This window comes from Chrysoperla carnea, chromosome 4 (assembly GCF_905475395.1).
Source record: "Chrysoperla carnea chromosome 4, inChrCarn1.1, whole genome shotgun sequence".
Classification (NCBI taxonomy): Eukaryota; Metazoa; Arthropoda; class Insecta; order Neuroptera; family Chrysopidae; genus Chrysoperla; species Chrysoperla carnea.
The window spans coordinates 26731864-27020221 of record NC_058340.1 but is presented as its reverse complement, the minus strand read 5'-3'; the positions used below and the strand labels follow the sequence as shown (position 1 = coordinate 27020221).

Below are 288358 nucleotides of genomic sequence, written 5' to 3'. Positions count from 1 at the left end.
TCCCTTTTGTATTACAGCCTTCTGATTGACATATATATATATATATATATATATATATATATATATATATATATATATATATATATATATATATATATATATATATATATATATATATATATATATTTTTAATTATATTGACTAATTCCTTATTAATTTTATCATTTTCAGTATGGCAAATATCATATCATGATTCAAACTATGAAAGGCTTTTTAGTACTTTATAAAGCAGGCCCACACATCGTGATTATTCTCCAAGTACCTTTCAACAATTGTTCCTAGAGTGAAAACAGCTTCTCTAGTACCGATTTCCTTTCTTAAAGCCCATTTGTAGTTCACTTATGCTATTCAAAGTTTCTCTTTCTATTCTGGTTTGTAAAATTTTTAATAATATTTTAGCAGTATGGCCGAGTATGTTGATTGTTCGATTATCTTCACATTCTCTGGCATTGATCTTTTTGATAACTAATAGTATAACACGAACAAAATGACAGATCAATTTGTAGATGATGGCAAAACATTCTGAAAAGTTACCAAATGTTTACCAGAGAAAATGTAAATATTCGAAAAAAATGTTTTTTTTATTTTAAATTTGTGGAACAACTTTACTTTGACTTAATCTGAATGTTACATAGAACAACGTGATGAGATTGTTGACACATTTCCATGTCAAATTCGTTTTCTTGTAATATATGATTTCTTGTATGACATTATCAAAGTGTATGTACATTTACTTTGATTATAGAATGTGTAGAAAATGTTCTAGATATTCGGCCATCAAGTTATTTTACTTGTGATATAAATGCTGATCCAGATAACAGCTACATATTTTAAAATGGATTAAAAACAAAACGGAGTAAGATATTATTATGATTTTCAGTTTTTTAAGACATTGGATCATAGCATAGTTATTTAATAATGATTTCAATAAAATAACTGCCTCTCAGAGATACAACAAGGCTATTTTCATTTTTAAACATACGATCAATTTAATTAAAAAAAAATCTATTAAGCTCATTTTTGTTTAGGAGATATGCAAGGATTGAATAATACTAGGGATTTCAATAAAACTTTGTAAACACATGTTTTGATTAACAAAGTTTCCAAAAATCACAAAAAAAACCTAGGTCACCGAGCTTTTTATTATTATTTTATCTTTCAAAGTTGGCTGAAAAAATTATAAATCAAAAAATCTAGAGAGTGTGATAAAAAACTATCTAAAATATTTAGACAATTTTGTAGTTTATAATAATACCACAAAAATATAAGTTTGTCGATGATATAAAAAATATATTTTAATTTAATTATGAGTTCATCGAAGATCCATCATTTGATGAACAGAGACGGCTATAGTTATTATTGATGATTGAAGAGAGATATCTATATTATGAAATTTATAAGCATCACTAATATATAATATATATATATGCACATACTATATTATATATTTTTGTTGTTGCGTGGTATTGTAAAGCCAAAAGCAAGACATAATAAAATAGAATAGCCTTAGGAGTTAAGAATACTGTTATATCCACAAAAATAATTAACAATTTGGTGAAGCTTATGGTATGCAAGTGTGAACGGTTTTTTTTTTCAGAGGAAAACTTGTTATTACTTTGAAGAGGCTTTAATTAACATGCAATAATTTTTAAATAATGTCTAAAATAAATAAATAATTACATTAATATGTCAAATCGTTTTGCTTTTATTTCAAATTAAAAATGTATAACACGAATATGATCATCCTACGTATATAAAAATGTAAACAAACTTTGGTTATATTCTTACATATTTCACAATGTCTCCAGCGTATAGATTTACAATAAAGTTTGTAAATTTGTATTCTTAAAATTTGTGTTAAGTATACATTATACAAATATAGGGTGAAAAATAGTTAAGCCAAAAAAGAAATATATATTCATCAACGCCATATCTTTTATGGTTTCTTTGGTTCTAAAATGAAATTGATGGATTTAACCTTCTTTAAAAATAAATAATACAGTTTTTGATGAAAACCAGCCCTTCCAGGTTAAAATCGGCAAAAACATAAATAAGGTACAAATATTCGAAGGTTTTCTTATTTTTCTGTATGATCTGGTCGTACGAACGGTATGAAATTGAATTTCGCATTGGCTTAATATTGCAAACAACAAATCAAAAAAACAAAAATAAACCTTTCAGAACCTTATATTTGTTTCGTTTCATTTAAGATCCTGCTTATTATTTTGTTTAAAATATTTGAAATGACACAACCTGTACAAATACTTTTTAAATCGAAGAAAAAAAGCTCTTGAGACTGTTTTTAAAAATATATCTCTGTGGCAGTGGTGTATACAGAAGACGACATCATTTATTATTTAAATTCACAAATAAGTATATTATTATTGAAACTGTCATATTATTAACATCAAAAAACCAAAAACTGTGACGGTGACTCTCGGTTGTGCATAGTTTAGTGTTGGACTAAAATTAATTTTTATTTTGGAATTGATTCAATTGTTTCACTTACTCAATCAAGAAAAAATTTTCACGAAGAATTGGAATCGAAAATGTTCCCGAACACACAAGTGCGTACACACAGACTTTCATTATTTTTCAAGTAGTGTCAATACATAGTCCTGACCATAAAACGTATTTTCAGACCTATTACAAGAACTTCCCTATACTAGGAGGTGAATAAACACAATTTCATTTTACCTATAGTAAAATAAATGGTGGAAACGCAGATAAAATACACAACATATTCAGTCTTGCTATGTTTAGTACTTTTATTTGCACTTCCGCCATATTTGTACTAAATAGTTTGTTTTTAATCCCCAAATAAAAAGAGGGGTATTATAACTTTAACGTGTCTGTGTATATGTGGTTCTGCGTGTCTGCCTGTGGCATCGTAGCTCCTAAAGGAATGAACTGAACGAATGGATCGGACTTGATTTTATGATTTTATTTAATCATTATGCATCAAATGTTGTAGTAATTGAATTTAAATGACGAAAGAATCAAATCACCTCTTTATTAATCAACTTAAAAAGTTTCAGTGTTCGCTTACTATTCATGATAATATTAGTGATTAAACCAATTATTGTATCAAAATTCGATATTCCACCACTAAAGTAGTACTGTTCATTCATTTATCAAAAAAGAAATCAATAACAGACAACCGCACACATGAACATAATCAGTCAACTTTTCATAATAATAATAATACTCAACATATTTATTTTATATACACAGTGAAAAACTAAATAAACAATAAAACTTTATTTTGAAAATATATATCTTTGTACAACGACAACTAACTGTTTGAAAAGAATATTATTTCAGTTCTAAAGTGTACTGTTAGGCGAAGAGAGGCAAGAAATGAAGCAGGATGAACGAGTAAGGATGGTGGTCTATATTAAAACTTTTCAACATTTTATTTAGTAGAATAAACTTCAATAAACGAAAATCTATATAACACAAAATATTTTTGAACTGAAGAAGAAATTATTTGGATTTAAACAACATCAACATCACACAGAAAAAGTTAAACGATAATATATTGACTTTTGAAACTGTTGTATATTTCGATATGCTTATAATGATAAACACAAGACTTTACTTGTGTCTGGTTTATGTTTTCTATAAACATTCGTTTGAAATGACTAAAGGACTCGGCACTTATTTAAGAAGAGGATCTTGGCAAAAGTTGCTCACATGGCGCGATGTTGTAGATCTTGGCATCTTGATCCAAAGTCTCAATAGTTACAATATTCCAAATACAAACATTTCGGATTTATGGGCGTCCAAGTGTCAAAAATCAATGTAAAAATTTAAATACATTTTTGAAACAAGATTTGTTTGTTTTGGAGCTTTGGTGTGGAGTTTTTTTGCATGTATGTTTTTAAGTATGAAAAATGCAAACTTAGACTCTGGTACCCAAAATAATTTTTGTCTAAATATTTTTGAAAAACTCTTGTACCTTTGCACATTAATTTTGACATTCCAACCACATCTCAGAAATGTATGTATTTGGATCGTCGTGTCCATTGGATAGATATATATATATATATTTATATATATATATATATATTTCAGCAATTATCAGCAATCTTGGAAACGGCTGCAACGATTTTCATGAAAATTAATATGCAAGAGTTTTTTGAAGTGAAAAATCGCTACTATTTTTTTTTAATTTGGAACAATTAATCGCTTTACCGACACTGTAATATTAACGATAGGTTTCAGTAGATGGCGTTGGTACACGATTAGTATGCACGGATTTTTTGGGACGCTAGGTTTCATTTTAAAAAAACGTTAGTTTCTCTCGGAAACTTTAATATCGGAAACGACTCCAACGATTTTCATTACATTTAGCATGTTGGGGATTTCGGGAGCGAAAACTCAATGTAGCTGGGTTTTATTTAAAATAAATAACGAACCAAGCTCGGTCATCCTGGTACTTTAACTTAAATATCAATATATTTCCAAAAACAGAACCATAAAAACGATATTTCCTACAAGAAGCAAACCACTAGATATTAATTCTATTAGCTAAAACTAACATACAATTATTTAAGACAATACATTGTCTTTGTCATATATTAAGTATGTGTAAAATAATACAAGTAATGTATATTATTAGATTTGTGTAAAACACTTAGTTTCAAAACCGCATGTGACATTAAAACTACTTTACAAAGTTAAGTTACTATTACATTTCATCATCATGTTGTTATGTATACCTCTAGCTAGCTAGAGAGCTCTACCCCCAAAGTAAAGTGTTCAAAACCTTAGATAGACAGACGAACGAATAGAGAATGAATGAATATATTAATACAATTTATCTAAATTAACTTATTGTCACAATAACTTTATCAGCTCGTTTATTTTAAATGTAAGTCAGTGGTTGTTCTATATAATATAGGTCAAGAGCCAAGCGAAGTATTTGACTGTCATTTGAAAATGATTGATTTGAGACATTGCTACAAAGTTTATGCCTAACAATGTTTTTATCTACGAAAATTTTAATAACCGAGCTCTCTTGGGCTCTTGGTATAAAACTTGTTTATAATTACTAGGAGCATGTTTATAATCATGTAGAAAGCATTTTAAATTCATAAAAATGTTCATTGTATAAAATATTAAAATAAGAAGAAAAATATAAATTCAAAATTATTTGTCTGACACTCGAAAGAATGAGAATATATATATTTCGATATATGAAAATCAGGCTCTCAAAATTATCGCAAATTTTAATTGTATGTCAAATTCTGTGCCTGATCCTAGATTAAATATGTAAAGTATAACATAGTAAGTAAATGTAAGTGCCTTAGTTTAAGTACATTAATTTTATAGAATTTCAATTAATTATAATTAATAGTAGGGGAATGTGTAGTACCTAAAACTAAAATTTACATTTATATAGTTTTTAGGCTCGTACATGCAAGTGGCACAATGGAAACTGTCTCTGTTTATAGCAATACAATATTCGTCAACACTATGCATTTTTTAGAGAACTATTAACTATTAATTATATAAGTGGAGCAATTGTATATTCTGAAAAAACATTTTAGGAACAATTTTTTTATATTATTTTTTTTAAAAATAGTAACGTATTCAAATATGTAAGAGTCACATTGAAATATATAGGAATTAAATATTTTAAATTATTGATACCTAATTAACTATTAATGGTTTTAGTGGGGCAATTGAATATTCTTAAGGAACAATTTTCAAGAGCAATTTTTTCATAAATAATATTAAAAATTAATACTTGGCGCTAACTAAGTCACCGTTTGGGCTTACAGATGCTCTCTTCCACATGAAATCGTTACAGTCACTCTAGAGAACACCAAACACGAAATACGTTTCTCTACTCCTCAAGTCAATAGCTTCAATTTGTATAATCAAGGTTCAAGTGCGTCCAGCATTAGGTTGGGGTTGAATAATACTTCTTTTTCCATTTATGTATTCGCTTACTTATACTTGGAAAGCCATAAGTCACAAGACAACAGTTTTTATATTTAGCATATATATATTAAAATGTGTCCATGGTACATTATGTTGTTAGATTCAAGATACATGTCTTCGCGTATTTGAAACTTTGACTCCTTTAAATTTACTTTTCATGGTAAACGTTAATTTAATAAGCAGTGGTACGGATAATGTAATAAGCAGTTGTCATATTATTAATAGACCAAGAAAAGTCGAAAAATTTAATTTTTTCCGAAGAAATTTTTATTATGCTTTGTTCATTTAAAAAAAGACACATTGATAATCAATGTGCATCCTATCTTTATTCTGATGAAATATCCTGATTTCAATACAAGCGTTGTCCAGCAAATATCAATGTCGATTGAGAAACAAGGTACGTAAGACTCTAGGTACTTAATACATCTTACTATAACGTTGTCTTAATGTTTGAATTAATTTAAATGTAACAGAATAGTTACATTTAATTATATTTGTTATCAAAAGATTTGATGTCATTATAACTAAATATATTTTGCAATCGAAAGGCGTTATGTTCATTAAAATTTCTCAGTTGCGAAAGCATTTTTATTTCATCTATAAAACTCACTCTCTGATCTCGCAAAATGAGGTGAAAGGCTGGAAATTTGAATGACAGTTTTCCTTCAATATTCACTAAACTGACCCGATTTTAATAAATCATACAAAAAAAAAAACAGGTTTAGATTCATATGCTTTGTAGCTACGATGCTGCAGACCAGTACATGGACAAACAGACTGACAAATGTTTCCACCTTACAAAAGCTCCTTTTTCGATTTTTTAATGAAAATATAATCTTTGTTTTCCTGGTACATATTGTATGTCTATAAAAACCTACGAATACATAATTCTCTCCCCATAATATCTTTTTTTCCTCTTTACACTTTTTACATGATGATGTAGTTATTTAACATTAAGATTCACGTAGCAACATTTTAAACTCATTAAATATTAATTTCAATAACAATGATGGTAAAAATGGTAAAAACATTTTTTATGTTGAGCGTACAAGATAAATTCATTCATAAAGCTAACGGCAATTAATTCATTTTTATTCATTTTTATGTTTTAAAATGTATGATTACAAATTAATGTCAAATGCCTAAAATTATAATGCTTAGTATAGGATATGTATGCACACTTGCACAGGAAAAAGGTTAGGGATTAATTCCTGCTATTTTCATAAAAACAATAAACATAAATGTGCTACTCAATACACCGGATTTTTACTATACTTCTTTTTAATAGTTATTTGAAGTATTTTATATTTCTTTTGAAGATGCTACTATCAAATCTAAGTTTTTTCCGTCCAAACTTTTAATATATTTAATACTGTTGTTTTTCTTTTCGTATTGAATTTACAAAGTTAATATCCAAAATCCAGCAGTCTTTTAATCGATTATTTCGTGACATTACCAGCACAGCCTAGAACTGATAAGAATAAATTTCTTCTTTCTTTAAGTTACGGGGTACGAAGTCTTGTAGGTCAATATACGATAAATTATCAACGAGTTCTAGTATGCGTTTCCGCTTACTTTGATTTTCATACAGAGAGAGCCAGAAACAATTAGTCCAGAAAATTTCCAAATATTTACATCCATACTGCCCTATTCTACACATACTAATGTTTAATTAAAATTGTTTAATAATTTTTATTTACCATAAAATAGCTTTCAGGTTCTCAAACCGCCTATTTAAATAACTTCCAAATTTATATGTGGGAACTCAATTTGTGTCGATTGAATATGTCATTATAAATTAACTTCTGAGATTATAGGTTATTAGCTGTCCTTTTACTTATGGTAAAACATCTCCCTTCTCCCCCAAATGTACCTTTCAAAAGGTATACAAGATGAGAACAAAAACTTTGTCTCTTTCATATGGTGACTCAAATCGATTTTTAAGTAGAAGTTTAAAAAAGTGGAAAGCAAGATGATAATCTGCTTAATTTAAAAACTAGATATTTTGTTTCAGACTTAAATTTCATTTAATTTTTCATATAAACAAAGGGAATTGATTTTTGTGAAAAGCCTCTTGTGTATACCATCATTCTATAAATTTTTCTTCAAATACATCTGAATGTTTGCAAGAAATCTGACGTACCATAAAGCATTACTCAGGGGTGGAGTTAACCTTACCACGGACCCTGGAACCGTAATTTTAAATAAAATGAATAAAGTTTCAATAAAAATTTTTAAATAAATAATACGACGGAATTTTTTTTGGATTGACTGATGATGGTTCTCAAAAATTGCAACATAATGTTCATATTTTTAGAGAAAAACGCGTATAACTATTTGAGTTATACATCTGATTCGATGTATTCAAAGCTATTTAGTCTTTCTCACTGATTCTACGCTACAGTTTCTTACAGCTAATGTGATAAATATTCGATATGCTTTTTCCACGCTCACAAACTCAATGTATAAAGCTTCGGAAAGCTTCTCAATGTATTAAAGGTCGGAAGGTTTATTTCTTTCTATCATTTTTCAGTGCAATACGTGTGAAAGTGTACAAATTTGAAGACATTTCCTACACGATTACACATTTCAAAGCGTTTTCGATATAAATTTTTTCTCATCCCCGGAATTTTGCTTGTTTCTGAAAATTGCCACCCTGGGTGCTAGCACTGACAGTTTATGATAATTAGTTTTTGCTAATTACTGTAACTTTCTGTTTAATTTGTGATCCGAAATTGTCTCCAATGATTTAAATGGTATCAACAAAAACTAAAGTTTTTAAAGAAAATTTTATATTTGTTTTAGTTGACTTTTTTATGTTTTTATTGTATTGCTTATCTATTTTTATTGCAATAGCTGCTGAGTATGCAATATAAAGTTGCAATCTTACAAATACTGTACACCAATTTATTTTATATACTTACCTATACATACATATACTATGTTGTAAAAGTAAAAATTTTATGAAAAATACAGGATGATTTTGAAATGTAAATAAGTGTTTACTTTTATTTTTATAACCCGAAATAAAAACGAGGGTGTTATAAGTTTGACCGCTATGTGTGAGTGTCTGTCTGTGTCATCGTAGCGCTTAAACGGGTGAACCGATTTTCATTTTTTTTTTTTTTTGGTTTCTTTTAAAAGCTAATTAAACGGAGAGTGTTCTTCGCTATGTTTCAAGTGCGAGCTAAGGGTAACATAATCAATTCAGTTTGGAAAAGGCATAACATATAATTTTAACATATAAATAATTACTATGAAAATGAATGGTCAAATAAACCTGGCTAAATTCATTTCAAAAAGTGAAATGGTAAAATAATTAGGTAATTCAAATCACTAATTCAAAAGAACAAAGTCAACTAAAATATTTCAATTTTAAATAAAATTTTCCAAAAATTGGTCCCAAAAAATGATATCTCTCTAAGTATCTTTTTCATCTCACCTGATGTCCTTGACCATCATTTTGATATTCATCTAAGAAGGAGTGTTATAAGTTTAAAGTAATTATCTGTGCGTCTGTGTGTTTTTCAGTGAAATCGCAGCCCCTAAACGGTCGAACTGACTAAATTGAGAACATTTTATAGCTAAGTTTCCAAAAATCGGCTTACAAGAATTAAGGCGTATTTGTGGGGGGTTTTGGAATTTTGTAAATTTCATTTGTTACCTAAAGTATGAATACATTTTTCAATCAAATATTGGGTGAAGTTTAATACCACGATACTTTATTAAGCCTAACAGCTTTTGTTTGAACAATCGTGTCGGTAAAGTGAGTTATTTAACCGTATATACAAGGAAATTAAGAGCTTTATAAATCGAAAAACAATGCTTATCTCGCCTGATCTATCTTCCAGTCAACACAAAATCGTGCCAATTTTACTTGAGGTCACTCACATTTTGTAGTCACCAATATCTGTGTAATATTATGTAGTACTTTCATAAAACAACAGAACATAAATAAAAGCATGTTTTGTGTTGTTTAAAAGTGATAAAGATAAAATGAAAGTTGTAACGAATGCACAGACTAACAACAACAACAAAAACACAAATATGAGTAAAACTATGCTGCGAATCCCATGGGAATATCACATCCAACATATATACTACATACATACCTACGTAGGGGAAGATTGTCAAGGTCGGGTATACTTTTAACTTTAGTCCAAAATTTCCGTTGCAAAATAGTCAAATTGTAATACAACCAGCAATCTTCTCAACCAGTACAAGCTCAAGTCTTATTAAATTTCATTAAATTGTGGGAGGGCATATAAATAATATATTTCATTATTATTACAACGTATTATGTAATATGTATTTTAATAGTATTGACGTATTATTTAATACTAGCTGTTACCCGCCCGCTTTGCGTGGCGTAAAATATACCCGCTTTGCTGGGCAACATCCCCACTTGCACCCCTCCCTCCACATTTCCTTGCGTTGGATAACAGTTTTGTAATGTACACGTCATGCTCTTTTATTTGATACCCCACTTAGGTATATTTGTAAATATTCGATATTTCCTTCCCACTTTCTCGCTACACCTTTCTACCCTCCGAAGGTTAAAAAAATTTCTAAATGTAATTTAAAACATTCTGACCAAGTTTTGAACTATTAAAAGCAATAATTGAAAAATATGAATTTTTTATTCATGAACACCCCCGCAACCCCCCTTGTGGGTGGAATTTCGTAAAATCCGTTCTTAGCTGACCTCTACTTGGCAAAAGGAATATTCCTGCCAAATTTCAAGTCTCTAGGTCTTATAGTTCCAGAGATATCGTGATGAGTGGCTATCTATCTATCTATCTATATCTATAGAAAGTCTCCTATATATTTATAGATAATTCAGGTATTGTGAATAGATATTTATTAGAGCTATATACGAGTGCAGCGAGCTTCATTGCCTAAAGCTTCGGACAGTCACTGCCTTTAGTGGGATGGGATAGGTCTAGCGGGTGGGCTTAGCGGGCAGGCTAAGAATACTATAGGTATTAATTTCCACAGGACAACGTATGTCGAGTCCGTTCGTTAGCTAGAAGTATATTTCTACATAAATTTTAATTTTTATCAATTTTCACAAATTATTTTTCACTACTGAAAGAACTCTATTGAAACTTTTTATTTAAATTTGTTTGCCACTGCAAAACTCATGAAGAAATTATTAAAAACTTTCCAAATTTATTTTCACGAAAGGGGGTACACCAGAAAAAATAAGTAAACTGCCTAGTAAGATAATAGAAAAACTACATCAAGTCTACGTAGGCACCTTCCCTCTGTATATATACCAAATACAGAAAATATTATCTTGTTTTACAACGTTTGATGGAGGCCAACGAAGCACTTCCACCTTTATATTATTATACGTATAGTTAACTCGAATGTAGGTACTATACACATATCTTCTCATTCGACAAATGCTAAAACTACATACATACACTAGGTATTAGTTTTTGTGAATTATTCTCCGTAAAACAACAACAATAATGTTTAATGCTGCTTGCTTGTTTTTGCATATGTTAAATTCTATCGTACGTTATGCCACCATAGGTAAATGTTTCTATATGTTTGTATTTTGGTGTTATTATATCGAACAGTGGTTGTGATGAAAAACCTTGGAATACTATGTGAATTCAAGGTAAATATTTTTTGATGCAAAAATAGATTTTATCATGCTTGGGATGAGAAGATTTTCATTGAAGTTATTGGTGACATTAATTGTATAGAAACACCTGCTACAGCAATATGATTTCTTTTTAATTTTAAACATTTGATCATGGTATTTTTACTTAAGTTGATAGTAAGCCTATAGTATTGTAAAAAAGTTTTAATTTAGTGCACGGTACATTCATATAAACTAAATACATGCTTTATAGTCAAATAATGTGCTATTTTTAGCTTTACAATACCACGCAACTACAAAAATATATAATATATTGTGTGCAAGTGTTGCTCATAAATTTTATAACATAGATAATCTCTCTTTAATCATCATAATCTAACTGTAGTCGTCTCTCTTAAGCAAATGATGGATCGTCGATGCCTAAATTAAAATTTTGTTTTTTATCATCGACAAACTTATATTTTTATGGTATTATTATAAACTGCATGATTGTCTAAATATGTTAGATAGTTTTTATCACATTCTCTAAATTTTTTGCCTGATAACCTAGGCATTTTTTATCATACAGAGTAACTAGAATTACGGATATCTTCTTCCAAATTCATAAAAGCAATAAAAAATAAGTACTGTGAGGTTTTAAACTTATATTATATATTTTAATGTTGCCAACTTCAAAGATTTTCAACTTAATTTTTTGCATCAAAAGTAGGAAATAAAACGAAATACAAAAAAAAAGCAAAAACAAAAAAGACAAAAAAATAAAGAAAGAAACATAATTACACCATTAAATGTAGTACGATGAAGCAATTACACGATTGTATAAAACTATATACGCATCATACATATTACAGATTGTAAAAACAATCTACTTTAACATATATGAAAAGGTTTCAAATACGGAAATATTTCAGGAAATAAGGTTCTGTCTTTTAACTGGGTGATGTTAGAATATGTCTTCAATCGTAAACAGGATGTTACATCACCGGTCTCATTTCTATATATACATACTCTTGGTGAGTCATATGCTATCAAAAAATGTTTCGACTTGACTTGTTTCTTGTCAGTCGCGCAGGCTAGACTGCTGTTTAACTAGAGTTTACTAATGTAAGGACATGAACAATATTGGATAATCGTAAAATATAAAATTGCTATTAGGTGGTTTCGCCAACTGTTACGCAATTGCAGTGTTTGTCGATTCCATTTTGAGAAAGGTTAGTCAAAAGCACCGCAGTTTAAAATTCTGAACAAATATTTTTGAGATTTTTTTATCTGGAAAAATTTTATTTTGACTCTTCCAATTCAAAAGTCATTGCGCATTTCTGTAATAATGGTTAAAATCGATTTACGGAAAAACTTCCGCGCAAGGATCATACGTTTTAATGAGAAGTTTTGTACGCCTCCGTCTCTTGCCTCATTTCATCTGTTGGTAGAATTAAATCAAGTTAGTACATTTTCTATAGGCATGGAACGCACTATCTATATGAACTTACTATGTTTTTCTAGAGAAAAATAAACCATTTAATTAACTCAAATCAAAATTTATTTTTAACTTTATTGCAGTAGGTAGTTCATTTAATACTATCATTATTTTTCTTTTTCTTTTGAAAAATCTTAAAAATGAAATTCATAATGTTTGTTGTTTTTTCACAAAAAAAAAATATTGTGAAGTTACACATCTATGTGCAATATAAAAAAAATCTTAAATCGAATAATGTCACTTGCTGAAGTTTTTTCCACCAGAAACGAAAATATATTTTGACAAATGATAAAAAATTTACCTGTTAATTCATGGTATTTTTAAGATCCTCACTACTATGTTGGTGGTACTGAAAAATGGAAATTGGCTCTTAAATTTCAGATATTTGGGCAGAAATATATTTTTTGATAAGATAAACAAGTTTTTTGCGCAGATTTTACCAAGTTTTGTAATATTGTAAATGAAAAAATTCAAATCATAGTCTCGAGATTGATGATCTCAAATAATTTTTTTTCAATTTTTGAGATTTTAAAAAGTATAGATGTTTTAATTTACACATAGAGGTAAAGGACAGTCAAATGTTAATAACCAGAAATTTTGTTTTGTTTAAGATCCGTCTTATATACTTAAAACTCTCATTATCATTAAAACTTTAATGTTTTCATTTCAAACCAAAAACCAAATAAATTATATGCTTTTTATAATGAAAAACTCGTTTATACTTCCGTTTTTTTCTTCTCTTTTAACTTTTTTGCATCAATGTCGAATTAGTTTCACAAGAATCATTTTGTAAAAACATAAAATTATAGTAAGTAGAGTCGTAACGGCACTAAATTTTTACTGCTGATAGAAATGAATTAATTCTTGTTTAGTTAGAAAGCCAAAACACACCTGGGTTATTGGTCTAATATTTTGAAAGGACTATTTCCTTTATAAAAGGCTAACTAGTTTTAAATAAAGAAAAAGGAAATTTTAAAACACACTTTATCTTTCTAAGGAAATAGTAATTTTAATTGCACTGTAAAATTTAAAGCGAGAGATGCTCTCTACCTTCATTCTTTAAATAAGCTGATTAGACAGATATACAGTACCCCATGATCCAAGATTACGATTTGATGTACCCTAATAATTATTTAATTTTTTTTCAAATTTTGAGAGGTCTCAAATTTGTGGTTCTGTCGACGGTAGCTGCCAATATATATTCTCTAATGTGAAGAAAAGTGGAATATATATTTTTTAATGTTAAAATATGGAAAAGCAAAGAAGACTAAAAGATGAGATTCTTTAATGATATTTTTCAATATTTTGTACATGGCTTAACAAATTTTTTTAATACCACTTGTTGCTATATAAAAATCGAAAAATTTAAAAAAAATACAAATGGAGCGCAATCATTTTTGTTGAAATAAATTTGTAAATAACAAATTATACCGCCCAAGTTTTTATTTTATTTATTTCAGTTTTAATAAAAACCAATGAGTTTACAAGTACAAAATGGTTATTGGTATACTTTTATCAAACTTTCGTAATTCTTGATGCAATAAAACTGACACAAGAAACATTCATATATTGGTTTTAATGGTAAGCTATAAGTATTACCAATACAATATTATACATACGTATAGGCCTAGGGCCAGGAAAAGTATATGATAGTTCTTTCAAAACGACTGAAAATTTGAGAAGCTCTTGCAGTTTTTCGCCACGAAAAATTTCCTAAGCAAACCTAGCGACACTTCATTAAGAGAAACTAGAAATTTTTGACCAAGCACTAAGCTTAAATTTCATTAATTTTTTTGAGTCAAAAATGCTCGTCGCTCGACTCAATGTCAATAATTATTAATTTTTTTCAAGTAGGAATCTTCATATTTGAATATGGCTCTCCATGAATATTCATCAAATTTCTACTTGCCGCACAATTTAAAATTTCCAGTCCTCTTGAAAGAGGAGTCCTCGGGCATGAAAATTTCTTCAAATGAAGAAATTGTTATAATGTACCTTGGTAACAGCTTTGTAAACTAGCCGTTCTGAAATACCACGTCCGATTCTAGACTTGAAACTTGTTTGGTAAAGTTTTAAACAAGTTTAGAATATAAAATTATTTGAAAATATAAAAAATGCAGTCGACTGTTTACTAAAACGTTGTTGAATTTATGAAATCTTCAAGATTATCACAAAACTGTGGTATAGGAAATATTTTTTTAAGATATTGCCAAGCAGGTATTAGTGGCTGTGTATTTACGTTAAATTTGATAAGAATTGTGTACCTTATCACTAGTTCTGTTGATAGGAGCTAAAGAAAAAGTCCGACCGACTAATTGAAATGTTAAAAGCATCCTCGACGAAGATATACTTTTGTGTATAAGGTGCCCGATTATCGTACGGAAGGACGTCAGGTTGAAACTCATTCACGTCAATAAATAATTTTAAAAATAATTCTACATATTTATTCTTAAGTAACTTCTGATTACTGTTCATAAACGGTTTTTGACATTAAATTTGAAAAACATTCGTAACGTTTTAGTTTATTATTTGTTTATATTTTTATAATAATAATTAATAATAAAATGTCAATTTTCATAACTTGTTAAGCGAAAAGTGCTATGATTTAGTATACTATACCGTTACAGAGCAGGAAAAAATCAACATACAAAGACTTGCATTTTACACTTTCTGATCAGCTTTTAATCAAAAAATAATCTATAAATCGATTTAATTAAATCACGAGTGCATTTATCCTATCTTCCCTATATTTGCTTTTTGGAATTTGAGAATATAATGGCGAATATAACCTTTTTTTTTTATCAAACTCTTGAAACGTAGGGCTTCTATAAAATGAACTCATCAAAATAAATATTGTAAACTGACATTTTCTGGGAACGAAATCCTACAAACGAAATGAATACACTGACTTGCACATACTTGCATTCTCACATATACATATAACTCTAGTGCATTACTATAAACGAAGATGAACACAACAGAAAAAAGTGAAGAAAACCCAAAGCTGATTCAATTTTCAATTTGACAGCGTAATACAATAACATCATGAACAGAAATCTAGTAGTAGTTTCATATACGTATGTGTATTCCTCGAACATTGAGACGAAGAATGGAACGGAGTAGAAAATATATAAATAAAATGAAATATATTACAAAAAATTGAATTTGAGTTTATTATAATATTCTTTTTTTTTGCAAGAAAATTGAACAAATAAACTATTGTTCAAGAATATGGAAAGACAATTTATCTCCATCCCGCAAAACTTGATGGTTTATGCTTGTTAAGCGGTGGACACGGATCGAAAACTGTAAGCGCTATTGAGGTGGAAATGGAAACATTTTTTACATTTATTTATCTGATCTATAATTTTCGTTTGATTAATGTTATGGTAAATAATATATGACTAGTTTGTTGAAAATTGCGAAAAACCCCTTTCTATGACCACTGATCTCGATAAAAAAATTTTCAGGTACCGGAACGACGAGGACTATTGAGTTTTGAGATTTCGTTTGTGATGGTATTTTGAATAATCCTTCCAACTTTTAACTGGGTGCGAATTTTTGTACCTTTAGATGTTTAATTTAACCGGATAATATTAGTTTAATAGATGATTGTCGATGATCATAATTTCATGACGGCTATGATCCAACAACAATAGCAATGTAGGAGAGGGTCAAAACTCAAATCATTATTATTGTTTTTCACCAGAATTTCAAAAAATCGACAATTCGGGTCTCTTGTTCGAAAGACTGTATATTTTTATATCTATTTCGCGAAACTCTTGCTTTGGAAAAACGTAGTTTTAAAGGTTAAAGGTTTTTTTTTTTTAAATAGTATAAATCATAGTATTTAAGTTCAATAGTAAAGTAAACCTTTGTGAAATTACATTTGCAGCGTTTTTATACACACTTTCATAAAACTTTATTATGTAATCAGGCAATTTTAAAATTTATTTTTTTACATCACATTTTATTTCATAATTTACATTTTAATAGCAATCAACAACAGCAAAATAACAAAGTTTTTTTTTTATTAAAAATTCTTTATTCCAACAAATCGATAAGTTTTGACAGACAATTTAAAACATTTATATATTGTTAAAAAAAAAGTTTTAACTTATTTCGGAAGTTCCTTTTTGTATGAAGATTATCTTTTACTAACATTTTTATATTTAATATATTACTTTCAATTAATTTCTTTCAAATTTGTGAAACGTGTATTTTAAACATAAAAAATTGTTTAGGATAATTTTTCATTATTTATTGCCTATTTTCCTAGTGATTGAGAAAAGTATATGGCTATAAAAAGTAAGTAGGAAAGACTGATTTGGAAATGTCTACTTTTACAAAATAATTTGAATTAAATCCCACTTTCTATAAGCCATTGAATTTTTTAATTTATCATGGGTTTTTAAATATCCTAAAATTTGAAGAAGCACCTTTTGCCTGCTCATCTTAAGCATTGCAAAGTTTGAAATAGGATACAACTGTTTTTTTCTTTTATTTAAAACGAAGTTTCAGTATGCTAATTTACATTACAGCAATTATTTTTACACTAAAAATAAAAATTAATTATCCAGTTAATTATGGAGTTCTTTTGTATGAAAATAAAACCATTATACTTTCATAAAGTTATCAGAAATTGTTTTAGGTGATATTTTTTACATGCTAAAATATATATAAATTTCATTTCTCATCTTATTACACAGTCAGTGGATAAATAAAGTTTTGTAAAACATGCATACCGACAGCATTCATTACAATGAATTTGAATTATTTCTTGTGAAATGTATAACTATGTAATTATAGTCCAAGCTCCCGAAGCAGTATCAAATACGTCATAAGTAGATAATATATTTTAAAGGAATCTTCCGTATCATTTATCAAAATTGAAATAACTACCTAATAACTGACTAGTAATTTAGACTGGTCATCGCATTTTTATTTAATAGTTTTTATATATTGAAATTTCCGCGGTAACGCAAAATATTTAAAATAACTTAACAAGGCCATGATATGTCTGATTCTATATTCATGCTGCAAGGAGGTACTAGTGAAATCTTTCCATTAGCATTACAAAAAAATATTAGTTTATGATAAACATTATTATTTTATGATCCACAATTTGCTCTGAATCAGTCACAAATAACTCTATGCATGTTATTACAGCAGGAGCAGACAGAGCTTCGTTTCAAACGAAATTAATTTTCCAAACACATTGTGTAACGTTCACATAACTAATAACACAACATTTGTAAGTAAGTACACAAAAAATTTTAATTTTGTTTTACATATTTTAATCATTTTTAAAAATGTACTATTACAATACGTAAAAAAAAGTTTTTCTTAAATGATGTTTTTTGTTAATTTCAGATTCATGTTTTTTTATTTTTATTTTTTTATTTTAGAAGGATGAAAGTTTTCATAAATTTTATTCAATAAGTGGATTTTTCTCTTTGCTATCTTATTGTTATCATTGACAAGTCGGCCGAAGCCGACTTTTCGTTCCCTTTGTTACTGCTGCAGAATCTTTTACTGCATGTTTATATGCATGTGATCGTATAAACTAAAGGTATGTAAAACAAACTTAAGTACACAATAATATCATAATGAATTCTTGAAACATCAAATGCAACAATGAGTATAACAATATAAGTATATTGCACTGTTGTACGTTCTAGATATACCATATATAAGGTGTCTTAATTTATGTGATACAAAGTGTACTTATTGAAGAATATACGAAGAACACTATAAAGATACTTTAGATAAAAACTAGGATGTATAAAAATTGTAAACTAATTTAACTTTCTTAAACTAAACTTTCGTTCGATTGCAAATTTTGTATTGTTTCTAAATTCTGTTTTGCAGCCTTAGGAGAACTCTGCCGATAGAAAATTTGGTGATCAATGCTGATTTGGAAGTACGGAAACAGGGATACATAAAAGGAATTAATATCATACAGATTTTTTTTATGTTTAAAACAATATTTTACGAAAATGCTCAATAATTACAAAAATACTGAAGAATAAAGTTTCTCATTTGGTAATTCACTAGTTTTCTAGTAACTCATTTAACGATTTAAGGATCATTTTTCTGTAAAATATTTCACGTCAACCAGCATTCTTAATGGTATCTATCTTTATTCACACTGTATAATATTATCTCGTTTGTACTATAATAGTACTTCTATTCACATAACATACAAAATGTATAATATAATGACTGTCTAGGTAGATGGTACGTTTGACAACTGGTAATACACCAATGATATACATTATTTTTTATATTCGTATTATTCCAAAACTGTCTTTATATAATATAGACCAAGAAATTAAGCGCTCCATGAAACACTGCATCACTCTTAATTCGAATCGCTATCCCTTGACTCTATGCTCTAGGTTTATAAAAAATTGTAATAGATGGCTCAATATTACTCCAGAAAATAATTTTATATCAAATCGAAGACAAAATTTTTATCCCGATTTCTTGTAATATTTTTAAGGGAAATCCCTTAAAAATAAACTCCTTTGGAAAATCGAGAAAATAAAAAATTTCCTTTCACAATTTGATGAAACTGGGTGTAGGCTTATTGAACCCATATAGTTCGATAAATGAACCCAAAAAACGGGAATATTTATAGGTTCTGTTTATATCTTGAATCGTCAAATGGGGTGGATTTTATATTTGTCGAATCTTTATTATCCTTAACAATTCAACAAAACGAAAATCTTGATTTTACGACTAAACGACAAGCTTTTTAAGTCGCAAAAATTTCTTCGAGAAATCACCCCTCGTGTATTATTATAGCCAATATCTCAAAAAAACTTGTTCCATCGTCAAATAAACCCGAGTTTGGTATTTTTTGGAAAATTATATTTTCAATTTGCTGACAAAAAAATCTTTCAGTTTCTTCACCCATGTTTTTAAAGGATATAGGTCTTTGGAAAAATCAAGAAAATCTCAAAAATAATTTTTTTGGTAAATTCGATGAATGTTGGTGTGCGTGATAATTTTGAACCAAAAAATAAAAAAATCGGGCTAATTTGTGGGGTTAATGATTTTGGAAGTTGTATTTAAGATACCGCGTGAAAACTTACACGAAAAGCTTTTATTCCGAAGTGATTCTGAAGATTATTTTGAAAAATATTTTTCTAGTTTTCGACATACCAAAATTACTCGAGTTTTTGTTTTTGATTAAAATTACTCGGCGTACATATATCCCTTTTGCAAATTTTAAAAATCTTTTTGTTTTGGAATTTGGGTAAACCTCGTGTTTAGGGCAATTGTGTCCCCAAAAACATACAAATTGAGTTCATTTAACGATTAAATGAGGAATTCATGAAATGGAAAATCCTGAATGAATAGCTTTCTTTTCGAAGCGACTTTAGATGTACCACGACTAATCGTCAAATGAGCTAAATTTTACGATTTTTTTACCACTTTTCTCCTAGCAGAATAAGACAGCGATGTTCCAAATATAAAATCTCCACAACATTTACAATTATATAACACAAGCACCATATAGTACACATATAAAAAGCTTTTATATAAAGTGCATACAGCTGTTCTACTCACATCATTTTCAATGAATAAGATGAAGCAAAAGAAGTAAAGAAGAAATAAAAAATCTTGTAAAAGTGTGTATGTATGTACATCAGATGATATCACCAAGTCTTTATAGTCTTAAAATCATTTCTTGATACAGTATCATAATATTTTGTTGGTGGTGTGTACAACTTGAGTGTATAGTTTATATTGGCTATATTAGATAAATAATCAACTGTAAAATTATATACAAAAGAAAATTGTTGTTGGCTCGATAAAGTTATATCATTCATATAAAGAAAATTTTACATCAATTGTATAAGTAACTTGTAAGAAAATATAAAATATAATGTTAAATAGATCTTGTGGAAAATTATATTATAATCTTAATATTAGCTTTCTCTGTGAACATATTACTTGTGGCATCAAATACAATGACGTACAGAAATATTGAATAAATGTGGTAGAAGTACTAAGTGGAATAAAAATTAACTATTTTATTGAAAAATATTATTTGGAGAAAATCTCTACTTCCGCACGAACGTACTTTCGAACGTATTTAAACAAACATAAAAATAATTTTACTCCTCTTTTTACTACTAAAATAAAGTAGTTTTTTGAAAAAATATTTCCACTTTTAAAGAATTATACACTAATTAAATTATACTTTTAACTAAGACGGTTTAACGAAAACATGCTTTAATATTTTTCTATTTTGCTTTATTTTTTTCAATAAATCTGCTCTCAAGTCATTCTATTTCAAATGTACACTTGTCAATTCCAATGATTTATTAATTGTTTTCATAGATAAACAAGGTGTCTTTTTTAAGTTGATTAGTAGATAAGTTGACACACTGTTTGGCTAGAAAGGAATATTAAATTATATCAAAACTGGAAGAGATTATCTTGGGTTTTTCCATGACACGGTGTTAAAATGAAGTTGACAGGAGTAGTATTCTTTGAAACTCTTTGAGAGTTGAATAATTATGAAGTTTTAAAATATATAAGCAGATTTTATGTAAGTGGTTAGTTTTATTTAATAGTATATTTTATTAAAGCATAAGGATAGTCAAATTGAAAAGAATCGGAATTTGGCAAGGTAAGTCATATCTCTTTACTTGATAAAATATGCGAAAAAGCAAGGCGAGCGACAAGAGAACGTATGTAACCTTAACTCTGTGCGAGTGACAAAACTGTATGAAAACTCAACATTTGCTGTTGATTATCTGCTGAAAAAAATGAGATATCATGCAAGAGATATCACAATAAATAATTTATTTAGTGAATGATTAATTTCAAATGTTTTCCCCCACAAGTCTTTCATTAAAAATTCTTTGAATACCTAACTATTAAGCATAATTAATAATTCTATTTTAATTGAAAGTTTTACTTAATGACTCAATACAAAAACCACAATATATGATTATAATATTTAAATTTATCATCTTTGATAAACAAGCAAGATTTGAAAGCTGTAATATGATGGAAAAAATTGGTAGTTTTTGAATCCAAGTAAATAGATGTATGCATATTAATGAACATTTGTATGAAAATATCAAAATATAGCATGAAAAAAAAAATCTTGTAAAAAAATTGCAGACGAAACAAATTTATCCAACACTTATCTAAACACGTTATAACACAAACTATGCTGGTGTGGCTTAAGACAATAGCAATATACAAGAGGTTGTTGTTACTAGTGATGGAACGAGTCTCTAACATTCGTGAAAGCGAATACGAATGTCAACTTTCAAAGGAAGTGCTCGCAAATTGTTCTTCATTGAGGAAAAAAGTCCGTCGCATAAGTATATTAATTATTTTGTTTTTTGAATTTGTGATTTTGTTAATGTTTCAATAAGACTATCAGGAACAAAGAGAAATAACATAGGTCAAGACTGTAACATAATAATTTTTTTATCCAAATTTTAGTAAACAAAAAATATAAATCTTATTATTATTATTTATTTTTGTCAAAAGCATTCGCATTGTTTTTTGCGAATGCGAATAGAAATGCGAATATTCGTCACATCACTAGTTGGTACATATAATGTGGGATAGAACTGAACTAACAAAACAAACAAAAACTATTACACAGACGACGGTTTGCAACAATTTCTAACCTTCAGTAGACTGGAAAATTGTTTGTTATTGTTTTGAAAACTTTAAGTCTTCAAATGTAAATAAATATAATCATTTCGTAAAACTTGTACAAACTAAGGAAAACAAGCGCTTTAAGTGGCAAAGATTTGAAATAAGGGCCCAAAGTTGTGCCAATACAAGTTTACTTTATATTTTTAACAATTTGCTTATGTGAATGTTTTATTGCTTGTGAATAACAAAATTAGATTTAGAGTCTGAAACATGCATAATGAAGTTTTCTATACGTAATCTAAACAGTTCAATGACAAACCTCGAAGCAGAATCGAGAAAATGAGATCAAAGGTATGAAAAACTGCCTCTATCTAAAAACTTGTATTTCTTTGTATAGGAGCAAAAGTATTGCTAAATAGGTTAAATTTGTAGTACTCGTTATCGACGTCGTTCCCAAAGATAAGATGTCCATTTAATATTTATTGAATATATTTTCTAAAGAGTGCTTAGAAATGTTTCCGGTGAATTTTCTTATAACAAAATGTAAACAATACCCGATGAGGGCTATGTCCTTACTCTGGAAAATAACTGAATTGAAGGAAACGCATTTCTCGATTGTTAATGTTATATAAGGTAAATATTTCTTAAATCAATGATCGCAATACTTAAATGAAGAAAATAAGTATTTGTTTCCATAAAACTTTTCCTGAACCATGTAAATATTTACTTGCTACCATATTAAGTACAGAACATATTCTCTTCTAAACAGTACTTATTTTGTACTGTATAGTCATGACTTGGCGACAGGCTAGCCACAAAGTAAAATTTAAAAGGTTACTTTCCAACACGGTAGAAACTTCCAAAAACTATAGAAAAATCAGTAGTCAAATGGTGTTTCGTCTCTTGGTAATACACAAAAAACACTACATGTAATTTCTAGTGTGTTTGTTGTTTCTACCTATATATTTTTATGAGAATTTCACTACAACTATTATTGTAGTATAAATATAATTTTCGTCGAGATAGGGAAAAACGAGGTATATTTTCCGGCCAACGTCATCTTACATACATAACATACATAAGTTGACTAACCCTCTTTTACAAGAGCATATAACAACATATATTCGCCTACACTTACACACTCACCAACACCCTCAATTTTATCACGTTTATTCATGTCCGTATCCTCACTATATTATTTGGGTACTTAATTGAGAGACGACTGACAAATAATGTTTACACACACCCTTAATACAAAAGGTTGGAATTCAGTTTCTCTTTGCCTGCTTAAGTTTGGATATAAATTTAGTTTTCCTTTAAGTGAATTTTTTCTTTAACGAAAATCAGCTATTGTTTTTGTGGCCAAGATAGAATTTCATAAATAAATGATATGCATGTCGACATCTAGTAGATATTAACATTTACAATAGTAATAAATTTCGATTTTTTTTCCCAATTTCCTACATTAATTTTTTTGTATTAAATAAATCCGTATTTCGACTGCCAAGTAGTCATCATTTTTTTTAACTCGATATTTGTCTGTACATCTTTGCATCATTTGTATCATAATAATAAAAATGTGAATTATAATCCACAGAATTCGAAGGTAAATAAACAAACAGTATGCAAGAGTTTAGTAAACAAAACATAAATAATAAAGTAAGTATACTTTTGTTCAGTATCAATTTCAACTTTTTTAATTTTAATAATAAGCAAACTAGAAAAAAATTCGATTGATTGACTTTCTTTTAATGTTCTGAACTAAAAAAAAAAATTGAATTTTAGTTTTACAAGTTAAACAAATAAAGTAAACAAAATAAAACAAATAAAAGATACCTCTAAGCTTGGTCAGTTATCTTGTGCACTTTACTAAAGATTTTCTAACCGCACACTAGTTTGATGTTAATTATTTTTAAGATAGAATTGGATTCACTACTCACTTAGTTTTCGCAAGTCTTGCGTGGCGTATTTTTCTTCCTTTATTACTTTATGTTTAAACATGCAAAGAAGTGCTAGACATACATTTTTTAACTTATAAATGATTGAATTATTTATTTTTATTTGTTTTACGACCCTTATTCGTACAAATTATATCCTGTTGGTTGGTGTATGAGTTTTGTAGAATAATGTGTGAATAATTTTCACCGTAATTGAGATAAAAATCATAGTTTATACCTGAATGTGTAATGAGCATTAAAAAATTGTAAGGATTCACAGAGATAGGGAAGTATAAACGACAAGTCGTATGGTGTCAGCAACTTTGAATATTTAAGGGTACTAGGTAGGACGTGCATTTCTTGGATAATGTGGAACATTACGACGTGGAAGTTTATGAAATTCCAAATTTAATGGGAAAAACGTCCGAAACACAAATATAATTTACAAATTGAAGAAAATGCAACTGGCAGTAATGTTTTGTTAACATTAAATATAAAGAAAATTCGAGCTGTTTTAACCCGTAAGCAAACACGCAAATATTATCTGATGTATTTTACTAGGTAGCAAAATGAGATTGAGATTAAACTAAAATTAAATTTATTTTAAAAATCGAATGAATGGTGACGGTTTTGATCCATACTATCTAAAGAACCTCTTTTCGTAAGCAAATGATCTCATTATTTCCTCCCAAAAAGTATATAATATTAAAATTCGTACATGATACACATAGAACTTCAGTTAATGATCACGTAAAAAATAATAAAAATAAATAAACAAAAGAAACTGAGTACAGGATGTAAGAGAAATAATTACCGAGAGTACACTCAAAATCTTTTTTAAATGTAATTGTAGAATTCTTCAAACAAAAATTAACCTTTTTAAAAAACCAAGTTTGTGGATTAAAATAGGGACGTAAATACGATATACAAAGAACTTCTCGATAAAGACCGTCGAAGAATACAACGGTCTTAAATCAAATATACTCTTCGCCGCATTTTTAAGAGTTCAAAAGTCCTTGAAATATCATAATTTTACAATTTATACTTTTTCAAAATTAAGTTAAATCAAATACAATTTATACATGTTGTACTATCTTGCAAAATTGAAACAAACCTTCTTGACGAAATTCTATTCTATGGCGGATTTCGAGACAGAATATAAACATTTATTCGAAGCTCGAACATTTTTAAACACTATGTAGATGTTATATAGAGGCCGGAAACGAGATTTGTTTAAAAATTGCTTTGTGTTACTTAAGCTTTCAAACAAACTACAGTAAACTTTTCATAATAAAGAAAAAATTTTTTTACACAAATGTGAATGCGGAACAAAATAAAATAAAAATAATATCACACCTTTCTGCATTATTCTCGCCAAAGTTTTTTTTTTGACGACAAAAGTTTAAAAAAATATACATTCAAGAACATAAATGCCTTTTAATGCCATCCTGTGTAATAATTGAAGTTGTGTATGAAAATATAATTATAAGTGTAGCGCTCGCTTTACTTTTAGATTTACTTTGCAAGTTTGAATGATTGTTTTCGTAAGATCATTTTATGCAGAAGACAAAACTATCAAAATTTTTAAATATTTTAGTTTCCTAGGTAACTTATATTTTTAATTTCCTAGGTAGTCTATATTTTAGTTTCCCAGGTAATCTACAGGCTAGATTTTGGGGTTGTTTTTATTTGTTGCACTTTTTTTGGTTTTTATCTTCCAACCAGCAACAATGATAACGTGCGATTAGAAACATAGTTATAATGAAGAAATTTAGAAATTATTAGCATAGCATCAAAACAAAATCCTTTAACAAAAATTAAGTTATTTGGTCAATGATTTTCCTACTAATTTATACGTCATATCATACGTAGAAATTCAAAACCATTTCAAATTAATTTCATAAACTTTTTTTTTTTTGTGCAAATTTTTTTTTAGTTTACAAATTCATGTGCATGCTTATTGAGTTGTTAAAATTTAATTGCCACGTTACAACAACTATTAAATCATTAATTTTTTAAATTCATGTATAAAAAATTCTAATTAAAAGACTGGAATATTTATGTTTTTATAGTATATGCAAATAATAATAATTAAGCAAATATATGAACGTTATGTTTTTAGCATATTATTTATTTATTTTTATAATAATTTTCAAATTGACATAAAAAGTGGAAGTGCTCAAATATAACATTTCATAAATTTGTTGGAATTATTCATGTTGCTGAAAAACATCAAAACCTGTAATTTTGCCACTTGAGGTATTGAAAAATGGAGTATCAGTCGCTACTCTTGCAAATTTGCGGCTATATTTTAATGTATTTTCACTGACTCATTTAAGAGCGTGCAAAAACGTCGAAATGCTCGATACTCTAAAAAGTCGATTTCCATTGTATCAACACATTGATCACTATCTTTGAAAATCCACAGGTGAACTAGAAAATCCACAGGTCAGTTTTTGAAATAAATATTACATTGGATTATAATTACCTCAACGCAGGAAAGGTAAGCCATTCCACAAGAGCTACTACACATTAGTATTATTTATACAAGGGAGTTATTTAGACAACTAAATTTTAATAATAATTTTGTTGAAAGTAAATTTAATATCGAAATGAGAAAATTGCACATTCAATTAGGATCACAATTGAGCGAGAAAATAAGACAATTTTATCTCGAATAATAATGAATATACCAATTCCATCCCATGCGTAGATTTCGCTAATCACGTTTACTCTCAACAGTTATCCGTGCACCTGTTTGTGTTAATAAAACAATATAAGTAATGGTCGTTGTTACAATCTGGAACAATAAATATTTATTTTTAGGTTGTGTTAATACCAACTTTAAACCAATAAAAGTTTCTTCCTTACAGTTTGAATTAATCTTCTATTGTAAATTAAATAAATGCGCTCGCAAATAATAGAGTTGAAACAATGTTCCAGCTCTAAAGATAATTTTTTTACCTAAAATATGTTTTGGAATATTAAATGAAGTGTAAAATAAAAAATTTGAAATAATAATGCTCAAAAAAAGATCGAACACCGGGTAAAATAATTTTGAATTGCAGTAAAAAAAACGAGACTATTATTCTTTTTAAAAAAAAATCTTTGAAGTGACAACATTACGCATGAGTAGGCACCACAACCATAAGACCACATTGAGACATAAACTACTCATCGCGAGGTAAGGAACACAGTTCAAAAGTAGCGCAATAGCCCACTTTAGTGGCTACACCCGTTTATAATGACGGTTGCAAAAGGTTGTAAGAAATATATATACAATATTTCTTCATACTTAAATGGTCGATTGCTATCCTTTTTGCTACCAATATTGACTATAAATAGGTTTAGGGCGACTAAGATCTAATTTTTATATATTGATAACTTACAACATCAAATATTCCATTAAATTGTCCAACGATGCTCCATCTTGATGTATAAATTAAAAATTTCCATTCTTCGGCCTAAAAACATCATAATTTAAAAAAAAATTCTCTATAATATATTATAAACGATCTTGCGGTCAATAAAAATGCAACACTTTATATAAATCAGTCATATTTGGTGGCACTTAGCATATTAAAAAATGTGTATTTTTAAATTATCAAATATATCTGACGTATAAGATAGTGTTGTATTTTTATTGACCACAAGATACATACTTCGAACGCCATTGTTTCATATCCATACACATAGCAAACAATAATTGAAAGATTTACAAAAACTGTATATAAATATCGAAATAATACGTTTAAATTTTTTGGCTGACCAATATAGATGAAATAGATAAATCCATAAGAAAAAAATATAAATGCTATATTACTGGTAATACATGTAATTGTATTCAAAAAATTTATTAATCCAAAACTTTTCGCTATACTTTTATAAAGAAAACATAATTTTTTGTAGATTTTTCCGTAGTTATCCAAGGTTTTCCGTAAATTTGGATTATTATTTGTATATTTGTAATTTATATATGATGTATTTTTCAACGTTTTTATGTCAAATAGTTCTTCAAATCTAAAAAACAAAAAAAAATGGAAACTAGAATAATTTTAACAATTTTATTTTATTATATGTTGATGTATGTGTATGAGTATGTGAAATTTCTGTAAGCTCACGAAAGTTCTTAAAAAGATTTTCGGGTTTCTCACCCGGCACCAGTCTCTTAACTAGACGCTCAAAATCACCCACATATATTCCTTTTGGGAAAACAAAAATGTACAGCACTACTTTGTGGTCAAGATATACTATGCAAGTATGTAGCTTTCCTCAATTCTTCCATTTTATTTTCACCACAAAAAATTTGCATCACCCACGAACAAATACCTCTACACGGATAGAAATGCATGGCGTTAACTACAACGCTAGTATGGTATAGCGACAGATACTATAGTATCTATGTAAGTATAAGCATTATTACAGTATTAAAAAGAGCTATCCACCAGAAGTATTGTGATATCGCCAACCAGTGTGGGCGTGGGGGCAATTATTGCATTCATAACTATTGCTAATGTTACTATTTACCGCTTTAAGACTATTGTGCATTAAAACCGTGAGTATACTGAAAAAAAAATGAAGCTGTTTCAACTTCGCCGCAAGAGCAAATATGGCGAATGGAGCAATGAATGTGATACATCTACCGTATAGGGTTGGAGTTCGTTTATTTCGAACACTGTGTAAATTGGAAACAACAATCTGCATGAAGTTGACACAACCGCACATTGGCTAGACATGACAGGTATGTACTCGTAGAAACCAAATCCTATATTTAAAGCAAACGTATGAATTGATATTTTAAATTCAATCTCATTCTATTGTAAACCAAAATTAAGCTGTACTGATTACAATCATCAGGGAATTGTTTGAAAGTATTTTTACTTTATTTCAATATGAAACGGCCAACTTCGGGATGAGGTTATCATTATTTTAATTTTTTTTCTTTTGAGTAATAGTTATGGAAAAAAAGTATGCACGTACAAAAACTTTACTTTTTTGACACACACTATTTTTTGAAACTTACAATTCCTGGTCGAATCGAAATTCCTCTTCTACGATCGTTAAACTCAGAACATACTTTAAATATAAATTTAACACTTTAAATCTTACACGTAACATACACATGTAACATACATATAAGATTGCAATACTTTGTCGACAAAAAATAATATACATTAAAAAAATTTCTGGTAAACTAAAATCTCGAATATTTGACCATTTTATATACATATATAATAGAATATGATTTAATAATTGTATGAAATGTATAAAATAATAAAATTGTAAATCACCATATATTTTATTATAATTAATATAAATATGAAAATCTTTTTCAATTAGTTTATCCACTTCATTTAAATCAATTAAAAATAATTGTATTGTATTTTTATAGAAATAAATTAAAAATATAATTAAACAAACAGTTAATGAACTACTAATTGTTGTGTATAAATGTGCATAAAATGGTAATATCAATGGTAATCCCAAATATTTGGATATATGTTTTTTTAGTATGGAAAATATTATTGTTAGTAATAATAAAACTCGTATTAATGTGTAAATTAATTGATAAGATTTTCGTGTTGAATTTAACCAAAATATTGTTATTAATGTAATATCAGTTAATACATGTATCGGTGATAAAATTTTCCATTTTTTTCCGATTTCCATTGTTTAGAAATAATTTCGAACTATTGAAGAAGTGTTTTTCATATAAAAAGATAGACTAGAGTTGACAATGATTATGCAATTGGTTTGATTAATTTTGTAAATTATATGTTATTGAAGTAATTTATAATAATCAATTTCGTATTAACTTGTAATGTGGGTAATGCATTATTGTAACTTAATATAATTGTATACAACTATACATGAGTTATTTTACCGAGACACTTTTTGAACTTAATAGTGTGTTTTCGAGCCTAATATTGTACAATTTAATTGATTCGAATTTACATTTTTGCTAAATATACCTAAGTTATTATAAATCTGAATTAAAATATCGAACCACTTGAAATAAACTCTGTGCTTTAAAAACGTACTTTATTATTCTAAATGTAGGTCTGGGTAAAATAACTCAAGTATAGACCCAAATATTCAAGTGTGAATAAAACTAAGCTAAGGTGATTCGTTACTGCTTCATTAATTTTGGTATTTTTTTTCTCGTTTAAGGATGTTCGAGCGCCTGGGCTATTTAGGATAAAATGCTTGATTTTGTTTATATAAGGTTGGACTAAGTCTAAATCCATTCTGAAAATTTTAGGGGCGGTTGTCGATTATTTAAATAAATAAATTTTATTTAAATGTAAATTTTATTTAAATATTTTTTTCTATCTATAACGGTTTACTTGATGGGTCCTACGGACCCAATACCCAATTGACCTATGTTGCTCATTTACGAACTCGACACCACTTCTTACGTCCTGAGCACGATATAAAATTTCAGCTTGATATCTCTTTTCGATTTTGAGTTATCGTGCTGACAGACAGACAGACAGACAACCGTTAATGGACTAATTAGGTGATTTTATGGCGACCTATATCAAAATTTTGTTCATAGCATCAATATTTTTAAGAGCTACAAACTTGGGACTAAACTTAATATACCTTGCATATTACATACATGCATGGTATAAACATATTTGACCCCCATAACCATAATATACGCAAATACATAATAAAATTATAAAAATGGATTGACATATATTGAATTTTCAATACGTGAATGCTGTTACGAATATGTAAATGAGAATATTACATTAATTTTTTAAGTAAAAAAAATGTACATACATAACTACATACAAACACACAGTTGTTAAAATTGTAATAACTTTACTGACATTTCTGCCTCAACAGTCAAAGTAATGGAAAAAGTTTTGATTGCATCGTAGTTATTACTACATCAGTTTATGTACGTTACATAGCTCGTAGTGAAAGCTATGTTTTTAGTCATTAAAATATCTTTGTGAGTCGGTGTAAGAGTCTATGTGTTATTACAAATGTATTTCTTTCTCTCTGTGCATTAAGGAAAAATGGATTCAGTTATTAGCAATAAAGCCTACGTTCAATTTAAGTTAATCAACGCAAGTTCAACGTTGATGGAACTGCTCTTTCTTACTTCTTAAACCGACAAATTTCTTGCCACATCAAGTTAAGATTTAGAGAGCGTTCAATTATTACGTAACGTTTTTTGGCAATTTTTTTGCCCCATCGTAACTCATTGTAACAATTTGGGGCTGACCCCCCCTGCCCATAACTTGTTACATAACATTATTAACTTGTTTAATGTAAAAAAATAAAAATTTTATATATACTTTCGATACAGAAGAGTTTTTTTTTTTATTATTATAAATATTAAGATACAGAACAACAAAAATAAATATTTAAATAATTTACGTAAAAAAACATCAATAAACTATATTCTCATTATGAGCCAACATCTTCCGAACATGACCGGTGCCAGTTACTTTTGTATTAATTAATATAAATTTTAGTTTTATCGAAAAAAATAAATAAATAAATACAAACCGAAAATTACTTAATAAGAAATAATTAGTTATAAGGTTATGTTACTATATATTTTGGGCCCTTCTCAGTAAACATAACACAGAGTAACGTTTGATTCAAACCAACCCCCCGGGTTAATATGTTACGTAATACTTGAGCGTTCCCTTAATGAATTTCGGTTATTTTCTTATTCTTATAAGATGGTAATTTATTTTCTGGTACTGTAGACTATTATCCAACGCTGAGAAATCGACATACTTTCAGTTCGAAATTTGAAACTTGGAAAGTTTCTGACTACAAGCACACTGGTTTATTGAATGTAAGATCAAAGTCCACAGTGTTGGTTATTATTATTTTCTTGTCAGTAAAATATAACAAGAAAATATTCATTAATTTTAAGCTGGGCAGCTGAAAATTTATGGGACCTAGAACTTAAAAAGAGATTGTTGAATATCTAAGGAATACATTTTTTTATTTATTGCAAAAAAAAATCACGCTTGCTTTATACCTATTATAAGATAACGCAAAGACGACGTACATTATAACCGATTTTTTTCTTTCCAATTTTATTGAGAGGTAATTATTTTAATAAAGATTTTTTTTTTGAAATTTTTGTTAACTCACTTAAAATGGAAAAGTTTTGTCGGAAGTTTGTAAAGATTTGATTTAAAAAAATCGGTTTGTCGATTAAATTGTGTGAGGTATTATGTTGATTTGTATTAAGGTTGAGTAAAACAATATGAAACATTATTTTATTTAAAGAAAATGTAATAAAGACAGAATGAAAGTGAAATTTATAAAATTTAACAAACCCCTGACAAATTTTTCGGGAACGGAACCCTAACCTGGCATTTGAAACATATCTTAGAACACTCTCCATTAAATTACCTTTCAAACAAAACCACAAAAAATTAAAATCGGTTCATCCGTTTAGACGCTACGATGCTACAGACAGACTGACACACACATAGCGGTCAAATTTGTCCCCTGTTTTATAGTTCGGGGGTTAAAAGCAGGAAATTTTTAGGTGAAATGAAAGATAACCGAATACACTTTATTTTAATATGATAATGGTTGGCGCATCTGTTTTTAGTCGAGTAACTTCTGAGTGACTTGGTCAACAAAAATGCCAAAGACCAAGGCAGATATAAGCCCAAAATCCTACTGAAAACCTCCTTGATCTAACCCTCGACCTTGCTTTAGAGAGTGGAAATACTGGGAATAAGGACTGTAGATACCATATAGGGAATGTAGACATCTCCGATGCCGAAGACTCAAATCATATCGTAAAAATGTTGTGGAGTAAATCTTTTGTTTCACAAAGTTGCTTAGCGAAACAAACGGACAACAGTTAATAAAATACCATACATTAATTTGCCTAAGTTAATGTACATAAAATTGCACCCACTTTTGCTATGAATGTCAAAAATTTTTATTTGTCACCCATTATAAACTTCGTATTTTGTTCAGTGTTGTTTATCTAACGTTTTTATACCATGTATATATGATATATACATTGTGTATTAAGTTTAGTCCCAAGTTTGTAATGCTTAAAAATAATGATGCTACGAAAAAAAATTTGGTATAGGTGTTCATAGAATCATCTAATTATATTTCAAGTTTCGTTCTCGAGATCACTATGTGTAGTACTGCCCTTGTACGCTTATTCAATACCACATAGTTCAACTGTAAATTAAAATTAATTTAGTAGCTATGGCGACGTGCTTATTTATTCTTCATTCAGTTGCTTTAGTTTAGGTAGAAGAGGGGCTCGCTCGATCTTACAATTAGTCCATTTTCGGTTGTCCGTCCGCCCGTCCGTCTGTCAACACGATAACTCATAAACGAAAAAAAATATCAAGCTGAAAATTTTTACAGCGCACTCGTGACGTAAAAAGTGAGGTGGAGTTCGTAAATAAGCAACATTGTCAATTGAGTCTTGGGTCCGTAAGACCCATCTTGTAAACCGTTAGAGATAGAACAAAAATTTAAATGTAAAAAATGTTCCTTATAAAAAAATAAACAAGTTTTGTTTGAAACATTTTTTTGTTTCATCACTCACGAGGGCACAGTTATGTATGTGTGACATGTATAGGTACATGTGTAATGTGCTAGAGAAATCAACACTGTCTATACATGGGATTTCAATAACTAACTTAGTCAATTGTTTGTTTTCACTTGTTTTTATTATAACATTTTTTTTATTTATTTATACTGCACGTTGTAAACATTTTTCGGTGGATTGAGTAAAGAAGGATAACTACATTTTTTTATAAAAATATATTTTTATATAATTTAAATTCATGTAAAGAATTTTAAACATTATGCTTATAATGCTATTATTTTTATACATAAAAAAAATGTATATATATATTTTTGAGTAATGTGTCAAATTCAAATTTGGATACAAGCTATAAAGAATGTTGAATAACTTTATTATGCATTGTGCATTGATAAGTTATTTCATCATTATATAGTCGACATTATTTTGGGTGCAAGATTTACCTCAAAATAAGTTCAAAAACTAAAGCCTCGATGCTGTTACAAAAGCGAGCTCTTAAAAGTATGAATACAAGAAAATATTTTTATCTGAAATTTTTATGATAAGTAAACTTGTAATAATTTTGAGTAAGGGGTCATTCATTAATTACGTAAGCAATTTGGAGGGTGGGGAGTGGTTTAAAAGTCTATCCATGTGTTTATGTCGGGTGAAGGGATAAGAGATACATAATTTATTATGTCACTTATTTTTTCCCTCCTTGCAAGTATTTCGTAATTTCAGTTATAAGATTTTTTGGTGTAATACAAAAAAAAAAAAAAAAAAAACGTATTAAAATTCTAACTACTAAATTATTCTTGATATTAGCCACTGAATCGTTGATCCTTCTTTTTCAGTTTCTTAAACATTCTTAAATCTATTTTATATTTCAATACACGTTTTACTGATATTCATATACACACTCTGAACACAGCAAAGCTCCATGTAGGTACCAAGAAAGTATGGAACCGTTAAGTGTGGAGCTAACCAACATCAACAAAAGCTAACACACATTTACTATCACAACAATAAATATCTGACAATCCATGGATATGACTTTTAATCGTCATATCAATTGATTTCTGATTTCACTTTTAACCCCCGAACTAAAACAAAGGTGTGGCATTGTAACTCCTAAGCGGATGAACAAATTTTAATATTTTTGGTTTCGTTTGAAAGGTAAATTCATAAACAGTGTTCTTAGCTATGTTTCAAGTGCAAGTTTGGGGATCCGTACCAAAAAAATAAAAAATTGGCGACGATCTTCAAAATGCTTAAAGGCAAAAGATAATTTAATGGAAAGTGTTCCTATGTATGTTTCAATGCGAGTTTAAGGTTCTGTACCCGACAAATTTTCCAGGGTGTTTTTTCATTTTACTTGCTACAAATAACATTCCCATTTCACATGATACCAACTAGAACAAAACTTATACGTATGAAGATGGCGTTTAGATAAGTTGATTTTATGATTAATTTCAGAAAATATCATTCCTACAACAATAAATTTTAATAAATATTTTCATCTTTTATCAAAATCTATCCATTTTTTTCAAGTACTGACCGTACCCAGTGTTTCTTAACTTCAGTGATCGGTCGTGATTCGGTGTTTTCAATGTGGTATGCATATCGCTTCCACGGTGACCAAAATCTTTGTAATCTTAACCATGGTGACCACTTAACTCTAATTTTTACCCCCTACTAAAAAAACTATTATAGTAAAATCGCTTAACACGGCTAAATAAATTTTCACTGCAAAAACAATATTTGTGCCTCACGCATATTTTTAAAATGATTATTTTATAGAACCGTAAACTCCTTTTAATTAAGTAAAAATAATACAAGAGTTTTTCCTCGAGATTTTTATTTTCAGGGAGAGGAAGTAAAATTTTGATATTTAAAAGTTAGCAAGAAAATGCCATCATTTTTCTTATTGTTATTTTCACTTTGTACAGTAAAACGAATGATGCGGGCTCTCTATAAGCTTTACTTTAACAGTTTATTATGGGTATTTTATCGATGACATATATTGAAGGGTTATAAAAAGAGTTGATCTTAGTCAAAGAGATAAATAAAGGATTTTCTTACAAGTACAGAGTATATTATTTATCTTGAATTCAAATCTTTAAAATGTCTTTGTCATTAGTATTAATCATTTCTAACTTTCCCAATAACTATTGTCACGATTGACGAACGACTTTGATTTAGTGCTACCATATTAAACAGGGTATTCTAGAAGTAAGGGACACCCTTATTGCATCAAGTAGAAAATAAAGTTCAAAGACGGAAATTCCTCTTCCATTGTTTGTACAATGCAAGTGCGCAACTGTGTAGGAAGGGGCGGACATAAGTGCATTGGATCAAAAAATTGAAGAGGACTTCTTAGAATGTTATTTTCTACCAATGCATTTGGCGAGATAAACAGAAAATTTGGAGAGCTTAAATATTTTGATGAAATGATGCCAAGCAGTTTTGATCATTATTTCAGATACAAATATGAAGATTTTTACTTACTTTGTATGCATTATAACTTAAAAAATTATCTGTCTTACGTTTTTAACTCTCATGACAAAGCAGTAAAGAATGAAAGTTTGGAAGTACAAGCTTGCGAACGAAAAGTTAAATATTTTTCAAAACTTTCGAAACAACCAATGTTTATCATTAAACTAATGTTGTCTAATTAACTTTATTGTCTTTTTAAAAATATACACTAAAAAAAATTAATGAAAACAGCGCCATAAACAATGAAAATGCGTGTCCAATAAATAGAGCCTTTTTATTTTATGTGTATATTAACCCAAAAAGATAATGAAATTAGTTTAATTCAATCAAACTGTTATAGTAGATGTGGAATGTCTTCCACACAAAAAGAATAATATTACTTAATGAGAATTCTTTTTTGTCTATGTGATACACACATTTGTTTTTTCTGTTAATTACGTTAAAACTATAATAAAAGGCATCGAACAGCTACTAGAGCAAATTCTTAACATGTGTGACAAAAGAATTTTTTTGTGTATGTCATATACTAAATTAATGACAGGTCATTTTGAAATTCGTTTGAAATAGCATTCATTGATTGTAAGAAAAAGAATTTTTATGTATGGTCATTGTTTCTAGAGATGATTATCTTTTTAATGTACAGCTTCATTCTATTAAATTGTATTTCCTTATAAACATAGAAAACCTTTAGACTTCGTGATATTTTAAAATTTCATATAATTTTCGATTTGCAGCTCGACAATACAAATTTGCTTTGCGTCCTTCAAAAGATTTAGACATGAAATGAAATGTTGTAGTTCCATATTTATGTCTAGATGTGTTATCAATCATTATTTTTAGAAAAAATTATATAAATAATAAATAATAAAAAACAACAGTATTTTTTATTTACTACATGTATATACACAATCGATATATATGCAGATACAGCGGCACCATCTGTGAGCTACATCTAATATATATATATATAATTGGCTACATTTAATATTAATTTTAATTGAGTGGCCATCTGTAGATTCTTTCAAGTATTAAAAAACTGCATAATGAAAAATATAAAAAACGTGATGACAAAACATAAACAATTAATTTTTCCAGTTCTACAGTAGAATAACTTAAAAATTTAAGTGATATTAATACAAGTAATGAAAAAATTTTTAATTATAGTTATTATAATTTTAAAGTTATTTATTAATTAATTGTAATTTTAGCAATAAAATGCCACGACGTCGTACGTTGACGGGTCGTAAAGAGCGTGATCGTAATCGATCATTAATTTGTGATCATCGGAAACGACGAAAACAAGTTCAAGAAGAATCATACCTTTATCAAGATGATATTAATTTTAAAATGTATGCAGAACATTTTGAGATTGCTCAAAAGAATTTGAATTTCGAAGTATGTAATGTATGTCATCGTCGTTGGTTTGATTTACAAATTAATAAAGATGGGTTTTGTTGCATTTGTCATAAATTTAAAATAAAAAATGAATTGAATATTTTAACAGCGGATAATAACATGGATCCTGATTTACAACCTGATGTTTTAAAGAAATTAACGTTTGTTGAGGAACAAATAAATTAAAAATATTTGTCAATAATTGAAGTATAATTTTATTTAAGACATATCTATTTTATATGATACCATTCGCGAGCCATTACAAAGTTATACTTTTAGCTAGTTTTATGTAATCGATTGAAAAATATGTGTATTGCTAAAACTTTTCATAGAACTGTGCAAGAACGTATCAGAACTTCCAACTCACGAAATAAATAGCCATAAAAAGTATTGCTGACCTCGACAACCTTCCTTTATGTATTTAAAAAATGAATAATAATAATCATATTTTCATAAATTCGTTAAATCAAACTGAAATAATAAATTGTAAAGTTTAATAATAAGATATGATATATTAATATGTTTTCAGTATAATTTATGAAATAATAATAATAAAAGTCTATAATTTGTGTAATCAATTTATGGAAAAAAAAGTCATAAAAACAATTTATGTTTATATTTTGAACATTAAGTCATTAACGGAAAAAATTACAACACATTAAAAACAAATTTTTTGTCTGAGACATCAAAAATTGTTGTATTATTGCGGCATCGCAAAAATAATTTAATTGTGAAGTAGGTATTGATATATAAAATAATGTATTTTTTCTTTCCACCGCTTCCATAATTCTTTCGTTCATCGAGCCCCTAATTTTTTCATCAGACATTTATCAAAAGTGTTTTAAATAAACTTATAAACAGTGATTTTTGTACATTGTTTTTTTTTGAAAATTATTTTATCTACAAAAAAATTAATGTCTGTTTTAATTATAACAATAGGTAGTAGGTGTTTGACTTCATTTTTAAATTATTATATATAACAAATACATTAGAGCATTAATACATGTGACCCAGATTGTTAAAACATAATTTTTAAAAGCTTTATTTAAGCCTCTTTTATACTTGTTTATTTTCAAAAATAATGCTTGTTAAATTTATAGGTAGGTAAAAATAGGAAAATAGGAAATTCTTTCTATTTTTTCAACCATAATATGATTAATCGGGTACATTTGTTGTATTTAATTTAAAAACAAGTAAAAACAAACAATTGACTAAGTTAATTGTTGAAATACCATGTATAGACAGTGTTGATGACACTTTCACATTACACAAACATGCATGTCACACATACATAACTGATATTCCCATATAATACATACTATACGGGTAAACAGTGTTGTTTACCAAAAAATGTTTCAAACAAAATATGTTTATTTTTTAGAAAGAATCTTTTTTACATTTAAACTTTTGTACTATCTCTTAAAGGTTTACAGAATAGGTTCTACGAACCCAAGACCCAATTGACCTATGATGCTTATTTACGAACTTGACTTCACTATTTACGCCCTGATATAAAAAGCATGCTATACAAATTTCAGCTTGATATATATATATATATATATATATATATATATATATTTTTTTTTTTCGTTTATTTAGAAATATTGAATAACTGACATGTTTTTTCGTTCATTTAGACTTCAAACCTGCAAACTATTACTGGCACTAAAGGTAAAAAATAAAAAAAAAACTACGTTTCAAAAAACCTACTTCAAAAACTAAATAAAGATTTAATTTAATACACCTCTTATATCTTATCCTTATATACGTAGTTTAATTATTCCACGCTTATTAAAATTCGATTATTTACGGCACCACCGTATATCTCGCAATAAAGATAGGTTATTTTTGTTTTAATGTTGTTGGAATATTTCAAGTCTTTTTTTAGTTTTATTTTAGTTTATACATAAAATATTTTATTGAATTATTTTTTAAAAAACTTTTCTCTCAAAATTATTTACATTCGTTAATAATTTTTGGAATAAAATAAAGTTCCAAATAATTGTGTAAACCACAAACTTAAAACAATAAAATGGATATTTTCAGTTTCAACATTTGTGTGAAAAGGTTATAAACAATCGTATGCAAATAAATAAATGTAAAGACGAATGAATTTTATTGAAAGATTTGATACCGAAAATTCTATATAATTGTGGTTAGCCACATTAAAACTGTTTGGCCCGCACATATAATAATGTTTAAATGTTTTAAAATTGAATAATAACTTTACAACAGCCTTAATGAACTTTTTATGTATATTATATATAAGTTTTCTTTTTCGTACAAAATACAAACAACCACATATTTCACACAGATTTCCGTTCCTTAAAAGCTTATCAACATTTAATAAACAATTCAGTGAAAGTACTTTATAATATCTGTGTACTATTACGGCCATAATGAATACTTTCACCAGTTGGAAAGCAGTATGTATGAATTTTTATTTCTTGCGTGCAGAGCCGTTTTTAGCGCCACTCAAGGAAAACAAAAATTAATAATATAATGAGATGCTGGAGTTTTAAAAATTTCTGCTAGCGAAGATAAATTTCATTCTGCATGCCACGAATATACCTTTCTTTATAATTATCATATATAAAATGTTAATTTATTTTCGTTTTTAGAACCGAAAAAAATTTAAACTTTTTTTATGTTTTAAATAATTATTTACATTAAAATTTTTTCTTTCTTCAAAAATAAAAAATTCTTTTATGAAAGTTATATAAAAAAACTTATGCGATGTAGCTTTTATTAGGGTAATTTCGAGAAAATATTTCGGTCAAGCAGAGCAATTCTAATTTTATTTACAAATAATTAGAATAAAAGTAAATGATTATTATAATATAACATTCCCTTTTGTGAGTTTCTGTTTGTCGTAGATAATTGATGGTTTTCATTTAACTATAAATATTAAAAAAAAAAAAAATACAGAAATGTTATTCATATGTGTAATCACACATTCGTACATGTGTACCACGTGATTCACGGTCAAGAGCATTTTAACCATCGAGACAAAAGTTTTGTCTGTTTCTGCCCCCGGCTGAAGTTTATATGAGTTTCACATGTCTCGGGCTAACCTTTAAGCTGTTCCATTGTACATAAAAAACTTGTCAGACTATTTTAACAAATATGTTATCGTTAAAATCGTGTTGACAGTCTTAGGGATATAAGATACTTGACGTTAAAAAAGTATCAATATGGTGGCCAGTATCAAAGTTTCCTAGAGATTAAAATTTTTCTTGGCCCATTCTTATGTGATGCATACCAAGAAAACCTTTTTAACGGAAAATCCAAAAAAATATATTTATTCGTCGGCATTTCCAAGAATCTATATCTGTCAATTTGTATTTTTTGTCAAAATTTCGTTTTATCATTTAAAAAAATTAAGTTGTGAAAGTTTTCAGAAGTTAGAGCTTACAGAGATAATTAAAGTAAGTACAATGGAATTTATTTATTATGTAATAATAAATATCCTGATCAAAACAAACGCAATTTCGCACATATTGGGTTGATTACTAATTCAAAAGTATATATATTTTTTAATATAATACTAGAATTATTTCATACAGTAAAAACTAAAAGTAACTCTAAAATTGATTTCTATAAAGATAATCAAACAAGTATTCGATTTAAATTAATACCTTAATTTTCAGAAAAATATCTCGTAAATAAAAAAAGTAAGCACTACATTTATAACGTAAGAAGGAATATAGTTCCTACCGGGTGTCCACGACCCCTCTTGTTTGTTTTTAAAATAATGATGTTGAAGTTCAAAGATAGATTCTTTTTACTCGTTTCGTATATTCTTATTATCCTATATTAGACATGTAAGTAAGTCTTACATACTTAAAATATCTTTTATCTTATATTTTTCAATAAAAACACATTCATTGTTATTCAATTCATTTAATTTTGATTATCGTGTTCTATTATTTGTATTTAGTCTTATATAACAAGGTTTGTGAAACACATTGTACGTATATTTGCAAATAAATTTCTATATTCGAGTGAGTTTACAATTCTCCCTCGTTGCTTTTGTATATGAAATTTCTACTGAATTTATAATAATGAAATGAATTTAATTAAATACCACAAAACGAACATTTACTACATAATAATAGCACTGTTGTATTTTATGTGTGTACTACTAATTGTACAATCCAATTAAAAAAATTATTATCAAACCTAAAAAAAAAGCTTTATAATCAAATTAAATCTTTTGATATAGGCAAATATATTTTTGTTTGTATTTTACGTGCAAGCTAAACTTTGGTGAAATAGGTTTTCGCATCAAGATCGTCTACAATTTAGCGAATATACCTACCTTAAAAACGTTTTGCAGGCATCTCAAATTATTTTTATCAAATTATTAAAATATACCTTGCTTCGCGAATCATCAAGTTTTGAAATTTTTTCACTTACGCTTTATAAGTATTGTTTTTTCATACTATCATCGGTTTGACAAGTAGCTAGTTGCTCATTTAACTGGAAATAATTTATTTGTGTTACTCAAATTACTATTTGAGAGTGAGAATTAAACTTTGCAACCTAAAATGGTAGTGAAGTAATTGTTATGCCCACTAATGCATTAAAAACATTCACTTTGAAAATGCTTCTATCATCGTTCTTGTATGCAATTATAAATTGTTCTTAACACACTTTTGAATTGCTTATAAGAGCAACAAGTACTTTTGAATTGCTTATAAGAGCAACAACAAAAATTTTTGTTTTAAAATGTTTTTTTTAAAAATGGACAATCATGTTCGATTTGTTACTGTAAAAGTAAATTTAACCAGTATTTTAGCCTCTGTTTGTAGAATTATCGACATTCAGTTGATCAATTGATCAATTTATTTGAATGAGTCAGTATGACGACGTGTCTCCATACACATGTTGACAGTCAAAAAGTCATTTGAAATGTGATGTTATCAATGATGGTATGTTTTAAGTCGTATTTACATAGGATTGGCATCTATCTTTCAAAAAAATGTCTACAAAAAAAGTCAGTCCTTTGTCAATTATTTACTCATTTAATTATGCATATTTACAACATATTTTTATACAGGAATGTCGCACACCCAAATTAATTAATTTATGTAAAATGTATTTAATTTTATGAAATTAATTTATAAAATACAATATCTTCTTTGATAATCTTGATAATAATGAATACTGACGAACTTAAATGTTGGTAATTTTGTTAAACTACCTTCTTTTCACATTTACGCGCATTACACATTATAATCAAAACTGAGTTTTATCGACATCGGAAACAAAAATTTTTTCACTATTTTTTTGGATTTTTTCTAAGGGATACCTCTTTAGAAAATTGCAATATATCGAAAAATTTGTTTGCCTTCGATATAGACAAAATTCATTATATAATATAATTAGGACCTAAAAAATCCAAAAATCGGGTTTATTTAATGATTGGATACGTGGCTTTTGAAATATAATCCAAAATAGGACACGAAGAGCGATTTTCTCAGAAACTATACATTCATTTGGTACACAAGCCCGATTTTTGTATTTTTGGTTCAAAATTATCTTATATACAGAGTTTTGTCGAAATCGGAAACACAAATTTTTTCCCGATTTTTTGTAAGGCGTACGCCTTAAGAAAATTGCAAAAAATTCAAGACCCAGTTGACCTATATTGCTCATTTACGTTGCTCAATTGACCTCACTTTTTATTTTCTGAGCACGCTATGATTTCAGCTTTCTATCTTTTTTCGTTTTTGAGTTATCGTGTTGACAGACAGACGGAAATGGTGCAAATTTTATAGTATGTATAAATATGGAAATATCAGTATATTTGTGTGTGGCTATTTAAAAGTGGATATCTTTTTTTATTTACGTAACATCAAAAAGCAAACAATTGCGTCATCAACACTGTCTATATATGGTATTTCAACAATTAACTCAGTCAATTGTTTGTTGTCACTTGTTTTTACTGTTCTTTTATATTCTGCTTTGGCTGTAAAACCTTTTTTTTTGAATAACAGTTAAGTCTTAAGTTAAATGGCACAACCCATATAATGCAGTTTTTTTGCATTATCCATCTATATTTTCGTATAAATGCTACACTTCATAAGTATATTCGTAGCTTTCACGGCAGGTGTTTTAGAATCATATTAAAAGCATCGATAAATTATAGATAATAATATATATCATATGATGAAAATGACTGATATCTACATAAAAATAACAACTTCATTTCAGTTATCCTTGTCTGCTTTTAAATTATCATACGATCAATATCAGATGTATTTTAATCTACAAAATGTACCACATATGTAGGAAAAATATTAGCTTATTAAATTAATTTTCAATGAAAAAGTTTGCCTTTCAAAACTTGTAGAATGTAATATATTCATAAATATGATTTCAAAAACAAATTTCCATAATAGAGTTAATTAAAAAGTCATAAATTATTATTTATACAAAGACAACTGTATCCACAAGTTCTAGTGAATCGAAATTCACAATATCGATTCTGAATATTTTTAAAGCTTTGTGATTTCTTATGCACAAACAAATTCGATAAGTATTTTTTATACTTCAAGACATGATCATTTATATGTCTAATCCAACTGCAAGGCGGAAAAGTCGATTACAATGAGAGAATGCGTTAAAGAAACAATGACGGAATATAAATTATTCAAGAAAGGTAAAAAACTACAAATTCTGTCCCAAATCGTACTCCCGAAGTTTTGCTATCCGAGTCAATGGTTTAACTGGATATAGACTTCATCAAAACGACTACATAAAGTTCTATCACGAAAGAAAAGACTCCAATAGTTTTTGGCCAACTTTTGTAGCGAGCTTCGAAAAAGACCTCTTAAAAAAATTACATCCATCTTCCTCCCTATTTTCAAGCCTTTCCGTTGATTCCAAAAAGTCGCATATAAACTTGCGCATTTGAAGAAGAACATCAATGTGTAAGAGCATCTCAAAATGACAAATTTAAGTTTAATTTAAGTTCAAATAAGCTTTAAATAAATGTAAAATGTAATAAAGTGTGATTATCTTTTCCAATCCATACATGACGAACCTATTTAGTTTTGTAATCACGAAAATTATGACCGCATTTTAGAAAAGGATGTTTCATTAATTCAATCTTAGATTATCAGCATATAAGTAATCAAAAGGCTATAAATTATATATATACCTCGTCTAAATTAATTTTTGTAAGTTCATTTTTTCCATTATAATTTTTAATAAAGCAGCAGCTATAATATTGCAGCCATAAATTTACCATAAAAAGTCTTGCTTGATATTATAAACCTGTGTAATATATGAAGCCAATAGGTACAATTACAATTGTAGACAAAAATTATATTTATTTTCATCAAAATTTGCATAGCTTTTGTAGAGTTTGCTCCTAACATCAGAAAATGATGAAATCTAAAATAAGAAATAAAACCAAAGGACCATGTTTGAGAATTTATTCCGCAATTATGTGGAGTATAAAAAACAAGCATTGTTTAGGTAATATTTGTCTACAAAACAAAGTCTCATCTTTTGAACGTACATACATTCGATAGAAACGCAATTTCAATGTCGTTCCATTTTCTTATTGTGAGCCCATTATCGTGTCGCAGCGCTAACCACGTCGTGTAGTAATCTCATTACGATTAAGAGAACTGTAATACGCTTAATTGTAAATGTAACCGAATAATTTTTGTTTATTTAATCATTTGCGAAAATTAATACATAAAAAAGGATGATATGATCTTTGAGAAATACTGTTTTTCGAAAATGGCTTGAAAAAGCCTGTTACAAGCTCTATGAGCATCTATTACTTCCAGTAATTTTGTAATTTGGCCTAATGCGGCGTCGTCTTAGGTACTACAAACAAAGGAGTTTAACAGTATCTGAATTTTTAAAATCAAATTAATTTGTCTTAAAATTATTTTATTTTATTTTTTTGATTTGTTTGATTTAAAACTGCAATAACTTTTGTCTGCGATAGTACCATAGTCTATGTCGGTAATGGTAAGTACAATCAATAAATAATATATGTATGAACTCTGTGTATGAATATACGTATTTTATAATTTCCATAAAACTATCATTAAAATACACCCTTTTATGGTATACATTGCCCATCTGTTATGTATACTTACAAATTGTGTATTTTAAATTTTACCTTATTAACAAACGATAAATCACCAGTAATTGTAATAGAACGATCAAATGCCAAGATGACAAATGCAAAATTTGAAAATAAACACGCTTTATTGCACCTAAAAGTGGATAATTCTTCTAATAGTAGAGTTAAATTCAAAGCGTGGGGTAAGTCTTCCACATCCATTCTTTAAATTGGTTGATTTGACAGATATCGACCTCCCATGTTTTGAGTTTTACATAACAATTGATTTATATTTGAGTCTCGCTACCTAAAAAGTTGTGTCATTTTTGAGTAAGGAAGTAGAATCTAAAAAAATTAATTGTCGCGAATGAGTTTCGATTTCACAAATTTCCTTATTAGAAGCGGGTATCATAAACCGTACACCATCAGACCGTTGTATGGTAAATTTGTCAAGATACCGATTATATTATTAAAGTAAAGATAATATTATTTATCCTGATGATCCTGGTCAAGATAACATAAAATTATTAACTTATCGTATTGTCATCGAATTTTCATATGTGTGTTAAAGTTAATCGAATAATTAGAAGTAGATAAAATTCAGATAAAAAATTTCTTAACAGAACAAAAGTAAAACAATAAAATTTTGACGCAAGTGTTACATGTCTTAATAAATTTAAATACTTTAAATGTCCCAGTGCAGACACAAGGGATTTTCCTCATGGAACGGAAAACAACAAACCTATTTTGTTTAACCAAACCTATTTAAATTTACGAAAATTGTAGCCTAGGCAATCCCAAAAACGAGCATTCAAACTTATCAAACTTCCCTCTTTAAGTATATGTAACATGCATCTTCAAATAATCTGGGCATATTTTATTGGGCATGTATATACATTCTAGCTAGATTTGGTCTATGAATGTAGTTTCAAAGGCCACATTTACATTTTCAGACCACGTTAAGTTTATGAAAGTTATTCTTTAAATCAAATGCCTACAAACAACTGCAATTCTATATCTTTTTTATGAAAACATAATACTTTTTGTACTGCAATAATACTTTTTGTATATGGAAAGATTTGAAATACACATTTTATACTCTACTCCTTTTCTGACTTTCTTTTCCTGTATTATATTAACATGTATTCTTGCTGAAATCTACATTTTTTTAAATTTATAACTTTGAAATGCAATTAAAATTAATTTATTTTTCAAGACGCCATTTATATTATCACTAAGCTTTTCTACAATATTTGCTGCACACTTTATTTTTTTTTTGTTCACGCAAATTGCTTTGAATATAGCAAAATTTGTCGGATATCCAGGACAATGGAATAGATCTGTGAGTAGCAGAGATTCATCAGATTCATCACTATTGTCATAAGTTCACTTCATTAGATGCTTCTTATTCTTAGATGTTTGTATTTACAAAAAGGTTGGGAAGGGGCCGGAAAGTCGCCGAAAGATACTTCCTGAACATTTACTCAATTTTTAGAAATTTTTAAAACTTCTTTAGTCAATTTGGAGAGGTTTTGGGGCTGAGAAAATTGTTGTGCAAAATTGATTCACAAAAAGCAGCCGCTGAAAGTGCCCAAAACAGCGGGTCCTTTTTGTTAAAATGAGCTAAAGCTCGGTATGTATAGTTGTATATTAGGAAAATCAAGAAAATTAAAGCGAGGAAAATATGAAACCGATTTATAGGATACCCGATTTTCACCGCTGACTTTTGATACAATGCGTCAGTCAATATTTGCCGTAAAAACATTACTAAAAAGGTGTCGGTATTTTATATAACTATCAGCCGTCAAAAATGTGATTACGGTAAAATATCTGTATTAATTTTTGTAGTTTTCAAGGGTCCATATAGTTAAATGGCACATGGGGACCAAATTCCATTCATTTTGTGCAAAAGTAAGTAATGGCAGTTTTTCGTTGTACACAACTAAACAAAATGATACATCGCTAGTATGAATTTTAATGTATTTGTAACATAATAAGGACCTTATTTTGTTGCCAAGTGCTAATTATTAATGATATGGCCGAATATCTTACGACGGCCATGAGCTTTAGATCTACTTTTGTAGAGTGTTATCAAAAGGTAAACTAATATTAGTAAAACTATTTTTCTAATAAATTACTATCTTACGGTTTATGAGTAAGTTTCGCAATAGATGAACGTAATTTGTGCCTGAAGAGATATTTTCGTAATAAATATATCACTTTACCCTTCCAGTAACAGTATCAAAAGTAAATAAAAATAGTAACACTATTAACATCACTCTGCCCAAAAACGATACTAAATGACAGTCTATAAATTAAACATTGTCATCACACAACGTTTCACATAAAATACTATCTAAGTACATATCTAAAAGTTTCATCCAAAAAATGAATAACAATATTTCTTTAAAAAATGAGTTTCATTTTGTTCAGAATTTATGTGGGGAAGTGACCTTTAAATGGTTGTTATTATGTTTTTCGATATCGTAAACATACACAGTAACCAGTACCTAGTATTTGTTGTTCGTACGTAACATACAAATTGCTGCTATAAATATATAAATAAAATCCACAAATAGTCTTTGTATACCAAATGGTTGGTTGCATAGCTACAATATACGAAGTGTTTGAGAAGGAGTGTTACAAACCACTAAGCATCGACCCGAAGCTTGTGAAGTTGGAGGTGCAAAATAATCGTAATATTATTTGACCGTAAGATCAGAGCATCTCAGATCGTCATTTTATCGCCTGTGTCTTGAAGATGGAAGAAAGTGACGGGAAATTTTCAAGTGAATTGTATGAAAGTGCTTTCCATTTTCAAAACAGATCAGATTTTATCTCCCCTGCCATGTTTACTTTCTAAAACTAAACTAATAATAAAAGCATGATTCAGGAAGAAAACATGGAAATTTTCTGCGTTTTATAACTTTCTGTTAATTGAAAGTTTGAAAACAGATATTGTGAAGCATACAAAAATAACAACAAAATGTCAACGGGCCAAGTATTATAAAACGAAATTTAATCTACGCCGTTCATTCGCAAGTTGTCTTTTACGTTAGTATGGAAATTTCATTGAGACCTCATATCATTCTTTCTAAATCACTCAGTACCTTTGTGGCTGTTGCATTGTGTTTTCGAATGTATAGATACAACAAGAAAATGGGAAATTTATAAACATTGGATAGGTAAAAATGGTGAAACCACAATTTTTATAGTTTAAATGTATACGTAAATTCAAATAATCGGAACCAATATTTGAATAGTGTTAAATATATAAGACTTTCACACGATAATGACTCATTTAATATCTTTGCAACTGGAGAATACATGGTGATCTTTAAGCGGTTGTTCATAAGTTTGAGTATTGTAATTATGAAGGTAATCAATAACAGAGAAACGAAAAGAAATAAAAACAAACGATTCGCAATAACACTCCATCTTTTTTCAAGGTCGTTGTAAAAATCTTTCATGAATATTTTAAAAGCTACAGCTACAAACGAAGTTTCAGGCGTAAATATTCAAGGCGCCAGAATTTTTAATAAAGTTCACTTCAGTCACTTCAGAAATTTCCTCGGACCGTATATACATTTATTGTTGTATTATATAATTGTTAATATATAGCGGTACTATAAACTCAAATACTTACAAAGTCGAAAGATAGGCGAAATAATTCATAATTTTGCCATGAAGAAAGACTGTGATCTCGAAACAACTGTCACAAATAAATAATTTTTATGAAAAATTCAAAAAATTTTCATTTCTAGAAATCTTTCGTTTCGTATCGACACAATCCATACAAAATCAAATGTTTACGATTGAAATGATTTCTAAATTCTTGTCAATCAGGTTTTGACGATTTTTGGATTCATTTTGTCTACAACTTTAAATATTATGTAGATAACAGTGATATATTTTATTCAACAATAGCCTCACTTTTCTGGAACTCGTCTGTACATGAATTTCGTCATAGATCCATGAATAAGAAAAAAAAATGCATTACTTACGACATATATAAAATTCAAAGATGCTTTATTCCCCTTTTTATGGTGTATAGGGGTAGTAGAACGGTCATCTATTGTGTGCTTCTTACAAGATAAAACTAAGAATTATGATGACAGGAATATATAAAACCATACACCATACTGCGTATGAAAACTACGAGAGCGGAATCCAAAAATTCAACTAACCAAAATCAGTTATTGAAAATATTTTCACAAAAATATTTCTTTATTTTTTACCTGTTAAGGAAAATAAATGGTAAATATCGTTTGTATGTCTATAATTGATAACAGACAAAAAATTAGGCAGTTTGCACCCAATTTTTTTTACTTTACAATAACATGCCACCAAATTATTAGCCACAAATGAAAATATCATAAAATGACCTAAATAAATTTCAATCAATCAAACTCTTATGATTCTGAAAGTTCAATTATGACGTACGTTGGAGTTGAAACAAATTAAAACTTTATTTTTAATAATTCAAATAAAAATATTTCTTGAAGATTCATTTTTTGATGGACCACTTTCTACAAAAATTTGGAATCTGTTGAAATAATAATTGAATTAATTGATTTGTTGTTTAGATACTAATGTTGTTTAATATTATTAGGAAAGTTTAAACGAAACTCTGTTTTTTTTCAGCATTTAAAATTGAACTTACCTTACGAAGGTGGGAAATATATTTTTCAGGCTAGAAACGTATTAAAACGTAAAGTTGGTATATTTTATGTTGGACTTTACCAACAAAGAGAAAAAAATAATAATACATATATACAGATGTAATATTATTTATTCTCTTTGTTTGTAAGGTCTAACAAAAAAAAAAACCAGCTCTAAATAGTTTGAACAATATACATATACTTTATACATAGAAGTAAAACTGTACATTGTAAGCTGTGTATATTTTGATAAGTTTCTTCAAATCAAAGAAAGATACACCCTAAGGAAATCTTTTACATATACGAAATTATAATTTTTGTGTTCTGAATCCTCTTTTGCTGAGTATAGAAAAAAAAAACTATCTGAGTTTGCATCTTTTAAGTGGAATATCAAATTATCTTCCAATAAAATTCATTCATTTCCATTATCAAATTTAGTATACATTCGTTGGTTCTTATTAAATATTTAAACTTTGTATCCATTGATTCTTTTTTTGCAATTTAGTATTTTTTAATACATATTTATGATTTCGAAAAATATACAAATTTATATCTTAAATAATTAGTTCTAGTTTGGATTCTTAACTCCTTTCTAACTTGTGCTAACAATTTAATTGTAACTACTATCAATTTAATAAAATCTTAGCAATCTTTAACCTACTCTTTATTGCCAGAATAACTGGAAAATTAACCTTTAATCCTGTCCAGGATCACCAGGATCAATAATATTATTTAGCTTACTCTAATATTATACCAGATAGTGTAATTTCTATTACACCCGCTCCGCATGTAGAAAGTCATCATGTCAGAATATTGTTAAATATTTATATATTACCGAAATTAGATTTAAAATTGTTGGATAAAAATTATTTTTCTGTGTGTAAACTTTTATTGAGCTTATTATTAATTCAGACCTATTTCTCATTCGAAGACATTTATATTTATTATATATATTTAAAAAATGTTATTTTATACCCGTGTTACAAAATTTTTTGACAAATTTTCGAAATAATATACCCGAATAAATTATAAAGGTGTCTGCATGTTTGCTTCATGGAATTCTTTGACAAATAATAATGTTATACTAGTATCTGGTAAGATATTGGATATGTTAAAAATAAGACCCCATTTTATACCCTTTTCATCAGCATGTCCGAAACCACACATTAAATCAATGCTAGGATAAATGTTACTTTTCTAGATATTTTAAAATGTATTATCTATATATTTAAATTATTTCGTATAGGAAGGATATCCTACGAATTGTTGTAAAATAATACGAAACAAATCAATATTTAATACCTTCGAAGTAGTTATGATTTGAAAACTTGTAAATATAGTTTCTCCTTATATTAAATTTTAATACAAAATGCTTTTTAGATGGGTTATTAATTTATTTTGATCTTTAATTTGGTTTTTGGTGAGTAAACTAGGCATATTACGAATCGAACCATGTAGTTCAAAAATCAAATGTTTTTCCACTTTTGTAGGCTTGAATGAGTTTAAAACTGCTCACGGATTTTCATTTTTTGAAAAATATGAATTCACTATTTGAGTACCTACATTAAATGCGTAATCCTGGAAGGTGCCCAATAAATTTTTGGTAAATTTATATTTTTATCAAGATTCATATACGTGAAAGAAAGAATCATTTCTTGACTTTTTTACAAATTTATCGGTCAATTTCAGCTTTATTTGTTCTTCAACGCTGGATAATGGTAAAGCAATGTAGAATGGTCTTCTCTGCCACGATACAACTATCACCGCCTGTGATTTTTAAAGTTCTCTATGACTGTGTGGTCTCCTGTTAGCTCTGATGATAATGTTCCATAAATCTATCCTGGATTTAGCCTACAGGGTAGTATTATCTCCAACAATCAAAAGACACCATGTTTGAGAGGTGTGGCAATATCCTCAATTCTGGCAAGCAATTCTGTGTTTCATCGCTGCTTTGTCAGTGCACCTTCCTTCCCCAAGTACCTTGTAGACTATGACGTTCCCAGTGGGTTTATTACTTTCGATCGAAAATCAAAGAAACGGACATGCATACTGGTAGACAGACGATTCAAAATACACTAACTTTTTATCAGGACAGAGGTTAAAAAAGCCACACTGTATATAAATGGCTATAACACCGAGTTGACACGAAGTCAAGCGATTTTTTCATTATTTAAACCACCACACTCAACTGAAACCTTGTTGTGTTGTACTGTTATAGTAAACTATAAAATATAAACCCACTGTTGTAACAAACATTGGTTCTTGTACAAACCACTAAACAACAAAATGAAATACGTTTACATTGTGTTTGTTGTATGTGTAATTCGAAATACGCGAACTTTGTTGTATATTGCATTTTTTTACTCACAAAGTAAGTATCATTCTGAATGGCTGAGACGAAAGCATCTCAGGGAATCATTTTGCAAATCCCCCCTCCCTAATTTTCGCGATAACGTCGTTTCAGATTATTTGAACTTGGCACAAATACTAAGACTAAATTCACAGCGAATTATAATTCTCGATAGGTCAGGTCATCATCAGGGTTTAAATTCGAAACAAATGATCCTTGTATTGACAAGGATCATTTGTTGTTGATTGATCAACAAATGACAATCCTTATATTTTGTAATATTCGAAAATATGTTTAAAGTGGCATCACGTCGGAAGTATTCGATAGAAAACTTTTACCCTAAATTTCAGTCTAATTTAGTTCTGGCAAAACGTTACCATCAGCAAAAATCTATTCCATAACATGGTTCTCGAAACATCAGCTATAATAATGTCTTAAATACAACGATAGGGCATCCTTAAAATCCATTCTGAATTAAGAATTCGAGCTATAATATTAGGAAGGCTTGCGAAAACACAATGAAGAGACATTAGAGAAAAATAACATTTCTTATCTCGAAATCGTACTATCTACTGGTTTTATACAGCTTAACGAAGCTGATGAAGAAGTTTCGAGATCTACTCAATGTGGATAAATCATTAAGGTTATGATAGAATTCGTGAATTACGAATATCATATTCATGAAATCGAGTATTAGATGAACCTCACCTACACAACTACGTAGTAAATGAAAAACCCTACAGATTTCCTCCTCACTTGATAAAATACTTGTATTTTATTTCATTAAAACGCAAATCTATTTTGTAAAGGCCATCAGCAATAATGTGATACTAGTCATCCATCGAACAGTTGTCCTATATAGTATGTCCATGTTCTCAAATTAATTTATAATATACAAAAAAAGAAGAGTTTTCTTTCAAACACGTTATTTGTTCAATTGTTATTGTCAAATGCGGATGCTTTTTAAGTAATTAAAAAGTAATATTGACTCGAAGTTCAGTCGAAGAACAGAATGATTAATTTACTTTGATAAATGGTATTATAAAACGAAGAATTTCTAAACAATTATGTACATTTAGTTAAAAGAAAACAAGGCACAATATTTAAAATGAAGTTCATTTTACCATGTTCCCGGCTAGAAATTTTGCCAAACTACACATTGAGGTCCAATTAGTTATTGATAGCGCATGCAATTGCTGAGAAATCTCAATTAAATCTTGGATAGGAATCTGTCGGGAATACCCAATGTAAAAATAAATAACTCGACGTTCTAGGCTTAACTAGTTGGGATATGAAGATATAAAAGGCTCGATACAATGATTGTCAAATTTGTACCCGAATGGGAACCTGTTGGGAATACCTATTGTGGCCTATTGTAGCTAACAATTTCTCATTTTCTACCCCTTTTTTCCACTTATAATGTTTTTTTGCAATTTTGAATTTTTTTTAGTGGGCTTACTAATTAATTATAGTTATAAGGATTTGTTTTTAAAATTTCACTTGCAATATTTCCTGTCTACAAAAAAACGCCAAAACGTCATCCTCGAATAGAAGTAATTATTAATTTTCCATTATTTTATACGATGATGTTTATAACTGATTCATTCATTGCTTTTTACGAATACATTTTTTGCCAACTTTGTAGTGAGATTAACATTGAGTAGAGGTATTTCAACTTTGACTAGGTTAAGGTGAGTAAATATTGAAATAGTTTTAAGGTTTTAGCTATTTCCCAACATTCATTGTGGTTAGTTAGTGCATACTTAAACATTATATTCTCACATAATCATAAGCTTTGTTAATCTATCCGATATCCATTCTCTTTAAGCCGAAATAATAGACCAGTCGTCAAAAATTTGAAATGTTGAAATGTTGTGCTCAAAAGTGCTCATTTTTGTCAGATTTATAGATAAAGGGAAAACTTTTCATAGGAGTACGCCTGTTTGAAATCAACGTAAATCTAAAAAAAATTGATTAAACCAAATGGTTTTCGTAAAAAAAAAAAAAACAACTTAAAATCAAGCCGTGAACATCTTTTTCTGCGTCTCTACGAAAAAAAAATCAAATTTTGGGCGAATCCACATTTCCTGCCTATTTTTGGGGTTTTTGGTTTTGGTTATTTTACTAAAAATTATTAAGAAAAATTTTCATGTAATTTTACAATTGAAACAGGTTTTTTTAAACCATAACACATCGTCAACACATCGATTTTAGCAACGCCACCAGACAGATAAAATAACATGCAGAATGATAAATGGTTTGTTTCTAAACTTGCTTTCAATATATTATAACGTAATTTTCCATAGAAACAAGATGAAAAATGTGAATTTACCGTGATTCCGATTGACTCACTTCCTCGACCGCTGTCAATAAGTCACTACCGTTTTTTTTATATAAAAGGTTTTTCACTTACCTGTATGTTTATTACTGGCTGTTCGAATTACTTTCGAGTAACAACTATCTGTGTTATTTAGAGTTCCAACTACAAATAGATTTTATGCGACTAGCCTAGATAAGTTCATTGTTTTAACATACATAAATACCAAAGTAAGTATAAAGTAAATCATGACTGCATAATACAGAAACTATAGATGAGTGCATATTGCATAAATAAACAAATGACGTTTGTGTCGTTCAACGTTGTTTGTTGAAACATATCTAATAAACTTTACAACAACAACAACAACAACAATCGTTCAGTCTCAACAAAATCTCAAACTCATTAATGTATTAAATAGTTATCAGTGCTATTAGGTATAATTTTAAGTGCAGTTACACGCTTTTCTCAGCGGCTTTGTTCGTCTCACGTGAAAAGTTACTTCAAATAATTTCACGCAATTAATTATATTTTAAGAAAATGATTGTGAGTTAAGGTGGTAGATAGTTATTGAACAAAAGCTTGGTGTATGAAGAGTTTGAAGCTAAAAATAGTAAAACAAAAAACAAAAAATTCTGCGACCAGTGAAAGCTTTGTAATCATTTGTACTTGTTATCAACGAAGCTCTGAGTTATTATATTATGGAAACTAGAGAAAAACTCTATGTTAACAAAAAAAATCCGTAGCGCAGGGGCTGCGTTAGCTAAGCGATTCAAATACCAAAACCCTTCTTGATATCAAATTTTAGTCACTTTAAAATAAAATTGGTTACTTGCTTACTTCACTCCTATAATTTCTACGATTATGTTACAAATTTCGTCAAAACTCCCGTTTGAGCTACGTCTTCCTCTCCTCTCTCCATGATTCAATTTATTATAAATTGGGTACAAAACTTTAAAGAAAATTGTTTCTATTCGAATATAGGAAATAATCAATTAAAGAAATAATTTTAGCTAGGCTCAGGCAGTGATTTACTAAAAGTACATTTAGTCATTTTCGATTGCAGTCTTAAGTGTATGAAGATCGCTTCATTCGATAGATTTTGGCTATGCGTGATGGAAATGTCTGATGAGAATATAACCTCTATCCTGTTTCAATATTTTATGCAGATAGAGTTGTGATCACGCTAACGTAAGACGTGCGCGCCTACCAGTATTATAAGGATCCAACAATTTAGAATTTAGTTGTAGTAAATAGTCCAATGAATTTCCATTGAGTTTGTTCGTGTGACGAACATATTTTGGATTTAATAGTTTATGAAGTTAGTATCCCACAAAACTTTTAGTCCTATATTATCTGTATATGTGAGGTAATAACATTTATATTTTATACAAATAATTTGTGTACTTTAGAAACTATTATATTTTATGAATAAGATTCGGAAATACAATGATATAAACTATTCTATAATATCTTGCAATTTTGAAAGATTTTTAAACAATGAATGTTTTATTTAGAGCCGTAGCGAGGGTACATGTCGCCGGTGGCAAGTATTTATGTGACACCTTATATATATCGGGATCGGCTCTAACAATTTTGATGAAGACTCATATACTGATAGCATTCAACATAAGAGTAAAGGTAAAACGGGGGGAGAGTTGCAATAATCGTCAAAAAAATCGAATTTTTTTAACTTTATGACGTCATCAGAATTCAAAAAATTTAATTTTGCTCTATCACATCGAAATTTTATCCAATTTTGATAAACCAAGTATGTAATCCTACTAAATTTGGATCATACTTTTCAAATTTGTGATAAAAATTAACCTAGCTTTAATAGGTTTCAAGAGTGGATTCTTTTTTTTATCTCATTATAGTTCATAAGATCTAAGCATGTCCCCTACAAGAACAGAAACGGCAACCTTTGCCTTTTATGAACTGTGCAAATAAAATTATTCAATAAGATCATTATAAAAATAAATACAAAATGAAGCTAGCATAATTTGATCTGATTTATTATAAAAACGAATTCAAGTTTAAATGGCTGTAGCTAAAAGAGTATCAGGCGTATCTCTTTTATTGTACGTCGTTAGTGATGAAAATACACATTCTTTCGAGGGTTATAAATAAAATCATTATAAATGTATAACAATTAATTTTCCACTCCTTTTGGCTGTAAATACTAAAAAAAAAAATACACAGTCACGTTTATACGTATCTACGTCATAAGTACAATAAATTTTATGTATCACAGTATTATTATAGTAATTTCTATGCAGTAAGAACTTTAATTGTCGTTATAAGAGAAAAATTTCTCTTTGGAAAGACTTGGTAATTTTATGTATCAAAAATTCAGTATAAATATGGTGGGGAGCGCAAATAAATGAATATATTTTCAGATATGGAAATCGTTATTCATGAAAATCCTGATCAGGATAATCCAATAAACTTATTTAATTATTGAATTGGCATCGATCCTTGATAAGTATGCCAAATTTCGAGTTAATCCGACGTTTTGAAGGGGGTCAAAGTCATGTTCAAAGTTTCCGTTACATACTAACATACGTATGAAGCTGATAAAAGCGTGTTTAAAAACTTTCATAGAGGACTCTAGGAAAAGCACATTTTCCGCTACAATAATAGCTTGATTTTTGACGCATTAAATTTTTTCACCAATTTCAAGTTTTTAAATATTTTGTAGGTATTTCAAAAACATAAATTGTTGAGTTATCACATCTGCATTATGCCATCAATGGGCATTTTTCTGATATGATCGATCAGTATTTTTATTAGTTCAAACAGATGGCTGACTGATCTTCCTGAATGGATCTATAGTTTATCGTTAATTTTGGGGGAAGAGTTGTTAGACACTTTGATACAAAATGTGTTGTATAGTTTCTCCTTGTTCAACATATCCAAGAATCATGTGTAAACATGAAAAAAAAAGAGAGAAAGAGTGAATTTGCAATTAATAAAGTTGTCCAAGTGAAATTTACAAAATTTAAAAAAACCTCGACAAATACTATTTATTTCTTGTAAACCGATCTTGGAAACTTTACTATATAATGTTCTCAATCGAGTCGGTTTGACCGTTTAGGGGCTACGGTGCCACTGAGAAACACAGACGTACAGATAAACACTTATAACACTCCTTTTTAAATCATTATGAAAGTGATGGTCAAGGACATCAGATGAGATGAAAAGGATACTTAGAGAACAATCACTTTTTTACTTGAAATTGAAATATTTGAATTGACTTAGTTCTTTTGAATTATTGTTTTAAATTACCTAATTATTTTACCATTTCAGTTTTCGAAATGAATTGAACCAGGTTTATTTGACCATTCATTTCCATAGCAATTATTTATATATTCAAATTATATGCCATGCCTTTTCCAAAGTGAATTGATTTTGAAGATCATCGCCAATTTTTTAGTTTTTTCGGGAATGTAACCCTAAGCACGCACTTGAAACATAGTACACTCTCCGTTAAATTACCTTTCAAATGAAACCAAAAAAACCTTAAATCGGTTCATCCGTTTAGCCACTACGATGCCACAGACAGACAAACACACAGACACACACATAGCGGTAAAACTTATAACACCCCTTTTTTAGTTCGGGGGTTTAAAAACCTGGGAAGATTCTTCACCATATAAATTTGTATCGTATTATCTATACTTGTATATCTAAAATGAGTAAATGGAATGGTCTAATAATATTATTCTCCGATTATACATTTTTCTACAAGTAGCCATCCATTTCCTTCAATAAAACTAACACAATATTAATATGCTTTATGTAGGTATTATTTCGTTGAATATTTATATTTATCAAAGCTAAAAGCATTTTCGCATTTGTATTTATTAAATTTCTGCACAGGTGTACTGAAAAAAAGGATAATATTTACCAATTATTTTATAATACTACTAAATTGATATTACGATTTGAAAATGACAAATTCTTTTAAAGGAATAATGATATTAATTTATCAACTTAAAAAGTATGTAAGAAAAATGATGAAGAATTCGGAAAACTGTTAAAAATATTTTATTTCCACAAAAATGATCTCTTGTGTTGGTTGATCTCATTTTTACCCAACGAAAAAACAAAACGGAAGTGGTACTCAAGTCAACGAGTTTTTTTGTTTTGATGTCCACGCATAACTTCATAGAGAGTAGTTCGATTTTAATTATTCTTTTTTTGCTCCCTTATTAATTTGAAAAAAAATCCTACGGGTTAGAAAATATGGGTGATTTATTTTTTACTCACAGATTTTAATGCTTAGTTGCGTATAACAAAAACTCGCTAAAAAGTATAAAATATATTTTTTTGCTTCGGTTCTATTTTTTGCAAAAAATTTGTTGCTATTCTCTCAAGTTCAACTTCCTTGTATTAATAACTAACTAACCCCTTAAAGTAAAAAGGGAGATATGCATCTTTCTTTGGCGTCGTAACTTCCATTTAGATATATGTCTGATTTTACCGTGATATTTTTTGAAGGTTTTTCTAAAAACACAGCATAAAGGAATTAGCATACAAAATACTGGCCAATTAGAAAGGCATCTATTGAATTTATGGGAATTTATAAACATTTTATTAATAAGATGCAAAGTTGAACATAATAAACACGACAACTTATTAGCATTTTTTTTTATGTTAATATTTAATTCAAAGTGATAATCAAGGTTTTGATTCTTTGTAAACGATAAAATAAATAAATAAATATTATTGATATTCGACAATAATTTATAAAAAATTAAGTGTTTTATTGTGTATATTTTTTGTAGGTAATCTTTCCAGTCAGTTAAAAAGAGATAAAACACATAATCGAATCAAACAATACTTTTAATTAGGATTCTTTTTTCTCTATTTTGTTTGATCGTTAAGTAGGTATCTATAGAGTGTGCCATGAACTACGCAAATTGTCATTGAATCCAAAACATGGATTCTGCACAGACTATTAAAAGAAATTTTAAAACTGATAATATTTTCAAATAAAAGTAATGTTCATATCGATTCGCTATATAGAAGTAATAATGGATTACTACGATTCATCTATTATATTGGCAATACACTAGTTACTATTAAATTATTTACAAAATACAACAATACGATACCACAACAATTGCTAATCAGTAATGGTGGTAAAGATAAATACTCTAATCCATTTGGATATCAAACAGATTTTATTGTTAAAACTTTAATTTACAATAATTCGTGTTTAATACTCAAAGAACTTAATTTAGTTTAAATCACTGATCTGTATAAATGGATTGCTGACATTGAACTCCACCATTTTCGGCAAAAAAAGGTTCAACATGAGTATAACATTTTATAGCTTTTCGATTAGAATTTGAAATCAGAAATTTATCAAAATTTTATTTGGTGAGTCCTTTTTATGGTAATCATTGTTCATGACTGTCTGTTCATAACTTGTCCATGACAGCTATTCATAACTTGTTCTTGACGGGAAGTTGATAATGTCAAAATAAATGAATTACCCCCTATTATTGAGTAAATGGCCTCTATTGGAAATACTTGGTTAAATATCTGATACATCCTGGACATTATACCTGATGCATTTGTAAAAAAGCAGCATTGTTCTAGCTGAGTTTAATTAAGACTCCATCCTAGTTTCTGACGAATTGATGAAACTAGTGGTGCAAAATGAAATTCGTTTTCGTATAAAAATCTTCTTTGATGGTGTTAACATCTAACCCGACAATATAATCTAGACAATTCTAAAAGGAAATAAACAATATCGTTTTATATTACATAAACAAAGATAGAAAACATATACAAGTAAAATATGTGCAATAGAACATACGTGACAGTTCTAGAATTTGCTAGACTGTACGGTAAAAATTGATTGTAACTATACAAACAGAGCACAGTATGCGATACCGTCAGAATATAATATAAACTATTCAAGTTAACTACAGAACCAGCCAAGTTTAATCATCTATCAGTATAAAAGACAGCACAAAAGTACTGTTCGTATTAGTCACCCTTTAATTAATTAAAAATACTCCATGTTATAGTATGCGCGGACATTATAAGATTTAAGTTATCTTCTTATACAGAAAACAATTAAAAGATTATTAAAAAGTTAAACTATTTGTGCTTAGACGAAGTATTCTCAAGAATACTTAACTGAAAATATTAGTCTTGACAATATAAATTTAATCTTCCATCAGAAATATTACTAAAACTTTGAATAAAGCTCAAAATATCTCTTTCATATTTCCAATGTTATGTGCATTTAAATTTTGTATCCATGTAACATATATCTATGTATTATTGTTAACTTTTGTTAACTTATTTATATATGTTACGTATTTTAAACTGTTTTTAGGGAGCCATCTAATATTATTTTACATCGAATGAAATTATTGATGTTTTTCATACGCATGCGTATTATATATAATTGTTATTACGGCTACCATTTTATAACAACTGTCAGTATTTCACCGGTTGTTAACGAAGCGTGGCTGTTGTTAACATTACAACACTAAAAACAATACACAAACAGTTCCCCAAAACATTACACAACAGTCAATGTGTGTATATGTGTTTGAATAATAACAATTATTCTGGTGTGTATTTACGACACCAAAAATAAAACGTGATAATGTCATATATTTCGTTTTTCACATAAGTAAACATAAAATTATATCTATTAATAATTTAGTGAAAAAAAATTTACTATTTAATAAAAAAAAAAAAAACTGGGTGGAAAAATTGTTTTTTCCACGTTTAAAAACATTTGTATTTATTCATGTGAATATTTTAGTGACTGTGTTTATTTACAAAAAATTTTCGAGTACATAATTTTGTTATAGATTCAAATTGTTAGTTTTTTGGATAAATTTGTGTGCGAATTGTGTAAGTTTTATATTTACTTAAAATTTTTGAATTTATTTTTTAGTAAATTTTTTGTATTTTTTTGCTTTATATTTATATATATTTTTTTTAATAAAGTAATTTTTTTTAATTTTGTTGTTGTTTTATTTTATTTGGTTAAATTTGTATATTTGTAGTCTTCTTGTGTATTTGATTACGTAACCATAGACGCTAAAATCAGTAGTAATAATTTGTAATTTGTTATATCTGTTTTGTACATATTCTTAGGTTAAGTTCAAAAATACTCCAGTCAAAATAAACCACGTAGGTACTCTTTAAAACATACCTGTAATTGGATATTTGATGTATTCAGTTAACTGATGATCGGTAAATAATCAGAATATATATTTTGATTCTTGATAAACGATTTTCTGAAAACTTAATATTTTATTCAAAATTTCTACAAAAAATTTGGAAAACTCATCTGAATCAAGAGACTTTGCCATGTAATCCCATCTAAGCAACTAGATTCATGTACTTATTTCGAAATTATTTTGGAAATACCAATTTATCTTTGTGCTCCTCGTAAAGTAGAAATTGCTAAAAGCTAGTTTGGAGCTTGCTTTTGCAAACTAAGAAAATAACCCAAGCAAGCAAAATTTTCAAACGATGTCCAAAATCACTTTTTTTGCTTTCGATAATCGCATATAGCCAAGAATAACGGTAGTAGTATCGATAGCCAAGTGTTTTGAGACCTATTTAACCTACCAATAAAACCGAAATTGCAAGCCGTTCTTTTGAAAATATGTAATGATATTAAATTTGGTCGGTTATATAATATGCTAGTATTATTATGAGCTGTGAGTATATAAACGTAACCAATAAGTTCCAATCAGTAATTAAAACTAAACTCACAATGCCATAAGGAGACATCACAAAAAATAATAATATACTTAAATCCGTGAAGTATTATTTTAGCCATTTCCAGTTGAGTCTGCTATCAAAGACATATTTACATGTAGGGATACTTTAGTGTAATAAGCTTTTAAAGTAATCGATTTTATCCAACACCTGTTTTAAATTACACAACACAAAAAGTCTGGAAAATATTAGCCAATTTTTTTTGTATACTGATGAGACATGATCGGAAAACATATTTGTAAAAAAAAAAATTGATTGATATTCCGTCAAGATATTATATATTTCTTGGAATAATATATTTCAAAACAAATATATATATATATATATATATATATATATATATAGATGAATATCAACCCTATTACGTTCTTTTTTTCTTTATATGTATAAAAAATAATATAATATAATAATTTAATATTTTTCAACCCCTATAAACCAATGTGGTTTATATATTATACGAATACAAATATTGTATTATGCAAATAGTTAGTAGCGTATAGAGGGTTTTCCATTAAAAGTGTACAAACTTTATGTCTATATCTTTAAATGATTCTTTTTATTTGAAATATTTCTTTCCAGTCCATGTTATAATGTCATACTATTAAAATAGAAACCGTAGCTTCGCTGAGCAGCACGTAGTGATGAGCAAGGTCCAGATTGTATTTGACATTGGTCTTGAAAGCCTTGATTGGTCTTGCATGTATGTAATAGCAAGATCGAAGTACAATACCAAGAGAAAAATCAAAGTAGAAATCTAAGTGTATGAGAATAAGATAGTCAAATATTGTTTTGATCTTTGGGTACAAATTTGGTAGTAATGCGATGTAATTAATATTAGGATGATCATCATGCTATACTACATTACAAAGCTGAACAATAATATATAAATTATTGAACATTCTTATCAAACTGAGTGTTCAGTTTGAACTGCTCACCGTGTACAACATGATTATTATTGCCTCTTATAAAATCTCGATACATTTTACGAGAGAATACGGAAACAATGCCATCGATGATATCAAATCCGCTCCATGTGGGCGATTTGCCGAAGAAGTTGAGACATCAATCACACTTTCAAAAAATCAAAAGACATCACATATTTAACGTATATAATTAAACTTGAAAAGTTGGAAAAAGTTAATGGAAAACCTCTTTCATACAAACACATATAAGCCGCCATTACTCTACAGAATAGAAAGTAGGTACGATTCAATATTATGATTCATCATTATCAGTTGAAATGCAGTGGTATTTTACAAAGTGTCCCAAATTATTATTTCTCTTAATGTTTAGTTCAATTTAAAAAATGGAAGAGGAACTATTACTGCTCTTTAACGTTCTTACTATCACATGAAGTATTTTTAAAATGCTCATCTCGCTATTTGGTAAAAATATTATGGAAACAGAGCACGCCATTAAAAAGAGCTTTTTAAAGGTCTTGGGTATAAATCTAAACATAAGTTTTACGCTTTTGACAGTTGCTTGTTCAACAAATATGTTCTTTAACAAATAAGCGTTTTTTAATTAAGTTGCTCTTGTATAAGCTCACCGTGAATGTGGTGTCTGGTCAATCTAAGTTTACTTTATCTAATCTGAAAAAATTTAGAAACATAATATACATATTTTTACATTTATGTTAGACTCTTGGTATATTCCTTAAAAATATTCAAAAACCTAAAAAATCAGCCATTGATGGTGAATAAATGATTTGACGGATAAACTACTGGATGAATATAGTTCTTCCCGAAGTTTTTTTTCGCACAGAGACAACTTTTAGTACAAACTTAAGTGGTATGCTTTGGAAAGAGGCAGCCATTACAGGTATTATTGAAGTTGGGGAAAAATTATTTCTCAACTATTTCAAGGTGATATTTCTTGAAAACAAATTCTCATTAGTCGTTACGTGAAATTCTGTTTTTATATTCATACCCCGTTAAAATTTTTCAAACAAACTTTTCACAAGAAATTAAAAAATAAGAAATTTATATACAATTCCCCATTTTGATGTATTAAACTAAAGAAAGTTAAAACAGCGACAGAGATGATTGATCTAAAATACTTGGTTTATGGGTCAGAGCATCGTACAATGACTTTAAAACATAAATAGATGCTAGTTGTGTAATATTGTGCTATTTAAAATCTTAGTCGAGCTAAGCTACAAACTATGTATAATCTGATTGTGCTAGAGACTTGTTTGGTGACATGGTAATTGATAATTCATCACCTATGTATAGTTCTCGTTTGATGTCAATATTTGATGGAGAGGTTAAATTTTGATCTCGATTGTTAAAATAACTATATAGAACATGTTTAATGATAGAAATTTTGATCGAATGCTTTTATTAAGTGAACAGAAGGTAGTCGTCGTTTTGTCTTTATATATCACATCGGTAGTAAAAATTATTTATAAAGCCTTAGTATGACTAAAAATTGTTTTCAAATATAGAAAAAATTTTAATATCCCGCAGTATCAGTTGCGGATTTTTTCTTACATAATATTAGTTTAGTTTAGAAAAAAATATTTAGTGTAAATATAGTGCTTTTAATTATTCTATACCTAAAATTTTTAGAAATATAACAGATTTTATTTAATGTGTTATATCGATACCTTCTTATTTTCGAATAATGTTGGATTCTTAGGAAGTTTTTGCTCTATTCTTCTTGAAAGAAGTACCTTTTTAATATGATTTTATTATTTAATATATTCATACCTCATAAATTGTGTTAACTCACTCATATATCGAAAAATGTTAGTGATCATTTGCTTTAATTTAGTTCAATTGTGTCGTACCCTGAGAAATTTATCACCGAAACAAGAAATGGCAAATGTATGTATTTCAGATTCTGCAAGTATAATTAATTTGCAAATACTTATGAAAATCATGATATAAAGTGTTCTTCCTTCTTTAAGTTTTCTGTGAGCCTACAATGTGATAACGCCTACTTAAGTATTATAGAATTATTTCAATGTTGTCTTGTATGATGGCTATTATAAATTATTAACCAAAAAAGCTTTACAATTTTACGAAGCAGAAAATTACATCCTGATATGGTAACGCCATGGAATGAAATAGTTATACCATCCTCCTCTTGATTGTTAATCGAAAACGATTCGTAACACTATGTATATGTACATCGTATACCGTTATTTCAAAAGTGTTTTAACATGTGTGAATTGGAATATAGAACTGAAGTCTATGTACGCCGAGCGTACAAAAAACATTGAAGGAAAGAATACTTCTTTTTACTTAATGTCGTAAGTCTTTTACTCGTGTATGGATATAGTAAAATAGCTATTCATATTTAGCCGTTTGTCATATAGTTTTGTAAATTGATTTAAGAATTTCTATAGCTTTGTAAATTGATTTAAGAATTGCTTGTGTGTTTTAAAGGTACAAAAATCGTGGATAATATTATTAAGTTTTGGATTTTAAATACCATACAGAAGAATCGTTAATATGTTTTACTAGAAAAACCTTCTTGATTTGGACTTTGACGCAGTTAAATAACTTCGACAAAACTATATGTTTTTTCATTAAATAATAATTAGGGCTATCATTTTATAAATTCAATATGTCTAAACGAGGCAATTCTGGGAAATACGGTACTACAAGTATATTAAATCCGAAGTTAAGGTTATTTTTCGAATATTTCTTAAATGTTGCTCCGCTTAACACCAGAAAATGCTAGTCAAAGCAAGAATAAGCTTAAATCTATTGAAAATTTGAGTAATTCCAGCTTCAATACTCGTCGAAATCCTTTTATTACTAGTTTATTCTGACAAGCATAATAAGATGACTGGATGAACAGATATGTAGTATGGCTCTACCATTTCGATGTGATATAAATATGGTTATATTCTCGAATAGAGAAGTATATTATTATGTATTCAGAATACATATAGACTCGTCAGTCCTTCTTCACACATATAACATATATAACATAGTATTATATGGGGCTCTCTCTACATGATTTCAATTTAAATTCTAATGTATAAAATAATAAAGTTCACCAGTAGAAAATTAATTAATTTTTTTTTATCTCTATGTTGTTTTCTTTCTGGTCATTTATTTTGTAATTAACTTAAAAATATTTTCCTATTTAGAAAAAGTGACATTTTTGACGGGTTTTAAAAAAATTATATTCTTCGGGAGAAATTGAGCACAAACTATGTTTAGATAATCTTAGAAATTTTTTAATTCTATTTTACACAAATTATCTAATAAATAACTAAATCAATACTTAAATTTTATTTTTATGAAGTAGTCTTACTAGCTTGTATCATAAATAATTTCAAATTTCAAACACAAATTTCAAACCAAAATTTCAAATTTATGGGCAAGCAGTATTTCTTATCTCCCTTACCTGGGGTTTAGTTTTATTCGAATAAATATAAGAAAAACTCTTTAATAATCAAAATATAAAAGAATGCCATAGTATTGTTTGGGTACCTTTATACTTAATGTTTTAGTGTAAATCATTTTCGCGATAACTCCTTCGTCAACTTACTGGGCTAACGAGTCAAGCAGCGCTTCCTTCCGGCTTGGATTTCAAACTGTAAATCAGAGTGAGGATTGAAGTTCATTCAGTTCATTTTTCATATTATTTTCATTTTATTGCAAATCATTCAGTGGTGTTCCAAACTGAGCAGTATGGGCTGATCTTGACAGCATTTTATATTTTTAAATGGTTTTAATGTTTTGTTTATGCACCATCAATAGGAAAGAAGTGAATCTTTTATACGATATACTTGTATTGGATAATTTCTCTTAAAAAATGGAATAGTGGCCCACCTTAACCATATTCCCATATAATAATAATAATTCGATTCTAAACAAATTATCTTTCAAATTGTAAAAATATTTCGCTCGATGAATACAAACACTACACTACATTTCATTGACCTCAATATAACTTCAAAAAAAAAAAAAAACCAAAACATTTAAATTTTTATGAACTACCATAACATTCTTTTATAACCTACTAAAACCATTTTCACCAAATAAACGGTAGAATTAAGGCATAAATGATTTTTCGTTTTTCATTATTATATTATATATATACATATATGAAGGAAAAAAATCACCCAGGAACTGCATACACTAAGCGACTTATAAAGAATGATTAAAGATATACAGATATTCCAAAAATTAATAATATATAACTACTAACTTTAAAAATTCATTATGAAGAGTCTTCACACATTAACAATCTGCTTTTTAAATTTAATTAGATAAACCATTTTATACAGACAATGTTAGCCCTTGTTTGTATCCTGTTCGAAATATGAGAGTGTTAACATTAAAAAATATCCTGTATTATATACTCTACAACTAAAGAATACCTTACGTAATTTAAATTGTTTCCAGCCTTTATTAAACCCCTTTGTATACATTCTGATTTTGTCTGTTAAGGAATATGTTACCCTTTCTCATATGAAAAGTATTGGTCAAACACATATGGCGATATATAACTTTCTACGCTGGTTAATTTCGATTCCAAATATTTCATCATTCATTCAATGTAAAATAGCTGATATTCCTTGAAGAGGAAGTCGCTAAAATAAAAAAACAATTTTGACACTTTTATATAAATAAAAGTATAAAATTTTATTTTTCAATCTAAATATAATGAAAAGAATTACATAAACGTCAAAACATTTTTTAACTAATTGTTTATTTTTCACAGATCATTTATTTAAATGACAAAAATATATATAATTTATTTTAAAATAATTATTTGTATATCAAAATAAAAATATAATACAAAAAATATATTAAAAATAACAAAGGTTTATAGATTAAAATCTAATGTGTTAGATATCCTTTATATTTATTTTTATTTTTCTAAATTAAAGGAAATATAAAAAGGAGATTGAGTGCGAAATACTTACTTTTTTCGAAAGACACTCCTTGATGTTTCATAGTCTAATTACTAGTTTGATTGAAACTGTTATTGCAACAGACGTTAACACATAGTAACGAAAAATATCTTTTAAAATTCATGTCGATACAGAAAAAAGTAAACATTTTAATGTAAACTAGAGAGATAAAATTTTGAATTATTTCTAAATAAAAAATATTTTGGTTTTCAGCAAAAAAGTACTCTTGTGGTTTTTTCTCTAAACGCTTTCTTTTCGAAATAAACATTTAAAAAAAATTAAAAATGCAATTTTCGATTTTAAGAAAAATGTTTCAGTCTCTGAGGATATTCGCTTAGCCAACGCAGCTCCTGTGCTACGAATTTTTTTTTTAGTTTTAGTTATTAACAAAAATTTTTTTGTGATTTTGTGAGTATTTACGCTAAAAAATTGTCCGAAGTACCAAAGTTTATCGATTCCTGTGTCCAGCCTGGAGACCTTTTTACAGTGTAATTTATAGTCTGGATATCAATATACGTTTTATAAATGCAAAGCAAATATCACTAGATATGTGTAGACACAACATTTATAGATATAAGTTTAAGTAATATAAATGTTTAGGGTAGCAATATAGGCGTCATATGGTTATTCCTTTTACACGCATCAGTGTAATTTGTATTGCATTTGATACCACCTGGTATTTGGTACCGTAACATGATATGATAAGTAAGCAAATATAGATTATACTTTTATAATATCAGGGTTGCATAAAAATATTTTTCTCTTATTTATATCATACAAGCCGTTATTCGTCTGCTTCTCTAGACAATTCGACCATTATGAACAAATATCACAACATAATATTCTCCGTTGGTATCTTGATCCCCAGGGGGAACAAGATACCAACATACAAATCGAGATTAGATCGAAAACCCATTCAGTGTATAAGATAACATACAAATATCTTATACACTGAATGGGTTTTCGACCTAATCTCGATATGCAGAACAGAGTTCACTTTCGAGAACTCAATCGATATGTAGATCGGACTCAAAAAGGCTGAGGCTAACATCTCTACAGGGAGTTAAAGTTATTTTCTCTTTGATATATATTTGCTCTACACTTTTGTTAATAATAATAATATTAGCTAAATGATTTTACATTCCATATTTCAAGTATTGTTGATCTTTTATCAACTTTGATGGACTAAAATTTTTATTTTAATTTACTAAAGCTTTCTGCTAAAAATTATTTTCTTATCCTCGCTTCTTTCAAATTTTTGAGAGGGACAAAAAAACCTAGATTCGTAAATTTTGATGGAAGTATAATTCAGTTTTATGAATAGACATATATCGAAAAAACTAATCTTAAAAATAGTACTAAAAAAATAATGAATGACATGGGGAGAGTAAAATATAAGTTATTTATTTAAAATTTCACGGAACATAAAAAGAAAGGTGACATTTAAAGAAACGACTATTGCAAATAGCTTCAGCAAGTGTATTTATCATTCATTTACTTAAACATTTATACTTTGCATACACTTAAAAGATTGTACACTCGTGCTTAAAAAAATGGAACATATTATGAAAAAGCTTATAATGCTTGTAAATTGGTTGAATGACAGCGGAGCTGAACGTGGTAGACATAAAACGACACTACCGGCATCGACCGATTGACACATTTTAATGAGGCGTAGTCTTGTAGCTAAGGCCGGCCTCGGTGCTCATGCTCACTATAACAAGCCAACCCTAGGATAAGTTTCTGCATATCTTACACTTTGTAAAAGTTTTTCAAGAAAGTTTTGACACCAAATTGAAGGTCCTTGGCTTTTGTTTTCTTTTTCTATTCAAATCATTGTCCATGAACAAAAAATTAAACTTCTATGATTTTGTTCATGGTCAAATTTTCTTTGAACTAGGTGTGTACATAGCACATTAAGATAATAATTCTAAGAAGTGGTGTGATAGACATAGCTGCAAATCATCTACATATACATACATATTATATACATAATAATAACTTATTAACTATAAGTTGGTTTATGAGCCAAGTAGATGTGATAAAACTAAGTAATTTGCTTTTATTATACCCATCATATTTGGATAATATATGATTTTTATATCTAGACAAAAAAAAAAGCTCAAAGCTTTTTTTTTATGCATATTTTTGTAACATTTTTTTGATGGAATTTTAAATGAATGTTTATTATCGTATTAAAATAATTCTCTAATAAAGCCCTGTTTGTATATCTAATAAAATGGGTGGGAACACACATTTTTGAATATTTTTACAAAGTGTATGAGACAAAAAGAATATATCATCATAATACAACGTGACGCATTATGCATTATTTTGTAATGAAGACTTGGGACGTTTGCTGAAACTTTGTTGTTTTGATTTATGTGGGCATGATCATACTTATTATCGATTGTATACTTATGAAATCAAGACACCCCAAAACAAGGAGCTGGACGGTTACATTTTGAATACGTATTTTTCGAATTTATTATTTCGACCAAAACTTGGCCTACGAGCTGATTTAAACCACATCTGAGTGTTTTAATTATAGATTCGCAATAAAAAGTAAAATTTAATTATTTTCCATTTCCATAATGATTTATTATCATGAATAATACCTCCAAATTGCTTCAGGAAAAAATAATTTAAATTAGCAGCGCTCTTCTTAGAATATCTTGAGTTATTAAAATTTGCCCTTGGATCTAAATCACAAAGACTTTAAGCAAAAAAACTTAACGATTGACTTCTAAAGATGACATGCTTTCTACAAATTTTCTTCTATGATGATTAATTAATTAAGTAACATACTCTCAATTAGATAGAACAAAAACAAGAACAAAATATTGTTATGCTTTTTCTGTTATTTTAAAACAAACCTACATTTTTCCAAAGGTCTGCTTTTTCGTATTCCTAGAATTAATATTTAATTCAATATAAAAATTACACACTTTTTTTATAATTAAATTACTTTTAAGAGAAAAAGGCATGTAAAATTTGTGTATGCATGTAATTATCCTGAAAATATTTTACCATCTCATGTTACCTATTAAAATATGAGAATGTTAAATTAATTATGAATTCATAGCTATTATTTATTTAACGCAGAAAAAGAGTTCCCTAAATTATTCACTTTTCTCAGTTTTCATTTTATGATTTTTGACGTCATACGCTAATTATGACTCGTTAATACGAGATCATGTTTCAATGAAGGTAATAAATATCATTAATGGAATACTAAAAATACTTTAAGTGGTAAATTTTATTATTTACTACTCGAAACTAGTTTTAATTTGAGTAAAATTTTAAATATAGGCCATAGTCAGGTTACATTAAAAAAATTAATGTAAAGTAAAAAAAAAAATGTTTTGTTTTCCATTACAGGAATTTTTTTCGGTCTATTTTTTCTTAATCCGTATATGTAGCACATAGTTAAAAAGAGTAATTAAGTAATTTTTAAAATTGTTGGACAAAAACTTTTACTTATTTCCTGAAACTTTTGAGCTCAATTATTCTTTTATAAAAAGTTGAGAGAAAAACATTTAATAAGTTATACGTACTAACATTCTTTGTATAATTTGAAATTGTTTTTTACCTTCTTTTGTGAATAAAATTTTACCTTTATTAGAAAACACCTTTTGATAATAGTTGTACATGAAAAGCTTCTCTGTTCGTGGTAGAACGTAGATAGTAGAGAACTATTTTATATTTCTACGATAAAAACTACACTTTGACTATACCAACTGTAGTGTAGTAGGGATACACATTAGAGATATGTGAAGGAAAACTACATTCCATGCATACCTAATGAAGTTGTGCCATATCTAAAGCTGTTTATCTAATGTTAAAAAATAAGTAAAAAATATACCATTTAAAAAATAGATTTGGCACATTTTATTGATAATACATTTGTATAATTTTTTTTATACTGAATGTAACCGGATAAAAAAAAGTATCATCAGTCAACTCAAAAATTTTGCTAATTAAATAAGTAAACATTTTTGAATCAGATTAGTAAAATTACCCAAGCGTAGGAAAATAATATACAATTTGAAAAAAAATCAAGAGGTGTCGTGGGACACTCAGTAAGAACTATAGTCCTTTTGTACCTTTGTTCGTTGTAAAAGTAGCGCTTTGTTTTTTTATTTTTGAAAATTTAAGGTATTCATTTTATAAGTTAAATACTTGTTTGATACCTTAAAGAATTTAATTTTATGCATACTTTTAGATTTTACTGAATGAATAACTGTAGTATTATTTTAAAAAAGGCCTGCTTTTGATTTATTAGTCAACCCAATGGGTGAGTACATTATGTTTGGTTTGATCAGGATATTTATTATGACATAATAAAAAAATTGCATTGTACTTTAAATTATCTCTGTTTTCTTTAACTTCTGATAACTTTTACAACTCAATTTTTTAAATGATAAAACGATTTTTGCATTTTCTCGAAATTCATGGTTACTTAAATTGATTGAAAAAGTTTTAGTTTCCTAGGTAACCTAGATGTCGGTCTTTTGTGTCTATTGCAGCTATTTGGTTTTATCTCTCAACCAACAAACAAATATCGTGCGATAAGGAACATTTACTAACGGAGAAATGCGAATTTTGCTTTCTACTTAGCGCTTTTCCATTATCATTAGATGATAATGACACAACTAGCAAAACAGTTGAGAATCGACAAATGGCCTTGAAAAGAATGTCTCTTAGGCAAATGACCTTGAAAAGAATGTCTCTTGAGTCATTTGCCGTTGAGGTAAACTACTGTAAAAGGTAATATCACCTGTTTATAATAATCGAACTTGGAATATTTTGCTTAAATTTCATTTATTGAAATTTTTGAAACACGAAACAGTTTTTATGCTAGAAAATCGATTTTAATGATACCTTTTTTGAAATCTGCTCGGAACAATAAAATATTGAAAAGAAAAATGTAAATATAAAATTTAAAAAACTAAAAGATTTAGACATTTTCGAATATTTCAAAAATGTTCGTTGCAAAAATGAAAACCGTCCCTTCTATTACGCCCTGTGGATTTAAATTCAAATCGAGAACAAGGTGTAAGGTATTTATTCGAATATTTCATCAATCACAAACACGTTTATACTTATAGGAGAAACAGTTTACTTTCTAAAATCGATCAGTGTCAACTTTCTTGCTAATAAATATATAAACCTTAAAACGGTTCATGTATATTTAATAAACTTTAAGATCTATATTTATATAGATATGTGTTTACATATAAACACATTTCACTTCTTCAACAATTTCCTTTGCATATTCATTCATTGGGGTATTTATCTGAATTGAAATTGCTTACTTAACATTAATAATAGAAAATACTTTCTTCAAATATGGAAGAGTGTAGTACCATAGAATTGACATTTGTGCAAATTATCTATACAAAGTATAAAAGAAAGTAACTTTGTGTGTTATCTATTAATTCCGTTGTCTAAGCTACACAACGGAGTATGAAACGGTTTTCACTATCATGTACATAATTATTAGCTATTCGTCGCTTTTCAATCTGAAAAATGGTAATATACAATAGACTACTGATTAAGACAGAATGTGATTTATGACACAAAACGCAACTTATAAATGAATGGAAATTTTTTTGAAAGACTGATATTTCTTTTTATACCATGTATATATGAAATATATTAAGATTAGTCCCAAGTTTGTAACGGTCAAAAATATTGATGCTATGAAAAAAATTTCCGTATAGATGTTCATAGAATCACCTGATTAGTCCAATTCCGGTTGCCTGTCTGCCTGTCCGTCTGTCATCACGATTACTCAAAAACGAAAAAAGATATCAATTTTGTCTTGTGTCCGTAGGACCCATCTTGTAAACCGTTAGAGATAGAACAAAAGTTTAAATTTAATAAATGTTCCTTATAAAAAATAAACAACTTCTGGTTGAAACATTTTTTCGTAAACATTACTGCTCACCTGTGAGAGCACCAATTATGCGCAAATTTTATAGTATGTATTAATATGGGATTATCAGTTATGTATGTGTGACATGTGTATAGGTATTTGTGTAATATGATAGAGTAGTCAACACTGTTTATACATGGTATTTCAACAATTAACCCAGTCAATTGTTTGTCTTCATTTGTTTGTTTTGAAAACAAAATGAATAATAATACTCTCAACAGGTTGCCTTCATTTAGTCTTCATATAACATCTCATTGTTAGCAATATGAGATAGTTAGCTGTATAGAAACATTGATTCGTGATATGCAAGGTGCTACACATTACCCAATGTATGTAAAAGAATTTCAAATTATAAATTTGTTTTCAAGTTTCATTTATTATTATAAAGTTGATAGATTTATTTTCGTATATATTATTATTCTTTGAAATGAGGTCATGAAAATAAATTTCAAACTATAAAGGAAATTTGCGTAGGAGGATATTGGAAAATGTAAATTTCGTATTTTTTAACAAAAACGTTTAAATAATTTTACTAGATTCCGGTAAAGTTTATTAAGTAACAAAGAAATATAAAGCTAAAGCTAGAAATATTTCCCGAAATGAAAAGGCTGTTTGGATTAATTTAAAAAATTAAAGAATAAAACCGATAGAAGTTGCTGGAGTGATTTTTTGAGGAGTAATATTTCCACGCAAGATAGCGTAAGAGAGCTCGTACGACTTGCACACATTTTTTTCAACTTGAGAATCTTTCTTTCTTTGTGTACGATTCTTAATCCATATTTACATAAATTTTGCGCACAAAATTCAATTATACTGAAATAACATTATTTCACATTTATTTGTCAGCGATATGTCTCTATAGGTGAGAAAATGAATGCCACACCCCTTGGGTGGTAATTAGCAACGTTATACAGATTTGTTGGTGAAGGGATACCAAGGGGTGTGATATTCATATTCACACCTGTACCGCACAAAAGTGCTTAAACTTACTTTTACAAATAGGAGCTTCTTTGTCCACATGATTCTTGGATGGGCATTTCACTCAAAAAATTTTATTTAATAATACACTACCAGCATTAGCTGGTAGTGTATTATTAAACGAGATAAATGCTACAGTTCAGTTTGAAAAATCGAGATAGGAGTATGCAATTTGGCAAATAGTACCATAAATAATAAACGAAAACAAGTATTGCTCGTAAAATATTCTCAGTTTATTAAATTGGAAAAATACATTTTATTGATGAATATATTTAATAATTTTGAATTTTCCTACAGAGTTAATTCTTTGTAATCTATTGAAACGAAGCCTTTTTTAAAACTTTTGTTGTAGGCATATAGTGAATAGATCCTATACGTGATATAATACTTGATAATACCATGATGCATGACGAATAACCAATTTTATCCAGGAACAGTTTTTGCATACATAAAATATTACATATTGTTAACCCTCTAAATACCTTACACTTCAAAATTGATATATTACGTTGATACTAATTAATTTGAATTATTGAAATTACAAATGAAAATACTAATCGTGTTTAAAATTGATTATAATTAATTCATTTCCGTAACGGTTTTATTAAAATAACGCAATTTTTTTCCGTTGCACGCAATAGTTCTTATCAGAACTGTATAAACAATTTGTATTTTTAAATGCATAAATGTTATGATTTTCTCGTTGAAACTTGTCGGTTGATAAAAACGATACATGGGCTTGTTTAATCTGGAAAATGCAAAGTTACATTATGAAAAATATCTGGTAATACAATGGTAAAAGTTCTTGCATTCGAAACACAATATTTTAAAGCGGCCTTGAATTTCCTTTCCTTAAATGTAATTTTTTGTAAATCTGAATAAATTCATTAAGAAATAAATGTAAAAGTTCTTCCGTCATTGCTTCTGATATTGGTAAAAGAAACACCACAACCAGAAAACATGATTTCGAAAATCGAATAGTATTTTCAAAAAGAGAATGCAAAGACAATTAATTCTGCATTACTTCCATATTCATTTACTTTACTCAATGGATGATAATCTCTAGCGGAATCGAGCTCCAAACTTGTGGGAGCTCCACTGAATGAACTATACACATCTGCACGAAAAAACATAATCAAATATACTGTCAGTCTTGCCTTTTATTAAAATGAAAAGCAGACTTTGAAACATAGATTATTTTTTCTATCATTAGCTAGCTGATAGTCCTTTGAATGGAAACCGTATTTTAAAATCTACAACCAGTACTTCAAACTGTGTTTTCAATAAAACTTGTTTTTAAGTCAAAAGTTTGTTTCATGTCAAAATTATTTTACCACATGTGCAAAAAATATAGGCTACAGCTTGTTGTATATATTTTCAGCACATAATTTGTCGAAGGTTTTTTTTAACACCGGAAATAAAAAAAAAGGGGGTGTTTTAAGTTTGACCGCTATGTGTGTATTTCTGTGTGTGTGTCTGTCTGCTTGTGACATCGTAGGATGAACCGATGGATGCACGGATGAACCGATTTTGAATTTTTTTGGTTTTGTTTGAAAGGCAATTTAATGGAGAGTTCTCTTAGCTATGCTTTCCAATGCGAGTTTAGAGTTCCGTAGCCGAAAAGTTGTCGAGGGTTTTTTAAATTTTGTAAATTTCAATGCGAGCGGTTCCTTTCATTTTCCTTTATTACAAGATTTCTTCAGCAGTTGTTGTTTTTGTTTGTAAGGTTTACTTTTCCTCAGTATTTTATGTTATCAAAGGGTTTAAAATATGTATTCCATTCACTTTATTGAATATAAATAGTCACTACTGTTTATCGATAATATGATTGGGTATTATTAGGACAATGACGATATGATGTTGATAATATTATCACATTGTATGAGTGAGTTTTTACAACAATAAAATAGTAGGTGTCCTCAAATCCTCCTTCCTATCTAACAAACAAAAAATATATAACATTATACCATATTGGTTTGTGTAGAGATGGTGTACGTAGGTGGTACCTAAGGTACTTACTAGTATTACCTATTGTGTTTATTTATAACAATACATGTAGTTACTCTGTCATGTATACTGGACTTGAATGTCCTAGGTGCCATATTATTTCGTATTATGTTCAAAATTAACATGAATCTGTTGTGAACGATACACAAACAGAACTAGGAGTCGTTCTGAATAATATTACACAGTTTACACTTAATGGCTATATGATTGATATCGTATTTGCCAGATTTCCATAAAAGTGTGAAAGTAGACTTCATTCCATAATAAAATTTGAAAATTCATTAAAAATCGAAGGAACTATAAACATTAAACACGTAACACCGTCATCTAGAGTAGAATTAATACAACAACAAATACTGGCCAGTGTTAATAAAGAACGAAGATTAAATACGGTGGGGAGAGCTGAATTTGTTGAAAGACAAAGCTTCCGTAAAGAGTTAAGGAAACTATTTAAAATTCAGTTTCAAAAATCATTAGCTTTTGCTAGAAGTTATTAAGGATAAGCAAAAAACAGAAATAGGTTTCAGATAAAAATTTCTGAGCTAAAATTAAAACATTTGCATAATCCATAACTTGATTTTGATCTTCAGCATCATCAAACATTAGTTCAAATCTGTAACTGATAACCTTAAATTCCTTAGTTATTACTTATAAAATAAAATGCAATGTTTTGATTGTATTCTTTGTACAAAGTATGAATGGATTCGGAACGAACCGAATTTTTTGCTTAAAACAGCTTTTGCTTAAAACATTTTTTTTTGTATCTAACTTCACCTACAAGATATTACTTAATGCTAACTTCTGGGGAGAGGTAGAATCTTCGTGCAAAAAAGTTTATTTTGCGTTGGATTTAAGAAAGGTTTGGTTGATTTTCAACAGGATTCCGTGTCTCGTATCGACTAAATATACGACAGACTGATAATATAATACAAAAATATAGGATATACAACAATCATATATTTCTCATGATATAACAACAACATTTTTATTATTGTAAAATCCGATTATAATTCATTATTACAGTTTTTCAATTGTTATAAATCTTTTATTTATTTGTTCGTATGATATTTGTAGCAGTTTTATTTTATTGGATGTATAAACACTTTATTAAACATTTGTTGTTGAATTATTTTTTATTTTATTGTATTTACTTTTATTAAAAATCAAAATAATTGATTTTTTAACTGATACAATGAGAGAGAAAATCGGAAATTTTTCAATTTGAACGCATCTACCTAAACATTTAAAAAAATAAATAAATAATAAAAAAAAAACTACCTATCTCAAAAAAACCAGGTTTTTATTATATTCAGACACTATTAGTGAAAAGAAAGGGGGTAAAAACTGGGTTTTACTATCGATTTAGTAAAATATACAATTTTTGTGAGTGCAGAAGTTTTTTGCGGAGCGAAACTATATGAGCTATTTTGAATGCAATTAAATAAATTTAACACACTATTTTTTAATGAAGGTAAATTATTTTGTGTGTTAATAATTCAAAAATTAATTAACACTTCATATATTCATATTAACACAAAATTTATATATTGGTTCCCATTAAAGGATATTATTAATAATCCTTTTTCATTCCATCTGGTATTTTCAACATTACATTATCCGATTACATAAATATTTTATATTGATTTAGACACTACATAGTATGTATGTGTTACCGTAATATTGTTTTCACCAGATTGTAAACTGAGTAGTAAAATTGGAAATTTGACTTCCAAAAACGGGTCAAACCTATGCTCTCAGACCAACTATACATAATGCTATGAGTTAATTTTCGTTAACAGTTTGGAGTTGGCGCTACTTTGAATACTTTTCTGTAACCAGTTTACAATCTGGGGGAAATTGAAATATTTCGTTGACATATGCACAAGATATATTATTAATACTTGCATTGGAAAAAGCTTGAAATGTATTCAAGGTGATTCACAAATAATGGGTCCAATGGCAATTAAAACCAGTTGATCCTCACAAGCTGTATCTTCCAACGATACTCTCTCCAATACGGTACTGTACATCCATCTTACCAACAATTTACAACATCGTATTTCGATGATATTATTTAAAAAAGATCCGAATCTCTTTATCTAGAATCGGATCTTTTCTTTTAGAATCTCATTTGATGTTTGAAATAACAAAAGAATCGAGGTATTATTCGAGTCAATATTCGACAATTCATTCGTGCTATATCAGCCCTCAGCCAAAACTCTGGCAAGGCTAATTGAACAAGCTTTGATTTGACAAGCGATGCTCAAGCCTTGCCCAAGGTGGTCAGATCGTAGTCTCCGATCTAATTTTATAACATATCGAGTCGTTTAGAGTCGGTCGAGTTTTTATTTATTTTTTATAACTATTTATTATGCATGAAAGTTATTCGTGTAGACTTCCTTAAAGTAGGGCAAAATAAATCTAATACTTAATAGTTCATCACTCTGTACTAAATTTTCATAAACATCGACTTAAAATGTTCGAAAACGGGCGACAACCCGAGAACCGTTGGAACCAATACCCGAGTATTTTACTCGTAACACATACCTATTACAAATTTAATTTTGTTAATGAACTGTTAAAAATTTGATGAAAACATTTTTTTAATTATCGCTCTTAAGTATAAAATTAAATGTGTTGGGGATTTATATTAATCAAAGTGATGAAAATGGCAGCTTAACTAGGATTTATTTTAAAGTGGAGAAATTTGTTTGCACGTATTTTTCATGTTACATAATCTAATTAACTACCATTCGCATACTCTAATAAAAACAATAAAGGCTAAGTTGCGAAACTTCACCAATTTTTTTAATAGCTTATTATCTGGAAATATGGACAGTGCTCTTAACAAGGCTGTGGTCTTATGCCTGCAGTGCTCGCTTCTCATGCGGAAGGTTATCACGTTGAAACCCACCCACTTTATCCACAATTTAGACGCTCGAATACAATTAATAAATTACCGGGTTCCTTACAAGAAGCACTAATTTCTTAATAGCACACTTTCTTAGTGCTGTCGAACTGACAATCTTTACCCTTATGAAAATTATTAATAGAAATTTATTGAAAATCAAACCTGACAAGTTCCTATATATACTCGATAAATAAAATATAAATTGATCTGAAACTGTTTATTTATTGCAATCAAATTTCAACCATCATGATTGGTTTTTTTTTTGTTGTTGCTGGTGAATGTTGATATTTTATGTCACAACAAATACAGGCATATATAAAAATTATGAAATCAATGATCAGCCAACCATAAAGATGATTTCATGTATGTACAGGTTGATTCAGAATTGCATTATTCATGTTCTACGTTCAAAGTGAAAATTTATTGGAACGTCATATTGTTCAAACTAAATTTTTTCTATGGTTAGAACTCTAGAAATAACATTCTACATTTCATTTAAAGTGATCTAGGGAATTGGCGAAAATACAGAGTGCTTTCTTAAGTTGACATATGCTCCAAACTTTATAAATTTAATCAAGAATTTTATCATGCTTCAAACCTAACATGTCAGTTTTAAGGGCACACATCTTATGCCGGCATCGAATTCGATCAATGTTTTCAGGTTCAATTAAAATCTCACTCAAATTGATAACTGACAACAATGAATAAATAGTTTACCTTTTCGTGCGTGTCTTCATTCAATTTGAACAAAAATGGTCTTTATGGAAAAACAAACCACTTTTATTTATTGATTGGATTTTTTTTTTTAAAAGTGCCAAGATTTTGTAGAAACAACTATACGGAATAACAATTTTGATATAAGAAAACCATTTTGGGAAAAATGTTTCTAATTTAAAGTGTTCATCTATCAATTACCAGGTGTGGGATAAAGTGAGCTTTTCATTGAACTTGAAAAGTCAAGTTGAATATCTGCGTAAGATATGCGGCTCTAGACTCATTGTTCAATATTTTTCGCATATTTATTTTTCAAGAAGCATTAAGATATGTTTCTAGTTTCAAGTATATGTCAACTTAAAAAAGCCACCCTATATAATATACTTATGTTTTGGCTACCAACGTTATGTGGAAGTACTTGAAAGGTCGATACATTATATATATATATATTATTTATTTGACATAAAAATTCAAACACATTAAACAGTAAATAGAGAAAAATGTATAAGGATAGAGCTTGCTTCAATCAAAATGTAAGACTTAAGACAATAATAATAATAATAATATTAAACATAACTATTTAACAATAATATTTAACATAATATTTATACATAACATATAAAAAAGGTAACACAGCCAATGTAATATGGAAATGAAACTACAGACAGCTTCATTTGGTATACGTCTGCCTTTTATCAAGCATCAAGTAAGGTATGCTACCATTGGCTTTATTTTCTCTTGCTCAGACACATTCAGGAAATCTAACGCAGTGTATATATAGTTCGAGCTTAATAGGACAAAAGTCGATATACTGACGAGAACCAGAAATAACAATGACGTCTTGCACGTCCATATTTACCGTTATATTTTAACAACCTTCTACCCGAAATATAATGAAATTATTTCAAGTCAGCTGTCAAATTAATTGTCATTGATTATCACAAACCAGCGAAAGTATTATAACTGTCGAAAATTACAAAAGGGTATTATCGTTAGTCAAAAATAAATCATGAAATTTGAAAAAAGTTAAGATTTATGTAAAAATATCCTTAAATATTCTGATTTCGAGTCATAAAAGCACATTTTTCTTTTAAAATATTAAAATTAAAAATCGTAATTTTTGAACTGTATATCACGTGACCTAAACCGCGGGTAAGCCCTGCTATGATGTCATAGCGGTATGAGTCATAGACCATCTATTAGTTCAGTGTAGACAGCTGGGTATAATGTATACATAGATAAGTATTTATATGTATTATAATTAGATGTCTATGAATATATCTGTCAAATTTATTTGTGATTTCGTATAGTGATACTCATATTACGTCATCAAATTCGATGCCCGCGTTTTTGAAAGTTTAAAAAAGGTTTAAATTTAATTTAAGTTTTTGGCAAGAAAGCGTGTGTATTTTTCCGAAACAAATTTTTTGTGGCTTTTTATTAGCAAAATCAACATTTTGAAGTACTTTTTCAAAAATAGTAGAATACCCTATTCAAGAATGATTTTCTCGAATCAGTCTGTATTTTTTCTATACATAGACAATGTATATTGTAATCTACACAAATCGAAATTAAATATGCAAATATTCTCGTTACATTGTAAAATATGTATTTTGATACGAAATGAACCACCTATTAGCGACAGTGTGACACTTTTGGTGGTTTTATTTAAATTTTAATGATATGTATATCTATCTATCTATCTACATTATATTCGATATATGTATGCATTTATAAAATATTTTACTATTTATAATTTAGTGTTGTCGAATTTCTAATTCGAGTAAAATTCCTCTATTAAATTTCAAATGGGATGGTTATTGTAGAAATTTAGATATATTTTACATTTGTACAATTCGATGTGGAATTAACTCAGTTTAAGTTAATCAACAAGGTTAATCAACCTTTATAATATGTTAGTACGTATTTCATTTTTAATAAGTTACGAGCAGATACCCGTCCGGTTTAATGGACAATTTCGCCTTTAAAAACAAAACTTATCAGGTCATAAGCCCTCACTTATCCTCCCTTTTGTTCACAATGTCATAGATTATAATGTTTTGTTTTTTGGTGGGGAACAAAGACTATAGGATAGACAAGAAGCAGAAGTATAATTATAAGTGACATCTGGAGTCTGAGGCGATCAACTATTAAGTTTGTAGGCCTTTGCGGGTATGACTATTAAGTTTAACTACTTTGCGGGGGTGACTATTAACTATTAAGTTTGAAAGCCTGACTCGGTAGAGGCGCTGAAACTCGTATACTACGATTTTACATTAGCTCATATGGGCTGCTTCTCCTCTACCCTATGCTCTTTGGTGGGGAACTTTTTTGAAAATGAAGTTTTGCACATGATACTCGCTGACATTGTAATTTTCTATAGGTACAATCAATTAAATTAACCTGATTTTTATACTTTTTGGATAAAATTACCCCATCCACCGAGTTTCATCAAATTCCAAAACAAAATTTTTTTTTGCTTTTTTCTCAATTTTTACAAGAGGTACCCCTTAAAAAATTACAAAAGATTGAAAAATTTTTTATATCCAATTTCGATAAAACTCAGTACATAAGGTAATTTTGACCCAAAAACAAACTCTCAGATATGACTTCTATCTGAAGATATGACTTCAGAAACTTCCATGGAGCATTTTATAAAGAGTCGAAACAAATAGTGATTCAGGTTTATAGGTTGATATACATTCCCTTTTAATTTTATCGTCACCCTCTCTTTAGGAAACAGTTTGTATCCAAGCAACTGTATCATTCATCAATTCAGCATTAAATAGAGAACTCCTAAATGTAAAAATCAAATAAAATTATTTTAAAGTTTTTGTACTACGGCTCCAACAAAATATGACATTTTATACATCATCCCATCAAAAATCACAACAATAAAAATTACCAATTAAAAAAAAATCTGTTAACTTTTATTAATGTCAAATAAAAAATTAAATCAATAGAGAGTAGTCGATAAAAGGGTGAAATAAAATATGGCTAATAAAACTTGCATGATATTTATATGAATAAATATATATTAAATATTATATTGAATAATTAATATCTATTGATGTAAAATGATAATAGTGAATCGTATGAACTAGCTCCATGTCATCCTATAATTTTGCTTGACAATTGTTCTAGGACCGTATTGAATATGACTCCAAACCACCAGACAAGGTGTAGGTGTAGGTTTGAGTTGGTGGCCTAAGATTATTTTTTGAAATAAAAAGATTATAGATTGTCCATACACCACATTGTCTATTTATTGATTATCTAGCTTGGTACCCGCCTGTCGGGTGTAAAAGTAAAAACTACGGCTTTATAGACTCTACCTTTTTCGATCTCACTTATCTCCCTTCCATAACCCTCGATGAGACTGTTAAACTTTAAAGAATACCCAAAAAAATTTTTAACTTCGACTATTGTAAAACTAACCATTTGATGAATCCTTTATTTTCTACAACTTCGTCCATTATAAATATTTCCATTTAAATCAACTTATCTAGAAATTTCATACAAGTAAAAGTTAATGATTACACCTTTCTATTCTGAATGGAATAGATCGGGATTTTAATATATACATTTTGGTTTATAAATGAAGCAAATCATTTATTTCGATTTTCGGAGATAAACAATAACTTTCATCAGGAAGTTAATAAATCCATTTATAATAAGTTTCACATATTGTATAAACATATTACAGAGTATGTATTCTATGTATAATAATGGATGAAGTGTAGTGTCCAGGCCATAATATATCTACTGTGCTAATAATCCCCTTGTGATAAACTAAACTAAATGAAATTAAATTACAATGTATGGAACTACGGAACTACGGAACTACTAACTAATCAAAAATTTGTTTTAATATGTTATACGTATTATTATGTATCATCTATGTTTGAAGCAAAATAATTCATAATACCATACTATATTATTATTTTGAAATATATGGAAATTATTCATAGGTTCAAATTGAATTCATATAATAAAGGTTTTCAAATATTCTATCATAGAGAATTCTTCATTCGATCCATAAAAAAATTTGTCTTGAAAAGCTAAAAATTTTTTTGATATTATTTCGAGGAGAATGTAGTTCAAGACAAAACATTAATCTAGTTTTTATTTTGAACCTTCTCTTCTATTCGTAATTTTTTGTACTATAAAAGTTATCAACCCGTTTTCTATTCATTGTACCTCAAGTATGCGATAAAATAAAACCAAAAAAAGAAAGACATACACCTTTAAAAAGTTACAATGCAGAGTTTCTGAGATATCGCAATGTTCGGTCCGATTTTAGTCCGTATCTCAAAAACTATCCGACCAGTCATCAAATTCACCCGATTTTTATACTTTTTGGGTCAAAATTACTTTATAATGAGTTTTATCGAAAATGAAAATTTCTCAATTTTTTCCAATTTTCTTACCCCTTTCAAAAAAATCGAGAAAAAATATTTTGTTTTGGAATTTGATGAAAGTCAGTGGAGGGGGTAATTTTGATCCAAAAAATATTAAAATCAGATTAATTTAATGATTGGATGCAGAGTTTCTGAGATGTCGCAACCGTATCTCAAAAATTAATATTCGAACCAAGCAAGACGGATGTTGCTACTTCAGGGTCTCTTTGGCAGATATTTAACCATCTGAGTAATCGAATTTCAAGATGAGGTATCCAAATTGTCTTTGTTAAAAGTATATAATACTGGTGATTAACGTAAATGACCATGGGGTATGAAATAATTGTACACATTTATCTAACTTCTTAAATCATTCTTATACATTATACAGTTCCTGATTGCATTTCTTTTATAAACGATTTAAGCAAAATTGCAAAATCATCTTATTTAATCGCACAAAAGAAAACATAAAAGTAAAACTAGTTCTTTCCATATATTATAAAACAATCTCAAAGTCAGCAATTATCTTTTATAATTAAATTAATCTATTAAATATGCTTCAACAAAATTTACATACTATATTAATTACATAAGAAAATAAATTACTCTTTATGAAAATTAGCTAAGAAAATATATACATTAAATAAGGTGTAGCTTGGCATAGTGTGCAACATGATGTTAATGTTATAAATGCAATTAAAATATTATATGCACTTAATATCATGTCTGTATCTTACATGAGCGAGATGCGCATGTTTTGTTATGCAAGGGAAAGTCGTCAAGAATGTCTAATTTGGCTCATTAAAGCGATTTCTGGAATGTGTTTTTCTGGTGGCAATGAAGCCTTCGTACTATAACAAGTGAAAATTTGTTGTAAGCTATTTACGTGTGTTGAAATTTGAGCTAAGTAACATAAAAATGAAAGACATTTTGAAGTAAAAACTTCTTTAGCGACGTTGGACACTTTTTGGTAGGAGAAAATGTTATGGATTCACGTTATCGACATGCTATGCGGGCGCCGACATTCTTATAGCAGTATATCTATAGCTATACTGCTGACGTATTGTGTAACATTAGTGCTGCGTATATAATAAGTACATTGAAATTTCATGTTTACATTGAAAAATGTAAATACCAATAGAAATATTGACTCGGAGTGTCAATAGATGTGAAAACCAGATTGATATTGATAATTTTAATTTAAATATTATGAAATTTCAAATTTTTATACTAAAAGTTCTAAGTTTTCACTTCTATCGGCAGTCCCTATGACTGCCAATTTTTTTTTTAAAAACAAGTTAGTATAATATATATAATCTCCAAGGTAGTATAGCAAACATATAATGCGATTTATATAATAATTCAATTTCGTGGTGCTGGAATGGGAAGAAGGTTGGGCCATTTGTATAGTTAAAGTCGGGCTACCTCTTTTTGAATATCATGAACGCAAAGTAAAACTGCGACTTTACAGCTATTTGTGAAGAAAGAAGCTTTTCAATGCTCTCGAGCTGTAAATGTGAATGATAGAATAGCTACCTTAGCAGAAATGTCCATGCCAATTTACCATTTCAATTTGCGGCATATAACAAAAGATCTTTTAAGTCAATTCGTCTCTTAACAAACTGCCTTCTTATTAAGCAAGATCTTTATCAATTTACGATCTTCTCTACCATTCCTTTATGAAAATAATACAAACACTCGGTGTTGGTTGTGTCTACATATGAAAAATGATGTAATAATTATTATATCATAACATGATATAAAATATATGCTGCTCTAATCAATGTTTCTTTTTCATTTAATTAAGAAACTTTTACCGTGAAATGAATAACGGATGTAAAATTTTCCGGTTGTAAAATGTAGTTTATTAATTTGCTTCTTTACATGCGTTACGAAAATATGTACTTTATTTTCCAATTTTCATAAAGAGGGCCTATAGTGTTTACAGTCATCTATTTTTGTCTATTGTTTACAGTCATCTATTTCGTGTATGATTCATTATATTAATTTGCCTTTATAAATCGGTCCAACCAACCTCTACCGTATATAGGAGAATCTGTCCACTAGTTACTTTATTTGGCATGATACTTACACAAAACGAAGATGTCAAATGTCTGATTATACATCTGGATAAACTTGGCGAAAACATTATATATGGGCTAAAAAAAAAAAATTAAATATTTAATACAAAAAAAATTTCTGGTTGCTAAATCGTAACTCTTAATTTTAGCTCGAAAACAAGCTATTAGTGGATACCGAATTTGTCGATATTCCTATTTTCTGATACCAGTTTTTTATTTTAGTGTTAAAAGAGAGTTATTGACAACGAACAAAAAAGTTTGCAAGAAGAAGCAATTAGAGTGCATTTATTAAAAGAAAGAATATTTCAATTTTTTCAATAGACGTCAACTTTTTGCTCGATTTTTTCCACCTATTGTCAACACAATCTTTTAATCACTATAGAGGCCACTAAACATGTTTAGTATCGAAGCATTTCTTGATGGAATTTCCCCTGTTTCTATAGCCAAAAGGTCATGAAAGAACTGAAAACCAAGCTACCCAAAAAGGACAGACAAGTTTGACATTGCTATAATATGTAAATAATTATGTCCATAGTATATTATACTTGTAAGCAAATTAATTATAGTAATTAATATTTATCGTTTGTGAAATTTGATCGCACAGACAAATATATTTGACTACCTACAAAATGTTTCAAAAGATTGTTTACAATTTCAGTGAGGCAGATAGTTTTTATCTACATTATTTTATTTCAGATGAATTATTCTTTCATGAATATATGAATTTGTGGTTAAAAAAAATTAATGCTATTTCCCTATTTTGTTCGTATCATCAATAATTTTAACCATTACAAATTTGGGACTAGAATTAGTATACCTTGATATATATTTCATTTAAACAGGGTTTAATAAATTAATATACATATTTATTATCTGTGAAATTGATGATTTGTACCAAAAGGGTCACATTCACATGAACAGCTTGTTTAATTTATATTTATTTTATATTTACGCAGTCTCATCCTGTATAACTTGTACATTCGATCTCATAATCATTCGATGTCGATATTGATAATAATAAATAAACAACAAATATTCAAATTGAAATATAATTTAATTAATTAAAATGATAATCAATATTATGTGTACGTCTAATATTCAAAAAGCTGGACATAATTTAATTGAAATTTGAATTTACTTTATGATATATCGATAGGCAGACTGTTACCATTAAAACAAGCCATTAATAAAGCTCTGTTACGCCAGTTAACAACGAAAATCGCATTTCAAAATGCACATATTGGGTACAATTAATGTGTTAACTAGGTATCAAATTCAGAAATTAGGTGCTTGGGTGCTCTGTAAGTTGCGTCGCTAGCATTATGTGATGCAAGAGCAACGCAATGAAAAGAATAATGAAATAATGAATGCTAAGAAAACACAGTAAGGTGCTTAATTAGTGCTAAACGGAGATTTCAAGATCGTGAAATTGCCCAGCTAATAAACAAACACCTCGAATTTCGCAATGCAATGGACTTTAAATTTAGGTCTCTCTAAAATTAGGACGCATGCTTAGTCATGTATAAACTAAGCGTGGTAATTAAGTGATAATTAGGTGCTTGCCAGAAATTAAGATGAAAACAATCATAAAGCGAAAAAAAATTGTTTAAATTACGAGTTGGTTGGGTTGAGTTTGTTCAGCAAACAAGATTTGGTTGGGTTTTGAAGTTTTTAGCCTTTGCATTCAAAAAAGGAACACTATTACATAAAATGCATTAAAATTAACTTGAACTTTTATATATAGCTTACGATAATATCTCCGAATTTTTAACGTAAGCATCGTTTCATTTACTCAAACAGACTAGACTCTATGCTCCCAACAAATACAAATGAAACTTTGTACGAACAACATACAATATCTATTCCTTTCGAAATAAATATATTTGTTTTCAATGTTTTTCAACTTATTTTAATTCTTTGTACATAGAAATTTATATACAGTAGCCAAAGTTAATGGCTTACCTTTGTGGTAACTGCTAGCAAATATATTAGAATATTTTAGAATATTTGTGACATACAAATACTTATTTATTACGTTAATTTGGGTATACTTTTCATATCAAATTTGATACCACTCACTAATAATTAATTAATAATATTGACTATATAACTTTGATAATTTAATATGTTTCTATAATATACTCTTTCGAACATGGGTAAAAAAAAAAGGATGGTATTTTTATAAATAATATTTTGCAAATCTAAGACGTAACAAAATTTTACTACCCTAAAAAAAATTAATTCTTATTTCTTCAAGTTCACACGTTCTCACCACTTTTTTCAAAATCAAACAAAATCCTTGGAATTTTCTTATCATCTGAAATTTTAACAATAAAACTTTTTTTTGACTTTGGGGATCCATTCTCATTGATAGATACGTTTTTGGCATCAGTTAGATAAAAATTTGTCTAGAATCTGTAACATAGGTACAAAAAGGAAATGGAATCCTGTTATGCCAATGTAATAATTATTCGAAATTGAAATTCAACTCATAAAACGTATCCTCTTGACTTGTTTAATTTTATACGAAGTTTTTTCTTTTATACAAAGAACTACTTCTAACTAACTATACAGACATTAATACTCCATACTAATTATTATTCACGAGAATATAATCAGACTTTCTTTATTAAATTTTATCTTATATGTTATGAGTAAGGTTTTTATGTTATATTGGATGTAATTTAACAGTGAAAAATTTACAAAATTGATCTTCATAAAATTTAACAAACTTTTAGAAAAGCTTTTTTTAAAAATCGACACAATAGTCTGAACAGTTCACAGTTTGGTGATCGGATTGGATTATTACCACATACCTGAAACTTCGTATTAACTACTTGATGACGATGTGAAAAACCTTTTTTGTCAAAAAAATTATCAAAACTGCCTTCTTTAAAAAAAAAGTTTATTTTTAATTTAAAACCCTTCCTTATCACGCCGAAACTTAATTTGTAGGGCAATCAACAACCTGCGGTTTTGGTTTGTAAAGTTTAAAATATGTGGTCATTATTCAAATATTGTAGATAACAAAAGTGTGGACCCGAGTCTAGTTAAAAAACAATAATTTATGGAATTTTCTTTGATATTCTTGCTGAATCTATTCAGCTTGCATTAAAATGTTAGTTTTTAAATTATTATTATTAAATGTTAAATTTTTCTTCTTTGTTACAAGAAACACCTTTTTATTGTTTTAAATTTTAAATATTCCATCAGCCTGACTTTTAAATGAATCTTAGTAAAAGCCCCATTCAAAATAACCGCAAACGACTCGTTAAAATTGAACAGCTTTTTTTGAAATTCTTTCCAGTAAAACTAGTTTTTCGAATTTATTCCTTTTGTAGAATAAAAAGTAACACTCTCTATATATATTTTGTGTACCCAGATACAATATTTAATTTTGTACCATCATTGCTTTAAAAGGTATTATACTTAAAACCAAAAACTAATGGCACCCACTCATTCATGTGAATTTTATTAAATGTGTAGGATTTATTTATTTATCTGTATAAAAACATACCACCACCATAAAATGTACCTAAAAACAAAGAGAGATGGTTTATAATAAACAATCTTTCTTTGGTCAAATGAAATATTTGATGTAAGAACATTTTATCCTTAAATATCTTTTTAATGAATATAGCAGATTTCTATTTATAAATATGAGTGTCTGAGTTTTAATCTTTCTATAATTAAGATTTTTTTTCGATAGTCGAACTTTCTATTCACCTGTCTGACTTGAAGCAGAATAAGATTATATTATGTTACAATTTTAATCCTCACTAAAACAATTGATTCTTTACCTAGAGCTATTAATCATTCAACTTAAAAAAAACAACTTATTTTCTGAATTTAAATGAGCATGAAGAACTGCTGAAGATATCGATATGTGATTTCTGTCCATTATATCCAATAACTCATTTCTCAATCTACTGCATGCTTAATATAATAAGGCTCATATAGCATATAAGTTTTTACAGGCTTTAGTTGTAGATATTAATCATGTTTCTTAAATCAAATGTCGGAAGAAGTTTATTCATTTGCAAGGTTTTCTTGGATAAAAATCAATTTCTTTGCTCTGAATTAAATAACCGAGTATAAAATTGGACGGAAATTTTAATATTTGTAAGATTAATCATATTATAATAATATATTGAGATCATATTGACGGCCAATCGATCTTATAATTGGTATTGGTTGGGACGGTCTTACATGCTAACTTAAATGTGGGTTCAGCTGCGGTCCTACGTTAGAGCGAGAGGAGTGGCTCTAGATCCCAGACAGTTTGAATGTAAAATAAAAAAATTAATTTAATTTAAATTAATAAATTTTTGATTCTTGAAATAGAAGTTAATTTATGAAAAAATTGGAAATTATAATTTAACATGAACTGAAAAATAATTTATGGTTTAAAAGCTTCGACCAAAAGGCGCTGTAACACTATATCGCTCTACCATGATTAAAACTAAAGCTATACGGCTAGGGCCGTCGCTGTGTGAGTAAAATATTTAAAGAGTAAAATATGATTTCGCATTGTTCGATAGTATCCGCAAAAAATCTCTCTATTTATAATTTTGTGCTTGTGGTCATCTGATCAACAAGAATTATCATAGCTCATACGTTTAGGAAATTTGTCCGAAATCCATTTACCATTAGGAATACACGGTTTTTACGATTTTTGTGTATTTTTTCATCTTTAATAACATTCATTAACGGCTCATTTTTATAACACGTCAGAAATTGGAAAGTTTTTTGAAAGTGCAGACTTGAACTTACGAAAGTGAACTAAAATAATCCTTCGGGGAGAATATATTTTCATCCACAAGTTCTACCTTAAGTAATATGGAATATATCTTCATGATTCAACTAGAAAAGGGCCGTATATAGGATACACAAATTTAGTATTCTGAAAATGGAGAAAAAATAATAAACGGTTAAATTGAAAGCAATGAAAAAACTTAAAAATACATATTTATATGAAACTTTAAATATGTTTTAATAGGACCTCTCTATTGGTTGATATTAATGTAGAAGATAGATAAACCTTGTATGATCGAATTTTAGATTGAATTGTTTCAAATACACATAGCTATACGTGTTGTTTGCATTAATAGATTCAAAATGAATGTGTGTACTTTCATTTTAACAATATCGCAATTGAAACAAAATCTAGTATCAAATGAAAATTGAGAGATGGAAACACTGGTATTATGAGTATTGAAGTAGCAATATCAAAATAAACACAATATGAATTGTATATTCAATATTTAGTATCCATTTCTGTATAAATCGAATGTGTTCATTTCATCATATTATAAACATTTTAAATATCCACCGTCCAGTAATTCAAAACCTCTTAGGTCATAGAAGATTGAATCATTTGTGCCAGTCATTCTTTAACAAGTTGTCCAATTTGAAGTCGGAAAACAATCTTGCCGTACTTAAACACCTGCAAGTGGTTCATGGAATATGGGCTGGAAACAAGCCAGCCATATTTATGGAGTATCACGACGGATCGGACGATTTAACTTTGTCTCAATCTATGGGAACCGCTAAAATGAATATCAACTGAATTCTGGAAATCCTCCTAAAAGGTCTGATATTTTATACTTGTATGGGATAATCATCAGGATTAACTTTTGATTACAGGATAACATTTTTGTTACAACACTGTCAATACTCTCTGAATGAGCTATCGGTAACTCTCCTGTTTTGAATGCGGTACAAAAGGGACATAAATGCATAGTACAAACACAAACCTTGTGGACACAAATATTACAAACAGTCAGAGAACTTTATAAGGATTTCAGTAAAAAATATTAAGAAAGGTCCGTAATGGCGTCAAAGACTTCCCACTGTTCCATAATAGGTGCAAGTGGTTCGAGCATTAAAAACTTCGTACAAGTCAGTTCTATTATCGGTAGATATCTTTATGATCGCAGTGTGCCTTATGCAGGTAACGACTTTAACACATTGTTTAAACAGGCTGTGTCATTTTAATCTATAATGGCTAATAGCTCCTTTTGTAGTTAATAGATCAAAAAATAATTTAAACAAAAGTGGATCTAGTTCTTCGAGTCTCTTTAATTGCCAATTTATATCCAAAACGGTCCGAGATAGAATAAAACTTGAAATTAAACAGTTGATCCTCATAAAATAACAGAATTTTTCATCTAAAGCATTTTCTCGAAAATCATCAGCTTTTGGAGGAAATTTTACTTAAAAATATGTCATTTAATCGAACGAAAACAAGCTAGATACGGAAAAGTGCTTTAGCCAAAAGTTGTCAAGGGCAATAGAGGACATTCGCCTGTGTCCAAGAGTTTGACCTTCAACTATAGATAAACTTTAAGCGTATTTTCTGTCGATTAAATGCAATAATGACATTTTTTTTAAATCGCTTTTCTTCGAAAGCTAACGTTTTTCGGAAAATGTTTTGAACAAAAATTGTTAATTTTTATGAGGATCAACTCCTTATTTAAAGTGTTTTTATCTTATCGCTTAGAATCTAAATTGGAAATTAAAGTAACCCGAAGAACTAGGCCCAATCTGATGTCAGAACATGATGTCCTGCATTATTAATGTTATCAAGTGGTCATAGTGTCCGACAAATTCCTTGCCGCGTTTTTACAGACCGATAGGTTAAATATGACATCGTCTCATTTGAGAGAGCAGCGCTTTCGAAAAAAGTTTGGTAGACTCGCCAAATGGAACCCACAAAATTTCAACTATGTTTTAACCATTTTATAAGGCTCCCTTTCTGGTCTACGGTCTAACAATGGGTTTCTTTAAACAAATATACATGTATATTTTTCAACTGATTTCATTTAGTTAAAATAATACCTCAATTATTGAATATGTGTGTATTATTATTTCAAAATATGCAAGAATTTATTTTGTTATTGTTACAAATAAATGGTGTGTATGTATGTGTTTACAATTAATTAATTTTACATATGTAATTGTAAAATATGATGAATAATATGTAATGAAAATGGTAATAGCATCTGCTTCAATCTATTGGAATATTATTTACGTACAATTATTATTAATACAAACATCTGTCATTACTAATTGAGTTTGAAACGCATGATTTTGCGTTTTATTTTTTATAACAGAATATAAAATAAGTAAAATTTTTTCATATTTTTGAATCAATTATTTCCCAATTTTGATTTTATTCGATGCCGTCACAGTTTGACATATCTTGAGTTATTATTGCTGGTAGCTGGAAAATGATAAATGGGAGTTTTGGAATTTTGGTATCTATGTTCCTTATTTCACGTTATGATTTGTTTACTGGATGGGAGATAATACCACAAAAAGTGTAACAGACCACAAAATCCGACATGAAGGTTACCAACGAAACCAAAACTTTTTTAATCGATTCAGCTTGCCGTGCATTTTTAAACAAAACAAAATAAACTTATAATTACCAGAAACTCAAAATATATCAAAAAAGAAAAAATAACCACAAAAAAACAATTAATAGAAAATAATTACACTAAAAATGCAAGGTAGTATACCACAAAACCAATATTTTAATTACTATTTGTTCGATAGGAACATAGTTCCTACTGGGTGCCCCACGACACCTCTCGTTCTTTTTTTCTCTGTTTAAATGACTTCTGGTTTTACTTATTTGATGACGAAAATGGCTAGTCTTTTATTTTTTATTCCCATTGTCATCTTCGGTGCTCTGACAAACCATGTGTTTAACATCATAACTCATCAAGTAATTCAAGCCTTCATATTTGCCTGAAGCAAGCACACTTTAGAGCTGTTTCTATCGGCAGTTATCGTGCTTAATTTATAAATACTGTAAAATTTTATACATTTCATTTATCGATATAATAGATATGTATTTTTATCAAAATAATTTATATTTACTTAATTTGATGATATTGTCGAGTCATGATAAATAATTTATCAAAATATATTTTCCTTTACATATAATAAAAAAAATACAAAATAGAATGATTATTACGTGTTTAGTTTGTACATTATATAAATAGGACTGAGGCCAGAGTATATTTTGACAACTTATTTTAGAAAAGACAGAAATTTAAGAGAAGGGTGAGATCTGGATGCCACTCATATTAGGTGCTGGAATCTTTAAAAAAAAGTTTTTTCCCTACGTCGAAAAGCCAGAGTATAAAAAAGAGTCCCAACCCACTTTTTGTGCCAGGGAAAATTTTCATAATGACTCTTTAGGTGCCACAGGAAATCTAAAGATATTTGAGTAAAAAATGCACATATTGTAGTTGAATATCTTTCCGAACTAATAAAAATTTGCTGAACTTCTTAAAAACATATGTTTCTAGCTCTAAAAATTTTATAACAAAGAGCTCTCCAATTTCTGCTCTTTCTAAAATGACCTATCAAAATGACTGACCCTAGACTTAATAACACAACATTTCTTTACAAATAATACAATCATAACAAAACGTAAACAATCAATCTGTTATTTCTTAAAAATTTTCTCCCTAAAATATAAATTTATTGAATTCACAGTGAATATTTGATATTAAATTAATTATTTTGTGCGAGTATTCTTGATAAATAAATGTAGTTGATTTATTATTTATTATAAAATGTTTTATAATAATGTTAAAATAAATTCGTTAATAATTAATCAATAAATATTAATAATAATTATTATTATTACTATTATTAATATTTGCTAATTTTTGATTTATTATTTATTAAATAACATTATAACATTATTTGTTTGTAAAATGAAATTAATGTTTTTTTTGATTAATAAAGCCTATAATGAAATAATATTTCCAATAATGTTTTACGGTTAATAAAGCCAATAATAGAGTAATATTTTGATGACCTGTGGCCCGAATATCAAATAAAATAAACAAAATAATGTAACATAGTTTTCAAATTTCGAAAGTTTAAAAAAAATGTGGTTTTTTAAAGTATTAAAAGTACTTCTAATTTCAAATAATTCCTCAGTAATAGTAATAGTTTCAAGTTGTCAAGGTTTAGTTGAACGTTTACACTAAAATCGTTTTAAAAAAAAAGTTATATCATGACAAATTATTCGTTTCATGCAAAAACCAATAAAAGTCGTTTTTAAAAGCAAATAAAAATAAAAATTTGTTGAGTTATATACCATTATGTTATAGACCTAGTTACATATAATTCATAAACAAATGCTTTTTGCTTTTGAAGACAACATGTAAATTAATTGTCGAAATTTTAAAAAATACCTCCTTACCCCTTTTTACCCGGCAATATTGAATTACCTGCTTAATTACCTGCCTGTACCCAAATTACCCGAAACACGTTTTTATCGTATTATATTGTCAAGGGCTATCGTCTAATTTATATAGCTGTCATTAAAAATTTCGTGCTTATTTCATCCAATAAATTTCATCCAATGAGTAATTACGTTTCAAAGTAGATAATTTAGTAAATTATATTTTGCTTTAATCAGATTAAGATTCTTAAAACTTTATGATTAAAAAAAAAAAACAAAAAAAAAAAAAAAAAATTAAATAGGTTAAAGGTGAAACGTTCTCATTTCAAATTTTCAAGAATGAAATCTATCTGATGTTATTCTCATTTTATGTTTATAAATATATGATGTGCCGTCCATATTTTTACTTTTTACTGTATATTTAATCTTTTTAGATAGTAAGCAATTCACTTTGGGAATATCCAAATACGAGCAAAATGTATTTATTTAATGATTATCAATTATTCAATGTAAGTATAAAAAGATAAATTTTATAACTATATTAAAAAGATATCATCCCTTTTAGAACGTAAGGATGTAAAATAAGTTAAAAGATATAAACTATTTCAGCGCAAAATTAAATCGGGGAAATAAAATTAAAGAAGGTAATTGAAATGTTCTTAAAAAAAACAGGGTGAAAAAAACTTGCGATATAATAGATAGCGGGCTTAAAATATAAATTTTTCCATTTGAAATCTAGGTACCATTTACAAAAATATGGCATATTATATAACTAGCTGTATGGATAATGTTCATACAACCGTTTTTGACGTTATTTTTATGGATATAATATATTATTTATTATCGTCAGAAACCAATTTTTAGATAAAACTTCAGTTTATGTCATAGATAGAAATGGTAATGTTTTTTTAATTTTAAAGCAATTGAATCTCGGATATTTCTTTTCTTATTGAACTAAACCCGTCAGCACTCGCGTCAGCTAATTTTTGAAAACTATATTTATATTCTGGGAAGTGATTTTCTGGAAAGTTTGAATTTCTCCAAGTATCAAAACATAGAAATTTTCATTAGAAGAAATATAATATTAAAATATTAAAATTCAAAATTAATATGAAATGATAAGTATACATACTTATGTTTCTGAGAAATAAAATTCTCTTAAAGCAAAATAAAAGTAGGTTATTAGTATTTTCTAGGAAACTTGTAGTATAATTAATAAAATCTAGAACTTGCGAAATAAATAAACATACAGAATTAGAATTTACTAAAAATACTCAATTAAAAACAAATGACAAATTTCCCATAGAATTTCACATTTCGATATAGGTAAATGTGGTTTTCATCTTCAAGTACTTATCTTACATATTCTATCTCGAAATACCACTTTGCTGGTGGATAATATAATTTTTTCTAGTAGACAACATCGTACACAACGAGACAACATATTACACACATAATACAGAATAGAGCAAAAATAAAAAAATAAAAAATACCTAACATGGTAGAAAATTATACTTGAAAACTCGTTCTGTTAAACTTTTGTGTGTACGTACATATGTTTTTCTACTGATTGTGAAACGGTGTGGCTGTGAATATGACAACTGCCGCAGAATATCACATGAGATTTTCATACTATATGTGCTTTCTGGTTATATGTAGAAATTTCTATATATAATTTGAGGTACGCAGGCAGAATAGTGTAGTACCAAGGATTAAAATTTGCATTATATAATATTAATTTTACAGCCTTTTTTTAAACTAGAACAATGGCAGTACACGGTAAGAAATGCATAGCGTTTACTACAATGCTGGTATGGCATAGAAACTGATACTACAGTATCTATAGTAGAGTCAGTAATATCACAATATGGAATAGGACTACCAACCAGAAGTATAGTGCGTATAGCCAACCAGTATTGGCCTGACGAATATGCTCTCAATGGCCAAATCAGTATGGCGTTCACACCAATAACGACATGGTGATGTGCTCAAAAAACTTCTAAGCATGTAGTCCCTCTTTGTGACACTTTAATTTTTGAGAATTTAAATGTTTAATAGCTTCCAATAAAAACTTATGATTCATTGTAAAAGGCTCTCTCTAATTCTAAATCGCTGCCTCGTGTTCCTTGGATTATTCTAAGCGAATATACCTGAAAAAATTATCTTCAATTTTTAATTCTTATTGTACACCCTTAAAATAAACGTAAAAGTTACGTGATTAAAACATTGAAAACCCTACAATGTTGGGTTCTAGACATCCACTCCGTTTGGATTCGATAACAGCTTCAACTCATGGACTCGGGGTATACAGATTCCTATTTTCTGTTGGTACTATGATAATCTATTCACTGATGCCCTTTACGTTGAAGACAAAAATTGCAAAATTTATTCCGTACTGATTAATATGTGCGGATTGTACAGTAAAACACGTTGTTCGATTCAAGCTACGATAGTTTGTAGCTGTTATCGCCTCACCGTTTTACATAATAATAAAAGCTAAATTTTGAAACCCTAAAAAACCCTTAAAGGTGATTTATAATTTATTTAATAACAAATGAACATTTATAATTACTTGCTTGTTCTCTTTTCTCATTTGGTTTTCCTCTTTTAAACAAACGTTAGAAATATATGTCGTGAGAAATCATGAGTGATTCAAGGTAAGTTTTACCCGTGGTTGGTACTACGCGTTACCCTGCACATGGTAGAATATGTATTTTTCTTCTATTTAATTTATTATTTACACATTCATGCAATTCTATGTACAGCAGAGTCAAGAAATATATACTAGAATATGTATATTTTGCATAACTATGAGAGTATTAAAAAATAACATTCTAGGGAGAAATCTAATAAAAGTATATCCGGCTATAGCTGAAAATTCTTGAAGAGCCAAGTAAAGAGGAGCTACTTTAATATGTTTAGGAAGTGATAAATTTTGTAATATTATTAGACATAGCTTGTAAATAAAAAAAAATTTTAATAAAAAATACTTTTCAAGGGACAAGCTTTTATTGTACTAAAAAGTAGAAAATAATTTTATCTATGAGTCACTCATACCCGACTATTTGTAAAAGCTTGAGGCGCTCAATTTAAAATATCAAAAATGAATCGGAACGCTTCACCTACTCCACATGCCCAATCATTTTTCGATTTATTCTTGAAATTCCCCCCCCCCTACTTTGAAATTTCAAATTGTACTTCCTACCTCGTGATTTCCTCCCTATGTCTTTTGAAAGGGCATGCAATTCTCACTTCAACCATCATAACAAAAACTGAAAATGATCGATTGGCTCTTAAGATAGATCACACAGAAGATGGAATTCATACCTTCCATCTTCTGTGTAGTTTATGTTAAGATATTCTTATATCTTTTTATCATGGTCGAAGAGAGATTTCTATTCCCTTTTAAACGAGGTATCACAAGGTACGGTGTGTGTTATCTTAGATAATAAACAGATCAAACTTCTTCTTTACTTAATCACGCAGATACCTTTTCGATGGCTAGCACATTCGCTCGAATATTTACACTGAAATTATCGAGAATAATCAAACGTGTGGACATTCTCGACTTGCAATCTGCCATACTCTCAGAAATAGCAAAAATTGTGGGAATAGCAAATAATATGTTTGAAAGTCAAGCGACTTAAGCTATACTTTACTCAATATAGAATCAGACTATACCTGTAAAATCATCGATATAGTTGGAATTCATTTTATATTTCCTTTTACAATATATTTCATTATGCTTTATTATTTCTTTAGATATTGTATCGATCCATATAGATACCTATATATTACGATACGAACTTCAATAGTTTCGCAAAATGGTATCATCGTATTTATTCAAATATACAGATACCGATACAATATCTATTTTAGTTTTTTAAATTGTGGATACATAAATGCATCTTTCTCGCTCTCTATAAAAATAATTTGGTTCGAATCTAATATCAAATAAAAATAAATTTCATATATTGTTGTATACAGAATATTCCAGAAAAACTATTCCTATATTTCTGAAATGTTACAGGTTCGCTTACGATTCTTATTCCCATTGCAGGTAAATTAATCTCACGGGCCTGAAAATCGAAATCGAAGTTTCAACATATCTTTACGTTCTATAGTAAGGGCAACATATTAATGTCACTTTTAGATTGCTGATTGTGTATATGCATTTATGTTTGTTTGTTCGTAGATTTGTTCAAGGCTTCTTTCGAAGGTAATAAACGTATTCAATTTGTGAATTCTGGGACTAACAGAAATATCAAGTAAAAATTGAAGCAGGGGAACGAGGTTCTAGAAGAATAAAACTTTTGAAATTTCTTTTGCAAGTACCACGTATTTATCATACTCATACGAACAGATAGTTAGTTAAAACTTGTTTTTCCTGATACTTCCCGAAACTACGGATTCTATTTATTTTTAATAAAAGGTTGCTCAAGGAGGCTCCAAATTTAAACATAGACAAAAATTCATGCGTTTGGTGCCTACATCTACCCAAAAATGAAGCTACATGAAAAAAATATTAATTATAAAGTTCTATTCTATCACTTCCATTATTAATTCTAAAAAGAGGTCAAAAAAGTCTGGGATACTCTGTATAACGTTCTGCATATATTGATTGCAAAATATATCGCAGCTATTTCTTCTGTTTCGATAAATTGATGAATTTTTAACAAAAAATAAATGACATGATGCACATATTGCAAACATATACCTACTTTCTCATTAATCGAGAATATGTATCATAGAAAATTGGGTTTTTTAGAAACTAATAATGTCACAGATGGTATATATTATAGTTTGTATTATTTATTGAAATATTTTGGAATAAATTTCCAACTATCAAAATTTTAAATCATATCTGGACTGTTAAATCCTGTATATATTTTTCAGTGAGTTTCACTTGGCTAAATATGTAGCACAAATCTCAACACGAGACTTAGTAGTTTTCTGCAATTGGTGCACCAATTTCAGTGTCAACCATGATCAAAGAAAATTCACTAAATACGCAGTGTGCGTAGAAATAATATTAGAAAAATAGCTTTAAAAACATATCATTAAATGTAAATTGTGTATATTGTGATTCTAGGTTTAACTCTCTCCCCTACAAACATTTCGAGTATTGTGTATCATGTACCTACTAACCCCATGAACTGTATAAATATGTTCATACTTGATAAATTTCATATTTCATTAGGAATGAACCGAAATGAATATTCATACCATCTACAGATGCCCTAAAAGGTTAAAGTAATAATATTGCTAATCGAATAAATATTGCGTTTTTATTCAGCTGGAAAATCTTCGAACCTTCATCACAAAACAAATAAATTATTGTGAATAAGGAATATTAATTATTAATTTTTCAAATATTTTACGTTTTCTTATTTAATATTCATTCGAATTTCTTTTTTCGATTGTTGAAAATATTAACAACAGGCCAAATTTTTTCTTGATCGAACAAAGCGTTGAAGTTTCTTGGATATTCAGACTTCAGAAAATCTTTTGGAAAACTTTTCGTAAATCAATAATACCTTGTATTTTTTTACTTATTCACCGATTGCAAAAAAGGAGAAGGTTCTCAATTCGACTATATTTTTTTATGTTTGTTACCTCAGAACTTTCGACTTGGTCAACCGATTTTGATAATTCTTTTTTTAATTGAGAGATGATGCTTTCCGTGTGGTCCTATTTCTGAAAATGGCATCCATGGAAAACCAGATAAGTTTAAAATTTGCTTTTGGTATGTGCGCGACAAATGATAGAATAACTCAATATCACGCCAACCGATTTCGATGATTCTTGTATTAGTGACAAATTAGTTAGTGTACTTCAGATTCACTAAAAATCATAACAACAAAAAACCAACTTCAAAAAAAAAAAAAACTATTCCAAAACAAATAAATAATCACTAAAAATGTAGTTACAATTATTGTTATTTTTGGAGTCGGTGTCAGCCAAGTCAATGTAGCAAACTGTTATATAACTACATTATATTATTGTTATTTCTTTCCTTTTTAGTGCATATTAATTTGTTTGGGAAGTCGGTTTTTTTTTTTGATAAAATCTTTCTTTAGCACTCATATTTTCGCCAATTGGTATGATGCTTGAATCTATTCCGGCATGTGGTGCTCGAAAAATGTCTAGAAATTTATGTTATTTTGGGATAGTTTTTTTTTAAATTTGTAACTGGTATAATAATGCTCTCTACTAAAGTGTATGACATAATTCTTGGTCGTTGACCCAATATTGCACACTATTCGAAGTTACTAAACCATATACAACGAATGTTTTTAAATATTCAGTTTCATATACACAATACTTAAATTATTTAACATTTCACGTATAACCTATTCTCAACAGTTACGTGTGCATATGAAAAGCGTAGAACACGCTTTTACAAGTATTACATAATAGCATGATAACTCATGGTTTTTTTTTATTGTATTATATAAAAATAAAAATAAAAAAATTATAAACTGCGAAAATTTTCTATGCACTGTGCATATACCTTTAAAATAATTTATATTTCAAGTAGATTTTTCTATTGTTTTTCTTAAACTAATATGAAAAAAAATGGTTGAATGAAATTTATATTCATTGCATTTACGAACTAAAAAATTTATTCAACCAGGAATATATAGGAATGCCGTCAAGATCGACCGGGCAGTTGACTATAACTGTAGGAAATAATCGATTAGAAAAATCTAAACACGTCGGTGTAAAAGTTTTTGAAAAATGTAGTCAAGAGAATTGGAAGAAAAAATGTAGTAAAGGTCACAACCCTAGAAAATGTTGATAAATACGCTTAAATGTATAAACATGAATTTAATAAGAAAAACAGACAGTTTTGTTTAAATTTTCTGCTTAAATGTTCAAGACTACCATATGACAATATTCGGAAGTAAAGTGCCCCAAATTTGCTATAATTTTAGCAATTCGATCATTTTTCCCGAAATATAAAATTATTAACGTATAAGTTATTTTTTTGCACCAATACTTAAGGACCAAAAAATTAAGGACTAAAGACTTAATGAGTACGAAAAGACGCCTTTCACATTTTTCAAACATAGACCTCAATAATATTTACGATACTTTATGACTACGCTTCTGTTTCATTAATGAATCTCAATTCAAGCCTTTTATATAATTTTGTAAAGAACGTGTTCAAAGTTTGTACTGGCACGAAAACTGTGTTCTTTACTTCCAAGAAAATAAAAATAATAAATATTTCACGAAAAATACAAAAGCTCAAAATTGTAACAAGAGACTTACCTGGACAACTTTCCCTTCTATAGAAGTGCGATAAAAATCTAAATGAAAATATTAATGAAAATAGTCTTCCGGTTACCTTAGGGTATAATACTGTTCATTTCAAATAAAACACGTGGTGGAGTATGAAACAAAACTAGTTTAAATATTTGTACTCAATACCAGTTCAATACAAAAAATAAGGATTACAAAAATCAACAACCTCTAGCAGCAATTATATCCACTTTTAAATTCGATACAGAAAAAATAATTGAAATTAAATATATTTTTTACTTTTAGGTTTAAGATCGATAGGCATTTAAAAAAATTTCAGTATCCATAACAACACATTAATAGTTATCGCAAAAATTTCTTTAAATTTTTATCAAACTATGAATAGTATTTTGTGAACCACGGAAAATTTGCGTGTAAACAAATTTAAAAAAAGATGTTATTTTCAGACTGTTCTATCATTTAAAAAGTCTGTTATTTATCCGTTCAACAATTGATTTTCTGATTTTTAGAAGAAGGTTAAAGCATTTAATATTTGCGAAACTTCGACAACTTTGTTGAATTCGGTTAGATGTGCATACATATACTATTAACGTTATGGTAGAATAATTAAGATTTACTTATTAATATTATTAGTTTCAAAGTTCATAGCTATCACGTCTGTTAGTAATAGTGGTTTCTAATTAAATTTGCAGCTAAGAAGCAGACATAGACTTTCCTATTCTTTGATTATGTTTATTGTTATTGGTATAACGAGTTGAAAGCACTATTCAATTATAATACAGCTTGATTTCATAAACTTGCTTCGTTGTTTGACAGTATTTTTTAAACCCCGAAATAATGGCGAGGATCTTCAAAATTGATACAGTTTAAAAAAGGCATGACGTGTAATTTTAACATATAAATAATTACTATGGAAATAAATGGTCAAATAAACCTGACTCAATTCATTTTTACTTTATTATATTATAAATATAATAAAGTATTGTGATCGAAAAAAAATTCGATATCGGGGTTTCAACGGAAATACACGATTTGAGGGTCCCTGATTCCAAAAAAGTGGTTTTTAAAAAATGTTGCGTTCGTAGGTATGTCGGTATGTCGGTATGTCTGTTACCAAGCAGGAGCCTTCAATTTTCAATAGATTTTTCTCAAACTCGGTACATAGGTTCAGTTTTGGTCATAATTCCAGACTATTTTTTTCATTTTTACCCTAGGCCTTTTTTTAAGAGTACTTCCCTTTAGACCAAAACAGGATTTTTGGGGTTTTCTCAAAAACGGCTCTAACGATTTACATTTAACTGGTTACAAGGCTAGACCTTAAGGTGTTCCTAGGAATGGTATAAGCCATATATCCGGGAAAACTCAAGAAGGCCCACATCCTTGAGAAAAACTTTTTTTTGGGGCTTCTCAAAAACGGTTCTAACGATTTCGATTAAACTGGGCACAAGGATAGACCTTAAGGTATTCCTAGGATTGGTATAACCCACATATCCGTGAAAATTCGAGAAGGTCCACACCCTAGGGAAAACATTTCAAACTACAGGAAAATAGGATTTTCTAGGGAGAGGCTGAAGGGACAGCAGTGAAACTTCGTATCAGGGTTTATATCAAGAAGGTCCTAGGTTTGATATAATCGCAAAAATCGCATGATAAATCGTATAATTATTCAAATTGTTCACATAATCAAATAAATCAAATAAAGAAATAAATAAAACTTTATTAAGCCAAATCAGGGAAGTTAAGAAACTAAAGCTTTTCCTTGTTTTTAAATAATTCTTACAATTAGCTGCTTTCAATCAAAATTTTACAAGAATAATATATCAATTGTATAATACAACAAAGTCTTGTCCGATGTTTCGGACCGTTTATTAAAAATTGAAATGGTAAAATAATTAGGTAATTCAAAACAATAATTCAATAGAACAAATTCAACTCAAGTATTTCAATTAAAATATTTCCAAAATTTTGTCCCAATGAATGATAGCTCTCTGAGTATCCTTTTCATCTCATCTGATGTCTGAAATCAATATCAAAGTAATGGCCAACTTTGATATTGATTTCAGAAGGAGTGTTATAAGTTTAAAGTGCTTATCTGTGCGTCTGTGTGTTTCTCATTGACGTCGTAGCCCCTAAACGGTTGAACCGACTTGATTGAGAACATTTTAAAGCTAAGTTTCCAAAAATCGATTTACCAGGAATTATGTAAATTTCACTTGTTTAATGAAAAGCACACTATGTAACAATACCTTCACGGAATGTAAAAATGCTATTCAGATACACATCAGTAAATACGTACTCAAGGGCCGCAGAAGTATTACATTTTCATACTATACAATATTTGCGGTTTTGCTAAGATAAGATTTAATCTTCTAACAATTTATTAAATTTAATTTATCCAGTAAATGCACATAAAACAATAGTAAAAGTGCGATTACGATTTAAATTAAATTAAAATAAAAACAGTGTATCCTAAAATGGTATTTATAGAAGTCGACCAAACAACATTCACAAATTTTGGCAACAAAATGTAACAATATTATTTTAACTTTGTTTACAAAATGTGTTGTTTGCTTTTTATTTCAAAATTACAAAGATAATTTTCTTAAATAGTTAATACAAATAAAAACAAAATTTGTTCTGAATGTAATTCTGGTTAATGTAGTTGAAATATAATGTTATGATTTAATTATACCGAAATTATGTAGAAATACATAAAACATATGGCCCGGGAGACAGACGAGGAAAATTAATATACCTTTCTAGTTGCCATTTTGCACCAATTTTTATCTATCTTGCTTCAATCCAGTGGAAACATACAAGGAAAAAAATTATTTCAAAGTGGAAATTAGGTCATTGACGTCTGTCATTGCTTCATGAGCAATATCGAAAAATACTTTTCGAAATTAAATAATGGGGATTCTATTTCACATGTTATTTGATTTACAAGATCGAGATTTGGTGCAAAAGGAGCTCATCTTGTAAGAATTTTTCCCGTATATTTCCCGGATCAATACTTACTCGAATAATACTATTCAAGTACTTAAATTTTCTAGTAAATAACTATTTTTCATTAATTTACATTATTTTATTTCAAAAACCCATATTTTAAGCTCATAAGTCTGCACTAAAAATGACAAAATTAATGTTTTGGTGTGCGATAAATTTAAATATATATTGAAATGAATATACTGAATTTTCTACTCCTGATGATTGTTCGAGAAATTAGTTAATTCAAGCCAATTGAATTTTTAACAAGTCTCCACCTATATTTTTATTACAAGACAAAAAATTATAAAAAAATTATGTAATTATCATGAAAGGATTTTTGTATTCATTTTCAAGAACAAACAACAACGCACCAGATCAAAAAAAGAGGATGTTTTAAAACAAATAATTTTCAAATCTGGCTAAAAACACAAACGCGTTTTTTCAACAGAAATTTATTTTAAATAATATAAAGTATGACTAGGGAAATTGAAAATTGGTAGATCAAAATTTTTATGCATAGCCTTATTACCTGTGTATTATTAACTGTAACATTCTGTAGTAAAAAAAGCTAATTTTTTCAAACATTTATGTACAATTTTATATCTACGTTATACAATTTATCACATAATAAATCATAATATTCAAATGTATAAACCGTATTAGTCTACAGTGTCTTCACTTCAAATGAAATTATAAAGGTATATTCCAAAAAAAAAAATATAGGAATCGATCTAAGTCAGAGAATTAACATCAAAAATCCAATCTTTGACTCATTGGTAAGTAATTAGTACTACTAGTGATCTTTTCTATTGTGCTTGCTGACTTGTAAAACTTTGTTTTCGACTTGTCTCGTGTCGTTTCTGAATCAAAACCTGACTTAAGTCTCATTATATTTATCGAAAATCAGAAATTTTACTAGCTGCTCCTGTCTTGTAGACTTATTCTCATATCGATTGACTTCTTTAGTCTCTCGAGGACTTTTCTATTGATAATATAGTAACATCTTTGAATACTGACAGCAAAATTAGAGTAATATTGAGATCTAATCGTTTTTGTTAATGACGGCAACGCAAAAAAGCGGTAAAAGTGATGTATCTACACCCGCCAATGTTCAATATCATTATCTCAAAGATTTTTGCCCATTCTACCTTTTCCTGTTTACTTCACTTGTTATTTCGTCCGATAGATTGTTATCTATATTGTTTTAAATTGTCAAAGATCTAGCTTCCTCATTTGTTGATTCAGATGGATATAACCGGTAATGACGGAAGTTATTACAATTACTTTTAAATGCAATCGAAATTGAAGCCACACTACCAACATTTTCAGTATTTTATAAACATATAAAAAAATAACATATAGCTGTAATAAATAATTTTATTTCATTAAAAATGTAATTTTATTCTAATTTAGTTGTCATATTATTGTAATTAACAACAATATATATTAATGCTTTGTATATGTGTAACATACATACATATAAATCATTCACATATTCACGCTAACCATAACGAAAAAACCTAACACAGGCACACATTTCCCAACCGTATAATTTTATATGCTAATTGGGTTTTGGTGGTAGTCCTGTATACATTTGTGTCATTATGTTGTAAAATTTTCAAGCATGTCCAATGTGATAATAACTGAAAAGATTGCAGGAACTACGTCGAAAAGGAATTTCAATTTAACTATGGGCTCAAGTAGTTCAAAAGTCTTCGTAAACAAGTTCTGGAAATTTATGTTGTTAAGACAAAGAAGATTGTGAGTTCACCAATGTTGTCTTGAAACGAGGTATCAAATAATATTAGATGGAAAATTCAAAGAAACCGCCGACACAAAATCCGGTCGGATTGTGGCATCGTAGATCCTAAACGAATTGGGAGAGGGTGTTCTCAGCTTTGCTTCAAATGCTAGTGTACGGTGAGGTGATTTTCTTCAAACGGCCAAACAAATTTTCTTGAAACACAGCTAAAAATACTCTCGATCAAGTTACCTCCCCAAATCGGCTCACAAATTTAGGACCAACGATTTCACAAACGAATTTACTGATTTTGTGGCATATTAGATCCTAAAAAGATAAAATTTTTGCTTTTGTTTTTTTTGTTTGAAAAGTAATTTGATTCAAAGTGTTGTTAGATATGTTTCACGAAAATTTTGCTCAGGCGTTCATCACCTCTCGATCAAATCACAATTCAAACAAACAAAAATAAAAATCGGGTCATCCGTTTAGGATCTACGATTCCACAGAGAGACACACTTATTTATGTTAAACTTATTACATCTTTCTTTTTGGCCTTCCCATCTTTAAAAAATCAAATTCATTTTAATTTCAATATTGATACTTACAAACTGACTGTGGCATTTCAAATTGGGTTATATAAATGCCGTTAGATAAAACGAAACTCCATGAAATAGGAAGCAGTTGTGGAACTAAGGTTTTTTTTCAACATGTTTCATGCTGTATATTTATATTCTGCTTTCATTCAAATTTTCATTGAAAATATTCTCTACATGTAGAGACAATAATAATATAACAAACATGCAACAAAATATATGGACAACGAACAAAAATTAATTTATTCCGCCGTGTAATTTTTTGTTTAAAAACAAAGCTTTTATTATATCTGAAACGTTTCAAAAAATAAAAACAACAATGCGATAAATCATTAGGAAAATAATGATGAATGTATTATTTTGTTTTGAAATTTGATTTACGTTTCGCGTAGTTAACCGACCGAAATTTTTTTAAATGATTTTCGCTGGTATGAAAACGCAATTTGAATCTCTATACTGTTGTGCTTTTTGGGTGAAATGATGTGTATTCGACTAAATAATTTAGGACCTATGAGTATTTGAAGATTTGGAAGGTTATTATTTTTGATACACAAATCTTATCCTGACGTCACTTGAAAGGAGCATTTATTTGTGAAAATGTGATTTTTCAATATTTTTGAGAATAATGCTTATAAAATAATGTGCTCAATTTGGCTCGTAGATTCAAAATCCAGAACTTGAGGGAAACTAAATGAATCTGTTCCTATAATGTGTCCCATTGCCATTTGTTTTTTACATAAATAGTAAAAAGTACATAAATTGATAATTTATTCTAAAAGCATCATCAGTCGTATCTAGTTCAAATACTCTGGATCAATTTTATACAATGATGTGATATGTAATTATGATTACAATATTGTAAATGTTATTACTAACTATTCAAATAAGACCACAATGTAAGTAAGGAGCAGTCGTGAAATATTGACCTTCAAAAATTTTCTTCATATTTTCTTAAAACAATGAGCAGTTCTAAATAGTTTCTTGACCAAATACAAACAAAAACTTCATGTATTGACATTCGACCAAGCTATAAAAAACCCTAAAAAAGTTTACAACAAAATTGAAAAAAGCGTGACAAATGAGATAGTTGCCTTGAGGATCTCTGAAGCGATTTTCTTGAAACATAGCTAAAAGCACTTTCCAATAAAATTTCTCTCTAACAAAATAATTTAAATTCGGCTAATCCGTTAAGGAGCTACGTTGCCACGGACACACATACCAGTCAAACTTATAAAAACCCTCTTTTTGATTCTGGGGATAAAAAACAGTATTTGGAGTAATGGTGGATGTGGTTAAGAAATATTTATGCCTCAATTTTTTTCACAAGGAAATTTTCATATTATTCAACCAGCAAAAAAAGGCTATTATTTTAAATTTTTACTATACTCATCATAGATGTCCATGAATTCGTAATGTCAGAAATTTTGACCGAATGTAATTTTCGAGGTCCTTTGCATTAATTTTTTTTCTATTTGTTCGTGGTTTATCTATTTTACTTTGTTTTTTTACATCATTTATAATCTTAGACATATTACAGAATCTCTGTACTATTTCACATCATTATTGTCACTTACATGCATAGAATGCCCGGCATGTTAAGTGTTCTAACGGACAAACAAAGTACCAACACTGACCATTAGAATAATAACAACTTACTTTTGTTAACTATGTAGCAGAATGCAGTAATAGCATATAGTACATGATAGTAGCTGCTAACATAAGGATTACCAGATCAATTGCTTCAAAAATGCACACTTTCAAAACATTAAATACGAAAAAAAAGGCAGACACCGTCCGAAATTTTTTCGATACTTCTCAGCTTCTCAATTGGAATATATTCAGATCGAAGTATTGAGATTTATCATTGTTGATTTAAAAAATTGAAAAAAAATTTTACTTTAAAATTACATAAAAGAGAAAATAACGCAAAACAAATTTTGGAATTTGATAAAACTCGGTGGGTGGGGTAATTTTGATCCAAAAAGTATAAAAACCAGGTAAATATAATGATTGTATACCGAGTTTCGGAGATATCGAAATATTTTGATCGATTTTAGTCCATATCTCAAAAACTACCCGACCAGTCATCAAATGCACCCGATTTTTATACTTTTTGGGTCAAAATTACCTTATATACTTAGTTTTATCGATATTGAAAATAAAAAAATTTTTTCGATTTTTTGTAATTTTTTTCAGGGGTACCCCTTTGGAAAAATCGAGAAAATCGACAAATAATTTTTGTTTTGGAATTTTATGAAAATCAGTAAATGGGGTAATTTTGATCCAAAAAGTATAAAAATCAGGTTAATTTAATGATTGGACCTGTAGAAAGTTACAATCTCAGCTAGTATCATGGGCAAAACTTCATTTTCAATAAAGTTAAAAAATTGAAATCCATAAAATTGTGAACAAAAGGGAGAATAAGTGAGGACTAACACGCGACAGTCTTTGTTTTTAAAGGAGAAATTGCTCAGCAAAGCGCTATGATCCGCTGATACCGCTTAAAAATTGATACAGTTATAAAGCTCAAACATTAGATCCGGCAATCCTAATTACTGTTCCTACAGTTTGTACTTTTAGTCGTGCTACTATTAAATGGTCAATTCAATTAATGGAGCTCATCTGCATATGAAAACAGTTTTAGATACAGCATATACACTCAAAGTTAAATGTAGATTAGTTAATTTAGGTGCTAATATGTGCATATTATCATCCCATTTTGATACTAGGAGTATCAAAAACTATACCATCGTCAGTAGGAATACAGGAGTAATATATGTACACAAAACATACGACAAACATGTTAGCATAATTATCACAGCCAATTAGATAACAATGTTCTAAATAATTTTTGTTAAATTGTAAAATATGTAAATTCTATAATTTTGTTGAATACTCCATGTTGTTTTATTCAATGATGTGTGGGAATAATCTCAAAAAGGTATACAAATTATTTATAAACAAATTTTACTATACTTTAATATAATATAACTATATTTTAATCAATCGAATTTCCTAAAAGTACTTAGGTACATCTTTTATAAATAATGTTGAAAAAAATTAATAGAAAAACTCTTTTAAATTAATTTAAAAAATGGCAATAAAAGATGAGCTAACATATACAAATTCAGAAATTTATTAAAACAAACACAACATTTAGGATAATCGAAAAGTAAGTCGAAAGTAAATTGTTCAAAACAAACATTCAACATTTTTAGCTCAATTTAAAGCTTAAAATGTTGAATGAAGCTTGTTTTAAAAAAAAAAAAATAGAACATTTAGGATAAGGTTACTCTTTATCCCATCCATCAATACATCAATTCAATTCCTATATATGGCGTTACTGCTATTTCTGCTTCTACTCAGGAAAATGAAAAAAAAAAAGATAAATTTGCTTTTGAGAGGAGTACGGATAATAAATTAATAAATTTACATTCTAACTAAGTACGGACTACCTTTTGAAATTAGTGAAACGATTGCTAAAATACCTAATGATGAAACATCACAATAAATCGGACATTTTAAAAAACACTTTTAACTTGGCTTGTATATGTTGAAACTAATCAGCAACAGTACAAAGGTATCTCAAACTTTTAGTACAATAAATTATATGGCATCCATCAAAATATGATCTGATCATATATCTATTAATAAAAAATGGAACTATTGTCATTAAAGGCTAAATGCAATCCATAAAATTTAGTTTCACATAATTATTTTGACAGATGGGATAGACAGTAAAAAGTTATAACTTTAACAACACTATTAATATTTAAACAAAAACTTTACTTAGGCTTGACTTACTCAGAAGTTCGTAGGAATTTAAACTATATATATGTAAGTTTTGTTGAAAATCGTTAAACCATAACAAATTAGAAAATTAGAAACACATGGTATATTATAATAAAAACACCTTTTGCAACCTTTAATATTTAGATTAAATTATAAACATAATAAACCAAAACTACTTACCTAAATATGCTTTTGAAGCCTTTATCGTTGTAGCTTTATGATATCTATATAAATACCTAACATACATATTAAAAGCCGTTTATTTTGAGATGTAGATATTTAATTTTATATAAATATAATCATAATTGTATATAATATTCATGTCTAACTTAAGTTTCTATATAATCAAATATTTTGTTGGTATTAAATGTGATTTTAACTGTTCATATACAGACTGTTTTGTTTGAATTGTGCAAACTTTCAGATGAACTCGTTTTGAGAAAAAGAATTAAGAAGTATAATATTTATTAATTTACGCTAGTTGCCTTTCATTTATTTACTGAAGAACTTGAACCGGACTCCCTTCTCTGTGACAAGAAGCAGGATTTGACCACATCTCGATATAGGGGTATATAATTAGTTTTACCTGCCTAAACGATAGATACTGGGAACATAATTCCATAAAATCGCCATCAAAACTGATGGTTTGTCAAACCTTAAGATATGTACGATATCTATACTCTGAGTGCTAACACTCCTGGAAAAGCGAAGATAAGTATGACTAGGAGGCTCTTCAATTCAACTTTGGGTTTTGGATTTTAAGCTCTATCTTTACACAACTGATAATTAAAAAGATCCACAAAAGATCTCAATAAGGAAAATAAACATGGCCTTGAGAAAAAAATATTGTGTGTTAATTTATTTAACCTCAATCGGCGAAGTTGTTAAGTCTTTATGATTGCATACTGTAATTGATCCAGCAATAAAAATTAAACACTACGTCAAACTATAAAAGAAAAAAATAAATCAACATTGGAATTTATAAATTTTTAGGAAAAGATTAATAATAAGCAAAAGTGATTATTTCCAAACAGCTGAGAAGATTTTTATCAAATATACCTATACTAAAAGCTTGATAAGCTGTGATGATATACCTGAGCAGCTGTTTGTACAAAATTAAAATTAATTTCACAACTCATCAGTTATCTTTATGAGCAGAGTTATGAATTGAACACAATAGTTTTTTTAAGACCCACTTTAAAAATTTTATTTGAAAAACACGATATAATAAAAAAATAAAAAATTATTCTTATTTGATACCACCTCTATACCACTTTTAAAACTCAATTTATCAATGTGGATATTACAAAGAATTATTTTTACTATATTGAGAAATAAAAAAGTGATTTCATGACTTTTCTTGCATATTTGATGCACTTGATCTTTATCTCAGATCTTATAAATAATGTCTACTTGGGAAATGTGATAAACTTTTAATGAAACACTCCTTATAATAATTAAGAATTACTTAATTTATTAAATATTTATCATATATTTGATATACGTAAACATGTAATTTTAGTTTTCAAGTTTAATTTATAACATTTTCGTAATAAATTAAATATGAATATAATCTTTTCTTAAGAAAATGTAGGAGGATATATTTAACTTTTATTTTATGATGCGGTTTTGAACAAAACACGGGTGATTTATATTTTAACCGACTTCAAACAAAAAAGGAGGAGGTTCTCAATTTGAATGTATTTTTTTTTTATGTTTGTTACGTCAGAACTTTCGACTGGGTGAATCGATTTTGATGATTATTTTTCTATTTGAAAGAAAGCTGGTGTTTCCCGTGTGGTCTAGTCTGACAATAGCATCCATGAGAAAACCGTATATTTCCAATTTCGATAAAACTAGGTATATAAGGTAACTTTGACCCAAAAAATCGGGGTAATGTATCGATTGGATGCATAGTTTCTGAGAAAATCACTCTTTGTGTCCAATTTTTGATGGTATCTCAAAAGCCACGTATCCAACCATCAAACAAACTTTATTTTTGGATTTTTTGGGTCAAAATTATGTTATATAGTGAATTTTCGAAGGCAAAAAAACTGTACAAATGGTTGAAATTTGCAAATTAATCTTTTTTTTTTCTCCATTATAGAAATGGAATTATTTATGTATATATGATATATTTGTAAAACATATATCATATATACATAAATAATTAAATGACTCAAATCGAGATTGCAACATAATATGATAATAGAACGTATCATTTACGTACTCTATAAATATATCACAGCTACTGATGCCGCGAAGCAAATAAAAAGGTAGCAGAATAAGTTAACGAGAGACAGGTCATCAATAAGAACCACGCATTTCATAAATAATTGAGAGACGATAAATATTCACGTGACAAACGATATACCTTTTAATAAAAAATCAAAAGTTTTTTTTTTGGAATGGTCTTTTTAAATGTATTTTTTACAATGTAGTTTTTCTTTCAATGTAGAAGCCAAGCAAAATAATACGATAGAAAATTCTTATAAGAAGACAATATAAGAGCTATTATCGTCATGCGGCAGTACTAATCTACATACTCTTACAGAGCTATGAATATTTCATATCTAATATAACACCTACCTAGTCTATACAAGGTGTTATCAGAAAACATCGTTCAAAATCTGGAGGTCATAGAGTATACTGAAACAAGCATTTTCTTACAAACGGTATCGAAATTCTTCCGAATTCGTCTGACTTAAGAAAAATTCATCAAACAAAAGTTGTTGGAATTTTTATGAGAAAAATTTTGCTAATTACAGTTTCCTTTGACCTTTATATATATCTCACAAACTGTTGAATATATAGTAAATCATTAAGTAGGAAAAATTTTCCTTATAAAAAAGCAATAAACTTATTTTCGAAACAATTTTTTCGAAAAAGAAATTGATCCGGTAAAAATTTGGCACGTTATTGGAAAGTTGCTAATGTCTGTAGCATCGAATATGACCGTTCCCGTACACATGTTTCTTATACCAAAATGTTTCTTTCCACGTACCTACCCTATCTTCCTCTAGATTAATGACCCTCTATTTTTAACCCTCGAACTAAAAAAAGGGTGTTATAAATTTTTAGATTTTGATTTTTGTGATTTTGTTTTAGAGGGAAATTTATCGAAGAGTGTTCTTAGCTTTGCTTCAAATGCGAAATAAGGGTTCCATATCCGAAAACTTGGCGATAATCTTCCACACAGGCCAGTTTGGAAAAGGTTTTGAAGAAAAAGGAAATTTAATGGATAGTGTTCTTAGATATGTTTGAAATGCAACTTTAGGGTTCCGTACCCGAAAAATTTGTCGCAGGTTTTTAAAATTTTGTATATTTCTTATGATACATTCTGTATAAATAAATATAGGTGTAATACCTTACTCATGATGTATGTACCCCTAAGGATTATTATGTCCTTGTAAAACATGGTTATGATGTAAACAATTATACATATATATATATATATAGGGTATGTTATGCTATGTAATCATAATGTGTGTCATTTTATATACACGAATGTGTGACATATATTACATAATATGTATGGCATATATTAAGTAAAATATGTATGACAATATCGATCAAATGTCATGTACGTTTGATGACAAACGGAATAAATAAATTTTTTTGAACGAAAGAACAAAAAAACAAATTTTTCATAAACGATTTTTATTTGTCATCATTCACTATGTTGGTTTTTACTATATCAAGAAATGTTTTGCAAATCGTTTGGCATGGAGACAAGCATAATTAATAATAATAACTACAAGTGAAATTTACAAAATTTAAAAAAAGCCCGACAAATAAGATTTATTCCTTGAAAATCGATTATTGGAAACTTAGCTATAAAATGTTCTCAGTCAAGTCGGTTTGACCGTTTAGGGACTTCGATGGCACTGAAAAACACACAGACGCACAGATAAACACTTTAAACTTATAAAAGTCCTTCTTAAATCAATATCAAAGTGATGGTCAAGGACATCATATGAGATAAAAAGCAAATTTAGAGAACTATCATTTTTTGGGACAAATTTTTGGAATATTTTAATTGAAATAGAACTATTTGAGTTGACTTTGTTCTTTTTAAATATTTTTTTTTAATTGAGCCCGGTTTATTTGACCATACATTTCCATAGTAATTATTTATATATTTAAATTGTCATGCCTTTCCAAACTAAATCGATTTTGAATATCATCGCCAATTTTTTTAATTTTTCTGGTACGGAAACATAAGCTCGCAATACATACATAGCTAAGAACACTTTCTGTTAAATTACCTTTCAAATGATTCCAAATTATAATTAATTAATTATAATCGGTTCATCCGTTCAGGCGCTGCGATGCCAGACACACACACATAGCAGTCAAACTTTATAACACCACTTTTTTTAGTTGGGGGGTTAAAATAAGAAGCATTGAGTTTGAAATGGTGTTACTAACAAAGCAACACAACTTTGGTTTTTGAAAAAAAATTAAAAATTATGTCTCATAAAGGTTTTCAGAAGTCCTCGAAGAGTCTTAAAAATGGTCAATTTTATCAATTTGAATAATATTTAGCTTTTAATCAATTTTGTCTCTCATTTTCTTTTTAATTCGGTATAAAACATATTTAAGGATTAATATATTTCACAATGATATAGACAACTGAAAATACCTAATTAAAAAATATAAAATAGTTACTTTTGAGTTTCGAATACATGACAAAACCTCATCTCAATCCCTTAGAACTATCAGATGCTGAGTAGCAGAACTTGTGAAATTGGACTAGGTAGGCTAATTTATGCATACGTTTAAAAATTTGTTTTATTAACCAACATTTCAAGCCGTTTCGAATTAAGTAACAATAAATTTAATAAAAATTACTTTATAATGTTATCTATATTAGGAACATTTCAAAGACAATATTGCAGCTACTTCCTTAAGTATTTTGATATCCTTGTAAATCAAGCAGTAAGGATATAAACTTGATCTTTCGTTATCTAATTAGAACATCTTGAATGTTTTCTATTTTAAAAGACATTTGTATATCGTTTAGAAACGTTTTCTTCACGTTTTATTTATTGCTGTCAAGATAATTTACAAAATGCTTATAATTATAATTTTCCCTTATAAGTTATATACAACTTACTTTTTTCCCTTGTCTCACGTGAAAATTATTTTTTAGAAAAAATGGCATCATTAAAAAAATAGAATTGAAAATCAAGGGCTATCTACAAATTCAATGATGGGCATGTATTAACATGTTTTTGAAATAAGACAAAAATCTTCCTGAAATGTATAAATACCCTTTAAAGAATCTGAACAGCACTTAAATAGTGTGCACATAGTCGTAAAGGACTGTTTTATATTTTGAAACCCTCCAATCTCAAATGCAGCTAGAAATCGGTAGCTTTTAAAGATCACCCAACGTTTATTATTCGTTGTGTGCGTAGTCATGGTAGGGATAATAAAATCGATGCCAGCGCTTTAAGTGAAAAATTTTGGAGATAAAGTGGGCTGTTATGACTAATTTGCAATTATTTACATGTTAATGATATAGAAACTGTCAAATTAAAATGATTGAAAAACACTAATTAATTAAACTTAATGCATTAAAAATTGTGAAAATAAGAAATCAAATTGTACAAATATTATTTTTCAAATGTTAATTATCGTAATTATTTATTTAAATTTGTGAAACAAGAATATTAAATTTTAAATGTAAGTTTTCAATGCAATCCACACAATTATATATGCATCCATTAATTCTATAATTAAAGTAGTGTATCGTTGTCATGGAAACGAAATTCACGCTCGGAGCGAATAACTTAAATTCATAATACATGATTTTTGAAGTAAAACTTTTTTGATACGCTTGACTTGGGGAGTAAACTGGAGAATGTATGATCAGAATATTACGAAAATGTGTGATCAAGTTTGTTACGAAAAGTGTCATCAAATTAAGAGAGATATATAAGTGAGAGAACAGAGAAAAAGATCAAGCTTGTTACGAAAAGTGCGATCAAGTTGAGAGGGAGATATAAATTAGTGAAGTTAGACAGAAATAATTACGTTTAAACAACATAACAACATCCATGTCATACTATAAGTATATAAAATATTAATCGTTAACACAGAGACCCAGTAGCTTTATGGTAGAATACCGGACTCCGACGCAGGAGTCCAACGTTCAAAACCAGCTCATATATATTAAAATTTTCTTCGGGTTTTATCACTCATTTATCTTATCAAAAGATCACAGTCAGTAACTTAGCAAGCCAGTCAGTTTTATTCATGCAACCACAGTCATAAACTTTCCCATTCTATTTCGTTGTGAAACTGCTGCTCCCCTGTAAAATCTAATAACCTCTCAGTCCTCCACAACCTAATTTTGTTTTACTTCATAATATATGAAAAATTATTTTAAACTGACAAATTTCCTCGTGCACGAGAATGTTGTACATGACATCTGAAAAATAACCATTTATGCTATCTTGTGACTTCTCCCAATGTTCTAATTATTATATTCATTAAAATTAACAATGTTTCATTGTAATTAAGAAAACAAAGTATGATCATACATACATGTAAATTTACACTGTTAAAATTATCTAATTTTACGATAAAGTATTGGATGCTCGGGTGAATTAACTAATATTTTGATAAAGTAAACTGAATTTTCAACCTTAAGCTGTTTCCTGAACTCATCCTAAAATGGTTGCTGATTTGTTCTGTGCTTTTGATTAACGATATACTAAGTACCTTTGTTTTTCTTTCTTGCTCTCATAGTAGTTATGTTTTGTAACCGTTTTATGACAACTGCCACTACTTGAGGTTTTTTTGATAGTACCAATTTTTTATGAAAGTGAAGAGGCCGTTCACTGTCAGAATTGTTTCGTGCACATGCTAAGTGATTTTACAGTGACTAGGGAAAGCAGTTGGTATCCCCAAATGATTGTTCTTTAGTTGAAAACGATCTGAAACATGTTTCCATGTGAAGCTTTTGCCTGATATTGGCATTAATTGTTCATTCAAGTGCGACTGAACTCGAGTACCATTCATTCTTTTATTTTAGTTTTGACTGCGTTTATATAATCTAAGAAATTGACTCTTCTGTTCATCGATTCCTGAGTGTCCGGACATCCAGCAATAAGACCTGTTATAGACTGCAAGCCTATACTAAAATTTGCCAAATGAAATTTTGGCATGGGCTTATAGTCTATTATATTTATCCAGATTTATAAGTAAGCCGATACACTCCAAAACAGTTTTTATATTGTTTTGTTCTTGTGCTTCCGCTTAAACTTTGTTTTTGTACATTTATTGATGACATACATTTCAGTTTGAAGTATATCTCTGAACCTACCAGGCTATTACTTTAGTAGGATCGTTTGCGATCAAATGTTGCTTTCAGGATTTTTAAGAGCCATCTAAAAATTCTTCTCTATTTTACCTGAAATTCTCAATAGTAGATTTTCTAATACTATTACTACAATTTTTCTGCATAATACCTAGCTTGTAAATTAACAATTTTTGGTTAACAGTGTACAATCTAACTAAAGTCATTTTATTGTTCTAGATTTGGTTTACGTGTGTGTATTTGTATATATCGCATCGTCTATGTTACTGAAATAGTTATTATTATAACAATAACAACATAACATAACAAACACAATGATACGCCCAAGAGCTACTGCTGCAGCTACTGTTGTTAATGTTACTGCTTATGATGGTGTTGATAATGATGATACTGTGATTACAAATACAATTACAACAATACCAACAACAATAACAAGAACAAGAACATTAACAAGAATATCAACAATAACAACAGCAACAACAAGAAAGTCATTTATTGCTAGACAAACAGCAATACCACACAGAATATCACGTATTTTTAATAGTAAAATGGTTATACTTTTAACTATTTGTATTGCATTAATTATTACTGCAGATGGTGCTCATTTAAAGGTAGGTTCACATTATGTTAATATAAATATGTATTTTAATTTAACCATTTATGTTTATTGTAAATTTTGTAAAAGTTTATGCGTAAATTTACTCTAAACGCAGCACGATCGTTTTGGTACTGCAATGCAACCACTAAATATGAAGTACACTCTATCCGTGACTATTCTAACAAATGCTCTAAAATTCAATAAGCCGTTAGATTTTTTTATCATGTGTAACTTTTAAATGCATGTAGTTTCTTAATATTCGCAGAACTTTTTGAAATGTTTTTTTCTCGCTCCCACAAATTTGTCAGTGATGATATTACACAATGGTTAGCTCAAATAAGAACAAAAGAAAATTTTCCCGAACGCAAACACATACATGCTTACAAGTAGACGTAAATCTAAAAGTGATATGAATACATTGTCCTGACCATGAAACGTAAATATATGCGGGAAATATTAGTTTGAATTTTCAAACCAATTACTAGAACTTATAATAAAAATCAGAATTCAGTTGCTCTTGCATACCTTGAAAGAAGTTAATGCAACTTTATTTTAAAATAGGTAACAAATAATTATATAAATTTTGAAATTTTATTAACATCAGATTAAAGTTTGAATCTCCCAGTGACAAAAAGAGAATGTTTACATTTCTTACAGTCATCTTTATGAATAATACATCATCTCTATGAATACTACATCTCTATGAATACTACATATCTTTGAATACTACATCTCTATAGAATCAAGAGTTAATACCACGTATGTTTATATTTCTTTTTCATAAAACAACCCATATAAGCAGTAATAGTTACGTTCAATTTTCACCTATGGCTCGCCACTTTATTCAATATTAAACCATTTTGTTTCAAATTATTATATTATTTCTATTCTAGTTCTTGAAATCCAGATGTGTTTCTCAAACAAAATAGTTTATAGTAAGTATATGGTGGAAGCGTAAATAAATTCACTATATCTATAAATATATAGGAGACTTTCTATAGATATAGATAGATAGATAGATAGTCACTCATCACGATATCTCTGGAACTATAAGACCTAGAGACTTGAAATTTGGGAGGAATATTCCTTTTGCCAAGTAGAGGTCAGCTAAGAACGGATTTTACGAAATTCCACCCACAAGGGAGGGTTGCGGGGGTGTTCATGAATAAAAAATTCATATTTTTCAATTATGGCTTTTAATAGTTCAAAACTTGGTTAGAATGTTTTAAATTACATTTAGAAATTTTTTTAACCTTCGGAGGGTAGAAAGGTGTAGCGAGAAAGTGGGAAGGAAATATCGAATATTTACAAATATACCTAAGTGGGGTATCAAATAAAATAGCATGACGTGTACATTACAAAAATGTTATCCAACGCAAGGAAATGTGGAGGGAGGGGTGCAAGTGGGGATGTTGCCCAGCAAAGCGGGCGGGTAACAGCTAGTGTGATATAAATTTATATACTCCTCAAATTATTTGCGTTTCCATCATTTATTAACCGAATTTACTAATTATTTTTATTTCATCGCTATGAAATCGGAAACTAACTCTGCAACAAAGGACCCTTCAGGGAAAGACTGCATAGGACCATCCATAAAAGAAAAACCGTTATTATTAACTAAATGCTCATGTAATATTTTGTAACAAAATATCTTAGGTAATGGAAAATTTGTCAATTCTATTTCCAATTTTAATATATCGTCATTAAACATAAAATAATGAAAATCATGCAACTCTGTATTAAAATAATTTGAATTAAAATGAAATTTTCCAAGCTGTGAATTGATTTTTAGTCATACAATCCCTGCAAAATTAAATCTAGAACTGTTAAAATACATATGAAAAACATTAAATACTGACTTACATGACGTCTATATTCAGTTTAAAAAATCATGTATCAATTGGAAAAGCAAGAACCTTGTCCTCATTAAAGAAAATTTTCCAAAGATTTGAGTTGCTTTGGTTTTTGTGTATTTTGACTCAATTTGAACCTAGATTTGATATAAAACTACAAACAATATCACTAACATTATAATAGGTAAGACTTTGTCCTATTTGGGTTTTCCCGTACTATCATTGATTAGTTTTCAAAATGATTCACCAGGGTAAAGTGTTTTTTAGACTTACGACAGATTGATTTATAAAATTTTAAAATAGCGTTATCAAAACTATTCATTCATCAGGAAGATGAATATTGTTTTATTGATAATTTAAGGTACCTCTTACAAGTTAAACTCAACTCTTTGTAAGACCACTCATTCTGTCATTACCACTACACTTTTTTCCAGCTTTATTCCGAACTACTTCAATGATTCAATCAACAAAGCTTTGTCTTGTTTTGATTTTAAACACTGAAACGTAAAACCTCTTAATTGAATAGTCGAACGAACACATTATATAGATGTTAAAAAATTACAAATCGAATTTTATATTTACACAGTGTCATAAATTTTCTATAGTGATAAACCATTCACAGCGTTCAAACGACAATAGAAAGATTTATTTTACAGCATTTAACAATAGTAAATTTTCAGGTTACTGTGCTACAAAACATTTATTCTGTTTGAATTATTACATACATACTACTACTAAATATACATTACGGAAAAAAAAAATAGAAGTAGTCCATTGTTGTATGAAAATTTTTTTCGAACCATTACGTAATAGATTGATGAAAAATTGCAAAAATTTAACCTAAAAACCTAGTTTTTCGTCTCTGGGGGTAATAAATTTATTTTGATTTTTGTTAACAGTTTAAATGAAATTTGAATTCGTTAATTAATCGCTATAAATTAATTAAACGTAAGAATTCAATTTTTTATGTTAAGTAACGTGTAAACATGCGATGCATTAATATTTGTATTTTTTGTGGAAGAGTATGCTTTTATGACAATTTTTATAAAAAGAAGATAAAATCTGAATAAAAGATATTAATATTTAACAAATCATACACAGGTGAAATTATTGCAGAAAATTGTTCACTTGCTTATCGGAAGTTTGGTTTCATAAAAACAAAAAAATCGATTCAATACATTTTCTGCATTTTGAAAATAAATGATTAAACGGAAACCCTCTGAATATCGTTTAGCAGATTTTGATATTTTTTATAAATAACAATCATTCAAAATAAATGAGTCTCCATACTGACAAGAATGTATATACAGGGTGCTACTAAATGGCCATTGGCATTCCTATCGAACTTTCTCAATTTGTGGACACTGTGTACATTCTATGCCAAAAGTGAATAGCTGAATATTAAAATTTTCGAAAGCAGAAAATTGTATAAAGAATAACTTTTTTTCGAAAACCTTATACAAAGTTTGCCATATGTAGCAAACTTTAGTAGACACCTTGTATATAGAGATTGTAAAAATGTTTTCAGTAAAAGTTGCTAATTTTTGTAAAGACTCCATTTTAGTCTGTGTTTTTATGATCTCTCAAATAATATAAGATACACTTTAAAGAAATGATGGACTTAGCATGAAAATGGATCAACGGCCATAAACGAAGAAATTAAGAGATTTCACAAACATACAAACCAAATTTTTTCTTCAATAACCAATTCACTTTAGCCATGTTAACGAAACAGTTAAGAAAAAAGCTTCTAGATATAAGAAGAATTATATTTTGTAAAGCTCAAATGAAAAACACTGAAGAATAAAATAACATATTTCTCTGCCTCTAAATAATAAACCCTTTCTTTGTTAAAGTAAAATATTGTTATTAATCTACGAAACTATAAATCACAAATTTTGTACCTAAATAAAACCCCAAACAAAATTTATTTAGAAACTAATAGACAACCTAAAACTACGTACGAAATATTTTATCATTTGATCCCGTATTTTAATTTAATTCATAAAATCAACAAAATTGTATTCAAAATAATTGTATTAGAAAATTGATAATATTTTGTAAAATTAAATTTATTCAAAATATACTTCTAACGCCTTTCATTTAACTCTCGTTTTTATAAGGTTCTCCATTTTTTGTTTATGTATCTGAGTTTTTCTTAAATCCTTAAATATTTTGTGCTGCAAAAAAGTAATTTACTAATATAAAAAATATATATTTAAAAAATTCAATTCATTCTTTCGTGGAACATTTTTTTTTTCTGTGATTTAGTTCAATAATTATTAAAAAATTTACAAATTTGAAATTATTATTTATTTATAAATAGCACAAAATAATTAGTTAAATTTCGAACGCTTGCATATGCGATATATAAATATAGTTTTTTAGTTTCTATCTAACTTTTAAATAAAAAAAAAATGTATGAGGATGATCTCAGAAAAATTTTGAACTCAGTGCATACACATATCTGAAGAACTTTTAAAAACAAAATAAAAACCAAAATTAAATGAATGGCTTTTCAATTAATATTCCATCGTTTAATCCATCTCCATCTGTTTAGAACCTGTTTAGATGGTTAAATGGTATTAAAATATATACAATTCTAATCGAATTTACCATTTGTTATAGGATAGGGATGATAAATGAACTTGTATATTACATTAATCAAATTGAAAATGGTAGAAAACGGGTGACAGAATAATAAATAACTAATAAAATGGACACTTGAAGTAAAACGATATGAATAATTCATAATTACTTATTCATCATTGTTTTTAACATTTTGTATAAATAAATAAGTGGTGTTTCGAGAATGTCTCTCTATCTTCTTTTTGGTATCAACTAGTGTCTAAGAAAATCGATTCAAATTATTAACCTTTATTTTCGATTCTATGGTTTCTTTCTTTTAACAGTAATTTATAAACGCCTTTTCATAAAATGAAAAGCCTTCAGTTTCCTTTTGAATTATTAAACGTTAAAAAATTTGTGTCCGAATGTGATGAAACTATACAGAGTAATTTTGAGCCAAAAAATATAAAAATCTGATTCATTTTACTATTAGTCGAGTAATTTCCATGGTATTCCATAAAATCTGCTATTAAACCTTAAATTTTTGACATAATTTTGATCAAATCGAATGTATCATATTTCTACTTATATACTTCTCAACAAAAAATGATTTTTGAGTGAAAATCAGGAATCGGTGTATATACATAAATACATAAACCAAATACATGCTTTGTAGTCAAGTATTGAGTTATTTTTAGCTTTACAATACCACTCTACAAAATCTACAAAAATATATAATTTATTGTGGCAAGTGCTGCTTATAAATTTGATAATATATTTATCGCCCTTCAATCATCAATTCTAACTATGGTCGTCTCAGCTCATCAAATGATGGATCTTCGATGAACTCATAATTAAATTAAAATTTTGTTTTTATACGCTCGACAATATTTTATTTTTATGGTATTATTGTAAACTACTAGATTGTCTAAATATTTTAGATAGTTTTTTGTCACACTCTCTAGATTTTTTGATATAGAAATATCCAATTGAAAAGGATAACCTATATGATTCATCATTTTTTCAGCCAACTTTAAACGATAAAATAATAATAAAAAGCCAGATGACCTAGGAATTTTTTGTGATTATTGGAAACTTTGTTTATCAAAAAATATATTCACAAAGTTTTATTGAAATCCCTAGTATTGGGATCTGTTACTGTACCTTTTCATGACCTACTTAAGTTTTACTGTACGTTCATAGATAATACAGTAACATGAATGTTAGTGGTAAAAAACATTATGCACAGTATATTTTAGTGAGTAGGTATATATTATAAAATGTTAACTGGTGTAATACGTTATGTTATGCTTCAATATGATAATAATTGTTCAGTACACAACACAACACAAAGTGAGTTTTATATTTTCTATGAGCTAGATGTGCTTGTGAATTGTAACTCACAACTCAACTGACTATAAAGCAGAAGCACCAACAAACTATTATGTATAAACAAACAAACAAACAAACATAATATGTTATAATGATAGAAAACTGTGAAATATTTCCTTTTCGTCAATGTCTACGTCCTAAATGAAAGAAGCTCTAATGATAATCTTGAAGAGAGTAAATCCTAATCCTAACTTATTTCATTCAAGCAAAACTAGCTGTGTCTATAAGTCTGTCTATTATATTTTCTCGCGTAAACCGCCGTCAATGGGCTTGTTGACTACATTTTTTTATAACTTCAAGTGAAGAATTCTCACTGCACGGGCAGAAAAATGAAGATGGTTTTTTAAAATTTATAGAAATACGCAAGAAATGAATGTTAAAAATATCCAATTAAACAAAGAGGAATATATAGGTTAGTGACACTAAATATACATATAAAATATATAAACAACTTTGTTTTGTTAAAAGGAGATGGGCAACAATCTTTGGATCCTTAAAACTTGCTTTTTTAATCAATTTTAATTTCACTTTCAAATTTTGTTATGCTATCAATTCTAGTTTTACATTTTTATGCCTTTATTAGGCTATCAGACAACCAACGTATTTTAATGAATTTGAAATCTTAAAGAATATCATAGGCTACTTTTGGTCAAGAAATTAAAACTTTCAGGTTGTGAAATAGGTGGCGGAAGTTTGTGTGAGGAGCCAGTCATTTCTCCAGTTAGGTTATTCACGGTATTATAGCTTATGTACATCAGAATAGGACATGTAGGCTAAAATTTTTAAAATACATACACCGCAACCGTCCGAAAAACACACCTAAAGCCATCATTTTCTTTTCATGCGAACTACTAAAGATTTTCAAAAACTAACTTCATTTTTCTGTCCATAAGTGATAATTCTCACACCCAAAATGATAAACAAATCATTTAGGCACCATCCCAATTAACCAGTTCAGCAATCAGTTTACGCTTCATATGCCCCACATGACAAACTCATTAAAGTTGATTCGGTTCAATAATTGATAGAACTATGATCCCATTAGGAACGTTCTTAATTATAATTGATAAAATTATGTATATCCATTAGAAAAACGTCATCCGTTTTCCAAGTTCTGTTAATTTTCTATTAGAAATGTTTAGACTTTTTGAATAACGCCTGATTCTGTATCGTAATGTTACTTATACCTATCTCTATACATACATAACACTGACTTTGTAACACATAGGAATATGTACCTGTGTCTGTATGAATATTGCCCATGTTTAAAACCAACCATATTTATTGTACAGAGAGATTGTAGGGTATTAATATTTGTTAGTTTATCTTCTTTGTAACATAATGCATACATCAGTGCACAATTATTAATATAAATAGAAAATTGTTTGGTATATAATACTTACTACTAGTGTGCTGGTAGTTTTATCTATTAACAAGTAGATATAACTTTTTCATTGGGTATAATAGTCAATGCGGGGGTGAAGTTATATTAGAGCTACATATTAAATGGTAAATTGTTTTACCTTAACAGTCATACTAAACACTAAGATGGCATAAACATAAATCACACTCTTAAAAATTAAAATGTTTGGATTGTATTAAACTTCGTGATTTCTCGATATTGACATTAAAATTCAAATAAATTTATAGTTATTCATTAATATAATAATTTTTATACCCTGAATATATTTAATACACATCAAGCTATCACTTATGTGCTTAATTCCGGGACCAGGACGACAAATTCTTGAAACCTATTAGAGCTAGGATAATTATGATCACAAATTTGAAAATCATGACCCAAATTTAGTAGAATCACATATTTGGTTTATCGAAATTGGGTAAAATTTGGATGTGATAGAGCAAAATTTTTTTTTTTTGGATTCTGATGACGTCATTGAGTTAAAAATTCGATGTTTTTGATAACACAGGCAAATTTGATCCGATCTAATTGAAATTTTTTTGAATCCCACTAACTTTGAGTCATTCTTTTCAGGTGCGATGCGAGTTTTTCGCTAGCTATCACTTATATGCTGAATTCCGGGACCAGGACTCCAAATTCTTGAAACCTATTAGAGCTAGGTTAATTTTGATCATAAATATGAAAAGTATGACCCAAATTTAGTAAAATTACATAGTTGGTTTATCAAAATTGGATTAAATTTGGACGTGATAGGGCAAAATTAAATTTTTTGGATTCTGATGACGTCATCAAGATAAAATTTGATTATTTTAATTATCATATTTCTTTAAGTAGTTTTTAACGATAGCTGTGCTTAAAATCTCGAAAAAAAAAACATAGTTCATAGAAATAACGGTTTTTAAATTTAAATGTTCACCTCAGGCACAACGCTCTATCATATCTAGGTATAAGCTTATTACACTAAAATAAAATCTGCATTGAAAATATTCAATATTACTATGTGGTTTATTTTTAAATTATTATGTCCGAATGAATAAGGACTTTGTACTCAAAGAAAAATACCTATTTTCCAACAAATACTAAGTACGTATATTCTGTAAAACTCTTCCTATATCAGTACAATTGTTGCTCTATCAAACATAAGCTTTCTTCAAAAACGTAATAAAGAATTGGTTATACGACTCGATTCAGTATCTACAACTAATATAACTTGTTCGAATTTTCTTTTTTAAGATTTTATATCGTTTTAAATGTGGGGGTAGGTTATGAAAAACACTATAGAGTGATTACAAACATTGCCTTTAAGAACATAGTGGTCTCCCAGTTTCACCGATCTGACTTTAAAGAAAGAACAAAATAAATTTTTATATTTTCTATGATTTAAGAAAGATCTATGGATAATACTATTACAATACTATTTTGGTACAATGGTTGACTTATAATTCTTATAATCGAAAATAGAGTTCAATCGATAAATAAGCAAAAAAAATTACATATAAAAACAAAATTGTTGCTACGTGCAAACATTTTTACCTACTATAAAATTATTGGTTTGAAAATAAACGTAACCATAAAAAATATAATATAAATGCGTAGGCTTTACATAATAATTTTATTTTATAAAATTAACGTTGGTAAAGAAGAAACCCTACCTCTTTCACAGAGCTTCTAACTTTTAATCTAGTGGTTTAGTTTTATTTATTAAAAAAAAAAAAAAGTTTTAAACTTTATATAGAAAACATTTATTTATACCTATATCAACATCAATTGATAATTTAAAAAAATAATAAACACAGTAAAAAACTTTGAACTTTTTCAATTTTATAGAAGCTTTTAAAAACATTTTTCTGTTTGCCACCTTTTTTTATTATATAATATTCAATTATGCACAATAAAAAATTCTGAAAATTTTATAAATAATGATATAAATATTCAATTTTTTCATTTCACTTTCGTACAACCATACATAATGTCTAGAAGTAAAAAAAATTTTTGAAACAGATTTTAAAAAGAACTAAATGAATTTAAAGACATATACTATGAGGCCAAATTTTTCTATTTTCCTCGTTTTCATTTTTATTTACATTTATTTATGAAAAATACAACATTTTTTCTTTGATTCACTTTCATTGCAACACTTTCATACAATTCCTTAGACATAATTAAAAATAATGAAAACTTTCTTGAAAATGTTTATTAAGAACAGAAAATCCAAGCGTATGCACTGAAGAAAGAAATACAAAACTAACTGGTTTACGAACAGAAAACATATCAAATAAGGTCAGAAATTTGATATGCATTTTAAAGTTACTTATTTTGTATTTAAGCTTAATTTTGAAGAAATTTCAATTCATTTGAAATATATTACTTGTTTCGTTTTTCTTTAGGTCTTAAGTTCTGTTAACATATTTGATTTTATTAAATAACCAGAATGGTTGTTTTATCGAAGAATTTAAAAAAAATATTCGATATAATATATGAGTTGGTCTTTAAAATATTACTTTATTTTTTCCTAAAGAAATTTAATTATTTCGATTGAACAAATTTTCTATGATTTAACTGAAAGGAATTTTATAAAAGTAAAATAGAAGAAGATATTTTGGTATTGAAAACAAAATGGTGTATAATGTACAATAAATTCATTTCAAATTTTAGGTAGACGCATAGAATAATTTTGTTGATTTCTGACGATTGAATAAATGTTTTTAAGTTTATTCTACAAGAAGTTACCCACCCACTCCGATAGATGATTTCAACTTACTTCGAAAATAATAATCTTGCTATATTCTTTCTCAATTTCTCAAACTCCTAAAGCACCACAATTTACTCCTTGGCAACACTATGCTCTGTTAATTCCCATGAAGTGTTTTCAGAGGTCGTCTTCTTCGCTGTATAGTTAGTGTATTTAGGTTTATACTATTTTGCCCTCCAATAATTTAAAAACGCTTTAAATATTCCGTACAAAATTATAAATAAGCAAACAAGAGCAAGATATTGTAATTTTTTTGATTTCAAATTAATTTCAATATATTAATAATTTTTGATTAAAATGGATACTCTCGTACAAAATTTAATAAAAAGAAAATTACTTTGTCTTTTATAGTATTTGTAAGTATTTGTATACTTAATGCAACAGATTCTGATGATTTTAAATTAATAATTATCTTTAATAGTTGTATATATATATATAACTATATACCCAAGGAATGTAGACCTTTGGGCTATTTCACAATTTTACCTTCAATAATTTTTTTATTCCTTGTAACTACCTCTATAATACATATATACCTATAATAAATATATATTGTATATTTGATACAATAATCGATTGTATCCAATACCACAATTTCATTTCCTTTTTCCTACACGGAAACTATATTCAAAATAAAATATAATAATTGACATAAATATATATCAGATGAAATAATTTCTGATCGGAAGATAACAATTGTAGCGTGACGTTAACCTCACGAACATCAATTATTATTCTTTGTTATATGTATTTATATACCCATGTGTATACATTTAGGAATTATTTCGTCATTTTTCATCAAATTTTTATATTGCCAATATCTTAACATGATGAAAATAACACAATGTATGCATAAAGTTTACTCAGCCAATTTTGTTTTTGGAAAAAGCTACTTCTAAAGCTTTAATTTTCCAAGCACTTTTTATCTAGATTGATTGATTTACTATTGCAAAATCCCTACTTTTGTACTCTACTGATAAACTGATCCAAATTACTATCGATTTTACTAATCTTTTTTACAGAAAAATTTAGAAATATGTTATATCAAACACACCATCAAAAATTTCTGAACATCTAGCTAATTGAAAGTGGTTATTGCACCATTTAAATGAAATATATCAAGGTATATTAAGTTCAGTCCTAATTAACAAATTTTTAATTAAAAATTAAATTTTTGTTTGAAACATTTTTTCTTAAACATCACCCGCGCGGGCTCAAATTATCTGCAAATTTTTTAGTTTGTATTATATGGGAATATCATTTACATGTGTGTGGTTATCTATGAGTGGATATCTTTCTTTACTTGCATGACGTAAAAAAAAAACGATTGAGTCATCAGCACGGCCTATACACTGCATTTCCACAATTAACTAAGTCAATGGTTTGTTTTCACTTGTTTGTGTATTAAAGTCAAGTTTTAGGTCTGTTTAGGTAATTTTTTTATTGATTTAATTAGTAAATAGTGTGCATGGCGGCTCGCATGAAATGTTGCTGTTTCTATTTTATATTTCCATGGTTACATACAACGCTATAAGTATCCCCGCAAGCTAAACAATTTTCTTTTGTAAAATTTTTTGGAATCAAATCTCGTAAATGGTTGAATTTCTCATGAAAGACAGGGTGGCGAAGGACTTCTATAACATACAATATATTTAGCAAGATTCAGAAAGAAATTTATGGCGGTACCCACAAATATTATACTCATTTCAGTTCATGCGACCATTTTTTCAAAATACAAACGTACACACCAAAAAATACCATTTAATTTTATGTGTATGTTTCACACAATTTTGTAAATATATCTTATGGACATTTATGTAAAGTCGGAAGAACATTCAAGGAAAAAAAAAAAACAATTCAAAAAAGAAAAAATACCATTTTCATAAAAACTAAGTATATATGGTCAGCTTCATATTCATAAACCGTAAAACAGATTGTATTATTCCTTTACGCAAGAGCTACAAAATTTCATATAACAGCTACAAATAAATTTTCTTCTTAGAATTTAAGGTAGTGAACCAAACTAAAATGATTTGTCCTATAATCTGTGTGTTTGTGTGTTTTTGTGTGTGTATTTTATATTTGTCTTCTACATATACCCACTAAATCTTATACAGTTTATAAGTATAGAAATAAGGGAAAATCAATATCTAAAATATTAAATACAAAAGAAAAGTTTTATTTGATTGTTCTGTGATGTTTATAAATAGATGTGCTTACATTCAACTTAGTTACATTGATTTTTCATATAATGGAACTAAAAAACCTCGCACGACTCCTGTATAAAACTATATGAAAGTTCTAAAGAAGAAAAGTCTTCGAAGTTCATTAATTTGTTCCAACGTTGGGACAAGCATACGTGAAAACAAGTGAAAAACAATTGACTGAGTAAATTGTTGACATACCATTGTTGACATATAGACAGTGTTGATTACGGAATCGTTTGTTAAAATGTTTCAAACAAAAGTTGTTTATTTTTTTATAAGGAACATTTTTTATATTTAAATTTTCTTCTCTATATATAACGGTTTACAAGATGGGTCCCACGGACCCAAGGCTCAGTTGACCTATGTTGATCATTTACGAACTCGACCTCTCTTTTTACGTCCTGAGTACGCTTTAAAATTTTAGCTTTATATCTTTTTTCATTTTTGAGTTATCATGTTGACAGACAGACGGACAGACAGGCAGACACACGGACAAACAGACAGAAAAAAAAATGGAATAATTAGATGATTTTTTGAACACCTATATCAAAATTTTGTTCGTAGCACCAAGATACTTACAAACTTGGGGCTAAACCTAGTATACCTTGATATATTTCATATATACATGGAACAAAGAAGTTTAACTAAGATGTTAAATACGCGCTCGTGCCAGGAGGTACTCAGATCACATTTCCATGCAAGAGGCACTTGGTGAAATATTTAAACTATCATATTAGGAACACAAATTTAGCAAGAATATAATATTTGAAGACCATTTTCATTGAAGTCATTGAGAAGAAACAAAAAGTCATTGGTGGTTTTCTTCAAATGCATTGTTTTTCGTAAAACGCAAAAGAAAAAACGTTCTTGACAGTATTTGATTTTTTGACAGGTTTCCTAACAACGTAACCCCATGTACGTGTAATAATTAATTTAAAAAGTATGCAAGTTTACATTTTTAAGTTCGGATATGCTAACTATATCCGATTAGAAAAACTGTAACCTTCAACAAATGTTTGCTTGTATATAGAGATCGATAGCTATTTTTATCAACAACAAAAGAGTAGTGATGCCGTGTATGTTGTTTGTTATTGTTTGTAATTGCATTAAATGTCAATGCTTTCATGATTAATTTTCGTTGTAATTGTATATGATATAAAAAAAACTCAAAGCACGCACATATAATTTCTAATTAGTAATAATGGTATCAGCACAATATAAGTGAAATGAACTAGAACGATGAAAATATAACCTGCTCTGTTTTTTAATAATTTTCACAGTTTCTCTAGTATTTTATAATTTCCATTTCCTTAACCATCATATTAATAAAAAATATAAAATATATATGAAATGTTGAAAAATAGTGGTTTGGGTGACCTCTAATAAGGACTCATGGGTCTGATAAACGGAAGTACAACAAAGCTGTTTGCTAGCTGTATTTCGTTCAATCATAGCCCATTCGCAGGGAGCGTGGTAGGTTGAGGCGACAGCTTAATCGACTGCAGCTTATAAAATTTGCGAAAAATTATGAACAAACGAACAAACAATCTTTCTTTCACATTTATAATATATACTACCTGGATATTCTAATAGCCTTCACCTCTCTTATCCCTCACTTATCCCCTTCCATAACACTCAACATGCTATGTAATATTTAGCTATGTAAAACAAGGAATTGTCCACATCCTTACTTTCACATTTATAATATATAAGGATAAGGTTGGCTGATAAGTCCCCGGTCTGACACATAGATGGCGTCGCTAGTATTAAATGCATATTATTTTTATATAGTACCAACCTTCAAATGATTCGTGTCAAAATTTGACGTCTGTAAGTCAATTAGTTTGTGAGATAGAGCGTCTTTTGTGAAGCAACTTTTGTTATTGTGAAAAAAATGGAAAAAATGGAATTTCGTGTTTTGATAAAATACTGTTTTCTGAAGGGAAAAAATACAGAGTCCGGAAACTCATTATCAAGCCAAGTTTTTGCTTCCACTGTATTTTTTCCCTTCAGAAAACAGTATTTTATCAAAACACGAAATTCCATTTTTTCCATTTTTTTCACAATAACAAAAGTTGCTTCACAAAAGACGCTCTATCTCACAAACTAATTGACTTACAGACGTCAAATTTTGACACGAATCATTTGAAGGTTGGTACTATATAAAAATAATATGCATTTAATACTAGCGACGCCATCTATGTGTCAGACCGGGGACTTATCAGCCAACCTATTATAGATAGGAAAGGGCATCAAAATTAGTTACAATTCTCCAGAAAAACTTTTGATCAAATCCTTCAACCTAAATAAGCGCAAAATGGGTTTTCCTTGCACAGTAATATTGGCGAAGCCAGACCACCTTCTTAATATCGGCAAATATCACTATCGTGATTCTTTTAACTTTTCCATCGTTGTAAAATGTTGAGAAAAACGTATTCCAGACATGTATTTTTTTTAAATCTTACAATACATAAAATCACGTTTTATATAATAAGTTATATAAACTTATAAATCATCTATATAATAAATTAAAAACAATAAAATAATAACAGACATACTAAAGAAATAAAATAGTGAATAGAAAAAGTTTAATAATGGATAGCTAACGTATAGTTGAGAGTACCAACAGAACCAACGTTATAATATGTATGTATTATTGTCGTTCACTCAACAATGCACATTTAGGTCGAGTGTTAATAATATTTTATACAAACTTTGTATCAACTTCATATACTGATGTTTTCTAATATCCTTCTAACAAATGTACATAATAATATCACATTGTATTGGATATGACTTAAGATGGAACATCAATAACTTTCTGTTGAAAATTAATATCTTCATTGATAGATTTTAACTAATGTTTTTAGAGGTTCCTTAAATTAAAAAAAATTCAATCTCTATGAAACTGACTTAATAAGAAAGAAGAAAATTTTATGCTGAATGTTTAAATATGATTTCAGCTACGTGTCCATTCTGGATTTTAAGCGCTTTAATGAAAAATAAACAATACACATAGACAGGCTATTTTAAAATAGACATTTCAATGGTTAAAATGAGCCCGGGTTGAGTATAAAAATCGAAAAAAACATCAAGAAAGTTTGTCGTTGAAAAGACATGCACGTTTGTCGTTGAAATGACATCTGGCATGCATCGACGTGTACAAAACCCAACCGTCTGATATTTGGTAAATTGATAGTGATAAGAAAACTATGGTTTATTTTACACTTGGCTGGGAAATTTAGCATTATCTTGATATACGGTTTTTACTACTGGAAGAGGTTAAATTTAAAATCTTTGCCTGACCTCCTAACAGTATTATCGAGTACTTAATTCACCAATTGAATTTTTTGTTTCATCACGTCGATCATTTAGTACTAAATAACACCCAACTAAGAGGTCAAGCAAAAAAATTTGATCTATCCATCTCTAGTAACAGAAAACCAGACTCTTCCAACACTTGGAATTTCTGAGTCATGTGGAGAAGAAACAAAAGTATCGCCATTACCAACTTTCAATCTACAGACCACCAGGCGGTTAAAATGCATTTATAAGGACGATTCATAGCTCCTTAACTGATACACTTAAGGTAGTACCTACACGAAAGTGATATTTCAAGAATTTCTCAAAACTCAGAATATAAAATATTTAATTCATAATACACATGCTGTTAAAATTAGAAGATGATTTACCATGCCATACATGAGATATTAGCAATTAAAAGTGACGCAATTTGTACGTGTACATGGGAGAAGCGTATAAAAATACACAAATTTACAAATATTATATTTATTTATCAATGAATGACGTTCACCATCTCTATGAAAAACTAATATAATGTAGAATACTATATTTAGAAAATATATAAAAAAAAATAAAAATTATTTACCATATAGTTTCGATAAAAAACTTAAATAAATAACTCGTTTTAGCGATGTTTTTTTGTGGAGAGGATATAGAAACTAATGGTAAACGTATATATCATAGTGTGTGTCTGTATACGTATAGGAGATAAATTAGTGTGTAACTACAGTCTTGTGAAAATAATATATGGTATATGTATAATAGTCATAGCACAGTTAATGCACTGAATGATAGTATTAGTCCAAAACTTTTTGACTGGACTGTCGCGGAGGAACTACCTTAATGTGTAATAATATATCTATAAAATTGAGTAAAGAGTTACTCCACCAAAAAAAAAAAAAAAAAAACTTCAAATGCGTAAAATTAGTAAAGTTAGTTCAATTTCCGTGATAAAAATTTGGTCATGGACACTTTATGATCATAAACATTCGTACTTTTTGTTAAAGATGTCAAAAGATAAACCAATAAATATTTGTTGTTTCGATTTTCTATCGAAAATAATATCTTCTATCTGAAAATGAATATACCTTACAGTTATAACCGTATATAAAACGTTCAACAAAATAGTATGTATTGCTTGCTTTTGCTGTTATTACATAACAACATAGGCGTTATAATAACGTGCACTGAAGAAAACTCTGATGCATACACTTTAGTTACAAACATTTTGAAAACAAATCCTTATTTACGAATGAAGAAGTTGTTGGTGCTTGTTGCTTGCACAATTTTAAGTTCATATATTTTCTTTATGTACAAAGTGTTAAAAAAAATTTTATTCCTAACTTTAAAGGAAGATTTTATGTTTATATGGGAACTGTCAATTTTAAAAGAAGAATTTGCTTTGATCTTGGACTCCCAACATTTTGCATAGTCAACCAAGTATTTTTTCTATGAAAATTCAAGAGGGTGCGTTTCTCTTTAAGTTCAATAAGAAAATTTTTAATTAACTGGTAAAAATAGAATTTTAAAATAAATGACAAATCATAGTTTAACCCGACAAAAGAAACGTTTATTTACCAACGATGATAAAGTTTTTTTGCCGGTTAGCATCTAGACTAGCGATCGAGCAATGGGAAGAGCTGTTGCGGTATACTTTCATTCTTTTTGTTATATAAATCCAAAATACAAAATCTGAATTGTATGTAGCGAAACAACAAATAAAAGTAACAAGAATTATTTTCCCTTATCCTCGGAGCATCCAACATTTAAATTTAAAATATTTTGAAAGGAATGAACTGAGAAAAAGAAAAAATTTGGTTAAAAACGGAGAAATAAAAACCAGTATACTTTGATTAAAAACGTAGAAATTTTATATCTATAAATCAATTATTATTAATGTGTGATAACACACCTTTTGAGTCTTTCTGTATTTAAAAGAAAAGTTGTTACAAAACAAAATAATATATATATACAACAAAATACAACCAAAGAAAACTTCCTGGAATAACACACTTTACTTTTCACAAAAACAATAGAACTAAATTATTTTAAAACAAATGACTTATTTAATATTTTCAAATGTTTATAAGAATATTTTTACAAGTAACATCTGTTAATGGAGAAAAATTTTTAATAAACTTGTTCATTTACTCTGATTATATTTACATAGTGCAATATTTTATCGTTTGAATCGTTTTTGCTTAATTTTGTTTATAAAAGATGATTAAAATATAAAAATAATAGATTTTAAAAAAAGCAATATCCGATTTGATCAATTCTTAAGGATGTACGAGCACCCAGGCAATTTTAAATAAAAAGCTTGAATTTTTTTTGTATGACGTTGGACTAAGTCGAAATCAATTCTGAAAAATTTAGGGGGGGAGGATGCAAGTAGTATAGTATTATAATATGTATGAATATTAAAAAATAGGAAAATTCTTTCTTCTAGCAGTATATTAGATCTACACCTCAAACATGTCAGTTAAACAAATGCTCGTTAAACTGACATGTTTGTGTCGTATGTCTGGGAAAACGGCTCATGAAATTTGTAGACCAGTATGGACATTTATTTTTACTTATATTTATTAAACATTTGTGTGAAAATTAGCCGGTTGTTGATAACCCTCGTTTTTCCTAGATGTTGGGGGTGCAGGTTACGCTGAACGGCCCAATATTTTTGTAGGCCACTATTTTTTTTCTTTTATTATATTCATTTATCTTGCATTCAAGAAAAAAGCAAATGGTTGTTCATAATTTTTCAATAGGTCGTTTTAGTAACATGTGTTTGTACAGAAAATGTTGTAGGTTATACTGAAATGAAGCCACTCACGAAGTTTAGTAAGTGTGTTAATCACGAAAAAATACCTCCCCCCCTGTACTATAGACTATATCAGTATTTTGAAGGTATTTTCTTGACAAAACCAAAAATAAAGAAACCAGTTAATATTATCCGATATCCGATAATATTATTCTAATCTCCAATAAATATAAAAAAACTTGATATTATATTTGAAAATTCATCGTCATAAAGTCGAATGGTTGTTTTCTTGTAGTAGTTCAGGAATTTAAGCTTACAGGCGCTCAAGTTGCATCAACGAACAATCAATCAATTACATAACATTTTACAATAGTTTATCATTAGATTTAAACCCATGTATACTTTAAACATATTATTTACTCTAATAAAAGCATTAAATTTTCAATAAAAATAAAATAAAAAGCTTTTTCACTGTAATACAATACAACACCAATGACCGTACATGATCGATGTATTACAAAAAGTAAACTTTTGTTGTAAAATAGAATAAAATAATAAAACAATAAAAAATAAAACGAGCCGTGTTGTGATGATAATGAGTCTTACAAGTCAAACCAAACCTATTGTAGTATATTATCTCTGCGCTCAAAAACCCATTCACCCTTTTTATGACCAGAAAGAAGAATAAAAAAAAAAACTAGAAAATTTATAAATATTGTAAAGATTGGCAAAGCAATATTTTTCCTTCTGGGACGGATTTTAAAGGCTGACCTTCTCTGGTCCATACTGTAGGAATATTGTAGCAGTGGTGCAGATCAAAACTCTGAACATGTCTGCTGGAATAAATGCTTTGGTTATATTGCTTATAAAAACTTTTGAAAAGCATAAAAAGTATATGTACGTTTCTCTCTCCAGTTAATATTTGCTTAAGGTTTTAATTTTATTAGAAGTCGATAGCTTCGTGCTATTTCTGCCAAACTTATATTCGCTTTACAATTCACTTAATGAGAATTATTGGAAATTGTTCAAAATTGTTATTCCAAAAGTAATTCCACATGCCTGAAATTACACTTACGGAAAACATTATTACAGAGTAAACTGCCTTCAACAATTCGAAAGTTTTACCCATTATACATATTTTCATTCAAGTGGAATGTTTTATAGTTCATCATTATATTTATAACATAAACTAAGCCGTTCTGATACTTCTAGATATATTTTTAGCGAAACATTTTTCATTTCAATTTTCGGTACAAAAATCTAAACTTTCTAGTCACAAAGTTAATAAAACAAAAAAGAATTATCATCGTATATTTTACATTTTTATAAAACAAATAAACCTAACGACTGTAAATTGAAAAAGTATTTAATATCATTCGTGTTTATATGATAAAATTACACACTAATGGCCTATATACATTTTACAGTATGCCCTAAAAGTCATGTGCCACGTCGTTAGCCCTAGTGTCTCAAATATGTAAGAGAAATGGAAATTTTTTAGGTTTGATGACATATGAATTTTAGAGCTACTAATTGGAAAGACTATAAAATATGAAAATAAAAATTTGACACAAACGGGAAGTCTTAACCGGTCTGCGTCACCTAAATCTTTACGGTTATCGGTGAATCAAACTCTAATTTTATTTAAAAAATTTAAATTTTTTTTTATAATTTCAAAGACGTCTGAAAAGCTTTCATAATTTGTAATGAAGATAATCAATAATCTAGAATATGGCTATGGACTTTAAGAACGTACTGTATGTATAGATAGATGTGAAATCAAATACGTTTACTTTTTGTATAAATAACAGTGCTTCAATTTTTTCCCAATATACCTATACTTTCATTTCTGTGTATTTTTGAATTCGAAATTATTCTCGTTCGTATTGATATAAACAAAACATAAAAAAAAATTTGTCTTTCGTACTCTTGACTGTATAATAATACAATGTTGTTTATTTTGTATAGATTCCTGCAAATAAAGTAAACAAATTGTATAAAATAAAAATATAGTCGTATTATACAGGGCGTGAAGAAATGCTGTCTACATTAAACAGGGTATCAATAATGCACACAACTTTAGTCTAGAGTAGAGCTTGGCTTTATAAAATAACTTAGCCCATTGTAGTCTGCGCAAGGTGTTCTTGTTGCTGTTGCGTTTCATCATTCAATTTTGTCCAAATAATAATGTACAACTTCTAATTAGAGTCTCTTTGAACGTCTTCTTCGCCTATTAAATAGGCTCTTCGGAAAACTGGTTGTTTATTTTTAGTATCCTAGCTTTCCATCTTAAAATAAAACCTCTAGACCGCATGCCCATGGTGAAATTTTTTGGGTGGAAGGATCACCAGGAATCAAGTTAAAAAGGATGCTCCTATATGTGAACGGAAGTTTAAGCACCAAGGCGTCAATTTTTCGCTGAACAGGTGAGTACAGGTGAGAATACGAATGTCATACTACTTGGTGTCTATCCCTTGTATCACCAAATATGTACGGCGTGGCTGAATACTAACTCTGCATAAGAATTCGAAGCAAATTACATAAATGTCGTACAGAAATAAACACGAAGAGCTTCGGAAATTGACTGGATATTTTTTAACTTTCGGTACCGAATGACAGTCATTGCCCAGCTATATTTATGAGAAGAAGTATTCACTTGAATCAGTTACTCTTTGGGTCGCTCTTCTTATCCTTATAAAAAGCTTAATTTCTCATGAATTTATGGCTGAAAGTTTGCCAGCTTACTTTTAAGATGTCGCATCAAACCTTCCGTACTAAGGGCTAAAGTATCTTACTCTAGGCAGCCGTTATAACTTCACCTTACATTCAAGCGCTAGTCATCAGTTTATTTCCAAGAATTACAAACTCATGTTCCGTCTATTGATTTATTTTCTATTTTAATGATCTTTTCCTTGAATTAAACAATCGGATTGAATATCAAAAAATATTATGGAAAGGAAATTCAAGGAAAAATTTTTAAGGAGTAATACTTTTATTATTCAAACTGTATCTTTCGCTATCGATATGCGCAAGAGTGTAATTTGCAAAATAAAAAAATCATTGAATAGGAAGATGAAACATCTGCATTCATAACGATTCATACGAATAAATTTTATAAGAGACATTGAATTTTTTTGATAGCTATTGTTCATCTTAAAATTTATATTGATCGTATTCATTGATAAAGATAATATGATGATTCAATTGAACTGACTTTATTTATAGTAATTTTTATACATTTTAGCTTATAGTATGTGTATATTGAAATAAATATTGTGTTTATTATATTGTGAAAATCGTGACAATAACCAAAATACCAAAACCTCATCATACATTTGAGACACGATTAAAACTTTAAATTTTTATCCCCAAAATAACATTCATAAATCTGAAATAATTAACAAAGATAAACAATGAAATTTCACTTCATTTGGCTCTAAAACCTTGCTTTATCACTCGTCAAGAGAATCGTTTGTTTTATTAGGCTATCATTATTTTTACAAAAAATTGGTTTGCAATTTAATATTTAAGAATATAATTGCTAGATATTCGATTATATTACAAAAATTCTAACAACATAGTTTTTTTTTTTAATCGAAGACCCTATGATAAATTTTACTTTGGATAGAACTCGTTTAATGAAAATATTGTACTTGTTTCGTAAATTTCGTTATAAAATATAATTTTAACGACATAAATGTTTCTTTTTTATCGTTTCTAAAGGATGCTCTATCAAATCTAAAACATTTGTTTATGAAAAAAAAGTTATTCATTTATTTGAAGTATCATGACAAAGCCGCTACAGTTGTCAGTAAGAGTGTTCATTAATTTAATTTGACTGATATCCTAGAGAGGTAGTTTTTTGGTACATATTTGAGTGAATTATATTTTCCTGAAAACAGGTGATACAGATTCTTTGTTGGGAATTTTTGAAGAATTTGCCAGCCTTACAAAAATGAGGTTTATTTCCACGTATACATATTTTTATTTTTATTCTACCCATATTTAATAAGTGTACGTAAAGTAGTTATTTGTGTATCTTAGATCTGAAAGTTCCTCTGGTTCCTTGTAATTTCTGTAACTTTGTAACTTAGAGTGTCACAATTTTAAAAGAGGGTTATATTAAAGATAAAATTTTTAGTATCACCTGCAATACTATTATGAAAACATTTTAACCCGTTTGCAATCGTGTTATGAGGTTGAAACATTTTCTTCCATCATGAGAGTAAAGGTGTATGCAAAAAATTATTAACTTCGGAAATTTTTGATTCTGTGTGTACTTTCGTTAGTATAACATAAGTACTCAGAAAATTAAGACTTAATAATGAAACTAATATAGTGAAGCTAATTAAAAAGAATTTAATCCAAATATTATTTATTATAATTATTTCTCTGCTCTAATATTTTCACTCTCAAACATAATTCAATAATCACGTAATCAAACTATTTTTAATTTGCATTAAAACGATAATTTTTATAAAATTATAGAGAGGCTATGATTAACAAAGTTATAGAATATTCAACACGCTAAATAATGTACGTAGGTGCAAATCACATGACGGGTTAAAGACAGTTTTTTGAGAGTCCATCCTGTACAAAATAAAAGCTTCCATACATATACATTAAATATGTCTAGATAGAATCAATTTTTATGAAATTCATTGAATAGTTAATCGTATAGACATTTTAATGACCCACTAGAGAGTAATTATCAAATGTAATAGCTATTGAAAAACATATAATACGCTTGTAATTTTTCCCTCAACCCGTGATAGAGAACTTGCGATAACATGCTTAAATGAAGCTGTATATGAATATTGATTTTTGAGAGACGTATTAAAAACATTTTATTGCCTATTAATCTATCTTGATAAGAAATTTTGTCTAAATACTACACTGAATAAAAATGTTTTTTTTTTTACTTGAAGGGTATCATTTTTTGCATTTTAAAAGAATAATGAAAAAGTAAATTTTTTTTTAAATTGGTTTCTTTCATTGTGATAGTTTTCCGTTTCTAAAACGGTCCTCACAACGTTCTGCACGCGGTTTGGGGGCAATTTATCTCTATGTGGTTTTCTTTGGTGAAGTTTTCTTGAATATCTCTGCTTCTATTGATCGCATTGAAAATTTCCAATGTGTTATTTTTATTATATTTTTCAATCTCTGAGGGAATTTGCTTAGCTGGCGCAGCTCTTGTGCTACGAATTTTTTTCACTTACCTACGGTTAATTTTTTTTTATTCAAAATATATTAACAATTCATAACAAATTTTCTCATAAAGCGTTTTTATTAAATTTCCACGAATGGATAAAAACCATAAAAAAGTATGTTTTATTCACTGTTGAAAAATTCAAGGCTACGTTGTATATGAATTTTAAGTATAAAAAGCCTTGAAATTAAGAGGTATTACAAATATTTAAGCCGGAACTTTAATAAAATAGTTAAATACATACCGCCTAACGATTTCACATTAAAAGGTGATATGTTTTAAATAACAAAAAAACAACGTGCTTTTAGTATAAAAAAAAAGAAGATTTGAATCCTTTGACCAGTTAATCCGATTATATTGTATTTAAAAAGTGTAATATATAAATCTAAATCTCTCTTTTTAACGTTGAATAATCCGAGTGTAGTTTTCATTTACGTAAAAGATATCATTATATTAATTTTTTTTTTAATGAAAAATATGAATTTCCGGTTTAGCTTAAGAAAAATATTAAAATGTAATTTTAATAAATATGAATGTTAGTTAAAGAGAAACGGTCTTTGTTTAAGAGTCATTGTGGAGGTACATGTGTTATGGCTTGCTTGTATGGACTTTGTAATCGATTAGAATAACCAATTTGTTGCTTCAGAGTGAAAAATTATCCAATCATAAATTACTTTCATATATTTACGTTTAAACAAATTTTCTTTTCAATAAATTTTCTAATTTAGCTAATTTTAAACAAACAAAGCAATAAATGACGGATGCATGAGCATGACCACAATTCTTCATTTAAGTAAATTTTTCCTTAAAAAAACTGCAAAAAATATTTTCCGTTTATTAGCCTAGATGAATAGAAGCTCATTCTCTTGAATTTAACACTTCTAGAAAGTTATAAAATTTTTCAGTCTTTTGATTCCACGATTTGATAATTATTCACAACTCTGGTTATTCTAATCGATTACAAAGTCCATACTAGCAATAAAACATGTACCTCTATCCTGACTCTTAAACAAAGATCGTTCTCTTTTCGATTTGATAACTTTTATTCTGCTTTGATTTCTTTTCGCCTGCTGTGATAGTGTCAATAACACTTTATGAAAATAATCATTCTTGTGAAAACATGTTTATTGCAGCTGCAAATCTCTTATATTATCGCACTTGTAAATGTGCAAACCACATCAAGAAACGCTTGATAACATTTATTAAAACAGGGGATGAATTCGATAAGACGAAAAGAAAATAAGTAAATATAAAGGCATTTCGTATTCACTGTGAAAAAGACGAGGGTTTTCAAGACAATTCCATCACCCCTGGTGTTTTTTTATACCATGAATATAAATATATCAACGTTTTCGTTTCTGCTTTTATTAAGTGGTAAACAAGATTTTGTTATATATGCAAAAATGTAAGAAAATTTGTTCGTATAAGACCATATTACGACTTAAAATCTTTATTACTTGGGGGTAAAATTTAGTACAATATAATAAAAAATGGACAAATTTTAATTGTAAGGTCTTGGCCCTTTTTTAGAAAGAACACGATCCCGAAGCTATTTTATTTGAAATAAAACTCTTATTCCTTTCATTTAAGCACGAAAATGCAACTGTTAAAATTAATAAATAAATTTCGATATTTTGAAAGGAACAGATAATATAAAGAACTGATTTACCGCCATGGCTCCCAAAAAATGTAAACTTTATGAACAATTTTAGAAACTATTTATAATTTTAATAAACATTCAACAAGTTTCCTAGACCTTGAACAATTTTTATTCCTGTACCGTTATAAAAACACATAAGTGCACTTCGGACAAGGATGGATTATCATCGAATTTTAATAATCAAATAGTATAAGTTGCTCAAAGCTATTCTTAATCTTCTTGTCTGTTGGAAATGTTGAAATAAGTGAAAAAATTGTCCAAAAAGATTTGAATGGTAATCTGAGTTACCATAAAATACGCATTTAATCCCTAAATTCGTTTTTATTAAAAAAAAAACCAGCTTCTTTTCTGTATACCTAAATACCATACAACATGCTAAGTATATCACACTTCACCGTTCTTTATTTTATCATACATGGAGCAAAATATCGTTTATCTGTTTTGATACGACAACAACACTATACAACAAACGCGTTACCAAGGCACGAGGAAGCGTTAGTGTGTGAAAAAACTCAATGTACATAAACATTGTAAAGTTAAATGCCTCCCAAGTGGAAATAAAAAAAAAACGAAACGAAGTATTGTTGATCGATTCAGTCAAGATCCGTTTCGTTTTTTCTTTTTTTTTAGTGAGTATAAATTGGAAATTTATTCAAGAGGAAAAAAAACTAAACAAAATTATTATACATGTTATATGGAAAATAAGAAATGGTCCAAAGAAGAGGATAGGATATAAACACAATACACTGATAGCATAAAATATATTGGATATATGTGGTTTTTTTATATTATGTAGTTTATATTTTATATTCATTCTGTTTCAATCTAGAACCAAATGTTACAAATATATACCTACAGTAATATTATAAATATGAAAGTTGGTTTCTCTTCATTACGACTAAGTTGCGATAGAAAAGGATTCTAATGTTTTTGACATTGTCAGTTTCTTTAAAACCACAGATCATAAAAATGGGAACAAGTGGAAATTGTGTCTCTTCAATAGTAGAAATTTTTTACATAGTGTTACAGATGCCTTTTGTTAACATGACTTCTCTAATGTATTTTATTTTTGTTCCAGGTATGTTCAATTCCTGTAATCGATCTTAAACATTCTCTGTAATCGTAACAATAATAGAGTAAGTACCACAATATTTGTTTACGGGAAATTTCTATGGATTGTATTCACAGTGGCTCTAAATTAATCAGTAAAAAAATTGACTTTTTGATTTTGATGGATTCGGGATTGCATTCAGAAAACAGTTCCTATTCTACAGCCCTTAAAAAATATATTCGTGCTTTATAACCGATATTTCATTATCACAGCATGCTCTTCTAATGAGTAACTATTTTGAAGCAGCGATTAAAAAGAAGACTCATAAAACACTAATAATATAAAAAATAAACTATAGCCTTAAATATATTGAATGTTAGGGTTTGGCGTATTATAACTATACCTACTTATTGTAGATCAATAATATTTCGGGATATTTCTCTCTTTTTGTACAATTTAGATTTTGCGATGTGATCATGCGTATAAATTTTCTAATTTGATTTTTGTGACATCCTCAATTACTATTAGAAAATTCATAGTCAACCAAATTTTATTGTATTTTTCAAAGTAAAAGTTTATAGCTATTTTATCATGAAATTTCATTTCGTAGCATAGTCGAAATTGTAAAGCCTTGAAACCTAGTCTTGAAACAATCAAAATATAATATGTACCATGTTCTAAAGCATGACAAGAAATGACTGGAAAATAGTCGAAAAATCGGTAAAATTCAGTAGATTATAATTGCATTGAAAGTTTTGAAGTTTTTAGTAGAAATTGTTTGAAGGAAAAGTTGACAATTTGACTTGGTTGGCATTATACTCACTTCAAAATTATCTCCATCCATACCCTAACGATAAATGGTACAAAGCAAGATTTTTACCAAATTTGATGCTCTGAATTTACTTACTTGTAAAAATTTTCACATCAATCTAACACTATGATGAAAAGTACACTTGAAGATTGGACCCACAATCTATGCATTTCGGAACAAATTGAGCAATAAGGAGCATTATTAAATGGCGCGTGTAAATATTCGCATATAGAGTTGATTTGTTTTCAAATGAGAGTAGAAATACAGGACATATAATTATGGTTCTTTAACTTTGAAACAAGTAGCTCACTCAATGGATCTTTCCTCAGATATGGGTTTGAGTAATTACAAAAATTTTTAATCAAAATATATTTTTAAATAAGTTAGTAACGTAGAGTATTGGAAGAAATATAATTTTATAAGTTCGACCAAAGAAAAAAACTAAACATAATGCTTGCCTTATACATAATAAGTTTTTCTTGAACAGATTAATTATTAAAGCCATATAATATAATTATAAATTTAGTATTTGTACATATTGTATAAGGTACAGACATATAATTCATATATGTACTTACATATGTATAACCGCAAGAACATTCATTATATATAGATGATATAATATCCCTAATATAATTGTTAACATATGGAATAAATTCCCTTCAATATTAATATTTCTTATTTCACCCTTCTTACAATAATATTGATATGTTGCTATGGTGTTATTATATTGATATTATTGTCTACGAAATGCCCCTAATAAACTATATTATTATTAAGGAAGACTATGATTCATTATTGATACTGACTGTCTATATAATAGATTTCGGATTAAATATTTCCTTTGTGTTGAAATAAAGGTTCGGAAAGGAAAAATATTAAGAAATTTATCGTATTGAGATATCATACAGGACTAAGACTAGAAAGACAGGATAAGGAGGAGCTGATGATTTTTACACGGAAGAACAGATATTATTTCAAACAATTTTGGCAAACACCTAAGCATTTCGTAATTTCTGAAGAAAATAAACATTGAGTTAAATTCTTTTGGAACTAGGATGTGATAGGCAGATACACATAGAACTTATCCAACTTACAACTTACCTCTTTTCGGCCTTTAAAAAATTTTCGAACAGTTTTATAATTTTTTCATTAAAGGCCTTCTTCAAAAAGTTGAAACTCTAATAATACGAAAACCTTCTTCATTGTGACAACGTTACGATAACTGTCAATATTTTATTAAAATAATGGAGTTTAACCTTCGTTTTTCAGACATCTATCTACTTTAGAGGCCTACCACAACATAATAATAATACATCCGAAAATACCATTTAATTTGTGATGTTGGTGGAGTCGGGTGGAGTTACTTCGTCGTGTGGGAGGAGTTATTTGGTTCTTAGCCAAACGACGACAGTATGTTCAATTAACCATCCCATATGTTTACGCAAACATTTGCAATAGCGATATAATTAAGTGAATGGTTTGAATGGGATATCGAATAGAAAATAGTTCAAATAGGAAAAAAAAGTATTCTTCAGAAAAATTTCATTATTCTACTCAACTTATAAACAACAAAATTTTTGTAAATTCCGATAATACTAACTTCATTATTATAAGTAAACAACAACAATAAGTAATAATAATAAATAAGTGGATAAACAAATTAAAAATTCATTGAGTTGAAAAAATTTCCTTCGTGTCTAGAACTCGAATAGCCTAATTGGTAGGGCGCTTGACATGAATCCAAGAAGTCCGGGTTCGAGTCCTGGTTCGAGTGTATTTTTTTCAATTCTCTTTAATTAATACTAACTTCAAATTAATAGTCTCCTTATATGTTTCTTTTCTAGAATGTATTTCTAAAAAAAAAATAGGTAAAATTTTCATATACAGATCAAATCATTCGAAGACAAATTTTCTCTCTTATTAACAAATAATTTGATTTTTCCTTGTTCGCAAGAAATAAATGTATAAAGATTCCAAAACAAACATAGAATTTGTGTTGGGTAATTGATGTAATAAACTTCTTCTTACATTCACATTTCCAACATTACACCATATAATAGTTACACACATGTGTACAGCTACACATCTATATCCATATATCAAATAGTAAACGAAGAAAAACCAACAATAAATGGGAGGATATTGAAGGTAGCCATTAGTTTACTTACTTTTTTTTCTACTTCATAAGGTAAACAATAACTTTAATAAACTTTTACTATTGTAGGAAGAACGTATAGTAAAAAGTTTTCTGATTCAATATTAATCGGTCGGATATTGGAGTATGTATTTCCAAAGTTATTTGGTTAATCGTATGTCTTTTAAATATTTTAGATCATGGTTCGAAATATTTCAGCAATAAAGTTTGACATAAATTGAAAAAACCTGAGGAAAAACAGTCAGCTTTTTGGCATAAGGTGTTAAAAATTGTCGTTTTATTATGTAGGTACCTACTGCAAAATAATACATTTGAAAAATTCAACTCATAATAATTCAATGAATAAACTTTTCAACTAACAAAAAAGTAATGGTTTTCAAAAGATTGATTCCATGAGAAGCTGGAAGATTTTCATTAAGCGTAATATTTTAATGAAAGTCAGTTTTTTTGGGTTACTTTGACCTTACAATAACGAAAATTGTATTCATTTATCCGCCAGACTAATGAACTTCAAGATATTTGATCTTCAATTCATCGAATTTGGAATTCCAGAGCTATGAGAGTGATTCCTTGAAAACCGTCAATGGGATCATATTTTAACCATCGTCATTTTTTTTAATCATAAATTTTCTCGAATTTTTACTATGTTTTAAGGGAGTTCACCCTATAAAAATGATGAGAATCATGATTTAAGACAGAGGTTGATTATCCGCAAGGCAAACTAGGCACGTGCTTAGGGATGCGAGGTTATGAAGGGACGCGTGGTTATAACGGCATGTGAACGTGTATATTTAAATGGTTATTATAAAAGTACTAGTTAAATTTTATAATACATACCACTAGAGGGGCGACGATGATATTTTTAGGCTATTATTTTATGGCTATACTTTGAACAAGAATGCACCGATGGTAGAGCGATTCAGAACTTCTGTAAAAATTTCGTACATACATACAAAAATACATGTCATATAGGTCAATAAAATTATGTTAAAGCACAATAAAATTATAAAGGTATCGAATACCCTATATGAGTCTCTCAGCTACAAAGTTTTAGTTATCCAAAGTTTTGTGTTAGGTTTTTATTCCTCCAACAATAAATATTTTGTTTGTTTGATAATTTTCGATTTAATAAGGCCAATACTTACTAGACTATTTGTGGTGTAAGTGTGTATAGCTGCTATATAAGTGGTTTGTTTATAGTGAAGATAAAAATTTTTATGTCTCATTTGAAGTGAATGTATCCACCAGAAGAAATATTAACTCACGGAAATGTCAAATTATTTTACTGTTATTGACATAGTTTTATTTGACATGAATAGAAAATTTAAAGGTAATTTTCTCTTTAAAAAAGAATGTCATATTCTATAAACTTTCCGAAGTATAGATACGCTGAATGTATATCAAACTGAAATATTAAGTAATAATAGTCTTCTAATAGAACAGCATTTTGTATTTGTTATAGGAAAAAAGTGATTAATATAAACTGTAAAAGAACCAATGTACAAAAAAAATTGATTTCAAGACGATTGAATTTTGAATATTTCTTTTATTAACGCAAATAGGGATGTAGGGATGAAGTATGAATGAAAAGAACCTGTAAAAATTGGAAATTCGGGTTCAACATCAGTACGCATCGAGCATTAGTTAAAGCAAGCGGTCTCAGGTGCGAGACGTTCTTCAACCAAACCTAAATCCAATAACTAAAGAAATACCTACTTGAAATTTGGCACCTTAAAATAAACTCTGAAACAAAAGCTCAACAAAATGATGAGACGGGAGAACGGAACCTTATAGTTGACATCTTTATATCTCAAGTTTTAAAGTCTTTAATTTAATTTTATGATCATGTTTAGAATGTAACTAATCTGGAACCTTAAGAAAAACTTCTGAGGAATAATAAGGATGCATAAAATAAGGAGACTAAAAAGAATGGTTTATGCAGGCATCATCAATTAAAAAAATAAAACATGATAATGGGGGGAATTTCACAATAACTTGTTTGGAATCTTCAGACATATTTTCTGCCTATACAGTTGTGTCTGTACAGGTGCATCCACATATACAGATTGCAAGAGCGTTAGTGTATGGCGATTAAAACCTTAATAAGCTATAAAAAATTTGCATTAAATATTTACAGTTTACAATGCAGATATTCAATTGGCTGATCAATTACACACAGAGTAATATAATAAAAAATTAATATTAAAATTGATTTTTTTTACAGAGTGTCGCATTTAAGATGAAGAGACCCTCATAATTTCGTTATTTATAGGGCTATCGATTTGAAATTTTACACAGTTTTAAGATACTTAACCGAAATCTGAACTTTACACTCAGCTTATTCGAATTGGCAAATAGGGTAGATTGTTAATATTTTGTCCAGCATCAGGGATGGTTATCAATTAAATAAAAAAAAAAATTAAAAAACTATTAGAAAAAGTTGCTTAGAATATATTTTTATGCCGACATACACACCTTCATGACAAAATTCGAATTTTTAATTTTATAATTAGTTTGGTCCTTAGTCCTATGGAACGTAAAAACTGGACAAATTGATAATTTAATATTGATTTGTATTCAAATATTTTAATAAATTTGAGTAATAATGAAAAAATTAAAATGCGAATTTCGTCATGAAAATCGGAGTATAGATATAAACAAATATTCAAAGCCATTTTTTCTGATAGTTTTTTTTTTCGATATCTCTAACCATTTCTGATGGTAGGCAAAAAATTAAGAAATATTTGTTAGTTTGTAGTAGGCTGAGTTCAAACTTCTTATTTCGGTTAAGTATCTTAAAAAATGTGATCCATCACCCTGTATGACTGTTCAAAATTTCAAATCGATATACTTAACAACGAAAACATGAAGGTGTCTTCATATTTAATGCACACCCTGTATAAGTATATGGTGCAGGTATAACCAGGAACTAATACTTCATAAAATATTCAAACATTCATCGTGTATATTGTTTATTTAACAAAAAGAGTTGTGTATGTTGGTTCGATATAATATCCTCTTTTTTTTCTATAATTCCCCATAACCCAAAATTCATATAATATTTACACTTCTTATCATGACTTGTATATTTTATTAAATTTATTTCACAAATATTTGACATACAATTCAATAAATTTAACCCGAGTATAATACCGGGAACGTAGTTTTTATCAAAATAATTTTTTTTCATAACTTAATTCATATATTTTTATGAATTTCAGACCGATCTTCATCACGAAAAATAGAAACTCTCATCTAGACTCATCTTTCAATAGTTTTATTTTCTTGAAAATATGTTTTTACCCCACTACAATAATTCTTATTTACGTTTAGTTCGAAATTCGATTTAACACTATTTTTTTATTCGTAAATCGAATCGTTAACCCCCGATTAAAAGCTGGAAGCTAAAATGGTTTGGATCATTTATTTGCTTCTCTCGATATTGAATTGGAAAAATTATTACGATAACAAGTTTAAACTGGAGTTTTGCGACCATTGAATTAATAGATAGATATCATAGTAATTTTCAACAAAATAGTTACAATGTATGCTGTTAATTACAACAAAACTGTTAAAAAATAGCCCACGCTTTTAATGATCTGGTCATTCCATAGAACACTGCTATTTCGTTTCGATTTGGCGCTTGTTCTGACTGCGTTATTGACTGCTTGACTTCATTAGTCAATTGATCGATTTCAACTTCTGGGACTTTAAAAACGAGCTTTGTAGACCTTTCTGAAGCAGACACAACAAAATCCATAAATATTATTAATTCTACTTTTTCGTTACTCCATTTCATATTATCCAACGACTTTTTTTTACGAAAAACAAATAATATGAAGAAATTCCACTATTATTCATTAATTCAAAAATTATTTACAAATAATTTGATTTGAAGGAAAAATATAAAAAAGAAAATACCTTCACTGACTTGCAAAAAAAAAACTGTTGTTATTTTTTCGGGAAGATATAAAATAAATAATGCACGCGTTAAATTACGTTCTGAGAATTTTCAATTGGTTAAACAAATTTAATAAAAGAATTTATATATTTGAGGAATAATAATAATATTTAAACAATTTTAAAATGATATATCAAGTTTTTTGTTTACAAATTTTATTATCCAATAAAGGTATAAATAACCATTAGGGATGGTTGAAAATTGGGCATGTAATTATTACCTGCTTCCTTGTATAGATAAAAGAAAGTATGGCAACAACGAAAAATGAGTTGATGAGTTGTCACCGGAAATATTCATACCGATCATCCCGAAAATCTCCTCCAAAACAAAAATATTTATTTGCTCTGCCTTGAAACAAAAGCTAGTTACATCCAGGTGCCAACCTATCTGTATATCTCATAAAATAATTCAGAAATCATCCACCGTATAGTGTTGAAATTTTGGAATAAGAAATTGTAGTAATTTTTTATTTAACATTTCGATGCTCAGTTTACCAAAATATTGATATAGGAATAAATTATATTGTTTAAAAAAACATACATTGTTATAAAATATTAATTGAGTTTTAATCAGGTTGAAAACAACACGGACGGCTGCAAGGCTTGGAAGAAATTTGGTTCCCAATATGTATACATATATAACAATGATTAATAATATTTACTCACCTTTTTATTATCAAAATTCTCATTCGGCAGACATTTATTGTTTGGATTGTTTTTCAACAAAATTTTATGAATTATGAAAGTTGAACGGGGTAATATTTTATTGTCAATATAAACTGGTGGGGTTTTCGTATCTTATATTTGTATATAGATCAATTTTTTTTTTTAATATAGCGTGTATAGGTTTGATTCTGTAGTATGCATAAAGAAACAAGGCATGTCCATAAAATGAACCTTTTTAGTTACCTTATAGGCATCCCTCTGTCTTAATAAGTGAGATTGAAGATTAACATCGAATAAAAAAAAATAACAGAAATGTTTTTATTCGATATTCAAAATCGTCTTCGTCTTGAAGAAAAATTGACAATTTTGAAAAAAAAATTTTTTTCAGTACTATAAGAAACGAAAATTAATTTTGCTCCGAAAATACGAAAAATCAGGTAAAAATTGTACGGAAATTATTGTTTTCAAAACATAAAATGAACATTGTTACCTTTTGAGACATGTCTTAATAAGAGGCCATTGAAGAATACTATTGAAAAAAAAAAAATCAACAGAAATGTTTTTAATCGTTATTTAAAAACGTCTTCGTCTTTAGAAAAATTACCAATTTTGCCAAAAATTTTTGTATTTAGTTCCGAAAATACAAAAAATCAGTTAAATTATATTGGAATTATTTTTTTCAAAATAGTAGCTATTATATTCGAGTTCGTATCTCGGAAATTTATCGGATTAAATTATTTATTTATTTTTGTGGAATCCTTATAAGGATTTATTTTGAAAAATTAATTATTATTATCAATGTTTAATAAATCACAATGAACCTTCTAAAATTATAAATATCAATTCAATGTAAAACAGTTAGTGTTTATAATCCTCATGTACAAAATGATACATAAACACTACATTTCTCCCAAAATTCAATTATAACGACAAATATACCAGATCAGTGATGCTCGTTTGTTATTTTTGTGTTTTTCGAGAAATTTTTAATGTTCTATCTTATAAAACTTCAACTATTTAGATACTGTCAAAGTTCTTACCATGCTTTTAAAATCAGGTCAGATTCATTTGTGGCATCATGGCTACTAAACGGAAGAATCGAGAGACTTTAGTATTGAAAAGGGGTATTCACCAGAAATATTGTAGGTATCGAAAACCAGAATGAGCCTAACTCCATTACTGCATTGACTCGTTTGCCTTAGCTATTGCTAATGTTATTATTACCTCAAACCAGTACAGATTATGGTGTTCACACCCCTACAGTATGCTATCCATATCGATACTGACATAGTGATACTCACAAAAAAATTTTTACCTCGTACGGAACCCTAAACTTGCACTTGAAACTAAGCTAAGAACATTCTCGATCAAATTATTTTCATCCAAGGAAAAAATTAAATCAGTTCATTCGTTTAGTGGCTACGATACACAAGATAAGCAGATACAATGATGAGCAGATACGTTAAACTTAAAACGATAAATACGAACAAATCATTGGCTCAACGATTTTTTTGTGTGTACCTACACATACATTTCTGGGACTTTTTGTATATACATTTTATTTACATGAAAAATTGATTAAAATTTTTTTTGTTATATTGTAAAGTTATTTTTTTTTTGTTTCAATTCAAATTGGATTATTTTTTTTTTTTTGAATTAAAATGATAAAATATATTATTATTAGTTACTTGTTAGGTATAATAATATTTTATTGTACAGGACTTTTATGTAAATATTGTTTTATAAATAATATTATTTTATTATTTTATTTCAATAAAAATATTTAAAAAGTTTTTTTTGGTAATAATTATACATTTTATACATGTGCACAATATTTAAATAATATTAATTATTCATTTAAAAAGTAGTGTTTTTAAAAAAGTAATAAAGAATGTGGGCAAAATAGTGAGTGATTTTGAAAATGATCATTTTAAAATACATAAAAAAACAGTTAAGAGATGTAACTAAATGGAACAGAGTTTAACGATAATTTCAGCTAACTGAAATGTATTTTCAGATTAAGAAATTTTTCCAGGCACCTAAATCATTCACTATATTTCAGTTCACTTCTTATTCCGCAAGTCTTTGCAAGTCATTCCTTAATTGTTAGACCAATATATTTAATGAACTTAATTTACTCAAAACACAATTAACAATTTACTTAAAAATACAACTTACGTAATTTTCTTAAAATCGGAAAAATTGATATAAAGTTTAATAACGTGCAAAAGTAGTAATAACTTGAGTTTATTTCCTGTCCACAGCATGTGAACTTTTTACATAACTAAGAAATTCAAAACTTCAAGGCATCATTCGAGAAGTGCCACCTCAATAACCTATCAAATAAGGTAGGATACACCTTGCTTCCCTAATATCAATCGGCGAAAAAATAAAGTGAAAATTATATTGTTTTTGTTACAAATTGTTACAAACATTATTTAAGTTTAAAGATCTATAACTGAAACTTTTAAACACTCTCGAACTTTCATAAGAGAATGCGGTTCTCAACTTATAGAGCTTATACTATACGTATCCATTATTTATTCAAATTGATTTTACTGTCTGTTAATAAGTTAAATTCCTTGGCGACTTAATATTGATCCTCAATTCAATACAAGTTTAACTATTTTCCAGATAACAAAATACAAATTATGTTCTTATACTAAGATTCTAAATAATACTCCTAAAATAACACTCCTAAATAAGTCGATAATTAAAAAAATGCTTCTTCAATTTTCAACGAGATTTTTTAGTCTGGAAAATGATTTTGATTCAAATCGGAGAGAAGAAAATTTTCCAGATTTTTTGCAATTTTCTTATTTTTCAGAATTTCTTTAAATTTGTTATAAAAGGTAATAATACCCGTTAAAATACAATAATCTGGTTCGTTTAGCGATTGGGTGAGTTGGATTTTCGATTTCCTGATTGATTTCCGAACGATTATTAAATATCAGGTAAAACAGACTCTTTATCGTTAAATGGGCCGGATTTTTACATGTTTGAATCCTGTTTTTAAATAATTAATACAAAAAAACGAAAATAGTTGAGTGTACTACTAAAAGGATGGTTTCTAAGGTTTCTTATACGGGATTTTAATCGCTATATCGGGAATACCTCGCACAATTGTTAAAAAGGTACATTTTTGTATTTTACAGGTCAATATAAGCCTGGAAAATGGTTTTGGTCCAGATTGGAGAAAGCAAAATTTTCATTTTCAGGTTTCTTTTTCTCAAGTTAATAAATACAAAAAGTTATTTGTTGAAATTTGTTGTATCAGGTTATTGCGACCCCAGAAATACCAAAATCGCATTTATTTAACGATTATATGAGTAATTTTTCAGTTATGGCCAAGAATCTTGTATGAAAATCTTTTATTTCAAAGCGTTTCTGTTCAAAATGGTCAAAACTGCCTAATTATAGCCACCCTGTATACACTATTTTGAAAGGAATATCCGTGAATGTTACGGTATCTCATTAGATGAAAATAACTTTAAATAAAACAAGTAAATAAACTGAAAATTGAAGTTGTAAATAACTTGTTGTCTTAACTTAATTACATTTTCAAGTTAAACTTTCCCAAGAGTATTAAATTGGCCACGAGGGTTAATTCAAATATATCTGTGTGTATTTATACATATCTATATCTATCCACTTTATGGAAAACCTATTCGTTGCGTTCATTCTTAGTGAATATATTGGTATAAGAGATGGCAACATCACAAAGAATTTGATTTTCAGTCTGCTGGTTTTTTATTTAACTAGCAAAATTGGTATTAATGTTTGTCTGTTTGGGTCGAATTTTGCAAATAAGTTTTAACTGAGACTTTAGATGACAATGAACGATTATATTCGCTCCGTGCGTGAGTTTCGTTTCCATGGTAACGATACACTACTTTAATTATAGAATTGTATGGATGCATATATAATTGTATGGATTGCATTTAAGACTTACATTTAAAATTTAATATTGTTGTCTCACAAATTTAAATAAATAATTATGATAATTTGTATTTGAAAAATAATATTTGTTCAATTTGATTTCTTATTTTCACAATTTTTAATGCATTAAGTTTAATTAATTCGTGTTTTTCAATAATTTTAATTTGACATTTCTATTACATTAACATGTAAAGAATTGCAAATTAGTCATAACAGCCCCCTTTAACTCCAAAATTTTTCACTTAAAGCGCTGGCATCGATTTTATTGTCCCTACCATGACTACGCACAAAACGAATAAATGACGTTAATCTAAATGCATTATCCAAGATAGCGGACAAAGTATTTTTTGTTCACTCTTATGCTATGGATATCAAATGAAGGAGTTTGCTGAATAGTATTTGAATAATATTTGTAATTTGATTGACAATATTTCTGTGCCTTATTGTCTATTGACATGTCCTGATGTTCCCATCGCTTCCATCATGTTTGATATGCATACTTTTTTATATATAAATTAAAAATTTGTATGAAAAGTACATATAAACGACAAGCTTTTATTGTACTTAAAAGCAGAATATAACTATTTCTAAGAGTCATCTCATACATGAATATTGTAAAGAGCTCGATATTTTAAATCCGTTGGCCCCGTTTTCACAAATCGTCTTATGAGTGACTCATAGAAATAATTATGTGCTACTTCTTAGAACAAACAAAGATTTTTGTACTTTTTGGTCCAAATTACCTCATATGCTGAGTTTTAGCGAATTTGGAGATTAAAAATTTTTACGATTTTTTGCAATTTTTTTAAGGGATACCCCTTAGAAAAAATCGAAAATAACGCAAAAAAAATTCTTGATCCAAAAAGTATAAAAATAAGCTTCATTTAATGATTGGATGCAGAGTTTCTGAGATATCGCAATATTTGGATCGATTTTAGTCCGTATCTCATAAACTATTCGACCAGTCATCAAACGCACCCGATTTTTGTACTTTTTGGGTCAAAATTACCTTCTATACTGAGTTTTATCGAAATGGGAGATAACAAAAATTTTTTTAAGAGATACCTGCGTTTTTGAAAAAAAGATAAAAACGCAAAAGAAATGTTTGTTTTGGGTTTTACCAACACTCGAAAACGTTGCCGGCTCTTGTACCATATGGATAAACCAACCGAATATACGAATATAAATAGTATAGATAGTAGCTTTTAGAAGATGATATGTATACAAGGTCTTATGAGTGAACAGCATTGATTAATATAATATAAAACCAGCAGTTTTAAGTTATTTTAATGAGAAAAGTATAATATCATTCGTTTATTTCCATTAATATTTTACATACAACTTCTATAATATTGGGATATTACATTAAGATATAATTTACAGAGTGTACCGAAAATGACTTTATTGGTACTTAATGAGAAGTACCAATAAAGATGAAATTTTCGTATTCTTAGGATCCAAATTAAATAATGACTTAAAAGATGAAAATGAAAGAAAAAATATTTTTTAATTTTATGAATTATACTTACCTTGTTTAATAAACAGACAAGAAAATCTGTTTGATTTTTACAAAGTTGCTGATATGCCGTAATCTATCGTAATATTTTAATTAATTTACTTACTTTTTTAACTCACTAATTGTCTCAATTATTCCTTTTAGAATTCGCACTTGAACATTGATCTCATAACATGTCAGGAACTATAAATCTGAAAAATTCTTTTTTTGGTTACATTCGGTACCTAAGTGTTTTTACTTTCATAATCTGTCTTTACAATATTTATATATAAAATTGTAAATTGTAATTGTAAATCATATTGTTTTATAAAGTTATTTATTTCTTCATAAGTTTATATGAAAACTTTTCAAATTTATTTAGCTACTAATGATGATACTTTAATATAAATTATCTATAATAAATATTATTTATATTCTTTAAATTATAAACATAAACATGGTTAAATAATGATAAAATTATTATTGGTTTTATGAAAATAGAAAATTAAAATGTTGCAAATATGTTTAATTGAAAATTAATGATACTCGATTTGCGAAATACACAAATGATTTTGTTAAATTAGAAATGAAAAGGGATGAACCTTGCATCAAATCAGGTATTTTGGTTTTTTTCATATGTTTTTGCAAAATTTTGACCTTGTTTCAATTTTTGCCTATTTTGATCGGGAAGAAGTAGTTTTTCCCCTAAATAATATTTAAGTAAAACACAAATTAAAGTTTAGTAAAGCAGGTTAAATTTGCAATAATCTGAGACAAAACCGGCTGTTATAGGACCAATACTTTCGGAGATATAGCTTTTCAAAGTTTGTTTATTTTTCAAGTTATTTTTCGGAAAATGTTTACGAAGAAATGTTTCAAACAAAAGTTGTTTATTTTTTGTATAACATTTTGTTCTATCTAGCTTTTAGATTCGCTGTTCACAAATTCAAGGTACAAAAGCAATTGAGGATGGTTTCAACTCGATTAAAACTTCCCCTAGAAGTGTCAATGATAAAAAAAATTTCAAAATGTATCATTGACACTTCTAGGAGTAGTTTTTATGGGGTTGAAACCATCTTCAATTGTTTTTTGACCTTGAATTTGTGAACAGCGAACCCAAAAGCTCCACAAGAGACGATTTCTGAGGCAAAATTTTGAATTTAATAAAGTTTTTGTCTATTACTCCCAGGGGTACTTTTAATGGGGTTGAAACCGTATTTAGCTGATTTTAAACCTTGAATTCAGGTTCAGCGACCTAAAAAACCCTTGGAAGACGATTTTCGAGGTGAAATATTTATTTGTTTTCACTGTTACTATTTGGAGTGCTTTGGAGATGGGAAAACTACCCTCATTTTGTCAGTTTTGTTTTCTGTAATGCCAAGGTTAGTGCGGCTGAATATTCCTAGAGGTCTAAGGAATACGTACACAAAAAAATTTTGAAATTGGAGCTATTTCACGGCTTATTTATTGCACTATTCATTATTATAAACTCTTATTATAATCCTTTTACTGTAGTCTTCTAAAATAAGTGCAATGAATAGAATAATAGAAGCATTCTATTAGTAGATATAAAATAATTTTTTCTCATTGAATTTTTTTTTAAATGTCTTAGTTAAATTTATTTAATTATCTATTCAATTCATCTGAAAAACAAAGTATAAATATTGTTTACCTTTATGCTCGGATTTGAAGTAAGAAATAACACGAGTTTTCTATTTGAATTATTGTCAGCTTTAAAAATTCTTATTTACCTAAGGACCAAGAAAACATGACATCGAATATGTTTTATGTGAAATAGAATTTTCTTACACATGAAATATCTCAAAAAATTTTGTACGTCAAAAAAAAAAAAAAAGAAATACAATAAACCTATTTATTGTTTTTCTTTATATACCTTACATGTTTATTTCCCGAAAGAAAATGTAGTTCTTTATACAAAAGTATATTTTCATGTTTTCTGGTAAAGTAAGTAGGATATGATATTATATGCAGGCACATTAAATTGTCATGATAATGTAAGGAGTAATGTAAATATCTCGTTAGATTTTCTGTTCACCCTAACAAAAAGTCTCTTATTTATTTGTTAAGAAAAAAAAAAATTGTATCGAAAATTAGTTTGATAATTTAACATAAGTTGGTGTATTGAGTTTTAAAATTTTATCTAATGGAATTCGTAAAATACAATTAAGTATATTTTTTAAGGAAATATGGTTCTAAATTGTTCATTTAGTGAAATTTATTTTATCGTAGTACCGTATTTTCATCATAGTATCACTAAGGAAATTTTAGATCTAGGGTTCAAATTATTTGTATCTTATTTTCAACTTTGATGATTTGGTTATGACTTCATGAATGTAGATAAAAAATAAGAATAAAATTTTTCGATATCTGCTTGGTTTTCGAAACATCGAAAGCTAAATCATTAAACAAAATTTTCATTTTGCGATATTTTGAAAATTACTCTATATATCGAAAAATTTGTTCTTACTTTTCGTCTTATATTGTCAAATTATAACATAATTCACCATCAAAATTGAAAATATTATTTTTTAATTTGTGTCCCCACTATCGTGCTCATACATCCTTAATTAGTCGGACACAGCGGGTTTCTTTTGTTTTCAATAATATATTAAGGTTTTAACTTTAATTTAAACAGTTCTTTTTCCATTGATTAAGTTTGAGGAAATCTATGGAAATATGTCATCCATCTACCGTTTTACCATAAAACCAATGTAAAATATGCCTACTTTTGAAATCATTTATTGATTTAAATAATCGAGAAAGTCTCCCAAAATTTTTTTCCCTAAGAATTGATTTAGGCTTCCAACTTCATGCAAAAAAAAATAAAGCTTTTTACTTTGCCTTGCCTTAAAATTGCCTTGGTTTGACTTTGACTTTTGCTCAAACTACGGAGTTTTCCTTCTTTGCAAGTCCAATGTCCACTATTTTGCAAACATTTTGTATAAAACATAGTAAGTAAAGTAATTTATTTCAACTTATTTCTCGTTGTCCTTATCAAAATAAAATATTATTTGAAAAAAGTCTTGAAGTAAACAACCTTAAATAATCTAATCAACAATAACATGTTGCAAAGAAAATTAAAGTCAGTAAGAAAGATGATGAAAATGACGTTCCTCAGAGAGTAACGTACATCCATTTTTAGGGGGAGGAAAGTGAGTCGATGATAAAAAGAAAGTCATATACGTGTAGTATAGTGATATATACAAAAAAAAAAAAAAAACGATACACAGAAACTGCGTAATCTAAGTGAATTCCTTCACTCAAATAAAGCATAAATGTGGCAACATCAGTTTAATCAACTAATACGAACTATACCACTTTTAGATTTTGTATCAGAACTTTCAAAGTGTCAAAGTATTAATAGTAAACTTACCGAAATAGTTATTCAAGACAAAGTTATAAAATCTTTCCGTTTTCTAACGTAAAACTTGAAACATAGCCAGTCATTCTCGCCTTCGCGAACATGTATGTAACTACAGTAGTATTTACCTGGGCAAAAAAGTCACTGGAAGTTTTTTATTGAGATTTCCCGAAAGTGAGAGTGAGTAAGAAACAAGCTTCTCAATTTTATTTGCAAGAAATGGAATAAGTTCGTAAAAAATATTTATTTTCATGCAGAGTCAGGATTTCATGCGTGTACGCTGTTCAGATTTTGCCGCTGAGGTATTTTACACAAGATGAAAGTTCTTGAAACTCTCTATAATTTAGAATGTTCCAATTTTGACACTTCCGTCTATTCTTCATAGATTCAAATTTTTAAGGATTTCCTGTATGTTAAACTTTATAAGGATATGTCTATTTCCCGTAAGGATATTGCAAATTATTTTTCATCAGTTCGATCAAAATTAAGACAGCCAGATCGTATACAGTTACGCATTCATCTACAGGGAATAAACAGGTTGACATATGACCAAATTAAAGCATTTTGCTGACTTCCATCATCGATACGATCACAATACTTATATTCAGTTTCATTGAGGAAATTCCCTAAAAATACACATTCAACTGAATTTCTTTAATATGTTCGTGTAAATAATCTAAAACTCCTACTACTCCATATAGTAAAACATTTTTATACACTTGGGGAACATATATTTTCTAGACAATTATATTGTTATGACAACATGTTTTACAAATGAGTTAATACTCTGATGAAATTATAAAGCAATTAAAAAAAAAACGAGCAAGAAAAAATGTATTTCAGTATTTCTATAGTTTAATCGAAAAAAAAAGAACAGACAGAATTTAATTTAGAACATAACCTTCAACTTTGCTTGAATGATCAGTGAAAGTAAAATTTTGTATTAGGTTCGTTTGAACTGACTTATTTTGTCAGCGCTTTGAAAATTGTTGCTATACTAACTTTCAAAGTGTTCAGTGATCTCGAATGAAAAGTACGGATTTTAGATATTTTATTTTGATAAAGTCGGTGACAAGCACTGTCAGACCATTTAATACAATTAATATTAAATAAAAAATTTATAGACAATCCCAACATAAAATCAGGTCTGATCAATTATTTATCACTATCACTGAGAAATGTTGGAATGCTCCAAGCCTACAGCCTTCTTCGATTAATTAAATTCATCCGCTTAGGAGTTTCGATGCCAAAGACAGACACATAAATACACAGATTCATAGATACGCTTTATTTATTACACCCCTCTTTTTAATCGGAGGCTAAAACCATGGAATGCCAGTATATGCCAGTAGCAATTGCTCTCAACTTTTCTCCCTGTTAAAATCATAACTGCTAGTAATCAAAGTACGATTTTATAAAACTTCTTGCTTCATGAGTTAATTTTTTTATGTGAACACGAATATTATTTTTTAAATCAGATAATTTAAGATAATATTATTTTTCCACCATTCTAAAATAATTATAAAAATAAATATTAACCATGGAAAAGCTTCTATATTCCTTTAAATGCACATTTTCGCATAAAATAACGCATTATATTATACTAACAAAAATAGCTACCCGCAATAAATAACCAATAAAAAATTAAAAATTGGAAAAATATTATATAAATAAATAATTAAATAAATAAATAAATAATTAATCAAATATTTCAAAACCAATTTTCATTAAACAAATAACACAAAACTTCCAATTATTATTTATTATACGAAATAACTGATTGTATATGTTAAAATAAAAAGCTCATATTTGAAAGCTATTAAAATAGTTTTGATGAAAGCGTATTTATCATTCAATTTTATTTAATAAAATATTTATTTCATTATTTATTTACTGAAAATATCATATACAGAATTATCTGAAATATCCTCTATGTAATGTCTTATGTTTTCTTTTCTATTTTCAAGATCAAAATTTAGTAAAATAAAAAGTACAAAAATCGGGCATGAATCTGAAAATAAGGTACCAAGAAAGATACTAATTTAATCGTTAAGCGATCTGGGTTTTGAGTTTATTTTTTGAGTCTAAATTAACCTAAATGGTCCAAAAAAGTTGATTTTTGCAAATGGAAATTTTTAAAAATTTTGACTGAAGAAATTGCTTGATATCACACGTGAGAGATATCACCCGTCATATACGATTTTACCCGAAATTTCAGAAATTACTATTCCAATCGACAAAGAACTCTGATTTGGTTTTTCATCACGAAAAGCATTTATTTTGGAGTGTGTTTCAGAATCCATGACGAAAAGCTTTTCCACTGAGACGTATAAGCTACTCAAAATTACCTATTGAATGAACTCTTGATTTAAGTATGTTTACAATAAATGTACAAAAAACGGTTTTTCAACGGGATTATGATCACATATGATAAACTTTCTGTTGATTTATAATGATTGATGATTAATTTACTGATGAATTATTCCTAAAATACTTCATAACGTGTTCATTTGATGATAACAACAGATCATAATGGTTGTATAATATCTGTATGTCATATTAAATCACTAAATCGCTAAGATATTCAGGGAGACTTAGAGTGGATTGAATCCTTAATACGATGGATGAAGTTATGAGTAACATCATCAATCAACATTTCAAATTCGTTATTACTTGGTTCCTGTATTACTTAAATAAACGATGAAATTCAAAAAATTCTTAAAATCCTAGTGCAATTATCCTTTTCTCGTTATAAAAATTACGACAAAAATTTTGATTAACCATAAATAGTGTTGTGCCCATTCTCAGGTTATATATGGAAATTATTTTAGCTTAGCTACGAAGCAGTTTGTATAGAATTGTATAGTTTGTATAGAAATGTAGAAGACATCAAGATTTATTTCAATCCGTTAAAATTATTATGGTACAAGCTTGATATCATCCCCCTTTGCTGGGTTTAAAAGAAAAGACTGCTATGTTCACCGTGTTATTATTGCTTTCACTTCTTTTGATCTCACTCACCCCCCTTCAATAACACTCGAAATAGGGAAAGATATTGTTTTACACAGGTAAAATAAATGTACAGTTTTCCATTTTTTTTTTTATTAAATGAAGAATAATCATAATGTCTTGCGTTTATCAGAAGGGATAACCTCGAATAAATGAAGATTGATTAAGTTTTCAAAAAATTAACCAACATGAGAAGCAATCAGTAGTTAAAGATATTTTTTCGAAAGTAATAAAATGACATAAATAACCAGTAAAAAAAGTGTAAAATACTTCAATGGTTTTCAATGCGTTTCACAAACATAAAAAATATGGAAGTTTTTGAGACCTTTGTTAAACAAGTCGTGAATAAAATTGCTTTCTATAAATGGAATAATATTTTCATAATAATTATAAAATGCGTCAATTAAAATATTGTAGAAAATAATTTTAAAATTATTCAAAATATACAAATTAAGACACTTAAAAGTTAATGAATAAAATACAAATTCCCGACTGTTTTAATGTGATTTTTTTTTTTCTTCCGTCTATACATTTTCGTCTATGATATATTTTTTGTGTGTTGGACAGCATCAGTATAATTCACAAGTTGATTTGATTCAGACTGTGCTCAGTAAAGGTGTAGGTACGAATCTGTAAAGATAGTATGCAAAATTACTCGTACGAATAAGAGAAACGGGCTAATAATACACAAATAGATGGAATTAGGATTATCGATTTGTTTATTTTTTTTCTTTTCAGTTAAAGAGCATACAATTATGTTTTATTTTTCAATCAGACTTACTTAAAATTCCGTATAAAAAACTTGCCTAGGTGATCTCGCATTCACTATACCCAGTGAAAAATTAATTCTAATATTTAAACAGCGGGCATATTTTGAATAATAAAAAATCTTGGAAGGCTTAAGTCTTGTTTCATCTCACTTAAGATATAAACTGTAAAAGTACTAAAAAGTACTTTAAAAACCTTATCAAATTTCGTAATCGTAGTTTCACGACCCAACACTGTTTTATTTTCGTAAAACGAAAAGTTCTAATTTTAAGGTAACTGCGTGATATTTTCATATAATATAATATGGCATATAAAGCTTAAAATAGACGAAAATTATAATGAGCCTTACATTAAGAGTGTACGAATTTTTCACTTAATCAACTTATCAACTTAGTCTTAAATTTTTTTCATTTGTATGAATATTTCATTTTATTTTCTGTCTTACCAAAATGGAAACCGAGGCTCCGCTAACAGAATGCGAATAATGTTGGAAAAAAATTATTTTACTTTTTAAGTGATTTTCATTACGTCATCGTCAATATGAGTAGACAACTTTTGGTAAAAATTTTAAATTAACTCATTCAGCAAATCTAGATCCTTTAATTGAGCACGAGCAATGCCATCGATTATATCGAACCCAATATATTTAGTCGAGTCACCGAATAATTTTCACATATAAGCGCAGCTCAGCGATGCTACGATTGTCATTTGGCTTGAAATACTTTTCTAAATGAATTCGGGCATTGTTGATGGAAAGCCCTTTGGTATTAATATTATAATAGACACTGTTTAAAAATTTATACAGCATTTTATTTCTTTGTTGTACTGTTAAAATAGCTCTTTTCAATTACTCCATGCTTTTTTGCATTTTCTTACTTTCATTCTTTATATGTATAGGATGATAATAAAAACAAAACGATAGGAGATATATAATACGATTTCTTTTAAATTTCGGACATTGGACCCTGGTATTTTCCCTATACAAAAAAACCACTCTAAACTGTTATTTTACATCCAATTTCGATAAAACTCAGTATATAACGCAATTTGGACCCAAAAAGTACAAAATTCGGGTTATTTGATGACTGGTCGAATATTTTTTGGTATACAGACTAAAATTCGTCCAAATATTGCGATATCTCAGAGCCTCTGCACACAATCATTAAATTAACCTGATACTTTTCTTATACTTCTTGGATCAAAATCACCCAATCCACCGAGTTTCATCAAAATCCAAAACAAAAATTTTTGCTGCGTCTTTCTCGATTTTTTCAAAGAATACAAAGGTCAGCTTCCATTCTTATATATATATATATATATATAGATTACAATTTCAGGACTGAATATTTATATTAAAATTAAAGTCGTCATATTCATATCTTATGCCATTTTCTCTTGTTTCTTATTTTTAAAAGAACTCTTATTTAATCACCCATTTTATATGGTATTTATAAAAGTTGTGTATTTTGTTTTCGACGTTGGCAAAAACATTATTTTAAGAGCACTCCATTGTTATACTCATTCGGCATGTTTTTTTTTAAACTTTGTTGGTACAAAAGAAAATAAACCTAAATCTAAATAAGTAGTAGTGACATTTTTAGTAGGAAACTTTTAGTTATATTCAAAAGCCATCTTCCTTCTTTAAAAGGTTTCTTTTTTTACAAAAATTAGTAGTTCAATTATCGATATATTTTTATTTATTACAATGGTAAAAAACACTTAAATTTTTTCAGTTATTCTCATATTCCTAAAAATATTTCTTGGTAAATTTTAAAACGAGATAATTCTTTGTTATTCTAATAAAAACCCTATCCGTTAAAATTTCTTACTTGTATAGTGTTGCCGAAAACGACATAAGAAAATTCTATGTTACGCTTCGTCCCAACTTAAATTGAGATTTAATTTTTATCATGGCTAGTCTTAAAATTCACATTTCTTGCTAATAATTTTACAGTAAATAATTTATTATAAAAAAACAATTTTGTTATTCTTGATGAAAGCTTTCCAAATCGATAAAAACCTTTTTAGTAATGCGTGTTACAAATGATAAAATAGCACAATCATTTATACAGCGTTGTTCAAAAACATATTATCACAAAAATGGCAGACATATTATTTTAGAAAATGACTGATTTGATTAGATGTGACGTGTATTTTAAGAACACAACATAAAATTAATATTTTATTATATATAATCACTTTTTTTAAATACATATATTATACAAAAGTTCAATATTATTCTCTTAAAATTACCAATAAAAAGGTAATTTCTTTTTGTAAAAAAGTTTTGTAAGTGGTAAAATCTTTCTGAACAACTCTGTATATAACTCTGCACAAATTAAGAAAAAAAATGTTCAATAATTACCAAATAACGAAAGAATGAAACGAAAAAATTCAATTATATGTTATACGAATGTGTTATTTATCTTTATTTCAAAAAAAACTGTACTAACAACGTTTCTTAATATTGATGTTTTTCCTCGTTATTTTTATCAGGGTTCTATCAATAATTTGTTGTTTACAAAAGTGTTAAACAAAAAAATGACCTGTCGAAAAAATAAGAGAAATCATATTTCAAGTTTGAGTATATTTACCTACTTGTAAAAAAATTTAGATAATTAATTTATGTTACGTATATTATTAAACCAAAATTTTATATGTTTCTAATTTGTATGTACATTAAGTGATACAAAAGTACATACAAATTATATACATGATACATGATACTTAAATAGCTTTTGTCATCTCAATTCATTCTCAATTACATGTTTTTAATTCAACAAATAGAAAGAAACGAATTAAAACGAGGGGTATTGTTGGACACCCGGTAGGAACTATAATATTTCGTACCTTGGTACATTATGAATGAATAGCTTCATTTTTTTATTTACAAGATAATTCTGAAAATTAAAGGTATAAATTTCATAGCTACTTTTAGATTAGCTATGAAATAATTGTAGACTTAGTTTAAAAAAGACATACTTGTGATTTAGTAACCAACCCAATATGTGCGTAGGTACATTATATTTGGTTTGATTAGGATATTTATTATGGCATTACATAAATTTTTCTGCCAATACTTTTTTTTTAGTTTATTGTTAATTTCTCAATAAATTTCACAGTGACATAGATATTGAAGTGTAAAAACAAATACCTGAATATTTCGAAAAACTAATTTTCAGTTTTTTTCACTCCATCTAATATAATAATTGGTAGTATTGGCGAACGAAATTACCTAGAGATGGCTCTGGTGTGAATGCAATATGGCCGATATAGAGGATTTTCGTTCAAGTTGTCAAAATAAATTTTTGCATTTTTTTTGTTTATTTGTTTTTTTTAACATGGAGAAAGCCCTGGATATTAATATTGGTGATATATTTTATCTACTTGGTGGATCAGTAAGGCCGTTGATGGAAGGAGAGGCGCTTTCTCGTTCCAAAAACTTGTTTTTCTGTGGTATCCAATCGAAGCAAAATAATTGTTTATTAATCAAATCTTCATGTTTGCAAACGTCGAACATCACCGAGAAACCTCATGAGATCTAAATCAAAGTGTTTGTAGCCAATGACAACAAAAAAATCGAATGCTATTGTTCTTGCAAAGCGGGCGCGGGAAGCAAGTGCAAGCATGTTTTTGCGACATTGTGCGACAACTGACGCCTGTAGATCTTGTTTTCCCACACTGGGGAACACCACAACGTTTTTCATTTTTGATAATTTCCATCTCAACAACAAAAACATTCAGCACTTGTGTAGCTGTCAAAACTCAAAATCCTCTATAATAGTTTCACTAATCCTCGCTGCGCGGCGCCACCGTATCTTGCGATCGCGAATATTTTGAGAAGAGTTGGTAGGATGCCACTTTCTCGTAAGACTGTTATCAAATGTTATATATACAATTTTTCACAAAAGTTTACTCAGTAAAATATGATGGAAACTTCATTATACGATAGATAACGATTTAAACTATTACAAAAAAATATTCTTCCTTGTAATCTTATATTTTTTATTTAACATGGATGGTGAAAGAACCTCCTTAAAAGAGTATTTTTTATTCTTGGAATTTGTTCGATATCTGATATATTTAATCGGTATAGTTAATAGAAAATTAATTATATAATGTATAAAGTACTTTTATTATACAATTTTTTTTAAATCGTTGAACAAAAGAATCTAGCTGTAAGAACACCATAACATCTTATAAAAAAAACAAAGTTAATTTTCTATCATATTTTTCTAACATACATTTTTTTGTTTTGTTATTATTAATGAGTTCAATTATTATTGTTATTACTAGACCACATTAAGAACATTTTCATTGTAAAATAAAAAAAAAGTAGAAAAAGTTCGCTAAGAAAGTTTGCGTTTGAATACAAGAAAAAGAAAGCCAATAATAACATTATTCTATATACGTATGTAATGCATGGTCTCTATATTATAATACTTTTTTTTATAAATGGTAATAATTTTTATATTCTTCATTTTTAGTTTTTAAATTGTGGTAATAAATCATTTGCGATGCTGATATTTTTCCATTTTAAAATTTTTACGTTGAGAAAGTTTTTTTTTCTTAAGTAGTGTTATAATAATTCATATTGAAAATTAAGATTCAACACAAAGCGTTTGTAAAAGACTGATGGTGGATATTTTATTATTTTTATTGATCCATCTAAAACTCATTTATCAAATTTAATTTACCAAAAATCTTTCTTTGAGGCTATTAAAACATTTATAAAACATGTCACTCAAAACAGGAAAGGGCGATGGTATGGCGTGATAAAATGAGGGGTGGAGAAAAGGAAATGTCCCTTTCGGAATTTATATCCAATTTTATTTGAAATTTTTGCTTTGCTTCTTGATTTTTTTTAACTTCAAGTTATATTTAAGGAGAGGAGTCAATTAATTAAAACGTAAAATTTCCGCGGGAGGGGGGGGTGTGCTGACTTATTATGTATGAATTATGTAGTTTATGTATGAACTAGTTTTGTAAAAATTTTTGTAATTTCACTTGTATACAGATGTCCTACATGAGTAAGAGACGAATATCGAATTAAATTTTTATAAAAAATCACGATGCAATACTACTACCTTGCGTCCATTTCCTGTCTTCAATTTCCCCCAAGCACAGGTATTAATATAAACGCTAGGGTGAAAGGTTAAGACAATTGGGAAAATTATGATTGACGAACCCATTGTTTTCAATTTAAGTTGGACACAAACACACTGATTCATTACCGATGTTTATCGATTGTATTATCTCACGTTTATTATCTCAGTATTTCGGGAACTTTCTTTACGTAGTTTGTTTTTCATCGGCGGTGCCAACGTATTTTATATATGTAGCTATTAAATGTTAAAGCTGTATATGGAAGCTTAAATACTTAAATTAGTACATATAGAAAGAAAATTGGTTATTGATTTAAATAAAAGTATATTTTTCGTAGATTTTTTTTCTAACAAATTTACCACTGGCAATTTACTTTTAATAAAAGAAAAATGCGAATTTATTATGACATTAAGTATTGATTGTCATAATAAAATTTTTGTCGTATACCTACAAAGAAGTATAATTTTCCTTTATGTGCATTTTCATACGAACCATTTTGCTGAATAAATTTTCATTAATGTGTCAGAGATAATGTTTTTTACGATTTTTTAAGTATTAATTTATTTCTTAAATATATCCTGTACCTTTTTATACAAATAAAATTTGTAGGCTTGTTATTGAGTAAATAATTTGTTTGATAGTTCTTACCCAAAAGTAACAATATAATACTAAAAGAAGTTAAAACCCGGCAAACATACAAAAAAGTCCAATAGTTTACACAGCGACCTCAACAGTTATTTTTAAACTTATGGACTTGTTTCATTCGTTTCGGATTTTTATTTAACGCATTTTTTTAATTTTTTTAACAACCCTCTTGTATCATATTAAAACTTTTTAAACCAATTTACTATTTCTTTTCAAGCTTTAAAATAAAACGTATATATATTTTTGAAAATCACTAAAATTTCCTTTACTTTCATAACTTTAAGTATTCCGGTGACATCTCAATCACCCTCAAAATTTTCATCTATAAAATAATAATTTCTCTCCAGCTAAAACCAATTTTGGATACATATTTTATTATCAGTCAAATATAAGAATCAGAAAACCTTAGAGAGATTGATCCGCTTGCAATATTTCATAAAGAATTTCCTTTACCTTTTTTTACAACTTCAATATATAACATCTTCAATATATAACTGTGTGTATGTCCATAAAAATTATGAACACATTAATTAACTGGGATTGTTTCCATTTCTGGTGTATCAAATAAGTGAAGGATATGTACGTTTATTTAGTTTTGGTAGAAGGATAATGTTTTGACTCCGATAATTGAAATAAAAATAAAAGTAAAGTTGCTGTAGAAATTCAAATTTTGTTCACTTAAGTATACAACTAGCTACATTGAGCCCAATCTTGCGTATGAAGTTCTTTTTGAATTTCCAAATTAGAAAGTTCGTGTCTTTATAAGTTCCAAATTAGAAATTTTCATCAGAATTTATAAGATAAGCTAATCAGAAAAGATGTAGAAAACAAATACTCTAATTTTTCTATTAATTATATAAATAGCCCAAATAAAAAGCTGGTGGTCTGTCTTATAAGAATCATATTTACCATGATTTCTTTTTTTGATACATATAATTTTTTATAGGTATTATTATGATTTTTTTCTTGTTGAATGGTTCTCAAGAGATGAGTTTGTTATATAGATAAAAAAAAGATTGTTAGTCTCAGTGGATATATATTTTTATTATTAGTATTTATGAAAAAAAGTGTTATTATTTATGATATTTATAAAAGAACGATGTTAATTGCTGTTAATTAAGTTATTTTATGCTTTGAATATATATTTTAATTGAAGTGTTCTTAATTAAAACTGTTAGTGTCAGCCATTCTATTAAATGGCTATTCTATTATAGTGAATTCATCACTTTAGGCCAAATACTCCGACATACTTCGCAGGTAAATGTTCTATTTCTTAAAGTTACTTTAATAGATAAAAATATTTTCAATGTATAAATGTATTTATTTTTATCTGCATTTTTATATATATTTCTTTTCTTTTTAATGGTCACTTCAAATTTTTCTTTAAATATGCAAAAATTGAGCACATATTTGATCGTACTGCCTACAGCTTTATTTTATTACGTTGATAGAAATTTTTAATCCTCTGAACGATTCTGTCTTGTCAAAACGTTTTTATTATATGCGCCGTAAGAGTATATGAACTTGTAGTGAAATAAGGTATAATTTTTTTCTATACTGTATCACACAACTGTGCATACATACAACACTCAGTGAGCTATTAGTTCTTTGAAAATCAGTTATTGGAATATAGTTATTTCTCACCACAATCTGATATATTTTATTTGGGATAAATATTTTATTTATTAGGGATTAATATTTATCTAATAAAAGTCCGGGAATTATTCTTACAAAAGCGGAGAAAGGAGACACTCCTCAAAAACTGCCGACTCCTATCCAAAATCGGAAAATTGGCAACCCTAGATAGAAAGCAGTCTTTAAGAAAAGACAACAACTTATTCACAAACACGATTCTTTGCATGAAAATATCATGACTTTTCTTACATCTTCTTACTCTTCGATGATGATGTTCTAAAGATGTTTATCGTTACAAAGACTCTTCTATACTTTTTTACGTCATCATCATCTTAATGTACCATGTATAGGTATATAGTATACTGTGTGTTTCAGAAAATCCAGGATGTTTCGAAAGTTCTTGTAACCTTTTACTACTTACAATAAGGTGATGATCGCTTATGCGTAGACATTTTTGTTTTTTTGATTATCCTGGGTAGGATTTTCACGATTAACTATTTCCATATCTGAAAATATATGCATTTATTTGCGCTCCCACCAATATTTACTGAATTTTTGATCAATAAATAATACTCTAAAAAACTAAAAAACACAAAATAAATAATAGTTTAAAAAACTAAAAAACACGCTTGCGTACTACTAGCTGAACTAAAAAGTAGAAAACATTTTTTTTAAATTCAAAAAAATCATTTTATCGTAACACGCGTGGGGTGCTTTTTAAAATGATTTTATAATGTATTTACTTTTTCCAATACCTGCCTAAAAAATATTTACAATAATAAAAATTTAGTACGCCACGCTTTTTCACGATAGAATGTTTTTTTTCTTTTTTAAATTTAAATAAATTATTTTTTACATTTTTGTTCAGCTAGTCACAAAAGCTAGCATATTATGTTGAAATACTAATAGTATTATCAAATTGGGCGTGTTTTGATGATTAAAGTGTCCACTCCTCCTGCGAAAGAAAAATTAAGACAATAATTAAAAAATGATTCATAAATTGTAGCTCTTTTTATATAATTATTTTGTTCAAAGATTACCTTTAGACTATCTATACACAAAAACTTTGGAATTGTTGCAAATAATTACAAAAAATGTGCGGTTGCTTTATACTTTTTCACTTTTTCAAAATGGTGCAACATGCAACTCTAAAACATGCTGTAATAAATTTTACAATTTTTTTCGTTTGTAAATGTATTTCAAGCATATATAATAATTTTTTTCATATAAAAACATGCACTGAAGTGATATGAATCTACAAAAGAATATAATTATTACTGTTTTATGTGACAGATTTTGTTGCTTCTTTCGATAGAAAAAAAATAAAATAAACCAACATTCATTTTTAATACTGGGGCTGTTGGTTTTTTTGTATATGTGTGTTTTGATGTTTTTCCACATAAAAGGTTATTATTATAACATAATATATATAGAGATTTGTAATATACATATTGTGTAAAAAAACTGTTTTCCCTATCTAAATTTATGCTTGTAGTAAGAGCAAAATAACGTTAATTTACTTAAAAAATATTGTCTCTGCATAAGAGCTTAAAGTCAACCCCAGTGGCTCAGTTGGTTAAGGTATTACTAATTCCGTTTATGGTATGGCTAGTATAGTGGATTCGATTCCCGCCGCCACACTCAGCTTCAGAAGATGATCTTTTAGTTGCAAGACACATATCGTCGTTGATGCATGAGACAAGCGGAAAAATTTTAGTTATTATGAGATGTTGACATCAGATGTTGACCAAGATGGCACATTGTATGAAAATTGTCTTTAACGTCTACGTTTTTTGTTTCAGGTATGTTGAAATCTTTTAATCCACTCTTTACAAAAATCGAAGCATCATCGAGTAAGTATAGAAGTACATATTGGCACTGGATTATTACATAATCACCTAATATTTAATGATCAGGACATCTAAAAAATTGTTGAGTACTTTTTGTTGATTTAACCTATTCTTTTTAAATAATCGCATTTTTGTTGAATTACTAACTCTATTTAACTACTATTTAATTTGAGATTCGAAAATTTTTGCAATACTCAAATTGTTCGGATTTTTGTGTTTATAATATTTTATAATTAAAAGTCGACAATACGTAAAAGTTCTTTAGAAGGCATCCTTCCTTTAATGGAGTATCAAAAAGTTTTGATAACATCCGATGTCATAACTTTAACAGCTTGACTTTTCATTAGTTTACCAAATGGCCATGGGTTTTCTTCTACTATGACCTGGAGATTGAAGAGCAGCTCCTCTATTTCCTGCATTGTGACAATTCCAGGAATAATTGGAATTCATTAATTGTGTAAAGCATGCTACTTATTTCTTGAAGAGCATTTTAAAACTTTCTTTATAACCATTTTAAGATGGAAAATAGTCATGTATTTTTTTTATATTTTTAATTCATTGTTTACACCGTTATAACATAGTAAAAAATATAAATACGGTTTAAAAATGCGTGAATTAAGTGCAAACAAATATTTCAAATACATAATTTTGAAATGTTTAAACGCAGTATTTTGGCGCTCTCTGTTGATGACGTATTAATATGTGACCAGCCAAGTGGTGACAGTTCAATGTATAATTTACACTTTAAAAAAATGAATTTACAACACAAAATTTACATTCGTTACTATTATGTTTTCTAATAAAAAGTCGTAGAATAATATAACTCAATGTAATACCATACAAAATATAAGTAATTAGTACAATACAGTATGTCAAAGAATTTGACAAGCCAATACTATGACATTATGTCCGTCAAAAATTTTAATTTTCGTTTTAGAAATTTTGAATTTCTCTCGCTGAATTTGTACTTTTATTAATTAATTTTAAGTAATTAAAAAGATATTAATTACTAAAATAGTGGTTGAGTTGAAATTTCCAGCCAATAAATTTACGGAAAAAAAATATTTGAACCAAATTTAAATTTCATGAATATTCCCTGTGTTAGACTGAGTTTTGCGCATGATTCCAGTTTGTAATTAATAAAATGACCATACATCCATTACACAATGAGTATAGTGAGTATATAGTCGTACATAAAGTATAATAATAATATATGAATAACATAAAAATGTAAAAAATATTATTTTTGAAGTAAAAAAAAATGGTTTAAAACTAAAAATATGTATGCATGGTCTATATATACATATAGTACTGTCAAAGAAAATATATTTATGTTCTTTTTCATACAGTACTTTTATTCCACATACATACATACAAAAAAATATATACTATAATTTATGATGTCCTTAAAAATAAAATCATATTCGAATCTTCACATTATATATAATTTTCCAAATGATATTTCCACGGTAATTTCGGTAAAAATAAGAATTCTGTTACTAAACGAACAAGAGTCACTAAACGAACAATACCACAAGCTCACTTATTCACGTATTCACGAAAGTAAATTAGTAATTAACAAAACCCAAAAGTTACTCTAGGAGGTTTCTTATTTTGATATTTTCAGTTGTTTCAACCTTTGTACTATACTTATAAAAACTGTATGTGCGTTAATATGGTCGTCTTTCTTGTCGAAAGAAATATGAACCGATATATGAATTTTGTAGATTTTGGAAGAAGGAAGATGGTCCTTTCTTCGGTCTCTTTTTTAATGGTCAATAATTCGTTTCCTATGCTTTTCAGCCTCTATGTGATATAACCTCTTTGGAGTTAACAGTCACTTTATAGACATCATACATATTACAAGAAAAAAGTAGCTATATCATTATTGATCAAATATGTTTACATTATCTGCAGCTGGTACACAGTTCCACGGAAAAAAAAGTAAAATAGAAAACACTTAAAAAAATAATAATATATAACTTGTATTGTATGTAGAAAGAAATTTAGCTTCTCGAATAGCTTGTATAGTCTATTCAAAAGGAGGAAATTATTAGCATTAAGAAATTTTTTCTATCTAAAAGAAATCTAATTGGAACCGATTTCGCTCCTTGGTCGCACTAACCATACCTGAAAAATCAAGAAACTTTTGAATATCTATTTATAGTTTTTTCCATATCTATTAAAAGCTCTTCTAAAAATGCCCTTACATGGTCAATTTTTGTGAATTAATTCAGGAGCATCGCAGAGTCGCGACCGTGTCATCTATAAGTTCATGTAATTGCAAATAAATAGTTTTGTAAATCCAAATCAAAATTTGACATTAAAAGAGACATCATTGATCTTTTTAAGATCGTATCAAAAAGAATGATACCAACATAATAACAGTTTGTTATTTTCAATGAAGCAGTTTGTTATTTTCAATTAGGTAGTAAAAAAATGTTTTATATTTCAATTCCACTTCCATAAACTTATTTTAACATAAAATTAAAAAAAAAAAAAATGCCTTTATTTATTAGAAGAACAGCCTTTAATTCGTCAAAAAATTACAAATTCAGTTAAATTCGTTATGAATAATCTGATTTTAAATACTTTGTCCTTAATTATTTACATTGATATTATTTTTAAATATTGATTTAAAAAAAAACTAAAATTATAGGTAACCTTGACACAATATACCTACTTAGTGTAATAATAAGGATTTGTGTAATATGGTAGCTACTAATGAATCCTTACAAATTTTCTTTGTCCATTATAGATATCCGCTGATAAAGCACAAACTTTAGTACTTAATATTATAAAATTAATAAATTGAGTGGTTTTCTTTGTTTAATAAGTATTAAATGTTATGAAGTAACGAAATGAATATTACGTCAAAGAAAACTAAAGAGAAAAAATGCAGTTAAAAGGAAATCAAGATGATTTGAGATAATTTACTTCCTATTTTCACAGTCCTAACTTTGTTTATTTATTTTACACCTTGTGTTTCAAAGTGTTTCAAAAAGGATATACAAGTTTCGGAAATATGAATTATTTGTCATATTTAACAGTAACTAAATCATATTTAACAGTAACTAACTAAAATTATTGAAAAACACTAATTAATTAAACTTAATGCATTAAAAGTTGTGTAAATAAGAAATCAAATTGCACAAATGTTATTTTTCAAATGTAAATTATCATAATTATTTATTTAAATTTGTGAAACAATAATATTAATTTTTCAATGTAAGTCATAAATGCAATCCATACAATTATATATGCATCCATACAATTCTATAATTAAAGTAGTGTATCGTTACCATGGAAATGTCTCCTATAAAACTCACGCACGGTGCGAATAAATTATCAAGATCATTTTCGTTTCTACAAAAATTATGACTAATCAGTCAATGATTTGATACCTAGCTAATAATTATCACCCTTTAAACACGAAAGTCGAATATCTAATCAATAAATTTACATGTTATTAGGAATGTTTTTAAAAATATAAAATTAATGTTTTTTATGTTTTACACTAAATTTGTTATTAAAAAAGCACGAATTATATACGTGTGAAAGGTTAAAAAAAAAAAAAAAAACAACAATTTATCACACGAGAATATTATTATTAATAATAAAAAATTTGTTTTCTAAAGGTGTCATTATCTTCATGGTAACAAGTTATTAGTCTATGATATAAAAATCAATATTATGTATAAATAAATACATTTTTATATGCCTAGTTTAATCAGGCGCTAGCGTAATATCACGTTTTCTATTTATCTTACGTGAATGTACCATACAAGAAGAAATTTCGATTTAAACAAGATAATAATTCCATTCAAGCTAGGTAAAAACTATTTTTTCTACCAGTTAAATGGAGTTTGTTACACAAATAATTTTTAACCTTTGCTAAATACCCTTTGCGGGGGTGCTGAATGCGATGGAATCTTACAGATATCTTTGATATCTTACTGCGTTTTCAATCCGAATTGCTGCATGTGACCAGCGATTCAAATACTCCGAATAACTTTGGAAAGTATTGACTTTGCGACATATGTTTCAATAACATCTTTGCTTAGAATTCATTCTTATATTGATTCCCGTTGTAATTTTTAGCATAAATTTGTCCACCCCCAAGAAGGGGTGGCTCCAGACCCTGGGCAATATCGCAGAATCTTTTGTTTTTAACTTCTTTACGTCAGCTTTAAACAATGCATTCGCATAGTTATATATCAGTTTTTACAGTTTATAAAGATTCATTGACTGTTCTTGGATCTCGAGGTATAAACCTTACGACTCTCCACTTATATTAAAAAAAGTTTGACCGTTTATGTTTGAATTAAGTGCATTGAATCGATATCGTGTGAATCTACAAACCATATAGAAATATTATTAATGTACGCATATTGTGAATTAATTCGTGGAATAAATTTAAGCATAATTTTCTATTAATACGTTCTATTAGGTTTAAAAAAAACAAAATAACAAATTTAAATATGTCAGGTGAGAATCTATTACATTCAGTATATTCCTTTTATTTTTATATTGTAAATTAGGTTAGCTATTCATCATGATACAATTGGAAAGAAGACATTTCCTTTAAAATGAGATAATTCCCAAAAGTCAAAAAATAGGATAACTTCCAGGATTAATTTTTACAGAAATCTCCATTTTGAAGTTTCAGCTAAACGTACGTAAAATGTTGGAATTTTGAATTAAGAAGTCTTTAAAAATATAAAACTTCTTCTTCAAACATCAGTAGGTGCACAACCCATTTTGTAAATTCTTTATCCGTAAATTAGAGCTGTAGTGAAAATTTGAATTTGGGAGTGTTGTAACATACACTTCATTTTCAGATTTCAGCTGAAACATTCAGTGTGATTACTTTATTTCCGAACGGCTGGGTTTGGAACAAATTGCTACCGTTACTTTAATAACATATTGATAAAGTACGTCTTGCACCTGCATTAACTGCGTTTTCTGTTTGTTAATGAAAAAATCAACAAAAATACTTCAATAACGAATCAATTTCGGGCAATTTTTTAAAAATCATTTTCATATTATTTGAACTATATAAATTTTGTCATTGCTAACATCCTGTCAGATAAAAGTATTATTTACTTCTCAGATATTATTACTATTATCAGATACAAGACGAATTTCACTCCTGAATCCTTAAACTGAGCCCTTGTAAACGTTGTCTAATGTTGTATCAATAACCATACAAATTCACGTAGAGATTATATCAATTTTATTATCAAAAATAATGAAAACACCGCATAAATCAAAGACAAAAACAATTTCTATAGGCAACATTTTATAATTAGGTATCAATTATTACAATAAAAACATTATTTACCTACACAAAGGAGACGCGAACCAAATTTTTAATAAATAAACAAAAGAAACCATATTGTGTGTTTTTTTTTTTCTGTTTTAAATATTATTCTTTAAGTGGAGATATCCCCACATTCTTTTGTTTTTCTCCCATTGAGAACATATGTTTCACGTTATTATATTCTTTGACTGACACCACTGACTGACTATGTGTGTAGCTTTCGGTTTATAACTCCATATTATAGTTAGAGAGTAGCTGAAGGTAAAAAGAACACATGGTTTACTGAGAAAACGTGATATGAAAAACAAAGCTGACTAAAAGAAACTGATTATTATTGTAGTTGTCATTTGTGACGGCGAGAAGAAGAAAAAAAGTATGTTATCTTTATTGTACATACATATATATAGAAAAAAAAAAAAAAGATATATTATTTGATACAAGTGAATTCCATTTTTCACACAACAAACATCACACCACCAAGTAGCTCGAACATCCTTTGGTGAAATGAAGGAAAATAAGCCATGGTGGATATATCTCTTGAAGTCATACTCCTAACTTTCTTAATATTTAATTAGTTCATTTTGATTGAAATGCCTGATATTGAATAGACCATATTACCTATAAAAAGTTCTAATATTTAATGGGTCTAAGGCCTGATATTTGATAGTTATTTGAATGGCTGTAATTGAGTAGATGAATGATTTCTGAAAAATGGCAATACAGATTTGAACATAATAAAATTTGAAACTGAAATTAAAATTGATTAATAAACGAAGAGACATAAACATTCAAAGATTGTTGTCTATCTCTTTTTGCCAAAACAGAGCTTTAATGTAATCTTTTAGTATTTCTCTCTGTTCAATAAGAAGATGTAACGTTCATGTTTAAAAACAAACTTCATTTTTCTATTCGCGGAGTGAAAATTCTTAGTATAAGGAAACCTTCCGCTGATTTATTACACAATGTATATGAAATATACCAAGGTATACTAAGTTTAGTCCCAAGTATGTAACGCTTAAAAATATTGATGTTAAGAACAAAATTTTGGTATAGGTGTTCATAAAATCACCTAATTAGTCCATTTCCGCTTGTCGGTCTGTCTGTCGTCTGCCCGTCAGTCATCACGATTACTCAAAAACGAAAAGAGATATCAATCAGATATTTCTATAGCGGGCTTAAGACGTAAAAAGTGAGGTTGAGTTCGTAAAAGAGCAACATAGGTCAATTGGGTCTTGGGCCCGTAGAATCCATTTTGTAAACCGTTAGAGATAGCTCAAAAGTTTAAATTTTAAAAATGTTCCTTTTAAAAAAAAACAACATTTGCCTGAAACATTTTTTCGTTAATACCTCTGTTTACCCAAGAGAGCGAAAATTGAGCGCAAATTGTATAGTATGCATTATATGGATATATCAATTATATATGTGTAACATGTATGTATGTGTAATGTGACTTGGTAAGATATTTTTTAATTGCAGTGTTTTCTGCCATAATTTTAAAACATCAATTTTCTCAAAATTACCAAAATAATTTTCAACTTTCATGTAATATTTGCCTGCTTGAGGCAAATTATGAAAACTCAGATCTGTATTCGTATTGGAACGACTTTGGCAATTTTTCACTAACACTTTACTTTTCTCGTGCTTTTAAATTGAGGTAAATACTTTCCAGACGAAATAATTTAATTTTTATTATCAATTATTTATTATTGTTGTAATTATAACTTGCAAAAAGTAATCAACTCCAAACTTTTCAATGCTCAACAATAACAGCTGTAACTTTAAATTAGTTTCTACTTTGACAACCAGGTGTCATGCCTCCTTTTTGTTCTCTACTCATTTTTGTTCTCTATGGATATTACTAATGATTGAGAAAACTCTTAACATGGAGATTTTAATGCAACTTATGGTTTTCGGGATGAAAACAATCACTTCCTATTAAAAAGCTAAAAAAACATACTAACCTAAGAGATAGAACAAAAAAATCACACATATACAAAGATGTTAGACCTATTCTTGAAGGATAATATATAGAAGTCATGATGCTAAATTTATTGTTAAACTGAAAGACATGAAAATTTCCAACATATTTCCGACACTTTTTAACTTGTATCTACTAATGTGAATGTTTTTTTGTGTGTGTGTTCCTTTTTGTTTTAATCATTTACTTTTTTGGGCTGTTTTTCTTTCAATTATGTCATCACTATTCACATAAATCTTTAAATTGTTTCTCTTAATTAGATAGTTGGTACATATTCTTCAATTGTTTTGTCAGATTTTTGATATCTTATCAAATAGTATTCATAATAATATATCAGCTTAGTTGTCATTAACACATTTGAGTTTTATGGATTTTCTGAAAATATATTCCATGAAATCAATATAAAAGCAATACTACTTCATTCAACTCGATTTTAAACATAGAAAAATCAAAGCTAGATTTTTATACCATGTGTATATGAAAGATACATAGTATATTAAGTTTAGTCTCAAGTTTGTAAAGCTTAAAAATATTGATGCTATTAAAAAAATTTTGGTATACCTAGGTGTTCATAAAATCACCTTATTAGCCCATTTCCGGCAAATGATTCACAAAATTTTCGTTACCTGAATACAAAATGTAGTCAAAAAAAATTCACTGCTGCTTTTTCAAACACCAAACAAAAAATTATCATAAATGAAATGTTGGAGATAATTTTTTATTCAAATTAATAATCATTAGATACTTTTTTTTAAGTCTGAAATAATATAGTGTTTTTGGATCATAATTAAGATTTAAGCCACATCCATTCTCTTTTATATTTTACGTATAATTGTCCAGTTATATCGATATTGTAATAAATAATATTTATCCATAAAAACCATTTATAATAAAGTGTATCAATAAAACTAGATCAATTTATTTTATCCACAGTAGGGATTATTATGTTAGTGTGCGTATTTTTGTATTTTAAGACAGGATGTCTCAAATAGATTTTTTTCAGCTTTGTTTTCAAGAGAGGAGTGACGTTGAGAGAGCAGTGACATTATTAAATTTCTCGGCGGCTCATTGAAGATAAAATTAAAGAAAATAATGATCGGGCTGAAACAATGCTTTTTGTCAATTAAAACTTTTTCAATTGGCATAAACAAAAATATTTAGTCAGTACTCCTCTGTTTACTTCTATAGTGAATAATTCACCGTTATATTTCGAACACAAAAACCTACACCTGTATTTTATTTTTTAACCTGGGTTGAATTTATGTGAAAAATACAATTCTGAGTTGACTCGACTATATGAATCGGGTTGTGACATTCAAGATGTTTTTTTGGATAGAGATTGAAGTGTTGATAGACTTGTTGTTTGTTTTTCATTGCGTAGTTTTACAAATATAATATTTTCTGTCTAAAATAAAATGGGATAATTTGAATTTTTTACAAAAATTGTTAGTTACAGCTTTTGACGAGGACGGTAAAACATATTCAACTTTTAAGTGGAAAGAAATATTCTAAAACAAAACTCCTATATGTCCGCACGAATTGAAATAATTCATTTTGGAAGGAACTAATGTTTTTTGTTTTTTTAATTTCATAACTTTCAGATAATGTTTTCGTGTCTGATTTCTTGAGGCAATTATATTTTTTACCTTGGAACAATATAAAAATGTTAGAAATGTGAAATGAAGGGCTATAGGTATAGAAAAGACCTTTAACGTTACCAGGCCTTCCCCGTTTTTAACTTTCATTGGACGCGTACACAATTAAGAAGAAAGCTGATGATTGATCATATATTCAAAAAATAAGGCTTAGATTAAACCGCGGATAAACTAGTTGTAAAAATAAAATCGCGATTAGAAGAAATATTCAATTTTGGTCTGGGATTTATCAAAGTTAAATAAGCATGTTTTTTGTGAATGCTTAGATATTTTCTTTTTTCTTATAAATATCACAGCAGTTTTGATACACTTTGTTTTATAATAAATTGGGCAAAATGATAAATGAGTATTGAAACTATTGAATATATCGGAAAAAGGATAAAAAAAAAAACGCTCACTGGTTCAAAAAAAATAAAATACACAAAAGGTATCACAAATAACCATTTATTTTCACAGGATTGTATAATAATCATAATACCACCTTTTTAGTTTCGAGTTTTCGTACAGTTGTTCAGTCCAATCAAACACATACATACTGCATATACATAACCTCTCTGGAGTTAGAATATCATCAATTTTTTTTTTTTATTAAAAAATAAACCATAAAATTTCTTCTTCTATTGAATTAAACATATATTTTTATTTGGGAATTTGTATAAAAACTAATATAATTCATTGCGCAAAACCTGTTTTTTTAAGTTAATTATCTGTTTGTGCTATTTCCTGTGAACCAATTTCAGAAGGCGACCATCTACCACTAGTAAAATTAATTTCAAAATCAAAGCTTTGCAATGACTTCCATTATATTAAAAGAACGCCTGAATGAAGGCCAAGGTCTCGAAATTTTTCGAATTAAAACTGTTTTTAAAGAATTTATCAACAAAATTAGAAATATAAAAATTTGGTCTTAAATTATAAAATAAAGATGCCAATTCAAGAAACAAATTCAACTTTTACCTTGAAACAGAGTTTAAGTTCCCCTTATTGCCAATTAAATTGGCAAACTTGTTCGGATATCATAACAAATATAAATAAGGATAAGATTACTCTTATCCCTACAGTTGGTTTTTTTTTTTAAATCACGTAATATCCTTGTCATATTTCAATTTTAAATAAAACGAAAATTTATTATTCAATTCTCTTACACTTAAGACGACATTTTTTTTACGTTTTTGAATACGCTGTTGAAACTTTTTTATACATATATTTATATTTTTTTAAAAAAAACATGACAAGTACATAAATTCCCTTGACAGTGTATGGGATATAAAAATACAAAATTTTAATTTAAAGTACACAATACTTATTCTACACAAATCATAAAACTTTTGACATTTTATTTTGTTTTATATGTGTATTTGATATGGTTTGTTATAAGCATTTTTAAGGAATAAAAAAAAATATAAATATATGGTCCGGGGGAAATATTCGTTCGAATTCACATCGTCTAGCATTTAATACTAGTCAGAAATATCTTATTTACTGTTTGTCTTAACCGGGGGGCCGAAACAACTTCAGGAAGGCCTTTTAGACATGGCATATCGCGAAATATTGACAGATAATTTACCACTTTGCACCAAATTTTTTCCACTTATCTTCCTAAAACTCTGAGATTCTGAACAATTTCGGAAGTGGGGAAAAGTTTCTCCACCTTCCAAATTTGCAATTCAGGCATGTCAAAAAAGCCTCCCCCAGAGATACTTCAATTTTAAGACTTATATCTGCCAGAGGATTAGAGCTATGACATCGATTCTGTGTTAAAAACAGATAAAATTATATATTTGACTAGTATTAAAATCTTGATGCAGCCATTACTCTCGCATTTTTCCTGTTAAACAAAATACGAGACAGATACTTCGATAGCAGCAGATTGAATTTTAACAAGCCCTTATTTTAATTAAAAAGGTAGCAACTTTCTTTTTTTTTTCTTTTTTTTTTTTTTTTTTAACTGAATTGGTTTAAAGTGATGGATGTTTTCACAAAAAAAGTACTAATTGCAATATAATCTTAACAGGATAGCAAGTGAATATTTTCTTAGTTGAAGAACATTTTTAAGTAGTCACATATATTTTCTTGAATAAAGTATTCAGATCGTTGACAGCAGACATATGTATAAGAACATCAACAGCCCAGTAATCGCGTTTAGTTTAGGATATATGCAATTGAATTGAATAATATTAAGGATTTCAATAAAACTTTATAAATACATTTTTTGATTAACAAAGTTTACAAAAAATACAAGAAATTCCTAGGTTATTGGGCTTTTTATATTTATTTCATCGATCAAAGTTGCCTGAAAAAATGATGAATCATATAGGTTATCATTTTCAATTGGATATTTCTATATCAAAAAATCTAGAGAGTGTGATAAAAACTATCTTAATTATTTAGGCAATTTTGTAGTTTATAATAATACCATAAAAATATAAGGTTGCCGATGATATAACAAAATTTTAGTTTAATTATGAGTTCATCGAAGATCTATCATTTGATGAGCAGAGACGACTATAGAGTATTCATCATCGAAGAGAGATATCTATATTATCAAATTTATAAGCAGCACTTAATTTTGGTTTATATGTACATACCGTGCAATAAACCAAAACTTTTTTACAATGATGTAGGTTTACAATCACCTTAAATCCAATATTTTTTATATATCTTTACTGTGTATATATAACATACATTAGAAACCTTGTTATTTTTAAACAAACAACACTTTTCAATCATGCATCAGATGTTAAACATACAGAATCAAAAACAAATAAATAAAACTTTTGTAAAATAATTCGATGATATGGGTTAACCATCATTCTATATATAGGCAACCATCATATCATCATCTGGATGGATGTATCATCATTATTCAAAGATTTCTTCTGTTCATTAAAAATATACGAACACGAACTTCATACATATATTAAACCATAATACATCCGTTTCATCATGATACCAACATAACCATTGAATTTAAGTGACAACCACTGTTTTCTTTCCCATGTTATAAATTTTCAACTTCATGAAATTTATATGATTTTAATATAAAATTTATAGCTTTATTTTCACACAATACCCATTATATTTATTTAATATTATGTGTGTGCGTATAAGAAGTAAGTATATGGATATGTGGTGCTTTATACAAGATGTTACATGAATAGGGTATTGGTGCCTGATTTCTGGAAAATCTTTCGGCTTTTTTAGATTTTTAATAGAGTAAAAAATGTTAACTGTTATTGAGTTCATATATTATTAAAAAAAGTAAATAAATAAATTAAAATAATCGATTTTAATAACATATCAATACGGTATTTGTAATATTAGCGAATGCTTTTGTAGTAGTATTTAGGGTTTTGTACTAATGATGGAATTTGGAAATCTATGGTATCGTAGCGCCTTAACAGATGAATCGATTTTAATATTTTTGGTTTCATTTGAAAGGTAATTTTACGGAGAGTTTTGTTCTTAGCTATGTTTAATGTGCGAGCTTGGAGTTTTGTCCCAGAAAAAACTAAAAAAATGGCAGTGATCTTCAAAATCGATTCAGTTTGGAAAAGCCATGACATATAATTATATCATATAAATAATTACTATGGAAATGGATAAACATGGCTCAATTCATTTCGAAAAGTGAAATGGTAAAGTAATTAGGTAATTCAAAAGAACAAAGTCAACTCAAATATTTCAATTTCAGTTAAAATATTTCCAAAAATTTGTCCCAAAAAATGATAGCTCTCTATGTATTCTTTTCATCTTCCCCTTTCGGATTTCCCTTACCATCACTTTGATATTGATTAAAAAAGGAGTGTTATAAGTTTAAAGTGTTTATCTGTGCGTCCATGCGTTTCTCAATAACATCTTAGCCCTTAAACGGTGGAACGGACTTGATTGAGAACAATTTATAGCTAAGTTTCCACAAATCGCTTTACAAAAAATAAAGCGCATTTGTCGAGGGTTTTTTGAATTTTGTTAATTTCTCTTGTGTTTCAGTATGCTTTTATCAAAAGACTGTCTCTGTAGCATATTTTCGTTTATATAACAAGATCCTTGAGTAATGCTGTATGTTATAACAAACAAATACTCATAATTTAATACTTTCATAATAAAATTTAAATAGATATTTTTTGAATATAAATAAGAATCATAATATTATTATTACTATTTTTCTTTTTTTGATGAGGATTATATGAGGTTTTTGTACCATATTTTTATTATCATTATTGTTAAAGCATATAATATTTTAACTATTTTTTGAATATTTTATTTTCAATTCGTATATTTTATTATGGTTTTTCTATTTTCAATAAATATTTTACTTTAGGGAAAATAAAAGAATTCCTAAAATTAACTAGAATTTATCGCATTCGTTCTTATAAAGGTTACTTGTTTTTCAAAAGATATGTTATTTAGACAAATAAATTAAGACAAAATAATTACCCGAATATTTGTTAAAGCCTGAGGTGCTCAATTTAAATTATCAAAAATGGATCGGAACTCCTCATCTGCTCCACATGCCTAAATATTTTTCAATTCATTCTTGATATTAAGCGCCTCAAGCTTTTACAAATAGTTGGATATGAGACTCATAAACTCATAGATAAAATTATTTTCTACTAATTAGTCCAATAAAAGCTTGCCCCTTAAAAAGTATTTTTTATTAAAATTTTTAATTTAAGACTAAAAAAATGTATGCATATCTAATATGGTGGAAGCGATGGGAAAATCAGGACGCTACAATCTTACCATGCATTGTCATTCAAACTTAATGTGCATACAAAAGTTCAGCTCAATCGGAAACCGGGAAATGGATCATATTTGACTTGCAAGATATGATTACAGAGAGACAACGGGACAGGTGAAACTTAATAAATGCTTGGAGAAAAATTCAACACATTATTGCAGTTAATACTAAATTCAAAGGTACCATAAGCTCTGGTGGTTCTGAATATTATCACTCTAAATCATAATAAAACAATTTCAAAATATTTTCGCGTAAGTTTGATTCTAAATTTTTTAAACTTAAGTAAAAGTTATAATTGAATAAATTTACTGAGTTTTCTCAAGACATATTGCACATTTTGTATATTAAAGAAAAAATATATCGTTAGGTGCTACTGTTGCGCCAAGGCGCTCAGTTCGGCAAAACGCAAAATTTTGTTTAGATTTATATTCCGAAAAAAATATACCTTATGTGATACATTTAAATTACCTAAGTGTGCTAAGAGACATAAATTTAATATAACCATTATAGTTAACGTATGGTATATAGTCTTATCCTTTTTTACCGGGAAAAAATAACGAGTATATTATAATAAGACCCATTTAATAATGATATACCTTCACATATATATATATATATATATATATATATATATATATATATATATATATATATATATATATATATATATATATAATATAAAATAATATAATATATAATTATTATAAATTTAATATATTCATATCTTTTAAAGTAAAATTTATGTATTTTTTTATATAATACGTAACTCATAATAGCATTAATTAGGCTCAATGTTGGAAGCAAAGGACTAAACTGAAAAATTCTAGGTAGCCTAAATTAAAAATATTATTCATTATATAGGTTATGTTTTATAGGTTATATAAAAAGTAAGTTATATAAAAAAACAAGCTGTGAACTACCCGCTCGCTGGACAACTTCAATTTTAAATACAAGCATTATTGTTATCTTCACTTCATATGCCGTCATTTAGCCTCCTTCTGTTCAAAATTTCGTTAAACCTCTAAAATTATCAACTACGTACCCCTTTGATAAAATCGGGAATAGCGCAAAAAAGATTTTTCTTTTGGAATTTGATGAATCTCAGTGGATGGGGTATTTTTGATCTAAAAAATATAAAAGGATAATTTAATAAATTTAACTTCATTTTCAAAAAAGTTGGGGAATTAAAATCCATAAAATTGTGAATAAAAGGGAGTATAAGTGAGGGCTATCAGGACCATGTTGGAAATTGGAAATTCTATTTAAAAAGACTATGAAGCTATAACCGCTTCAATGTGAGAAATCAATTTTGTCTCCGTTATTAAATAGTAAACGATAAACTATTGTAGAATGTCATTGGTTTATTTTCATTTTAGTAACCATTATTCTCCTAGGTGGTTTAACAATGTCATTTTACACAATATCATAAGTATATTTCATTTCATGAATAATATTACCACACTTAACTGAGAATGGATGTAGTAGAAACCTTTTCGCTGGTATCTTGTGTACCGTGATACTACTATTCGTCCAAAATATCTAACCATATCATGTACTGTAATATTTCTTTAACCAAAATTTTACGTTGTGTAAGTATAGTATTATTAAATGAAATACGGTTGTTTTAATTAAGGATAGAAACCTTTTAAGTTTGGTAAATATTACTTGTTATAATTCATATAATTTTATAAATTATGTGATATTAAACATCGAGTTTGTAAATTAATGAAGGTAGATTCTAAATCCTAGAGATATAACATAATTATGCATTTACAGTGAGTATACATTTTTTACTGATGTCGTTTTAAAAAAAATACTTATTTCTATCCTAATCACAAATCAGAAAACGATATTCTTTTCAAATATGTAACTCTTTGAGTATATTTTATGGAAATGATATTTAATACAACATTTTCTTTAAAATATAGCCAATTGCAGGCGCTTAATAATTCTGATTATCTTGCAATTGGTCTACATCTTTTCTGCAGTGGTAGTGAGACCCGACACTTAATTTTTAGCTTTTCGACAAAAACTATTTTCAACTGCTACATATTAGACTTTCAATATGGAATTTTCAAGCTATCTTGCATTACAAAACGAACGTCAAAGGTATGGAAATGTTTCAAAAATAATATAAGTGGAAAGAACTTTAGTGGAAAAAAACATTTATGAGAACAAATATTTGCTGAGAAAATATTCTTGAGAAAGAACTAAAACAAGTTCACAAGGCAAGTTTCAGTCTTACTAATCAAGTTTAGGATGTTGAGGATCAAATTTATTGTAAAAGATGTTTCTTTTCATATTTTGATCTTTTTCCAGGGGCTATAACTGATCTTACGAAAAGTTCTATATATAAGTCTTAGAATGGATAACATTAGAGATCATTCCACCTTGAGAATAATACAAACATTCTCTTTATGTATAATGTACTTCTTCTTAAATGTATAATGTACTTCTTCTTAAATTTGCAGTTCGAACATTGAACTTTAGAGTATGGACTATTTAAATTCTAGAAATTGTTTTAACATTTCTTGAATATATTAAATTTTAATTAACTACAAAAGTACCAAGTAGTAAAAACAAGTACCGAAAGTATCTGTGAACAAGTGAAAACAAATAATTGACTGAGCAAATTCTTGAAATACCATGTAAAGACGAGAGATCACGCAATCGTTTGTTTTTTTACGTCATATAAGTAAAGAAAGATAGCGAAACATACATACATATTAAAAACTATATAATTTGCGCATAATTTGCGCTCTCACGGGTAAACAGTGATGTTTACGAAAAAATGTTGTTTATTTTCTTAAATTAAACTTTTTGTCTATCTCTAACGGCTTACAAAGTGGGTCCTACGGAGCCAAGACCCAATTGATCTATGTTACTCATTTACGAACTTGTCCGCACTTTTTATGTCCTGAGCACGCTCTAAATTTCAGATGGATATCTTTTTTCAGTTTTAAGCTATCGTGTTGGCAGACAGATGGGCAGATGGACTGACGGACAGACAAACTTTTGTTTGAAAAGTTTTTTCATAAACGTCACTGTTTATCTGTGATTACGCAAAATTAGGACAAAACTTTAGTGTGCATTTTCTCCAAAACTACAAATAAAAGATAGTTGAAAATTTGCAGCTAGCTTCAACTAGCGATCTCGTGAAATATTCTTCTAAAACAGTAAAAGAATTCTAGAAAATACTTAATTTACTACGAAATTTTCGAAAACCAAATAAAAAGCTCCTGAAAGGCAGCCATAATTGTTTTTATTAAACCCTTTCAATCCAATAAACAAAAATAATGCAAGAATTTATATTCAACACTTTTTATACATGGTATTTCAACAATTAACTCCGTTAATTGTTTGTTTTCACTTGTTTTTTTTCTTTACATTATCAAGAAGAATTTAACATAGCTATCGTTTCACTCAATTCCTTCCCTAGCATATCTCGCATGTATTTTAAGTAGTATTATGAGCACATACCCTAATTTCACTAACTTGAAAATTAACTTCCCCACTTTCAACAAAAATATATCACCATTTAGTTCTTCAAACACCATTCCAATAAAAATAAGAAAAATTAAAAGGTAATTATCTACTCAAATTTGCAAGCTCTCTAGCCCTGTTCATTTCTTTACTACTTACTAAATTATACATAATATACCATTCATAAATGCAATTATAAATAAATTAAAAGATCTAATTTTTTGTAAGATAAATTATCTAATTATAAAAAATTGTAGTCAGCAGGGGTGACACTACATAATTATTTTTACAACATGCTATTATACACATTATGATTGTGACTTGTTTTTATAATAAGAAATGCTTATAGTCCAAGAGCTGACATACATTTTAGTTAGTTTCAGAAAGTTTTAAAAGCTTTGAAAATTTTCGCTCTACGACCTTTTAAGATTGTTTTTTTAATATTTTTCACCCCTAGGAAGGCTTAAATTAGAAATTTTTTCTGAGCTCTAAACTGCTCATTGGGTTACCACTAACATCCAGTAAAATTGGCGGGAAAAAATTTTCATTCTTGAAACTGGCTTTGCTATACGTAAGTGTAGGGGAAACAAAAGTCTTATCCGAGCAAACTATTTTCCAATTAATATATCGAAACTGACATTACATACATGCTAGCTCCTAAACTATAACTATAAGGATATACTTCTTATAATAAGTAGTATCACGATTAAAATGATATTTTCTTATCTTCTTAGTCTTGAAGGCAAATACTATTTTTATAATGATAGTAACTTTTATATAAAAAATAATTTTTTTTCTTGTAAATTCAATTAAATTTATGTACACAATTTAGAAAACTTTTTTGTTGTTGTAAGGGAGAGAAATGATAATATTTGCATTACATTTTTCAAAATATCGTAATTCTTCACAGAATTCAGCTTAGCAATCCTATGAATTTAAAATCTAAGGAAAAAACTACCAATAAGTTAATATTCAAAATTTTCATTATTTTTGGGTCTAAATTAATAAATTATTTTAATTATATTTGTAACCTTTTGCAAATGATTAAAATAATTTACCATAGATTCATTGATAGTACAAGACACAGTATAAGGTCGAGCTTCACCCAATTGATAACCAGTTGAGGTATATTTTTAATGAAATTTAATTGATTTTTCAACATGCCCATCATATTTTTTTCTATCGAAAAGTATTCATGGCTATTTTTAATTTCATTAATTTTAATTTATTATTTCCATGAACGGTTTTTTTCAGGCAAGTCTATATACCATTATTTTCGTTATAAAATTATCTTTCTTCTGATATTATTTTCAATTGGCTAACAGACCGGTGTAGTTACTTATATTGACTTATCTGTTCATACTTGATGAGGTAACATGACCAATCTGTTAGCTAATCAATCGAAAGTTCGAGTATCAGAAGAAAGATAATTTATTTACGAAATTAATGATATAGGCTTACCTGAAAAAACCGTTCATGGTAAAAACTAATTAAATTAAATAGCCAAGAACACTTTTCGATAGAAAAACTATGATAGGCATGTTTAAAAATCAATAAAATTTCATAAAAAATATTTTTCATTTTTTTATCTGATGGATGAAGTTCTACCTTATGCCATCTCTTAAACCAATACATCTTTACAGGTTTAAAAACATCCTCGTTGAAAAATATTTTGAGTTTTGCTTTTTATAATAAAACAAACAAAATGCAGATTGGCTGGTATTTTTGAACTCGTAACCTTATTTTAAACGTTTTTTATTCTTAATTTTACCGACTTTATTTTAAAATACGGAAATTTTTTTATAATAAACCACACAATAAATTTACTTCCTTTAATACAGTATATTTACCCGCAACATACATAAGTTTTAATTTTCTTTTTATAAAATACAACTACACATTGAAAATAGGAATAACCACTTAAAACATATAAAAACGTTATTTTAACAGCTTTTTAATTACTTTAAATAGGAAAAATAAACATTTTTATTGTACGTCATTACTTATTTCTTGTTTTTATTTTTTATTTGCAAACGTAACCGAAGAGAATACTTCTGCACGAATAAATTCTTCCATTATTTTAGAAAACATTACTGTTTTTGAGTACACGGAGAGATTCTACCATGAATATTTTATATATAAGCATTATATATAGTAGCCACGACTTAATAAACCAGTTATAATGGCCAGGCAAAAAAAAAAAATCGTTGAATTTACTAAAGCTGATTATTTAAGGCTTGTTTATAACAGTTTTGTACACACAACTATGGCGGTCAGTCAAGCGAACGATAGAACACGGGTCAGATATAATAGGTTGGCTGATAAGTCCCCGGTCTGACACATAGATGGCGTCGCTAGTATTAAATGCATATTATTTTTATATAGTACCAACCTTCAAATGATTCGTGTCAAAATTTGACGTCTGTAAGTCAATTAGTTTGTGAGATAGAGCGTCTTTTGTGAAGCAACTTTTGTTATTGTGAAAAAAATGGAAAAAAAGGAATTTCGTGTTTTGATAAAATACTGTTTTCTGAAGGGAAAAAATACAGTGGAAGCAAAAACTTGGCTTGATAATGAGTTTCCGGACTCTGTATTTTTTCCCTTCAGAAAACAGTATTTTATCAAAACACGAAATTCCATTTTTTCCATTTTTTTCACAATAACAAAAGTTGCTTCACAAAAGACGCTCTATCTCACAAACTAATTGACTTACAGACGTCAAATTTTGACACGAATCATTTGAAGGTTGGTACTATATAAAAATAATATGCATTTAATACTAGCGACGCCATCTATGTGTCAGACCGGGGACTTATCTGTTATCAAAACAGATAAGTTTTACGTGGTACTAAAATGAATTTACTAAAGCTGAAAATTGTTATACAGCTTATATATTGCATAAAGATTACAGCTATGACAGTCAGTCAGTTAATAGTTAGAACAGCTTTGGGCAGTCAGTCCTTATTTATGAACACATGATGGTCTAAATCCTTTCATTTCTTTGAAAAGATAACTCTACTATCTGAGTCCATCTTATTAATCCATTACAATGGATTGATCCTCCAATTCAATTCCATAGCATCCATGTATTAAAATTGTAACCAAAATTTGAAATCTCTAATAGTGAATTTATTATATCTAGTCAAAACTCTTTCTATTCAAAGCAATAAAATCTAGTCAAGACACATATATTAAGTACCACTTGAAATTCATAAATAAATGAATATTTTACTTGTACTGATTGACAAAAACGACTTGTATTTCCTACGATATTGCCATCTAGCTATTAATTGACCGTAATCCTGCCAAGAAAAAAGTCCATTATATGGTATGCTTAAACTATCCGTCATTAATAAATTACTTTAACAATCCGAAAAACTCTCACCATGTAAGGATATCTTATGCTTGATGGTGTTATACTTAATCTTCTCTACTAGATTTGTTTTTTTTTCACGAATAAAAAACCATTGAATAATATAATACGTTGGTTGGTGCGGCAAAACAAAAAAGCTGACACAAACTGTAATAATAAAAAGCTATTTTTAAATAATACAAAAGCTCACAAACTAGAAAGAGAGAGAGTGAAAAAAGATACGATTTAAATGTTTTCTATATAAACATTTGGTGCCAGATGCATTATTGTGTATGTATTGTATGTTACTTTACTAGCAAACAGCTTTACGAACAAATATCTAAGTCACATATAAATGCTTTTTGTTAAAACGAATTTAGTCTCATTTATATTGGGTAACATATGTCACTAAATGTTAAAACATTTATACAAACATTTTTGTACTCATATATTAAGTGTAGATTGTATACTAGGCTACTAGTAATTTAATAATTACTAACACTTAGTAATTTAATTGTATTATGTTGATACAGCGAGTTTCTAAAATATCCATAGCATTAAAAATTCAAAAAGAATATCTAGTTTGGTAGCTGTCAGGCCTAATAATCCACATTCAAATCAGAAAATTGTTTTATCGATTTGATTTTGACTAAAACTTTTAAGTTTCTTGTCTTAATATGTTTATAAATATACGGTGATAAATCGTCACGAACAGCAAGAAAACAGAAGGCTTAATTGCTAAGAAATGGCGACATCGTTCCTCATAAATGAAATATTGTTCAAGAGTAGTCTCATGAAGATCGATACTAGAACCATCATTAGTTTCTTACTTTGCTAAATGATTGCTAATTATTTTGCAATCATTTTCGAGATTATCCGAAAATCGTATAGGAAATACAATGTGGTTTTAGTCCTAAAAACTTTAACATAATTATTAAAATTACAAATTACGTTTTTAGATATAAGATGACTAAATTTATTAAACCTATTTTTTTTTATGAACCCACTGTATAAGACAATTCTTAATTTTTATGTTTTGATCTTTAAAAACATTTGAATATTCTTTTTAATTTCAACCATTTAAGGTTTTTGAAATCTAAAAGTTTATGTCTAGCCTCAAAAGTTCAATGACTTAAGAAACTTTCTTCTAAACTGATTACTTTCTCGAAAAGTAATCTATATTCGAGTCCTTTGGGATATATTAAATTTACTTTATTTTCCAAAGTATACAATCACTTAAGAGCTTACGAAGCACATGAAAAATTTGAAGGCGTCATATTAACATTATCTGATTTCACTATTTCACAGTTTTATAAAAAAAACAAAAAGCACAGATCATTTTTATCAAACAAAGTATCATTAGCATGTTTTTCTTTACGAGGCAAGTATGTTTTTATGCCAGAAAACTCGTAGAAGAATCGACAGTAGGTAGTTTTATTTATTTATTTATTTATGTTTTTTTGTAAATTTGTAAAATTATAAAGTTTTCTTCGAAATAATAACCAATAAGCGAATATAGAGCCACATATATATTTTTTAGTGGAACCAATTTCCCGAGGACGAAATTGAGATCACAACAATCACTGTATGTTAAATTCAAATTATGTTCATGATTTTTATAATTTGTACTTAATAATTATAATCTAGAAATGCTTCCTGGGATGAAATTTCGTTCCCGGGTCGAAATTTGGTAAACCAAGGGGGGCAATATTAGGATATCGCTGTTTCTGCAAATTAGCATCCATTGTTATATGATTCAACGTTAAACTTGTTCTATGATTTTCAATAATATGAAATAGTGATCCTTTTGATAGGTAAAACTTTTGTTTCAATAAAAAACAAACACATCTATGTTTAATCAAGTTCAAGAATATTTCTAGTTAAAAACTCACCTTAAATGGTTTTCTTCTTTATAAATATCTTACAAAATGTGAGATGATTTACTTAGTAGTTTTTTACAATGACAAACTGAGGTACTAGGTAGTAAGCTTAAGATTTGAAACACTAAAAATAGATTAAGTATTTTTCATTCTGTGAAATATAAACAGTACCATCGGACATCGTACATTCAAACCAATTAGATACATTTATATAAAATGATATCAAATACTGCCTAAAGCATATATGTTATTATAATTCCTATTATATTATCACATGTTTTAGGAAAACTAAGTAAGTATAAAAGCTCTCCTTCATATAATATAAAATGAATACTATTTTATATCATCATAATACATGTATGTTATATTATAGTCATACTTACCCTGAGGTTAGTACCACCATTAATATAAGTCCCAAACGGCTTTACACTACCGTTTTTAGATAAGAAATCAAGTTCGCCATCTATCACTCATTCATTCGTATATGGTGTGTGTGTGTGTTTTTTTTTGTCTTGTTTGTTTGTTGTAGATTTGGTTGGCGTTTCTCACACAATATGTTTAAAAAAAGAATATGTTATCCACAATAACGAAAGAATTTTTTTAGTTTTAGATTGTGACAAAAGTATTGGATGTTCCAAGTTTGAATCGTATCTTCAAGCTCTTCTTGTTTGTTTGTTATATGCACTGATAAAAATTACTCTTTACAAGAAAATATTCTCAAAATGGTAGCAAAAAAAGATTGCGATCGTCGTCGATTTTCTCGCCGTAAAATAAAAAAATAATTTATGATCGAACAGGCTTGGGATAACGACAAAACATTTTATAAAATACCTTTATTCATATCTGTGTGTTTCTGTAATAGTTCTATAAAGTACATTACTCGGTAAAGATCACAATCGAATCTTTTTTTGATTGTATCTATAGTCAGTGTTATTTCGATTCAATATTTCTTATTACCTCCTTGAAGATAAGTTTGGCCCCCAGGAATTGAAAGACACTGTACTTAACTATAAAATAAGACATTTTTACTTTTTACATACATTTTAAAACGTCTCTTTTTACAGCCGCTTAGTTAACCCATCTTTATACTTTGATGATGGGTTTTCTTTGAATTTAACAAAGAAAATACGAAAATATTATTTACAATTTTATGAAATAAACTGTCCCCTGAGTTATTTCTCGAGAACAACCGTTAAGTTCAATTCATTATGTTTCCAAGTATGAATGGGAATTATCGAAGTAGGTAAGAAATTTAGTGTAAAGGAATTCGAAGAATTAATGCGATTTTCTTCTATAAAGAGTCCAATCTGATCCATTTTCCCAGAAAGACCAATCCATAACTGACACTAAGTGAAGGGATTAACTTGACACAAAGCTAGTTGTATCACGAATATAACATTTAATACATTGATATGTTCATATCCATTTACGACATTAAACAGTAGATGTATTCAAACGAAAATCGTTAAGAAAAATAACTGGGAAAATTCTTATCGTACCCATATACATTCTTTTATTCAAACACGTTAGCAATTTTTTAACAGTTTATTCGATATTCTCTAGTAAATATATTCCCAATAGATGCATTTCTAGCTGTTCGAAAAAAAATATATAACTATTGGTTTTAAAATGAGCATGTTTAAAGAAAAATTACTCGAATTTGAGTTTTCTTCGTTCATTACATTCTTTTATTAAATTTTAACGTGAATCTTAAAAAAAGCTCAAAATAGTCCTCACTTTATGCTGATGCAAATAAGAATCGTTTTTCTAAATAAACATTAATAATAATATATTATTGTTGTAATTTTTTTAAGTAGTACCTCTTTGAAAAAATCAAAAATATCGCAAAAAAAAAAAAGAATAAAACAACCTTCACGAGCTTTCTTGAGCTTTGATGGAATTGAAATATAAATTAGATATCAATAATTGTTTTCATAATTCAAAACCAAATTTACAAAATATATTATTGCGTCACAAAAAGTTTCATTTTAAACACAGCTTGACGTAAAAATGATGAGAACAACAAAAACAATATTTAGGTATTATTTATTTAGAAAATATTTTGGATATACCCTTTACGTTATTAAATTTTTTTACATTCTCGGAAAAAATATATTTCTATTACTACATGTTGAATATAAAGAACTGTATTGAAAATTTACGTAGAAATTTTTGAAAATTATTAAATTTTGAATAATTTTTTTTTTTTTCATTTTAAACACAGCTTGATGCCAAAATAAATTTTTTCCCAAATCAAATTAAAATTCATAATAAACCTTCACTGAATTTGATTAAAATTTAATTTGGTCTTTGCTAGGATTTCATACAAATAATCAAAATAAAAAATAAAACAAATTGGTACCCAGCTGAAAACTGTCGCAGGTTTGTTTGACTTAAAACATGAAGTAGTAGAATAAAAATTTTCATTGGAAAATCACTCAATCGTATTTCGTGTAAGTTATGATATGCACTAATGCACAAAATATTAAAGATCAAAGTCTTATTATCGTTGGCATTATAATATCAAGAAAATGTAAACTAGACTAAAATTATACTTTGCAAAACTTTCACAGTAAAATTTGTGTCAGTTTTTCATAGTTTGGAGTTTTTAACCCAACTGTCAAAGAGTGATTATGTTTTTCGCACGTTAGTTAATTTCTTTATTACCTGGTATTCGTCAAATATGGTATAGTTTTAATCGTGTTAAAAACCTAAGATGCTCTTAGAAAAGGGTTTGAAAAACAATAACAAAATGGCTAATTTTTTGGATTAAGACTTTTAATATAGTATAATAAAAGGGTTTTTTGGTGCCGGGATACCAAAAAGTCTAAAATAAAAGAAATAAATTTAAAAATCCAAAACACGATTGTGTTAAATAAAGTCTGAAAAAAAAGAAACAAGTCTAGTAGTATACATAGCGACTTTAACCGCCTGGCCCCATTATTAGGAAGATGTGAGACGGCCTAGCTATTCAAGGCCACTGACTGTTAAAGCCGCCATATATATCTACCGGATTTATTTCTTTCCTTTTTATCCTGACTTTCGACACAACGATACTTCATCAACTGTTTTTTGAAAAAATCGTTTTCTTCGGAAGTCACTTAAATGGTTAAACAAATTTTTATGGATATTTCACATAGATCAAACAATATTTAATTAGAATATTATAGTAACTTTTTGTTTTTGTTTACTTTTAATCATGCATACGATATTTATTTTCATCATGGTCTATTCGATCATATTTGAGGTTTTTATATGATACATACAACGTAAACTAAATATTGACAAATATCTTGTCAAGTAATTTTAATTAAAGAGAATTGAAAAAAATACACTCGAACCCGGAATTCTTGGATTAATGCCAAGCGCCCTTCCAATTAGGCTATTCGAGTTCCAGACACGAATGCAATTTTTTCAACTCATTGAATTTAAAAGTAAACAAAAATAAAAAGTAATAATAATAAATAAGTGGATAAACAAATAAAAAAATTCAATGAGGTGAAAAAATTTGATTCGTGTCTAGAACTCGAATTGCCTAATTGGTAGAGCGCTTGACATAAATCCAAGAAGTTCGGGTTCGAGTCCTGGTTCGAGTGTATTTTTTTCAATTCTCTTTAATTAAGAATATTATAGCTTTAAATTGAATGCTTTTGTGTTTGTTCGAAAATGGCTGTTCGCAAGTTTTCAATAGTCTTTGCTTTTGACTACCCTCGAGTCATTTAGTTTCCATATCACATTTTTTGTTAGGAGATCATGATAAAACAAAAACAAAAAACAACAAAAACTATATTATTTATTTCTACACGATCATTTAGCAGAACTGTTTAAATATAAGAAATAATTCTATGAAAACTAAACTTTGGTACATCCATTGTTCTTTCTGGTGGGTACAATATATTTAAAACGATATACATTCAAAATGAAGATATATTCTATTATAAAACAAATCATATATTATTTTTGACAAATATTACAAACGTATGTGTATATAAACAATATGTTATATTTCACACATGCATTTAAATTTTACTGACAAATATAATGCAAAAACCACAAATCAAATTTGTATTTTATATCATATACTTAAATATATATTTTGGTACCATCTCGGTCAAAAGTGGTGTTTTTGCTTGAAATTTACTTGCTTTTAAAATACATGATAGTTTTAAAAAACTAAAAACCACGCTTTTATAATTAGCTGAACTAAAAAGAAGACAATAATTTCTTTGAAAAGTGAGGTGCTAAATTTTAATTATTGTAAATATTTTATAGACAGATATTGGTAAAAGTAAATTCATTATAAAGTAAAGTCAGATATTGGTAAAAGTATAAGTATAATGCTTTATTTTTTAAAAATATATTTACTTCTTAGAATCGCTTACCTATATACTTTGTATATTTTTATTTTAAAACCTAGCAGATACTCACCCGCTTTGCTGGGCAATTTTTTCTTTAAAAACAAAGACTATCACGTTATTGCTCTTAATTTTTTGTAGGAAAGCTGTATCTTTTTTAACATGAAGTTTTGCTCATGATGCTCGCTGACATTGTAACTATATAACTATATTTTTGGGACAAAATTACCCCACCCACATTGTTTCATCAAAGCGGCAAAAAAATTGTAAAAAATCGAGATAATTTTTTATCTCCAATTTCGATCACACTCAGTATATAACGTTATTATAACCTTAAAAGTACAAAAATTGGTGCATTTGAAGACTGGTCGAATAGTTTTTGAGATATGGACTAAAATTGATTCAAATATTGCGATATCTTAGGTACTCTGCATCCAATCATTAAATTAAACTGATTTTTAAACTTTTTGGATCAAAATTACCCCATCCACCGAGTTTCATCAAATTCCAAAAAAAAAAGGTTTTTTGCGTTTTTCGAGATTTTTTCAAAAATTGCAAAAAACCGATAATTTTTTTATGTCCAATTTCGCTAATACTTACTATATAAGGTAATTTTGTCCCTAAAAGTACAAAAATTGGATGCATTTGATGACTGGTCGAATAGTTTTTGAGATACGTACTCAAATCGATCCAAATATTGCGATATCTCAGAAATAGACCGAAAATTGTATAGATCCGAAGTGTTGTTTTAATTACGAGTTGGTAGGGTCGAGTTTGTTGACTATAGAAGAATTGGAATTTGAAATTCATATCGAATAGACAAACATGGCTCATTTAAATAAAAAGATACAAAAATACACCATTCTTTGTCTACGATGGTACACCAAATGTAAACAAGTGTAAACAGTCATACATAAATAATTTGTGAATTTTAGCATACGTTTATTTTAGAACAAAATAACATACAAAAAGCACAATTGTTGTATATTACTACAAAAGCTTTTTATATATTATATGTGAATTCAATATTATTCAAGAGAAGAATTCAACAAGAATTTATTATTGGACATTTGCCCATATGACATATATAAAAGCAAAGTAAAAAGTATGTGAATAGAAATTTTCTTGGAATATGGTGAAACTGTAGCATACAAATAATATTGTTTTATAATATAAAATTATGGCTTACATTGTTTTAGTATTATATTTTATAAGAAAAAATATGGGTTTATATATATTGAGTTTTATATGAGGATATAAATAATATTCTTCTTTATGGTTTTTTTTTTTGGATACAATAGAAGATGGTTGGTTTTTGATACATAGATGCCTATACACAACCTCAATTGACTAAATTATTATTAAAAGTGTAATAGAGAAAGACCTACGGTAAACTTAGTCATTTTCCTTTAAGATTATTGAAAAAATTTATCACATTTTGTCTTGAGGTGATTGTAAAGCTACAGTATTGTAAAAAGTTTTGGTTTATTGCACGGTACATACATACAAACCAAATACATGCTTTATAATAAAGAAATGAGTTATTTTTACCTTTAGAATTTTAAAAAAGCAATAGCTTTATTTTCTTGAAGAGAAAATTTGATAAAAATTGAAATTTTTTGGATAATTATTTTTTGCATGATCATCACAATCAGAATAACAGCAAAAGCTTGATTTTCTTGAAGAGAAAATTCTCTTAAAATATTAAATTTGTTGTATGATTATATTTAATATCGGTTATCGGTTTTTGAGATATGCAAATTTTCAGCGCGTAGGTACAAATGAAATATTTAAAGAAACGATTCCGCGAAAAAGCAATATTTTTCGCACTAAGTCTGTACTTAATGAATGTTTGGAAACATTCGTTAGAGATCTAAGTTTCTTTTAAAACATTTGTGAATAAATATAATATTTTGTAAAAATTTTTAGACCGCCTAAGCATATGGAGTTGTAGTATCGTGATAAAATGTTAACATTTTTTTTACTAAATATAAAAAATATCCTTAAAATAAAATATCAAAATTATATTGTTAACACCTCTGAAAATAAATATCACATAACATCTACAAAAAAAAAAAACACAATTCAAAAAATAAGGCAGAATTATTTTAAGAGTTATACTTTGATAACTGAAATAGTTTGTTTCTTGCTTAGATCGAATTACTTAATAAAATCTTATGCGGACTTATAAATAATAATAATTAAGCCTATTAATAATAATAATTAAGCCTATTAACTATTGATCCCACTGCAGGGCAAAGGCCTGCCCCAAATCCCTCCACTTGCTACGATCAGTGGCGAGTCTTTTCCACATTCCTCCTGAGTAGCTCATAAGACTATCCCTCCATCGTTTAATCTGGCGTCCCTTCCTTCTTTTGCAATTGTGTGGCGTCCAGTTTGTGCTGCGCACTGTCCAGCGATTGTCTACCATTCTAGCTATGTGCCCAGCCCATTTCCACGTTTTGCTGCGTATAGTTAACTCCATGCTTCGATGACAGGTTCAAGACAAGGTTCAAGACAAAGTCAGAGGTATTGTAAGCTAGGGGTCTGAGCGCCGTTTGTGAGGATTGGGAGAATGCAGCTATCAAATATTACATGTATTTAATTAATCAGACAATATTTACTTATAATAGCTATTTATAAAAATTACATCTGACATATTTACAAATTTTTGAAAAACAAAAAATAAGTTTATTAAAAAATTATTATCCACTTTACCTTCAAGGTAAATAGATATAGTTTTAGTAAAGTAATATGTATTTTTCACAAAATATTGAACAAGTTGTTAACTTGATTTTATTATCGGTAATTACGTAATAAGCAAACAGTATATAAATCTTTAATATTTTTAATTTAACTTTATGTTCTGAAGATGATCAAAGAGATCGAATACATGTAAAAGAATGTTTCCTTTGAAAAAAAATTTTTAATTAATACAAATATATCATTTGTTGTTTTAATTTTTTTTATGCGGACATTATGTGATATGATGAGGGAATACCAAAGGAAAATGCACAGAAAAATTTTGAAACAGTTCTAAGTTAAAAATTTCAATATTCTACAGCTACTGGTCTTTGAGATATGAGATACATACAAACACGCAAACGTACGTAGAATCAGATTTTTCCACGATTACCATACTTCCTTTACTTTGTTCAAGGAAGTAAAAATATTTTGGTTATACGGACTCATTCTTTGCCGGATAGTAATTTTCAATTTTAATATTTTATTTTCTAATAATCAAATAATAAATAAAACATTGAATTTTCAAAAATGTCACGTAGAAACAAAGACGATATTATGTATATTTATAAAATTTCAATTTACAATCTTTCTTGAATTATAAATGAAACTACCTTGTTTCATGATACATTGAAATAGTCATAAATAATACAGAAATATATGTACACTAGCTAACGCCCGCAGCTTTCTTGGAATTTTCCTTTTGCATTTTCTTTACATTTCCCATCTTCTGACCACTATTCCAGCATTACGTGAAGAATTCTTAGTATTTTACTGTTGGGATATTTTGAAAACAAATTTTTCCAAACGTTAGCACTCCCGTCAACTAAGCGGTAGCCTTTAGGCCCGTGATGGAAGATTTCCTCACGCGCCCTACACATGCGTCAAAATATTCCTTAACTTATTGAGTATGAATTTGAATAAGTGAATAATTAACCCCTTAAAATAATTGCAAAAAATCCAGATATTTTCTCTAATTTCGATAAAACTCAGTATATAAGATAATATTGACCCAAAAATTACAAACGTCGGATGCATTTAATGAATAGTCGAATAGTTTTTGAGATACGGGCTAAAATCGATCCAAAGATTACGATATCTCAGAAACTCCCCAAACAATCTTTAAATTGACCTGATTTTTACCCCATCCAACGAGTTTCATCAAATTCTAAAACAAAAATTTTTTTAAAGTTTTTCTCGACTTTTTCAAACGTACCCCTTAAAAAAATTGCAAAAAATCCTAAATTTTTTTTAACTCCAATTTTGATAAAACTCATTATATAAGGTAATTTTGACCCAAAAATTGGGAGCATTTGATGACTGGTCGAATAGTTTTTGAGATACGGACTAAAATCGATCCAAATAATGCGATATCTCAAAAACTCTGCATCCAATTATTAAATTAATATAATTTATATACTTTTTAAATCCAAGCAGCTCATATAAACAAAGAACTCCAATAGCAATACTTGCAACAGACCGATTGATTATTCTAAAATACCCTTCTAGTATCTTAATCCTTTTTTCGCTGATAAGCGCACATAGGAAAAACCCTCTATAATTTTTTAATAATATACATATAAATTTTACCTGAGATAATGTATACCTTGATATGATGTTTTATTAAACATGAGCATTGAGCATTCTATTTTATAACTTAAATATTTTATGAGTTTTAAAAATATGAAAAGTTTCAGTTAATATGATTTGTGACATCGAACACATTGAGAAAAGCAAACAATATTTAAATAAATGTATTACTGTTATGTAGATTGTAGATAGGATACATGTACATTCTAGTTTAGTATACCGAATGGGTTAAAAAATATTGTGAGAGCAATGGCAAACGTGCAATGTTATAGCTTAAGAATAACGAATTATTATGTTATTAATTGGAAAAAGTCGTAATGCAAAACGATTTTACCCGACGTTATGAAAATACACTTTCAATATTTATTGATCAATCTCCAGCGGTTATCGAGATGCATTTTTATAACCTATAATTAAAATACATCAATGTATATTAAATTTATGCCCTAGTTTTCAACGTTTAGAAATGTTAATGATACAAAAAAAGTTTTGGTAAAGGTGTTATAAAATTACATAATTAATTCAGTTTCGTCTGTCTGACCCCCGTCCACAAGCGGTTATATCTAGAGATTTCTAAAGCGTGTTGAGTTACTTTGAGTTCGTAAAGGAGCAATAAAGTTTAATACGGTCATACGTCCGTATTACAGATAGAACAAAAGTTTACAACATAATAAACAACTTTATTTTGAAACTCCTGCATAGACGGAAATTAGGATGAAACATAATTTTCCATTAGAAATTTCAGAATTTCTAAAATTTCTGAATTTTAATCATATTTTTTAAAACAATACAAGGTTTGGTTTTCGGCACTGTTTACGCAGGGTATTTCAATAATTATCTCAATCAATTGTTTGATTTCACCTGCTTTTAGACCCGAACTAAAAAAAAGGTGCGTTAAGTTTGACCGCTATGTGTGTGTGTCTGTCTGCCTGTGGCATCGTACCGCCTAAACGAATGAACCGATTTTTATTTTTTTTTGTTTCGTTTGAGAGATAATTTAATGGAGAGTGTTCTTAGATATGTTTCAAGTTTGAGTTTAGGATTCCTCCCCAGAAAAAATTGTCGGGGCTTTTTAAATTTTCAGAGCTTCTTCGTGCTTTGACATACAAAAAGTCTGTTAACTAGGCACAGAATAATTGAAATTTTTTTACAATTTATGCATATTTGTATCTTGAACTTATTTGTTTACTTGATTTTAAGGCTATAAAAAATGAAAAGGGGAGGATATTTAAGTTAACAGCATGTTTTTTTACGTTTAAACAATCCGGTATACATATGACAAAAAACTTATGATTGCCTTTTTTGGATGAGGTTCCCAATTAGGGTAACCAGGCCTAAAGGATAACTAATACCTATTCTATCGATGCCTACACCCATCACTCAATGAAGGTACACCCTTTTATGTGACACTTTAGGTATCCCCATATAATGTTTATACAATTTTCTAGATCATATGCTATAAAATATATGATGATCTTATAACTGAACATTATACGGAACATTAAACATTACATATATAAACGTTTTTTAAATATTTTAAAAATTCATTTCAATTTAATCTAATAAAAAAATATATAGTTCATATACATATTATTATTATTATTATTACCATACTTTACATACACTACTGCTACTACTAACTATTGGATGATACAAATTAAACTTCCAAAGTACATTTCACCCAAAGTACATGATGACTAATTTTTTCTAATGCATTGTTTTTTTGTTTCAGGTATGTTGAAAATCTTTTTATCCACTTCGTACAAAAATCAAAGTTTGATCGAGTAAGTACCAATTAATGTTAGATGAATGAAATCAAAATGTATATAGATTTAAAATAAGGGAGTGCAAGCTATGTGAGAATATTGCTTTATGTTACAGAAATATTTCGGAATACAATATCTTCTCCAAAATAATAATAGAAACAAATCAAAGAAGATAATTTCATTTACATTTCAGTGAATCATCCTTGATGTCTAAATGTCAGCGCCTTAAGCAATAGCCAAATATCAATACTCATGGTATGAGTGAATAAAAAAAAAAATTATTTTCTACCGTTTAGAACAATTAAAGCTGCCATTTTAAAAGTATTTTCGTATCATGTAAATAGGAACACGTGTTCATAAAATCACATTATTAGCCCATTTCCGGTTGTCCGTATGTCTGTGGTCCGCATATCAAGTTGCAATTTTTAAAGCGTGCTTAATAAGGACGTAAAAAGGGAGGTCAAGTTCGTAAATAAGCAACATAGGTCAATTGGGTCTTGGATCCGAAGGATCCATCTTGCGGTAGAACAAAAGTTTAAATGTAAACAATGTTCCTTATATAAAGAAATAAACTTTTAGATGAAACACTTTTACGTAAATATCACTGTTTACCCCCGACGGTATTGTATCAAGTATATATTTATTTTATAAGTATATGTATGTGTTTGAGAAAGTGAGCAGAGACATACTCTGAGTGGAAGAGAAACTTTAAACCTAACTATGGTTAGATTTCGTTACTTACAGGACGTAAAAAAACAAACGATTGCCTAATCAACCTTGTATATGCATGGTACTCCAACAATTTTTTGCACCTGTTTTAATCAAATTTAAGTTAAAAAAGTTTAGAATCTGAAATTGAATCATCCATTATAAGGTAATAGAAGAATATCATATATCATGACTATAAAAATAAATTTTTATATTTGAAACGTGCGCTTTTTATATTCAATTAGATTTTTTTTTCCATATATTTACTAATTAGATTTCAAAAAATATAGAAAGAAGGAAACATTTTGCATAATTTGTACATACCATTTTTAATTTAATTAACAATTATATAAGAAAATGTTTAATGAATTTTTATAAAATGTGATATTAAAACATACAAGAAAATGTTTATGAAATATCTTAATTAATAAATGGATTTTTACCTTAGATATTAATTTTATAGTTGAAATTATAGAAATACAAGTTATACAAAGTCTTATATTCTATAATTACTTATTAAAAATTAGTTTATTAAAACATTATTTTATTTGTAGAAAAAAATTAAAGGTCTAGGGATTTTTTTTAATCCATTTTTATGAAAGCTTGCTGAGAATGTTGATCAAATCAAGTGCCAAAATCGAATTTTAACCAATATCAATCCCATGAAGTTTATTTATACTATATCAATTGGATCTCTGGTTTTTAGAACTATGTACCCTATCGAGCGTAGATTAATTTTCGCTTACATCTATTATTAATTTTTATCAGATTTTCTCTAGAAAACCTGATAAACCCATTGAAAAAATCATTTTTTAGAAAAATTATGATCCAAAAACTACAAAAACCCATTTTTTTCGGAAGTAGGCGATAGTCGATTGGAGATATCGATGATATCCTGTAGCAATTTCTTAAGTCGACACCTCAGAGATTTGTCTTCTTACAGATTTTACAGTAATAAGGACCTGAAAAACAGTATTTTTAGAAATATCTCAATATCTCTAAAATAGTAATTTTTCGTTTAGAATTAAGAGCAATTTATCAAAACTTTTTTTACTTAACTCAATCGTTAAGTAAACCCAATTTTTATTTTAATTCTTTAAGTAAAATTAAAATTTGTTAAATATTATAAAGAATTGAATAATATAAACAGCTGAAGAAAAACAGAACTGTCTATTTTTATAATAATTAAAAACAGAAGTAAATTGAAAAACTAGAACGTTGGCATAAACTGTATGTTGTTATAAACCAGCATTGTACTATTGAGGAGAATATTGACCGATTACGTATAGCGATTTACATATACAGATTATTATTATTCGAGATATGAGAGTTGAATACTAGAACACAATAATGACTTTTATGTAAAAGTTACACGTCATTTAATTTGATTATATTGTAAGATCACGTTCGAATCAACCGCCGACAACTGACTGACTGGCTTTACTCTATATGTATAACACACAATGAGCGTCAACAATTATACAACCACATAGAGTTAGTTCTCTCTATGTTAATAGACCGTAAGCCCAGAACATTAATAATAGGGACATGAAACCTCTTATGTCGAGTTAAAAGCGTCCGTGACTGAATTTACGACGAATTTCGGACGAGGGAAAAAAGCCTGATGCGCAGTACAAAGTACGCAACGAGATAGTCAACTGCTTAACCAACTGCATTACCGATGTTTTATGTAGACCAAAAATATGGTATATATTATAAAAATGATCAATAAGTTTATGTCAAACTTTCTGTAAGTTACCAACAATCAACAACAATCTTCATGTAGTTGACACAATCACATATAAACTAGACATGATAGATATGTGATCACAATAGCCAAATCCTCTATTTAAAACAAACGCAACGAAATTTTCTTTTATGCCAAATAAGTACAAATTTATTTTCTATCAAATGACTTTAAACTAAATTCAATCTCTTTTAAAGAAGATTTTCTTTATTTAACTTCAGTGATTTTGTATCAATGAATTCATATTTTAAATTCAATCCCATTCCATTGTAAATAAAAATATTTAGCTTTACTTGTTCCAATCGATGAAACGGCCCACTTCGGGATGATGTTGACATTCTTTTAATTTTTTACAGTTTGATGAAAGTAAATCACTATTTCAACTATATATAGTTTCATACCAAAATCACCATTATGGGGTAACGGTCGATGTGTTCCAGAGAATGTGAAAAAAAATTATTATTTTTAAAAAATATTTTAATATATAAATTTATTCACATACTACGTGTTAAAGAAATGATTAAAGTAATTTTATAACGATTTATAACGAAAGACCTACACAGAGGAAAGAGAACATAATGCATTCAAACTGCAATCGTATGTGGATATTTTTGTATGCATATATGTAATATGCAAGGTATACTAAGTTAGGCGCAAGTTTAAACCGCTTAAAAATATTGATGCAAAGCAAAAAATTTTGGCATAGGAGTTCATAAAATCACCTAATTAGCCCATTTCCGGTTGTCTGTCTGTCGTCTGTCGTCTTTCGTCTGTCTGTCCGTCTGCCATCACGATTACTCAAAAACAAAAAAAGATATCAAGCTGCAATTTTTATAGCGTGCTTAAGATGTAAAAAGAGAGGTCGAGTTCGTAAATGAGCAACATAGATCAATTGGGTCTTGGGTCCGTAGGACCCATCTTGTAAACCGTTAGAGATAGAACAAAAGTTTAAGTGTAATATTATTAGTAATATTTCTTATTAAAAAACCAAAAATTTTTGTTTTAAACATTTTTTCGTAAATATCACTGTTTACCCGTGAGGGCGCAAATTAGGCGTAAATTGTATAGTATGTAATTATGGGAATATCAGTTATGTATATGTGTGTAATGTGATAGAATCATCAACACTGTCTATGTATGATATTTCAACAATTAACTCAGTCAATTGTTTGTTTTCACTTGTTGTATAGAAAGTCTGGTGAATAATAAAAGTGGTGTTATTCACAATTACAGAAAAATAACCGCACGAAATAACCTAAAAATTAAATTAAATATTTTGTATGCATTGAAATAGTGGAGGTGTTGGGTAGAATTATACTAATACTATTAAGACTGTCTAGGTTAGGTAATAAGGAATATTAAAGTTTCGAAATCCAAGTTTTTCAATTAAGTTTTTTCTTTTCTCTAAGTATTAAAAGAAAAATGTAATTTTTCGCAAGTATTCAAAATAGAATTAAAATGCCAGTTTTTCCGTTTTTACAAGAGTATTTCATTTTTCCATTGTTCAACGATATACTAAAATTTAATTAAAGAGAATTGAAAAATATCGTGTGCATGCTTAAATGTAAACAACAACAATGAGTAATAATACTAAAAGATGTTTAAAAAAATGAAAATCTAAAAACAAATTTCCCATTATGATTTTTATGAACGCGACATCCAAGCCAAAAGCATAGAATTAAAATTTTTAGACAAAATTTCTTGTTGAATAATTTGGCCTTACTTATTTGATATATATTCACAAAGCAAATATATTTGACACTTATTTTTCGAAAGTTATACTGCTTTGCCAATTATGAAAAATAAAATTATGTTCCGATAGTTTTCTTATAATAAAAAATTACTATTTTAAATAGAAATCTTGACTTGACTGATTCATTAGGAAGATTTTTTAATTTTATACATTTCACTTGATCTTAAAAAGTTATTTCCCTTTCGAAAACAAAATAGTTAAATTATTTAAAGTACTTATACTACGAATATGGTTATACATTATCCAGAAATTTTCAGCTAGAAACAAATCATAGAAATTCTAAATCAATATTCATTATGGACTCATAAGCTGTATAACGGACTGTTTTGGGAAATACTAAACAAAAAATTACCACAAATTCCACCAACATCAAATATATTTCAGAACTACATATTATTTCAAAAAACAACTGAAAACAAGCAATTGACTGAGTAAATTGTTGAAATGTCATGCAAAGACAGCGTTGATTACTCTATCATATTACACATACATACATGTCACACATATATAACTCATATCCCCATATAATACATACTATACAATTAACGCCTAATTTGCGCCCTCACGGGAAAACAGTGATGTTTACGAGAAAATGTTTCAAATAAAACTTGGTTATTTTTTTATAAGGAATATTTTTTACATTTAAACTTATATCTATAACGGCTTACAAGATGGGACCTACGGACCCAAGACCCAATTGACCTATGTTACTCATTTACGAACTCGACCTCACTTTTTACGACCTCAGTACGCTAAAAAATTTTCTGCTTGATATCTCTTTTCGTTTTTGAATAATCGTGATGGCAGACGGGCAGACAGACGACAGACAACAGGCAGACAACAGACAGACAACCGGAAATGAACTAATTAGGTGATTTTATGAACACCTATACCAAAATTTTGTATATAGCATCAATATTTTTAAGCGTTACAAACTTGGGACTAAACTTAATATACCTTGGTATATTTCATATACATGGTATAAAAAATCATTCATATGTTTTCAGTTTAAATATTTTTTATGTGGAATACTTTTTCATCATGTACATCTTTTTTACAAATAATGAAAAAAATATTATGTACAATGCATAATTTTTTTCTCAAGTATTTTCTAGTTCACTTCTAGTTTTTCTAGTATGCTCTCTCTATATGATGAATGAATAAAATAATAAAAGTAAACAAGTTTCTTTGTATGCAATTTTTCTTTTATTTTATGTTAATGCTGATAGTAATGATTACGATATATACCGTATGCGTTTTTATACAAAATATAATCAATATATTAATGAATAAATTAATTACCAGCCATTTTGATTTTTGGAGAAGTGAGCCTTTTCGAGAAGTCCCCTCGTCAATAATAATTTTAGTTCTAGCTCGTTGGCCATTCCATCAGTAAAAGTGAAAAGAGAATAGTTAAAAACTGATTTTATTTTGTTTTTCATGTTTTTAATTCTCTTGTCGTTAGTTCCCTCTACGAGGGGAATCTGCACTCGGCCCTACCTCTTAATTAACGGAATATACACAATTTTAATTATTTTAATTTAAGGACCTAAGCTATACTATTTTACAAAAACTGTAAGGTTTTCTAAAAATCTAGCAGGCTGTTGTGAGCTTTATGTCCAGCAATTGTTTCCTCTACGAAAATTTTCGTGCTTCTCCTTCAAGGCTCTCGAGAGTTTTTATTTCGCGAAAATACTAAAATTGATGAACATTCATTGAACCAGATATTCAAGTAATTAAAAAACTATATTAAAATGTTTAAATGGATCTGACATTCAATAACGTCCAGTGTCCGTTGCCGAAATTCAATTTTTAAAGTGTCGAACATCTTATTTAATACGATTCTCCCAAACGAACATGCATTCATTTTAAGCTTTTGCTAAGATAGTTGAAAGAGAAAAACCTGCCCATAAATATTGACGTAGAGTAAATAGTTTCTAGGCACGACTTTTAAAACAATCCCGCAAATTTCCAGCATTTCTGAAATTAATGACTGAAATAAGATTTGAAAGACTGCACCTAGCAATATGATACCATTGCACATTTAAATTGTACCGGAATTATTGAATATGAGATGCTCTACGTTTCTTTTAAGGTTTACCTCCAAAATAAGAGCCTTAAACATTTTTGTTGATTGATTTTAAACCATTGGGAAAATCAGCTGCAGGAGAGTCAGCGCTGGTCTGTGCTTAGTGATTAGTGTTCTGTATTAATTATCTGTTTTAAAACAAAATTAGTGAATTTGACAGCTGTTTTAAAATTTTTAAAATTTTCAAAATTCCAAGTATGTATATATAACATGTGGTTAATAAATTTTGATTCAAAAAAATCTAAATGGATAATATTAGTTTGGTTAAATAATCTCGGTTACTTAATCGTCTTACATTAGATGTTAATAATGCATTTAACGTCCACCCAATGGGTCATATTACGTTATTCAAAAGACTTCTATGCAATTATATAATGCATCTAAATCTTACTTAAAACTAATTCCTCTTTTCAGTTTATTTCAGTTAATAAAATATATAAAGTACCTCTTTTTACACCTTTATTTAAAAGCTCTCTTCAAATCCATCTTCTCAACAAATGCATACGGTATTTTTTTATAGAACATTGAAGAGTAAAATAATACCATATCAACCGCATATGTGTCTGTACTTCTGCAACTACAACTATCGCTACAACTTGTTGTCTCTCATTGTAGGAGGATGAATCGTAATAGTAAAAAAGATGGATTATACTTAACCTATATAAGGCATACAGAAAGTTTTTATCGTATTGTAAGTGGAATTAATTAGCTTCTATGTATAGTTTTGATTATCTATTTCGATCCAATATTATTTATTTTATCAAAGTTATGGTTAAGTGGAAATTTTTATACACCGGTATTAAAAAAGATACTTATATTTGAAATTAGTAGTTTCGTTACAAATATAGATTTGAAATTTTGCACGGTCAGCTTTAAGCTCAGCCTACTACAAATTGGCAAAAAGGGCCTATTCTTACGAATGTAAAACAAAATTTTGTCATGAAAATCGGTATATGGGTATAGAAAAATATTCTAAGAAACTTTTTCTTTTATTTTTTCGATATCTCTAAAACTATCTCTAAATATTAAAAAATTGGCCCACTTGTCAATTTGTATTAATGGTTTTATTTAATGATTGGATGTATAGTGTCTGAGGTATCGTTAAAATCGACATTGGAAGAATGATGTCACAGATCGATTTCAGGCAATTCGTTAGAATAAATTTACTTAAATTATCGTGACGTCCAAAAAATTATGTTTTTCGTTGATACCAAAATTAAAATAAAAAATAATTAATTCTCGTAGTTAGCAATTATTTACTCACTTAAGCGTATAGTTTTCGAAATTTTGCAGTAACAGGGCAGTACTCATGGTTTTTTCGAGCTATTATTTTATACTACTTTGCGAATAAAAGAAGTTTTAAAAGTTTATTTTCTGTAAATTATATATTTATTTTATGTCACGCTGTTAAAAGTAAGCCAAAAAATAATAATAATCTATTACCTTCAATAAATTATAAACTTTCAGTACTTATAGTATTTATATGTATAACGTTTTTGTAAGTACCTTGTTTGATATAAGTAGTGAAGTCTATATATACCACTTACCACACATGCTCCACTCACTCAAACCACTTACCAAGACAATTTACTGAGAATATTATCATTATATGTAATATGATTCGGTTCTTTTCTATATTTTTCAGCTTAAATATTTTACAGAGTTTTCTTTATTCCACAAAAATATTAAATTTTAACATAACAACGTGGTAAACGTTACGAGAATCTATATCATTTTTATTTGTAATTAGTTTTATTCATTAAAATGAAATAAAATACCTGTTGAAAATTAACACAACGCAGTTTTTGTATGTTGAAGAGGTAAGGTACTTACTCTTAGAATGACGCTTATTTGAAATTTTTTTGTCAATTCCATTCAAAGGAATTCAAAGGAAAGGTATTTTGTCAAAGAATATTCTTAGGTATGTTTCAAGAAAATATGATCAGCTGTTTTTTGTAAATTATCGCCTTAATCTAGTTGTTAACGAAAATCGAACCCTAAGCTCGATAAGGGCACTATCAAATTTTTTTTTCAAACAAAAAAATCTAAAATGGTTCATCCGCTAAGGAGGGCTACTACTGATGCCACAGACAGACACTTAGATAGGCAGACACGTTAAACTTATATATAAAACCCATCTTTTGAGCGGAGATTTAAATAATCAAAAATTTTCCTTTATTTATTTTATATTTAATAGTTTATTTATGAAAAACAAATGTTACACGTATTTTGCTGACATAATGACATTTACAGTAGATTTCTGTACAACAATAGATAATATTAATATAAACATTACTAATTATCATAAATAATTTATGATTTATCAATAAACCATGAATGCATACGCACATCACATCTATCATAAACACTAATATTAATATTAATGCATTAATTAGGTATGAATATCGGTATCTATAGGTGATGTATTACCAACCAATACATAGCTTTTGATTTCTACGTATTAAATCAAATATTAATTAATTACAAATTATATATACATCAATTATTTCTTATATAATTAAGGTACATTAACAGCAATTAAACTTTTCATTTAATTAACAAATTCGAGGACAGTAAGCGAGCAAACGATTGATTTTAACATTTTTCATTATTGCGATTCCAATTACTAAGGGAATAACAGTAGCAAAAATTTTGCCAACTGAAATCTACCCATGACTTTTTTTTACCTTATTTTCCCATTTTTGCATAAAGTGATAAGTATAAGTTATTCGTAATCGAGTCAGGAGAACAAACTTTAAACCTCCCCTTCAATAACAGATTTCGGAAACGATGTAAAATTCTGTACCATTAAAATTTAAATACATTTTATGTTATAGTACCGGAGCTATCTTAAAAAAAATTTCAGAATAGTGTGTTCTTTGTGTTCTGATTTTAGATGTTCCTTAGAGTAGATGTTGTTTCATCAACTCTTTTTTCCAACGAACAAAGGTAGAATATCATTACTAATATATTACCAAAATCGAAGTTGAAGATAAAGATCCATGCGGTCTTTAGTACGAACCCATCAATCAAAGGTACTACATTATTCGGAGGGGAAACAGAAAATTTTTGTCCAAAATATTACTAAAAATTGTCTTTTTACTAAATGCTTCTTACCATAAATATACCTTAGATGTTTGACTATCACCCTTTTGTTAATACTGTTTTATAGTACCCATAATAGTTGTTATATTTTTCTCGAAGAAAACACAACAACCATTAGGGCTTTTACTATATATTTTTAATTTAAAGGGGAGAGAGACGTACCATGGATCATAATTCATCATTTATATAACATCATCTTTTCTCAAATTGTACCATCCTTTCCTGTAAATGTTCACCCTTAAAAAATGTACAAAATAATTATAACGTCATTGTAAGTACCCATCGACAGTCATTAATCAGTACATTGTTCACTGCTTAGGTCCATCGGCTTCTATTCAAACCATATTGGTCAGGAACAAAATTCGCGTCGTCTGTCAGCTGCTGCGTATTTCTTATAGTTTTTACTCTCAAGTAGACCAAAATTCCTTAAATATGCAAGTCAGTGAAAATTCTAAAATATTTTACTCTTGGTATTTTCACTAAGGTAGTCTAATCCACATTTTTTGGCAACCCATTGTAGGCATATTTGTTTAATATTTTATATTTCATAAAAAACAACTTTCATTCGGTAACAAGATGGATAAAGGTTGGTCTTAATTCGGCTCTTAGACTATTACTTCAACAAAATTTTCAGTTATGTTTAAAACCTAAACAATAAAAAGTATTTCAGAATATGATTTAAAATACAAAATTCAAATAGTATGTACAATATATTTTGGAAAATCTAAAGATTAATCCTGGGTACATTGTTCGACACCTTCTCCTAGTATCTAAAATAAAAATAAGGCTCTTATGTCCCATTTTATACGCAGAACATAAAAAACAAACAAATAAACAAACAAACGGACTAGAAATAGATTTGTTTTTATATCACAAACATTAATTTGTATCGTATATTTTATTTTATATATCAAGTTGCATGGTTGTTTGGTTATGTTGGTTTGTGATAGTCACTATAAAAGAGAAATACTTTGTTTATTAGGTCGTTGTATATATTTATATAATGTTTGCTATGTGTTTTTTATACCTAAAGGCCATATTATATTGAAGGTGGAAAAAAATTTTTAAAAAATTGTCAACGAATTCTGTTTAGAAATTATAAACCCTTGGATAGAAAATTTAACTTAAAAAACCATGTTAAATATCTATGAATTTTCTTGCGCAAGAAAAAATCTAGCCTATCAAGTTATTAATTTATATATTTTTCAATAAAATGAAGAATATCTTTTATATTTTTATAGGGAAAATTCAGTAAAAGCAATTTACAAATAATTTCTTACATAATTTGATTTCTCAAGATATAAAAACTGATCTCTTTGGTGATTGCTCGTCGATTTAAGGCGTTAAAAAACTTTGCAATGTTTCTGTTAATTTTTATTAATTTTTTCGAATGATTTGTCTTTTACGAATATGGAACAGCGGTAACAATAATATTGAGTTAAGTTGTTTCTAATTTACCAAACTTGTAGGAAAATGTTAATACAAGTTGCACTGTCAAGCCAGTACCAAATTTGGATAATTTCAGGTCTAACATTTAATTTTATCACTTTTATTTACTATAAATAAATTTTTCTTTAACTTCACCAAAAAATTTTTCCCTGTAGAGTCTTCTTTCGAACAACTTACAATATTTTTTTTAATTAAGAGGCCAAGAAATTTTATTTATGCTTGGGTGGGGTGGAGGGGGGAGTCGGGTAATTAATGAATGGCCCCTTACTTGTCAGGATTTGATGTTAGTTTTTAATTGCAGCTGAAAACATCAATTAACTTATTTTATACTTTGTTTATATATCACTGTATACTGAAATAAAATGATATTTTTTTTATTAATTTTCAAGATTTTATGTTCATTTGACCATTTGATCCCTCATTTAAAGATTTTTATGTAATATACACTATCTCCAATCACAGAAATAATCCTCTATTGAATATATTTTTTGAAAAGTAATTCTACTTTCAATATTTGAAACACTATATGTTTAAAGCAATATAAAAGCATGATTATAGAATACATATACAGGGTTAATCTATATAACTGGTCCATGGAGGCGGAGTTTACATACATAAGGGCTTACCCTTATACAAAAATTTTTAAATAGTAGGATATTTTTGAATCATTCAAAATTGTAATTGACCATTTAGATAAATTTTATCCTTTATAATTCGTTTTAACATGAAATATTTATTGCTTTATTGCTTTACAATGAGACAGATAATATATTTGAAAAATATAGTTTTATGTTCCCGGAGCCAGGCATATGATAAATGAAATTACATCAAACAGGTAGTGTTGTAAATGTGTTTTTTTGTTGGGCATAAGCAAATGTTATTTTCTTTTAATCGCTTTTCATTAAATATTAATTTTTGAGGAAAAAGAACATTTTTCCGGGAAAAATATTTTACTTGTTGGAATTCTTCAAATACAAAAAAGTTATTATTACAGACAATTTAGTCCTTCACGGTTGAATTTTTTTGTATCGTTTAATAAAAATATATAAATTAAAATAGTAAGTTGACAAATTTTTTTGTGACTGTTAGACGTCGGATATCTAAGAGCTTGTATACCAATATATTTTCTTAATCATTTCCGATATAAATGCAAGCGTGTAACATGCCTGATTGCCTGTTTGGATAAAAGTAGTTAGCTTTTTTAAAACACATACATATATGTATATTTATAAGCCATGGCTCCAGGATTAATTGTTATTATTTTTTATTATTTACAAAAATCTCCTACTATTGGATATTTGTATATCCAATGAAAATATTAAATTAAATTAAGGCGGCCAACTTAAAATACTCAATGTACTCTATATGTTGGCTGACCCTGTATATATAAGTTGCATTATATTATAGTAGTTATGTTTAGTATGTGGATATACAGGGTGTTCCATAATTGATTGCAGAACGTTCGACTTAATGAATAAGCTCATAAAGACGAAGGTAAAAGTTATTTACCAATTTTCGATCCGAGGCCTAATTTAGAAGATGTATTCATGAAAAAAATTTGTTGATAATAACTTATGACTAACATTGGTATTTTAAATGAGTATCATAAATAAATGTTGCAATTTTTTCCATGACCATTACATCTAAGTTAGGTCTCAGATTGAAAATTGGTAAATAACTTTCTGCTTCGTCTTTATTAGCTTATTCAGGAAGTTGATCGGTCTGCAATCAATTATAGAACACCGTGTATATATAATATAAATATACCTACCTCTATATATAATAATGTCACACAATTAAATAATTGTATATTGCTGCAGGGAATCGCAACTAAAATGTACTTACCCGCATTATGTCATTATTACTACATACTATACATAATATAATATAATGAACGAGTATTATATATAAAATATTGTATATGAACGAGTCCTGTGTAGTGAGTGTATTACACTATATTTTAGTTTATATTATGTAACATAAAATAATATTATCATGTATAAAATTTTCTTGAATAATCTGTTTACGATGTCCTGTCATATTTATAAATGAAATCGATAGGTATGTAATTCGATTTATTCAGTCAATTTCCACTAATGTATATCGTTCGTAATTGAGACAATTTTGAAAGAAAAATGAAACTTTACAAACTACGCAAACCTATTTAAGTTATTTACAAGTGAAATTTACAACAGTCAAGATCCCACTTAATCTAACCACAGCCTCTGAAATTTCTGTCCCGAATAAAATGATTTACCAAAAGAACGTTAGAGCTTTTGCAAATTTGAAAAATATCGAGAAAAGCGGAAAAAAAGATTTTCTTTTGGAATTTGATGAAACTCAGTGGGGGAGTAATTTTGATCCAAAAAGTATAAAAATCAGGGTAATTTAATGATTGGACCTATGGAAAGTTAAATTTCAGCGAGAATCATGGACAAAACTTCATTTTCAAAAAAGTTAGATCCATAAAATTGTGAACAAAAGAAAGGATAAATGAGAGCTATAACGGGATAGTCTTTGTTTTTAAGGGAGCAATTGCCTAGCAAAGCGGGCGGGTATCATGCTAGTTATCAATAAGTTATTAAAAAACTGAAAATAAAAACCATAATATTGATATACCTGTCGTTGATTTTTCAACAAGCTTTTTGACTTAATAAGGTAAACTTTTAACTCAAGTATAATATTTGTATAATATTATTTGTTGTATCTTTTATTTTAGTCTTCTGTATTATTTTATGTTGGAAAACATTCAAAGGATAGTTATTATTCGAGAAAACCCATCTTTCTGTTTGTTCTAGAAGTCAGAGATGATGAGTGGTTTAAGCTTATTTAATTCCATTCAGTAACAAATGGCTTAAAGGTATTTGTGTAAATTTTATTTCAACCATTTCAATGCTCTTAAAAAGTATACTCATTCTTAAAATAAGGAAAAATTAGTCAACTTCAATATTTTAAGCAGCTCCGAGTCAAAATTATAAAAAAAACATGGTATGATGAAATTACAGCTACTATTAAAAAGGTAATCCAGTTGATTTTGACCTGGATCTAGGAAAAAGTAGAAAAATGAAATACAGTTAACTCCTGTTCATAACTCAAAGAAAAGAAATACCTTAAACCAAAATTTTATTTTATTAGGTAATGGCAATATACTATACTTTTGAAAGAAAAGAAAAGGAAGCATCAAAAGAAATTAACTAGATTCAGTAGATATTTAATACAAAATTCAACCTACATAAGACTTTGCATTCCATTTTTCCAGAAACAACTTTTTTCCACTAATTTTACTAGTTATTGAAGTCAAAATCAAACTACTTTCTTCAGTATATATTTTTGCATTTATCAAACATTTGCATTAATATATTTTTGCAGAAATTCAAACGCACCGGAATGTCAAGGGAGAATTCTTTGATAATAGTTTTGCTTTAAACTCAAAAACTTTCATTAAAAGTTCTGTTTAATATTGCCTTATGAAAGCTTTTGATGGATTCAGATAAGTTACAAAAAAATATTTCTTACTATCTCAAAAAATCGACAATTTGCTAAGTATATAGTTACGTATAAGGAAATATAAACGGTGAGGTGAACAACCAGGTATTACAGAAGTCCTAGAACCAAAATTCAACATTCAACAGATAATGATTTTTATATACGTACAGACAGACGTCAGGTTGTACATTAGAAACAATGACGATAATTGAAAACTCGAAATGTCAATATAGTGAAAGATGAATCATCTTTTTTTGATGCTACAGTGAAATTCGATTAAAATAGAGATATCCTTGTTTATTCACTCTTTAAATAAAGTACTAGTTCAAAAAAATATATTCCTAATCTAGTAATAAATTACGATTTTCGCCCCAATTTGCTGGTGCTTTCCGTGTGGTCGCATTTCATTTTGTTCCAGTTTTGATAACGGGACCAAATGAGAAAACCATAAAAGTCTTAAATTTGCATTAAGTATGCACGATAAGAGAACGAATAACTCAATATCTCGCCAACCGATTTTGATGATTCTTTTTTTAGTGACAAATTAGTTAGTGTATTTCAGATTCACAAAAATCACAAAGTAAAAATAACTTTTAACAAAAAGAAAACCGACTTCAAAGGAAAAAGTATTCCAAAACAAATTAAAATGCACTAAAAAGTTAAAAAATAACGATAATATAATGTAGTTAAAATTATTATTATTTTCATCGACTCCAAAAATAACAATTCTAATTTATTATCTTTGAAAATATTCATAACCTAACCTAGTAGTATATCCTAATCTAGAAGAATATAATTTCAGCCGCATAGGACGATAAAATCCTCAGAGGTTTCATATATTTTTTTTACTTATATAAACAAATTTTACATTTGTTTCAAGTTTTTGTGTACATTATATATGTCAAAGTCCCTCATACAAGATACTTTTTAATAGCTTTTGCTATCTCAACAAATTATGTCACGTAAGACATGAGGGCGAGACTTTAAGTAAATTTCAATGGAATAACGCACATTGCAGTTTTTAATTTGAACAAATAGAAAGAAAAAATAAAATTACACGAGATTTAGATATCCAGTATTTATATATTTGTGTAAACAGACCACACAAATATTGTACACTGCTAAATATATAAGTGATACAATTACATTTTTTTATCTTTAAATTTGTTAAAAATTTTGTTTACTTTATATAATTCAAAGTCCGTTATACATGAGACTTTTAATAGCTTTTGTTATCTCAAGACATTATACCAATTAACAAATGAGACAATGACAAGGTTGTAAGGTTTCACTTTGAAGTACTTAGTAATGAATAGAAAAAAGTTTTGTTAAAATATTAGGTATATAATGGCGAGATATTTTACTCTCAAATAGAAATTCCGTACAATTTAACATTAATTTGTGACTTGAATGCATCCTTTACTTTGTACAAGGAAGTAAATATTGAATAAATATTTACGTAATTATTTTTTATTATCTCCAAAAAACAAAATCATTGTAAATTATTATACAGTAATTTATATATCCGATAAATTAATGTACTCGTGGATAGTATCTTGCGTGTTTTAAGTTTATTTACATATATATACCTACAAACATATAAATCTATTTGTGTAAATGTGTAAACGAAAATAACATAAACATGATGAAAATATCGTGGTAATTTGGTATAAATATATCAAAGCAATATCCTACAGCGATATCGAAAACTTAAACATGAACTTTTTGTATTTTATTTATATTAATGTATGTTTGTGTGTATATTTATAAATATTTTCTCTATCCAGATTAACTAAGAAAGTTATTGTTTATGTTTAAAAAAAATGCCTAGGTAGATTCTCTGTGAATTTTTCTGCGTAGAGTTATGTCAATGCATTGAATTCACAAGTCTGTAATTGGATGTAACTTTTATTAAAAGTTAGTAAGGAATCGTAAAAGGCGCTCAATAATTTTCAATATTATAAATATCATAATTTGTAGAAAAAAATACTATAGAGAATTCTCTGAACTCCGACAAAACTTTTAATATTAAATTAATTTTGATCAAAAATTTGAAAAGTAAGATCCAAATTTAGTAAGGTTAGATGCTTAGTTTGACAAAATTGGATAAAATTTGGATGTGATAGAACAAAATAAAATTTTTTGGATTCTGGTGACGTCATAAAGTTAAAAAATTCGTTTTTTTTTTTTTTTTTTGATAACACAGGCAAATTTAATCCCTTCTTATTGGAATTTTTTTTGAAACCCACAAATTTTGGGTCATTCTTTTCAGTTGTGATATCAATTTTTCACTAACTATCACTTATTTGCTTAATTCCGAGACCAGGACACCCCATTCTTGAAAAACATTAGAGCTATGTTAATTTTGATAACAAATTTGAAAAGTATGGCCCAAATTTAGTAGGATTACATACTGGGTTTATTAAAATTGGATAAAACTTGTACGTGATAGAGCAAAATTAATTTTTTTTTTTTGGCTTCTGAAAGAATCACTTTCCGAAGGCGACAACAATGCACTTTATTGGTTAAACTTAATGCTTTAAGCAAATTTGAAAAGTATGGATAACCTTGATGATCTTCTCAAATAAAAGAAATAAATTATTTGAACCCAAAAAACAAAAAATAAATAAAAAATAAAATAAAATAAAAAAAACATAAATGATTTCTGTGTTTTCGTGCAAAAATCTGAAAAAAAGTTATGTTTTGGTTGTTGAAAAAAATAATAAAATAGAAAATATATCAGTGTTTATTATTGTTTGAGTATTATTGTTGATTTTATCAAAACATTAAAAATGAAATGTTTTATTAACACACAAGCTTAAAAATTTCGAGTATTTTTATTTTCCTATCTGTCTGTAGTAAGAAACACGGTTATCTGAATATGCCGTGTCCAATGCTTTTAAAGTGATAGTTTTGTTGATAAAACGTATGCAAGAAGATCTTTTTTCTTTAAATCCATGAAAGCTCAATGAATGAAACTTATTGAGCTTCTAATAATATATTTTACTGAAATTACTAAAATACATGTAGGTGAATTCAAGAAGGAGGCGATGTAAAGTGAAGTATTTATCGATTTGTGTTTATGATATAACTTATAGAGAAGAGTAGAAAACGTTAATAGTCGAAAAATAAATATAATAAAAAGTTCGAAAGGGTAAATTTCCGAGAAGTCGACGATACGTTGTTAAAGAAAAACACATTGACATACAAATGACACCGTTTTATTCACGAGCCATTGGTTTTTGAAATTTTTTAATACCAACTTCTTGTTCAATTTGATGCTTACTTTAACCCGTCAGCACACGCTTACTGAGCATTGTGCTCACGCATAATTTAAAACATAAATAACTTTCAAATGGTATATGAAGTTGAAACTTTACCTATCATCATATAATTTTATTCATTTTTCAACTTTTTTCCACCTATCAACAGTATTTAAAAATATAAATTTTTTCAATTACTTTAGAAATTGTTCGGATTTCTCTCATCATGAGAGTAAAGGTGTTAGCAAAAAAATATTAACTTCGAAAATTTTCGGGCCTGTGTACTTGCGTTAGTTTGATATAAGTCATACTCAGAAAATTAAAAAAACTTGTGATAGAAATATGGTGATATAAATTTAAACGACATTAAATTTTTAGATTATTCCTCTGATGTAATATTTTTAATCCCAAATATCATCCAATAATGACTTTTACAAACTATTTTTAATTAGCCTATGCATAAAAAAAGAAATGTATATAAAATTATGAAGAGATTATGATTTAGAAAGGTAAATAATAGTTAACGCGCGATACATTTGGGACATGATAAGAATCGTCAATAATCAAAAATAGTTTCCACGACTAAATCAGTCTTCATTCTGCTGTGATGTGAACCATAATTATAAAATATACATTTTTACAAAATTAATTTAAAATAATGGAAGTAATCTATATCAAAGAGAATGAAGACTAATTTATTTGAACAAAACAAGCGTATAATTAAATTATACAAACACAAAACTTTTTTTTTTATATTTCATATTTCCTCAAAAAAAAAAATATTTGAATAGGAAAAGGGTTATTTATTTGTGAAAAATGTCCGCATGAAAGTGACATATTTTAATATATATATAAATAAACCATCAACTGAAAATAGGAATATCAACAGAAAAAAGCTCTTGCATCCCGATATTTTTTTCGTCTCTACTATACTCACGTTTTATTTGTATTCGATGACATACATTTCATATACATAAATATTTTTTCCCATTTCCCACAATTTCAAAAGGCGTATAATTAAAAAACAATTAATTTTTTTTTATCATTTATATTCTTATAGAATTTTTTTTTCATTCTATTAAAAATCAATTTGAGAAGAAAACCACCCGAAAATTCTTTCTTTTGAGGGTAATTTTATTTAACTTTGAATTCACTGCAGTGAAGTTTTTTTTTTTTTATATTCTAACTGTGAAAAGGCGTGAGTTTTTATTGTTTTTTTTATATAAATTAACAAAACTTAATAAAGAAAAAGTTCCTAATTACCTTCATGAACAATTCTTTATCAAATTAAAGGAAAAAGTTTAGTACTATTGATTGTTGATTATCTCAGAAATACCTACAAAATGATTTAAAAGCTACGTGCATATTATTACCTCTTACATGGTCTGCAAATATTTCACCTCGTAGTAAACAACAATCATATTTTATTTTCGCCTTTCAAATGTCAAGCATTTCTGGGTATGCATGTTTCTCCGCGAGACGCATTTGGACTGACAGTGGCTTCGATCTCATTAACGTCCTTTAATTTACCGAGGTTTTTAGGCGATTAAATCCAGGAAAAGCAAAACTTTGATCGGAAAGAAGAAAAAATTCTAAGAAAGATACCGTTTTTTGCATATTAACAGCGTTTGCATGGTACAGAACCTTGAAAAAGAACCGAAAAGTTGAAAAAACGGTTTTTCGTGTTTATAAAAAACACATACACACACAAAGAAATCTGCAAAAACGTATCGAATGACACAACCTGAATACAATTTTCGTTGGTAATTCCCCGAGAAAATTGCACAATTTTCAAAATTTCGTTTTTTGCCAAAAACTAATCCTCCGAATAAAACGAGCAATTTTAAAAAACAAAAAAATAAATAAATAATTGTGCCATTAATTGCTAATTTTCCGAAAAAAATATTTTTTTTAATCGGCTATTCCCCAGAATTGGAATGGCCCAGGGAAGAGTTTTATGTCTTCGTAAAGTATTGTGTTATCATGTGCAGCAAGAAAGAATGTTTTTTAACATCTTCATAACTTGAAATGAAACAAACCGAAAAATCGTTTTTAGACTTTTCCAATTTTCTTAGGTTACGTTCTCCACCCGCTGGAAAGATACCAAAAACGAAGTCATTGTAAAAAATTTTCTTCTGGCCGACCAAATTTTTTTTCTTCTGGATGGCATGAATTATGATTTGTTTAGTACATTCCCTGGAGTATATTAATTGTTCAATGTAATAGGTAATTTGATAGCAAAATTATTTAAACGATTATTAAAATTATTTTTAATCCGAAGTATTATTAAAACATAATGATTGTATATTATTTCAAATGAAAAACTAATAATTATGTGAATAAACAAAACAAATTAAATTTAAATTGCAATTCAATTGAATTAATTAATTATACCTAAATATTTAATGATTTTTGTTAATATGTAATTGAAAAAATGACATTATCGTTAATTGGAAATGTAGTCATTTTCTTTTGTATACAATCGGTTTTTACTAATAGAGTTTTAAATAAATAAATCAAGATAATTATTTTTATCTACAAAATGTCTCAAACAAAAGTACACACTCCTTTAATGTCTGTAACATTTGTAATTATAATGACACGCACTCAAACACAGATTTTGAGAGAAATTACTGACATCGTGGTCTTCCACAATGAACCGTCAAGCCATTCTCAATATTTCCTTCTTGTTCGAACTTATCTCGCAAACGACTTATTGTGAGTCCAGTTGGTAAGTGTTATTGAAAATTCATTAGTGTATATATATACAGTGTGTCGCATTTAAGATGAAGACACTGTCATATATTCGATATTTATAAGAATATCGATTTGAAATTTTTCACAGTCATACAAGATGATGGGTCACATTTTTTTAAGATACTAAACCGAAATCCGAACTTTAAACTCAGCCTACTAAAAATGATCGTCAGAGATGGTTAGATACATCCAAAAATCCTGACCGGTTTTCATGACAAAATTTCCATTTTAATCTTTGTTCATTTTTGGTTTTCTATAAAACATCCAATTTCAGGCTGGTGAATATTATTCAGATAACCGCAATCCGTTCGCCATTTAGAAGTTTCAATAGTTTTCTATTGTTTATCCCACCAAATAAATAATGGTGGCTTGGCTCATTTTTCTGACTAAGCAAATTGTACTATAAAACAAAACAATGTCGAAACAATAATTTTATGGAAACGATATACAAGCTGTTATTAATAAAATTTTCAAAGGAAAATTAAATTAAAAATGACTTTTTTGTATTTTATATATAAACATTGAAAACAAAATATAAATTGATGGAAAATGCTTAGAACATTTTCCAACAAGAATAACATTAAAGAAACTTAATTTTATAGAATAACTAGCTGACCCGGCAAACGTTGTTTTGCCATATAAATAATTTCCTAGTAATTTCTATTGAGAGCTACACTAATATGAGAGTTACACTGAGAATAATAATTGTCAACGTTACTACTACACTTGATGCATAAACAATAATGATGGCCGACAACTGTGTAGGGAGTAAGAAAGAAAGGGGACCGGCTTCGTTTTCATCCCTACTCCTTGCTGTTTACTGGGTCAGAAGTGACACCTGTAGACATCTGGCGGGGATAACTAATTAAATGACGATTGATCAGTTTTCGACCGGAGAGGAAAAATGATTAAATTACTAAAATGGCTATTAAAAAATAAGGGTTGATCGTAGAAGGGTGAAAATTGAGGATTGTATGTATTTTTGTATGTTGTATCATAAAAAAAGAGAAATTAAAAATTTTGTCTAAAAAATAAAAAAAAAAATTTAGGGGTGGACTACCCCTAACATTTAGGGGGATGAAAAATAGATGTTGGCCGATTCTCAGGCCTACCCAATATGCACACAAAATTTCATCAAAATCGGTCAAGCCGTTTCGGAGGAGTATGGCAACGAAAACTGTGACACGTGAATTTTATATATTAGATAAATAATACTCTTGAGTAAGCAACAATACCAATAAAATGAATTTAGAGCATTAAAAAAATGTTTATCTTCTACATTGTTATATACACACATCTACACTAAAACCAAATTTAAACAATCGAGACACAGGAGTTATAGGAGTTAGTAGCTCTCCACTTGTTATGAGTTCAATGTACTACTTCTGGGTTACTACAATATTTATAAGGAATTATAATAGAACATATGAATCAATGTTTTATTATAAATAAAGGATGTTTGTAAAAAATTAAAGGTCATGAACTAAAATTATAAAGGTGAAGATTAAAAATTGTGAAAATAAAAATTTTCTTGATTTTACTGTCATTTTTTTACTTTTACTTTAGGTTAGGTTAGGTTAGGTTAGAGTGGCTGTCCTTAGATGGGACACAATTATTCCATAGGGCCCGTTGTGATACCGAAAAAGGGTTGGCCCATCCCTGGCCAGTACTTCATGAACCATTTGGAACTGTTTAAGAACAGCAGGAGTGCTTTGACGTCGACGGACTTTAGGTCGGAGAGGTCGTCAAAGAAAGGCTGGCTAAAGTAAGTCCATCTCCTCATGGCAAAAGCTGGGTAGTGACAGAATAGATGAGACTTTGTCTATGGCTCAAGTAAGTCCATCTCGTCATGGCAAGAGCTTGGCATTGACAGAATAAATGAGACTTTGTCTCATTCTCCTCACCAATGTGACAGGTTCTGTAGTAGTCGTGAAACACTGCCAGGTCCAGGCGTTCAGCATGCCTACCGCCCAACCAGTGTCCTGTAATAGAAGCAAAAACTTTGCTAACAGAGGCCCTTGGAAGTGATAGGAGACCTCGGAATGCCTACGATTGTACTTAGACCACATCTGTCTTGTGGTACCACAAGTACCTTCCTCCCTCCATTTAAAGTTGGCATTTTTTAAAATATCCTCTTTGAGGAACAACTTGCAGTTGGCAAATGGAACTCCCGGATATTTATTGATGCTTGTGTCCGGCAGCATTGTGCCATTTCTAGCAAGCTTCGGCATCACAATTTCCTGGAATGTCCCAGTATCAAGGCACCCATACCAGCAAGTCGATATAACTTCGATATAACTGGCTTAGTTGATTTAGACGAGTCAACATACGTACGTGATATATCTTGCTTTATTGGCTGGCATAGTGCAATCTGAACAATCAGCCTCTAAACAATAAGAATCTGATTTAATGTACAAAATAGTTAAGGCAACCTACTTTTGAATTCAAAACATATAATTGCGACTTCAAAATATAACAAACTCCCAATAAACAATACCGCACACAGAAGTGATCGTGTAAATATTGTTCATTTCGTGTAAATAGAATATTTATAAAGTTTGTATAAATACGATTGTATGCATACATAGTTTTAAATGATTTTCTTGCAGTATTGGAATGTATTTACAATGTACATACACACATAGTATATTTATATTTTAGATTGAAAATTATTAACTTATAAAATGTTATTAAAACATATGGTACCACCATGGTACCAATGTAAATATAGTGTATCGACATAAAGAAGAAAACTATTTGACCAGAAAGATTAGGTTAATAGGATAATTTGTGGGAATTACTCTTTATAGAATGAATTATATAAAATGTTTACCACAGAGATTTCCATGTTGGTTTTTCAATTTATGTATCTTAAATGTTTGTTTATATTTGGTCATTTTGGATTGGTTTCTACAATTTGTTTATAATAATAATAATGGAATTTAAACTCCGTTTTTCTGACATATATGTATATATACAGAGGCCACCCACATCATTATTATAGCTGCATCCATATATACAGTTAAATTTTATGATGTGGGTGCAGTCGGTTACTTCGTTTTTATGCAAGCGACGACAGTGTGATCAATTCTAACGACCCATTACTTATAAATTTTCACACTGCCGCGGCCGTTGCATAGATTGGAAGTCGCAGCCTAAGTCTAACTAGACAAACGTTTAATTTGTTTAGTTTAATTATAATAGGAGCTATATTTAATTATAAATTAAATATTATTTTTCTAATTAAACTAACGATGAACTCCAAGGACGTGATATTCACTCCGAAAGAAACAAAGTGCTGTCAGAGGAGGAAATAAGCTTTTAAGCTTAAAGCTCACTTTTAAATCCCGAAAAACATCCCAAGAATACCCGATGTAAAAATTCGTTTCAAATACCCAAAAGCATTTTTTAGACCTGTGGAATACTTTATATTTTTGAAATTATAATCTATAAACCAACAGCTCGCAACGTAAAATTTCAAATGTAAATCTACTACAGCAGTGGGAAAAAAAACCAAAATATGTAGAGAAAATAAAAAAACATTCTATTCTTTTTATGCGAATAATTTAATTCAGCTCTGGTAACTAATTGGTGTTGTCTGAAGGAGTTTCACCTACAATCAGTTATCCTATTTTCAACACGTTTTTATTAGCTTGTAGCAAGATCCAATTGACCTATGTTGCTCATTTACAAACTGGACCTCACTATTTACGTTATGAGCACGCTATGAAAATTTCAACTTGAAAATTTACAAGTATAGTTACCTCTATCCGGAGACACTATATATATGGTATAATTATTTTTCACTCTTTAGTAAAATAAAATATGTTTTTTAGTTTTGTTTAAATTTTAATTTATAATATACCTTCATACAGAAAAGCATAAAACCCCACTATATAAAAATTGAACTGAAATAAACATATAAGTGCTTAAGAATCTCGAATAATAAATCCTTAAATCATAACATTCAATCGAAAGCTTAGATGAATTTATTCATACATTGAAAAGAACACTAAAGCCTTCAACTTCATGTTATACTCAAGAATTTACTATTTCAGTATTCATATTTTCACAAATGCATATCTATATACAGTCAGATTTTTAACATGTTATGACTTTTCCATTAAGAGGGTCCGAACTTTAATGTATAATTCCAATGCAGCTTCACTGAACTGCACAATCAAACTAATATCGATGCAATATTAAAAAACTCATGCAAATTAATGATATATTTTTCAAAATATGTGTTCAGTTTGAATAGCTCGCGTGTATTTCTTGACTTTTATCCGCTCATATCCTCATATCCGAGTCCTAGCGAAGATGAGGTAGCCATATCAAAAAAATGAAATAATTAAATATCCCATGTATATGAAATATACAAAGGTATACTAAGTTTAGTCCCAAGTTTGTAACGCTTAAACATATTGATGCTATGAACAAAATTTTGGTATAGTGTTCATAAAATCACCTAAGTAGTTCATTTCCGGTTGTCTATCGTCTATCGTCTGTCGTCTGTCGTCTGTCTGTCCGTCTGTCATCACGATTACTCAAAAACGAAAAGAGATATCAAGCTGAAATTATAGCGTGTTGAGAACGTAAAAAGTGAGGTCAGTTCGTAAATGTGCAACATAGGTCAATTGGGTCTTGGGTCCGTAGGACCCATCTTGTAAACCGTTAGAGTTAGAACAAAAGTTTCAATGTAAAAAATGTTCCTTATAAAAAATAAACAACTTTTGTTTTAAACAGTTTTTCGTAAACGTCACTGTTTACCCGTGAGAGCGCAAATTTTGCGCATATTGTATAGTATTATATGGGTATATCATTTATATGTATATGTGTGACATGTATGTATGTGTAATGTGACAGTGTAATCAACACTGTCTATACATGGTATTTCAACAATTAACTCAGTCAATTGTTTGTTTTCACTTGTTTTAAAATCAAATTCTAAGATACCTTATATACAACTTCGATGTCTCATCTTCCCTGTTACTGTGCAGTTGTTGCCACGAGCAGGTAGACTCACTTGAGCCAGCCTTGTTTTGACGGCCCCTTTTATTTGAAGTCCGTTGACGTCAAAGCACTCTTGCTGTTCTTAAATAGCTCTAAATGGTTCATAAACCAGTGGTCGAAGGTGGGCCAACCCTTTTTCGGCATGACAACGTACCTTATGGTGAAAGTGTGTTCCAACACTCTAACCTAGCCTTACTTACATACAAAATCTGTAATTTAAGTTTAAAATTCGGACAATAATAATAGAAAACCCGTTTTATTGTTCAAATTCGTTAAGTATTTCAATTTACAAGAAGTCAAATTTACACAATACAAAATGTTCTATTAAAATTTTTTGTTGTTATGAATAATTTTGTTCTTAAAATTTTTTGTGTCCCTAAAGAATAACCACAAGAATTATTTATGCTTCATTTTCCCGTTTATATATATTTTCATGTTGCTCATTACCAGCAGTCCTTAGTGTCGTGTTCTGTTGTGTAGGTATATTTCATTCCTTTTAATTTTTTTGAATATGACAATTAGACAATTAATATGTATATAAAGGCGTTATGCATTGAATCGTTCCTTTTTTTTTATTTTCGTTTTGTTCTTCACTTAAAAACTTTTTCAGTTCTAACTTTTTTTTTTATCTTTTAAATATACACATACAGATATAATTTATAATTAAGATAAGCTAATTATTATGTAATTAATTTTTCCTTTTTATTTAAAAATGTACTTTTTTTTGTACTGTTGTTGTGTACATTTAAAAGCAAAAGTTTTTCTTATGATGTTAAGATTTTAATATCACTTTTTGGGGTGGTAAATTTTATTGTACTAAGCCTTGGTGAGCTCTTCCTCTTTTTATATGATAACGTAAAATAAGAAGGACTTGAAAAGCTGGGAACATTTCTGCAAAATTTTAAGGGAAAAAGGGTAGTTTAGTATAGATTGAGAATAAAAAGTGAGACGTATTATAGAAATTTTAAGCAAATTTTATCCAAGTTGGCCCTTATCACGAAAAATATATAGAAAGTTCATAAGAATCGAATGAAATAAAGAGCTTAATTTAGCTGGTCGTCATATTCCTAATATTTCGATTTTAAGATCCGTTCGTAACTCTAATATTCATTTCCGGACTTTCGTTTGAAACGACATCCATAAAAATTCACAAAAATCCGACGGATCTGGTGTTTTAATTAAATAAATAAGACAATTCTTGACTTTTGTGATTTATTTTCGATTTTATTTAAATTTCATTGTAGCATCAAACACAAATGGGTCAGTTTTGGGGGGTTTCGTTGTAGCATCAAACACAAGCGGGTGAACCTTAATTATAAAATGACCCAATCTTTACTACACTGGATATTATAACCAAACACGTTATGGGATCTAATTATTTGATAACTCTCCCCTACATATAAATATTATCGAAGATAATAAATGAGAACTCTAGGATAGGTCGAAATAAATTTCGATTTTTGCCCCGTGCAGTCCGCCACCAAATTAGCAAAGAGTAACATTCACTAGCTAATTCTTACTGATGATGACTACTTGGTAGTCGAAAATACGTATTTTAAAAATACAAAAAACTGATCTAGGAATTGGGGCAAAAATCGAAATTTATTTCTCCCCTACATAGTTTTCATGCATAAACAGAATACACAATGAAAAAACTTTTGAATTATGTAGCAAATGAAAATGGAACGAACTACAAAAGAATAAACAAAAAATTATTGACCATGATAGACCAAACTTTCGCCAGTATAGAGCCTAATTATATTTTATAAATCCCTTGAGAAAGTTTCGTGTCGAAGAAAATCAAATTAGTTTGAAGTTTGTATGTACAGTCAATTTCGAAAGTTTTCACATTAAAATTTCAATTATTATATGTATTATAAATTCATTCAATGTGTCATTATAGGCTTCCCCCGTTTGAAAACCATCAGTTAAAAACTTTGGTATATAGTGTATTAAAATCCCCCAATAACATAAATCTCTCATTGAATTATTTTGACAAGGTAATTAATTTAAATCTTTTTTCTTTTACAGACAGCACGTAGACATAGAGATACCAAATCAACAGCAAAACCTTCTCAGATATCAACCACACATATCCCGTTACTAGATACAAGTAAGTATAATTGTTATAAAAGTATTTTTTAATAAATATTTGGAGAAAGTATTGTAGACATTTTCGTAGACAATTATCCACGCTGAATATACTCGCAAATATAGCCGATGGAAAGCGCTCACTACCACACTCGTGGTGGTGAATGTTACTTCACAAGTATCTCAATGCTACGAGTGACATTGAAATGACAATAGCTGCTACTGTAGCACTCTGTGCGTTAAAACACACTTTTGAACTGAATTATACAAGTTATTACGATAATGTAAAATAGTTATCACTGTAACAACCTTTTTAGCGAAGTCAGACACAGCGAGGCGAGGCTAGGGAAGACATCACAAATATCACCTACTCATTTTCGTTCCTTCTGCTCTTTTCTCGTAAAAATAATCCTTTGTAGAAAGAGACACATTGTAGAAAGTAATTTCACATAACATCTTATCAATTATAAAATACTTATTGAATAATTTCAATTAAACAAAAACAAAACGAAAAAAAAAATTTTAATTCTTTCATAATACTTAACTACACCGCGCATCATTGTTTCCAATAAAAAAAAAGGACTTTTCAATCCTATTTTCTTTATTAAACCCACATACGCAAAACAATATAAAAAAAAATAATAATAATATTGTCACCATTCTTCATTTATAATTTTTACCCTACATTAAACACGAATTTAAATGATATTTTAAATTTAATTTTCCTATAAAAAGTATTTAAAAAAATTCTGAATTTACATTACAAGTGAAATTTTTTTAAATTAACTTGTATCATTTTTCATTGTTCTATATAACAAAACTTTTTTTTAAATCTGGTAGTATTGCTTTAATAATATAAGCTACGTATACAGAGTGTTCAGAAATAATTCATGGTTTATTATTGTCGGTTGATTATTGGATTCGATTCCTCGTAGAGTGCCACGATACTTTGAGATAAAATTTCAAAATGTATTATCTCCACTCCTGATGTGGAAGGTTGTTAGATCGAAACCCATCCACGTCATAGATTTTTTTAATTTAAAAAAATAGCAATTCGTTTTTAGTAGCGAAAAGAAGACAGTTCCAACTTTTTATAGTATTAAACAAATCTGAAAATAAATATTCGAATCACACTTAAAGGGTCATGTCAGGAAGCATCTGAAGTTAATTATGACTTCTGAGATTCTTGCCATAACTCTTTTTGTTATAACTGTTTGTTTCTATCCTAGTGACTTGGAAGCAGATCGCATGATATCAGTGGTTGTTCATATCGTTTCCGGCTAACGTGAAACGATGCCGATGACTACTTAAATTATCTATTGATTTGGATTTTAATCTACTTCTCTTAAATTTGCCATTCTTTTAAATGAAACTATCGCACTGTTGGCTTCTCTTTCAGATGAATACTGCAGTTTTACATTAAAAATGCTATCGTCATGATCAACTTTCATTAACTGATAGAGATTTTGATATACAGAACAAAAAGGGATTGTTAGATTAAAGTATCATGATTGTTTAAATTATATCTCTGTACCAGTGATAATGTCGATTTTTCAATTTTTATGGGCCCTACATTCAAACTGTGCCCCACGCATTGTTAAGACACGTTGTACGAACGATGACTCGATCTCAGAACTAACATGTACCAGCTTATACAATTCAAACTCATTGTATAAAATCGTTTAAAATTATTATTCAGCTGGAATACTTATGCTATTATTATTTGATTTTGTCCCTTTCCTATATCTCTCACTCTTCTGTCTCTCTAATTTATCTTTTCCATTGTGCCTTTAAAGGATGAGAGATGAATGATATTCGTGTTACTCTCCACTGAGCTGTGTTCTAGTAGGTAACCAATTCGAGTCTGAATATGACATGACTTATAGATGGTCGCCTTTCTATATTATTATTATAATCATTCATCCATTCTTTCTAAAACCTATCATTTATATTCATTACCATTAATTTACAAAATTAATAGCATTAAATGAAATGTTTAACAAACAAATATACAAACAAACGGAATATTGAGGTGTGCAGGATATGGATTTTATAGGTATAAGCTCAGTTATTATAGTTGGCAGCCATTTCAGGATGGCTAGGTATTTGCGATCAAGCTCGGGTTTGGAAATTTACCGCCCCTAAGAATAAGAAGAAATTTACCGTCCCACTAATAAGAACCGTAATTTGAACCCCTCACTATTATCAGAAGTGTTTACTATGAACCTTAAATCAAAAGACTCACTATTTGAAAATACCTACAAATTTTCAAATATCTATCTTAGATAGTTTTTGAGAAAATGGAAATTTAAGTTTTGCCCTAATTTGAACCCCCGAGGGAAAATATAGAGTTTACTCAAACTTGTTTCAAATAATGTTTATTTTTATATAAAGAACATTTTAAAATTTGGTTGTATTTGAATTTTTATTCTATCTGTCACGGGTTAAAAGATGAGTCATACGAATCTCAGTCATAATTACTCGTTAACGAACGCTATAAAAAATTTAGCTCAATATTGGTTTTCGTTTTGGTTCTCTAGAATATTACTTTTTTACTCGAATATCTTCAATGATTCCCAGGATCCCAGGATTAGTTGAGCAATTCTGAAATGACAATCAAATATTACACCTGGCTCAATCCCTATTATGATAAAAGGACTAAATTATTGTTATTTTGAAAAATTACATCAAATTACATACCATTTCACATTAATTAAGTTGATAGGCTGTTTGTTACCTGTGTTTAATTTACCGTTTAGTCGTACAATGTGTTTCAAAATTTTTCAAAAACGCATAGACTAAAAATTGAATTACATTTCCTTTAGATTAGTGGAAATAAAAAGGTATTGTAGTGGTAAGAAATCGTGAACAATCATCCAGATTGTGTTGATTATTGCAAAAAAAATATTTCAAACGCATTTTTTATTGGGAAAACGGAATAAAAATTCGTCAACTATAGGACTAAATATCGAACAGGATAATAACTAACTTTGGTATTTTGAATAACTGTGTACTCTTCACGTAGACAAGTAGACACTTCAGCACAAATAATTGGTTCACCTTACGCCTATACGAATTACTGAATACTTGCAGTTTGTAATTTATCTTTTAAATATGAGTATTGTTTGAGTAAGTAGTGGTTATTTTTAACGAGATTAAAAACTGTCATTTAATATGCTAATAAATTTATGATCATGACAAATAAAATTTTTTAATTAATAACTTCGGCATATAGCTTTGAAGAGGACAATGACCTGATTTTTTTCTTTCAATCTTTAAAGTTTTACTAGAATGTTTTTGGGACGGTTATAACATCTTGTACAATTTATTTTATGAATAATAACTTAAATTGATAATTCTCATTCACGTTTACTTCGAATTTTCGAAATATAACGATTTAAAGGTTTTAAAAAACGTTTTAATCGTTATATTTCGAACATTCGAATTCGAAGAAGTTTATTATGAACCCAAAAAGGGTTCATAAATAAAATCTAATTGACGTTTACGCCATCGATAAAGAATACAAAATTAATAAATGGAATTGGAATTTTGTATATAATAGGGTGAGATAGGCTCTTTAATAAAATTTCTTTGTAGAAAAGAATTACGGCCCTTTTAAAATTTATGGCCAACCCATATTTTTACAATACTTTCCGTTTTATATTTATATAAACGACGATCAAGTCTGAGAATAAATTTTAAATTTTTATATTCCAAAATATACGGGAGCGAAAATTTTCGGAATATGGTGGAAATAGTTTTTGAAGAAATTCTAACAATTGATGTGTTTTTTTACAAAATGTAACAATTTAGTTTACTTGTTCGTAGAGGCAGTGATTTAGCATACTTACACTGAATTCAAAATTTCAAATTGAAGAATCTTTGAGAAATAAAATATTTCCATGTCTGATCTACTAATCTCTCTACTTTATTACATATTAAACGTATGATGTCTATCAGACTATGAAATACCGGATTAACAAGTATAAAGCGAGAATCGATAAATAAAAAATTACATACAAAATAAATTTTAAAACCTCATTTCCTTTTGTAATAAAAAAACAATATCAATACATCCCAATTATATGGTTAAAGCCGGAAAATTGGTTCAAATACAATTAGAAATTTGTGACTACTCAATAATGAATGTAATTTCCTTTAATAATTCAATAGAAAATAAAGCTTTGATTCTATAAGATTGAGTTCATAAAACATTTATTATTCAGTTTATAGTAGAAAGATATTGTTTCCAATCCGAAAATTGAGATATCACAAATTTAGTTCGATTTTAGTCCGTATCTAAAAAATTATTCGTCCAGTCATCAAATGCAACCGATTTTTGTAATTTTCGGGTCAAAACTGCCTTATCTACTTAGTTTTATCGAAATTGGAGATATAAAAAATTTTTCGATTTTTTGCAATTATTTTAATTTACCCCTTTGAAAAATCGAGAAAATCGCAAAAAAATGTTTGTTTTGGAATTTGATGAAACTCGGTGGATGGGGTAATTTTGATCCAAAAAGTATAAAAGCAGATTAATTAAATGATTGGACCTATAGAAAGTTACAGTGTCAGCGAGTATCATTGGCAAAACTTCATTTTCAAAAAAGTTCACTAAAGTACATTACTGGAGTAGAGTCACTGAAGAAAACTTTTTTACATCTTTGAATTTGTTGAGTTTTCATTACGTCGTTCATCAAAACTAACCGGAATAGTTTTAACCACAAGAAATTGTTTCTACCTTCCAGGCTCCAATAATAGTTTATTAATCGGAAAGTTATTGTCTTGACTTTTGAGTCACATTCACCATGCCTTGTTATTATAAACAGATGTATAGAGTGTATTTTATATATTATAAAATATCATAGTAATATTATATATTCTATTATAGATCCATGTCTGGTACATTATTGCCCTAAAGGGCAAGAATGTGTTGTGTCATATTCAGAAGAGGATAATGGTGCAGCACAAGAACGAACGGACGTGAATAGTGAACAACAACAACTAACTGTATGGGCTGAATGTATATGTCAACGTTCCTGTGAAGAGGACACTTTACTTACTGCATCCAGACGAGCACGTCGTCTTGTATGTGGTTCAGACGGACATGTATATCCTAGCCATTGTGAACTTCATCGTGCCGCTTGTCTCTCCGGAAATCATATCACTGTGGAGCATGGTTCACATTGTGTTAGTCATGGTAATGTATAATGGTCATTTTTACTACCCATACCTGCATTTATAATAGGATGTTATTCATTTTTACCCGACTGTGAAGGAGTGGTTGTATTTTAAGCGCATATCTTGAAATCTAGACCGGTTCAAAACTTCCCAATAATTGGCCCCGACTCTTACAGTCGCGATTAAAATAATGGACTTGTTCCTTTCTTTTTAGATTTTATTTAAAGTAGTCGGGTTTTTGATGTTTTTAATTATTTATTTTGCAGTAAAACTTTTTTTAAGTTCTTTCTTAGGTAAGCTTTTAAGTTTAAGTTCTTCAAGTATTGTGATATTGTTTATCTGGGTACAAACGTACTTTCGTCAGGAAAATTCGCCTCAACCGCTTACGTGTAAGGAGTTTTCAAACATAAATGCAAAAATTGTTATCGAAGCACTGAACTAACTTATGTTTCTTAAATTAAAGGGCCAAAAGTAGCTTCTTAGACGAGGCTTTCATCATAAATTTTCCAATTTTGCAAAAATTTTCATCTTGGCTTTAGCCAATGAATCTATAAATAAATGACCAGCATTTTTTCACAATGCCTTACACTAATAAGAAACAAAATTGGAAAATCTTAAAACTCAAAACAATTATACTAGAAAAATAGTTTTCAAATAAACCATTTCATCCGTGTGATTTGTTGCCTGCTTGGCTAAAATTTCATAACAAACACGTTTGGTTTTTTAATAGAAGCAGAATTCAATAATTTTTGTTCGACAATACTAAATTTTTTCGATTCAAAAAGCAAATATCCCCCTTACCATCTGTTTTAGAAATAATATTTATTCACACTTTAAAAAAAAGCTTTCATTAAGCTTTGATTGCACAAATTTTAAATTAATATTAAAAGCACTCAACCAATATACACTTGTCATGGCTGATGTTGACAACGATGTCAATAAAATGGATGCATTTTACTAAATATGTAAAAACACAATTTACTTTTCAAGTATCCATTTCAAGTATAATGATCGCAGGGGTAAATTTTATTATTTTCAACCCTTTTACAGATAAAATATTCCATCCCTAGGACAATAAATTTATTAATTATGAATCGGTCTGATATAATGACCAGCAGAATATTTTATGGAAATGTCAACATATGTGTGTATATATTGTAAAGGTATATGTTATATATGCTTGGACTTGAATAATAGAAATAATCGTTTTTGTTCCTCTAAAGTGTAAGGTCCTTGAGGAATATGCAATTAATTTTAACTCTAACGGTGTCTGTAATACTATTTATCGTTCTATAAAAGTTTAACAAAAAAACCTTTTTTTGTGTGTTGCTTTACTGGTTTTACAAACTGCACTTTTGAACCCCAAGGTTTCATTATTACACACAAGTGACATTTACAAAATTTAAAAAACCCCCTACAAATTTTTCGGGTACGGAACCCTATACTCGCACTTGAAACATAGCTAAGAACAAACGTTAAATTAACTTTCAAACGAAACCAAAAAAATTAAAATCGAATCGAAATCATTCGTTTAGGTGTTACGATGCCACAGACAGACACACACACATAGCGGTGAAAATTATAACAACCCTTTTTTTTAGTTCGGGGGCTAAAAACATAGAATGTGATTTGATGTTTTTACGCGAATTCTTGAATTGCTCCCCATCGTTGTATTTCCCTGTATAGAACCCTCTTAACTCTGCTTCTAGAAGACACCAAATCGGCTTACAAACTGACTTCGGCCTCCAGTGTCAAAACTATATTCTTTAAAATTCCGGTTTATACCTCTAAAGTATCATACAGGATGTGAGAGGATAATCATACAGGATGTGAGAGGATAATAGAGGAAATCATTGCTAACGTCAAAAGTCGAAGTTGCACAGCCGCAATATCTTCTTTGAATATATTAAATAAAAAACTGACTGGCTGACTGACCGATTCATTGACTGATCTTAAACGGATGAACCGATTTTGATTTTTTTCTTTTGTGGTTTCAAAGGTAAATTATTTGAGAGCTATGTTTCAAGTCCACGTTTAGAATTCCACACTCAATAACAATTAGAAAAGAGGTAATGAAACATAGCTAAGAATACTCTCAATAAAATTATCTTTAAAACTAACAAAAAAAATCAGAATCAGTTCATCCGTTTATGAGCTTAGATTTCACAAACGTATCGATCCGACCTTATTTTACTTTGGGAGTTCATTTCAATTTTTTATTTTATATTATTTTCTTCGAACTTATGTTGAACTTCTAATCCGATCAGATATTATTTAATTATAATTATTATTTGAATACAGCAAAGATTTTAAACTATAAAAAACGAGACTTGGCACGTCTCACGTAACTGTATTATTTTGTATCTAAACTTTTTATACCATGTATATATGAAATATACATAATATATTAAGTTTAGTCCCAAGTTTGTAACGCTTAAAAATAATGATGCTAGGAAAGAAATTTTGTCATAGGTGTTCATAAAATCACCTAATTAATCCATTTCCGGTTGTCCGTCTGCTGTGGATACGATAACTCAAAAACGAAAAAAGATATCGAGTTGAAATTTTTACAGCGTACTCAGAACGTAAAAAGTGAGGTCAAGTTCGTAAATGAGCATCATAGGTCAATTAGGTCTTGGGTCCGTAGGATCCATCTTGTACACCGTTAGAGATAGAACAAAAGTTTAAATGTAAAAAATGTTCCTTATCAAAAATTAAACAACATTTTGTTTGAAACATTTTTTCGTAAACATCACTGTTTACCCGTGAGGGTGCCAATTAGGCGTAAATTCTATAATATGTACTATACTTGATTATCAGTTATGTATGTGTCACATGTTTGTATGTGTAATGTGATAAAGAAATCAACACTGACTATGAATGGTATTTCAACAATTAACTCAGTCAATTGTTTGTTTTCACTTGTTTCATTTCAATATAAAATTAATAAAATATTCTTATATTTTTAATTTAGGTAAAGGCTGGGCACCGGGATTACAACATATCTATCCATTTACGGATGTTACTACAAATCCAGAACCAAACCATTCTCCATCATTAACCAACAATATTAATAATAATAATAACGATGATACTACAACAATATCACCATCAAATAGTATTATATCAACAATGACACCATTATTGAGTAGTACTGTTAATCATGAACCAACCATAACTACTTCAAAGATAATAACCACTTCAAATGTCAAACCATTAAATGACAATGATTCAAAGGTATGTAGGTACTTGTAGAATATCATATATATGTGTTTGTGTATTGTTGTGTTAGAAATCATTATTGTTGTTTAACAATATTCAAATTTAACTATTAAAATTAAATGTTTTTAGATTAAATTTAATTTTAATTGAAGGTTTAATAATGTATAATGAAGTTTATAAAGGATATCAAAGTACGCCTTATGTTATTTTATTACTGTTTCAATTTAAACAAACTCTTCATGCGAATGCGGCCTTTAGAGTTCACACCATTAAACTTTTTAGATGATCGAAATAACTGCCCTGAAACACTCCTATATTAATAATAGGGTATTCCACTTTTTTTGAAATAGTACTTCGAAATGTTGATTTTGTTAATAAAAAGCCACCTAAAATTTATTTCGGAAAAATACACACGTTTTCTTGCCAAAAACTTAAATTAAATTTTAAACCTTTATTAAACTGTCAAAAACGCGGGCATCCAATTTGATGACGTAATATGGGTATCACTATACGAAATAACACAAATAAGCTTGACAGATATATTCATAGACATCTGATTATAGGAAATATATAAATACTTATTATCTATGTTTATATTATACCCAGATGTCTACACAGAACTAACTGATGATCTATGACTCATACAGCTATGACATCACAGCAGGGCTTACCGGCGTTTTAGGTCACGTGATATACAGTTTAAAAATTACGATTTTTAATTTTAATATTTTAAAAGAAAAACGTGCTTTTATAACTCGAAATCAGAATATTTAAGTAAATTTTTACATAAATTTTAACTTTTTTCAAATTTTATGATTTATTTTTGACTAACGATAATACCCTATTGTGTTGTAACTAAGTATGGGTAGCTTTGAGGATAAATAGTAGCTTTCTAGACCAAAAAAATACAGAGATCAAAGCCCGACACATTTTGAAAATTTTTTATTGTTTCACAAATTTATAAAACCAATTATCGTTAATATTTCTGTGAAAGTCTCATTTTATACCATTAACGTTATGTTGGGGAAGTAGAGGAATAACCAACTGTCAGTCAGGTTTTATAGCGTTTGGGGCGGGGCCTCCTTTAAACTTGCAAAATACGCGCAAGTATTTTCTAAAATTTGAAAGTTTGTATATTGGTGCAGAATATTATAATAAATATAGAAATTGTAGTCAGTATATTTCTGTTCTGTAACCGGTCGCGTCAGTCACGCGTTGAACTTGTCACCTTTAATCGGCGACTGACACTCCCTGTTACAGAAATATACTGGCCAATATACTTTTGCACCAATATACAAATTTTCTGATTTTTGAAAATACTTGCTCGCTTTTTGCAGAAGTAAAGCCGCCCCAATGCCAAACGCCACAGCAACCGGCTGACTGGCGACAGTCTATTTTTCTACTCCAGCAATATAACGTAAATATTATAAAATCAGCCTTTAGAGAATGCTTGTCGCTCACCTCTCGTACTATGGAATGATGGCTATTTTTCATACCTCATAGATGGTGGGTATAAATGTAAACATTCGCGATTTTTTATTAAAATCAAAAACAAAAATTTCCCATGCTAAATGGATACTACTTTTTGCTTTTGGTCGTTTAACTTCCATATTTATGCAAATATCGAAAAACTTTAAATCCACTATCTAAGGGGGGGGGGGTGCAGAAAGAATATTGAACTGAAATTTAAATTCTTTTATTATGGATTTGACTGATGACCAAAGAAAAAATTCTACGTCAAAAAAGAAAAGAAATAGTGAGCAAAATTATTTCATTATTAGGCATGAAAAGTCTAAAACATACAGCAGGTATATATTATTCTTAAATTTTGGAAAGAAGTTAATTCAAAAATATAAAATCCACTCAACAAAGCATACAAAGCTTAAATTATTTAGGTAATGTTACACAACATAATCCATGCTCCAAATAATACCTAGAATAATTGTATTAGAGGACAGACACAATAAATTACAATTTTCTCATGCATATACAATTTTACTGTATAATGTTTGAAACCATTGTGTGGTGTTTTACTAAGGTAATACGTATTACGATTGTCCTATAGTTTATTTTTTATATACAAAACATTCCAATTTAGTTATGGTATGTGCATTACGACAACCAGAATACAGAGTGCTACGTTTCTCTACCGAGTACATTTATCGCTTATACTTTTATTATCGCTTGTACTTAGGGACTATTAGTATATGTACGCAAGCGCATTAACGAAGAGCTAATTGTCAATTATCTATTTTTACCTTAAAATTAGCTTTTGTTAAACATATTGGGTATTGAATTCATTCATACCCTCAACTTTTCTTACACGGGTCGAATATTTCTCAAGTAAAAATATTTTTGGCTCGGCATAACGAAGCCATAAACAAAATTTCAGCCCCTTTGTAATGTTATTATGAAAGAAAGTATAAAAACTAAAACCCAAATACTACAAAATCATCTAAAACTGTAATTATTAATAAAGTTTTCATTACACTCGGGGGATCGATTTGTGATATACTTTTGAATCTTGGGATCTCGACAATTTTATTTATCATAACAGTTTCAGATGATAATATTTTCTTTATTCTTTTTAGAGTGATATTTGGTTGTAATCGGGTTTAAATTTTTGATATTTATTTTACATAATGATATTTTTAAGACGAAAATGTATCCAACTCACGATCTAAGTTTGGCAGGCTTCGCTCTTGCTAGAATATAAAAGTCAACTATTATAGAATCAACTGCAATAGTGAAGAAGACTACACACTTTAAACCTTACAAAATAAAAAAAGCCATTAAAAAAATAAAACCGAGTGTAGTGATAGTAAATGTACTTTTGTATGTTATAATATATAAATCAAAGCCAAATTTTAAACAAGCTAAAACCTGAAAATCCCCAATTTCAAACAGCACTTTTTCAACAACATAAAGTATCATCGTAATGATATCACAAGGGTGCATATTTAATTTCGATCGATAATCAAACTGTACGCTCTTTGGTACATGTTTTAAGTTACAGAACGATTCATTTTAAACGATCATAGTTTTTAACGAAGAGTCGAGTCGTTTTTTTCGATTATATGCTAGATATGAGATTAGCAGAACAAGTTGAATCGGGGAGGGAGAGTAAAATTTTTGAAGGCCGGGGTGAAACGGAAAGACATTCGTTTTAAATAATACAAAAAAATACAAAAATCGTAATACAAAAAAAAACATGCCTGTGATATTGTGCAAGCAGGTTTTTTTTTTGTATTACGAGCAACCTTACTCCAAAAATAGAAAATTCAATGAAAAACATTAAATAAACACTACCTACTAAATAACACTATAGCCTGAAGTGGAGTCAATAAAATGAATCACCCAATACATAGAAAATGCACATAATATAAAATAAAACATAAAATAACTTTAAAATTAGCTTCAATAACATTTTTTTTTTCAAATGGGAAATAAAAAAAAATACATCGAATCTGTTTTTATTTGTATAAATCGACATCAACATGAAAGTAACGTGAATGATTTCGGTTGTTTTAAAATTTATAGCTATTTTATTACTTTCAACGTTCAAAATTTTTATATACAAGCTATACACACGTAGGTTATATGATCATGTCTAAATACAAGTAGAATCAGCACTTTTTTTTTACGGGAAATGTCAATTCTATAAAAGTTTAAAAACAGTCGCAAACAATAAACAAGTTGATTTATTAAGTTCATTAAAATCTAAGGATATCATTTGATATCCAAAAATAAAGCTCTTTCCGTAATCAAACGTGCTTGAAACTATCGTCAGATGTGAAACAGTGATAGAGATTTTTAGATATTATACTGTACTCAGAATCTTGTTACGAGAAAGTATCTTAATTATAACTCTCATCATCTTTAATCTGAAATCTGAAATATATTAATATTACCTCTTTTTGAAAGGCTTTTCGCTTTAAAGTTATGCTATATCGATCGTATTTTTAAAATAGAGAAACTATTCTTTTAGTCGTTTTAAGCAAAAGTTTACCATGATGCTAACCAATCATTCTTTCCAGATTAAGGAACAAACTTACATTTATTTATTGTTATATTTTGTATGCGGTTGCTAAAAATAGTTTTCAATTACAGTTCAATATCATTTTTACCTTCAACAAAAACAACGATAGATGCCGTTGGATACTCGATAGGAATTATGTCATTTTGCTGTAATTTATATATATATATATATATATATATATATATATATATATATATATATATATATATATATATATATATATATATATATATATATATATTTTTAATTAACAAAGTTTTTCTATCGTTGTGGTTGGGTTTTGACATGACTTCATTGAGAATACTATTAACATTTCAAGTAAATAAAGCAAATCGCGCGATAAGGATCAAAGTTCCACAAATAAGCGATGAATGATCCTCACCGTTTTATCCAACGAATCGCAAGTTAATGGAACTAGACTTATATTTGTATGAATTATATCACAAAGTGCATCGAAAAAATAAAAATTTTGGACCCAATTATAAACAGATATCAATGATAAAGGATTTTCTGAGCATATATATGATCAAATACCTGTCTCGTTCAAGAATAGCAACTCTATTCAAGCAAAAAAAAATTAAGTTCTATTGCTTTAAAATTAACTTTGGTTTGAATATTCTTCTCTGTAGCTTCCCGCTCTGTAGTTTTCATGTTGGCCAGTATACATACTTCCTGAATATTTAATAGCCACGAACATGAAATACTGAATATGACACAGTCATATTTATTGCATTCTATGACTATAACATTCAGATATTCCATTCCAGCAAAAAGTTGTAATGGCAATTACAAGTTGATTCTTACAGAATGTGTTAAGCCTCTCTTATGATAATCATTTTGCTTAGGAAATGAGGTACTAAATATTCTTAGTTCCTCTAATGATTGTATGCAGAGTTAATGTAAATGATTGGATGCAGAGTTTCTGAGATATCGCAATATTTGGATCGATTTTAGTCCGTATCTCAAAAACTATTCGACCAGTCATCAAATGTATACGATTTTTGTACTTCCTGGGTCAAAATTACCTTATATTATTATATCTCGAATTTTTGCAATTTTTTCAGGGGATACCCCTTTCAAAAATTCGAGAAAATCGCAAAAAAAAATTTTGTTTTTTAATGTGATGAAACTCTGTGGATGGGGTAATTTTGATCCAAACAGTATAAAAATCAGGTTAATTTTATGATTGGACCTATAGTAAGTTACAATGTAAACGAGTATCATGGGCAACACTTCATTTTCAAAAAATATAGATTTCCCTACCAAAAAATTAAAATCCATAAAATTGTGAACAAAAAGAGAGGATCAGTGAGGGATATAACTTGATAGTCTTTGTTTTTAAAGGAGAAATTGCCCAGCAAAGCGGGCGGGTATCTGCTAGTATAGGATATAAAAATTATGGTTCTAAAAATTCTGATAATGTCATATTAATTTGATATAGAAAGGCTTCAAAAAATTTGTACAGACCCTTGAGAGACTAATTGTCGACATGCAAACACTACAAGACGTCCAGGATACAAGAAAAATTTAGATTAACTCAAACCAGAAGCAAACATTTTATACATCCGGTATTATGCATTCAGTTTATTCTCTCGTATTGTTTCCAGAACCTTCTTTTGTTTATAATTAATTCTAACAAAAAAATCAATTTATTACAATGTCTTATTATCATAGTATTATTATTGTTCTAAGTGTCAGTACCATACGTCAATAAATTAAATATGTATTTCTTTGTTTTATCAACAGTTTAAATCTAAAACGGATTCATCCGGCGAAGATATTTTAGATAATGAAATTGATGAAGATAATGAAATTGATGATGAAGATTTAGGTGATGATCTTGATTATGATAAAGAAGAGTGTACAGTTCAAGAATATGAAATTATGAAGGTAAGAAAATGATTAAATGTTACATATATTACATACACCGGAAGCCAGTTAGACATTTTGGTACATAAATTCTGAAAAGAGCGGTTTCTACGTTTCAGCCTTGACGTATTTCGTTACCTACCCAAAAAATGAAAATGATCAAAAAAATTTGAAATTTTATTTATCAATTAATCACTCTTTTATAAGTTTTTTGTGAAAAATTCATATCGATTCTCTGTGCGGTTTAGGAGAAATTAGCTATCAAAGTCAGTGTCTTTACCGAAAAAAAATTTTTCATTTTTATGCACAGCTCTTAATTTGGTATGATTTTAAAGCTTAAAATTTGAGGAATATTGATAAAAGTATTTTATGTTAATGATAAAACATTTTCAAAAAAACCTATTGACTAAAAAACCAACATGTATTACGACTTCGTCATATACTACGACGTGAAAAGGGTTGTTTTTAATAATTAGTTTTTTGTAAACTGTACTGAGAATCGATTTGAAATTTATGCAGGAGGCTTATTAAATATTCATTAATTCGCACACAAAATTTCAGTTTTTATGCAACACTTTCGTTTTGGTATCGAAACACCTTAAAAAAGTCCACATTTTATAAGCCTCCGTATTTAGCATCATTACAAGTGACGCACGCTTATCCCTTTCTGAAGTCCAACAGATTGCAGCTATAGAATAGTAACTTGCTTCACTTACTTTTTTTCGATAAGTTGTATCAACTTGTGTTAGCCTATATAAAATCCATATAAAATCAAATAATTTTTTTCAGGATAATTTATTACTGTACAATCATGCAAGATTAATGTCAAAAGACAATCACAGTAAGGATTATTTAGTCTCAATCATGTTCTCACATTATGACATCAACAATAATGGAAATTTGGAGAGTGATGAACTGAAACAGGTAATATAATCAATTTAAATATAAAAAGAAAAAAAATACTGATGAAAAATATATATTTAACAATCATTTATCTTCTTCAAAAAGAATAAAAAAGAAATACAAATGATATAATCATTTATGAATATTCGAGGCTGCTGTATGTTTTTTTATTCTAACAAAAATATGTTTTCTGAAACTGTAATTGATGTAAGAAAAATCTTTTTATAGAAAATATTGGATGGGATTTGAAAAACAACAGGAAAAGGAAATCTTAATATTTTATGTATGCATTAAAGTTTGTTTTTACAAAATATTAAAATTCAAACATTTGTAACTGGTTTCACATTATTTTATTTGAAAAAAATTTTTTTTTCAATTCTCTTTAATTATTAATTCATTTCTTTCTAAAGATAAGATTTACATTATTTCTGAATGACGTAATAGTTTAATTAGTAAAAATTACTGAACGTAATTTTAATATTTATCAAATTTACCGATCGTCAAGTTTACTGTCACATTATATTATTATCCATTAATATATTCTGGCTGCGAATAAAGTATTAAATAATGGATAAAAAATTTAGATGTCTATAATTCATCCGTTCTATATGTTTTAAGATTTCCACTCTATACAATTTACACGTGTCCCAAAGCGAATTTCAATTACCTACCACGAAAAAAATTACAAAATGAATATTTCATGTCACATTCAAAAAAATTAAATATGAATATAATAATATCTTTTCACTTTTATTTATCACAAACATTATTTCATATTTTTAGTTTTGAATTTATTTTATAATCATAAATCATTCTTAATGATGTACTGACATTTTTGACCTAATTATATTTACCGTCATATTGTTGTCCCATTATATAATTGCAAGACGAAAATAGATTATTTTTCCTACACATACAAATTTGTCCATAATTTATTACGGGTGTTCATAAATATATATTACGTTGCAAAAAATAGCAGAATCAGTAAAATATTTTATTATATTATGCGAGACATTGAAAACCCGTTGAAAATAAAGAAAAAACTAATTTTCTAGTATTAAAAACATAGGCCATTTTCGTTAAAATCTTTTTTTTAGCAAATCAACCCACGTTCTTTGATTTGTAAATCGCTTATTGTTTCATGCAGTTACCGAGAAATACCTATTTTCATGCGGATAATATATTTCTTTTCAACGAAAATTTTTGTCCATAATATTATTTTATTCATTTGGCTTAAAGATTTCCCAACTTCATTTAAAGATCAGTATGGTTTAGGGATACCTTAACTGATTATCCTCATTACCGGGATTTAAAAAGTGTATAGCCCTTATCTTCTTTGCATTTTGGTTCCCAATATTCGGATAACGCGGAAATTTTCACGTCTCTATCGTTTTTGGTTTTCGTTTGCTTGAATGTCATCTTTTACATGGCTGTGTGTGGGAACTGATAAGAGGCGGGTGTCGATCGTTTGGATTCTTGGTGACGCTTTCCACATACGATTAATCACTATGATTAATCTAACCTTTTCCTTCTAGACTTACTTTCATTTATTAAACAATCTATGCAATTGGCGACTTCTACCAGAGGCCATAGGATGTTCAAGAAAATTGTATATACATATTAGGATTACATCATATTTAGTAAAATGCAAAATAGTATCTTATATTAATTTTTCACTTCCTGTGAAATTTTTTTATTATATTTACTTTGCCCCGTCGATACATCACTTTGACGACCCGAGGTTGGATTTAATATAAGTATACAATATCGGCCATTTTATTTAATTAAGGATAGGTTTACGTTTTTTTAATTACACAGTTTCTAGACCGGATATATAACAGGATGGGACTAATCAATATAAAATACTAAAAATATTTTTTTTCATTATTTCCACCGATTCTCAAATATACTATAAGAGATACACAGCGATTAACATTATTTCGAACGTAAGATAAGTCTCTTTATCTGATCTGAGCAGTTTTCGAAATTACTGTTAGTGTAATAGATGTCATATCTCAAGAATTAGACGAATAAATTTAAAATGGATTGTGTTCCTCTCAAAATACCCAATTTTCAACCTAAGTGTTTCAAAATAGTATACATTTTAACCATTGCAATTGTTTGTAGGTGGCAGACACGGAACATTTAGAAGCATTAAGTGGTGCGTGTTCACTAAGTGACATGGTAAAATTCGATGATTCCGATCAAGATTCCCGTTTGAGTATAAATGAATTCTACCTCGCCTTCAGTAAGTTTTACAGTAAGTTTCTGGCTGGCTCTGCTTGGTTATTTAGAAAATTAAAAACGCTCTGTCAATGAATTTTTTTTTATTATGCTTTGCTGCCCGAAAGTTCAGAATCAAAGCATATATATTTGTAAAAAAAATTTAATATTTATGTTTATTTTTTTAATCAACAAAATTAATTATTAATTGTGATAAGTGTGTTAGATTTAATGATTGTAGTTAAAAACTAATTGTTAATGAATCAAAATTTATATTTATTAGTTTTATTACCACGATTTTTTATTTTTCCGTTTTTTTATTGGTGACATTTTTTTCAATTTTTATTTTTCTTATCAATGATGGTACAGCCGTAAACTTCAACAGCAAAGTGTTTTTTGAATAATATGTTTTGATTTAATTTAGATTTTGAATATACATTAATTTGATCACAGGTCTCAATTATAAATTTTGGAAAAATTATTATTTTTCATACGATGAATCAGGTATATTGATTTCAATTTTCTCTAATATTAAAAACACTTATAGAAATTTTTTATAGGCTCTTTGAAATAAACTTTATTTTTAATTTACAATCCTCCTAGCATGTTTAAAATTTCAAATTTAGGTGAACCTGAAGGAAGAAGTATTTTTTATTTTGTACTTTTTTTATCCACTTGAATATGAGTTTTTAAAGAGCATGCGCATGCATTTTATTAACTTATTTAATAATTAACTTTTATTTTATTTGTTTATTTAAATCTTTACTTTTTCCACTTCTTTGAAACTTTTTTTCATGAAAGAATATCTGAAAAAAACTACTTTTCACTTTCAGCAGCGGCAGATTTTATAAAACTTTTAGGTATAAATAAATATACAGGCAGTTTGATTCATGTATTGGGGACTGGGTAGATTTATTGAAATTCTTTTTAGCAATAAAAATTAATCTGATTTGGCTCAAAATAGAAATGCACAAGATAAAAGGTCTGAATTTATTCTTTGTTCTTGCTTCAATCTCGAAAATGCGAACAAGTTGTCATTTGAAGTTAAGGAATCAGCTAAAATTTATACGTTACATACATTATGTATGTATTTGTTTATAGCATATTCTGTATCCACTGAGGAAGTGGAAGGAAAGATGCACTTTTTGCTTTGTGTGTAAGAGTGTCTATCTTTCTTTACTTATATGACGTAAAAAAAACCAACGAATGCTTAATCAACACTGTCTATACATGGTATTTCAACAATTAACTCAGAGAAAACTTTTACCAAAGAGAAAAACTAATCGAAAATTATTAATTCGAACGTTTTGGCATTAGTATTTTTTTAGTAATTTTCCGTTAATTTCACCAATTTTTTTTATAATGACTTTAAAAAATTTTAGATTTATCAATAGATTTTAAGTGGAAAAAGTTTTTAAGTTTAGAAAATGACAATACATTTAGGTTTTTTCAGCATGATAATTTTTAAATACAAATTTTTAACCGAGCATGAAGCAGATATAATATTTGGTATAAAAGGTAACAAAAATTGGCATCTTGTGATTTATGCATTACAATTTGGGAACATATTGCTGTTAAAATTGATTAATTCGCAGAAGAAATAGCTGGAAAAATTAATTAATTCGTAGTGGTAGTCCTTAAATAATTTTAGAAAGCAAAAATTTTTAACAATTTAATAAAATATGGAGCAAATACCAATAAAGTAGTAAACGAAAATTTTTTGTTTAAAGGTGTTTCGGTGGTTTCTTTAGACAAGGCATTAGAAACCAATCATTTATCGGCTCGTGTTGGAGATAATGTTGAAATCAAGTGTGATGTTACCGGATCACCATTACCACCAATTGTTTGGAGACGTAATGGCATTGATTTGGCATCGTTAAATGAAGATGAGGTAAGTTTTTGGCTTCATTAAATTATGAAAATAGTTCAAATTATTTAGTGCAATTTTATTTCAGGTTCGAGTTTTTAGCGATGGGAGTTTGTATTTAACTAAAATTCAGTTACATCATGCTGGCAATTACACTTGTCATGCGCAGCGTAATAAGGATATAATTCAAACGCATGTTCTGATTGTCCATAGTAAGTAATTTGAAAATAATAGGAAAACATATTGAAACCTCTTTTACTACTTATGCTTATTTTTGTAGCAATTCCTGAGGTAAAAGTAACACCGAAAATTCAATCAAAACGACCTGGGGAAGATGCTATTATGTATTGTCATGTTGTGGGTGAACCCTTTCCAAAAGTAGAATGGCTGAAAAACGATGAATCGCTTCGCCTTGATTTGCCACATAAATATCAAATTGTTGGGAATGGTACTGCGTTAAAAGTACGAAATATTGCTTATGCGGATACAGGAGCTTATATGTGTCAAGCAACTAATACAGGTTAGTTTACATTTTGGACTACAGAAAACATATGGGTGACATAAAATTTTGAATTGTTTTAGGAGGATTGACCCGAGATATTAGTTCACTAGTAGTCCAAGAACAACCAACTCCAAGTAAGTATTCATTCGTTTTAATTAGACATACTGCAAAAATGGAAAGACTGTCACAAAATATTACACAAACACATTTTCATACAGTCCAAATTTCTAAAACGTTCTTAAAATTCGCTAATTGTTGGGAAATATTCTATTTTTTGTGAACCAGCGATCAACGCCCCAACAAGCGGCATACGTGTTTTAACGGTGCAAAACCAGCAAAATTACCTAAAAAAATCCTTGAGAAGAAGAACTAGCTTTCAAAAGATCCGTGAAAAAAAATTTAATTAGTCCACAATTGGTCAAGCTTTCATAGTTGGGGTTGACTTTTTTGTCCGTATTGATTTTGCTTTCTGCTTTTGATTTTTGCTTTAGTATTGATTTTTTGATTTTGAGCGGAAGATTTTTTCCTATATTAACCAGATTAAACTATTTGCTAAGATTAATTAAACATAATAATTATTTAGAAAAAACAAAGTAGCTTTTAGGATCGATCTACTGGCCCATGCGAGATAGGTTGTGCCTTTCTCAAACAAACCCATGGCTGTATGTGTAATTTCACGGTTATCGGGAAATTCGTACTCGTTCTTTACCAGCCATAAATACAATTACTAAAAAATGTTTACACATTTTTAGCTGCCACATTAGAAGAACGAAGATTTTTTGCATTCCATGAATGGGGTATTTCAATTTATGAACCATCGACGTGCCGACTCAATCATCAAGTACAAGCAACGGATATTATACCCGGTACACAGGAATATGTTTGTGGAGATAAAGGTATTCCATGTAGTTGGGGTCGTGCAATTAATGTAGCCGATCGTTACGTGTATGTAACACAACCCGAACGTGATCGTGTTTTGATTATTTCCAAAATACAAATGGTTGTTGTGGATGTTGTCACTACCGATAAATATCCAGTGGAATTATATTATGTTCCACATTTGGATCAAGTATGGGTTTTAAATTGGCGTTCAGAATTTGATACTGGAGTTAAAACGATTCAAGTAAGTAAAAATTCTGTTTTATATTTAAGGTGAATTCATTTTAATTTTTCCAACGCTATTCTTTTAGGTTATTCGAGATGCTGGTCAAAAACGTAAACATCATACTGTTCATCCAGAACCTATTGATGGGCAGTTTGATTTAGTTAAAGGCTTATATATTCCATCACCAAATCAGGTTAGTTCATTGGTTAGGAAATCCATTCCATCTTCCGTTTCTTTATATAGCAATTATATCGAATTTGTGCAATGTAAAATTCAGTCAACATGATACAAGCCTATTTAAAGTCATTCGAAACTTTCAATGGGCTTGCATTAAGTCTACGATCAAGCGTAGTTTTAGTGATTCATTTCAATATTCCCAAAACCAATAGGCGAAACGAGATCGTCTGCAACGATAGTAGTGTCGGGGAGTTAGTAGTAATTTTATACTAGAGGAGGAGAAATACATTTATCAATAAGAGTTTTATACTTTTTAGGAACCAACTCAACACGATTACAAATACGGCTATGTAACACATAGTAACCAGAGAGGACTTTACAAATTAGATTTATCAAATTTGCGATATATCAGATCTGTGGATTTAACACCATACAACTGTGTTCCAAATAATATCGAATTCTCGCCAATATGTAAGTATGGAAACACAAAAAGATGTATGGCAATAAGTAATCATTTTTCTTTTCCTTTTGGATAGACGGTCTTGTAATATTACAATGCGTAGAACCAGTTACAAATAGAGCCACAGGACAATTACTTTTAGATTATTTAACAGATTCAGTTGTTGGTTCAAAACCAAGTTTATCTGGTGTACCGTATGTGTCACCAGATGCTCGGCGATTAGTAACACTCGATCATACTGATAATGGTGCAACATTGGTTGTCCAGGAAGTTACAGGTAATTGCTTTTTACGTTTACCTATAGTTATTTCAAAAAAACTTAACTTTCTTTTTTAATTATAGCAACTGGACTGAAATTCTCTTTTGATGTAAAGACGTCGTTAAATATCAGTGATCTTACATTTTATCCTTCACAAACTACGCACAGCTATGATTTATACTCCAGTGCTAGTGACAAAGAAGATATTTTATTCTTAAACTTACTCTCAGGTAAGTGTAGAAAACTTTAAGCTTAACTAATAGAATAGCTGTAACATTGTATTAAAAGCTGTTGCCTTTGAAAAATCGAGGAAATAACAAACAAATTTAGTTTCGGAATTTGAGGAAACTAAATGTGCATCTAAGTTAATTTTTGCTCGAAAAATCCTATGTCAAACATCAGGTTCATTTAGATTACACGATTGGATAAGCAGTTTTTAAATTTCAGCAAATTAATCCTAATTTATTGTTTCTAGGCAAAGTTGAAATGATAACAGGTGTCGGGAAAGCAATGCCTTCCAGTTTAGCGCAATGGGGAAATCCAAATAGACCTATCACTGCCTCAGGTAATTTAATAACTATTTTTAATATTATTTGATCATATTCGGATGAAGGAATCCCTTATACCCAGCATTCATAATAAACAGTTAAACTATTCCAGGATCAAGCAGTGGCTGTGACTAAAACAAATTGTTGAAATTTACAACTATGTTTACAAATAAGTTTTATTTTATAGGTCAATTTGGACAATATATGGTATCACCTTCCAATGCAGCACTATTTGTGGTGAATGGTCGAACACGAACTGTAAACTGTGAAATTGGTGGCTTAACACATCCACGTGCTGTAGTTTGGACAACATTACAGTATCACTGAAATATTTACAACATAAAATAAATAGTTATAACCCCAAAACTCATCAATCCTTAAACTATAAAAAAAACAAAAAAAATTAATCCCAAAATAAATTTAAAGAAAAAACAACAACAAAAAAAACATGTCCTATAAAAAAAAAATGCCCGTTAATAATGTTATTTTTTTAAAACTGTATAATTATGAAAAAAAGTACCATTATAAAACCAAAAAAAAAAAAAAAAATTCTATAGGAATATTAAAAAAGAAATATCATATTTGTAATTATTAATTGTGGTTAAAAGACACGGGTTTCTTCAGATTTATAAAATTTTTTGAATAGTTTGAAATAATTCAATAACATTTTTTTATTTATTAGTCAGTTAGAAAATCTGAAATAACCTGGTCCTTAACAAAATGTAAATTTAAAAAAAAAATTAATAAATACATCATTTCTAGTTTGAATATTATAATATTATGCAGTAAAAGTAACAGGACCGTTCAAGATTTTTCCGGATAACCTTTTTTTGAACATTGTTTCAAACAGAAATTTCCAGAGTCAAAAAACTATAAATAGAAACCCTTAAAAAACTATAATAGATCCTTCCACGGTCATTTCCAAGCCATTAAATAGATTTTAATTGACCCTTGCTACTTTTGTTTGAATCATTTGTCAAAAAAGCTCTTTGGGCAATTCTTTGGAAAACCGCTCCGTTACTTTTGTGACACCCAATATAAATGCTAAATGAGATTTTCCAAAATTGGCAATCAAATTTGAAAAAAATTAGAAATATGTTTTTATTATGATTGCAATATAATCGCATTCTCTCACAGATACTCGACCTCAACAATCAAACGGTTTTTAATAAAGCCTCGTATCTCTTGATCAATAATTTCAAAAAGTGACAGTCAAATTTGGAAAATCCAGGAATAAACAAAACACATTCAAATTGGAAATTGTTTTAAAATAGATAACCAATTAATTTATGTATTATTATTATACATTTTTGACAAATATTTTGAAAATTTTTTCCCATCATTAATCACTGTATGCATTCATTTTCAAAAATCATTTTATGGAAAGCAAAAATTCCAAAAAAAAGAGATAATAGTTCAAATGAACAACTTTTAAAAATATACCCACAAAATTAAAAACCTAAGAAATAAAAATTGGCGGGGGTATAAAATAATCATGTGTGACTTTTTTTATTTTATGAAAGTTTTTTGACAAAGATTTTTATAAAACACTGCCTGATAAAACTTTACATAACTTAACTTTCTTCAATAAAAATAAACATTTCAAAAGTCACATTTTGATCAATTATTTCCCAATCAAGTTTTATTTTATACAATTGATTTCTATGAGTCATTATAAAACTTTAATAACTGGAAATTTAAAAAAAGTCATTAATAATTTACTGTTTAATTTGGAATTTTAATCAACTTGTGATTAATTTCTTAATTTTGTAGATTTTGTATTTAAAGAACTTTTTTTTCTTGTTAACTAAGCAAAAAAAAGAATGGTGTGTTTTCTCATTAACATTGAGAATTGAGAAGTGAACTTTAAAACTACAATTTAAAGTTGAATTTAATTAAAATCATTAAGTTTTAGTTATAAAAAAAAAGGGTAAAATAGCAAAAAATTATATTCTTGAGTTCATATCTTAAGCAAATATTTATCATCCCTAAAAAATCATTTAGATATCTACTAGATAGTAAAAAGAAAACTTTTCGGTGACAATATAAACAAAGAAATTCACTAAAATCAAAAATAATATATGAATCTAAAACAGCGTCTGTCATTTATGAAACAGGCATGGAAATTTCGTGTTTTCAACTTTTAAACCTTAACATCTTGCAATGATCATCAAAAACTGTATTTATTTAATGAAAATATGACTTTAGGAAAGAAAGCAGACTTAAGGTGTATAACGAAGAAACGAAGGGCATAAAATAAATTATTTCACAAATTACTAACAAATAAAAAATCTACAAAATACAAAATTCATTCACAAATTTCAGTTTAAATAAACTGCCACATATTAAATTAAATAAATAAATGCCTTATTAATTCAGAAAATATATATTGATTTAATTATGAATCTTTGTATTAATTAATTAGCTAAAATTATTTTTATGAAGGCAGTTATAAAAATATATTATTAATGAAGAAATTAAAATATAATTATTATTAATTATTCAAAAAACAAAAAAAACGCAAGTATTTACAATTATATTGAAATACATAAATGTAATATTGTATATTTTTTTAAAGTATAAAAATTGAAAAAAGAAATATGAAAATTAAAATATGTTAAATATTTTACTAGAAAAATATTGTGTTGAAACTGAGTGATAAAGAACTATTTCAAGACGTTTGAGATATTGTAGATGCCCTAAATTTTTCCTTGATAGAACTTTTGTTATTACGTCCGATCCGCACTCAAAATTTCAACACAGAAATGAGTTTTTTTCAATCAATAATGTTAGTACCCCACATATTTTAAGTTATTAACTTTTGTTTCTAATGTTTTGTAATTTTCTTGAGATTTTGACGTCTGTATAAAGAATATACCAAAGTCTCAATTCAATGTTCTCAGAACAATAGAAACACATCTGAATAATTTTTTTCTAATTTATTTCTAATTATTGGGAAAATAATAGTGACGTGTAACATATCTTTCAAAAGGGTAATTACTTATTGGTAATTTACACTGATGATGACTATATTGCAATCGAAATCGTATTAATTCTAGACTTGGGAGGGTGTTTGAAATTTTTTATTCAAATACTTAGAGTTTTCATTTCTTATTTTTGATAATTCAATATTTTATTTTTTATTTTAAACTGACTTAAATTAGAAATAAATTAGATACGTTTTTTTACCAATTGTTATAAAAAACAATTTTTAATCTTTAAATCTATATTTTTCTCTCAATTTAATTAAAATTACTTACCTAATGACTATTTTTAAAAAACGTTTAAACTATCTCTTTATTCAATATATAATTTAGTTTTAATAAATTTTACGTTTAAAATATAAAAAAAATTATCTAAAAATATATAGTAAAAAAAAAAAAATGAAAAGCTTTCTATAAACTAGTTAATGCCTATTTCATACTTACAATTTTACTATTTCATTCACACTCATTCCTAATATTTGTATTAAACTTTTAATATTTAATTAGTTATTAATATCATTGCTTCTTATTCATTAAGTTATTATTTTACTCATAAATAATAGTTATTCTATTTATAAAATATGTGAATTGTTAATAGATAGCGGTTTTTGTCTATTTCAGCCATCTTAAACTATTGATCTATAGCAATCTGGAGGTGAAGTGTATATGATACTCGTTTCTCATGCGTAAGGTCATCAGATCAAAACCCGTCCACGTTAAATCATTTTTTTTACTTAAGAGTTTGGATACCGAAGTATATTTAATGAGCAATGGCTGTCAGTATATTTGAATATTTTTGCATTAAATTACAAATAAACATATCAAATCTTGTAAGAAAGTTAATTTTCCTTTTCTACAACTATTTGCGGATGCCATGAGCTCGATTCCCGGATGTTTCGAAGCTTTTTATCTTGCTTGATTAAATTTTAAAATTTGTATGATTAAGTTATTTTTCAACAAATTAAAAGATGTATCAATTGTTCAATAAAAATTTTTATTAAAATGTGAAAGTCCCTTTCACGTTTCTTTTTTTTTTTTTGTAAAATTGCAAGTAACTCGATTCAATTTTGTAAAATTACATGTAATTCCTGACTTACTCTTATTGCTGAGCATAACACTGATCGATATAAATATTAGTAAAGCTGCCGTGCTTTATTTCAAAAAAGAAATAACTACATGATTTAAAAATTGATCATAAAATTGTTGAATTGAGCAATAAAATATGCAAATTGAACTAAGGTCAGAAAATATATTTACTTAGAAATGAACTGTCTGCTCATAGACATAAAAAACTGGACAAAACTGTTATACAAAATATTTATGTAAGCCATTCATGGCAAAATATATCATATTTCGAATAATTTATAATTTTATAAATGGAATAATACGAAATTTACCCTTAAAAATCATAATTTTTGACATACCTACCCAATCATTCATAATAAAACATAAATTTTTATTTTTGACAACTATTATTATTATTATTATTAAATAGATATAAATTATAAAAATATTAAATTAAAACAGTCATTAAAAAAAAAAAAAAAAAAAAAAAAACAAAACCAAAAAATTTTTAAGATATGTAAGGATAAAAAAAATTAGCTTTCTGTAAAAAGTCTGTATAATGCAGTAATTTATACAAAATAATTATATTAAATAAAAATATTGTGTAAATTTTCAATTATTTTGTTTTATTGAAAACTGAATAAATTTAAGATATCTATATAATAAAAAAAATTCAAGAAATATCAGTCAATAGAACGACACATTGAAATAACTTTCATAAAAAAGCAGCTAATCTCCGTAATAGACCTTTTTCACATTTTTTTTTTAAATGAAAATAAATGTCTTGATAAATGGGCTAATTTTTTTCCCTGATTTTTTTGAAGCCATATGACCGAGAAAACAGACAATGAAATTCATTAAAATTCAAATTGGCGAAAACGCTATGGAAACACACGATGTTACACGAAGGTTGGTTTGACGTCATTTAAAGTTGATAATAGTGATATATTAATACAACTGTTGACACTGTTTTATTGTCATTGCTTGTCGGATTGACATCACGTGTGCGGTGGAGCCAAAAAAAAAATCATTTTAAAATATTTCAAATATTGTGACTTCTTAACAATTTTTTTCATAGTATTTTTATTGTTAAAAATGCGTAATTTTTGAGTAACAGGCTCTACTCAACCTATGTTTTCATAAAAAATTATCAAAAAGCTTTTCTTTTTTTCATGAAAAAGGTCTATTTGAGGTAAACTATGCCTAGTAGAGTGTTGTATTTTAATGACAATCAATGTGGGATTTTTTCAGACTGTAAATTGCTTCGCTGGAACGGTTTAGTACGTAAAATACGATTAAGGGTTGAATTGTATTTACAATCCAATTTATATAATCTCCAAACCGAGTATAAACTCGAGGTCTTCCTTTGCCAATTTACACAAATGAAGGCAGTGATAGAGAGTTTAAAATTGAATAAAATTTATTTTGGAATACTCCGCTTTATCAAAGCTTGATTGTTTGAGATGGGCATAAATCTCATATAACGAGGAGTGATCTGAAGGGTGATTGGTAAAGTAAGGTGACGATTGAGTTTAGAGTACCAGTTGGTTGTATTTCTTTTAAAAGTTCACGTTTTGCAACGAAGTGGCGATGCAGCGGCTAATATTAAATAAAAGTATGTTGTAAATTTCCATTTAGTTTGTTTTATTAAAAAAGGTATATATGATACATAAAAAACTTTTAAAAAAATGCCGGAAAAATTTAACAAAAACAATATTGCGAGAAACAGACAATCTTTTTTATATTCGAAAAAAGCTTTGTTATAAATAGAGTCGAATAGAGACAATTAAAAAAATTACAAGATCTCGAACAAAAACTATTTCGATACTTTATTATAGTTTCATTCGAATTTAATTCCTTGTGCCAATGGTAATTCTCTTGAATGATTAATTGTAATTGTAGAACGGCGCATATATTGTTTCCACGAATCACTTCCAGATTCTCGTCCACCGCCAGTATGTTTCTCACCACCAAAAGCTCCGCCAATTTCAGCGCCAGATGTAGGGATATTTACATTTATAATACCGCAATCTGATCCGAATGGTCCAATCCACTAAAGAAAACAAAATATTGAACATTATAAGATGCACTTATAAACAAAAATGTTTCTTTTTAAATGCGTACTTCAAAAATGTTATTGACGTTTTGAGTAAACAAGCTAGATGATAAACCTTGTGGCACTTCATTATTCCATGAAATTGCTTCTTTCAAATTTGATGCTTTTAGAATGTACACGATTGGTGCAAAACATTCGCTATGCACCACGGGTGAGTCATGCTTCAAGCCAGATATAATGGTTGGTTCCACAAAAAATCCAGTACTTCCAACTAGCTGAAAATTTCCAAGTAATTAGTGATTAGAAATAGAAAAAAATACAAGGTTACCTAATCGTTATTTGATTATCACAAAAATTAGAATCAAAAAAATATTCAAGTACTGTAATCAGTAAACAACACAAATAATAAATAAAAATAAGTTAATGTTGACATAAAAAAACAAAAATAAAAAAAGCTTCGATGAGTGGAAGAAATTGCACTCTGTGTCTAGAGCTCATATGGCAAACAATGGTTAAGGTGCTTGGCGTGAATCCAAGGGGTTCGGGTTCGAATCCTGGGAGAGTGTATTTTTTTCAATTCTCTATAATTAATGTTCAAGGAATTAGTGAAGAGAAATAGAAAAAATTCGAGGTAACTTAATCGTCATTTGATCATCAAAGAAATTAGATACGTACAAATTTTAATGTTGTGTTTCATCTTTACGAAATTTCTTTTTTGGGGATATCTGAACTGTCAAAATCCTTAACATTATTTTCTACTTACTTTTCCACCAAATTCAATAGCACCACCCTGTTTTTGAGCTTCGCTAATTGTTTGTTCAAATTTTGCAACCGATTCAGCTGAGTGCAATGGACCCAATAAAGTTTTTGAATCAAGTGGATCGCCAATACGATTTATAATTTGAGAGTATGCTTTTTTCAGTCTTGATAATACTTCATCGTAGACTTTTTCATGAATTATTAATCTTCTGGTGGTTGTACATCGTTGACCTGCTGTGCCAGCACAAGCAAATACGGTGGAAGTTATCACCATGTCAATATCGGCATCTTCGTTGACGATAATAGCATTATTTCCTCCAAGTTCGAGTAAATGCTTTCCAAAACGTTTTTGTACTTCTACGCCCACCTCAAAAAACAAAGATCAATTTAAATTTCTAAAAGCAAAAATTAAGCAAAAGTATTACCTGATGTCCAACTTGTGTGCTACCAGTAAACGATAATAATTTGATTCTAGTATCAGTTGCTAAATTTTTACCAATATCTGCTCCACCATTACATAAGGTGGCAACTGCTGAATTGATTCCATTCTGTTCTAACACTTTTGAAATTATGTTAATTGTAGCAATGGAAACTAAAGGTGTAGTGGGTGCTGGTTTCCATAAGATAGTATCTCCACAAACCTTAATAAAAGAAACGACAATTATTAAGGTTACTTCTAGAATTTTCCATAATAAATTTTTTCGCTACTAAAAATTGGAATCAACTGCACAACAAAGACTATCTATCAATCATGAAAAAATGCACATTGTTTAGAGATCAGAATCTTACCATTGCAATAGCGCTATTCCACCCATAAACCGCAATTGGAAAATTAAAAGCGGATATAACACCAATCAAACCTAATGGATTCCATTTTTCGAGCAATGCATGTCCTGGACGTTCCGATGGTATGATGGCACCATTTAAAGACCTTGATAGACCAACAGCATAATCGCAAATATCAACATACTCTTGAACTTCGCCAATACCTTCTGGTAAAATTTTTCCTGAAAATAAAACATAGTTTTACAAATCTGATTTAATAATCTCTGACGGAGATATATTTTATGTCATACGCACCCATTTCAAGAGAAACTAATTTTCCTAAGGGCTCAATCTTTTCACGCAAAGCATTACCAATTTGTCGAACTATTTCACCACGTTTTGGAAGTGGTAGATCTGCCCAAACTTTATATGCTTCTTCAGATGCTTTAACGCAATCTTCGTAATCATTTTTGTTGCCATTTTTTATTTCAGCAATGATTTTTCCATTGGATGGGCTTATTGATTTCGTAATCTAAGTTTGCGTTAAAAATATTGTTAGTGGCAAAATCAAAAAATATGTTTCCCAAACATGGCATATGGTTTTGCTGTTTAGCTCTTGGCTCGTAATTAATTATAATAAAAATTTTGAAATTCAGTTAGTTGTTTTGTTTTGTTGACTTAGTTGGATAAATCTAGCGGATTTCGATAGTGAAAATTTTTAGAAATGGCTAATTTTTCGAGAAGTAATCAGAGAAAGTTAAAAAAATGAGGCTACTGCGATTTTCTTGAGATTTTGTGTTAGTTTGATATGTTTAGGATTTGATAACAAAAAAATTCTTTTTTAAATTCGTCGCAATCCGATAAATAGAAGCAGAGCTATTCAAGAAAACATCCCGGAAGAAAACAATGTAGAAATAAAAACCACGTGAAGAAAAACGTTCCGGAACCGGAAAACTTTTTTTTCTGTAGTTTTTACATCAAAAGAAACGTATTTAAAAAAAAAAATTATCTATTTGCAAAAATTTTTGAATGCATAATCAAAATCTCTCTGACCGTCGATGTCTTACAAGTGGAGTTGTCGTTACTGCCTGCTCATACAACAAGCTAGTTATCTGTGAGCTTAAATTCTTGATTTGCTCTTTTTGAGCCAAAAATTACGCCCATAAATTAAACTGAATGAATTAAAACTTATAATTTATTATTTATGATATTTTTTGAAATAATTTGGTGTAGTTATTTATTTTAAATCAATTAAGCAAACTTTTTCTTTTAATTTTTTACAAAATAGGAATAAAATAATTCGATACTTACTTCTCCATTACCAGTCCAATTACCATTAAAAACACCATGATTAACTTCTTTTAATTCTAAATCTTTTAAAAATGAATATTTTTTATCATTTATTAAGTAACTTGACGTTGATAACATTCGCCTTACACACCACGATACATTATTTTTTACTAAACAATTTTTTACTATTATCATATTCATTTTTTTTTTAATATTAAATTTTATAAAATACTTATCACAACAATTATTACAAAACAAGATAATTATTAAAATAGTTATTCTTGCAGTAAAGTAACTGCAGAAGATAATAGTAATTACATTCTTATTTTAATGTTAATTTCTAGTATAAAATTATCTCAAAGTTAGTTTTATCTTTTGACTTGTTTATTTATTAAACTTAACAAAAATATTATTAATCCGATAAAGAATTTTAAAGCAGACCGGGAGCCCATAATGAAACGAAATTTTGATTTTGATGGATTGTTTTTGTGGAATTTATGGAAATCAAGTTTTTAAAAATAGGAGTCATTGATAAGATAATGCGGACAAACAAAATGTCAAAAGGTTTGAAAAATGATTTAATTTTTTTAAATTTCTCCTCAACAGTTGGAAAGGTCATTTTTTATAATGTTATCAATAAACTTTCTTCAACAAATAAGGTATAGAAGCAAAAAAATCAAATTACTCGATTTCGATAAATTCAACACACAAGCCACTATTAAGAAATAATTTTTCTTTATTATCAAACTTTATAATAATTTCTTCTTTATCATTCTTCAATATGGCAGGCAGTTGAATCGGAAAAAACACATCATCATGGGCTCATGGTATATAAATATAAATCCTATTAATATCATAAATGCGAAAGTTTGTCAGGATGTAGGCATGTATGGATGGACGTTTGTTACTCTTTCACGCAAAAACTACTGAACGGATTTGAATGAAATTTGGAACACAGTTTATAGCCTGAATAAATACATATCCCGAGAGTATGTTCCCGTGGGACAATTATTGCTGGCATTTTTTTTCGGTACTTTATAATACTAAACTTACTTGATTCCAGCTTAAAATTATTTCACCTGTAGAAAGTTACATTATCAGCGAGTATCATGGGCTAAATTTTATTTTCAAAAATGTTCCGCATTAAAAAATTAAAATACATAAAATTGTGAACAAAAGGGAGGATAAGTGAGGTCAAGAAAATTAAGGACTATAACACAGTAGTCTTTGTTTTTAGAATTGAAATTGCCCAGCAAACCGGGCGGACATCTGCTAGTTTCTTCATATTTTTCAATCATCAACTTAGTAACAATATTTAGTTTTGATATCACTAGTATCTCTATAGTCTTTACAAACAACTACATACCCTCGTATGGAACTATTGGAGTAAATTTTAATGAATAATTATGGATTATCTCACTAGTATTACATCGGAATACAAATCCGGTTAAATCCGAGTTGGACTCGAAGCTGCTCACTAGTATTACATCGAAATACAAATCCGGTTAAATCCGAGTTGGACTCGAACCTGAAGGGTTCACTTTTTGTTATAGCGGCAATATAGTAATACTGACTCTACCAAAATTTCAACTGTCTAACTATTGCGGTGAGATACATCACAATGACAGACAGATGGACGAACGAACGGACAACGAAGTCTTAGTAGCAGGGTCGGTTTGTTATTTTTCGATACGGAACCCTAAAAAACTGCCAGATGTTATTCTGGTCTATTTTTTTCTACAAAAATTGATCAATATAGATAGAATCATTCTATAATTCTCACCGATCTCAATAAATATACACTAATAATAAACTTTGCTTCATTATCAAACAAATGTGAAAAATCGTTAAATCAATGCAATACTGGATTGTCGGGAAGGATTCCAGGTTGAAATTTAGAATTTTATTTATAATTGAATTTATTCGAATGCTCGTAAACAGAAAAAAGATCTCGGGTTTTTCTTTTTTTTCAAAATTTTATTATTTTTGTAACAAATTCCATACAACCATACAACCGAAATCGAACCGAACTTAAGTTTTTTCTAAATGATTCATTAAAAAGAATTAAAACGTATCGAATTATAAAAAGAAAAGAATTGTACAGAAAAATAAGCGTTACTTGTGAATTTGATTCAATCGATTCTCAGTTATTGGATAATATAAGTATTACATTTTAGAGTATTTTTGCGAAAATTAGAACTCGATTCATGCTGTTGAAAATTGGGATTTTGATATAATCATAAAAGCTCATTGATGTCGCATAACTACATTAATTAATTGGTTTTTCTGTCAATTTCCATAATAAAATCCAAATGTTGAGGGACACTGGTGAAGGCCACATATTGATATGAATCACAAGTGGCCCCTTTTGCTGGAGCAACACTTACAACTCCTTCTATGAAATATCGATTACTTTTTTTGAAGGTTATACCACCTCCGCTATCGCCAGTGCAAATACTCGTGCCTAAAATAGTTATATATAAATTTCACTCGCAAATAACACATATCATTTTTAATCACTCACCATTATTGTAACCAGCACAAATTTTATCGTTAGTAATAAAAGGTCTAAATGTGTCTGGTAGATTACTAACACATGTATCATATTCAACATAAGGCATTCTTACGGCTTGTAATTCTTCTGAAGCAAATCCAAATTCCTCAGTTAAACCCCATCCAGCAACCTGACGAATTATAACACGATAACATGGATTTAGAAATCTTTTAAGAAGAACTACTTACGGTACCCAGTGCTCCTGGCTTAAGTAGAATTTTATACAATTCATTTCCCCAATCAACACAAACAGGTCGAACCCTTGGTGTAAATTTAATTGTTTTATTTAATATCAGTATTGCAATATCATTAGCAAAACTACTTTCCTCTGCTCGAAATTTATTTGGCAGAATAATACGTTGTAACTAAATAAACAAATTGATATTAGTTCGCAAAAATGAAAATTGATCAAATTTAGCTTATATACCTCACTGTACTGAGCATCTTTATCTTTCGTATTGTTCCATGTTCGATAAAATTTACCAACAGCCACGGAATATTTTTTAATTTCCATATTTGGTTTATTTTCATTCCAATCCCAAAAGCAATGAGCAGCTGAAAATCGATTTAAATATATCTGCTAATGTGGTGAATCTTTTAAATTTATAAATACTCACCCGAAACAATGACTTTTTCTGATATTAAAGTTCCACCACAGATTTGTTCGTAACTATCATCTTCGACTGAATCACGCTTATAAATTCCAGCATGCCATGGGAATTCACCTTTTGCTGCAGTATACCCATGGATTACTAAAGCTTTTGCTTTTGGAATTAATTTGCCACATGCTTTTGAAATAAAAACAGATCAATAACTAAAGAGAATTGAAAAAATACACTCGCACCAGGAATAAAACCCGGATCTCCAGGCACTGAGTGTGATTTTTTTCAACTCATCGAATTTTAGTTTCTCTTTATATGTCAACATTAACTAATTTATTTATTATTTACATTTTGTTTACTTAACTCTTTTATACAATTATATTTACTGTGAAAGTCTCGATTATAATTTAAAAATTGTATAAACATAAATAAAAACATATTACAGCTAGAATTTTGTGAAGATTTCGTTCATAGTTCAATTTTATACCTGGATTACAATCGAATAACTCATTGGACCATTTTCCAGTATCATTACATTCAATTCCATTATAAGGTTGATAAATAAAACTGTCGAGGGATTCTTTGCACTTAATATTCGCTACTGTACCCTCACAAGCTTGTTCACATGGAATTATCTTGCCATCAAGTTTACATTCAATTTCATGATTTTCCGATTTTAACGCTGGGCATGTTTCTAGAAAAGATTTTTCGAACTTATCAACATTGATACAAATAATTTAATTTTATAAATTCTTACTCAAGCATTTTGGTATAGGATTTGTCCATTGACCATTCATACATACAAGAACCGATTGCGCAGTTCCTAAAGAGTAGCCTTTATTGCAAGTATAAATTAAAATAGTCCATGTTGGAGCAATTTCATTTGGTTTTGGTATCGTTCCAGTGTTTGTCATCACATTACCATTTTCTGGTTGAGATGGAAAATGACATTCGGGGGTCATCAAATTTCCAGGAAGTGATGGTCTTGAAATAGACATGAGAGCTTTATTTTATTGAATTATAATGCTAAGATGTCAGCGCCGCGATTAAACAAAAATGTAAACGATACCTACTAGACTCCACTGATATTTTCATAGAATGAAAAAGCAAAAGATACTACTTCATTGTACATTTTAATATGCTGTGAAATATTTGCTCTCCTAGTCTTGCATAAATTTTATAATATTTCTTTTTGATTTACATTTTGAACTTTTATTTTTTAGATTATGTGTTTTTAATCGTGTGAAATCAATTTTTGGATAGTATCATATATGAAAATATAAAGGATTAAAATGGACAATAATTATTAGATTAGATTGGAAAATAACACTTGGTGACGTCATAACCTGGAATTGCCATTTCAGATCTATTATAAGACATTTTCAAATGTTAACGACAGGCAAACGACAAATGTTAACGAATACATTGAATTCGACATCAGACCAAAGGCCTAATCTTTAATAAAATTTTAGTTGTAAAAGTTATGGTATGTTTATATGTGTGTGGTTCACAAAATTGTAAACAATATTTCTGTTAAGTATTTTGTATCTATGCGAGCTGACATCTATAGTTGTTTTTTCTATCGCTAGGCAGAGTTTTTCTTAGTATTAAAATCCAATAGGAAAGGTATATAAATTATTGTTGTATTCTTTTCTTACCGATTTTCTCCTCCATGTATTGTAGATTGTTTTGGTACAAAAGAACTAAACTCATCTCCACAGCGTGGGTAATACGAGCACGGACCATAATTGCACCGCCTTTTTTTGAGACATGTAGAATGCTTGCATTGACCGATTGTTTCATCAGACCCATCATCACAGTGTCTAACTCCGTCACATAATTGTTCTTTCTTTATGCATAAACCACTATTACATCTGAAGCTATTCTCGCTGAAAAAAATTATATAAAAAAATATTTTCCCCAATATTGTTACAAAACGCATTAGATACTTAAGTTTTAATTAAAACAAACCCACAAATTTCCGCCAAAGTTATATTCAATTTGATTTTGCATTCTGGAAGCAATTCATCGGAGTAATCTACACATTCACGTATTCCATTACATTTTACATCCAAGTCAACACATGCTCCATAATGGCATTTGAAAGTATCCTCAGGACATCTATTATTGAGAAAAATATAAGGACGTTTCGTTTTTGACCATTATATTTTATGATAAACAACTTACCTAAAATTTGAGCATGTTGAAAATGTTTCATCTGAATTATCAACGCAATCTTTTATACCATCACACATTTGATCTTGTCGAATGCATTCTCCAGATAAACAAGAAACCATCCATTTCTTCCTAAAATAATATCAATGTAAAATTCTTTATGTCGGAATAAATCCAACATTTACACTTACGGACACTTTTGCATGGTTTTTATTTCGCAATATTCTTCATCCGAGCCGTCTACACAATCGAAAATTTTGTTACACTTCGCCGATAAAGGTATGCATGCTCCATAGGCGCAATGAAATTGAGTTACATTGCATCTGCAACATTTATTGGAATTTATATTTAGTGATGATATCGTAGACTTAAAGAACTTAATTACTTACAAATTTGTTTCGCACACTTGCCAAGCCTCATCCTCGATGTTCGAACAATCGTATTTTCCATCACATACTAATGCCTTAGGAATACATTCCTCTCCACCACAACTAAACTCACCCTCCCTAAAAATATTTAAATGTTTTGTAAATTACATTTTTTTTTTTGCTATCAAAAATAATTGTATATGCTTGCGTTATGTAAGGTCTCTATTTAGACTGAAATTTAACTGTTAAATTTATTTATATTTCATTTTTAACACGCTTATATTAGCTCTTCCCCAATATGGATGTTTGTATGTTTGGATGTAACTCTCTAATATCACACCCATGAATAGGACATCATCAGTTATATACATTTATTATACTACCGATAACCTAACTATACATATATTTTTAGAACAAGGAACAAGCGTGTTTTTTAGTTTTTTAAACTATATTCTTATGCAATTTACATTTACTTCATCGCACATGATATTGGAAAGAAAAAAATTTATGTAACTTACTTGCATTGCTTTTGACAATCAAAACATTTGGATAAAGTTATAAAATAAACTGAAAAGTAACGAAAAAATTTTCATTATTATCCACAAAAATTAATCGTATGAAATTCAAGTTATTTGTTATTAACTTTTTTTAATGTTTTTAACTTAATTTTCTTAATTAACGTATAATATAATTTTTGTTCCTTCAAAGAGTCCATTTAAAGTAGGATAATCTTCAAAATACAAATAAATTAACTTCCTAAATCTATTCCATCAACGAATTATTTAAGAAATTATTTGTTAAAAAATTGAATAAAATTGAATAAGGTAAGTTTTATTGATGTAATAACGTACCACAAAACCACAATTTATGAATAGCACCCATCTTACTAAATTGCTTACAACCAAAAGTTAATTACTTAGCTACTCTACATCATGTAAAGGTAAACCAGATTTAAGTAATTATTTAATAATCGCTCTCTTGTTTTGGGGCTTATTACACACTTATAAAATAATTTTTAAATAAATAAAACCAGCCTCAAAAAGTTCGCTATAATTTTAAAACAAATACTTCTATCAATGATGTGCTTCTGAGTAGTTACATTTAAAAGTCGATTTCAAAATGTAGTTGCAAACAAGAAATTTATCGATAGAATTATTTTTTTTAAAACTTTTATTTATTTTTTTTGAAGATATATTTTAAAATCAGTTTTACTATTTTTAATTTTTTTTTCGTTGAATTTGATGAACTATTTACCGTTACCCTTCCGCTTCGCTTACTCTTTGATTAATCCTATAAACGTATTTTGGTCAACCACTCTTTAAGTTTCCTTTATGTAATTTTCCCTTTAATCCTTGTCTTGACCTGAAATCAACAAAACAAAGCCCACGGAACAATATTCCCCTTTGTCCTTTGACTCTGTCTCAAAAAAATAACACCTTGCTTTCGTTTTGAAGTCAGTTAATAAAAAGTCACTTACAAATATACAAATACACAATAAAAATGTATAAAAATTGAAAACCCCACCTACTTTCTTTTTTGAAGCCGGTTATGAATAGGTTTGTAGACCTAAATTTGAGCAATTAACTATTTGAATACTAATCACTACAAGAATATGAAACCTATCCTATAAATTATCAAGAATGTTCAGATAATTATACATTTTATTATTTGGAATATAACAAAACGATATAAGATATTTTTTAGACGGGCAGAAAATATATCATGGTTTCTTCGAGGTAATAACAAGGTTATTTTCATTTTTAAATATACGATCTAAACATACCAAACTGGCAATTTTGGCGAATTTATTGTGATTCTATAACTTGTGGGTGTATCGTGACGGTGCAAGAGTTTTTTGATTTGTAGTATGGAAGTATAAATGGTCTATATTTTTTGCCAAAGGATTTTTGGTCCCGCAATTAGTCGTACATTTACATGAAATAATTTTCATAGTAATACGTACATAATGATTCTATGTCTAAAGCGCTTCTAGTTTTCTTAAAGGTGATTAAGGAGAATAATTATTATTTTTTTATTTTATTGCAATAAATACTTTTACTTAAAATCTTTTCTGATACTTTCGATACTTTTCTGATCGTAAACACTAAGCGTATAAACATTTAAAAAATTATATTACGTGTATATACCAAATATGATTTTCCACAATTTGCTTAATCCAGCCCAATAAAATAAGTAGAAATTTAAGATAGTAAATGTAAAATAAATTCATGGTCGTCTTCTCTGAAATACTCAATTAATTATGACTATTTTACAATTAAGACTTTGTATATATTTTATCTGTGTAAAACGATCCCTTAGAGTGTTATGGAAAGGGGATAAGTGAGATCAAGAGAGGTGGAGGCTATAAAGCGGAGGTTTTTACATTTAAAACAGTGAAGCGGTCGAGTATCAAGCTAGTATAATAATAATTTTGTTATTTGTATATATTTTTGGCCAGAAACCTTCGTAAGCATCTCCCGAAGGTAATACCTAAGTTTCATCACAATCCGACAATTCATTTTTATTTATATAGGTCATAAAATAAGACTTCAATAGGCACACTTCAAATTTTTTTAATTCTCTTGCGAAATACTATTGTTTTTAAATTTTTAATCGAATTATTTTTTCATAAATGTCTTAAAAATCGCTGTTTAAAAAGATAGCCCTTTGAAAAATATACCTTCTTAGTGAAAATCGTACATGCACCTTCGAACAATTCGAAAAACCCCATTAAAATAATCTCAAAACGGAAGCACTATATGAAAAAAATTCACATAGTAATTGATTAATTATTCTATTGACTTTCATATTTTTTTCTTATAGCTTTTTGGTATCTTATTTTACTTAACTACACAAATTTTTTTTCATATTAATATAAATTAAAAAATGATAGTTTCTCTTGTAAAATTCTTTATTTATGAAAATAATTACAAACCGAAATTGTCAAAATTAAAACAATCTACATATTTTTAATAACACTTGAAAAACAAAGAACCAGAAAACTTTTGGGAATTAGGTACTCTGTATGAATGTACGAGAAAACTTTTAAATCGTGGTCATCTTTAATTGTATTAATGAGTTTCTCTTTCTATTTCCATAATAAAATCCAAATGTTGAGAAACACTGGTAAAGGCCACATATTGATATGAATCACAAGTGGTCCCTTTTGCTGGAGCAACACTTACAACTCCTTCTATGAAATATCTGTTACTTTTTTTAAATGATATACCACCTCCGCTATCTCCAGTACAAATGCTTGTGCCTAAAATTTACAATGAATGAAAAATATGCTGAAAAGATTCTTGTGATGATTATTTACCATTATTGTAACCAGCACAAATTTTATCATGTGTGATAAAGGATTTAAAAGTATCCGGTAAATTACTAACACATGTATCATACTCAACGTATGGCATTCTAACAGCTTGCAGCTCTTCTGCAGCGAGTCCAAATTCCTCTGTTAAACCCCAGCCAGCAACCTAAACATTTATAACACGATAACATGGATTTAGAAAACTGGTTAGAAAAACTACTTACAGTACCCAGTGCTCCTGGCTTCAATAGACTTTTATACAATTCGTTTCCCCAATCAACACATACAGGTCGAACTCTTGTTGTAAATTTAATTGTATTATTTAGTATTAATATTGCTATATCGTTTGCAAAACTACTATCTTCTGCTCGAAATTTATTTGGTAAAATAATACGTTCTATCTGAATAAAAATGAAAACAAACAATTGACTGAATTAGTTGTTTAAATACCATGTATAGACAATGCTGATTACGCAATCGTTTGTTTGTTACGTCATGTAAGTAAAGAAAGATAGCCACTCTTACACATAAAGTCGTATGAGAATCTTTCTTCTCACTTCTTCAGTGGGTATAGTATATGCTATACAAACACATACATAATATATGTACCTAAAGTATAAATTTAAAATACATAGTGTACCTGTAAGCATACCATATAATGTTTCTAACCTAATATGCGCCCTTACGATTAAACAGTGATGTATACGAAAAATGTTTCAAACAAAACTTATTTATTTTTTTAAAGAACATTTTTTGCCTTTAAAATTTTGTTCTATCTCTAACGGTTTACAAGATGTGTCCTACGGGCCCAAGATCCAAGACCTAGGCTGCTCATTTAAGAACCCTACCTCACTTTTTACGTTTTAGCACGCTATAAAAATTTCACCTAGCTAACTCTCCTTTCGTTTTCGAGTAATCGTATTGACAGGCAGACGAACACACGGGCAGACAGATAGACATTCAGACGGACAGCTAGAAATGGATTTTATGAACACCTATAACAAAATTTTGTTTAAAGTACCAATATTTTGAAGCGTTACGAACTTGGGACTAAATTATTTCACCTTGGTATATTTTATATATACATGGAGGTAATCAAAAATGTTCAATTAAATGTTAAGCCTCTTACCTCACTGTACTGAGCATATTTATCTTTAGTACTGTTCCATGTCCGATAAAATTTACCAACTGCAACTGCATATTTTTCAGGATTTGTATTTGGTTTATTGTCATTGAAATCCCAAAAACAATGTGCCGCTAAAAATAATTTTTATATTTTCAAGTAAAATAATGATATTTTTTTAGAATCTCCATCTACCTGATACAATAACTCTTTCGGATATTAAAGTTCCACCACATATTTGTTCGAAATATTCATCTTCAGAAGAATCTTGTCTATAGATTCCAGCATGCCATGGAAATTCTCCTTTCGCTGCAGTATATCCTTTGATTACTAAAGCTTGTGCTTTCGGGATTAAAGTGCCACATTCTTATGAAAATTAAAAATAATTTAAACTAATGTATTATTAATGTGTACTTTTTTCTTCTTATTTTAATTTCTAATGATATTTGACAATGAAGGCAAAAACTAACAAAGCTTATCACTGGAAATAAAATGTTACCTGGATTGCAATCAAACAAGTCATTTGACCAATTTCCACTAGTATTACATTGAATACCATTGTATGGTTGATAGATAAAATTTTGAATTTCAAAAGCCTCTTTACATTTAATATTTGCTACGGTACCGTCGCATGCTTGTTCACATGGTATTACTTTGCCATCATGTTTACATTCGATTTCATGATTTTGAGATACTAGAGATGGACATGTTTCTGAAAAAAGAAATTCAAAAAAATATATTGGGAAGCCGGCTGAAATAATTTTCGAATAAAGCCTTACTCAAGCAAATTGGAAATGGGTCTACCGTCCAGCGATCATTCATACACACAACCACTGATGGTGCAGTACCCAAGGAGTAGCCCTCATTACAGGTATAAATTAAAATAGTCCATGCTGGAGCGGATTCATATGGTTTTGGTATCATTCCGGTATTTGTCATTGCAACGCCATTTTCTGGTTGGCCTGGAAAATAACATTGAGGTTTTGGAGGAGATAAGAGTACTGGATCAGCTCCTGGAGATAGGGGTCTTAAAATACACAGATCAACAGATCAATTATTCCTATTATTTAAATCTTTAATTTAATTATACAAATTAAAAACTTACATGAATTGAATTTTATCTATGTCCCCAAAAGACTGTGAGTTTGAAGGCCCGGAAAATAGTCCCGCTGGGGGTAAATTATCAGCAACACAGGAAAATCTAGTTGTGCACGCACCATAAGCACATTGATGAAAAGTATCGGGACATGTTTTATTGGCACATTGCCGATACGTTTCGTCAGATCCGTCATCACAGTCTCGAATACCATCACATAATTTTTCTTTTTTAATGCATAAACCAGTGCCACATTTGAAATTGTTTTCCCTAAAAAAATTATACTTTAAAATTATATGGCTCATCTTTCGTAGTTAGGAAGCTGGTGACATCCACATTTTTATCACAGAAATGTAATGCATAATAACAATGATATAGAAGATTATTTTATACTTCGCTGTATTAATTTATTTTATACGGTAATCAATCAATTAACAAAACTTTCTAGATCACTACTCTCTCTTCCTAGATCACAAAATGATACTAACCCACAAATTAAATCTGAAGTAATGTTTAAACCATTTTTGCATTTTGGTAACAGTTCGTCGGAGTGATCTACACAATCAGCTATTCCATTACATACGGCTTCTGAATCAATACATGCTCCATAATTGCATTTAAAAGAATCGCTAGGACACCTGTTTCCGAAATGATTATTAGATATGCTCTTAAAAAAATCATTGATAAACACTCACCTAAAATTGAAGCATGTTGAATACGTTTCATCTGAATTATCAATACAATCCTTTACACCGTCACATATCTGATCTTGTCGAATACATTCTCCGGATAAACAAAAAACTTGCCATTTTTTCCTAAAAATGAGAAGGACAAACAGTACTATTTCATTAATTATTCCAAAAGATATACTTACGGACACTGGCTTGTGGGTTTCATTTCACAATCTGCTTCATCAGAATTGTCAGCACAATCAAAGCTTGTATCACATTTCGAAGATAAAGGTATACATCCTCCGTAGGCACAATGAAATTGGGTTTCATTACATCTATAACATAGTTCAAATTAAAATTAATTTGATATTACAAATTCTAAATTTTGTATAGATCAAGTCTTCAAATTTGTCAGTTTAATCACGAAATTTTCCTGAATAGTCGCTGCTACAAGTAACTTTACTCAGGTTCTTCAAGAAGGCTTTGAAAACAGCCATACATATGCCATATACTCACACTTTAAATTCGCACGTTTCAAAAGTTTCATCATTGCCATTTGAACAATCTAATTTTCCATCACAAGTTAATTCTTTCGATATACACTCTTCATCAAAACCTCTACAATGAAACTGATCTTCCCTAAACATAAAACAGACTTAATATGCATTAAATTCTTCAAAATATTCGAGACTTGAATGGATAATATATTTTCAGAAGATTTGGAACTAATAGGATTGTGATCTAAAATTACCACGAAAACAGTTTCTAACTGTTGAGCTGATTTAAATTTAAATTTATTCTATTTTATATTTGACTAGCTGTTACCCGCCCGCTTTGCGTGGCGTAAAATATACCCGCTTTGCTGGGCAACATCCCCACTTGCACCCCTCCCTCCACATTTCCTCGCGTTGGATAACATTTTTGTAATGTACACGTCATGCTCTTTTATTTGATACCCCACTTAGGTATATTTGTAAATATTCGATATTTCCTTCCCACTTTCTCGCTACACCTTTCTACCCTCCGAAGGTTAAAAAAATTTCTAAATGTAATTTAAAACATTCTGACCAAGTTTTGAACTATTAAAAGCCATAATTTAAAAATATGAATTTTTTATTCATGAACATCCCCGCAACCCCCCTTGTGGGTGGAATTTCGTAAAATCCGTTCTTAGCTGACCTCTACTTGGCAAAAGGAATATTCCCGCCAAATTTCAAGTCTCTAGGTCTTATAGTTCCAGAGATATCGTGATGAGTGACTATCTATCTATCTATCTATCTATATCTATAGAAAGTCTCCTATATATATATAGATTAGGTACTTACTTGCAAGAAGTTTGACTATTAATTCCATTTAATAAAATTAGAATATATACTGAAAAATAAAGAAATGTTATACATATTACAGATTATTTTTGATTGTACAGATTTGTTGAGTAATCAACGATCACAAATGTTCAAATTAATTATTAGTTACAGTTCAAAGTCAGATTGTTTCAGAACTACATAGCGTCCATAAAAGATTCGTTGCACAGGATGCATTCATTATTTGGCCTGATGATTTATTAAGAAATAATCTGGTAGATGTTTTGAACTTACTTTATTAATAATTACACATTATTGAAACTTCAAAGGTTAAGGTTTTCCTAAATTTAAATTTAAAATCGTTGGTGTTGTTCATTACAACTTTTAGAAACTCTTGGCTCAATTTGCAATAAAGAATACGTCCTAGTGAAGAAGAAAACTAGTTCTCCATAAGTATTCGAAGGGAATTACATAATTGCTGTACAGAAAATTATCACACGGGGCTTCGGAATTTGACTATGTAATTCGCTTTGAATACTTATGCAGAATTAGTATCCAACAACGCCGTATATATATACTGGTGCAGAGGTGAGACACCAAAGGATGTGACATTCATATTCTACCCTCCTACCATTTTCTGTTATTTAACGTTAAATATCCGAATTTCAATTGCCAATAACTTTAAAAGTATTGGTTTTTTTGAAATATTGTTTTTTCGTTGCCTATTTTTACATATATTTTTCCACCCCTAGAAGGAGTGGCTACCGCCCCCTTGGCAAAAGCACCACTAAGCACCATATAACTTTTGATCTAGAATTAATTCTAGTGAATTTGGCGTAATCTCAAATTTTCAGGTCAATCGGAGCTATAGGAAGGAATTTAGAGGTTTCAGCCTCGTTTACTGAAGTACTAGTGCTATTGAATAATTATAGTCTTGTTAAGCAAATTGATTGTTGAAAACTAAGTCGCAAATTGGTAAAATCAATGGTAATTTTGAAGGGATTAAGGGATGAAATTTTATTAAAATATGTAGATAATGAAATAATAAATAAACCGTTTTGTGAAAAATAATTTTCGAAGAACTTACCTCCTAGGAACACATAAAGAACATTCACATTGCTAAACATCTTTACCAACAAAATGACTTAACAATTTGATTAATTTAAAATAAGAATTACCTATTATTTACATCTACACTTTTGAAGGTCAGCAAGATTTATTCTATTTTCGTAATGATTCCCTTCTTATTTTTATAAACTTTTAACTATATTTTTGACATTGAAAATATTTGGGAAATTCCCAATTACATATAAATTTACTATCCAAGCAAATCAACAAAAGCTATACTCTACTAAAAATTTATATATTCTGATTTCTAAAACTTACCTTATGAATCAAGAAACTTCTAAGCACATTTTCACTTAGATTTTACAGAATATAGTCTACATCGGTTAATGTAGCCATTGCAGAACACTCTATACTTAACACTTCTTATTCGATGGACTCTGTTGCATGTGAAATTATGGCATTCTGGATATGTTTCAAAAGAATGATGGATCTGATGAAACATATCGAATGTCACAATACCAAATTTCATTACATTATTTTCCTTCTCTGTTTTTAATTTTAAATTAACTAATACAAATCGCGAATTATTTCTCCAAAATTACGCATCCAATCGAAATACTTTAAAGGAAATAAATCTACTTAGAATTTGTTTTTTGTTCAATATCGCTGTATTGTTCCTATGCGTGATTAAGGGACACCTCATTAATGACACTCATTGCTTGTTAAAAAATAGTTTTTTTTTCGGATTTAAATGCGATTCATATATATTGTCCATGTTAGTTGAATTGTTGCAAATGAAACCATGACATAGTTGATATGTTTTAGCAGAAATAATGGATCTGATGAAACATATCGACAATGCCACAATCTCAAACTCCATCCAAAGATTTTTTTCTAAAAAATATGATGTAGGGATACGTTACCATTAAAAATCAAATATGTCTGTGGTAGTTCTACGGCTAAAGTGAAACTTTGAGAAATCTTAGCCTATAAAATTTAAAATCATTAACAAATTGTATGCGATGGTTCAAAATTTTTTTGGCATTGAAAGTTTATAAACACAAAAGCCGATTTGGATTATTCACTAAATTAAGGCGACTATTTAGCTCCAGAACGTAATTGCAGTGGAGTAATCCATTTTATTTTTGAACTATTCAGGCCATAGACTCTACTCGAAAAAACAAAGTGTCTTCTTAATTGCACATATTTATTTAACTTAGTATGTTCACATTAAGCCTCACTATATTATGCCAATTTCCCTCTTGAAATTGATGCCCCAATTACTTTTTTCGTAATAAATTTTCTTAATAATGCAGAATTAAACCAAAAAGGAATTTTAAGAGCATTGTTAATGACAAAATTCGAGAGCTATGATTCATTTGTCCTGATATAATGATTTTATAAACTTTTTATAGGGAAATTATTAAATATTTTAAGATTAAGTACATAAAACTTTTACCTAGGATTTTCTTCGCTACAATATTTTTTATCCAATCCAACAAAAATAATCTCGTGCATCATTAAAGAAATAGTGATATTTTACATACAAATAAACAAAAATAAACAAAATGCGCTGAACCTTTGCAAAGATTTTAAACAGATTGATTTTAATTGAATAAGTAATAATTATTAATTTCTACTTAGTTAAATTAATCATAAAATTATTAATTTTTTAAAAACTTTAGTAAACTGTTTTTAACAAACCTTAAATAAATCCACCAACTTTTTATTAATTTTAGTTTTTTATTTGTAAATTGCACGACTATCAACCTACTAATGAAATAAATATATTTAATAATTTTAAAGAAGGTCGTCTACATAATTATTTTATCACGAATTAATTAATTAAATAATTCCCGTGCATTATACAGTCTGTCTCATAAGTCCTCAGTCACTCTTTATTAATTATTAATATTTTGTAGACTGAGTGGCAACTCCGCAAAATGTTTAGCGTATTTGGCTTTGACCATCAGAATTATTTATAATTCAACTCGAATTCTTAACTGATAAAAATAGAAGACTTTAAATGAGAGAGTATTCTTTGTGAAAGCAATTTTTGTTGGTTTATTAAATTGTTTGTTTATTATAAGGTACAATATTCTTTTATTAAAATATTCGCCTGATTCCAACTATTAGAAAAAAATGGATAAACAAATTTGCTTTCTTTCATAGGTATATTTCTTATAGATGCAGGGTGTTATATTCAATTTTCCTATTGGTAAGAGTTAAAGAAAAGCTTCAAAAAAATTTTTGTAGCTTAAAAGAAAATAACAATATTGTTTTGGGATATATTTTGTCTAAACTATATTGACTTAATCTGCAAAATCTACTTACGAAAAAATGTTACCTTTTACCGAACAACCTTTAAAATTAGAAAAACTATTGTTTGAAGCATTTTCAGATTCACCTTTAAAACATTTTTCTTTAAAGAATGTCTAAGAACTTATGGGTCACATTGTATGTAAATCTTGCATTTTATTAAATTTTGTCTGGCTTTACATTTAATTTTTGTGTATTCATTGTCAAAAGAGTAAAAAGGGGTACCCCTTTGAAAAAATCGCAAAAAAATTTTTGTTTTGGAGTTTGATGAAACTCGGTGGTGGGGTAATTTTGATCCACAAATTATAAAATCAGATTAATTTAATGATTGGATGCAGAGTTTTTGAGATATCGCAATATTTGGATCGATTTTAGTCCGTATCTCAAAAACTATTCGACCAGAAAGAAAAGAAAATTAAATTACAATTGAAAACGTAAATTTATTTTCAGAAAATATCGGTTTACAAAAATCTGAAGACACTTAAATTATAAAAAATCCTCAAATAAATAAAACTTATTGAATTATTGGAGATCAATTAGATTCCTGAAGATTGTTAGAAGTTGATCTTTCGACTTTTGTTATAAAGTCTAAATGCTGAGGTACACTGGTAAAAGCGACATATCGATAGGAATCGCATGTTGAGCCTTTTGCTGGACTAACACTAACAACTCCTTGAATAAAATATCTATTGCTTTTCTTAAAGGCCAAACCTCCTCCACTGTCTCCAGTACAAACACTTGTGCCTAAAATTAACATTCATCTGTTAGATATGTTAAATAATAATTATAACCATCAAAGTAGATACTTTACCATTATTATAACCCGCACAAATTTTATCATTCGTTATGAAAGGTTTGAATTCCTCAGGCAAGCCACTAATACATGTATCATACTCAACGTAAGGCATTCTTACAGCTTGTAATTCTTCAGAAGTACTGCCAAATTCCTCTGTTAAACCCCAACCAGCAACCTGAACAAAAATTGTGTGATCAATAAAATGTACGCAGATTCTCGGCAAAACTTGATTTACCGTTCCAAGCGCTCCTGGTTTTAAAAGACTTTTATACAATTCATTACTCCAATCTATGCAAACTGGTCTGACTCTTGATGTAAATTTTATAGTATTGTTCAATAATAAAACTGCTATATCATTAGCAAAAGTGCTTTCTTCTGCTCGAAATCTTTTTGGTAAGATAATTTGTTGAACCTACAAATTAATAAGCATTCATTAATTTTGAAGTAATATTTGGTAATAAAATTTTAAATACCTCGCTATACTGAGCATGTTTATCTTTCGTACTGTTCCATGTACGGTAAAACTTGCCAACTGCAACCGCATATTTATTGATATTCACTTTTGGTTTGTTATCATTCCAATTCCAGAAACAATGTGCAGCTATAAAAGAATTTCGAATTATTAATAGAGTATTTAAAATATATATCTAGTATCGTTACCTGATACAACAATTTTCTCGGATATTAAAGTCCCACCACATATTTGCTCATAATATTCATATTTTTCGGATTCCCGCCTATAGATTCCAGCATGCCATGGAAATTCTCCTTTAGCTGCAGTATATCCTTTAACTACCAAAGCTTGAGCTTTTGGTATTAAAGTACCACATTCTAATAAAAAGTTTTTTTTGAAAGCAAATGTACATACAAAGGATATTACGAGCTTTCTAATTCTGAGAAACAAAGGGAAATGATTTTATCACGTTTTGAAGTGACCACAATGCGAAAATAATATATTTTTTACATTCAAATTAAGATGAGTGTTTCTGTGGACATGTTTTATGCATTTTGTTAAAATATATCCCCTTCAAGTTTTTTTTTTGGTAAATTTTTACAGCCGCGAAATTTCTCCAGCACACAATATCCTTAGCTTAAAATACGGAGTTGAACTTATTATCAACTTAAAATGTTTGCTTATGGTGCGGTTCTGTAAGGAGTCAATCTCTTTTGAATATATGAAGGTTTTCTTTACCTGGGTTACAGTCAAATAATTGGTTTGACCAATTTCCTCGTTGATTACATTCGATTCCATTATATGGCTGATAAACGAAGTTTGTTAATTCAAACGCCTCTTTACATTTGATGTTTGCAATAGTACCCTCGCATGCAGTATCACAAGCAACTGGTCTGCCTTCATGCAAACATTCAATTTCATGATTTTCAGATGTTAGTGGTGGACATGTTTCTGTTTAAGAAGAGGATTATAATAAAGTATTTTGGTTTTTATGAAGTTTTCATAATAATCGCTTACTCAAACAATTTGGAAACGGATTTGTCCATTGATCGTTCATGCATACAATTACAGATGGTGCTGTGCCTAAAGAGTAGCCTTCATTGCATGCATAAATTAAAATAGTCCATGCTGGGGCGAATTCAAATGGCTTTGGAATTGTTCCTGTATTAGTTGTAACAACACCATTACTGGGTTGATTTGGAAATATACAGGTTTTGGGAGGTGGAAAATATGTTGGAGGATTAATTGGTCTTGAGGGTGTAGTTCGTGGTGGCCATTTTTGCTCGTCAGGTGGTTCTTTTGGTATTGTTCTAATTGTTGTTTCAAAATCCTTTGTTGTTTGATTTGTTTCTTCGTCTCGGGAATCAGGACCAAATGTACTAAACCTATTAAATTCAAACAAATCGTTGTTTAACTGATTTTTTTTAATATTAGTTCGTGTTATGGGTTAGTATTTACGTGTGGCACTTTTGATCATCAAATGATTATGAAAATATTGATACGAAATTAATGATAAAATATTAAACAGTTAAAAACATCTTTTTCCACGTCTTTCAATCATTTGTTTTAATGATGGTAATATTCATATACCCTCTCAAAAAAAATCCGATGCCCAAAAGTTTTGTTGTTAATATTC

The 288358-nt window shown here is 28.3% G+C and overlaps 4 protein-coding genes across 6 annotated transcripts in view; 1 reads left to right on the top strand and 3 right to left on the bottom strand.

The window, feature by feature from the left end:
• The first annotated feature begins 121306 nt into the window (after positions 1-121306).
• Positions 121307-260364, top strand: LOC123297256 (follistatin-related protein 5-like). 2 transcript variants are annotated; one of them, XM_044878848.1, is made up of 18 exons: positions 121307-121692; positions 237546-237627; positions 242497-242805; positions 245761-246023; positions 251794-251937; positions 252706-252840; positions 254947-255067; positions 256773-256933; positions 256998-257121; positions 257190-257429; positions 257492-257545; positions 258164-258534; positions 258602-258709; positions 259011-259164; positions 259230-259430; positions 259496-259642; positions 259888-259977; positions 260148-260364. In XM_044878848.1, the coding sequence occupies exons 1-18, from the start codon at positions 121396-121398 to the stop codon at positions 260285-260287; spliced, it is 3141 nt and encodes a 1046-aa protein (XP_044734783.1). In that variant the 5' UTR covers positions 121307-121395; the 3' UTR covers positions 260288-260364. The 2 variants fall into 2 exon arrangements, with proteins under 2 accessions (XP_044734783.1, XP_044734782.1); XM_044878847.1 differs by having other exon boundaries at positions 254947-255079.
• Positions 260365-265684: 5320 nt separating this feature from the next.
• Positions 265685-269073, bottom strand: LOC123297408 (putative aldehyde dehydrogenase family 7 member A1 homolog). 2 transcript variants are annotated; one of them, XM_044879056.1, is made up of 7 exons: positions 268901-269073; positions 267905-268121; positions 267614-267831; positions 267250-267465; positions 266825-267191; positions 266134-266336; positions 265685-266062 (listed from the first exon to the last, which is right to left on the bottom strand). In XM_044879056.1, the coding sequence occupies exons 1-7, from the start codon at positions 269015-269017 to the stop codon at positions 265850-265852; spliced, it is 1551 nt and encodes a 516-aa protein (XP_044734991.1). In that variant the 5' UTR covers positions 269018-269073; the 3' UTR covers positions 265685-265849. The 2 variants fall into 2 exon arrangements, with proteins under 2 accessions (XP_044734991.1, XP_044734990.1); XM_044879055.1 differs by having other exon boundaries at positions 266134-266340; positions 266829-267191; positions 268901-269071.
• Positions 269074-270958: 1885 nt separating this feature from the next.
• Positions 270959-275468, bottom strand: LOC123299205 (modular serine protease-like). Its single transcript, XM_044881501.1, has 14 exons — positions 275430-275468; positions 275097-275145; positions 274600-274716; positions 274402-274533; positions 274223-274342; positions 274007-274156; positions 273694-273924; positions 272793-273019; positions 272523-272729; positions 272051-272221; positions 271861-271988; positions 271622-271798; positions 271404-271563; positions 270959-271343 (listed from the first exon to the last, which is right to left on the bottom strand). Exons 1-14 carry the CDS (start codon positions 275458-275460, stop codon positions 271153-271155), a joined length of 2091 nt encoding a protein of 696 aa, XP_044737436.1. The 5' UTR covers positions 275461-275468; the 3' UTR covers positions 270959-271152.
• Positions 275469-277520: 2052 nt separating this feature from the next.
• LOC123298642 overlaps positions 277521-288358 on the bottom strand; it is a 13617-nt gene continuing 2779 nt past the window's right edge. Inside the window, exons 8-28 of the mRNA XM_044880734.1 lie at positions 287740-288107; positions 287461-287673; positions 286929-287099; positions 286742-286869; positions 286504-286680; positions 286284-286443; positions 286009-286216; positions 283173-283231; positions 282107-282155; positions 281298-281420; positions 280985-281116; positions 280806-280925; positions 280599-280748; positions 280120-280380; positions 279794-280041; positions 279514-279726; positions 279210-279380; positions 279021-279148; positions 278116-278292; positions 277898-278057; positions 277521-277840 (exon numbers count right to left, since the gene is read on the bottom strand). Of these exons, the coding sequence (XP_044736669.1) occupies positions 277650-277840; positions 277898-278057; positions 278116-278292; positions 279021-279148; positions 279210-279380; positions 279514-279726; positions 279794-280041; positions 280120-280380; positions 280599-280748; positions 280806-280925; positions 280985-281116; positions 281298-281420; positions 282107-282155; positions 283173-283231; positions 286009-286216; positions 286284-286443; positions 286504-286680; positions 286742-286869; positions 286929-287099; positions 287461-287673; positions 287740-288107 (3607 nt within the window). The 3' untranslated portion in view covers positions 277521-277649. The remainder of the gene's footprint in view (positions 277841-277897; positions 278058-278115; positions 278293-279020; positions 279149-279209; positions 279381-279513; positions 279727-279793; positions 280042-280119; positions 280381-280598; positions 280749-280805; positions 280926-280984; positions 281117-281297; positions 281421-282106; positions 282156-283172; positions 283232-286008; positions 286217-286283; positions 286444-286503; positions 286681-286741; positions 286870-286928; positions 287100-287460; positions 287674-287739; positions 288108-288358) is intronic.

Coding starts and splice junctions, on each gene's coding strand:
- LOC123297408 (XM_044879056.1), bottom strand. CDS start 269,017: ATGTTATCAACGTCAAGTTACTTAATAAATGATAAAAAATATTCATTT. Junction 268,122..268,900: donor ATTGGACTGGTAATGGAGAA/GTAAGTATCGAA, acceptor ACGCAAACTTAG/ATTACGAAATCAATAAGCCC. Junction 267,192..267,249: donor GCACACAAGTTGGACATCAG/GTAATACTTTTG, acceptor TTGTTTTTTGAG/GTGGGCGTAGAAGTACAAAA.
- LOC123299205 (XM_044881501.1), bottom strand. CDS start 275,460: ATGGGTGCTATTCATAAATTGTGGTTTTGTG. Junction 273,020..273,693: donor ATACATGGAGGAGAAAATCG/GTAAGAAAAGAA, acceptor GTCTATTTCAAG/ACCATCACTTCCTGGAAATT. Junction 272,730..272,792: donor TCCTATACCAAAATGCTTGA/GTAAGAATTTAT, acceptor AATCTTTTCTAG/AAACATGCCCAGCGTTAAAA.
- LOC123297256 (XM_044878847.1), top strand. CDS start 121,396: ATGATACGCCCAAGAGCTACTGCTGCAGCTACTGTTGTTAATGTTACT. Junction 257,546..258,163: donor CCAAGAACAACCAACTCCAA/GTAAGTATTCAT, acceptor ACACATTTTTAG/CTGCCACATTAGAAGAACGA. Junction 258,710..259,010: donor ATATTCCATCACCAAATCAG/GTTAGTTCATTG, acceptor TATACTTTTTAG/GAACCAACTCAACACGATTA.